This window comes from Ctenopharyngodon idella, chromosome 4, assembly GCF_019924925.1.
Source record: "Ctenopharyngodon idella isolate HZGC_01 chromosome 4, HZGC01, whole genome shotgun sequence".
In the NCBI taxonomy this organism is placed as follows: Eukaryota; Metazoa; Chordata; class Actinopteri; order Cypriniformes; family Xenocyprididae; genus Ctenopharyngodon; species Ctenopharyngodon idella.
Genome location: NC_067223.1, coordinates 11,149,710 through 11,381,592, shown reverse-complemented (window position 1 = coordinate 11,381,592; position 231,883 = coordinate 11,149,710). Strand labels below are relative to the sequence as shown.

The 231,883-nt window shown below is 37.3% G+C and overlaps 16 protein-coding genes, 8 long non-coding RNA genes and 1 pseudogene across 34 annotated transcripts; 21 read left to right on the top strand and 4 right to left on the bottom strand.

The window, feature by feature from the left end:
- Window positions 1-13,605: 13,605 nt before the first annotated feature.
- On the bottom strand, window positions 13,606-66,954 carry tfec (transcription factor EC). Of its 9 annotated transcripts, none has more exons than XM_051891203.1 (11): window positions 64,804-66,954; window positions 64,556-64,687; window positions 62,083-62,270; window positions 51,583-51,782; window positions 25,144-25,389; window positions 24,705-24,806; window positions 22,490-22,607; window positions 20,156-20,212; window positions 18,617-18,692; window positions 17,706-17,853; window positions 13,606-14,627 (listed from the first exon to the last, which is right to left on the bottom strand). In XM_051891203.1, the coding sequence occupies exons 4-11, from the start codon at window positions 51,757-51,759 to the stop codon at window positions 14,166-14,168; spliced, it is 1,386 nt and encodes a 461-aa protein (XP_051747163.1). In that variant the 5' UTR covers window positions 51,760-51,782; window positions 62,083-62,270; window positions 64,556-64,687; window positions 64,804-66,954; the 3' UTR covers window positions 13,606-14,165. The 9 variants fall into 9 exon arrangements, with proteins under 9 accessions (XP_051747163.1, XP_051747165.1, XP_051747164.1 ...); XM_051891205.1 differs by having other exon boundaries at window positions 22,562-22,607; window positions 64,804-65,366; XM_051891204.1 differs by lacking the exon at window positions 64,804-66,954 and having other exon boundaries at window positions 64,556-64,698.
- On the top strand, window positions 14,499-15,490 carry LOC127510987 (uncharacterized). The gene is made up of 2 exons (XR_007929796.1): window positions 14,499-14,650; window positions 14,773-15,490. It is a non-coding gene; the product is annotated as an uncharacterized LOC127510987 (long non-coding RNA).
- A 13,898-nt stretch (window positions 66,955-80,852) lies between the features above and the next one.
- On the top strand, window positions 80,853-85,090 carry LOC127510986 (uncharacterized). The gene is made up of 5 exons (XR_007929795.1): window positions 80,853-81,004; window positions 81,632-81,726; window positions 81,893-84,124; window positions 84,576-84,670; window positions 84,838-85,090. It is a non-coding gene; the product is annotated as an uncharacterized LOC127510986 (long non-coding RNA).
- Window positions 85,091-92,977: 7,887 nt separating this feature from the next.
- LOC127510536 (soluble scavenger receptor cysteine-rich domain-containing protein SSC5D-like) lies at window positions 92,978-107,132 on the bottom strand. 2 transcript variants are annotated; one of them, XM_051890118.1, is made up of 11 exons: window positions 106,877-107,132; window positions 106,152-106,253; window positions 99,707-99,834; window positions 99,524-99,564; window positions 99,031-99,069; window positions 98,575-98,910; window positions 98,188-98,496; window positions 97,664-97,963; window positions 97,031-97,125; window positions 96,859-96,952; window positions 96,634-96,765 (listed from the first exon to the last, which is right to left on the bottom strand). In XM_051890118.1, the coding sequence occupies exons 5-11, from the start codon at window positions 99,062-99,064 to the stop codon at window positions 96,755-96,757; spliced, it is 1,179 nt and encodes a 392-aa protein (XP_051746078.1). In that variant the 5' UTR covers window positions 99,065-99,069; window positions 99,524-99,564; window positions 99,707-99,834; window positions 106,152-106,253; window positions 106,877-107,132; the 3' UTR covers window positions 96,634-96,754. The 2 variants fall into 2 exon arrangements, with proteins under 2 accessions (XP_051746079.1, XP_051746078.1); XM_051890119.1 differs by lacking the exons at window positions 96,634-96,765; window positions 96,859-96,952 and adding an exon at window positions 92,978-93,108.
- On the top strand, window positions 92,994-95,883 carry LOC127510541 (deleted in malignant brain tumors 1 protein-like). The gene is made up of 6 exons (XM_051890124.1): window positions 92,994-93,116; window positions 93,717-94,022; window positions 94,791-95,096; window positions 95,295-95,380; window positions 95,471-95,572; window positions 95,681-95,883. The coding sequence occupies exons 1-5, from the start codon at window positions 93,005-93,007 to the stop codon at window positions 95,567-95,569; spliced, it is 909 nt and encodes a 302-aa protein (XP_051746084.1). The 5' UTR covers window positions 92,994-93,004; the 3' UTR covers window positions 95,570-95,572; window positions 95,681-95,883.
- Window positions 106,383-108,861, top strand: LOC127510546 (uncharacterized). Its single transcript, XR_007929666.1, has 4 exons — window positions 106,383-106,554; window positions 107,836-107,952; window positions 108,100-108,544; window positions 108,700-108,861. It is a non-coding gene; the product is annotated as an uncharacterized LOC127510546 (long non-coding RNA).
- Window positions 108,862-108,864: 3 nt separating this feature from the next.
- On the top strand, window positions 108,865-111,401 carry LOC127511444 (putative adhesion G protein-coupled receptor E4P; the record flags this gene model as incomplete). The annotated part of the gene is made up of 5 exons (XM_051892256.1): window positions 108,865-109,214; window positions 109,403-109,469; window positions 109,555-109,646; window positions 109,732-109,894; window positions 111,009-111,401. Coding segments are annotated over 5 exons (732 nt in total), but the record flags the coding sequence as incomplete, so codon positions are not given.
- Window positions 111,402-114,743: 3,342 nt separating this feature from the next.
- LOC127510540 (deleted in malignant brain tumors 1 protein-like) lies at window positions 114,744-126,464 on the top strand. The gene is made up of 5 exons (XM_051890123.1): window positions 114,744-115,023; window positions 115,116-115,418; window positions 116,741-116,790; window positions 125,451-125,709; window positions 125,948-126,464. Exons 1-5 carry the CDS (start codon window positions 114,822-114,824, stop codon window positions 126,274-126,276), a joined length of 1,143 nt encoding a protein of 380 aa, XP_051746083.1. The 5' UTR covers window positions 114,744-114,821; the 3' UTR covers window positions 126,277-126,464.
- LOC127510549 (uncharacterized) lies at window positions 119,249-120,277 on the top strand. The gene is made up of 3 exons (XR_007929669.1): window positions 119,249-119,357; window positions 119,566-119,921; window positions 120,097-120,277. It is a non-coding gene; the product is annotated as an uncharacterized LOC127510549 (long non-coding RNA).
- A 173-nt stretch (window positions 126,465-126,637) lies between the features above and the next one.
- On the top strand, window positions 126,638-127,737 carry LOC127511443 (scavenger receptor cysteine-rich domain-containing group B protein-like; annotated as a pseudogene).
- Window positions 127,738-127,857: 120 nt separating this feature from the next.
- LOC127510535 (deleted in malignant brain tumors 1 protein-like) lies at window positions 127,858-139,401 on the top strand. The gene is made up of 4 exons (XM_051890117.1): window positions 127,858-128,234; window positions 137,949-138,257; window positions 138,472-138,777; window positions 138,992-139,401. The coding sequence occupies exons 1-4, from the start codon at window positions 127,874-127,876 to the stop codon at window positions 139,312-139,314; spliced, it is 1,299 nt and encodes a 432-aa protein (XP_051746077.1). The 5' UTR covers window positions 127,858-127,873; the 3' UTR covers window positions 139,315-139,401.
- On the top strand, window positions 128,512-129,081 carry LOC127510550 (uncharacterized). The gene is made up of 3 exons (XR_007929670.1): window positions 128,512-128,540; window positions 128,712-128,789; window positions 128,907-129,081. It is a non-coding gene; the product is annotated as an uncharacterized LOC127510550 (long non-coding RNA).
- Window positions 130,125-135,019, top strand: LOC127510542 (putative adhesion G protein-coupled receptor E4P). Its single transcript, XM_051890126.1, has 6 exons — window positions 130,125-130,708; window positions 130,786-131,018; window positions 131,217-131,283; window positions 131,369-131,460; window positions 131,546-131,708; window positions 134,599-135,019. The coding sequence occupies exons 1-6, from the start codon at window positions 130,490-130,492 to the stop codon at window positions 134,656-134,658; spliced, it is 834 nt and encodes a 277-aa protein (XP_051746086.1). The 5' UTR covers window positions 130,125-130,489; the 3' UTR covers window positions 134,659-135,019.
- A 1,729-nt stretch (window positions 139,402-141,130) lies between the features above and the next one.
- LOC127510548 (uncharacterized) lies at window positions 141,131-144,127 on the bottom strand. The gene is made up of 2 exons (XR_007929668.1): window positions 142,887-144,127; window positions 141,131-142,183 (listed from the first exon to the last, which is right to left on the bottom strand). It is a non-coding gene; the product is annotated as an uncharacterized LOC127510548 (long non-coding RNA).
- Window position 144,128: 1 nt separating this feature from the next.
- Window positions 144,129-146,440, top strand: LOC127511442 (deleted in malignant brain tumors 1 protein-like). The gene is made up of 4 exons (XM_051892255.1): window positions 144,129-144,955; window positions 145,188-145,493; window positions 145,728-146,033; window positions 146,121-146,440. The coding sequence occupies exons 1-4, from the start codon at window positions 144,775-144,777 to the stop codon at window positions 146,438-146,440; spliced, it is 1,113 nt and encodes a 370-aa protein (XP_051748215.1). The 5' UTR covers window positions 144,129-144,774.
- A 4,672-nt stretch (window positions 146,441-151,112) lies between these two features.
- Window positions 151,113-157,822, top strand: LOC127510534 (adhesion G protein-coupled receptor E3-like). The gene is made up of 11 exons (XM_051890116.1): window positions 151,113-151,209; window positions 151,322-151,523; window positions 152,192-152,308; window positions 152,451-152,632; window positions 152,725-152,895; window positions 153,051-153,257; window positions 153,335-153,567; window positions 153,766-153,832; window positions 153,918-154,009; window positions 154,097-154,259; window positions 155,788-157,822. The coding sequence occupies exons 2-11, from the start codon at window positions 151,343-151,345 to the stop codon at window positions 155,845-155,847; spliced, it is 1,473 nt and encodes a 490-aa protein (XP_051746076.1). The 5' UTR covers window positions 151,113-151,209; window positions 151,322-151,342; the 3' UTR covers window positions 155,848-157,822.
- Window positions 157,823-164,106: 6,284 nt separating this feature from the next.
- Window positions 164,107-170,817, top strand: LOC127511441 (deleted in malignant brain tumors 1 protein-like). Its single transcript, XM_051892254.1, has 7 exons — window positions 164,107-164,521; window positions 167,932-168,261; window positions 168,490-168,795; window positions 169,011-169,316; window positions 169,556-169,861; window positions 169,952-170,257; window positions 170,474-170,817. The coding sequence occupies exons 1-7, from the start codon at window positions 164,107-164,109 to the stop codon at window positions 170,815-170,817; spliced, it is 2,313 nt and encodes a 770-aa protein (XP_051748214.1).
- Window positions 170,818-170,987: 170 nt separating this feature from the next.
- LOC127511440 (deleted in malignant brain tumors 1 protein-like) lies at window positions 170,988-185,968 on the top strand (the record flags this gene model as incomplete). Its single annotated transcript, XM_051892252.1, has 16 exons — window positions 170,988-171,324; window positions 171,415-171,720; window positions 171,943-172,248; window positions 172,471-172,776; window positions 172,996-173,314; window positions 173,528-173,835; window positions 173,923-174,228; window positions 174,451-174,756; window positions 176,263-176,444; window positions 176,537-176,707; window positions 176,863-177,069; window positions 177,147-177,379; window positions 177,568-177,634; window positions 177,721-177,812; window positions 177,911-178,073; window positions 185,603-185,968. Coding segments are annotated over 16 exons (3,669 nt in total), but the record flags the coding sequence as incomplete, so codon positions are not given.
- A 6,091-nt stretch (window positions 185,969-192,059) lies between these two features.
- On the top strand, window positions 192,060-193,798 carry LOC127511439 (deleted in malignant brain tumors 1 protein-like). Its single transcript, XM_051892251.1, is given in 3 exon segments — window positions 192,060-192,099; window positions 192,526-192,864; window positions 193,038-193,798. Coding segments are annotated over 3 exon segments (765 nt in total). The 3' UTR covers window positions 193,424-193,798.
- Window positions 193,799-193,997: 199 nt separating this feature from the next.
- Window positions 193,998-196,505, top strand: LOC127510547 (uncharacterized). The gene is made up of 4 exons (XR_007929667.1): window positions 193,998-195,011; window positions 195,114-195,206; window positions 195,435-195,790; window positions 195,966-196,505. It is a non-coding gene; the product is annotated as an uncharacterized LOC127510547 (long non-coding RNA).
- Window positions 196,506-196,976: 471 nt separating this feature from the next.
- Window positions 196,977-205,461, top strand: mapk11 (mitogen-activated protein kinase 11). The gene is made up of 12 exons (XM_051890122.1): window positions 196,977-197,222; window positions 201,308-201,437; window positions 201,608-201,666; window positions 201,882-201,993; window positions 202,101-202,130; window positions 202,333-202,380; window positions 202,486-202,600; window positions 202,716-202,787; window positions 203,710-203,789; window positions 203,939-204,017; window positions 204,121-204,294; window positions 204,806-205,461. The coding sequence occupies exons 1-12, from the start codon at window positions 197,110-197,112 to the stop codon at window positions 204,877-204,879; spliced, it is 1,086 nt and encodes a 361-aa protein (XP_051746082.1). The 5' UTR covers window positions 196,977-197,109; the 3' UTR covers window positions 204,880-205,461.
- Window positions 205,462-205,749: 288 nt separating this feature from the next.
- On the top strand, window positions 205,750-212,619 carry mapk12b (mitogen-activated protein kinase 12b). Of its 2 annotated transcripts, none has more exons than XM_051890121.1 (12): window positions 205,750-207,178; window positions 208,209-208,333; window positions 208,453-208,511; window positions 208,657-208,768; window positions 208,852-208,881; window positions 209,132-209,179; window positions 209,362-209,476; window positions 210,035-210,106; window positions 210,406-210,485; window positions 210,589-210,667; window positions 211,365-211,538; window positions 212,130-212,619. In XM_051890121.1, exons 1-12 carry the CDS (start codon window positions 207,166-207,168, stop codon window positions 212,204-212,206), a joined length of 984 nt encoding a protein of 327 aa, XP_051746081.1. In that variant the 5' UTR covers window positions 205,750-207,165; the 3' UTR covers window positions 212,207-212,619. The 2 variants fall into 2 exon arrangements, with proteins under 2 accessions (XP_051746081.1, XP_051746080.1); XM_051890120.1 differs by having other exon boundaries at window positions 208,204-208,333.
- Window positions 212,620-212,745: 126 nt separating this feature from the next.
- LOC127510544 (hemagglutinin/amebocyte aggregation factor-like) lies at window positions 212,746-215,195 on the top strand. The gene is made up of 5 exons (XM_051890128.1): window positions 212,746-213,323; window positions 213,410-213,488; window positions 213,891-214,079; window positions 214,160-214,312; window positions 214,849-215,195. The coding sequence occupies exons 1-5, from the start codon at window positions 213,269-213,271 to the stop codon at window positions 214,892-214,894; spliced, it is 522 nt and encodes a 173-aa protein (XP_051746088.1). The 5' UTR covers window positions 212,746-213,268; the 3' UTR covers window positions 214,895-215,195.
- A 1,220-nt stretch (window positions 215,196-216,415) lies between these two features.
- On the bottom strand, window positions 216,416-222,322 carry LOC127510545 (uncharacterized). Its single transcript, XR_007929665.1, has 4 exons — window positions 222,077-222,322; window positions 221,153-221,209; window positions 220,942-221,013; window positions 216,416-216,637 (listed from the first exon to the last, which is right to left on the bottom strand). It is a non-coding gene; the product is annotated as an uncharacterized LOC127510545 (long non-coding RNA).
- LOC127510543 (hemagglutinin/amebocyte aggregation factor-like) lies at window positions 217,399-219,250 on the top strand. The gene is made up of 5 exons (XM_051890127.1): window positions 217,399-217,537; window positions 217,625-217,703; window positions 218,108-218,296; window positions 218,377-218,529; window positions 219,005-219,250. Exons 1-5 carry the CDS (start codon window positions 217,483-217,485, stop codon window positions 219,048-219,050), a joined length of 522 nt encoding a protein of 173 aa, XP_051746087.1. The 5' UTR covers window positions 217,399-217,482; the 3' UTR covers window positions 219,051-219,250.
- Window positions 222,323-231,883: the final 9,561 nt, after the last annotated feature.

The window sequence follows — 231,883 nt, the reverse complement described above, 5'->3', positions numbered from 1 at the left end:
AGGAAAGAGATCGAAACGTTTTGATCGAGACGTTTCAGACACTGTGAGAAAAGAGGTGATGCTGAAATGCATATTGTGAGAATATTAAATTGTTTTTTGATGCATGTAAACCTATTGTAGGAGACCTCAAAAACAAAATTTGGAAGCTTTAAAATAGCATAATAGGGGCACTTTAAAAATGTTCGACAACTAGAAAGTGTCCAAATACTTGTCTTAATTTTGAACAGTATGTTTTCAGTTTAGAATTTAGAACCTGAAAAAATTCTCTTTTTTGTCAAATGTGAGCCATATTTCTGTAAAATAAATTACACTGGGTTTGATATTTTGTAAAATAATTCAATGATATTCAGACATTTTTAGGTGTGCTTCGAAAAGTTATTGGAACTGCAGTATGTGCTGCACATTAAATCAATTTTAAATGCTTCTCCTCAAGTTACAGATCAGAAAGAAGTGAAGACGTGCCAATCTGCTTGGATTTCCTCATTCACCACAGTCATCTCATTCATTCCTGTAAGGCTGTTTTTTAATAACTATCCTATCTGACTGTGATCAATTCAGAGAGTTTCTCTGGTCTGGAGTTCAGATATCCATCATTCAGTTGTTTTACACTGCCAGGACTGATCCAGGTTACATTGCCAAGTGAGGGACGGAGATTGAGAGCCTCATTTATACAAGCACACATAAAGAACGGCCATGTAAAGGTAACCTATTGTCAGAATGGTTTTTTTTTTTCTATCATACACATACAAAGTTCCAAAAAGGGTTTTTTTACAGCGACGCCACAGAGGAAGCATTTTTGGTGAGGAACCTTCCAGTGAAAAGTGGATTTTCTCAGTGTGAAGAACATTTTAATAATCTAAAGAAACTTTTTCCACTATAAAGAATCTTTTGTGGAATGAAAAGGTTCCATGGATGTTAAAGGTTCTTCATGGAACCAACAATGCCAATAAAGAACCTTTATTTTTAGGAGTGTATGTTGTTCCCTTGAATAGGATATGATGTGATAACATGGTACAGTGAAAGTACTACCATGATACTAAATGATGTACTGTTGTATTTGGGTAGATTTTCAAGAAGTTGACATGTCTGGCAGTGGAACACGCGAGACTCCTTTCAAAGCCGTTTTAAACAGCGTTATGCTAATTATTTTATAATTATTATTCATGCAACTTTATAACCTCATATTAATCAAGAAACTACATGGAATATTTGTACTTTTTACAAATCCATTCGTCACACAGCAGGGCCATTTAAAATGAACCATTTAGTAAAGGCAAATAGATTAGGGAAACTTAAAATAAATGGTGACCAGACACAGAACCCTTATAAAATTCATATAATTTCATAACTCAAATCTTGATGTTAATAAAAAAAAGATGGACCATTTTGAATGACAAACATCCAAAACAATTATATATGACCATGATACATGTTCAAACAACATGGTATTTTTGTCAATTTTTTTACGAAAACTAAATCATGTTTCATTTTAATTGAATAAATTTACTCTTTCTTTATAGCGGAAGCTACAGAAGAGTTTGAGAAAGCAGTAGAAAAATTCAGAAAGATTTATTAAATCTTGATTTTATTAATGAAATCTTTTTTTCTGACATATTACATGCATTCATTGGCATCTACTTTTAGTTTCAGAGCTCTTTAGCTGTACAGGAAGCTCACGGTGGGCAGGTTTCCATCATCACATCACGTTCGTGCTGAGGCGTGTGGGGTCTCGCATGCGATTGGCCGCGGCTCAGAGCAGGGACTGCAAGCCTCTCTTCATCCCTTCATGGAGCTTTGCAGGGGAAACAGGCGGAAAAGGGTCAGGGCGAGAGGTGAGGCCACGGCGAAGTGTGTTTATTTGTGAGAAGTCGCAGTGTCAGGTGTATGGGTGAACAAACAGGCCTTTGTTGTGTGGTGAAAGGGGCCACGCTGTTTTTAAGAGCTCACTGTTATCACCTCTGCACTGAAGGCTGATGGAGGAATTACGACTCGCTCTCTTTTACTCTCTCACACTCTGTCTCTCTCACATAGTCTTTTTTTCTCTCTTTTCTTTCTTTCTGGTGAGCAGTTTGTCATTTTTGGAGTGGTATATATTATGTGAATCTTTTTAGTGTGGTTTGTAGTCCTTTTTTTTAATCAAGCATTTTGAAAATCTTTTTTTTTTTACCACCTGTTTATATATATATATATATATATACACACACAATCTTACATATGCAGTTCCACTTTATATTAAGCGTCTTTAACTACTATGTAATAACATTTAAATGAATCGTTTGGGTTACACTTCATTTTAAGGTGTCTTTGTTACACTGTAATAACACATTTAAGTACTGAGTAATATTAAGTAACTACATGTACTTATAGGGTTAGGATGGTAACACTTTATTTTAGGGTCTTTTAACTAGTTGCTTATTAGCATGCATATTACTAGAATATTGGCTCTTTATTAGTACTTATTAAGCACATATTAATGCCTTATTCTGTATGACCTTATTCTACATTCTTAATCCTACTCAATACCTAAACTTAACAACTACCTTACTAACTATTAATAAGGAGTAAATTAGAAGTTTATTGAGGGAAAAGTTGTAGTTAATAGTTTATATGTGTTCCCTATACTGAAGTGTTACCGTTAGGATTAGAGTTTGGTTTGGTTTAGAGTTAGTTGTATGTAATTATGCGTAATTATAAGTTATTACTATAGTAACTACATGTAACATATGTAACAATGACACTGTAAAATGTAATTCAGTGCACTTATTGTATATATGTACATATGCACTTACATATGTACATACATGTACTTATATTTAAAATACCTGCATGTAATTACATATGTAATTACACTGTTGACCCTTCCCTTACACCTTAACCCACTGTTATACCTAACCAGACCACCAAACCTTATCTGTATCCCATCTCAATAGCACCAAAACTGTTTTGGGTAACATTATATTCACTTGCATGTACTTACATTGTACTTACCTAAGAAAGTAGTGGGCAATATAACGTAACTGCATGGGTTAAGGTTAGGTTTAAGTGTAGATTCATGGTTATTACCTAGTTATTACTCAGTTATTATAATAAGTATATGTTAGTATATTAATAGTAAATAATATCCCTATAATAAGTATATACAGTAGTATATACATGCACAACAGGACTGTAAAATAAAGTGTTACATGTTACATGTATTTCTATAGTAATAATAGTAACTCATGCACAATTGCATGCAACTAATCCTAAACCAAACCCCATTTCTAACCCTAAAACTATTAATAGGTACATGTAGTTATTTAATATTAATCAGTGCTCATGTATAAAAATGAATTTAACTTCTGTATGTTGTTACTGTTTTTAGTTTTACAAATTTACATTAATTGGACAATTTTGTGACTCTCAATTGTAAAGGAGGGTTAAATTATAAGAAACTGTTGCTGAAAAATAGCATTAGTACAAAACAAGTGCTGCTCAGTTGTAGGTAGGTGGACGTTGAGCAAGGCATTCTGGGTAAGTGTACTTCGTAAAAATAGTATTGTAAAAAAAAAAATTGGGCATTAAAATTGTGGTATACGCACATAGAAACACACACGTATATATTCAGGTGCAAATAAATAGATGCACTAATAAATATAAATGTTTTTAATTGCGCCCATTCCCTCCTGCACTCACACTCCGTCAATCCTTTGCATTCAGCATCCTTCAGTGGAGATCATTATTTACAAAACAGGCTTCCTAATAAGTGTGGAGTGATTACCGAGAAGAACGCAAGGAAGAAAAAAAAAGAGAAAAACCTCCACTAGAGGAATATCCATCATAATTGATGTGTTGCAAAGCAGATTACACACATTAGCGCACACAGTTTTGAATATGACAGCTCCAACTGAACATGACAAATTCCATAATGTGGAAAAAAAGGAAGGTATTTGACTCTCAGGGTATTAGGATGCTCGGCAAGCAACAAAGCAGCATTTGCATGTGAGCGTAACCAACCCCCCACCTCTGTTCCTTCGGCCATAATTATCTCTCATTTGTTCTTTATTTTAGGGGGATCCTGCGCGCTGCGTTTGTTGGATGGCTGTTGCGTTCGCCTCGTCTCGTAACGTGTCTCTGATTGAGCTGGGATAATCCACAACACACACCGTATTAGATGTGTTTGAGCCGCTGCTGTTATTTACTGAAGCTGCTTACTGTAACGGATACACAGAGCCGGTTTGCACAGCTATCAAATGCTCTTTTTAAAGGCATTAATAAATGATAAGGATTTAGAAAATTTAGCAGTTCTACAATAATTGTATATTTAGAATATGGGAAATAAAATGAAATATCTTGTAATGTTTTAATTATTATTATTATTATGTATATCTTTTTATATTATTACTACTACTAAGTTTTTTTTGGTAACAATTTACATTAAGTTTTCATTAGTCAACTACTTTAGTTAACATGAACTAAGAATGCACATTACTTCTACAGCATTTATTAATCTTACACTGTAAAAAATTATTTTCATGATTTGTTATCACAACATTTTTTCTTTTGTCAAATCAACTTCAATAATTAATTTGGTTCAGATAACAATATTTTGAGTTTATGTTGATTGAACCAATCGCCTTCATTGTATTAACTCAAATGTTTAATTTCAGTGAACTCAAAATTTTAACCAGGTAACTTACTTTTTTAAGTTAAACCAACAATTATTTTTTTAACAGTGTAATGTTAATTACTAATACATTATTAAAACCAAAAGTTGTATCTGTTAACATTAGTTAATGCACTGTGAACTAACATTAACATACAATAAATGACTATATTTTTATTAACTAAGATAACAAAGATTAATAAATACTGTATCAAATGTATTGCTCATTGTTAGTTCATGTTAGTTAATACATTAACTAATGTTAACAAATGAAACCTTATTGTAAAGTGTTACCAGTTTTAAATAGTGATTTGTAAAGTCTGTAGACATCATTATTATTACTACTACTACTACTGCTACTATTTTGTATATGAATATAGATTTTTACATTTAGCTTATATTTTTAATATGAATTTTTACATAGAGAGATTTGTAATGGCCTGTAGACATTATTATTATTTGTAAAAAATTACACGTTTTTTATTATATATATTCATTTTTTTAATGCTCTAATTACAGTCCTTATCCTGCTTTTCTCCGGTTAAAATTTGAGGGTGTTTATGATTGAAAACGCCCCTCAGAAGTGTCATTACTTCCACACAAATTCTCCATCCCTCCACCTCACACGTCATGATAATCACCTTCCAGCCCAACAGAAGGAAAGAAATAATATCCCACCTTCTGATTGTAACACCTTCTACAATATTTTAGTCCTCTTTACCAAATACAAGCTTGAATTGATTTTATCATGCAATATGTGAATCTGCTAATAGCACATCACAAGTCGAGTCGAGTAAATCTGTCGTTCGTCGTTCCAAAAGACAAAAAGTAAAGCAATACTCTCGCCCTCCACGGTTGAATACAATTAAACACTTGTGTTCAGATTTCTCTCTGGATCCATATGTGGTTTCTCCCACACAGTCTCTCATGTTTTCTTCAACACGTGTAAATTCTAATAAGGCTGTTTAATTTCTGTCACACTCCTGGGTGTTATTGAAGTCCTTGGCAGATATTTTACTGAACGTACATTGTCGCAGATTTATATAAATTGTAAAAGTATGTTTGCTGACTAAAAGGCAAATGGAAAATGTGTTCTCTGCACCTTTTATACTATTTATACTGATAAGAATGAAATGATTTTTTTTTTCATATGCTCTCAAGTAGTTCCATCAAATTCCTCCTGGGATATCAGTAATTTTCCTGAGAGTCAAATGCCCATGTTCTTATTTGTAAGAATTATTTGGAGCTTTTAGTGATTGCTTATGGTGTTGCTTTAATCGTGTTAAATTAAAACAATCAGCGAGGTTGTGTGTGGCTGCACGAGTTGTTTTGAAATGTTATGGGTTGTAGGGAGGCTTTCAGTCAGGATTTCAGTCCTCGCTCAGAAGCGTGAATTCTGCTCCAACACTGACCTCTAGTGGCCGGTGTTCTCTGAATCCTGCGTAAAAATATTACACACACTAACCAGATCCGGTCTCCTGATACATACTCGTACCGTGACCTGTTTGAACGATCATTTTAAAGCGACTTCTTCTTTAATTAGGATGAAACAATTATAGCTGAATGGAATTAAATTGACCTATACTGTGAACAATTAAAACATATAATTAAATTATAATTTTTACAGTTATAATCATTTACTGTCCAAGAAAAAAAAAAATGACCACCTTTACCCATAACCACACCTATGCAGAAAGACAAATAAAAGAAATATATATATATATATATTAATAATATATTAATAAACATGTCACTTATTATATTCATTGCTGGGATTTATGTACAATGGAAAATAATAATAATATCTATATTATTATTATGTAATAATAATGTAATATGTAATAGTAATAATATACAACAATTAATATATTATTATTGTTGTTGTTATTGTTATTATATTCCATATTAATACTATCTTATCTAGCTATATTTTTATTATGTTCAACTAGTGTAGTATTAATGTTTTCAACATTTTGTCAACAATAATAATAATATACAAGATATATAGTTATTATATAAATATACAGTTATTATTCTTATTATAACAGCAAGTTATTATATTATTGTTGTTGTTGTTACTGTTAATATTATATTCCATATTAATATTATCTTATAAATTTTATATATTCTTATATATTTTTATATAATCTTATATATTTTTATTACATTCAACTATTGTAGTGTTAATGTTTTCAACATTTTGTCAATAATAATAATAATATTATACAAAATATATAGTTATTATATAGATATAGTTATTATTATTATTAATATGTAATGTTAATAATATACAATATATATTATAAAAAATAATAATAACGTTATATTATATTCTTATTCTTATTATATTATTATTACATTATTATATTTAATATTATATTATTGTAGTATTAATGTTTACTTTTTGTCAATAATAATAAAAATATATAAAATATAAATATTATTATATTCAATATTATATTATTGTAGTATTAATGTTCACTATTTTGTGTCAATAATAATAATATACAAGCTATATTATGAATAATAATAGTAACAGTTATTATTATGTTCAATAGTAATATTATATTATATTCTATGATTGTAGTATTAATGTTTTCACTATTTTGCGAGAATAACCGAACATTCAGATATGAATGGATTCATCTTTTTTGGGAAATATAAAAACATACATTTCATAATAGAGTGGAGCTGGAAACTGGTATCCCATCCTGCCTGCCGTCTAAAGTTAATCACATGACCCACGAAAGCAGCCTTAACTCAGTCATAAATATGTAGTCCTGACTCCCTTTTGACCCTGCACCTGTTAGTCTGCTCTTCCTCATTCCTTATCATCCTCTTCATCAGCATGTCGCCCCACACCTCCCTCCTGTCCCGTGCAGCTGTAGGCCCCGTATCACATCTTTAGTATACGGTCAAACGGCGAGTGTCTACTCCACAGGCTGTAATAGGCATAATAGGGTCAAGCCTCTGCATTTAATAAACAATTATCCATTAATAATAAATAAGTCTCCATCTAAAGGGCGTGGCGATGGCCCGCTGCAGGCCTGGAGATGAATAATGCACAAAGTCATGGTCAAACGGGCCGACCCGCACAGTGCCAATTATCCCGGTGTGATAACGAGCCTCCGAAACCCAACACTGCAGGTCTGAACACACACTCTCACCTCATTCATATACACACTCTCTCTCTAACACCTCAGAGTGATGGTGGCAGTGTATCTAGGATTAATATCTCACTCCCGCTTATGTTATTTTCTTGATTTCCCTGCAGTGTTTAGGAAGGAAAGGGCTTCTGTTACGCGGCCCGTGCCTCCAGACCTGTCGCTCTCATTTTGAATTACAAATCAATCACAGGTGCCGTCCGCCGCCCTGCCAAGGTCACTCAGATTATCAGAGGTTGCGAGGAGAGACTGACGGACCGCCGGAAGATTAGCATAGTCCGGCACAGGGTCTCGAATTAAAGAGTCCCCCATGGACCCTTTCAGAATTCCCAGAAATCCCAGCTCGGCCTCCCCAAACACACGGTTACTGCTTATAATGGAATGAACGCTTTGCACTTTGCACCGGTCAATTATAGATATTAAGCATAAAGAAAATATACAGGGCTCCCACAGGGCCACGGGATATCTGACCGCGGTGGGACAGATATCAGTCGGCATATGATGTGGGTTAGTCTATTAAATGTGGGACTGTCTATTACATTGCTGTGTATTAATAATCATTTTTTTTAACTGTTTACTAGTGACCAATATATACGCCCATTAATTGTCTAATTTCTGATATTTTACGTTTTTACTGTCCATTTAGCCAATTGTGTTGTTTCCAAATTTTTTTTTTTTTTTTTTTTTTTGCAATTTTATATACTCAATTTGTTGGATTGTTTTTTTTCTTTGTGTGTGTGTGTGTGTATATATATATATATATATTATAACTTGATAGTATATAGATAGCATTATATTTGCCTTTAGCCACCTTGATTTCCAGATATCTGTATCTACATCAGCCATTAGCAACCAAATATCAGTCGATCGCTACTATTTATGGCAGTGCAAAAAATATGCACTGTGGTATATTTGTAAAATGAACATGTGTAAGTCAGAGACTCACACATATGCCAGTAAATGTAGGTAAACCTGTGAATTAATTTGCACTCATGTATATGCATTAGAAATCCAGAGCAGTGAGTTTTTCCCTCTGCCTGTGATTTCATTTCCAGAATGAAGGTTTGGCAGGGAGGCAAATTAGCATTAAAGAAATGTCTGTGCTAGATGACTGTTCTCCCAGCACCTCCAAAACTCACTCTCTCTCTTTCTCTGTAAATGGTCTTGTCCATTAATGGCTGTCTGGAACTCTGTCAGTTCACTTTGTCCTAATGACACACTCTCGTCTCCACATCCGCACTGGTCGTCTCAACATCCTGCCCTGATCCGAGTGATTTAAAACACACTCGACCGTACCCCATCTTTATTGTGGAATAAAGCACACACGGGCCTGAGATACCTTTGCTCTCTCCGTCTGCATCTGCGGCACATCTGGAAGTGTGCGTCTAAATAATTGGAAGTCAATTTGTTTGAAGTTATGTTTTGGCATCTGGTTCAATTCATTCGATCTCTGGAAATCACATTCAGGGGTTTTATAGTGCTACCCCAGCTGGAGGCTTTTCATCTCTTTGTGCTTCGTCGTTAATTCGGCGCTCTCCGGCCAGTGATGTGGGAGTTTGTGAAATACTGCTGGGTGTGGTCCCATAAACACAAAATGGAGGCTCGGCCCTAGAGGATTATGGGAAGGCTGTGCAATGATGTGGCAGAGGAAAAACGCAGAGACTGGTCAGTGGGGTTCACCTGGGGACGTTACCATCACCACAGTCTAACCCTGGGTATTGCTAGTAGGCCTGATTGGTCACAATTAAACATTTTTGTTCTTATTAAAGTCACCATGAAATCAAAATTGGCAATTCCTTTTTTTTTTATTGAATATTGCCATATTTATTATAAATGATTTATCTGTACACATCATATTTTTTTCTGATGATGTGTTTATTGGCGTGAGGGCGGGACAACCTGTCTCTCACATAAGATCGACCAGTAGCAAACGACAACCATCCAATTAATTCCCAATGGACAAAATCAAGTCCCGCCCTACATTTTTTTTCTTGTTCGAGAAGCCGTTTCACTCAATATAGTTCACAATATACTATCACAACTTCTGTTTCATGCTGACTTTAATTATTTGATTAGAGCAATATTTGAATTTTTGACCTTTTCTTGTGTGTAACATTAACAGCGCACTTTTTTTAAATATGTATTTTGTTTTTGTTTGTTTTTTTCAGTGTATGTGAAGTAAGTTTGGGTATTATTTCCAAAATGAAATCATCATCATCAATGCCCAACAATGTCATTGACTTCACCGTGTGAGCGCAAGATTTTTTTTTTTTGATGATCTTCTTTATTAGTCCTGCACAAATGACATCTGATGCTTTTACAAATCTAACAAGCAAAGCCATATATTTTTGCTGCATCTTCTTTTGTTTCCAACAACATCAAAAGCTGACTGAGGAACAAATCAGAGGTTGCTGTGAAACATGATTTACTGACTATAGATTCTCAGCTCTCATTGTGTGGCACATATGAGGATCCCTGTCTATTACCACCATCTGCTGGTGACACACAGGACAGCGAGAACAAATTCAGCTGAAAACAGGTAACAACCCTCCATCTTCTGGGATTCTACGTTGAAGTCCCATATTAATTGTCATTTTTTCAAAGAAATTAAAATAGATTGACATATGGCTGTGGATGATTGAAATACAATTTAGAATATTTAGTCTATGTTTCTGCTGCATAATACATTGCTGTGTGTGTGTGTGTGTGTGTTAAAATAATTCATTGGTTTGAGTAGGAAAAAATTAAATTAAACAGATTAGTTCAGTCAAATTTTATGGGTATTTAGCATTTTATTTTTCTTTCAAGTTCACAGAACTGATATATTTTAAGTAAGCCGAACTGTTTCATAGTTTTGAGTTTTATAAACTTATTTATTTTAATTTAGACAATCTTAAGTTTAACTGAAACTGGGCTGGGATTTCTATTTCCCAGCATGCTTTACCCATGGCACTCGAAAGGGAGAGTAAATACTAAAATTAAGTGTTATATAATGTTTTTTTTTTTTTTTTTTTGTGCAAGATTAATGTTAAGTGGGAGATTTAGTAGTGATTAATGTTTTGTTATGCTAATTCAGAGGAGTTTCTGTTAATGTTGGTTTTGGGAGAGTGTATGATATATAATTAGTAGTGAGATTTGAAATGATTTTTGTAGCATGTAACTCACCATTGACAAAATTCAATAGTTACTCTGAGGGAGGGACCAGAGTTACTGTATAACTAGAGACCAGAATATCACAGAGACTTGAAGGTGAACTCTTTTGATCTGGACCAGTAAGAAACCATGTAGCGATACACAAAACCATGCCCTAGCATTATGGCAGCAAGTTTTACATGTGCAAGTTTCACTCAGATTGGCTTCGGAATGTGTAAAAATCTAGTTTCTCTCTCATCTGACTATAGTCTTGCATATGTGTGATAGTATGATTGCTTCTTTGCATTGAACATAATATTTGTTCCTTTTTCAATTCTTTATCCATATTGAAATAAATCAAAGGACTGTGTTTGCAGAGGAAAAATGGTTTGGAAGTGGCTGAGAAAAAGGAAATGGGAAATTGCGCTCATGGAAATGATTTCTATGAGGCCTCGTCCATGTTTGTAATTTAATGAAAATCCATATTTACTTTGGGTAATTGCTCTGGCCAATTAAGCGTAAACATCACTCAGCACTTTGTAGTTGGAGTATCGGTGCTTGATAATGATGTGGCAGTTCAATTTTATTTTCCGTCTGCGGCGGAGATGCAAGTCGAAGCTTTTTCGATTTCATTACAGAGAAACATATAAGCTAATAACATTCTCAAACATTAATTTAGCCAGGCTTTGATGAACACAGGCTGAAATGCATTGACGTGTTTTTTTTTTTTGCTAGTGTTTGTTGTATTATTAATGTGTTATTTCATTTTCGATTTTGGTTAAATAATATCTGCTAATGAAATGTTTCTTTAGAAGGCTGCCTATTCTGGGCAAGTCCAAAATAAAACTTTAAATCAACTTGACTCAAAAGAGGCTCAGAGTAGCTGTGAGATGCGTCTTACGTGTTGTTGCTAACTATTTATGATCGTTAGTGTTTGTATATGCAGTAGAGCTCAACTCGTTTGGGATTCGAAGTCTCTATCGTGACTGTTCTGTGGTAAACTTCTGCTGCGGATAGTTTTTGTGTTAGTTGTTCAGAAGACCGCTAGCGTATAATTAGAGGTTATTTCAGTGTCATTAGTGGCCTGCGGGTGGGGGTCATCTTCATCAGTGGTCAATCAAACTGTCAGCCTCCCAGTGGGCGGTACTTAAGACCCGGGTCTCATCAGTGTCACCGTCACTCGGCATGGGTCCACTATCTGGGTCTGGATTCACAATTTTTTTTTAAAGTAAGGTAAGGTAAATAGAAGTGGAAAAATAAATAAATAAATAAATAAATAAAATAAATAAATAAAGGTAAGTTCTCAAATATGACAGGCCTAAATAACTTTTTGAATGTAGTTTGTAAGATATGTTATTGACATTAACTTTTAGGAGAATTTACTTGCCGGATTATAAGAGTATACTCTTGTAGTAATAATATGTATTGTAATGCTTAATTTTTGGTATTAAAAAAATCATTTAATGTTTTGCAATGGAGATTTAAGACAAATTATGGAGGCTTGTTTTCACCATGGAATAAAAAAATAAAAATGTAATTTCGACTTTTTTTCTCGCAATTGCAAGTTCATATTCCACAATTCTGACTTTTTTTTCTCGCAATTGCAAGTTCATATCCCACAATTCTGACTTTTTTTCTCACAATTGCAAGTTCATATCCCAGAACTCTGACTTTTTTCCTCGCAATTGCAAGTTCATATCCCACAATTCTGACTTTTTTTTTCTCACAATTGCAAGTTCATATCCCGCAATTCTGACTTTTTTCTCGCAATTGCAAGTTCATATCCCACAATTCTGACTTTTTTTTTCTCACAATTGCAAGTTCATATCCCGCAATTCTGACTTTTTTCTCGCAATTGCAAGTTCATATCCTGCAATTCTGACTTTTTTCTCGCAATTGCAAGTTCATATCCCACAATTCTGACTTTTTTTCTCACAATTGCAAGTTCATATCCCAGAACTCTGACTTTTTTCCTCGCAATTGCAAGTTCATATCCCACAATTCTGACTTTTTTTTTCTCACAATTGCTAGTTCATATCCCAGAATTCTGACTTTTTTCTCGCAATTGCAAGTTCATATCCCACAATTCTGACTTTTTTCTCAGAATTGCGAGATATAAACTCAAAATTCTGAGTAAAAACTCAGCTCACAATTTTATGACTTTTATGCGACTATATATCTCACAATTATTATTTTTTTTAATGTTTATTCCCTGGCGGAAACAAGCTTCCACACAAATTAGAGACCAAACTGTAAAAAGATTTTCATGATGAACATTCTTTTCAAGAATTTAAACTTAAATGTAAAGTTCTAACATTCTACGAAGTATTCTTAATATTCTTAAATTTTCTTATTATTTGCTATACTATATAGCTATATAACTTAAAGGGACAGTTCACACACACACACACACACACACACACACACACACACACACACACAATTCTGTCATAATTTACTCAACTTCATGTTGTTCCAAACCTGTATGACATTCTTTCTTCTGTGGAACATAAAAGAAGATATTTTAAAAAAAGGCAGTTTTTTTTTTGTTGTTGTTGTTTTTTGGTCACTAAAATAGTTTGCCAACATTTTTCAAAATATCTTCTTTACCAAAACTTTGACTTGAATGAAACTTTGGATATGCAAGAAATGTGAGACAGTGTGTTTAGTTTATCAAAAAGGGGTTTATTGTGTTTTCCCACACCCCTAGAGTTATATATAAAAGTAAAATGTTAGAATAAGAAATGTTTTTTTTTTTTTTTTTTTTTTTTTTTTAAGAATACAGGGATTAAAACATAAATACTTGAACAGCATGTTTCTGGAAAAATACATTATGTATGAAACAAAGATGTGTTAGGTTTTTTTGCCTAGCATAATTACATCTGCATCGCTTCTCGTCTCAGTGGTAATAAAGTTAGCCTGCTTTGGATAAGGCACAAAAAGATTTCTCTCTTTAAACTGGTCCATCTCAACAATGCCATTAAGTTTCAGAAATATACATTTGGTGATCCAGTGATCATATGTAACCAGTGTTATTGCTGTATAGACAGTCCTTTATCTGTACAGTAGGTCAATGTCAGTAGATCAATCAGTCAATCTCCCTTTTTTGATGTGTCTGACTCAACATTGGCGTAAGATGTTGGGATGAGTTCCCCGTCGTCTTTGTAATCCAATGGAAATGGGGAGGTCAGTTACACAGGTGTTGCAGGTCGGCATCCGGATGGTCAGAGCTCGTCTGCTTCCTCTGAGCTAAAGCTGCTTCTGCGGCTGCTCCCTTTGGACGCTGCGGGCGATCCGGCGGAGAGGAGTGGGTCGGTCCCGAAGGGCGAGAGAGCGTCGTCCATCAGGATCTCATCCAGCCGGTGCTCTTCTTTCAAGGTGCTGCAGAAGAAGTCAGTAAAGTGGGAGAGAGGATCGGAGAAGGTGGTGGAGCCGTCGGTCTGTTCTCCGGCGTTCCCCGCAACCATGGCCGCCGGCAAGGGTGTCCGCTGGGTGTATTCTGAACTGCTCATGTCCTCCTGAGGGTAGAGGGGTGGTTGGCCTGGCTGCGGTGGGACCTGGGCGCTCGGAGGGGCCGGTGTGACTTGGGTCTGGTGCTGCTTTAGGAGATGGGATGAAAGTTCAACCGCTCCCATAGATGCAGCCATACTGGGCAGACCATGAGCACGAGCCTGGATTTCCAATTCCTGTCAAAGATACACACATGAAGGTGGGTTAAGATGAACTGGCCACTTTGCATTCAGGCCATCAGGGTGAAGTCTGACAGAAAATAATAGATGGTGTTAAATGGCACTAATTTGGTCTCTTTCCTCCTCCTTTTTTTTGTTTTAGGCCCTTGTGTGCCATAAACACATGAAGGGGTGCATTCAACTTCAAAAACTCATCTATCACAGAGCTATATCCTGAGGTAACTTCCAGCAAGTAGGGATTCCCATTAAAACAGGACAGCTAAACGGTGTGTCGCGCACAATCTTTAACTTGCCCAAACCTTTGGCTTTGAGCTGACACCATTACAACGTTTTTAGTGAAAATATTCTGAAAATTGGTCATCATTTCATTGTCATATTTATTAATTTTAGTAAATTTAACTGTGACTTAAATGGCATCTAATTTTAGTTGATGAAAATAACAGCAAAATAAACCAAATATTTGAAATATTTTATACATTTATAAATATCTGATTAATGTTATATGTATAGAATGTGTTTGGATAATTTAAAACATTATTATTGGATATTATATTCTGTATTTTTCTTTTAAAAACATTAATATCAGGCATTATTATTACTACCATTTTTTGTGTTATTTTTCATTTTGAATACTATTTTTATATTTAGATTTTAAAATTTATTTTTATTATGGAGTAATATTTTGTTATTGAGTATAAATATATAATTAGGGTTTGGTTTAGTTGCTTGTAATGCATAATTTACTGTTATTATATAGTAAGTGCATGTTATATGTGTAACAGGGACACTGTAAAATAAAGTGTTACCTTATATTCTTTATTTGTTTACTCATTTTCTTAATTAAAATCATTTAAATTTAATGATGTGCATGTTTTGACTCATCTTCGTTGTTATTGATAATAAATAATAATAATAATGAAGCAAGATTTTTGCCACTTATTTGGTTGATGAGATTAACACTGATTACAAGCCTAGTACTCTTGCAAGTGTCTACACTTATCGCTATGGTTTCATATTTCTTTTGCCATTACTCCCACACATTATCTGTAGCGGAGACAGTCTAAATGAGCTCTTGCATTGCCTCTCAATGTGGGTATCTTCAGACACTCAATTGAGGCATTATTAGCATTAGCTTTTGGATAGGAAGCCTTGGGGTAATTACTTTGAGGGCTAATTGCGATGTCTTCACATGTGTGAAGAAGACTCGCGCCTGGTCTGCGAATATGTCAATACAGTTGGAATGTAATGCATAAATTTGAGACGAGGAGCCAAGCTCTTCAACGTTATTAGCCCTCATAATTTAATTCGGGGGCGCATTCCGCTCCTGACAAAGCTGTAGCCGCTATTTATTAATCAGGTAATCACCTCAGCTCGCCGTGTTTCGAAGCGGGGCCGGAAAGGCGGTTACAAACATCAATAGGAGCAGGCTGCTCAGATGTCAGGCACATGGGGAGGTGTGTTTGAACCTTTGTTTTTTCCCTCTCAGTGTTGGGGAGTAACTAACTAAAAGTAATGATACTACTAACTAAACTAGGTTTTTCAGTAGAGTGATTTTTAGGGATGTGCCCGAAGCCGAATACCATATTCAGAAAGGAAATGATGTGTACTACGGAGCCCCTAAAGGGAAAACACATGAGATGGGAGGAAAAAATATATTCCTTTCTATATATATATGCTTTCTCTCGCAATTATATAGTTGGGTAATTATAATGTAAATAATTTGCCACATCAGGAAGCTGCTGTTAATATGCGGAGTATTGAAATCGCTTTTGAATGTGCGTGCGCTTTTACTTTCACTTTCGAGATTCGCAATCACACGTGCTGTGTGTATACTAGGGACTTATTACACATTTCACAAGATTAGATATTTGTCAGTGACGCTTAGGAACTGCAAACCATTCACCATTGTCCTATCAGCCATCTCTCCTTACTCTCTTTATGTGGTAAGTGAAATCTGTTGTACTACAAAGTAACAGGCTCCTGCTAGCAAACGACTAACCATGTCCCTTTCGGGGCGCCGTAGAGTGCGTTTTTTCCCCCCCGTGCCTTACCGAATACGGATTTAGTATTCAGGCACACCCCTAGTGACTTTTTTCCCAAAACACTATATTGCTGAATTTTACCGCATTTTACAATGTCCGCAGATTTGGCAGAGAGAGTTAAGACAATAATTAAACATGGCCTCCTAAACGCTCTCTTAAAGGGACAGTGCACCCAAAAATTAAAATTCTGTCATCATTTATTCACCCTCAAGTTGTTTTAATCCTGTATGAGTTTCTTTCTTCTTAAATATTACAAAATAATATATAACACACACAAAAGATAAAGATATTTTGAAGAATGTTGGTAACCAGACAGTTGACGGTAGCCACTGACTTCCATAGTATTTTTTTTCCTAACTATGGAAGTCAACCGTCAACTGGTTACCAACATTCTTCAAAACATCTTTTTTTGTGGTCAACAGAAGAAAGAAACTGATACAGGTTTGGATCTACTTTTAATTTTTCATTTTTGAGTGAACTATCCCTTTAAATAATAGGAAGCCCAATTCATTTGAGAGAATCACTTTGTTCAAACGAATCAGGTGATTAAATGATTCACTGGTCAAATAAACAACTCGCTAATTAATTTCTGACCTTTTGTCTTTCTAATTTAAAGGGAAATATGTAGTTAAATTCTGCTTTTTCTGTTTTCACTGTTTTTGACTCAGTTATATGAACTAGTGTTATTTTCTCTCTCTCTGTGTGTGTGTGTGTTTATAAAATTATGGTTTAATGCTAATTTAATGCTATCAGTCCAATTTAGATGTTGTTACTTCAGATAAATGCTCCAAGTGTAGAAATAAATTGTTTCATCTGATAGTTTATAAAGATGTCATTGTTTTAAAAAGCTTCATAAAGTAGTTTTTCTAAAAGCTAGCTTAAAATGTAAGATTTCATCCCTTTGTTTTGTGTTTCTCCCTTGTCTTTCACTCCTACAACCATCACTTTCTACCGTCTCTCATGTCTACATCTCATCCTCACTCTCTCTCATGGCCATATTCCCCTCGTTCTCTTGTTCTTTTTGTCTCTTTACCTGGATTCGTAGCTGGAGTCTTCTGTTGGCCTGTTCTAGTTTCTTCTGCCGGCTCTCGAGATCACGGGCGTGCTGCTGCTCTTTCTGTAGCCACTTAATGTATTCCACCGAGGCCTTGAGGATCGTCCCTTTGTTCCAGCGCATATCACTGCCAGAGAAACGTAAAAGATAACCTTTCTCAACACCGCCTTTGCATCAGCAGAACTTTCATGCACAGAGAAAAGCCTCACAAGGGTCTCCTTTTTTCCCAGGACTAAGAAACTGTGATTTACATGGCCAATTATTCATTCTCGGACATTACCTTGCCTTTGAATGGGAATTTTAATGGAATAGTTAAGTACGTCTGCAGAAAGACCATTCTATGGCCCCTTGTACGGTAAAATTAATCCCTGAGCAAAAATAGGTGTCGGAAGAGGTAGAAAAAAAATTGGACTTTGGAAGCCGAAGTAAAGTGCAGTCATTCCCGATACCATTACTTTTTAAAAGGAGGAAAGTGTCGTGAAATTGTCTCTTTCTTTGGAATAAGATGTTGGCCTGATCGGAGCTAATAATCTCTTTTATCTTGTGTTAATGGCAAGGTGACAGCACTAGCCTTCCATTTAAATTCGATAAAAAGTTCAATTAAACCGGGGCAATGGGCTCCCTGTCTGCACTGTACTTCATCTCTGGGTTCAGTTGTGCTTAAACTTTAGTTCAAATGGTCTATACTTTGCCTTGAACCTCATTTTCATCATACAGATGGCGGTCTGTTCGCGCTGTAGGTGTTTCCTTGAGAAATGAGCACTGTACTGTCATTTTCTCTCTACTTCAATGTCATTTTGCCCTGTCTATGAGTCTATCTCTGATGTGACTTTTTTTTCCCCCTGAGACTTTTAGATTTCAGCTGTGAATCTAGTAAGATTTTTACTTACGGGTCATTTGATTTCGGTATCAGCGTTCCGAGCTCCTTGATCCTGTAGTTGATGTTGTATCGCCGTCGTCTTTCAACTGGCAATTATGAGAACAAAGTAAGTCATGCAGCACAAACCTAATATAAATATTAAATATAAATAATGAATGATTATCAAATTAAATTATAAATAGCCTATTATTGAATTGAAATAATTAAATATTTAACCATCATATTTTGTTGAGTGACTTGAACTGTCTTTTGAGACACTAATATAAATTTAAAAAATAAATAAATAAAACAACATTTTGAAATTAACCTCATCATCCCCAAAATCTTAAAGAATATTGGTAACACTTTGCAATAAGGTCCTATTTATTAACATTAGTTAACTGCTTTAGTTAACATAAACTAACAATGAAAAGTATTCTAAATGTTAATTTCAGCATTTATTAGTACATTATTAAAATTTAAAAGTTGTATCTGTTAATATTATTGGTCACACTTAAGGTCCAATTCTCACTGTTAACTAACTATTACTAAGGTTGATACTTTTGATATTGATACTTTTGATATTGATTGACTTTTAAGATTGATAAGGTTGATACTTTTGCCTCAATAAACTCTTAATTACTGCTTATTAATAGTTAGTAAGGTACTTGTTAAGTTTAAATATTGGGTAGGATTAAGGGATGTAGAATATGGTCATGCAGAATAAGGCATTAATATGTGCTTTATAAGTACTAATAAACAGCCAATATCCTAGTAATATGCATGCTAATAAGCAACTAGTTAATAGTGAGAATTGGACCCTTAACTAAAGTGTTACCATATTATTTAATGGACCTGAGCCAACGTGATATCAATGAACAGTTTTATTTTCATTAACTTTAACAAATATTAATTAATACTGTAACATATGCATTGTTTATTACTAGTTAATGCACTAGCTAATGTTAACTAATGATACCTTATTGTAAAGTGTTACCAGAATATTTTCTCTGACCTAATCATCCATTTGACAATGTTTTTGAAAGTTTGAACCCTCTTTTGTATCACAAATCAGCCAGGCATTTTTAAAAAATGTGATTATATGCAATAAAGCCACTGCTTTAGTTGGAGTCAATTTGAATCCCGTAAAAAGTCATTTTTTGTGCATTAAGAACAGTTTATTAAAGGGATAGTTCACCCAAAAAATACTGTCATTACTTACCCTAAAATGGTTCTAAATCTGTATGAGTTGATTATTCTGTTGAACACAAAAGAAGATATTTTGAAGAATGTTGGTAACCAGACAGGTTGGTCTGGTTACCAACATTCTTCAGAATATCTTCTTTTGTGTTCAACAGAAGAAAGAAACTCATACAGGTTTGGAACAGCATGAGGGTGAGTAAATGATGACAACATTTTCATGTTTGGGTGAACTATCCCTTTAAAACATTAGGAAAAGTATCAACCTTGTACTTAATTCATTTCAAGTATTTTTGGATGTATTTACAGGGTCTCTGGATCTCTAAACAGAACATAAGGGTTAAATAACCAAGTGTAAAAGGCCTCTTACTTAGATTGTGGTTGTCTTTTTTCTGTCTCTCTTTGGCCATGACTCTGGTGTCGTGTTCTGTAAGAGAAGAAGAAAGGATGGAAAGGTTATTGCAGAAACTAATAAGTGTATATCCAAAGGTAAGTTGAACACCATGTTGACGCAAAATGTGTCTGAAAAAAAGCCATTAGATTAATAATTTCATTAGCCAGTCCTCAAGATTCCTGCCTAATACTCCCAAAACAACACCCATCACATGCAGCCACACATCATTACAAACCCTTCTTTTTGTGTCTGAATAAGTGTCATTCACCCCAGACTCGTCAACACCAGATCTCTGTCTTAATGTAGAAAAGCTGTGTATCTTCTTTTAATCCTTCCTAACCTCTTACGATTAACCAATCTGCTGACATCCCAGATTGGGTGAATAGGAGGGCGGCCAAATGCTTCTGCATTCATATTCACATTCTTCCAAATTATTTAATTGGGAGCAGTGATTGGATTTCTCAATTCATTTCTGCTGATTCAATAAGGTCATTTGAACCGCGCGTAACCAAACAAGAGCACCGTGCAGCACGCTTATGTGAAAAAGACAGTAATGTACTTATGTTCCTGCTGGAGTGAAGAGTTCTCCAGGCATCCTTTCTATTTCCTGAATCAATTAGCTTTACTTGATGCATGACATTCATAAGAAAAAAAGGCGCCCACAAAGGATGCATTGTGCCGTGTCTATCATGCTAAGAATACATGCTACCATATTCTGCTCACTGAAGCACCGATAATGAAGAATGAGAGCAACACAATGGCGAGCTAAACACGGAGCACGCTGACTCCTAGAATAAGACAGCTGGATAATAACATGAAACATACAGTTGTGTTTGGCTTTCACAGCCCGGGCCTTTTGGAATAACACATGTGGAATGGGCTTGTCTGGGTTTGCTTTGATAGATCTATTTACAGTAGGCCCTTCATTTTTTAACCCTGAATTTCAAGAAAGAAAGACTATATTGAGTTGTTTTGTTTTTAATAGCTCTGTTAAATAGGACTTGTCTTACCTACACACAGCTATAAAAGACATATTTGTGTAAATTACATTTGTGTGTGCATTTTACATACTTTTATCTAAGCGACTTACAGTGGATTCAGGATATTTTTTAGCATATTTTTATATTGACTATATTTTCACATTATACTATGATAAAAGTGATGGATTTGCAGACTTTTTTGAGGATTAAAATGGTTTAATTAGAGGCAGATGAAAGCATATTTACTAATTATATTTCATCATATTACACTCATATTTCATCATATAGAAACATAAAAATATTTATTATTATTATATTTTGTGTTTATTGGGGACATATACAGTATAATATGATGAAATATAACTGAAATATAACTTTGGTAATCCAGGTAAACATGATTAAAAAAAATAAGTATGCCAAATGCATAAATGTAAATGTAATTTACACTCTGCAGTTTTGAGACAGCTAATTCATCATTCATAATTCAAGTATGGCGCTAGTTGTGACAAGGTCACAAGTCCCAAGAAACACACACAATTTTTTTATTTATTTATTCATTCATTAATTGATTTATTTTATTTTTTGGTGTTCTTAGGTCACAAGTTTAAGCCCCAAGAAACACACAAAAAATATTTATTTATTTATGTATGTATTTCTTTATGTGTGTTCTTGCACTCTATATAGAACCTTAAAGGGTTCTGTCAGGTGCTTCATATATAGAACCTTTTAGGGGTTCCCATCATGGGATAATTTTATGGATTTAGCTTTAATTTTTAATTTTATGAATTAAACAGTTTGTGGTAACCCTATTTTAGGGTATTTTAACTAGTTGCTTATTAGCATGCATATTACTACGATATTGGCTGTTTATTAGTACTTATTAAGCACATATTAATGTCTTATTCTGCATTACCTTATTCTACATTCTTAATCCTACCCAATATCTAAACTTAACAACTAACTTACTAACTATTAATAAGCAGTAAATTATGAGTTTATTGAGGGAAAAGTCATAGTTAATAGTGAATATGTGTTCCCTATAATAAAGTATACCCATAAACAATAAGCTTGTTAAAAAAAAGAACTCTAGGGTTCTATATAGAACCCCAATGAAGCTTTTTTTTTAAGAGTGTAGGGACTTACTTGTGACCTTGTCATTGCTAATCGCAATGCTCTACCAGATGAGCAACAGAAAATTAACAGTTTCAAATCTGCAGTCGGTTTTTAATCTGAAACTAAACTGCACTTGTCAATGTTTCTTTCTGAAATGTCTTTGCTAACAGCACAGGTCCTGCTCGGACAGGGGTCTGTGCCCTTCTGTGCTCCGTACCTGTGACTTCCATTTTAACTGAGAGCTTTGTGGGCAATGAGGGTGTCAGTCCACCGTGAGCGGCAGTCATACCTTGGTCACCGCCGTACACCTCCAGCATGCTGTTGTTCAGTGACACCTTCAGAGGAAAGAAAGACAAGTAAGTCTAGATTCACACAGGGACATAACATGTTCACCATGTGTAGTTATTCAGCATGTGCGTGATCTTTTATCCAGTCTATTTTGCATCATAGGTAATATTTTTGGTGTTACATGCATGATTTTTGACCCCGACCCTCTGTATGTTAAGAGTAAAACACTAAAACAAGAGCAAGCATTATGTTAAACAGGCCTAGATGGACTTTTTCCTTTTTTTTCAGTAATTTTGAGGATTCAAATGTGATGATTACAGCCACATGATGCATAACCAAATTAACTAAAATATGTAAAGTGAGGACGTTATGAATGATAGGTGTTTAAATTCTGGATATCTGCAGAGCTTGTATGCATAAATTCAGTTTATTCAGTCAAACAGATGCAGCACTCCAAGAGACAAAAGAGGGCGCTGTAGAGCAAGTGATTATTTTTTTTATTATTATTTGAGTTTCATTGAAATGATTCTCGGTTTCTATTAGTCTGAGCTTACATTATTGTTCTCCCCACATCATTGCTGGAGTTTTGTTATGGTATGGCATAATCCGGTCAGCACCATTTACGTGTATATATAATTTTCCCCGACTCCCAGTCCAACACAAGCTAAAGCAGTGAAAAGCCAATTTCTGTCAGCGTTATGGATAAAATTCTCTTCAAAAAGTAGTACAGGAGGTCAGAGCATTACAGAAAGACACAGACGGCAGGCGTTATAGTGTTTCCTCCGCTCGTACGCACTCTCCATTATCTCAGTGGGGGAAAGAGAGCGCTTATCAACATGAAAGATTGCCACGGCCCCTTGACTGCTCGCGTCGTAATCGCTTCAATCCATTCCCATCATGTTAGCAGATATGTTGACACGGGGAAGCGGCTTGATGCGTCGTGCTGTATGACTAATTAGAACGAATTGATCCGTTTAAGCATGGTATCATTTCTGAACAAGTCCACTGGGAGAGAAGATATTAGCTCAATCCGATGCTTGACTGCTTACTCAAATACAAAACTCTTGCTTGCTCGTTCTCTCTCTCTCTACTTCCTCTGCCTTATTCGTTCCCATCATGCTCTTAGTATCACATACCTCTCTAGTGAGTTCAGGTGTTGTAGTAATCACAACTCAAGCGATGCTTTGTCCATCCACAGACGTCAGTATGACCTTAACAATTTCATGCTGGTCTCACACATAGTTGGGCCACTTGTGTGCTCAGATGCTTACCTAAGGGTTTTCATTGGCTCTAGCTGAATTGCAATTCCTCAGCAGAATGCGCTTTTAGCATTTAGCAGAGCTGAGTTATTTTTCTAGCTTGCTCCCTCTGTCTGTTTTGGAGAAGTGATCACTCATTAACATAGTCGGGCTCTTCTAAGGCATACCTCTCTGCATGCCAACATCATTAACAGACTAATCTGTATTGTTCCACTGTTTAAAGCCTGAGATTTAAGTCTGTTCCCGTTTTTTCACTACGGAGACTGTGAACTTTGACTCTCAGCTGGACTCAGTGTGACCTCACGCAAAGACAAACCCCTTTTCACAAGCCCACCAAAGACTGGCACGTGTTTGTGTTATTATTGTGTGTAATTCATTTTTAAACCTAGAAATGTAGCTTATATTTTGGATTCAGACCGGTTTTATTCAGCGAATTAAGTGTGCATTTTATGCACAGGCAGAAGTACTTTGCAATTTTTCATTTCATTACATGGTAACACGTCTGTTTCTATAATGTATTAAATAGCTATTTATAATTTTTTTATGATTATAGTTTTTAAAGTTATATAGTTGTAGTTATTAGCTATTAGTTATAGGTAAATATAAATAAAATATCTAGCTTCCGACAGACAGCCTATCATATTCAACTTATGTTACGTCAGGATATTTATTAATATAACTCCGATTGTGTTCATCAGAAAGAAGAAAGTCATATACACCTAGGATGGCTTGACGGTGAGTAAAACTTGGGGTAATTTTCATTTTAAAGTGAACTAATCCTTTAAGTATAATTTCCCAGTACGTTTTACACTTCTATACACGTTATTATTGACCCGGGAAGTAACAGTTCGACAAAGTGAAGAGATGAACTTGGCATGTACTTACATTATTTTGCATTATGATACCTGGCTCCATACAATCCAAACCCCCATCTTTGAAACCGGTTTCAAGGCCAATAAGATCATCAATAACTTCATCCATAGGAAACTAAAAGAAAACAGTGATTATAGCGCACTCTTCCGTCAACAGAAGTTGAATTTGTCAATCTGGGATGTTTGTTTGCTTTGTTTTGAGTTTCATTTTCACTGTCATCAGTCATTGTGTCAATGCAGAGTGAAAGTGAGAGACGTGTGAATAAACTGGGCTACTAATCCAATAACAGATGATTCATCATCTCAGAAAGACAACTGTGAGGATGAAGCACCTCTTATCAGAGCAGATGACCCATCCTTTCATTGTCAACGTGATCAGAGCTGAATGTTTGAAGTTATTGATGAGTACAAACACTTTGAAAAAGAGAGATAAGATCACAGAAAGTACTCACCTCGCTGTCGTGATTGTTGGCCAGCGAGAGCAAGGTGACTGGGCTTCCTGGCGTGCTGCTGTCGCTCACGGGCGGCATGTGTCCATTGCGCATGACAGGCACCGTGCCCAGGGCCTGGCCCGGGTGAGGATGGGCGACCGGGTGGGCCTGACTAGCAAGTTTGCTGCCCAAAGTTAGGTATTGTTTGACCTGCTGGGCCTGGGTCTGGTGGAGGTGGTACTTGGAGTTTTCCAAATGACTTTGAACCTTCAAAAAGAAGAGAAAAAAGTACCTTTTAGGTTAGTAGGTTTTATTTGCCATAAATGATGGCCTCATACTTCTGTTTCTTTCACATCACTTTTTTCCCAACATTAAGCATCAGTGCAACCAAAACCACCTTACCGCAAGATATACAAAAAACGTGCACTTATTTCCTTCAATTCAAGCATATATCAAGCCCAACATAGCATTTTAAGCATGTCTCATTGCAATCTGACTCAGTTACCTGCTTAAAACATCCCAAAAAGTGACTTAATCAGCCAAAAAACAAACCAATACACTTAAAGGGATAGTTCACACAAAAATGAAATGCTGTCATCATTTACTCACCCTCATATCGTCATGTATGACTTGTTTCTTCTGTGGAACACAAAAGAAGATATTTTGTAAAATGTCTTGTTTGACATGCAATGAAAGTCCTTGGGATTCAGTGTTGTTTTTGGACCCCACTGAATATTTTCAGTTGTTCCACAGAAGAAAGAAAGTCCTACAGGTTTGAAACAACATGAAGAGGGTGAGTAAATGATTACAGCACTTTCATTTCTGGGTGAACTACCCTTTAACCAAGCACCAAAACAGCCCTTATCTTGCGCAAAACAAGTCAAAGCAGAACATAGCAAGTCCTTACGTTGGAAACTCGAGCTCCGTCTCTCATCTTGTAGAAACTACAGTCAGTTAAATGTGGCATTCTCAATCCCTGTACTTCCACTCGGAGGAACGCTAAGGTAGGATCCCAAGCTGCGGAGAGGAAACCAAGTGACTGTCCCCTCTTGTTCCTGTCCGGTCTTTATAACCAAGCAGGAGGAACTCCGTGACCTAATTAGTACTAAGACCAGGCCTTTCCTTTTTATTGCAGGTCGTAGTAATCACCTCAAGCGGAGAGATTACTGATCTGACAGGTTTGATCACCACAGGGCCGAGGTCTTTTGCCTATATCACTAATTCGGTGGGACCGCCCAGTTTTGTTTGCGTGAAGCGGCCAATCCCAGACTTCCCCCTTCTGCCACTTCTGCTTCAGGGGGTCCGAGACAATTACTGCTTGTTCTTTGCGGTTTCCAAATGACCCAGAGGCCCGTGTCTGGACCAGACTCACTAGACAACGTTGTTTTGTATCTGTTTTCAAAAACTAACTGTCATGAACCCGGTCGCTCCTCTAATTTTAGTCTATAACATATCATATCGTAAAGCTAAATATAGGAGGGAAGCATTCATTCGGGGTGATGGAGGTGACCCCTAGTAGTCATTATTATGTTGTCTATGCTTACAAAAGCACAACTGTTGAGTTTCTTTTATGGCGGTCAATGTATTTTTGGAAAAATCCAAAACTGAACTTTTACTGACCGTTGACTAAAAATACTCAATTGTGTGAACAAAAGTTGTTTAATTTGATCGAAACATCTGTTTGCAATAACAAAAGAGGCATTTATTACTCATGCTCGTTGAATCAGAAACATTTATTGGAGGTTACGCTGTATCGCCCTTTACTGGAAATCTTAAATGGAAAATATTATCCCATATGCACTGAAATAGTTATTTAAGCCCTTGAAGGATGAATCCGAGGACCAAATCGGATCTTCTATGCCCCTCTGACTGCGTATTCAACAGTTCAGTGGAGGTCTGTCTCTGTTTATCAGCCATTGCAAAGCTCTTTTCATTACACACACTAGATTTGGCTTCAAAAAGACCTAAGAGTGTAACTTCTCTCTTATCCCAGGCAAAGGTGAAAGAAGCCATTGTGTGTCTGAGAGCTCATCTCTGCAGTGGGGAAGGGAAGGGTTATCCTGCCCACTGCTAGTTGTGTTAGAGGGCCATGTCCTTGACTTACTTCTCCCCTTTCTGTTGTGAATGCAGGATACACGACTATTAACTAATCAAAGCCTGTAATGTGATTGACGTAGTGGTTTTGTTCACAAATAAAGTATAGACATTGGAAGCCCTATATGTGAAGATGTATTAGATGGCATATTTAAAATAACACAAGACACTCAAGAGGTTTCATTTACTAAACACTCAGAATGCAGATTATGAGTTAATCTTACACGAAATCAGTATGATGTCCATTTAGACAAGAATAGCAGTTTTTAGCAACATTTATTTAATATATTTTTAATATTAATAATAATGTATATAAATAATTGTTTAAAAACAATTATTTAATTAATAATTTATGTAATTGTAAATTATATTATATTATTTAATATTATATTATAATCCAAAAAAGTAATGACAGTACAAAGTACAAAAACACTGACACACAAATGTAACACAACATAAAATTGCAAAAACATTTCCTTTACCTTAATTTGGACGTTAAGTGTGCATCTTGCCTAGAAAACCTATAAGTGTGTCTTGAATGGCGAGGTATAATCTATTGTGCTAGCGCTGATGTTGCTTAATTTTGTTTCAGGATTAGTCAAGTTCTGGTTTCACTTCAGAAAAATCTGTGTTTTGAAACAATAGGGAGGGGGATGATTTTTACCGGCTGTAGAAATTATGGACAAAACCTTTCATGGCCAAAAGGTCAGGTATTATAGTGAGTTGGAAAGGGTAAAGAAGTTAAATCACTTCAATATAAATCTATCGGATATGCCTTTACTCTGACAAAGTCAGAGCTACTTTTTTTTTTTTTTTTTTTTTTTTTTTTTTTTTTTTTTTCTGAAGACATCAGTTGTGCTATACTGAATATTCCTCCTCAGAATCAATGCTGTTAGACCACAAAAGTTTCTGAGGGGAAGAGAAAGTAAAACTTCTTATACACACACACACACACACACACACATACAACACACCAAAAGAACGGAATCACATTCATGTCAAGTATTGTTCCTTGTGAATTTTGAATTTGACAGTATGTTCTTGATATTTCTATGTAAGTTATGCACAGAAGCAATAAACAGTGAATTGCACAAAAAACATATTTAGACAATTTAACCACACTCAAAAATGCAAAATGTCAAAAGGCAAAAATGCAAACCATCAAACCAAGCATCATTTATTATATAGAAATATAGGTTTCTAATGTACATGTATATTAGAAACCTACATATATATTAGAAACTCTCTCTCTCTCTCTCTCTCTCACACACACACACACACACATATATATATATATATATATATATATAATTTTTACTATTAAAATAATAAATGCTATATGTTTATAACATTTTAGAATATGTAATATTTCTCAAATAAGTTTGTTAGCTCTGTCATCATTCATTTGCAGATGACATTTTGATATATATTTAATATATGATATTTAGTCATTTTTGAGAGTGACTTAAATGTCCAAATACTTTTTGGGAACAGTGATTGCTTTATAGCAACTCTATATAGTTATTATTATTATTTATTTATTTAATATCCTACTTCTGTCATTCAACTCTCTACAAAAGTATAACAGATATATTTTTATTTTTTATAGAGTCATAAATCTGTTTGATTTGAATCATCTTTGTCCATTTAACCAAAGGGTCTGTCCCAAATAGATATTCAAAGTATATTTATGCATTTCACAAACACTTGTATCCAAAGTGACTCATAGTGCATCCAAGGTATACATTTTATCATTGTGTAACCCTGGGGGATCGAACCCATAACCTTGAGTGCCATAGTGTACTCTACCAGCTGAGCAACAGGAAGCAATCTCTTCAAAACAGCATTTTTATAGACTCGGAGTAACTGAAGCTCATTCTAAACTCACAGTTTTTCATTAAACAACAATGAGCAGGTATCAAAACCATTCCAAGCAACCATTCAAGAACATTACACTCAGAGACACACAAACAGCACTTGAACTTAAACTCTCATGCAGCTCTCATCCCTATTCCTCTCTCTTTTGCAGCTACATACCGGCAGCAGTTGGATCTCAGTCAGAGAGATGACTTGAACCACACAGCAGCGGCTCATGGTCCACAAGAAGGCCTTCACAGTAGGTCAGCAGGTGTCATGCAAACAACATGCACAAACGGCCTGCAGTCTTTGCCCTTAAACCACAAGCCAAGAGGAGCTGGTCCAGTGTAATTGCAACTAGGCTAGAAAGCAGAAGGATAACTGAGCATATGTGTGTGTGTGTGTGTGGCTTTCCTGAGCTGTGTGTGCAGAAACACGGGCCTGGAAAGGAAGGCATGACACATCAGCTTTCTCAGCCCTCCAACTTCCTCTGTACGGGATCTAGTGGTCACCCAAAGGCCTGACAGAGGCAGAATTTCAGGTGCTAGAGACTCTGAGATTTATTTTGTTCTTGGTCCTTCCTGTCTGACCATCTTTACAGCCTTATTCAGCACATTCCCCTGATAAGTTATCTCTTTAACACACACAAACAATGTACATAAAAATTTATTAAACGAAACGCAACTGGGGACACGCTTGCATGTGCACTTGTAGTGTAGTGCACACACATTCACTTTGAGAACCAACAAGTACACTCAAGGCCAAAGAAGTGCATAGTGCTGCTTACTGAAGCCTCTTAGATTAAAATTACTGAGCAAAGCTTCTGAGAATTACATTGTTTTGACTGTTTTCCATTCAAATTTGTCTTCCAGGAGATTTTTCGCCACAGTCTGCAGTGTTGTTTGTCTGTAGAAACAGTACAAATCTGACTTACTGCTATAAACCACAAAGTCAAACTCATTTTTATAAACATCAGTGTTTTTGAGATTCAGCAGATGTGGAATTTATGGAAGTCTGTTTCTGCCTCGGAATAAAATTGTTTTAAAAAATGTAATTGTAAGATCATGTTTAATATAATAAATAAAGTCACATACAGTCATAGCTATGATTGTGAGAGATAAAGTCACAAATTTGCAATTGGGAGACAAAGTTGCAATTTTGAGAAATTATTTGCAGTTAAGAGATATGGAATCATGTGAGATTTAAAGTCACAAAGTGATATCAAGTCGCAATTGCAAGAAATGAAGTCCCTTTGATAAATATTGATTTAAGGTCGCTTTACATTGGGACATATAAAGTTGCAGTTTTGAGAAATTAATTTGTAAGATACGCAATTGTGAGATATGGGGCCCTATTTTAATGATGGCGCATGGTGCAGGTGTCCGAATCCTCTTTTGCTAGTTTAACGGTGGAAAAAATGGTCGGCGGCCCTGGCACATGGTCCAAAATGGTTGTACCTATTCTCTTAATGAGTCATTGTGTGTTTTTGGCGTAACGTGCAATAAACCAATCAAAGTCTCATCTCCCATTCCCTTTTTAAAGCCAGTTGCTTGCACCATGGCGGAATTTGCAAGCGGAAAGACTGAGTGCTTCTCCAGAGAGGAATCCTTTTATTTTTAATATTTAAAAATGTTTGTGTGCTGCTTCGCGTCCCTGTGTGTGTAACAAGAAGAGTGTATGTGCGTTGCATATTACTAATGCGAAAAAAAATAAAATAATACTGCACCATTGACTTTAGACCAGGTTTCAGTTGGTCAATGGCGCAGTCGTTTTCAGTTGCCTCAAAATAGCAACATGTCAACAATGCACCTGAACACACTTCATTTTCAGACCAGCCCGCCCATGGGCAAACAGATATGCATTTGCTATTTAAACAACGTGGCGCTGGACGTGAAAAGGATAACTGCGTTGGGATGAAACTAGCAAAAAACACTTGTGTTGCGCCTGGCGTCGCATTGTGCCGGGTGAATGATAGGGCCCATGGAGTCATATTGTGAGATTTAAAGTCACAGTTGAGGGATATAAAGTTGCAATTATGATAAAAGAAGTCGCAATTGTGAGATATCAAGTGACACAATTGAGCAATACAAAGACACATTTACAAGGAATAAAATCACTTTTTTTGCTCAGGTTTCAGTGCTGCATAATATAAACTAAGCAAGAAAATTGAGGCCATTATAAAACTCATATCTCAAATTTTGTAAATGATTTGTGGCATGAGAACAGTGAGAAGATGCTTTGGAAAATCATTGCAGAGCTCTAAAGTAGACAGGACGTGTGTCGTGTGTATCAGCATCCTTTTGTTGCCTTGCTTCCTGTTTTAAAGGAAATGCTGAGGATAGTTTCTAGTAATGGACCAGAGTGCCTTTGAACCTGTGTGTGTGTGTGTGTGTGTGTGTGTGTGTGTGTGTGTGTGCGTGCCTGTGTTTGTTTTTCTAGTGTTTCTGTATGTGTTTGTATATTTACCTCTTACCCAAAATCCTGGTTGGCCATTTTTCCATGTTTTTCTGAATTCAGTCTGAATTCTCACCTTTGTTAGTCCCACATACAGTATGTATAAAACATGAGCTACTTCCTGTAAGAGTTGGGCCGCTTCTGAGACAAGACTTCAAAGTCCAGCTCACACATCTGAGAGCTGTTTTATCCAAGTAGAAAAGGAATGCATAATAACCAGAAGACTTTAATGATTCATATATAAATTAAATATTACACTCATTTTAACTGTATGATAGGAGTGCCAAACTGTCCTCCCTGAGCTCAGTGCTGCAACCGAGTTTATCAACAAAAAATATGGTGTGAAAGATGTACAAAATTTATATATGAAGTTTACCTGGATTCTCTTTCATTGTATGACAAAGTGACCTCCAAAAATGTAAACACTTGATCAGATATTAAAATTTATGAATATTTTATTTTATTCTATTTTATTTGAAATGTACCTGTGCTATTATTAGGGCCCGAGCACCGATGGTGTGAGGACCCTCTTGGAATTGCTCTGTTTATTATTATTCTTCCGCTTCTTCTTCTTCTTCTCCCAAATGAATCACATTTTTGAGGGCCTAAACATGCTCGAAAACTCATGAAACTTTGCACACGCATCAGAAGTGGTGAAAATTTACGTCTGTTATGGGTCTTAGAATTAGGCGTGGCAAAAAGGCTCGATAGCGCCACCTACAATATTTCAACAAAGTGCCCCTTGCACCACGTTTCACATACAGGTATGAAATTCAGACACATGTAACAGCCCAATCCCTACAAAGAAGTCTACTGGTGCAAAGTCTGAAAACCAACAGGAAGTCAGATATTTTGAATTTTCTCTGCAAAATCTGTGCATTTTTTGCCATTTCCAGATGTTGTACTTTAACAAACTCCTTATCAGATCAACATCATATTTGGTTAGTCTAATCTAAAGGCCTTTGCGACGTTAAATTGCGAAGATCTAGAGTTTTTGCTGGAGGGCGTGTCCGTGGCGGCCTGACAAATTTCGATGTTTCGCCATGAAAAAGGAAGTTTATGTAACTTGGGTATACAAAGTCAGATCAGCCCCAAACTTCACATGTGTGATAAGAGTCCTGGCCTGAAGACATCTACATGGCAATATTCAGTTACAGTCATAGCGCCACCTGTGGGCAACAGGAAATTACATGTTTTACACTGTGATTAACTCCTCATACAGATTTAACCAGAACAACATGATATTTGGTCAGTCTAATCTAAAGGCTTTAGCGATGTTAAATTGTGAAGATCTAGAGTTTTCACTAAAGCGCGTGTCCGTGGCGGCCTGACAAAGTCTGATGTTTCGCCATGAAAGAGAAAGCTGTTGTAACTCAGGCATACAATGTCCGATCTGCCCCAAACGTCACATGTGTAATAAGAGTCCTGGCCTAAAGACATCTATATGCATCCATCTTTATATATAGTCATAGCGCCACCTGCTGGCAACAGAAAATGGCACGCTTTACACTGTGATTCACTCCCAGAAAACACATTTCAATATGCCACAAAGTACCAAACACACTAGAAACATGTTAAATCATGCAACACTTGGCTAAGTGCTAATGTATGCGATTAATGCCACGAAACAGGAAGTTGTTGTAACTCAGGCATACAAAGTCCGATCTGCTCTAAACTTCACGTTTGATAATAGTCCGGGCCTGAAGTCATCTACATGGCAATATTCAGTAACAGTCAAAGCGCCACCTGTTGGCAGCAGGAAGTCTGGCACTTTGAAATGACTTGGCCATAATTCTCCTGTATTTACTCGCTTACATGCATGTCACCCACTGTTCACTGTTTTCCTAAGGCCAACGGGTGGCGGTGAGCCCGGGTGCGAGGGCCCTTTCATCGCTGCTTGCAGCTTTAATTCTTTATTATTATTCTTTAAAATAAAACCTATGGACGTTTCCACCACAAAATGAAAAAAAAAAGGTAACTGCGACTTTTTATCTCACAATTCTTACCTTTTTCTCTGAATTGCGAGTTTATATCTCATAATTCTAAGGAAAAAAAGTCAAAATTGCAAGATAATATAAACTTGGAATTCTGATTTTTCAGTAATAGTCAGATAATATAAGTTTATATGTGAGTTTATCTCACAATTCTGTGGAAAAAAATTGTGAGATAATATAAACTCAAGAAGTGTGAGATAATATAAACCCAAGTTTATATCTCGCAATTTTGACTTTATTTCTCGCAATTCAGAGTTTATAACTCGCAGTTCTGACTTTATAACTTGCAATTCTGATTTTCTCGCAACTCTGAGTTTATAACTCGCAATTCTGGATTTATTTCTCGCAATTTTTGATTTATAACTCGCAATTCTTACTTTTTTCCTTGGAATTGCATTTGTATCTCAAAAAATTGTGAGATAATATAAACTCAAGAAGTGTGAAATAATATAAACTCAAGTTTATATCTCGCAATTTTGACTATTTCTTGCAATTCCAAGTTTATAACTCCCAATTCTGATTTTCTCGCAATTCTGAGTTTATTTCTCGCAATCATGAGTTTATAACTCGCAATTCTGAGTTTATAACTTGCAATTCTGAGTTTATTACTCACAATTCTGATTTATAACTCACAATTCTTACTTTTTTCCTTGGAACTGCATTTATATCTCGCAATTCTGACTTTATTTCTCCCAATTCCGATTTATAACTCGTAATTCTTACTTTTTTCCTTGCAATTGCATATTTATATCTCACCATTCTGACTTTATTTCTCGCAATTCCGATTTATAACTCGCAATTCTTTCTTTTTCCTCACAATTGCGTGTTTATATCTCGCAATTCTGACTTTATTTCTTGCAATTCTTACTTTTTTTCTCACAATTTCGCATTTATATCACAATTTTTACTTTTTTCCTTGCAATAGCATTTATATCTCACAATTCTGACTTTATTTCTCACAATTCCAAGTTTATATCTTGCAATTATGATTTTATATCCAAACTATAGCTTTTATAAATGTGCCTTAGAAAAAAACATTACTGGTGTGCATCTTGAGACAAAACAATGGCACTAACGTATTTTAAGATATGTCAGTACAAGTTGCATTCAGTTAAAACAACTCAAACATGCATTTTAGTCTGGGACAAGGGGGGATAGGGGGATAAACTCTATTCTATAGCGTAAACAAGCTTCCATAGTTACCAAATGCAATGACGTTCATACATTTTTTAAGCGAGACTTAACAGTTCAAATACTTTTTGGGCTCACTGCATGGTCTATAGGCACAGTTTTGATTATAAAAATTAAAACTATTTTAAGCATCTTTACAAGGCCCTGCATACTTGGAACACATAACATTTGGCATGAAAAGCTTAAAATATTAATTGACTGCAATGTTACATAAACAGCTTCATAGGTTGCTAATAGGTTTGTGCATTTTAGAGTGGGATGAATAGAAACTTGGTTTCCCCAGAAAAGATGTGATTACGTCTAATGTGATTTTCGATCTAAATCAATTAGCCTCCACTCCATCAGGGCCGACAAGGCACGCCGTTCACAGGCACACCTGAGAGGAATTCACTCAACCCTGTCCAATTCAGACCCACAGTCCCTGTGTACGGACAGATTTAATTGCTGCCCCAAAACAAACAGCAGCTGTAAAACACATTCCTCACTATTCAAATACAGGCTATACGCTTCAAATAACGCATTGGAAAGTAGTTGTAGTGAATTTGATCAATAAACTGCTTTCATTGGGAAATTTATTCTCAATAGATGGGGGGTGAACAACTTTTCCGAAGTGTCTAACCGTATCCCATGATCTTCTAACTCGGCCCCCTGCATTGCACTGATCCCCTTAAAATCACAAAATGACCAAACCGCATCACATGACTTCCCTCCACACTCCAGACTCACAAAAAGGGCCCAGCGCTCTCAGAGCAAGGGCTTATGAGTTTGCTGTGGTTTTGAAAGGCCTTCTTTATCTGGGTTTGGACTAATCACTGGTTTGAATCACCTAAATGGATTTGCCTGCATTGTTACTTTTTGGCTGTGGAGAGTTGTGTTATAACGACAGATTGTAAGTTAATTTCAGGGTTTGTCACAGTAAGGTGAGCTGGGGTAAGGAACATTTAAGGACATTTCTGTTGTACACAACGTAGTAAACAGATAAAAAGCACTTACGGTATACAAGCAATAATGCACAAATATACACTACTGTTCAAAAGATTGGAGTCCGTAAGATTAAAAAAAATTCACTTTTTAATTAGCAAGGACACATTAATTTGATCAAAACGTCACAGTAAAGACTTTTATAATGTTACAAAATATTTTCTAGGTGGTTTCTTACTGGCCCAAGTCAAAAGAGCCCATTCCCAAATCTTTCAGGTCCCTTTTTCAATTTAAGCCTATGAGATATTTTCTCACCCGTTTCATTATTCGCTACATAAAAATCCTAAGTTTGATTGCTTTGAAAAGCACACCTTTACACAGCAAACTAACTAGGTGTCATTCATGGTTGAGGGATGAGTTACATGCTAAAGTTTAGGCTTATGGGTTTGTTCAAATCGCTCGCACTAAGTTTAAGGAATAGTAATATCAAGCACCACTATCTATATCAAAGGGTTAGTTCACCCAAAAATGAAAATTCTGTCATCATTTACTCTCCCTCATGTCGTTCCAAATGAAGATATTTTTAATGAAATCTGAGCGATTTCTGTCCTTCCATAGACAGCTACGCAACTACCATTTTGACGCTTCAAAACGTTCATAAAGAGATTGTAAAACTAATCCATATGAATTGAGTGGTTTAGTCCACATTTTCTGAAGAGACATGGTCGCTTTATATGATGAACAGATTTAATTTAGTCTTTTATTAAATAAACATTCATCAACACACATCAGTTGTGGTAAACTGAAGTTCAAGCATGTTTACTTGACGTGCTAGAAACAATGAGGTTCATTCTCGTGTTTTACGCAGCACGTTTGAGCTTCAGCAAGAGCTTTGTTCTCACGTGTCAAGCAGGTTTGGTTGAGCTTCTGTTTATGTTCGATGATCAATGTTTATATGTGAATAAAATCCTAAATTCAATCTGTTAATCGTATAAAGTGATCGTGTCTCTTCAGAAAATTTTGACTAAACCACTCAATTCATATGGATTAGTTTTACAATCTCTTTACTTTTTGAAGCATCAAACTGGTAGCTGCATAGCTGTCAAAGGAGGGACAATAATCGCTCAGATTTAATTAAAAATATTTTAATTTGTGTTCTAAAGATGAACGAAGGTCTTACGGGTTTGGAACGACATGAGGGTGAGTAAATGATGACAGAATTTTCATTTTTGGGTGAACTAACCCTTTAATGTATAGTGATATAACATGGCTGACTCCTTAATTTCAGACTAGACTTTTATTTCGAGTTCTCAAGCCCTCAATGTCATTGTCTCATCTGTCTGTTGTAAAATAGCTGAACACAATCAATCCATTTTACTTCAAATGTCATGAAAGATTGAAACGGGGGATTAAATTTGGCCTTTAAACACAGACTCTTGTCTTATCTGATTGGAAGAATGTACATAAAGTGTATAAACTCTTATTTTTATGAGTGCAGGTTTAAAGCAGTATCAAAGGTTGAATGGTTTGTCGCTCCAGATATCTGCACAATTGCTGTCCTGAATTTTGAGTTTATAATGTGAGTGATCGTATGGCCTATGGTCCAGAGTAAAATATATTTAACTTTACAACCTTTTTTTTTTTTTTCCAAGTGCACATAAAGTGCAATTGTGGGCTAAATTTGCAAAGCCCTGTTCAAAAGCTTTAGCTTGAGATATATTCATTACGGACTAAATCTAATTGTGTAAAATGAAATAATGCAATAGCTGTTTAATGAAGACTAAGCAGAAAATTAGATCAACTTTGACCTTACCCGAACTAATAATACACAGTTTGAAGGATGACAAAGAAACTGTTGTGTCCACGTTCTCTCTTCAAGTCAGTGTCATTTTATGTGTGTGTGTGTGTGTTGTGACTGTGGAGAATCTACACAGCGTCCATGTGCATGTGTGGACATACACAGAAGCACAAGTGTGTCTGATTGTGCCGTAACATGCGTGACACGTTAAAGTAGTCATGGCCATCTCAAATACAGTGTAAAAGCCTTCAGCCATTACAATGACACAGTGAGGCACATAAATCTTGTACTGATAATTCTCTCTCTCACACACACACACACACACACACACACACACACACACACACACACACAAAGATCATTTATATACAGTTCTATGCTCAATGTTTTAGCATGCATGTCTGCATTTTACTCGTAGTGTCTCATTTCTCCTTTTTCTCAAACTTTGTTATATTGAGTGAAATGCGTGCTATTATCACAGTGCTTAGGTACTCAAAACAAAGGTTTATTCACAAACCCTATAAATATCAGCTCATCGACAGTGCTATAAAAGGGGCGGGGGGGGACTTTTCATATTTCAGACCTCTTCTCCATTACGACTTAATCAAATGAATTGTAATATCCAGACATTTCTTTAAAGATTAATACACTGATTTTGTGATTTAAATTGGATCATTGTAATTTCCTTCCACAGACCGAACTCTCTACACTCTCCCTCGGCCCAAATTGATTAATCAGCACAGCCTGAGTTGAATTTGATGGTGGAGTAGAAGAACAGACGCTAGTACAAAGTGACCAGTGTGGCGTCCTCTCATGTTCAGGATTGAATGAAAGGCCTTGTCCGTCTGGCTGAAACAGAGACTGATCTTCTGGATGGACCCTTCTACTCTCAAGAAGGAAATCACCTCTGATTTGTGGCATATCAGATGAAGTATTTTGGGGGCATGTTGGGAAATTGGTCACGGACAACATGGCTGACACCACAAGAGAGTGGTTTACTAGTACATACACAACAGGTGCATAATCTACAGTGGCCTCAAAAAGTAGTTAGAGCCACTTAAATAATGTCTGAATGCCATTGCATTAGATAACAAAACATCAAACCAAGTGGCATCTGTAAACAAATATTGCTAGAGCTTTACTCAGAATGAACTTCACTGTTTGTGAATGTAAAAGGTCAGCAAAGTTTTAAAGATCAAATTGCACAACAAAAAAAGTTATTGTCTCAGAAAAGAAAGAATCGATTCTGAACTGCTAAAATAAGTCATCAGCAATTCCAGTCTCACTTCCTGTTACATACCTATGTAACAATCAAACAAATTTGCATAATGCCAGTCTTCATTGGCTGCCCATGAACAACGTTTACTTTGACCCGCCCCTTAAAACACTGTAGTAGTAGCTGAGGCCTGGAAGAGTTTGGTTCTTGTTGTTGGCATGTTGAGAAGACACTGTTTTCAGCGCTGGAATTCCAGTTTTCATGCACTTCAAAAGGATGAGGACTGGAATTGATACAGACAAAAACCAACACCATCATTAATGTTCCTATCACTGTGTATCAAGCGCTGAGGAAGCCTCCGGAGCTGAAATTCAGATATAGTAATAGATATTTCCTGAATGTCTGAATGTCATTGCAGATAGATAAGGGGTAGACCAATCACAACAGATTAGGCTGTCTGGCCAATCAGAACAGAGTAGGCTCTTGGAAAGGAAGGGTTTAGAGATTAGAGGTGCGTCTCAATCAGCTCCCTAGTTCAGTAGTCAGGGCACTGACCAGGGAATCAGCCACATTCATTTACATGATATACTGATTCACAACCTAGGGAGCTAGGGAGCTGATTGAGACGCAGGGTGAATCTTTGAATTCAGAATTTTTAATCTTTTTGGACTCTTTAAGAAATGAGGTAATGCTGCAATATTATGAGAAAATTAAAGTTTTTTGTTTTGTTTTTGTTTTACTTTTGATGCATTTAAATCTATTATGGGTGACCTCCAAAACAAAAATAGGAACCTCTAAAATTGCATAATTGGGGCACTTTTAATATTTCACAATGTGAATTTATAATTATTTTTGAACTTTTAACTATTTCTCATTATTGCAACTGTATTTCACATGTTGCTTTGTCACATTTACAACTTAATGTCTTGTAATTGTAACTAAAACTATGTAATTATATTAATATTGTATTAAAAATGTAAATTTATAAACTCATAATCGTGACTATTTCTTATGACAGGAATTTTTTATTTCACAATAACAACTTTGTATCTCACAATATGGCTTAGAATCTCACATTGTCACTTTATAGCTCTCAATTTTAACTATTATGACTCTATATATAACGATTGCAACTTCATTTCCCAAAATTGTGTCTTTTTATCTCACAGTTGTGACTTACAATTACTATTTCTCATATTTGTAACTTTATTTCTCATGATTGCGATTTTATACTTCATAGTTATGACTTTCATATGAATATTTCATATTTTATAAGAATATTTTTAATTTACTAGTCTATTATATTCACAATATGATACTGAATATTGAAGACAGAGGACATTGATATCATACTCTGCCCTGAAATTCTTGAGATGTTTATTTACAACAAAAACAACAAAATAAATAATTTAAAACAAATAATATACCAACTGATTCATAACTTTTATGGCTTTCATTTCCTAATTACTGGATCGCCATGAACAATGTCTAATGTCTAAAATCAGTTCTGTATATTCTGTTAGGTGTTAGGGTTTTATTGTTTTAGTAAAATAAGTTGACACGTAGTTGCAAAGTTACTTATACAGTAAAATGTCTGTTCGCCGACCATTAAAATAAAGTGTTAGCAGATATTAAGCAGACAGTCTACTAATACTCTAATGAGAGTTGGTTGACATGTAGGTGCAAAGGTACTTATAGTTAGTAGAATGTCTAAAGTGGACCATCAAAATAATGTTACCAATTTTTGACCTAAAAAATGTATTAGTAAATGCTGAGATTAATATTAACTAAGATTAGTAAATGCTGTAGAAGTACAGTACTGTTCATTGTTAGTTTGTGTTAACTAATGTAGTTAACTAATGTTGACAAATGAAACTTTTTGGGGAAAGTACATATCTCGTCAGTTTTCAACCAATAACATTCATATATGATACTAATATTAATCATGATTTATAAACGCCGAGTCATTTGTGCTAAAGAACAGTTTCTTCCTAATTTCTTTCTCCTTTTTGAAGTTGTCAGTCAGAATTTTCACATCCCCAGAAGTCTTTTGAATTCTTATAAACCAGTGTAATGACATGAATGACTGTGAAAATGTATCTTTCTAACCATGCCACCACAATGAAGAACAATAACACACTCCGTTGAAAGGAATCCCACATTCTTGAGGAGCTTTCACTTTTTTTTTCTCATCTCATTTCCCTCTCAGCTGAGTACTTGGGTGACGTTAACATGAGATGATGCTTCTCTTTTCATCACTGCATGGTGCTGCTCAAACCAAAAGCCTGACTTTAAGACCTATTAGGTTATTAAGTGCCTGATATGGCACACCCAGGTATGGGAAAACCACCAAAGTCAATCTTATAGCAGTCCAAACTATGTTGGGGGTATGAGCAGAAGTGGGGTGGAGGGCGTCCGTCTGAGCATGTTAGGTTAGTAATAAACTGTTTTGAGGAATTTTACCTTATCACGTGCTGGTAACTTGAACATTTAGACTGTGGCAATTGAGTTTCGTCCGCATGTGCGTGAGCAGAGCTAACTGCATGTGATACGCAAGGACATAATCGAGTCGTAACATTCTGTGCCACAACAAATACAATGAAAGCACCACTGTAAACGCACATGCTTTTGTTTACACACAAACACACAATTTAACAAGGGATCTACAGCATGCAATCTATAAATATGTTTTTTTGTTTTTTTTTCTTTGCTCAAAAATGTTTTACAGTTCCTATCTGTAAAAGGTGACAGAACCCTTTCATTCATTTAAGATTAATTAAATGATAAAGAGATAGCAGTGTTCATTTTTGGACATTTATAAACTTTATAGATGCATATTTGCTTGTCGTTATGACTGTTAGCTGAAAATAAGAAGCGTAAAATGGCCCGTCGCTATAACACACGCAAAACCAATGATACAATTATGTAAATTAAATTAGCCAGACTGATTTTATTTTGTCAAATGTAGCATAACATTGACACATTATATGTTTTTCATTATACACCTAGTTTGTTATGCGATTTTTAATTACAGATTAATTTGATACAATAGGACAGGCTTTAAAGCATTTAAAGTTGTTCCCTGCAGAATATATTTGCACTTCCTCCAAAATAATAAACCTTATATGGTAAGATAAACCAGAATATAAGCAATAGCTCAATCGCACTACAGATTTCATCATTCTAGTATACAAAACATGAAATGCTCAATTGACTTACCTGACCGTACCAGTTATATTCCAGCATTTTGATTTTATGTATGTATCGCTCTCTTTCGCTCTTTATGCCACAACAATATCATGCATTACTTGCGTAGACTCATGTACGGGTCCCTCTGAGCCATCGACACACACACCCCAGCCTGTTTAGCACTCCTAAGCTTACGACCTGTTGATAATGAACCTGAACCCATTATTTTGAGTCAATGAATTGAAAGAAATGGGGCAAGGAATGAAAGCCACAGGGCCAATTACTGACTCTCTTTGATGTATTATTCTCCCTCACTCACTCAAATGGCTCTGCACATTTTGTCTTCATCCTCTGTTTTTCATTAATTATTCTGCTTGGGGTCAAAGTTCGGCCAGCTAATTGTGCAGATGGTTCAGCTTTGAGAATGGCAGTGATTCTCCAAAATCTGACACTCTCTCTAGCAGTGTTCAGCCACCTTGCATTATGCCAATTAATCCAATTCTTTGATTTTTTTTTTTTCTTTCTTTCTTTCTTGTTCATCCTCTCTTTCTGTCTCTTCTTTTGTAATTCATCTTCTTAAAATCTTAAGAGTTACTGGGGGGTCTTGGATTGGGACTGGTTGGGAGATTTTTAGGTCAACTAGAGTAACTAAGGCACTGTTTACACCTGGTATTAAGATGCGTTTTGGTCGATCGGATCATAAGTATACAAGGCACACACATACCTTTTTACACCTGCCATTTTAACCCATCTCTTTTGCCCACTTTCAACCACTTCTATCCTGATTTCTTCGAGGGAAGGGTCTATGGGCAGGTAAATTTATTTGTTTTTTTCCCCCAGATATTTCAATCTAATGGACAAAATAAGTTCACACAATTTACATATGAATGCACACGGAGACGACGGAAAAACATACCGAGAGCATGAACTTTAATTTCTGCTCTGACAGCCACAAGACCGGCCAAACGTGCGTGTTAGAATGGTGAGAGAACATTGTGCTTGGTACGTTTTTCGTCTTCAAACCAAACTTGGGTCTTCAGCCAAAAATCCCGTCTGGTTAGCGTGCCTCCCATACTGTTTACACATTAGGTCAGTTAAGCGGTCTTTTTTGGCACATTTGACCACATGAGCATCTACACTACGAAAGAAATCCGGTCAAATGCATTTTCGACTACCTCAGGAAGTGGTCGAAAGTGGACAAGCTAAAAATGTTTTAGACGCCATTTACACCTGTATTTAGCATCGTACACTTGTGATCCGATCGACCAAAATGCATCTTAAAATAGATACCAGGTGTAAACTGGGCCTAATAGTTCAGTGTTGGTGACACATGGAGAGCTTTATTTTACATACTGTATTCCAACCCATAACCTACTGGGACTGGGCAAGTAAATGTTTGTGGAATTTATTTATTCATGTATTTATTTATACAGTATTTATTTGGCAACATTTAATATTAATATTTCTCATTTTGTAGGATTTATATATTGTTAAATTATCATTGTCATTCACAATATTATATTGAAGACAGACATCATAGTCTGCTCTGAAAATCTCACTGAAATTTTTTAGATGTTTCTTTACAAAAAAAAAAAAAAAAAAAAAAAAACTTTTTTAAAACAATCAAATAAAATGCTTAAAAAGTAATAAAACTACCGTTTCATAACTTTTCCAGTTTTCCATTCATAATTACTGGATAAGGATTTCACTCAATGAGAACAATTTCTAGTAAACTGTAATATTTTTAAGCTGAACAGAAGTAGAAAATGTTTATTAATTAATTGTTAATTAAAAATCCATTTTCAAGACAGGAAAATGTGAATTTTAAATATCTGATATCTCCAGGTTTGCATGGGAGTCTTGGCAGCATCACACCATTACAAGAGACACAAAAATTAATTTTTAAGTAGATTTCCTCATAAAGGGCACAGGAATAATTTGATCATAAGTATTTTTGAAAGGTGCTTAGCAAGGGGAGTAAACTGGGGTTGACTGGAAAATGCAGTGCAACGTGGAACAAGATAACCCAGGATTACGTTAACTTGGGGATAAAACGTCCCCAGAAGAAAGCACAATAAAAGAGCTGCATATTCATTTATAAAATTACTCATGTCGTGGGGTCCTTATAAGGCTCTTCCTTCCAGGCTGCCTCCACTTTCTGGTTCTTAGTGTCTTTTAGTGTAGCCCTGCAACTAAATGGCTTTTCACAGTGTGAGCCAGTTGATCACACATATTAGAATGCATTTTCCCTTATTATTGCTGTAAAAGTCATCTTTCATCACTCCACCTCCAGGATAGTTCCCGCTTAGTGTTTTGGTTTATGGCATCTTCCACATCAGTACATCCTAGTTTCTCTCAACATGCAAATGACCTTATCAAGTTAGCAAATGGATTTATTTACTAAAATAAAAAGCCTGTTGGGGAGTATAGAGAAACCCACTCACTGACACCACAGAGGATTCCACAAGGATTTAGGAAACAAAAGAAATATTATTCTAGAGATTAACTTTCCACAATGGGACGAATAGAGTAATCTGAATGAGATTAGGAAATGCTAATGACGTTCTCCTCTGATCTTGATTGACATTTATCTGACTTCTTTCAGGAAGTATTGGCTGTCCTTAATGGCTAATACTTGCCACTTTCCTGCTTTTTACGTAAACTATATCAGAATGTATCTGAAATTGGTATGTGAATGGAAAATGACCGGATTTCACCACTTCATGGTTTTACTTAACTGATCCCACAGAATAATTATACTTAAGTAATTCTACAGCATCATTTTGTTATTTTTGTATATATTTTATTTTATTGTTTATTTTAGTTTAGTATAGATTAGTCTAGTCTAGTCCAGTCCCTCATGAGGGACTCATGCACCCTGACTGGAGAGGAACTCCTGTGTCCTTTTCAGTCATTTTGTCCAAAAGACGCCAGCGACTAATCAGTGTGGCTGAGCGGTGATTCTGAGATGTCGGCCTGAGGGTTTTGTGAGGGCCCATGGTGATACACCACATTAAGGGCCACAGTGGCCCTGTTTGATACATGTCTCCCCATCAAACGCAGAAATGGACTCACACTGATCAGAGGCCAGAGGTCAGTTGGGACAGGCAGATAATATCTTTGAAGACAAGAAGAGTCTAGTTCTCCTGCCTTTTACCGTTTAATCAGTACGATCAAAGCAATTCTATGCAGTGCAATATCACATGCAAGATCTGTCTCATAACAACAGACAACTGTGACACTGTTTTATAATCACCTTTCATAAATTAATCATCAGGTTCATGTTTTGTACTTTCATAACATTATAAGAGTTAATAATTATCATATCTATTGTTATTGTTATTAAATAATTATTTTTTAAAAATTCAAATTATTATTATTATTATTTATTAAACCAATAAGATTTTTAAACTGATTTTAAATCATGCATTCAAATGCACAAAATGTCTTTTTTCTCCTGTAAAGCTCCTATAAATGTAAATAAATATATAAATAATATAATTTTTTTTTTTACATATATATATATATTTTTTTTTTATACATCATATTTGTTGCATATACTGTCTAATTTTTTTCTGCTTGAAATGTGACCTGAATATTTTTTCAGATTCATCCATTAAAAAATTATCTTCTGCTCACGTTCATGCTCAAGCACAAACATCAGTGTGGACGTACAGATTCTGAAGTTTTATTATTCTGTCAGATTTGATTAAAAAGAAAGAGTAAAACCTTTACTGCTTGTAATAATCCCTGTACACCTAAATAGACCCCCTCCCTCCTTACGTCCCCTGTCTAGCCCTCTGGCCAGATCAGGCCTCACAGGTGCCCCGGGGCACAACGCTCTGCCCCGCTCAAGGCTAAAAGCCCACACTAGCATATATTCCATGCATTGAACCTTTTTCCTTTGAATCCTATTAGTGGCTGAACATGGTTTAACTGAAAAAGACTGCAGACTTCACTCAATTAGGCCTAATAGGATTACAGGGCTGGTATGGGCCGGGCGGTTTAAATAAGACAGGAATTTTGGCAGACACCTGCTACATGTACTGCATTAATCTTATAAAGGAGAATATGCTGGCTTGTTAATGGGGATTGCACATGCCAGGACTTCAGTTGCCATCTTTGTTGAGGCAAGAATGAAGCTTGTGATGAAATGACTGTTCACTTGTTTCAGGCCTATTCAGCACATCCGGGCACTTTGCCAAGGCATGTGTGTATCATCAGAACATCAATAAGATTGAAATTTTCTTTGGAATATATATCATTATATAATCATTATATATTTAACATTATGTATTCTATTATTTTCTATATAATATAAACAGATGCTACAGATTCTTTTGACCTTTTGAATCCCTTCATCTTTTTCTTGAATAATATAATATAATGTAATTTGAATAGTTTTGAATAGTTGAGTCATGAAACTCTATTCGCGTTCTGATTGGTAGTTTCAATGTAACTTCCACAGCCAATCAATTTCACTTATCCATTACTACTTCACGACGCATCCAAACAAATACACTAACTCTGCGCATTATGTGATTTCTTATTCTACCCCTCCACCTCCCCAGCACCACCTGCCTAGATCTGCTATGGGGGTCTCCCTCTCTCTAGCAGCAGCAGGATGTTTCCTTTAATTTTATGTTCTGAACATTTAGCAGAAGCAAGTCATACTTGCTCTGCAGCAGCAGCGTAGCAAATCTAGTCCGCCAAAACCAAACCATTGTACATTCCATTTACATTAATACATTTTTTTAATAAACTAACCTGACTGATATAATAACAGATGCTACAGACTCTTTTGACCTTATGAATTCCTTCTTTCAGACAGATAAACAGGTTTCCATCCCATATTGAGTTTTTACATTCAATATATAGAATTTAAAAGGCCGCTGGTTTAATCCTATTAGCAGGGAATGACCCTGACGGATCAAAGAGACACGGAAGGACCAAGCAACATCACTAAACAGCAGGGCTGTAAAAGTCCCTAAAAATGTAATTGATCAAGAGTACTTCTGATCAGAGTCAGTCCTTTTAAAGAAAGGGAGAACAGTGACACTGGCGGACTGAGTCACTCCACTGTCCTGGAAAAACCCCATATGTGGAAATTTGATGACAGGCCGTTTGTCATAATCAGCGCTGCTAATACGGTTTCCTCTCACTGATGATTCACAATTACTGGGTGCAAGTGAATTTTGATGTGTTCATCTTCTTCATCCTTCCTTACTCCCTTGATTTTATTTCCATCTTTCCTTTCTTTTTAGCAATCTTTTTTTGTCCTGGACGATTTAGTTAATCAGAAATCATTTTTGTGATGTGTTTATAAATGTTTCTCTTGATCCGTGCTCCACCCACCTTGCTTTAGAAATGCTTGTTTGTTGCAAAATAGATTTCATACTGTGAGTGCATGCAGAAGTATCAGTTATAGGCCTGGTTTCACAGACAGGGCTTAGATTAAGTCAGGATTAGACCTTAGTTCAATTAGGACATTTAAGGTGCCTTTGAAAAAAACATTACTGGTGTGCATTTTGAGACAAAGCAATGGCGCTGACATATTTTAAGGTATGTCAGTGCAAGTTGCTTTCAGTTAAAACAGCTCAAACATGCATTTTAGTCTGGGACTAGGCTTAAAGGGATAGTTCACCCAAAAATGAAGATTGTCCCAAAATTTACTCACCCTCAAGCCATCCTAGGTGTATATGACTTTCTTCTTTCAACCAAACGCAATCATAGTTATATTAAAAAAAATCCTGGCTCTTCCAAGTTTTATAATGGGCGTGAATGGTGCCATATTATTTGAAGCCCAAAAAGTAATCCATACAACTCCAGGGGGTTAATAAAGGCCTTCTGAAGCGAAGTTATGCATTTTTGTAAGGAAAATATCCATGATTAAAACTATATAAAATGTAATTACTAGCTTCCGGTAACGGCCATCTGCGTGTTCACAAGAAGAGTCAAGTTCCGACGTAGGATGTAGGAGTAGCTAAAGCTTAGGTGAGAGCAGACGCCTCTCGCGGGTCAAACAAATAGGGATAGGCTACAAACTCTAGCTCCTCCGACATTTCTCTTTAAATATTCTCATTTTAGACTTCTAATTAATGACCAGTGTTTTGTTTCATCAATACGTTTTCCGTCGAGTTAAAGGTCACTCTTCGCCCAGAACTAGACTCGCATACAGCAGTTATGGGAAGCCAGTTATAGTTTATAAAGTTATAAATATGGATATTTTTCTTACAAAAGTGCATAGCTTCACTTCAGAAGGCATTCAAAAAAAATAAATAAATAAAAGAAAGAAACATGCACGGATGGATCGGTTACAATAATGTCAATTACATGCATTTAGAAAATAGGGTGAATTTTCGTTTCATGCCAACTTTAAACCACAATTGTTTTCGCAAGCGACGAGTAACACTGGTCCTGGAGTGCAGCAGCAGCAGCAGCTGTCCCGTTTAGCTACAACCCTGATTAAACACGCGATTACTAAAGCTACGTGAAGGAAGGTGAGTTGTGTCGAGCAAAACTCTGCAGGAAAGCAGCACTCAAGAACGACCGTCCCTGAGCTTGTGATATGTCTCAGCTATGTAAACATGATCACTGATCTGTTAACGGCTATAATAGCAAACATATGAGTCTCCATAAACTCCCTGGCATCTGAGCCACTAAGGATGCAGTGGTGTAATTTTATTTATGAAGGAAATGTGTCCAGATAAATTCATATAGCACTATGTGTAGGTCATTAACACTAAAATCTTCAACACAATCATCAGTAAAACACAGAATTTGCACAGAAATTGATTCTCAAAGATGGATCGATACCAACTGATCCAATTTCATATATATTTATTTTGTGATGTTTGCAAATTGTCTTCCTGAATGTGTTTAGTTAGCACGTTGCTAATGTACTGTTAAATGTGGCTAAAGTTTCCATTGTTTCTTACTGTATTCACGGAGACCAGAGCCATGTCGTTATTTTCATTTTTAACACAAAAACGCGTGTAGTCTGTATAATTCATAAACGCATCTTCATTCTTATTGAGTCTCTCCAACAGTGTGTAGCTTTAGCCACATTAGCCGTGCAGCACACTATCAAAATCATTCAGAATCGAATTTTAGCAAACATCCACAAAATACATGGCATACCTATGTTATATGCTGCATCAAGAATAGTTTGTAATGATCCATTTTGCGAGTTTTATTTGCTGTTAGCTTCTGTATTATGTATGCCTCAGTGTATTGGAATGACGAGCGAGCGTGGGGGCGGGAAGCATGAGCTCATTTGCATTTAAAGCAACCCATCCACAAAAACGGCTTGATTTTGCTCACACCCAAATCGGGGCAAATTTGACAAGCTATAATAAATTATCTGTGGGGTATTTTGAGCTGAAACTTCAGACACATTCTGGGGACACCAGATACTTATATTATGTCTTGTCAAAAGGGGCATAATAGGTCACCTTTAAGCCATTTACAGGGCCATACATGTCCAGTGTAAGATTGTGTAACGCTTTCACAATTCTGTTAGCATTCAAGACTGTATTTAGCATCTCTATACTAAATACAGTAATCCAGTAATCTGCTCCATCAAAGCTTTTTAACTGTGCCTTTCCAAGGTATGGACTGTTATGAAAACCCGCTCCAGTGTACGCTACAACTGTCTGTCCCCATTAGACATCTCTTGACCTGCCCTCCCTCCTGCCAGTCCAGTGGGCCGCAGGATGTCAGACTGAGTTTGGGTCTGAGCCAGACGGGGTGGGTGGTCTCCCTTGCAGACTCCTTTGGTCCTAATAGTCAGTCGGGATCCAAACGGCACCCCCCATCTCCATCTCCCTATAATACGTCTTCCCATAACCTCTTGGCTCTACCCGACACACTCAAGATAAACCTCATAGGCAGGGGGGCGTGTAGATACACAGTTATAGATCTGTGTCTTCTTGAGTGAAAGTGTGTGTGTACGTCTGCAGTAGCCTCAAGGGACAGCACGCTTCTAAGAGACCAGCCTCTTTCCTCCAAACACAGGTAGCGCTGCAGTGTTTGAAATACACAGATCCATACCAAAACATAGACGCACACACACTTTAACACATGAAAGGCCTCTTGTGGACCAGAGCAAACACAAGGCAGCTTTGATGTGGTCCGGCCTCTTCTATTCCCTTTCCAGCCGCTTAAAACTGACTGTTGCTTTGCTTCTCCATCTGAAGAACTGATTTCTATCTTTCTCCTTCTGACAAATATTAAAAGTGCAGATGAAGCATCTATTTTTCTTCTGTCTGGCCATTTTAAGCAGATCATAATGTCCTCACAAAGATGGCAATATCCGAAATTCTTGTCCTTGTGGGGACATTTTTTGGTCCCCATGAGGAAAACAGATTATAAATCATACTACTGTAAGTGATGTTTTTTGAAAATGTAAACATGTTTTCTGTGATGGTTAGGGGTAGAAGATAGAAAATAGTTTGTACAGTATAAATATCATTGTCTATGGAAAGTCCCCATAAAACATGGAAACCAAATGTGTGTTTGTAAGTATTATTATTTATTTTAGTTTTTAATTATTATAATTATTATTTATTGTGTATTTAATAATACATTCAACAATATAAGATTTGAGAATGTTCAGATTTCAATATGAGCTTAAACATTTATCATTTATCTGTATTTTTCTTTCTTATATAGCATATATTTATATTTAGTCATTTATATTGTTCCCCTAAGCTATTCAAAAGCACTTCTGAGCAAGAAACTCACAAAAAGTTTTTTTTTTTTTTTCCCCAAGAGATTAAGAAAAAGCCTAAGAATGAAAAAAGAAGGGATGAATCATATATAGAAATTCACACCCCAGTTCAGGACCTTTTGCTTTTTACAGTCAAAATAAACACTTGTTGAATGTGACTATTGTGATTACAGTGTTTTGTCAGCACATAGTGTGGAATTACGTTCCGAAACAAAACCACCAGCAAATCCACAGCATCGAAATTCCAGACAAATGAGTCCTGGGACACAAAGGGCTGTTTGGGTGGTTTCTGGCTCAAATGTGCGGACACAGGCATGCGTCTATAATCACATTATGGGGTTAAGTATCAATGTGGCAGAAATGAGAAAAAAAGCCTCTGATTTTGTACAATGCAATTCACACACATATAAGGGTTACGGATAGTTAGTTATCTATCTATCTATCTATCTATCTTTAAAAGCATGTAGCAAGTGTGGCTAATAAAATCTTAGAAATATTTTTTCTTGGTGTCTAAGAATTTTTTATAACTTTAAACTGCAATATTTTATTTTATTTTCTGAAGCACATTGAATGTGACCCTGCCATTTCCCATGTCTTTGAAATACATTCATATATATATTCACAGACATGCCACAGACTCTTTCTCTTTCTTTTTCAGATTATGTGCGAGTTTTTGCCCCCCTCCACACCAAGGGGTTGTTTTAATTTGTGTTATGATGCATGTAACTAAATTAAGATCAGCTCTAATGATACTGCTAGCACTCTTGTGAGTGTGCTAATGACTTCCAGTCGCTAAAATAGTGACTTAGTCAACACAAAATCAGAATTGATCCTATAAATGTTGTGAAGGCAGTTCCACTTAATTAATATCAGTTAAGATACATTTTCCATGAAGAAATTTGTCACCGCAAAAAGCAAAAATCGCTGCATTGCATTCGATTTGCAATGTAATATTCTGCTAATCTCAATTAAATGCCATGATGCAAAAACTAAATGTGTCAGAGATTTTGCATACCTTCCATCGGTTCCAAGGCCAGGTTGAGGGCTGTTTGCTGTGGTAGGGACCTGGGTTCGGGTTGGTGTGGTAGGGGTAGGAGCAGGAGGAGAACGAGGGCCCCGGGGCCCACTGGTTCTGCAGGTTTGCTACATTAGTCGCAGGGGCTGCTTGAACACCAGAGAATGACTGAAACATTGCTGGATTCCTAAGGCTGCACGCTGAAAACACAACACAAGAGACAAGGGAGCTGTGAAATGTGATGTGTCACTGTATCTACATAGTTTGTTCACTTTTATTTAGTGTATTATTTTTAAAATTAACGTATAATTCATATTTAGCCATTTTCAAAACATTTTGCTTGGATTAGTATCTTGAAGAAATCTGTGTGATGTGTGAAGTCAGAATCAGTAAAGACTTTCAAATGAATTTAAATAAGCCGGTTGAGTGTACTGTCCCTAGGGTCAATTTGAAATCTCATTTGAGGGATGTTTTCTTTTAGCCTGTGATCCAATGCGTCTTTGTTTAGACTCACATTGCGTCAATGTTGCATGAAATGATTGAAACGAAGCTGAAATAATAAGGGGCAGCATGCCGCGTATATAGTCTCAGTTCAACTGTCACACACAATCAGTGATTTAAGTGTAAAAAGCTAATTGCCTTTTTCAGTGTTATCTACTTTAAAAGCAGTATTTTTCCGTCTGAAAGTGACAGATGAAGATGTTTTAATCATGTTTTAGTGTTGCAGTGTGACTATCATTTACACATTATTGGAATGAATTATTGAAAGATAGTCTCGGGGGGATAGATAGATAGATAGAGAGATAGATAGAGGTGTCTGTCTATCTATCCACTTGTCTGTCTACTTATCTATCTCTCTATATAGATAGATAGATAGATGAGTGGATAGATAGATAGATAGACAGACAGACGAGTCTATCTATCTACCTATCTATCTATCTGTCTGTCCATCTACTCATGTATCTATCTGACAGTCTGTCTTAGTCTATCTAACTGTCTCTCACTCTGATGTAGCTACACTTCAAAAGTTACAGCTGTTGCCTATCCATGTTTGACCACACTGTATATGCAAGGAACGATTCTTCCTTATTGTATGACTCTTCTACATCTTTTAATTTCAGATATCCGTTATGTTACAATATGTAGGCATGGTGTAGAGTTATGCAGCATGAGGATCTCATTCTATCAGAGAGAGATCAGTGAGACAGTGACGCCTCACACAATCAGAGGGGCCACGCTGAGAGCCAGACAGCACTGTGAAAGGAAAGAGCTCCATAATGGAGGAGCAGGAGGTTGAGCACAACGTAATTGGCAAGTCTTCCTCCTTTTTTGCCCACACCTCTCTACTTCCATGCATGGTGCAAGTGATTTTAAATTGCCTTCTTTCTCTCTGTATTCCCTCATTATTTCTCTCTTCCTGTCAGCATTGCAGAACAGTAGCATATGCGATTCTAGACACCAGTCAAATTCAGAGATGGACCGAAATGCTGCTAAAAAATGTTCCTGTCCATCTGTCAGCATTCCAGGGACAGAGCTGCTTTTAGCTTCCTTTATTTGAGACAATTGTCCCTGTCTGCACTTCACTTGGGCCTGTGTCCACACTGGGCCACTATTTGTGTGTGAGCCTCTCCATTATGAGGCGAGTAAGTATTTCTCCCAAACAACAGGAGCATTTTATAGAGCTAATACTATAATGAGGGAAGGTAATGATACTAAACCAGGGCTTTTTGTTTCAGGCTTCCAACTCCTTAGCAATGGCACTGTTTGACACATTCAGAAGTCAGAAATCCCAAGCCATTTTCCATTTACTACAATTTACCGAACAGTAAAACCCTATATTTGGCGTTCATCGGGATGCAAGGGGCGTGCAGGCAAACGGGTTGTTGTGCTAAACTGCAACCTGCTGCATTTGGCATTCTTATCATATCTTTCACATGTTGATTTAGATTTTTTTGTAAAGAATTAATCAGTGTTGCTTGCTAAAGTAATTATTTTTGCACATTCTTCTCATTATTGCTCATTTTGCTTGTACTTCTCCTACAAATCATGTGTACTATTACTTTTCTCAGATTACAGATCAGACTTTTTGGAGTTTAAGGTCTCGTGGACAATAAAACAAAATGAAATTTTAAAAAAATGCGGTAAAGAAAGTACTCAAGCCATTTCTTGAGACTTGGATTTGACTTGAGCTAGTAAGCAAGCACCCAGCAACTGCAAAAAAAAAAAAAAAAAAACATTCAGGACACATTAGCAACCGCATTGCAAAGCCCTGATAAATATCATGATATCATAACATCATGCAGACAAGTTTTGCATGAGAAAATGCCTCAAAAAATCTAGTTTTTGATGAAAAATGTGGCTTTTTCCCTCTTAGTGTCATTGATTTGCAAAGGGGTCATTTTTCAGGGTGAAGATGAGGTCAACGAGACACTGGTGAGCTTTAGCTAGTGATTTACAGTGTATAGTAAAACCCTTCAGGCTTATGGGTCATTGGTTAGCTGGTTGTGTAGGTGGAGACAATAAAGTATAGGCTATACTTCGATATTGTAGCCTCAGGTGAAATGCATATCGGCATGAGTATAAATCCTGCCCTGCTCTAGTTAAAAGTCTAAAGAAAGCGTTTCAATGTGTATATGTGAATATATGTGATATAAAATGTGTGTGAGAGAAAAAGAGAGTTTAGAGGATATGTCTCAGTCTGATGAGCTCTCCTTTCCCCCTGGGCTTCATTAAAAGCTTTCCCTCAGAAACGGCCCTGTGTGGTGCTTTGCCCCTCCACCAGCTCTGGACTGAGAGACAAAACACTTGTTTCCTCTCTCTCTCTCTCTCTCTCTCTCTCCTCATTCTTTCTTATGTCATCTCTTGAGTCCTCCAAAGGCTTTGTTACAGGCTTTTCAAGTTGAAGCACCTATTTATTTGCTCTTTTCATGGCTAATTCTTGGTTTTCTGCTCTCGCTGGCTCCCCTCAGATGCCGAGCGGGGCTGCAGTGCTTCTGCCTGTGCTCAGGCCCTGAGTCACTGAGTCTGGATAATGGACAGACTTAAGCTGGGTTCACACTGTACGATTTTGCCCATGATTCGGCTGTCTGAGACAAGTTTTGAGAATCCTAAAAGATTCCTCTGATCCCAGGCTAAAATCTGTAGTCTTTGATCGCTAGTTTGACATGTTCGCCGACAGCCGATTAATGACCACTGCGAGCAAATGTTAATTCTGCCAGTGTCAGAAGTTTTGGGGCACAGTCCTGTAGTGTGGCTTGTCCTGCAACAACCATCAAAGTGCAGAACCTGATGGCACAATTTGTGCGGCGACAACATTAACGCTATAGATTGTTTTTCTTTTCCCGCATGTAATGCGGCTCACCGTCAACGAATGTGTCATGGATGATGATGCAAAACTCTGTTGAGCCTTCTCGCGTGTGTCCGTCTTTAACACGTCTTGACTGCCGTACAGTCTGACATTGATGATAACAGAGACCTTACAGTGTGACTTGGCTTACAGTAGGAATCATGTTCGTACAGTCTGACAAGCAACAGTCGCAAAGGACTATTATAATTCATACAGTGTGCACCCAGCTTTCTTTCTCTAATCAAACTGCTTCATACAAAACATGATTGTTTTGGGAAATATTGTTTTACTTTTTGATATATTTATAGTGGGGGGGATCAAGGTTTGACTGTTCAGCATTGTCCAATAGGCAACATATAAATTGCATATATTATTACAATACATATTTTACAAACATTACATAATAGTAGATGGTACTTATTTTATTTCATTTTATTGCATTGCATTAGCATGCATGTAAGTTCCTACATTGTAGGCTTTCCTAAGGAGTTCGTTTGTACAATACTGAGGATTTAGAAGGCCACAGTGAGTTTATTTGTTTTGGTGATTTCTATCATGTTTAGTGTAATCTGGCAGCTGTAATAGAGCCTGTCTGGACAGTGAGACTGTTCACTCTCAATCTCAGTCGTCTATCTCTGTTGTAATCCTGTTAGGAATACCCACTGAGCTGTTTGCATTCCCCACACCTGATGACCCGAGAGAAGGTTTATTCACTTTTTACTCACACTCAGGTTCGCTATATTAGAGAGGACATCTCATAGAGGCACTGATTTTTGTATGTGATGTCACTTCTTGTACATGCCATTGAAGAGGACCTATTATGCTTTTTTACAAAAGCATGAAAAAGGTCTGCAAAGTTACAAAGCACAAAGTCGATTCCAAAGGGATTTTTATTAGTAAGCACTGTTTCTGAACTCGATTGTAGTCTTGAGGTTCCTTCTGTGAATGTACATGTCACAATATTCCTCATTTTAATAATTCCCACCCAAGGCATACGCAAAATAAAGGGGCGAAGCCTGGTTGAGTATGTGTTGAAACTTGTGATTATGGTAAGGGGCATTTTTCAAACTCTCTCTCTAAGCAGTTGACCAATCACAACACACTATTCCAGCTGACCAATCAGAGCACACTGTGCTTTTCAGAAGGAGAAGCTTCATAGAGACAGGAACTAAACAGAGCATTACTGACCCTATAAACAAAATTAAGATTATAATATAGCCTCTCTAATTGCATATGTTTTCTTGTGCACCACATTTGGAGAAGTTATGAAAGTTGTCACGCATAGTTCAGATACAGAAAAAGAAACAGTATTAGCAGCTTTTCCTAAATAGACCAGACAGGGAAATAGAGGCTTGTGTTTGTGTCTGTCTAGCCGGCGCTCCACTTGAGTCGGTCTCTTCTCAGACATGGAGCCTCGGTCAAACCCAAGAGCCACAGGCCGAGGAGAGAGCAAACATTCAATGTCATCTCTGATTGGCCAAGGTTGAGCAGTGCCTCATCTTCCCATGAACTCCTCCGCTGTCACTGATTGGACGAGGTGAGCCGAGCCTCACTTGTGTCTGAACCCTGCCTTGTGCGAGACGCCGGTTGTGTGATATGAGAGCTGCTCTGTGGGCCTCATAGACGCTGTTGGGAGATGGACTCAGGGTGGGCGGTCTCGGTCCTGAGGGCTCTCCAACCATCGCTTGCAGTGGAGAGCTCCTTCATCACCACGCCGTCATGATAGCCCAACTCTTAAGAGCACCAAAACCACCTCTCCTCAACAAGGCAATTCAGACTCCCTCCCTGTCATTAATCAATATGAAGTCTGAAATGTGAATGCCGAGATATTCGATTCCTGCCCTTTATGAACTTATCTGTGTTGGGGGAAGTTATTAGACTTGAATATCAGAGAGGAATCCAGTGTATTACAGCTTTAACTGCAGTTCCTTGGATGCCCACAAGAGGTCACTGTGTAGACGGCACAGAACTGGTAACTTGAGGAGTTGAGAGGTCTGATAGTTTGCATAACTTTTAGTTTTTCTTTTGCTTGTACAGTAAAACTCAATATATTAGGCAGACATCTTCAACATTACAGTTTTCTAAAAGGATTAATATCTTTAACAATTTTTGCTTTACAATTTCTTTAATTTTCAAAGTAGGATGTCAAGATCATATTATTTTGAATAAATCATTAATAAAACGTGAAGATGATGATGATAGCGTGTGTGTACACAATGTAAAATATATATTAATATATTTATTATTAGTAGTAGTAGTATTAAACATTATATTATAATTATTTAATATAATCTAAAAGGAAAATTTAACAGTTACACATTTTTAACATTTTATTGCAGAAGGATGTTACGGTCATAATTTTGAATAAATCATTCATACAATTCATTAATTTATACAAAATATATAATAAAATATGATATATATATATATATATATATATATACACCAATTTGTATGTTTTGTATATTTGCAGGTTTTGTAAGTCATTTGAAGTAAAGGTTTAAACAAAAAGTCTGATTTTGTTTAAATAATTTGAGGTTTGTAAAGTTTTTTTAGTCAGTTTTTTAAAAAATTACGTAAATAGGAAATTTAATAAATGTAAAAAATGTTTTTAAAAAATTACAAAACATGTCAACATGCAAAAACTATCACTGTTACTAATTGTTGCACTGCTGTTAACATTGTTGTCATGAGGGCTTGGTTTTCAATTGCATACTTCAAGATAATAGTAAAATGCATGTCATCCTGCATCTGTCCACACCTCTCTTTCTAATATTACAAATAGGACCACAGTGATCTTGTGACCTTTCAGAGGTGGGTGGGCGATATTGAGTAAGCGCCGTCGTGTGAATCAGAGGTGAACACGACACACTGGCCTTCAGCACACTGCCCTACTTCCTCTGAACACAAACACACGACACTCTCTCTCTCTGTCTGTCTTGCACACATCCCTCTGTAAAATGCACACATCCCTCATCAGTTCTGTGACATTTCAAGTTGTTTTGAAAGAGGACGTCATACTTTCGTTTTATATCATTTCATCCCCTATTTTTGCCCTTAAGGTCCACTTGTGTTTTTTGTCATAATTCAGAATTTGTCATAGTTTAGGTTTTCATTGGCATTTTCTGAGCGGTGATGTAAAGACCTTCTACAAATGTGAATTATGTAACAGTACCAGGAATCTTATTAACAAACTTTGGTCACTTTTTAATTGGGGTCCTTCAGAAGGATAAGCCGTTAGGAGCTTGGTTTCACAAAATGGTCATTTTGGAGGATAATTTGAGTTCTGAAAGTGAGGTTTTGTAGTACAAACTCTTTAACTCTTCAGAAGATCAAAACAAATTACATTTCTTATGATATGACCACTTTTATGCTGTTTATACCTAGAATTCATAGCTAACTTTCCCTCTAGGATGCATTCATGATCCATATATATATATAAATTATAATATATATTCTACTTAATATAATCTAAAAGCAAATGTATTTAACAGTTACAAATTTTTAACATTTAAATTCATTAAACTCATGTTATGATCATATTATTTTAAATAATTTATATAAAATGTATAATAAAATATACCTTGTTTTGTCTATGAAATTATGGGTAAAAGAATCTGTTAAATGACATTTAGTAAACTACTTATTTGCAAAATATAAATCTGAACATGACATGCATGATATTTAATTGAAGATGGAACAAAATTAAAAACTAGGGTACAATCTCTTTTAATATAAAAAATAAAAGTAAACTAAATGTGACAAGAATTAATCACATTGTCAAAAATGTTTTTAAGGAAAACAATATGGGATGTGGATGCATTTTCGGGTTTAGCTGGACCTAAAGCCAGTTCAGTCCATCTCCAGTCTCCTAACTATTTTTCCTCATTTCTTTCCCTACACCTTGTCTCTGCTGATTTTTTCTTCTTAGACTTATCCATTATCTCGTTGTCATTGAAATGTTAGATATCTTTCCCTCTCTATTTTCACCTTCTGTGTCTCAGATCACCTCTCCATGCCACCTGATCAACACCTGCGAATCTCCTGCTCTCAATTTCTCACTCATTCTCTCTCCATATAAATGTCATTAATCTTTTGATGGGCTCTTGCTCATCTGTCTCTGATGTTTCCTTGTGTGTTCTTTTCTTTCTGACCATTTCAAGTCAGACTCTTCCACGCGTCTGTGGTCTCATGAGAGATTCCAATATGCTGCTATTTTAGAAGCTCAGCATTAATGCACATCAACTGCCCCACACTTCTGCTTTATGTTATATCTCCTCTGTTATGCAACATTATGTAATGTCTGGTGAAGGGTACAACAGGTTTCAAAATGTGAACATTTGCCAAAGTTTATGAAGATGTTTTATTATTTGTATTAACATTTATTATTTATAATTTTAAAAATATTTTTCATTATTTTTCTATTTTTATTATTATTATTATTATTATATTCTGCTGTAATAGGGCTAATGATTTTTTTCTGGTATAAAGATATATTATTATTGTTGTTGTTTTATAATTATTTCTTTATTAATATTTTATTATTTTTTTCTGGTGTTTTATTGTCTGATGTTTTACTATTTGTATTATTATTAATTATTTATCATTTATTTTTATTTTTTTCATTTTTTTTATTAAATTCTGATGTAAGCTGTAACAGGGCTAAACATTTTTTTCTGGTAGAAAGGTTTATTATTATTATTTTATTCTGTGTTTTATTGTCTAAAGTGTAATTTGTATTATTTATAATTTTCAATTATTATTTGTCTTGATTTTTCTATTTTTTATTATTATATTCTGCTGTAAGCTCTAACAGGGATAAACAATTTTCTGGTATAAAGATTTATTTATTATTATTATTTTCATTATCATTATCATTCTTTTATAAGTATTTCTTTATATTTATTTTATTATTTTATTGTGGTGTTTTATTGTCTGGTGTTTTTTTTATTTGAATTGTTATTTATACTTTTAAAATGATTATTTTTCTTAATTTTTCTATTTATTATTATATATTCTGCTGCAGAATTTTTTTTTTTTTTCTGGTATGAAGATGTATTATTATTTAATATTTTATTTTTTTATTTTATTATTTTATTCTGGTGTAGGGTACAATAGAAGGGCTTAAGAAAATGTAATTTTTTTTGGTCCTAAATTGTAAGATATGTTATTTTTTTATTGTTCATTATTAAATTTATTATTACTACTCATTAATTATTAATACTTAATTTACTTTTATAATTTACCTTTTTTTTAATTAAATATTGGAGCAACATAATTTGTGTGAAAAGAAATAATAAAAGATTAAAAAAAAAAAAAAAAAAAAAAATGAAAGCATCAAGGGGTTTGATCCCACAGCACCCTGAACAAAACTGAAAACCGTCTTTTGTCTTTAAATAAATGTTATGATTCACAATAGCATAAATGAGCAACAAATAGAATCATTAAATGTTTGTTCAGATTATCTCAGGCTCAACTGGTTGTCTTTGCACATGATGGAAATTTTGCAGTGCATAATAAAAAATTTGTTTTACTCCTGGATGTGTTTAGCCCATTGCCCATGTTAGTACTTGCTATTCGTTCACTCTTACAGGGGTGATGGTCTTGAGCAAAATCACTTTAAAAGGCGAATATAAATCAGTGTGCCTTTCTTGCAGAGTCATACCTCGTGTCGTGATTGTGACATTCGCTCATGTGCTCAATTCAAACGCCCCCTGCCCCCATATAATGGCACTCTTTAAAGTGAGTGCAAAAGAAACCACATCCTCCACAAACAAGAAATGGGTGCAAAAATCCCATGATAGATGGAATTTCCTGTATGTAAAACAATATATGTGATAGGACCTGAATAGAGGAAGTTTAATTGAAGAATGTGGTGGAGGCTACCACTTCTTCATTTTTGTTTTTTTATAGTTTTCCTTTTTTGCCATGTCACTTTGTTGCTGTAGACACTAAGTTCTCTTAATGCGAGTCCTGGAAATGCATTACTCAAGAGCAGACAGACCTACATCAGATGCACCAGATTTATGAAAACAAAACCCCTCCCAAAAAATCTCTGTTTTACATTTATACACACTTATTTCCAAATCAACTCTCAGTTACATTACTTAAAGGGATAGTTTACCCAAAAATCACCCCTCATGTTGTTCCAAACCTGTATGAGTTTCTTTTTTCTGTTGACCACAAAACAAGATCATTTGAAGAATGTTGGTAATCAAACAGTTAATGGTAGCCATTGACTTCCATGGTATTTTTTCCAAATATGGAAGTCAATGGCTACTGTCAACTGTTTGATTACCAACATACTTCAAAATATCTTCTTTTGTGTTCAACAGAAAATATAAACATTGTATTAGTGCCAGTTGAGCTACAAGAACAAAAGCATATGCCTAATGCATAAAAGTACATTTTAGTACCTTTCTGAGTAACTGCTGTAAAAAATATGATCAATAAGTTATGGCAACATGTTTTGTGTATGTAATATAGTTTGAGGTTTTTTTTTTTTTTTTTTTTTTTTTTTGTACAGCCAATTTGATTATGCTTAAAAATGTATGGCAGCATAAGTTTTTAAGTTGAAATATGTTTATTTTTTATAAATACAGAGTACTATACACTGCTTTAAGTATACGCTTTGTTTATGCTCAGAGAGCAACATTTTGCCTTATGAATTAACAATAAAATTATAGTGAACATCTTCACAATGTATTCAAGAATAAAATGCAGAGGTTTAGCAATATTAACTTAAATATTTGGAAATATCTATATTTACACTTTAAATATTGTCATTAAGCGGGTTTGTTCGATTTGTCTGTTGTTCTACGATGATTACTGTTTCAAAAACAAATAAGTGAATTATAAAAAGTATTATCCAGATCTGCAAGTTTATATTTTAAGAATTACTTTCAAAATGGCAAAAAAGTGACACCAGAGACCAAATTTGTTTAAACAAGAACTTTAAAACCAAATTTACAGTGATGCTCAGTATAGCTCTGGTCTCTCATTGGTAATATGGTAATATGCTCAAGCATCCCTCGTTACTGGACGCAAACTTCTGTGTAATATTTCTTTATCATAAGCACGCTGTAGAAGAAGCCGACTAGATTAATAGTTCTTGTGTGTGTGGCAGATTAAGTTCAATGAAAAATATTAATTACCTGTGATTGTCTGCTTCAGGCGTGTTTTATGTTCTATGAAGTCAGCGGTTGTTCTCTTGCTATTAGTTTGCCGGCAAGATCAGCAAGACTTGGTCCGATATAAATCTTTATCTATTTCCTCTTTTTCTTCGTCCATGGAACCGCGTGCAAATGGGAAGTCTCTATTTTACATACAGGACATCTTGAACCTAGAAAGTGAGATATTATTCATTTTTATGTATTATAACTTTTCTCCCTGGTTTCACAGACAAGTCTTAAGCCAGACTAAAATGCAAGTTTGAGATGATTTAACTGAAAGAAACTATCTCAAAATATGTACAATTGTCTCAAGATGCACACCATTAAAGGCACATTTATAAAAGCTATATAAATGTACTAATTGAAGTCTAATCCTGGCTTAATCTAAGCCCTGTCTGTGAAACCATGCCTTTATGTATTATAATAAGTTTTTCTTATTGTTGTGTTCAATGTAGAAGTTGTGCAGTGTTGACTGTAAGTGTTCACATATTGAACTGATGGAGATTTTATGCTTATTTTTGCTCTCATAAATGAAAACCATTCTTTTCTGCCATAAAAAAAATAAAAAAGGGTCAGGAGGGTCAGCAGAAATGTCCAGTACTGGTTTTTCAGATCAACAATAGAAGAAAAGATGAATCAAGACCTAGAGGACACCTAAATCAGAACCCCAGAGAGTTGAGTCAATGTTGTTTCTAAGCATTTTCAGCCTGTTACAAATGTTATTTTGTCTTTTTTTTTTTTTTTTTCCCACTGGTTTCATTTTCCAGACTTCACATACATTGCTGCAGCTTCTCCCAGCAGGTATTTTGATTTTGTCCTGTGAAATCCAATGTACGTCTTCATGGTGGATTGTGTCCTGACACAATCATCTCTCTGGTTTTCAAAATGTACAAAAGTCCTTACCTGTGAATTATTTATGTATTTAAGTATTTAATTTATATTGTTATTTTAGTATATATTGTTACTTTTCTGGTGTGTGTGGGGGGGAGAGAAGAGAGAGAGAGAGAGAGAGAGAGAGAGAGTGTGTGTGTGTGTGTGTGTGTGTGAGAGAGAGAGAGAGAGAGAGAGAGAGAAATAGAGAGAATGAGGAAAAAGAGAGAAAACACTAAACCACAGTGTCTATATTAGTTAATGTTCTGCCTACTGGCTGTGACTTCTCAAATGTCATTACTAACGTGACATTAAATGCCATATTAGAAATGTCATTTGTCCATATATATTTATCCATTTGTCTTAGTATGAGGATGTGAAGTGCATTCTGCACTGTCATGGACTATCATGTGGGTGTACCTTTCAGTTTTTAATGTTTTTGAAAGAAGTCACTTATGCTCACCCAGGCTGACCAAAAATACAGTATAAACAGTAATACTGTGAAATATATTAAATTTTTAAAACAATATTTTCTACTTTTATATATTTTAAAAGGTTATTTACTCCTATTATGGTAAAGCTGAATTTTCAGCATCATTACTCCAGTCTTCAGTGTCACATGATCCTGCAGAAATCATTCCAATATGCTGATCTGCTGCTCAAGAAACATTTATTCTTATTAATGTTGACACTTAATATTTTTGTGGAAAGAACCATGATATAATTTTTCAGGATGCATTTCTTTGATGAATAGAAAGTTCAAAAGAATAGCTTTTATTTAAAATGGACTTTTTTTTGTAACATTATAAAAGTCTTTACAGTCAGTTTTGTTCAATTTAATGCATCCTTACTGAATAAAAATATTAATTTCTTAAAAAAAAGTTATTGACCCCAAACTTTGAATGGTAATGTATTTGTTTTGTATTGATTGATCTATTAGAAAGACACTATTTTTTATAATTAATTTTAATACTTATTTTTTTTTTTTCAGAAATTCATTTTCATTGTGAGGGACTATACAGTATGTGCAGCTAGATATACAGTCTTTTTCTATATTGTAATTATTGTTTGAAGAGCAGAATTTAAAGAAAAAAAAAGGATGTTTAGTGTTTTGAACAAGGTGTTTGAAACCAACATACAAAACCACTGATACTGATAAACACATCTGTGTGACAACTAGCCCTGTTCTATATACCGCATGTGTATGTGTGTGGTCATTTTAGCAAGAAATGAAAGATGTGTTTGACTCGAGACAGACATCTCTGTGTTTAGAGGATTATCAGCAGGGAAAAGATTGTTCAAAGCAGAGAAAAAAAATTCTGAAGCGTTTTAAGTGTCCCTTAACGTGGCGCCCTCACCTCTATCCCAAAATTCCCTTTGTCCAAAAGTTTCTGGCGAGAACAAACTTCCCCCCGCATCTTCAAAACCTGATCACTTTGCTTTATTCTGATCAATGTGCTCCACGTTTCTCCTCTCGGTGTCAGAGTAGTCAGGAGATAAAAAAGCAGGAGGGAAGGAGGGGTGGGAGGGTTAGAAGGCTTACTTTTTTAGATGCCAATTGTATGTGTCTCTGTGGCTGCCTTACCTGTGTTCCTTTGATCATAGCTGAGCATGGAGTGGCGTTTGATTCCAGGGCTACTTTGACAGCTCGCAGGCTGGCAGAAGCCTCTCGGATGACTGGAGATCAGAGAAGACAGGCTGGAAAGCAGAAGTCCAGCTGAGAGAAGATCAGAAGAGGCACAACTTCAACCAGAGCTATTGTGAAGGAACGTAATGGCTTAGATAACTTTTTCCCCTCCATCTTCTTTTTTTTTTTTTCTTGTGAAAACTTACCCTTCAGAATTTTGAATTGCCCACTTTAAGGTCTGTGGGGCTTTGTCTGGCTTTGACAAATGAGGCATGTTTTTCTTTCTGTCTTGTCCTGGAGAGCCCGATCTATTTCAGCAGCGTCACTCCTGCTTCACGTTCTGTTGTTTTAAGTACCGCTGGTTCAGCCTGGTTGACTTGCTGTAGATGTACACACTATAAAAAAGAATAATATAATTGTATAAATGTACAAAAATGCCTTGTTTACATCTATAAATGTGTAAAACAGCTACATCACACCTGCATGCTTATGTAGACTTTATTAAATCTGCATATATGTCTTCCTTTGTTTGTTTGTTTTGGATTAATCTGTTTTGTGTTAAGAATTTGCAAATGAAGATTTAAAAGTTGAAATATTGTTTTCTAAAATGTGTTAATTTAGCTCAGTTAATTGTCAATCTATTGTGACCACACAAAACATACAGAGGGCTCCTGTGGTGTAATGTCTCCCTCTGGTGGAGGATGTGATGAACATGTTACACTGCACTAATTTCATATCAAGTGGAATGTGTCTTAACATAAAAATAAATTGTAATAAGAACGTATGTTTAAAAAAAAAAAGAAAGAATAAGCTCTTACAAAAAACTGCTGTACTGTAAAACTGCCATAAATAAAAGAAATAAAAACTATTCTTGCACAGTTTAAAGCTGGTCCCATTTTCATTGTAGTTTTACATTAATAAACAATAATAGTAACTCTGTTTATAGAATTTTAGTGGGTTCACCTTTTTTGACAGGTGACATTAATTAAGCTAATTAGTTCAGTGCAATTTAAATATGTTATCCATTCTCAGTGAGTTTGGACTGAAGGTTATGATAACTAGACTGTTTTTTTTTTAATCTGTACAATATTATAATTAACCTAAGCCTATAGTCAATATTGTGCATTATATGGTAAAATAAATTGTGATTGGCTGTGGTTGACGAAAATTTAAATAGGCATGTCTGTTCAAGCCGTGGGTGCTTATGGGAAATGTTAAATGTTATTTATAATTATAGGGTTATAATTCTGTTTATCATTCTGTTTATTGTTAATTGCATGATCCTACATTAAATTTTACTGTCTACTTCAAGGATGTATGAAATACAGGCCTGATACCAGTATGATTTATTAGCTTATTAGACATTTAATTAGATTCACGTTCTTTACCTGTACTTTAAGATGACAATGCCAAAGCATAAATAATAATAATAAACCTATAGTTCAAAAGGACTAAAAGAACTTAAGATAAAATTATCTAAGCTCTGTGGCTGATCACTTGACTTTCATATATGGAAACTCTGGTTCAAATCTTACAACTACTAAACTTTGTCATCATATGAAACAAGGTTCTCAATAAAACCCCATCCAAGACACACTTTTTTGCTAACATTAATTTGTTGGCATTATATCCAACAAAATGGTACAAATGCCAAAGTTACAAGAGAAAGTCACAGTGGCATAAGTGGCTAAGCACGTTCTCTAGTGACGAGACTGCGATAGAGGCATGGGTTCAAATCTCCTCTCCATGATCTTTAACTAGTTTACGGTAAAAATCACAGGTCACATGCAGGTTAACAGTGAAATAAAGTTCCAAAACTTATGTCGGCTCAACGGGCTCAGTGGCTCGGGTGATAAGACATTGTGCTTTGATCATGGAGACCTGAGTTCAAATCCAACTCTTGCATATGTTACGTTGTTGGCATTATATCCAACAAAGTGGCCCAAACGGCAACTTTCAGTGTTAAAGTCACAGTGGCACAAGCAGCTAAACACATGTTCTCTGATGACGAGACTGCAATTGAGGCATGGGTTCAAATCCAACTATTGCTGATATTAAATTGTTGCCATTATATCCAACAAAATGGTCCAAACGCCAACGCTTAGCGTGAAAGTCACAGTGGCACAAGTGGCTAAACACATGTTCTCTGGTAGTGAGACTGCAATTGAGGCAATGGATTCAAATCCCACTATTGCTAACATTAAATTGTTGCCATTATATCCAACAAAGTGGCCCAAACGGCAAAATCCAGCGTGAAAGTCACAGTGGCACAAGTGGCTAAACACATGTTTTCGGGTGACGAGACTGCAGTTGAGGCATGAGTTCATATCCTGCTATTGTTGCCATTGTATCCAACAAAATGGTCCAAACGCCAACATTCAGTGTAGAAGTCACAGTGGCACAAGTGGCTAAACACACGTTCTCTTGTGACGAGACTGCAGTTGAGGCATGAGTTCATATCCTGCTATTGTTGCCATTATATCCAACAAAATGGTCCAAACGCCAACGCTTAGCGTGAAAGTCACAGTGGCACAAGTGGCTAAGCACATGTTCTCTGGTGACAAGACTGCAGTTGAAGCATGGGTTCATATCCCACTATTGCTAACATTAAATTGTTGCCATTATATCTAACAAAATGGTCCAAACGGCAACATTAAGAGTAGAAGTCACTGTGGCACAAGTGGCTAAACGCACGTTTTCTGGTAACAAGACTGCAATTGAGGCATGGGTTCAAATCTCACTATTGCTAACATTAAATTGTTGCCATTATATCCAACAAAATGGTCCAAACGCCAACGCTCAGCGTGAAAGTCACAGTGGCACAAGTGGCTAAACGCACGTTTTCTGGTAACAAGACTGCAATTGAGGCATGGGTTCAAATCTCACTATTGCTAACATTAAACTGTTGCCATTATATCCAACAAAATGGTCCAAACGTCAACACTCAGCGTGAAAGTCACTGCGGCACAAGTGGCTAAACGCACATTCTCTGGTAATGAGACTGCAATGAGGCATGGGTTCAAATCTCACTATTGCTAACATTAAATTGTTGCCATTATATCCAACAAAATGGTCCAAACGACAACGCTCAGCGTGAAAGTCACAGTGGCACAAGTGGCTAAACGCACGTTTTCTGGTAACAAGACTGCAATTGAGGCATGGGTTCAAATCTCACTATTGCTAACATTAAACTGTTGCCATTATATCCAACAAAATGGTCCAAACGTCAACACTCAGCGTGAAAGTCACTGCGGCACAAGTGGCTAAATGCATGTTCTCTTGTGACGAGACTGCAATGAGGCATGGGTTCAAATCTCACTATTGCTAACATTAAACTGTTGCCATTATATCCAACAAAATGGTCCAAACGCCAACACTCAGCATGAAAGTCACAGTGGCACAAGTGGCTAGATGCCCGTTCTCTGGTGATGAGACTGCAATGAGGCATGGGTTCAAATCTCACTATTGCTAACATTAAACTGTTGCCATTATATCCAACAAAATGGTCCAAACGTCAACATTCAGTGTAGAAGTCACAGTGGCACAAGTGGCTAAACACACGTTCTCTTGTGACGAGACTGCAATGAGGCATGGGTTCAAATCTCGCTATTGCTAACATTAAATTGTTGCCATTATATCCAACAAAATGGTCCAAACGCCAACGCTTAGCGTGAAAGTCACAGTGGCACAAGTGGCTAAGCACATGTTCTCTGGTGACAAGACTGCAATTGAGGCATGGATTCAAATCCCACTATTGCTAACATTAAATTGTTGCCATTATATCCAACAAAATGGTCCAAACGCCAACACTCAGCGTGAAAGTCACAGTGGCACAAGTGGCTAAGCACATGTTCTCTGGTGACAAGACTGCAATGAGGAATGGGTTCATATCCCACTATTGCTAACATTAAATTGTTGGCATTATATCTAACAAAATGGTCCAAACGCCAACACTCAGCGTGAAAGTCACAGTGGCACAAGTGGCTAAATGCACGTTCTCTGGTAATGAGACTGCAATGAGGCATGGGTTCAAATCTCACTATTGCTAACATTAAACTGTTGCCATTATATCCAACAAAATGGTCCAAACGTCAACATTCAGTGTAGAAGTCACAGTGGCACAAGTGGCTAAACACACGTTCTCTTGTGACGAGACTGCAATGAGGCATGGGTTCAAATCTCGCTATTGCTAACATTAAACTGTTGGCATTATATCCAACAAAATGGTCCAAACGCCAACACTCAGCGTGAAAGTCACAGTGGCACAAGTGGCTAAGCACATGTTCTCTGGTGACAAGACTGCAGTTGAGGCATGGGTTCAAATCCCACTATTGCTAACATTAAATTGTTGCCATTATATCCAACAAAGTTGCAAAAACGGCAAAACCCAGCGTGAAAGTCACAGTGGCACAAGTGGCTAAACGCACATTCTCTGGTAATGAGACTGCAATGAGGCATGGGTTCAAATCTCACTATTGCTAACATTAAATTGTTGCCATTATATCCAACAAAGTGGCAAAAACGGCAAAACCCAGTGTGAAAGTCACAGTGGCACAAGTGGCTAAACACATGTTCTCTGGTGATGAGACCGCGATGAAGGCATGTGTTCAAATCCCATCTCAATGCTCTTTTACTAGTTTATAGTAAAAATCACAGATAACATTCAGGTTAACAGTGAAATATAAGTGAAGTGGAGTGGTGTGGTGTGGTGTGGTGTGAGCGTGAAGGGGCAGGGATGATTTGGGTTCCCCCTGAGCCCCGGCACGATGTCCAGCAGTGGTTATGCTTTTCAGCCTGAAAAAGAATAAATAAATAAATAAAATAAAATTTTTGCTCTGCTTCTGTTGACTGGGTGTCCAAACACAACCCTTATTCTGTAGGATACACACATAAACACAGACATTACTCCATATTGTATATCTAATAGGGGTGTAACGATACCCTCATCACGATTCGACACATTTCACGATACTGAACTCACAATACGTTATTATTGCGATACTCCAAGACATATGGTAAAAGGTCAACAAAAAATTTTACTGTTGATTAATATGCTAAAGTTGGTATTATATTGGGGTGGAAATGAAATAGGCTTGGACTTGGTGCTGGTAACCCAATGCACAGGACAATGGTGACACCAGAATAAAAATATTCTTGATTCTGAAGCTGAAATTACAGAATTATTTTAGATGAATATGCTTGCACTCGGTCACTGACTAGATATATTTAAAATAAGGTAGGCCACAATGTAATACTGACACTAAAACTCTGTAAACTTAAACTTTAAATTTTTATTTTGGGTGAATTATACACAATACAGATTGTCACTATCCACGATACATATTGTTGCATTTTTGTATTGCGATATATTGTGACACGATATATTATTACACCCCTATATCTATCTAAAAATATCTAAAAATATTAGAATATAAAAGTTAACCCAAATAATAGTTATTACATGTAATTTGACATATATACTCACCGATTTAGCTGGATAATCTGGATCTAAAGGATCATAAATCATGTGCCTACAAAGATAAAAGAGTAATTCTAGGTAACCAACATTAAAATATGCAAAGAAACAAATGTTAAGTATGCTGAATAAACACATAACAGAGCCTGAAGTGATGCAATTCTCTTCAAGAAAAAATAGGTGTAAACTTTCCTAAAAATGTACTACAGTGTTAAAGAAATATTGCTGAGTATATAACTGTCCTTTAGTAATGCTGTATCAATAACTTTGAATATTTGTACAATTTGCATGCTATTGATGTCAAGGTTATGGCTTTCTACCTGTCTGTATGTTTTAGTTAATGGGCAAAAAAAAAAAACAGATGTTTGTTGGTCCAGAGTAGAAATGTAAAGACGAAACCTTCCTTTATAATAAATAACAGTAATCCTTAAAGTCAGGACTGAGATTTAAAAATAACAGTACCGGTATCTTATTAGTTTGTCTGAGAATATTTAAAAAAAATATGCACTACTACAATTTTGTCCAATTAAATGCTTTCTGGAGGAAGTCCCTCCCCTAACAGCACGTGCAACCGACCAGCAGCACAAACGCTCTATGTAGTTTCTCAATTGGAGATGTCAGAACATATATACCTTTATAGAAGATCTTAATCCCTCTTAATGTGAAGAAGTGTCCGGAGGAGCGGCAGGTGTTGAACGCAGGTGAGAGATGAGCAGATTCACCGCGAGCTGAAGAAAACACTACAAACCCACGTGTGGCATCATTCTCTGCTCACGCGACTCTCTGATCCGCCCTCACTGTCATTCTGCTGTAGAGGAGAGCGAGTGGAGACGGTAAATGACAGACGTTTCTGGCTTTAAAACACTACTACACCAGTACAAACTTATATAATTACTCTAATACAAAAATAAGGACTTGTATGGAAGCACTCTATGTGGAAAGTTACTTACAGGTGTGTCGCGTTACACTCGAATCTTTAACTTTATCGCAGTTTTTGTCGGTTTTGTTTGCTGACAGCCTGTAATATGTGCTGCTGAGTGACATTAGAGTCTGTCACTGAGCTGTCATTTGCAGGATCTGTACTTTCATGGCATTAAACGGTTTGAATTAATGTAATCAAGCGTCTTTGTTGTCAAGGATCAAAAGGTGTCAGGCTAAAAGTGAAGCTCGCTTATGCCGCCTACTGGCGCGGATGGAAACCTGCGCTTTTTTAACAGCCCTACTTGACATTATTTAAATGTACTAAAAATGAATTCAAACTAAATAGGCTCTGTAGAATAAAGTGATATATGTCATGAATTTACCAAATTATTTTAAAAGGAAACATAATGCACTTGGACACAAAAAATATGCACGTCATGTCATAGTGCAGTAAGTGCATCACATTACGTTTTAATCAGCTTACTTACAGGTTATAAAATTTATTGTTTGTAGCTATGTGGGTGCTCAGTTTTTGTGTCATTTGGTCAAAATCTCATGTTATTAAAAATTGAAGTGCTTCGTATTTAAGAGTGAGACAGTAATACTCGACGACAAATGCTGTGCCTCATTTCGGAGGCTGCGTCCTCCGGAGGTTGCATTTGAAGGTTGCAAGGATGTCTTATTTCAGAAAAGTAACAGTAATAAAATTGACTGTTATTACTTGTGAGGTGTAAAATACTATAATTTCTTTCTAACTTTGCAATCTAACGGTTACTTTTCTTAAATAAGACCGCGTCGATGACGTATGCAGCCTTCAAATGCGACTTCCGGAGGACGCAGTCTTCGAAATGAGACGCAGCTTAAGACACTTTTCTCCGCTCCTCAAATACACAAAGCATTAGTCTTTATATGTAGTGTTTCTTCAGTAAAGAAAACCTTTCAAAGAACCAGTTCTTTATTTACCTTTGCATTGCAGACAAGCAGAGATGCTCCAAACTGCGTGCGGCCGCGAGCCTTGACTCGCGATAGAGGCGGTTTGACTGACAGATTTAGGAGCCAATGGAGTTACGTTGTTTAGTCACAAGCTCTTTTAAAACTTTTCATTGGTTAAATATTTGCAAAACCCACAGACAGACGTAAAGGGTGACCAATAGTAATGATTTATGGGGAAAATGACGAAATATACGAGGTTTCTGTGAGGACATTTTATTAATTTATAAAGTAATTGTCTTAGAGTCTTAGCATAAGAGTGAAATAATCACAGTTTTAAAAAAAGGATTATTTCTCCTTATTGTAATGCGAAACACAGATGAAACTCTGAACAGAAACCATATGGGTGTTTTTCAATTAGTGGGCGTTTCCAAACGATGGGCGCTTTTCAACCGCTTTACCCCATTTGCTAAAATCCCCCCCACCCATATTAGGATAAATTTATAATTCAATAAAATGTTGTAATTTTTTTTATAATTTTTAAAGAGACATTATCACAAGAGACAGACCAGGGCCCTCATTTATCAACAGTGCGTAGAAAAGATTCTATATTTTGTCCTACGAATGAAATTTAGAATGTGCCTAAGTACAAGAAAATCCGTATTTATCAAACGTGCACACACAGTTCTTACGCACACGAGTAAGCAATCATTGTTGATAAATCCCACATGTGCGTAAGTACCATGCTCGTTCACGTTCACGGTCATTAGCATTTGGAAACGCCTTCAATGAACCATATATGGTGACAACACTTCCCTTTAAAAATCACGTGATTGTGTTTTTTCCTCATCGCAATAATGGCAAAGACTGTGGCAACACTCTGTGCTCTCACCAAGCAGATCAGCACGATCTTGGAAAACGCTCTGCGGAGCGCACTGTTTGCCAAGTCTTCCAATAATGCAAGATAAGTCATTGCACTGAGACAAACATTTTCCACAGCTGTCTTTTATAGGGTTTGACACCATCGTGTTTAAAACTAGACAAATGATAAATTGAGTGTTTTATAATTAAAGGAAACACAGGACATATGTGGATTGCTTAATGCATACTGTGACACTCTTAAATGCTTTTTATGTGTAGTGTCGCTATTCTATCACTAGATTCTGAGGTGTGCTTATATTTACACACATTTCTTCGTACGAGTACAAGTTGGTGAATCCCACACTTTGCGTGAAACTGTTCTTACGCACTCATTACGCACAAATCTGTCCGTACGCACCATTGATAAATGAGGGCCCTGGTGCTTTATTTTATCGAATTTATTCTTAAAATAGTAAGGTAGGCAATTTCAAAGCAATATTAGACTTGTACCACATGACTGCTGCAGATAAATTTCGGCGTTGATAGTGTTGCCTGAGAAATGCATAAATCAGAGTCACGGGTTGACATCTCTTAATTACGGTTATGACATGGCGTGAACGCAGCATAAGCTCGTTGTTTTGGTTTAGGAGGAACTGTAAAAGGCGGCTGCTGTTCGTTTGCGGTGTTTGGTGACTGTCTGGTTATAACTCTGCATAGCCTTACGGAACGCGCTGATAACGTGTGATGTCTGCGCGAGCAGGGAGCATGGAGGTATGGAAATTCATACGCTGACAGGGAGGTAGAACATCCTATCATCGCATTCGGACCGAATGCAATGATTGGACAAACATTTTTTGGTCCTGAGACTTCCACAGAAGAATTAGGTACATTTTTTTAATATTTTGACCACTTCTATTATTGATTGCTATCAGGATGTAAAGAGAGTTTTAACCAGAATAATAGAAAGAGTTTATGAAAAAAAAAAAAAAAACATTGCCTACCCTACCTCTTTAATCTGTCCTTGCTGCTACTTAATTTTCCACTACCACTAAAGCCCACCCCAACATACCTTTAATAATGAATATTAATAGAGTGGTGCAGGTATGATGTAAATTTGTAGCACTTAGCATCAACCAATAGGATTTTTCCATTGGCTTTTGGATTATCGCAACAAATAAGATCTGTGATTTAACAAAGTTTATGATACTTACATGTTTTGTCCATCAGGGTAATTTTCACAGATGAACACAAAAATTTGAAGCCTACTGTAAATGCAGTCGCCAGAAGTAAAAAGCTAAAGGAAGGCTATAAACGACAGTCCCACGACTTCAGTGTCACTATCGCTAAGCTTCTGACAACTCTTTCAGTTTTTATCTAAAAAAACATTTTCCCTGAAGGTTTGAGTTAGAATAGTTTGTAAGAGTGCAATTGTAAGCACAACAAGGCTTATAATTGCACTCTTAACTTGATGACGTTTAATGTCCCCGACAGCCTCTGTAGTCCTATTTAGCCACTTGTTAGCAACCACCTTTTTCAAGACATGAAACAGCTTAAAAAAATTACGAGTGGGGTAATAATGATGTATTTTATGTATAAAATGTGAAAGTATCTTGAGTCTGTGTTCACCACAGACCTTACTTAAGTCATTTAATCAAAATCCCATTCAAAACCCATTGACTCTGGGACGATGGAACCAGAAGTGCTAAAATGCTAACTCGTTTCCTGGTTTTTGCCTACAAAAATACACCATATCTGCTCCACTCTATATATACTTTCAACATTTCTGAACACTGGTGAAGTTACAACACAATTTAAAGAGAGCTAATTTTATGTGATAAATGATACATTTTTGTTTACCTTTACTTATTGTTCAGTTTATTTCTAATTGTAACGTTATTAATAGAATGTTGATATTTGAACACAAAATTTTTTGCAAGTGAATGCAAAGTTTCTTGGTGCGATGCAAAACGCAAAAGTATTGACTTATTATTTTTCCTCCTATCTCATATGTTTTTTCCACTACCATGTCCCCTTAGGGGCTCTGTAGTATTTTGGGTTGAGACCCACCGGTTGAGAACATCAACATAAAAAGAACATTATTTCTTTATGCTTATTTAATCTGCCGTAAGCTAGTTATTATACTTAATAAAGTTTTAAATATAGGATATTTTTCTTACAAAAACTCATCGCTTTGCTTCAGAAGACCTTTGTTAACCCCCTGGAGCCGTATTGATTTTTATGATGTATTTTTATGATGGATGGATGCATTTTTGGGGGGCTTCAAAATCTTGCCCCCCTTCACAACCATTATAAAGCTTGGCGGAGCAAGGATATTTTTAAATATATCTCTGATTGTGTTTGTCTGAAAGAAGATATAGTCATATACACCTAGGATGGCTTGAGGGTGAGTATATCATGAGATAATTCTTATTTTTGGGTGAACTATCCCTTTAAATCTGCAGTGGTCAGGTGGTACAGCAGCCACGTGGTACAAGTCGTAGCTCTCAGAAAATTACAAGTTTACACATAGTAATTACAAGTTGTACAAGTACGTGAAGGCTTTATACCAGGGGTGTCCAAACTACGGCCCTGGGATGAATTTCAAACGGCCCGCTGCTTATCTATTATACGTTGCCCGCATAATTTACAAATCGTGCAGTTTCACAATGTCAACACAAGGTGGCAGTACTAGATTTTAGGCCAGTGAATTAACGCGGAACGAAACAGCACTACTTGTGCGCAGATGCGCGACCATATCTGGCGCGGCTCATGAGCTCACAAATGTTTAGCAGAAATTGTATTATTATAGGGAGATGAAAGGGTCTGTATCTCTTACCATTTGAGAAAGCGTAACGGCTAACTTAATTACGTGCAGCACCTCTGAGCCTATCGTGTAATGGCCTCTGGTCTCCTTTCCTGCGTACCGGCAGTCTTTACCGCAGCTGCAGCATTAGCATTAGCCGTTACGCTTTTTTGGCTAATGGTTGTAGGCTTGTCATCTAGTGGCTTTGATGATTAGTTGCTGAGTGTCTCGACCACACGACCACTAAACAGCTAGTGAGAAGTGTTCGAGTTCGGCGTAGAGGTCTTAGGTACAAGCTGCAAACCTCTCTTTGATTTAATTCAGTTTAAAGCCAGTTGAAACAGCGCTGTCATCAACAACACTAACGTGCAAATCAGGAGAAACATTGAGCCGATCCAGTTAGAATATTTTTCAACCAACAATTCAACAACATTCATCATCGATTTACTGTGGTAACACTAACTGTAACCGTGGTATTTTGTCAGAAATGTAGGTTAATATCTCATTTTATTTAATTTTTAATGAAGTCATATATTAAACAAGTCATAAAGGCCAAATTACAGGATATTTTTTGCAGTTTGTGTGCATTCGTATTTACATTAAATGTGATTATAGACTAAATACCATAAAGCTATTCTAGATATAGAAACAATATTTTTACTTTTTACAATGTAGTGAGGTGCCATGTGTGGTTTTACCTGCAGTGATCTAATTGGAGTACTTTTTAATTTAAATAAGAATAGAGTTCTAACTCAGTAATAATATTTAAATTTCACCCTTTAAAAACAATGTTGTTAAAAGTTTTACAGATATTGTTTATGTATTAAATTTACATCTATGTCTTAAGCTACCCTACTGTCAGTTCAAGCTTTTGTCAAATCTGAACAAAACGTGTGATTAATATATATATATATATGTATATATATATATAATAGAAAAGGAGACGGCCCCCAGATGTGTCCACAACATCGAATCCGGCCCCCTTTTAAAAAAGTTTGGACACCCCTGGAGTTCAGAATTTACAACATGTCAGAATCATATTTTCTCTGCTTATGTGTTTTTCATCATGAGGGCGGAACAACCTGTCACTCGCATGACATCACTGCAACAGCAAACTACAACCATTCAACCGTTCAGTCAATGGACTACTTGCACAACTACTTCCGCGTTCTACTTAATACGGCTCGAGTGTTTCCGGTCAGCGTTCAGCGCACTTATATACAGAGAGCTTCTCATGAAAATGCAGATTATTACTACATTTTAGGGCTGCCACATGTTTTTTTTATTTTTTTTAAAACAATCATATTCTCTGCATTAAAATTAATTATCTTCAACCTGCTGAAATGTTCATAAATATATTTCCCTTTCAAATGCACATTCTGAATAATAAATATATTTCCCCACTAACCTACCGCCGTCAAGTGCTCGTCTTCTCATTAGCAGTGTTTTTCTCTTACTGATATTTCATACCTGTTAAATTTACATTTTAAAATGAATTTGACTTATAAACACCCTTGAGAAAGCACATGGTTTTACTATGCTAAGTGTAGTAACTATGGGTGACAATGCATTATCACGATGGCTAGACTATTTTACGTTAGTTACAATTGCACTGCAAACAAAAAACAAGTTAAAACTGTCAAGCATTGCTGATTCCCTCCTGACAATCTGTTAACAGAATGACAATCACTGTAAGTCCGCTAGCACTGTTAGCATTGCGTGCTAGCTGCTTTCTGACTGTAAATGAACAGAAGAGCATACAAGACTATTAAACAGCAGTATAAATTGCCTTTCATATAATAGTTACAGTTAATCAAATACTTATGAAGGCGAACCATGGTTTTACCATAGTAAGAGTGTAGTAACTATGGTAAATTTTCGTATGAGCGGTATTGCTTGCGTTGGTGCTCTTTTATTCCAGTGTTTGAAATAGTTGAATGAATGTGATAACTGTCTTAAAGAAATTTAACGATGTTAAATATTTAATTAATCTTAAAGAATAAAGCAATAACAGCGCAACAGTGAAGTGATTGTCAGTAAAAAAAAAAAAAAAAAGTTCATTCTGATCTTATTCATCACGTCTCACACTGCAGTAACGCGATCACTAGTAGAGCGCTGACACACTGTGGTGAAGAATCACGGCTTATGTTGGATTAAAACTTAAAGTTCTGTTGAGTTTACATGGTAATCATCAGATTTTCTCTTCTCCTTTCTCTGAATTTAAAATCATCCCGAGGACTCTCATTTTAAGAGGCATTTGGTTAGCTATATGATAACAGCACAACACAAATATGTATAACCGGAAACAACTGAGCCGTATTATTTCAAATCGAATGTGCATCACGAGGCTCAGTGCAAGTAGTCCATTCCCTATGGACAAAATAAGGTCCGCCCTACAAAAGACTATTGCAACTTCTGTTTCATGCTGACTTTAATGGAGTCAGCTGGTGTTGTGTCTAGTGTTGTCTCAAGTAACTGTTCCAGTTAATCCAACTGTAGATTAGGACAGAAGTGCACAATCAGAAGTTTAATGTTCCTGTCAAAATTTCATGACAAAATATCTGTTTTTGCCCAGTATCCTGCAGTAACCAGAGGCTGGAACACAGAGGAAGGTAGAAGGCCATAATCAACAGCATGTGAGTACAGAGATTCAAAGATAATTATTGATCACTGAATGGTGATACCTTCCTTAATATTGTTTTCACATTGTAGCTTTAGAAAAAAAAAAAAATCTATAAACATTTTTGAGGAGAATTGCATCACTTCATGCTGTTTATTAATTTTCTTCTTTGCATACCTTAATGGTGGTTACATAGAATTACTCTTTTATCTTTTTAGTGCACATGATTTATGATCTGTTACATCCGGTTCATCCTGTTTATCCAGCTTTACTGGTGAGTATATATGTCAAATTACATATTAACTATTACTTGGACTTTTATATTGTTATTTTTAGAAATACAATATGGAGTAATGTGTGTGTTTATGATGTCTGTATCCTACAGAATAAGGGATGTTTGGACACCCAGTCATCAGAAGGAGAGCTGAAGAGTGGACAGACATTGACTGTAATGATGGACTTCTGCTGCTGGACAGGTAATTATTATTTATTTAATTTAATTTAATTTTTTTTTTTTTTTTTTTTTTTTTTACACCTTATTTAATTTTTTTCAGGCTGAAAAGCATAACCCCTGTTGGACATCGTGCTGGAGCTTAGGGGAGACCCCATGATCCCATGCACCTTCTCACTCACACCACACCTTCATATCGCTGAGATCTGGCTGGGATCGAACCAGCAACCTCTGAACCCGTGAGGCAGTGCTCTTAACCTGTGAGCCACAGATCTCTTGTTTGAACATGTGCAGGAACTTATATTTCACTGTTAACCTGACCTGTGATTTACAATAAACTAGTTAAATCTTTCAGTTGTGTGACTGTCATGATTGAGGTGGGATTTGAACCCAAGCCTCCATCACAGTCTCACCATCAGAGAACATGTGTTTAGCCACTTGTGCCACTGTGACTTTCACACTGAATGCTGGCGTTTGGCCAACTTTGTTGGATATAATGGCAACAATTTAATGTTAGCAATAGTGGGATTTGAACCCATGTTCTATCGCAGGCTTGTCATCAGAGAACGTGTATTTAGCCACTCGCACCACTGTGGATTTCACACTGAGTGTTGCAGTTTGGGCCCTTTGATAGATATAATGCCAACAATGTAACATAGGCAATAATGGGACTTGAACCCATCTATCACGGTCTCATCACCAGAGAACGTGTGTTTAGCCACTTGTGCCACTGTGACTTTCACACTGAGCGCTGGCGTTTGGCCCACTTTGTTGGATATAATGCCAACAATTTTACATAAGCAATAGTGGGATTTGATCTCAGGACGTTCATGTACAATAAGCAGTTAATAATCCACTGATCCACAGAGCCTGTGATGATCATGAGAAGTTTTTCATACATTTTATTATCTTTAGCACATGTTTTTTTTTTTTGGTAATGCAGACAGTGTATTTGTGTTCTTGGCTTTGTCAGCTTTTACTGGCTTAAGAACATGAATCACTTCATGATTTCAACCACATTATCTGAGGGAAATGAGTGACTGTATGTAAATATTACCTACTAAATGTACACACACTTATAATAATTTTCATTAAGATCTTTATTAATTCTTTACATGTCAAACTCAAACTGAAAACACACACATGACTAGTAAACAGCATTTGTTTATTCAAGCAAATAGATTTGATATGAATTAGAAACACAGAGATCAACACACCTGCCTGGAAGTTTCTAGTAAAGCTGAAGACCTTGATTAGCTGCTTCAGGTGTTTTTAATGAGGTTGAAGCTAAACTCAGGAAAGTGGCTCACCAGGAGCAGGATTAGACAGACAGCCCTGCTTTATTTCTTTATTTTTTTTCTTCATATATTAATGCAGATACACTTATTGTCCACAAGGGGGAGACACACTGATCTCAGAGGACTCTTAGATTCACCTCCTCCTCATCAGAGACACAAAAGATCCCCTCACTGAGTCTGTTGGTGGAAAACTGCAGAAAATTTCACATGCTGCTGTATTTTCAGGAAAGCATGTGTCTCTATGGATGTCTGTCAGTACTTTAATAAAATAAATAAACAAATAAACCAGAATATTTAGCATAGTCTGATGGCTATGTTTTTCTTTCAGTAAGTTAGATTTAATAAGTACATACTATAGTTTTCGGTTAATGCTGCTCATACTGCTGTGGTTCATGCAGATACACTTACTGTCCACAAGACGGCGCTGAAACACTGATATGAAACTTTGAAATGCATGTTCGTTATATTAAAGAGTAAAAAAAAAAAAAGAGTTTAAATATCATTAAATGTTTAGTCGTTATATAATTTGTTTAACTGTGAACAAACGTGACAAATATAACTTAAAACAGATAAAAACAAATTGACACAGACAAATTAAAAGAATCTCGGATCTTTCGTCACGTGTGTTGTGTTTACGCTTGAGGCCTGTGACTTTCAGCAGATCATTTTATGTCTTACCCCATCAGATGAGAGCTGATCTGACTCAGATCCTGACAAAGCATAGATTAGTTTTCAAATATATGAAAATTAAACTTCAGCCCTCTCACCCAGAGCACAAATTCACTTACCCGTAACACAAGCTTGTCACAACAGTACTGAAAGCAGAAAGACAGAAACTGAAGCGCAGTTTACCATCCGCTCCACTAGGCGGCGTAAGCGTGTTTCACTGTCAGCGCGACACCTTTGGGTCCTTGACAACAATGACGCTTGATGACAGTCGCTACAACACGTGCAGGTGACAGCTATCACACAACTGCACATATTCCAGCAAATAAACCGACACACAGTGCGATAAAATGCGGGAATCGAGTGTCATTTAACTCCTCGGTAAGTAACTTTACACATAAACTGAATTTCTCTAGTAGCGATCCTTGTTTTGTATGATTGTGTTTGTACTGATACATCGTTCTGTTGATGTCACAGCAGGGCTTGTCAGTTTCATTTGATAGTGTCTTTAACCTAAATCTTGTTGTTTAAAATGGTGCTTGTTATTATATGAAGGCAGTCGCGTCTTCTGTGAAAGTTTATCAGAGTTTGTTTACATGCTGTTCTCTTACTGAACTCACACTCACACCTTCAGAAGAACAAATGAATTGTAGTTGTTGCGTTTCCTTTATAATCTTTGAATGAATCGCCATCTGATATTCATATTGTAAGGTAGAATAATAAGGAATGGTGGTTTTAGTCATTGCTGTTGTTGTAGTCTTACTGAAGGCAACAATCTACTGGATTGATGTTTGTTATTAGAGTCAGTTGGTGTGTGAAGCTCTGATGTTCCTGCTGCTTCATGCTTTAGTAGAGCTGCAGTGTTCAATATTTTATACGTTTAACTGGCAGTATTAACATATGTCATCTTATATTTATGTACTATTATTTAGACTAACTTTTCAAATCTGATGTTTTAGTTATAGAATATGGAGTAATGTCTGTGTTTATTTTGTCTGTATCCTACAGAATAAGGGATGTTTGGACACCCAGTCATCAGAAGCAGAGCTGTAGGAAGTGTGGACAGACATTGCCTGTAATGATGGACTTCTGCTGATGGACAGGTAAGGCTTGTAATGTGTGAATGTTTATTGCTGGCTTGTAAATGCGTAGGTTACTATCATTTTCTTTTTGAGGGGTCGCCCCTTTAAAAAGCAAATGATGGTACCCTAAGTAGGTGGGGAAGGGACGGAGGTTGAAAATTTTTATACAGCTAATAATTTTTTTCAGGCAGAAAACCATAACCGCTGCTGGACATCGTACTGTGGCCTGGGGGGGGACCCGAATCATCCCCACCCCTTCACGCACACACCATTCACTCATATCGCAGAGATCTGGCTGGGATCGAACCAGCAACCTCTGAACCCATGAGGCAGCGCTCTTAACCTGTGAGCCACAGATCTCTTGTTTGAACATGTGCAGGAACTTATATTTCACTGTTAACCTGACCTGTGATTTACAATAAACTAGTTAAAGCTTTCAGTTGTGTGTTTGTCATGATTGAGGTGGGATTTGAACCCAAGCCTCCATCACAGTCTCACCATCAGAGAACGTGTGTTTAGCCACTTGTGCCACTGTGACTTTCACACTTAACGTTTGGGTTTGGGTTTGGGTTTGGGCCACTTTATTGGATATAATGGCAACAAGTTAATGTTAGCAATAGTGGGATTTGAACCCATGTTTTATCACAGGCTTGTCACCAGAAAGCATGTGTTTAGCCGCTCACACCACTGTGGCTTTCACATTGAGCTCTGGTGTTTGGCCCACTTTGTTGGATATAATGCCAACAATGTAACATAGGCAATAATGGGATTTGAACCCAAGCATCTATCACAGTCTCATCACCAGAGAACGTGTGTTTAGCCACTTGTGCCACTGTGACTTTCACACCGAGCGCTGGCGTTTGGCCCACTTTGTTGGATATAATGCCAACAATTTTACATAAGCAATAGTGGGATTTGATCTCAGGACGTTCACGTACAACAAGCAGTTAATAATCCACTGATCCACAGAGCCTGTGATGATCATGAGAAGTTTTTCATACATTTTATTATCTTTAGCACATGTTTTTTTTTTGGGTAATGCAGACAGTGTATTTGTGTTCTTGGCTTTGTCAGCTTTTACTGGCTTAAGAACATTATCTGAGGGAAATGAGTGACTGTATGTAAATATTACCTACCAAATGTACACACACTTATAAAAATTTTCATTAAGATCTTTATTAATTCTTTACATGTCAAACTCAAACTGAAAACACACACATGACTAGTAAACAGCATTTGTTTATTCAAGTAAATAGATTTGATATGAATTAGAAACACAGAGATCAACACACCTGCCTGGAAGTTTCTAGTAAAGCTGAAGACCTTGATTAGCTGCTTCAGGTGTTTTTAATGAGGTTGAAGCTAAACTCAGGAACGTGGCTCACCAGGAGCAGGATTAGACAGACAGCCCTGCTTTATTTCTTTATTTTTTTTCTTCATATATTAATGCAGATACACTTATTGTCCACAAGGGGGAGACACACTGATCTCAGAGGACTCTTAGATTCACCTCCTCCTCATCAGAGACACAAAAGATCCCCTCACTGAGTCTGTTGGTGGAAAACTGCAGAAAATTTCACATGCTGCTGTATTTTCAGGAAAGCATGTGTCTCTATGGATGTCTGTCAGTACTTTAATAAAATAAAAAAACAAATAAACCAGAATATTTAGCATAGTCTGATGGCTATGTTTTTCTTTCAGTAAGTTAGATTTAATAAGTACATACTATAGTTTTCGGTTAATGCTGCTCATACTACTGTGGTTCATGCAGATACACTTACTGTCCACAAGACGGCGCTGAAACACTGATATGAAACTTTGAAATGCATGTTCCGTTATATTAATGAGTAAAAAACTGCATTTAAACATCATTAAATGTTTCGTCGTTCAAAATTTGTTTAACTGTGAACAGACATGACAAATATCACCTAAAACAGATAAAAACAAATACACTTGACAGACAAACTAAAAGAATCTCGGATCTTTCGTCACGTGTGTTGTGTTTACGCTTGAGGCCTGTGACTTTCAGCAGATCATTTTATGTCTTACCCCATCAGATGAGAGCTGATCTGACTCAGATCCTGACAAAGCATAGATTAGTTTTAAAATATATGAAAATTAAAACTTCAGCCCTCTCACCCAGAGCACAAATTCACTCGCCCAGAACACTAGCTTGTCACTACAGTACTGAAAGCAGAAAGACAGAAACTGAAGCGCAGTTTACCATCCGCTCCACTAGGCGGCGTAAGCGTGTTTCACTGTCAGCGCGACACCTTTGGGTCCTTGACAACAATGACGCTTGACGACAGTCGCTACAACACGTGCAGGTGACAGCTATCACACAACTGCACATATTCCAGCAAATAAACCGACACACAGTGCGATAAAATGCGGGAATCGAGTGTCATTTAACTCCTCGGTAAGCAACTTTACACATAAACTGAATTTCTCTTGTAAAATGATACAGCGATCCTTGTTTTGTATGATTGTGTTTGTACTGATACATCGTTCTGTTGATGTCACAGCAGGGCTTGTCAGTTTCATTTTCTCAGTGTCTTTAACTTAAATCTTGTTGTTTAAAATGGTGGTTTTAGTCATTGCTGTTGTTGTAGTCTTACTGAAGGCAATAATCTACTGGATTGATGTTTGTTATTAGAGTCAGTTGGTGTGTGAAGCTCTGATGTTCCTGCTGCTTCATGCTTTAGTAGAGCTGCAGTGTTCAATATTTTATACATGTTTAACTGGCAGTATTAACATATGTCATCTTATATTTATGTACTATTATTAAGACTAACTTTTTTTTTTTCAAATCTGATGTTTTAGAAATACAATATGGACTAATGTGTGTTTATTATGTCTGTATCCTACAGAATAAGGGATGTTTGGACACCCAGTCATCAGAAGCAGAGCTGTAGGAAGTGTGGACAGACACTGACTGTAATGATGAACTTCTGCTGCTGGACAGGTAAGGCTTGTAATGTGTGAATGTTTATTGCTGGCTTGTAAATGCGTAGGTTACTATCATTTTCTTTTTGAGGGGTCGCCCCTTTTAAAAGCAAATGATGGTAACCTAAGTAGGTGGGGAAGGGACGGAGGTTGAAAATTTTTATACAGCTAATTTTTCTTTTTCAGGTAGAAAACCATAACCGCTGCTGGACATCGTACTGTGGCCTGGGGGGGGGACCCGAATCATCCCCACCCCTTCACACACACACCATTCACTCATATCGCTGAGATCTGGCTGGGATCGAACCAGCAACCTCTGAACCCATGAGGCAGTGCTCTTAACCTGTGAGCCACAGATCTCTTGTTTGAACATGTGCAGGAACTTATATTTCACTGTTATCCTGACCTGTGATTTACAATAAACTAGTTAAAGTTTTCAGTTGTGTGTTTGTCATGATTGAGGTGGGATTTGAACCCAAGCCTCCATCGCAGTATCACCACCAAAGAACGTGTGTTTTGCCACTTGTGCCACTGTGACTTTCACACTGAATGTTGGAGTTTGGGCCACTTTGTTGGATATAATGGCAACAATTTAATGTTAGCAATAGTTGGATTTGAACCCAAGCCTCCATCGCAGTCTTGTCACCAGAGAACATGCGTTTAGCTGCTTGTGCCACTGTGACTTTCACACTGAATGCTGCCGTTTGAGCAACTTTGTTGGATATAATGCCAACAATTTAATGTTAGCAATAGCGAGATTTGAACCCATGCCTCAGTCACAGTCTCATCACCGAAGAACATGTGTTTAGCTGCTCACACCACTGTGACTTTTATACTGAGTTTTGGCATTTGGCCCCCTTTGTTGGATATAATGGCAACAATTTAATGTTAGCAAAAATGGGATTTGAACCCATGCCTCAATTGCAGTCTCGTCATCAAAGAACGTGTTTAGCCACTCGTGCCACTGTGACTATCACACTGAGTTCCGGCAATTTGGCCCACTTTGTTGGATATAATGCCAACAACTTTACATAAGCAATAGCTGGGTTTGAACCCATGCCTCTCATCATCAGAAAGCATGTGTTTAACCACTCACACCACTATGACTCTCATATTGAGTGTTGGAGTTTGAGCCACTTTGTTGGATATAATAACAACTATTTAACACAAGCAATAGTGGGATTTGAACGCAGGTCTCCATGATCAAAGCACAACACTTTATCACCTGAGCCACTGAGTCAAGCTGTGTTGTAGGTGGGGTTTTGTTGGGAGCTGTTTTAAATGTAAAGAAACATTAGCAAACATGGGACATGAACCTGCATTTTCACACACATAAGGCAAGCATTCAACCTCCAAGCCACAGAGTTGGTGATTTTGTGGCATTATATTTTTAATATTTGTTCAGTTGTTAAAGTCAGCTACAACATTAATTACATCAACATCTTAACATAAGCAGTGCTGTTATTGGAATCCAGCACACCCATTGAAGCAAGTCACACATAGTTCAAAGGAACATTATTCTCCACAAGGGTAACATTATAAAACTATCAAACTATTATACAGAGCCACACAATCAACATTAAACAGAATTACAATCAGAACTTTAACCCAATTAACTACAAATAACTGTTACATCTTTCATAAGCATCCCCAGCTTAAACATATACAGCTAATTAAATATTCATCTGTCACAGCCAATCAAAGACTTCGCCAGTCTTTGATTCATCTCAGAAGTCCCCAGGTGGAGACGTCTGGATATGACCTCCCCCCCTTCGTTTCCGACCTTCTCTCGACTCACCCGTCATGATCTGATCGCTTCTCTTGCAGCGATGGTCGTGGTCAGGTGACCACACATTCTTCATACCACTGAATCACTGCCACTTCCACACAAGCTCTTCTTAGTTCTGTCTTTGTAATAATAATAAATCTCGCAAGAGTGTGATGTGAACCTGGATTCTCCACATGAGGGCGACACTCAGAAGTTTTTATTTTTATGGGCCACTTTTTTGGTGGCCTCCTGATTATGATTTATTCATTCAAGAGTCACTCAAATGAGACAAACCAGAATATCACATGAAACTTTATTCACAATCACATATGAAAATATAACAGAGTTTCACATCTTAAACACACAGTGACATACGAATGACATTACTGACACATTAAATTATAGATTATTCTATGCAGAAGCAAAAACGTCTAGAATTTTATGTTTAAGCTTGTTTATTAAAAATAATTTCTTAGATCTGTAAATTGAGTAAATTACATGTTCTTTATTATTATTTTTTTAAATTAAAACCTTCACATTTAGTCTTTTTTGTTGCGATCTATGTAATGATTTGTTAAAATAAATCATGTAACAATAAAAAATAAATACAAGTGAAACAAAAGAACGTAACCTGACGCCCTCCTGTGGTGAGTTGCGTGTATTACACTGTCATATCTTCAACTTGTTTTTAGGGAGTTGAACACAGTTATTTCATTAGGCCTATTTAACTTTGACAGATCATCACACTGTGTTCGGATGTGGGATATTCCTACTCGACATCTTCATTGGAAAATTATGTAAAAAGAAACAAAACGACAACATGTACTACATGTTTAGATGTAGCACAGGTGTGCAATAAACAGAAGTCTGCTTAACGCGTCTTACGCTACTTTCTCTTCTTGTGTAATGCAGGAAATTTTACCAACTGATGTATTTTATTCACGTAAAACTTTATGATAAACTATGTAGGCCTACACCTGTTGGTGTGATGTCATAAACCTGCATATCTCAGCAAAATCACATTTGGAAATTTCTGCTAAAGATTCCAAATTAGAAGTCCAACATCAAGCGGAATTAACCACTTTCTTAGTAGGAAGTTGGAAATTCTGACTTTCTGAGTTAAATTGAGTTTTTTTGTTATTTGTTAACCTTTTCAAATGTAGATCATGTCTACAAAGTACATCAAATTATTGCATTTTTCATAATATGTACCTTTTTAAATGTGTGTCTAGCATCATACAGATGTTACTTATGGCGTCCATACAGTATGCAAACCTCTGTAAGCTGAATTTTAATGTTTATGACTGCAGTTGTTACAAGCAGTCTCACTCTTCTCCCATTTGCCATTCGTCAGTGCTTTATGTACATAGCAAGAAAAAGCAAAACCAAGACAAATGTATGTGTCAGGCAGAGATTTGCATTGGTTTGCCTTAAAAACTATACAAGTGTTATGAGGCATTTAAAGAACAAGGCAGAAATGTTACATAAAGACATTCAAATCTTAAATAAGATGTTTTTTTGGTAGTTGTTATTTGTGAGGAAATCTACAGTATAGAGTAAAACCACAGATTAAGAGATATCAGTGTTGGTCATCAGGTCATTTGAGAACTACAACAGGTTCTTATGGAGCCCCTAAAAGGACATGGTGTTGGAAATAATATTAGATGAGAGGAAAAAATATAGACCTATTTCAAAACTTTCACATTCTCTCGAACTTGCGTTCCCTTAAGAAACTTTGCGTTCACTCGCAAAACCTTTGCGTACCCCCGAGAAGCTTTACATTTGCTCTCAAAACTTTTGTGTTCCCCTGAGAAACTTTACAGAGAAACTTTGTTTGCCAACGAAACTTTTGCGTTTCCCTGAGAAACTTTGCATTCACTCGCAAAACTGTTGTGTTCCCCCAAGAAACTTTACATTTACTCGCAAAACTTTTGCGTTCCCCTGAGAAACTTTACGTTCGTTCACAAAACTTTTGCGTTCCCCTGAGAAACTTTATGTTCGCTCACAAAACTTTTGCGTTCCCCCAAGAAACTTTACATTTACTCGCAAAACTTTTGCGTTCCCCTGAGAAACTTTACGTTCGTTCACAAAACTTTTGCGTTCCCCTGAGAAACTTTACGTTCGTTCACAAAACTTTTGCGTTCCCCTGAGAAACTTTACGTTCGTTCACAAAACTTTTGCGTTCCCCTGAGAAACTTTACGTTCGCTCACAAAACTTTTGTGTTCCACCTGAGAAACTTTACGTTCGCTCACAAATCTTTTCCGTTCCCCTGAGAAACTTTGCATTAGATTGCAAAACATTTGCACTCACTGAGAAACTTTCCTTTCCCTCACAAAACTTTAGAGCTCAAAAAATGTACGTTTCTCAGGAGAACAAAAACATTTTGCAAGAGAACTTCAAAAGCGTTGATATGGAGCCCCTAAGGGAACATGGTGGTAGAAAAAAATATGAGATAAAAGGAAAAATAAGTCAATGCTTTTGCGCTCTCTCACAAATGTTTTGCCTTCCCCTGAGAAACTTTGTGTTCCCTCAAACTGCCAAAGTCATGTGATTTCAGTAAATGAGGCTTCGTTACATCATAAGTGTTTAGAAATTTCAATGGTTCACCACTGGGGGGCGTGACTTTGGCAGTTTGATGCACGCTCCAAACCACTGATTCGAAACAAAATATTCGTTAAGCTTCATGAAGCAGTGTGTTTTGAAATCGCCCATCACTAGATATTGTTGAATAAAGTCGTTATTTGTTTTTTTTTGGTGCACAAAATGTATTCTCGTCGCTTCATAACATTAAGGTTGAACCACTGTAGTCACATGAACTGTTTTAAATACGTCTTTAGTAGTTTTCTGGGTATTGAAAGTGTTAATTGTCTTGCTGGCAATGAAGGCCTCACTGAGCCATCTGATTTTTATGAAAAATATCTTAATTTGGGTTCCGAAGATGAACGAAGGTCTTACAGGTTTGGAACAACATGAGGGTGAGTAATTAATGACAGAACTTTCATTTTTGGGTGACCCTTTAAGACATGTTTTAAAACATTGACACAACATTTGTTCATTTAGTCACTGTTGGGAACCAATATCTTTAGCATATGCTTTCACATGTATGTTTCCAGCCTCCTCCAGAAGTTTTTTTTAAGATGCTCATTTGCATATTCTTTGAACACAAAGGAGCAAGTTTGCAAGCTATTCATTGCACTTCTTGGCCTATTTGAATAGTTAAATCAAGATTTGATTGCCAAATGTGGTTGTCCTGCTCATGAGACGAGGTGCAAGAAATGATCAAAACCAATGATATAAAACAATGCATTTTAGCATTTTTTAAATTCACTGTTCTTTGCTCTGTTATATCAGGCATTGCTTAATGCACATGTTCATTTGTTTTCAGTAGTTTGTAATATGTACAATCAAAATTACTTTTCCACACACACACACACACACACACACACACAAACACTTTCACATAGTTAAATTAACATGCTTTCATCAGAGTCGTCCACTGGCAACCTGGAGATTCATTCCTTTATGACAGTGTGGTGTGTTATTTTGAGCATATCTGTTTCTTATACTGTAGTCTGTGAATAAAACCTGGGGTCAGTCAGAGGGAGGGAGGGAGGGGCTCGAGGGGGTTAATGCTGCTTTCTGTTAACAAAGGTTTCTTACACCTCTAGAAACAGACATTCACTCATCCTTTGATGACTGCGCGACGGAGCACCAGACGAGTGACATCCAAAGGTTTGCACATCTAATTACTTATTTCTTTTTGTTTATTTGTAGTGATTTTTTGTTCATTAATGTCTGATCATAAACTTTTCAAGCTTTATTTTGTGGAACTGTCTTTGTTGTTGACATACCATGACATACCATTTAAAAATAACCTCATGATTTTAAATCTCTTTTTAACATGAAAGGGCATATATTGTGAGGAATCATTTAATATCATTTTTATAATTTGACATTTATTTAATAATATAATTTAATAATTAAATTAAATGAAATGAAATATACTAACTATAGGGTGTCATACTATAGATCTATACTAGTTGTAAGAGCTTTTTTTTAAATTATTTGAATTTAATTATTGTCAGAAAAAAACAGCTTTTTTTCCCTGAAATGATCAGCCATAAACATCCAATTTTCATTCAATCCAATCACATTCAATCACATTTTAACTCATTGTTGAGCAGTACTGAATTATCAAAGTACTGTTGCTAAAGTTGTTTTCAATTATATTTTCAGTTATTGCTGCTTATCGGTACAATAACTTTTGTCTCTTTTCAGTCACTATGCTGTACTTTCTTAGCTTCATTCTGCTTCTGGGTGAGACACACATATATGCACACAAATCCTTCTGTTTAACAATTATACACATTGTGTATGTGACTCCTCTCAACTTTTTGTATTTTTCAAACAGACTGTGTAGAAAATGCAGCCGTCAGTACAACCGATAACGCTATGGTGAGGTTGGTGAATGGTGTTAATGACTGTTCTGGAAGGGTCGAGATTTACAGTGATGACTGGGGCACCATTTGTGATGAAGGGCTGGATGAAGTCGAAGGCGAAATGATCTGCATAGAAGCAGGTTGCAGTTCTCTCATATCCATACACTCTGGTGCTTTGTTTGGCGAGGGTTCGGGACCATTACTGACAGATGACCTGAACTGTTTTGGGAATGAGAGCTCGGTGCTCGACTGCGAATGGGGTAACCACACCGATGCGTGTGACCACACGAAAGACGTTGGAGTTGTCTGTGGCTGTAGGTTATATTCACATTGTTATCTAAATCATATATTATTCCAACACTCCTAAATATAAAGGTTCCAAAAGGGAGGTTTCGAAGTGATGCAAAAGGAGAACCATTTTGGGTTTCCTACAGAACCTTTCGTGTGAAGAATATTTTATTAATTTAAAGAACCTTTTTTCACTATTAAAGAACATTTTGTGCATTAGAAAGGTTCCATGGGTGTTAAAGGTCATGGAACCATCGATGCCAACAAAGAACATTTATTTTTAAGAGTGAAAGAACTTACATATTGTTTCATTGTTTCATAGCCATCATAAGGTTTCAAGATGGCAGTGGCATGTGTTCAGGGAGAGTGGAGATTTTCCACAACAGAGAGTGGGGAACGGTCTGTGACACCACCTGGGATCTCATGGACGCATTGGTGGCGTGCACAGAAGGTGGCTGTGGAAGTCCAGTGGCTTTATACTACAATGCTTATTTCAAACAGGGATCGGGTAAAGTATGGATGGATGGCATCAGCTGCAAGGGCCGTGAGACTTCGTTGAAAAATTGTGCGTTTAGCGGTTGGGGAATAAGCACCTGTACACATGCGGATGATGCTGGGGTCACCTGTTCAGGTGGGTACGCCCACTTGAAATGAAAATAAAGAAATACACTATACATTATGTTTAAATATGTGTGAATATAACCGTATTAAGGACTCAAATACAGAAGGAGTGCCAATTCTCTTTATTCAGAACAAAACTTCAGCGCATGTGCAGTAATATGTCACTGGAGCTACCATCAGTATAATAGTCGTTTTTTGCCTTGATGATATTCCTTTTTAGGTATAGGTTAGGGTTAGCTGACAAGCTGAGCTTTTTTTATATTTAGTAAATAGTCTCCTCCACTGAGCAGCTCGTAACACGTAAGCAAACATATGCACGTTCGTAAGAAGTAAACAGAGATCTCATTATAAAAAGACTCTGGTAAACATGAGCTCAAATTGTTTTTGAATCCTATTGAGAAGATAGTCGTATTCAAGTGTTCACATGCTAAGTTTTTTCCTATTGATAGGATTATTTCAGGTCAACACCACCCCTTTCAATCCAATTGAAATTTAATTCGGATCCAGCTCAGCTGGATCAATTAAGGTGTTTACATGAAGGCTTTTCTATCTGCAACTAACAGATTATTTGGGTGCATGTAAACATAGCTACTGTAAGCTCATGCTGGTAGAGCATTTTACTCACAAACGTCCTCCTTTCTCTTCTTTAGAGGTTAGGCTTATAGATGGAGATAACTCTTGCTCCGGGAGGGTGGAGGTCCTCTATGAAGGTAATGGATGGGGAACGGTTTGCGATGATGGCTGGAATCTGTTGGGTGGAGATGTGATCTGCAAACAGGTCAATTGTGGGAGTGCACTGAGTGTCGTGGGTGGATCTTTTTTTAAGAAGGGTTCAGGTAGTATATGGCCGTATAATACCGCATGTACTGGGACTGAAACCTCTCTGAAAAGCTGCATTTCAGAGACCAAGAATAGACAGTTTACACACAACAATGATGCAGGGGTGATCTGCAGAGGTAAGTGTGAACAACAAACTCCAATGATTATGTCAAGATTGCACGTCAAATGTAACGTGGATTAATCTGAATTATTCTCTTTTCAGAGGTCAAACTGGTAAATAGCCCAAGCATTTGTTCTGGCACAGTACAGATCCGTTATAGTGGAGATTGGGGCTCAGTATGTCACAACAATTGGGATCTACTGGATGGTCTTGTGCTGTGTCGAGAGCTCGGCTGTGGTCCTCTTACAGGGACATACGCTGGAGCTTATTTCGGGATCGGTTCAGGTGACATATTGATGGATAATTTACTGTGTACTGGGAGTGAGTCCTCACTGAAGGAGTGCCAATTCTCTGGCTTGGTAGACAGCCTCTGTACACATTCTCAGGATGCAGGAGTCATCTGCGGAGGTAAATTCAAACAAGAAGAGGTTTGAAATGAACAAATGTGATTGCACTTATGTTGCACTACCTTGCAAGCACCTAGTTTTGTTGCAAGAAAAGAATAGGACCATGTTGAAACTTGCACATTTCAGGGCTAGTTGTCACTCTTTTCACTCCAGTCAATGTTTCTCAGTGTAGGTTTATTTCTGAAAGTCAATGTCTGAATAGACTCAACACTTTTACAAGTCTTGACTACTAAAATGTTATGGACCTTTTGCACAGAAGCAGTTGTCATAGTTTGGTAAACTTCTGTATTGGTTAACAGAAATTACAACAAATATATATTTTTGCATTCCCATTTGACCCAATAGCAAAAAGATTCACAATAGCTTTGACTTTAACTGTGAGGATAAAAACTGAAAAAAATGTTGGTTAGAAGAGAGAAGATTGCTGAAACCATTTTACTGGTATTTAATGCCAAGTTAGTAAAACTGTTATAGTATAAATTGTACATATAAACCACCTGACAACCAGCTGTGACCTAAAATGTATAAAAAAAATAATATGTAAACAGTGTACAGTTATTCTTATATGCACGTTGCCTGAGATATGTACTTTGTCTCTCAGAAGTGAGATTGGTAAATGGAGGCAGCAGTTGTTCTGGAAGGGTGGAGGTTCTTATAGACAATCAGTGGGGAACTGTTTGTGGAGACAGCTGGGATATGACTGACGCTGAAGTTGTCTGCAGAGAGCTGGGATGTGGAAGTCCGGTAGAGGTAAAGACAGACGGTTATTTTGGAAGTGGTATAGGAAAAATATGGATGGATGATGTGAAATGTACAGGCACTGAGACCTCACTGAAGAACTGCAGATCAAACGGATGGGGAGTACACAACTGTGTGCACGCAAAAGATGCAGGTGTCATCTGCCGAGGTAAAATAGAACATCCTGACAGAATTTTCTTATTTTATTTATTAATTTTTTTACATGTATACATTTCCAAAATATATACTCATGAAAGGGCCCTTTTCGCTTTTCTGGGGTTCTCTGAAGCTGAAGCCATCACAGTTGGATAAACTTCTATAGTGGTGAACGGAAACTACAATATAATTTTTGCGCTCCAATTTACCCCGATTTTTATTTAGGGGTCTAAATATTTATTCTGACAACTGTTCGAAAATCGCAAGTGCGTAAGTAATTATTTTGGAACAATTCATAACATACAACTTCGGTGTTAGCCTCAAAAAAAAGCCTGGGAATGCTAACGGATATAGACCCCGTCAGTAAAAAGTCCATAAGCAAAAATGGTTACACTTTATTTTGATGGCTCCATTTAGACTTTCTGTTGATGTTGCACCTACTACATGTCAAATAATTCTCATTAGAGTATTAGTTCAGTATTAGTAGACTGTTAGAGGTAAGGCTAGGGTTAGTAGAATAAGTAATCAAAATAAAGTGTTAGCAGAAATTAAGCAGACAGTCTGCTAATACTCTTATTAGAGTTAGTTGACATGTAGGTGCAACGTTACAGAATGTCTAAAGGGGACCATCAAAATAAAGTGTTAATGGAAAAAAATTTATTGAATTCTGTTACAAATACATTGAAATATCATTGTCAGATGGACATATCATGCATTTTTACACCTCTATTATTAATGTAAGCACGGAGACACAACAGGAACTCTTCTGACTTCTTTCTAGAGGTGAAGTTGGTGAATACGAACAACCCCTGTCAGGGCACAGTGCAGGTGTTTCATGATGGCCGCTGGGGAACAGTGTGCCACAACAGCTGGGATATCGCAGATGGTTTAGTCCTCTGTAGAGAGCTGGGCTGTGGTGGAAATGCAGAGCCCTTGACAAATGCCCATTTTGGGGCCGGTGAGGGGCCAATATGGATGGAATCCCTCAGATGCAATGGAGATGAGTCAAACCTCAGGAACTGCCAATTTGGTGGGTGGGGAAACCATCAATGCATTCATGCATATGATGCAGGAATCATCTGCAGAGGTGTGTCCACGTCCATGCATTTGCAAATATTAAGCAAGAAAATGTATTTCTATATTAAACATTAAATGATAAACTAAAACAATATAGCATCCTCATGGGGAAAAACAACAAATATAAAACAAAATTCTTAAAAAGTTATCTTGGGGAATGATATATCAGATTTTATCACCATATTAAGATTTGCTATCTCCTTTACAGAGATTAGAAATGTGCTCAGGATTAAGGTGAACGCTGACTCCGTCAACCCCAACGAACCTTCACACATGACAAAACTACTAGACAAAGTAATGAATGTTCCTAATTCAATTACCTTTTTTCACTTTTTTTATCGTTGCCATTGAGTGTCTGTGATCTCGTTCATCTGAATTTCACAGATTAAGAAAGAGGTCGAAAAGAATGGAAATTTCTCAGTCAAGTGGAGAACTCAGCCGAATGGGCAAGTGTTTCAGGAACAGAAATTATTTGATCCCTGAAAGGTTTGTAAACTTCTTCTGAATGGGCTTATTTTAAAGATGTAACTTGAATATAGAATTTCGGGTCTTTATTCAAATAGTTAAATGTTTTTGTTTCTGTTATTTCCACAGGAGCCAAATGACCTTTCATGACAAGTTCAAGAGAACAGCAGTTCTTGCAGAATCATCCAGATGATGAAAAAATTTTAAGTGTTTGTATACTAAAAATGTTTAATACATTTCACAACAAAATAAAGCATGGCATAAAGAACGTCATTGTTTAGGTTGCAGCAGATCAAAGTCAGTGAAGGTTTGTCATTTTGAAGGCCTTTGTCATTGGTTGGAGATGAAAGGAAAATAAAAATGTAAAACTGATTTTCTTTACATGTTAAATGTTTATTTGCTTTCTGATGCAAAATATATATTAATACAATATAATCTCCTAATATATTTAAATATTCTTCTGTATAAGATAAATATGTATTTATTTATATGGTGTTACATAAATTTAAAGCCGATTAATCAAGTGTCACAGAACTTACTTTTTTTTCTTCTTTTTTTGAAATACAATTCTTGTAAATAATTAAAAAATCTTCTACTTTATTTCACTTTGGTCTTTCTCTCTTCCTGACACTATAGGAAGCACCAGTACATTATATACACATTTCATTTCCATATATACAATATACATAATTATAGTGTTTAAAAGAACTGTAGATATAAGTAATCTCTGTAACACTTCACAATAAGGCTCATTTGTTAACATTAGTTAATAAAAATACAACTGTTCATTGTTTGTTCATGTTAGTTCACGGTGCATTAACTAATGTTAACAAATACAACTTTTGATTTTAATAATGTATTAGTAATAGTTGAAATTAACATTAACTAAGATTAATAAATCCTGTAGAAGAATTGTTCATTCTTAGTCCATTTTAACTAATGTTAACAAATGAAACCTTATTGTAAAGTGTTTCCAGCATCATAAGGCATTTCTCCCTCAGGCAAATTCTGTTGGAAGGTCTGATTTGATTGACTAGCGCTCAGTTAGTGTTACTTGAGCCCCGCCTACCACATTTTTTTTTAGATGACTTTCGATTATAATTATTAATAATTAAGTGTGAAGACAGTGAAGCAACAGAAAAAATAGCATTACTCCATTATAATTAGGGTTAGAGTGTGTGTTTTCTGTCTTCTCTCTCTTATTCAAAAAAGACCTGTGAATATAACAGGTTTATAATTAAAATATTAAATTATAATATTACATAATATTTACATACAGAGAGTACAAAACCATTTAGTTTACAAACCTGAGGCTGTTCTCTGTTTGTGAAATACCTGCTCATCAGGCTGTGTTCTCCAGTTCACACTATACTTCCCAGTACTTTGTACCTCGTTCCTTATCTGTGAAATTCAGTGAAATCTTGATAAGAAAACACTCAAGCTACACATAACACTTGTTAAGCACATATCGAACCTCACCATGTCCAAAAGATTCTTCTTGATATCTGGGTCATTGACATTGACTCCAGTCTTGGCCTTCACCACAATCCTCACCACAACTCGTCTCACAGTTTCTGTGAAGCAAAACATTGACAAGGGCTTTAGAGGATGAAAACGGTTTGTCGTAACGACATATTTTTGTTGCATTTGCCAGGAAAACACCAGAGAACATGTGATGTGAATTACATAATACATAAAGTCTGCGAGAAACTGAAGTTGCGATAGTTTTTTCTTCCTGATTATGAAGTATATCATAGCTTCTCGAACAAGAAAAACTGTAGGGCAGGACTTGATTTTGTCAAATGGGAATTGATTGGATGGTTCTGGTTTGCGATTAGTCGATCTCATGTGAGTGACAGGTTGTCCCGCCCTTACGCCAATAAACACATTATCAGATAAGATAAGGGGAAGATATATAAGGGAAGATATTTTGATTAAAGATTACGAGGGCACACAAATTATTATTTTTTTTTTTAAATAGCGATGTGCACTTATAAATCATTTATAATAAATTCTGCGATATTCCGTAAAAAATAGGAATTGTCCATTTTGTTTTCATGGTGACTTTAAGCTATATATCATTTGAGAAGCTGACATGTAAGATGATCTTACTTTGGCAAAAAACTCCCGCATGAAGGTTATTCAAACAACTGCTCACGCCCCAACCAGTAAAAGGACAATCCCGCACAGTTCGCTCATTTCCTGTACAGGCCACATTATCCATCCATATTTGCCCGACTGAGGGACCCACATATGCCTTTGGCTCAGCAATTTCTCCACAGTCCAACTCTTGACACAACACTGTAGCATCTTCTAGATCCCAACCAGTGTGACACACTGCGCCCCAATGCTCACGATACCGAATCTGAACTCTGCCATCACATCCACTCAAACCATTCACCAGCTTCACATCTGTTGAAAGAGTGGTTTTACATATAAACCCTTACAGATTGCAACCATTTAATATTTTAAAGGTAAAACAGACAAAACTTCTTTTTAAATGCAATTCTGATCTTGAAATGCTATTGGGAAAAGACTCATTAATGCGCAAAAGTACATAATGAGTAATGACATTTTTCTCTGAACTCTGGCTTCAAAGCAGTATGCAAAATGTGTCAGGCACTTTTTAAACTCACTGTTACAAGTAGCTCCAGCATCTTTTAAATGTTCACAGCTCTGTATTCCCCATTTTGTTGATGTACAGTTCACCAACGAAGCCTCACTTCCAGTACATTGTGCAGCGTCCATCCATACTGGTCCTAAACCTGGTCCAAAATAAGCGCCACTCTTTGCATCTATCACATTCCCACAGTCCAATTCTTTACACACCACTGCAGCATCTGACAGATCCCAGCCATTATCACACACTGTTCCCCATATTCCATTATAGAGAACCTCTACTCGTCCAGAACAGGAGTCACCGCTGTTTACCAACCTAATAAAGGCTAACATAAAAAAAAAAAAGATTAAATGAATCAGAATCTTTACTTAATAAATGCAATATTTGTGTAACTTTCCTTCACCTTCACAGATGACTCCGGCGTCTTCATGATGTCCACAGTTATGTATTCCCCAACCAGGTGTCCAACAGTTCTTTAGTGAGGACTCAGTGCCAATGCAGTTTACATCATCCATCCATATCTGTCCTGATCCTTGTCCAAAATAAGCAACACTCTTTGCCTCGATCACATTCCCACAGCCCATCTCTCTACACACCACTGCAGCATCTGACAGATCCCAGCCATCATCACACACTGTTCCCCAGATTCCATTATAGAGAACCTCCACTCGTCCAGAACAAAAGCCAACACCATTCATCAACCTCAAAAGAGCTTCGACTGGAGGTCCATTTCCGAAATCTGTATTAATAATAAAGTGTCACACAAACCCATAACATACTTCATAACATATAGTAGCTTTATGATATAGATATAGAAATAGAGAGAGCAGTGTGTTTATGTCTGCATGTTTCATCATACCCAACATAAGAATGAGCCACAAAAAATTGAACATTCTGCCTGAAAGAAATAGAAAATTATGGTCACGCTTTAGTTTAGCTTCCAATTCTCACTGTTAACTATGACTTTTGCCTCAATAAGCTCGTAATTACTGCTTATTAATTAATAGTTAGCAAGGTAGTTGTTAAGTTTAGGTATTGGGTAGGATTAAGGGATGTAGAATATGGTCATGCAGAATAAGGCAATAATATGTGCTTTATAAGTACTAATAATCAGTAATATGCATGCTAATAAGCAACTAGTTAATAGTGAGAATTGGACCCTAAACTAAAGTGTTACCAAAATTATTAATGTGACTGTTTTGCCTAATAAATAAGAAAAAGTCAACTTCAAGGTCTGTTCTATTGTTTAAAAGTAGTTTCTGCTACAAAACAATGTTTGCAGAATCAGATTATAACACTACCATCATCATCACATTTATTTTTTTTCATTGTGCTTTGATCTAGAATCTTACCTAGTAGAGTTCAATTTCAAGCCAGTTGAAAAATTCAGTATCTACAAATTACACAATCAACAAAAAAGATTGAGAAAGGGAAAGTGTTTTTATAAGCATTTAAGGCACATAAAATCAACTATTATTACAAAAATTGTCAGTATATAATAAAAAGGCAATGATTCATTATTAGATTTCTTTAACCTGTTAATGTGTCAGTCCTTTGATAAGCGCCTTCGTCTCCGTGATGGTGTGGGATTATGTTAAGGAGGTTTCCAGGTGATTTATTTGTATGTGGAATCACCTCCTTCCTGGCTCCTCCCTTCAGATGCCTTTCCAAGACAACATCAGAGAGAAAGCTCTTACTGTGCAACATATTCAGAGTCACTGAGAGTGTAATCCTATTAAATGCTCAATTAGTCATGAAACCAAGAGTGAATTTCTCATTGGCAATACATTGCAGAAACACTGTTTGGTCTAAGAATAACATTCTACATGTGTTTTCATGCCACGATTTGATTTCAATGCAAATCAATCCACACAATTATTTGGGAATTACGGGAATGCTCTGCTTTGTAAAAGATGTGTAGAGGAGTCAGTATTCAAATATCTTGATGATATCATTTTGGTGGGCCAGTTTCAAGGAACATCCTTTATATTTTTTTTTATATTGTTTTGTTTTTCTGTTGGTGGGCCAGTTTCATGTAAATTCCTTTAAAAAGACATGCAAAGCATATGGAAACAAAATGTCAAAATTCACGAATACTAGAACTCTAGATTTGTTTGTATTTTCATGGACACCCTGGTCAACCCATCATACGAGCAAAGTTCACATGTACAAGATGAAGTATTGAAATGGAATATGTTTACCCATCAGATGCAATAAAAACAGTTCCTTTACTAAATACTCTATATATGCTTGGTTAAAAACACATTCACAAAGCAAGTGTCAGAGAGTCTATAACTTACAAAGTTCATGTTATGTCCCTATAAACAAATACATCATACAGAGTTTTTCTTAGACTGGGCAGTTTGCATATTCTTCAGGTTTAAATAATAATTTGATTATGCACAGGTATTGTGTGAATTTCTAGATGTTTTGTTTATCAAATGTGGATCCCACTGTTATTTTTATGGGTGGGCAAAAAAATGCACACGTAGGTGTAAATTCCCATTTATATGAATCCATTTGGATGGCAGAACCAGCAGGTGTTCAGGCTGTAGAGTGGCTGTGAACAAGAGGAAAGCAGTCGGTATAACTGTCACACGTCTCACTTTTCAAGCAGACGACCGTCTAACCAGGTATTACCATAAAATCATTAGCATACGCATATATATCATCAGTGTGTTTTTTTTTTTTTTATGTACTTTTGCATTTATGTAATGGGCTATGTTTCAAATATTATTTTAATAATATTTTTTGTCTTACATTTACACTGACAGTCCCCACTTGGGATGTTTTAGAGTCATTTTAAATGATTAATTTTACAACTTTAATTTACAGTGTCTTTGTTACATGTGCTTACTATGGTAATAACAGCAAATTATGCAACTAACCCTAAACCCTACCCTATATTAAGTACATGTTGTTAATTAATATTACTCAGTACTTAAATGTATAATTACACTGTAACAAGGGCACCTTAAAATAAAGTGTAGCCAGTACATTTGACTGTAAACACTGCATTTGTGTGATACATTATTGATGCATGAGGAGATCCAAGGTCAGATGATTAAATCGATTTTATTGCTAAACGAAGTATAATCAGAAAGTAAATGAGAGACATATTGATTTTGGATGATAAAAATTTGTATAACAGAATAATACAAACAGTTATAAATCAACTTCCAATATCTCTGAAATATTGAAGTCCAAAAAGTATTATCAAAGAAAAATGTTAGTAAAAATCTTAATCAAAAGTTTAGTATTATGTTAACCCAATCTGAATATAATGTTAATCAAAAATCTAAGTATAAAATCTATAAGTCTGAGAAAAATGCTCTTGCCTATGAAAAGCAAATTTAGATGAGATCTCGTTGGTATAAAATGCAAAGAGCAAAAACTGAGGATGTCAGATCGAGACTGAACATACAAGAAAATTGGCCTTCTTATATACCATAAAACTAGACACATAAGCGAGTTCCTCTTTTGTATGTAATCAAGACCAATAAACCACAAGAGCTATTAAAGCAAATCAAAAATAATAAAATTGTAGGCGTCTCAGCATTTTGGAGGTCCAAAGTACAGTACTACACATCATGTGATGGAAAATTGAGGGGTTAGTTCCCCTTTTTGTAGAAAAATTGATGATTTTATTTAAAAATAAAAAAATGCTTATTTTAAAAATGCTTTCATTATTGCTGATATTTAAGAAGATTATGGTTATCTAATATGAAATATATTTACAGCAATTATGTTGTGGTCTGTGCAACTCTTTCTGCTTCTGGGTAAGGAGACCAACATACTGACACAAATCATAACCTCATACATTCTTCTGTCTGATGACCAATAATATTTTCTGAATTAAAGCGTTCATAGTAAAACTCATCTGCATCTGTGACTCTAACAAGTACAGGCTGCACAATTGTCATTGGCACTGACATCAGACTGGTGAATGGAGACTCCTGTTCTGGACGAGTGGAGGTTCTCTATAATGGAATCTGGGGAACAGTGTGTGATGATTACTGGGATCTGTCAGATGCTGCAGTGGTGTGTAGAGAGATGGGCTGTGGGAATGTGTTAGAGGCAAAGAGTGACGCTTATTTTGGACAAGGATCAGGACAGATATGGATGGATGATGTAAACTGCATTGGCACGGAGTCCTCACTAAAGAACTGTAGGACACCTGGATGGGGAATACATGACTGTGGACATCATGAAGATGCTGGAGTCATCTGCAACTGTGAGTCAAAATATTCAAAGAATTTAAAGGTGAAATGTAAGATTTAGGTGAATGTAAAATTTTTTTAATGTTAAAATACATTCTTCTAACCCAGTTTATCGTTCATTGACTACTATTAGTATGCCATCCATGGGGATTATCTCCCCCAAAAGTATAAACATCAATATATCGAGAGCAGTCTGCTCAGATCTGTCAATAACTTTCTAGCTCTACCTATAGCAAGAATTTAGGGTGTAGCTACTGTAATGGGCTAGGCTAGAGGGTGGCTGACGCTTTACATGGAAAAAGACATTCAGCTTCGGGTACAAGACTGCAAGCCAAATTTTGCTGCATTTAGACCTTCAGAGATTAAACGGTCATGAAGCGAATGTGGCATTGCAATGCTACGAGCTTCAATGGACATTATAATGCTGTTCAGAAAGACCAATGTTATAAGGTTTACTTTGAGGTGTCCAGTGTAGACAGCCTCAAATAGGCAAAAAATGTGCCCGGTGCAAATAAGCAAGACACTCGCTTTAGCTGTAGTAGACAGAAGGTGTGTTCGACTTCATGCAGCGCTGTGCAGACAGATCGGCGAGATTTTCAGCTTGCAGTCTGGGGCGGAATTGAAAACAGAGCCGTCAATTCTGACACCTTCTGCTTCCTGTAGTGACGGTGTTTTATCACAGACAAAATTGATTAGACATTAGAAATGGATCATAGACATTTCAGACGTTTTCATGAGCAACAGAAACACTTCTCATGTACTACATAATACAGCACCATCTGTACAAGAATAAAGTTTAACATAAGCCTATACTATTTAAATATGAAAAAAAAGTGGGTATATTATATATATATATATATATATATATATATATATATTTATATATTTTCATCAGTTATTTTGATAAACATGACATAATATAACATTATGGTTACATTAAAAGTGTTTTTACTGTTATAAAAACACGGATTAGTCGAACTGAAGGTGTCATCGGTGAATCTGAAACACGTGTCATCATCAGAGCTTGTGTAGCCGATCTGGAGAAGCACTGACACACAGCAACACAGCTAAAAGTATTCCTAATGTTGGACCTTTTATTGAAAGCAGCCTGAATTTATCTGTTGTAGCATGAATTCAAGCACCCGTAAGAGCTGTGATTGTGATGTTTGAGTTGGGGGAGGCGCAACGCGTTTGCAATGTTGTTTGATGGTTTATTTTTGTAATTCCACTAGGTGCCACTAGAGTCGCAGAAACTACATACTTTACCTTTAAATAATTTTCACGCAAGCAATAAGGTACAAGAGGCCATGCTGTATTGTGAATATAGTCATGGCTGAAGGGGTCAAGCAGGCACCCTGCTTCATGTTGTGTCTAACAATGCCCTTCAGCTGTGACTTTTATCACAATACAGCACGCCTTGAGTACCTATAAAATGGTTAACACAATACAAATTTAGAAGCCGAAAATGTATGTATGAGCCGTTTTACTGTACATATGCATTTAGGGTGGATAGCATTCATCATTTTTATTGAATGAACTAATTTTGCATTTATCAAGCTACTTTATGTCATGGGGGTTCAAGCATGAAGTACTGGAATTGGTTATTTAATTTTGTCAGAATTATTTGGTGCCCAAGCAGTAGATTTGTTAGAGTCCTACTGTATTTACTGACTAGGCAATTTTGTTTCAGGCTTGGTGAGGCACAGTGACCATTATTTTACATACTATGCCAGTAAATATATTTACATGTGCCCTTTGCATGCTTCAGTATTATTTTGTTTGTTTGTTTGTTTGATGATTCATTGTTATTCATCAGTCTTTTTTTTTTTTTTCTTTTTTTTTTTTTTTTTTCAGCAGTTACTGACATCAGCAGCACCTATACAACAGTCAGAACAGAAACAACTTTAGCTGGTAATGTAGTCTGATCCCTCTGGCTCCTCCACTGCCAACCACACTTATGGCCACATTAATTTATTTTTAAGCATTGCTTTTACAATATTTACAAAAATATATAAAAAAAAAATAAATAAAAAATAAATCTTTTTTTTCATTCTGATTTCTACCAATCTATACTATACTTTAAAGATTCTAAACGTAAGAATAATCATGTATTGTGTGAACAGCTTGTAACAAAAATTTTGTTGTCAATGAAAGCTTGTAGATGTGACAAATAAATGATGTTTTATTAACAAAGCACGTTAAGAAAATTAACCTAATTAACACAAGAGGAGCGCATTCAGTTAATCAACTCAATCAACGATAAGAGGTATATATACAGCAGACTTACCTCTGTTCATTGACAGTTTATCGGCATCCCTCCACCACCCCATCTCCTCACTTCTAGTCTTAACTATTCTTATCACAACCGAGGGGAGTACTCCGGGTTCAGGCCAAATTCTTGAATCACGTTCAGTCTCTTGTGCCTGCAGTTCACTTAATGGCCACCGGTGTCACTAATGACAAGGGTTTCTGAATTCTACATATAGCCCCTTTCTTGTTGACATGTAGTTGCTTTATGGGCCGTTTCCTGATGAAGCAACATCATAATCTATAAGTGAGAGAGAAAACACTGACTCCATGGGAGTATGCCCATCCGGTGATATTCATGGGCAGGATATTGAGGCGTAGTCGTGGTGGGGTTGCGGTTCGGTGGGCTGGGATCTCATTGCTGCTTTTTGCAGATGATGTGGTCCTGATGGCATTGTCGGTCCGGGGCCTGCAATACTCACTGGGTCAGTTCGCAGACGAGTGTAAAGCGGCTTGGATGAGGATTAGCACCTCTAAATCTGAGGCCATGGTTCTCAGCAGGACACCGATGGAGTGCCTGCTCCAGGTAGGGAATAAGTCCTTGACCCAAGTGAAGGAGTTCAAGTACTTCAGGGTCTTGTTCATGAGTGAGGGGTCAGTGGAGCAGGAGAATCCGAGCAGCAGGGGCGGCACTGCAGTCGCTTTACAGCACCGTTGTGACGAAAAGAGAGCTGAGCCGGAAGGCAAAGCTCTTGAGCTACTGGTCAATTTTCATTCCTACCCTCACCTATGGTCATGAAGGCTAGGTTTCCTCAGGAGGGTGCCTGGCCTCTCCCTTAGAGATAGGGTGAGAAGCTCGGCCATCCGTGAGGAACTCGGAGTAGAGCCGCTGCTTCTTTGCGTTGAAAGGAGCCGGTTGAGGTGGTTCGGGCATCTGGTGAGGATGCCCCATAGGCGCCTCCCTAGGGAGGTGTTTCAGGCACGTACAGCTGGAAAGGAGGCCTCGGGGAAGACCCAGGACTAGGTGGAGGGATTATATCTCCACACTGGTCTGGGAACGCCTCGAGATCCCCCAATAAGAGCTAGTTAATGTGGCTTGGGAAAGGGAAGTTTGGGGTCCCATACTGGAGCTGCTGCCCTCGTGACCCGACCCCGGATAAGTGGTTGAAGATGGATGGATAGATATAAAACACTGATTTTCTCTCACATATTGTGGTCATAACAGAATGTTCAAAATTAATAAAACACTGTAAAGACTTTACACTGTAAAGTCCATAGTTTTGTCTGACCCTGCTGAATTTTCATTTGTAGTTCTGTTTTACTATTGTCTTCATGCTGATTTCTGTCATTGCAGGTTTAAATATAACGCTGCAGAAAGGATGCGATGTAAGTTAAGTCTCTACTTATATGTATATTTGAAATATGAATGTGATTTTCTATTTATTCTTGATGCATTTTGTTTGCTGTTAATGTTGCAAAACATGATTAAAATCACAAAGTCTGTTTTACTTACCATTTAAAGCTTAATTGTGATTTCAGAGTCAGACCTTTGGAGGATGTTTTCAAAATCTTCTTGATCAGATAGAGAACATTACAGCTCAAGAGCTTTCTGTGACTGTAAGAGAAAGAGAAAAAGGATCAAATAATCAAATCTGTGTCGGTTGATTGATATAGTTATGTCACTCTCTTGACATTTATAATAACTGTATTCATCTGATCAATAAATTAGGCTGTGACCAGCATTTTGACTATGGCATTCAAAGCTTCAGAGATTTTAGAGACATCATCATCAGCCAACCCAACAGAACTAACCTCTTATGGAAACCGCATGTTAAAAACCAGCGAGAAACTCATATCTACATTGGTGAAACCAACAGACACAAGTGACAATGTCAGTTTTACTCTTGCTGCTGTAGGTGAGTGGAGAAACTGATATTATTGATGATGAAACTGATTATATATGATGCCAGGGACTTCACAGTATATAGAGCAGAGAGCAGAGGTGGATCACAGGTGGCAGACAGCAACAATGATACAGTTGTTACGTTCGGTCCTATCGGTCGAATTTACATAAATAAAATGGGATCAGATTATACTGTGTGAGAGTTTGTGTTTAAAAGGTAAGACAGAATACAATTATATAGTGAATAAATGAAGTGAATTTACAATTTCCACACGGAACTTAAAACAACACAATATAACTACTTAGGCTGTTAAAAGCATCCATTGGTTCCATACCATAAAACAGTCCTAGTGTGCTGAAAGTTCCAATGTGAATGTGTCCACCGGTGTATATACAAAGTCCACAAAAGTGATAATCCAATTAAGTAATGTGCTTGGCTGGAAAGGTTAGTCCTTAAAAACAACTTCTCAATCCAGCTTGACGGTGCACCATGTGGTCAGTTCAATTAGTGACCTTGATCAAATAAGGCAATCACTGCCTTGATTGTTTGCCTCCTTTATGCTGCTTTACTTCCTGATTCCTGTCATGTGATCACTCACATGACAGACAGACCCAGACTCATTTAAAGACATACACACATTAAAATAGGTAAGAGGAATAAAATGGATAAGACAACATGTAAACCTATTAAAACTGAAATATACATAAATTCATTATAATATATTAAGAGGTAAAACATGTGTCCTGTGTAACTATAATTGAGTTTGAGCTACAAATGTTTTAACTGAGAGCAGAAAACACTGGCTGTATCATTTGTTTTTGACGTCAGTATTTCTTTTGTTTTTGATGTGATTATTTTGAGGTCAGTATTTTGGTGCAAAATCATCATTTGGTAGAAATGTCCTGAAAAACCCTAATCCTGAAAAACATTGAAAAAATAAATAAAAACATTAAACACAGGTTCATTTACAGTAAGAACTTCATGGTTTGTTGTGACCACAATGTGTTTTGTGAATATTTGCTGCCTTGAGCCTAGAACAATCAACATTCACAAGACATTTACCAAACTCTCAAATGATAAAAACAGAAAGTCAGTGCTGTTTATGGTAATAATCAATAACAGTGTTTTAAGGACATTTTCATCCAAACTACTACATCAGAGATGAATACCCAAAAATAGTGAATATTTATTTTATTTATTTGTCATGTGTGCAAATTGAATGATTGAATTGGACTTTCATTAAAAAAAAGATATTGCAAAAATATAAACAATTGCTTGTTTGTTTTTAATCAGAGGGACAAGTCTTCATGGTTGGACCAAACGTCACCTTAGATAAAATCCCTCGACTTAACACGACAAATTCTTCTGTGGACATCGATCTCATTGGGATCGCCAAGAACAGCAATGAAAGTATTTGAAATGTTTTAATTTGATTAAATTAAAAACAAATCGTAAACAGAGATGTCATGCCATCACCACTAAACACATTTACTTATTTTTTTTATAGTTCATGTTTTAACATAGTATTGCATGTAAGCATTTGTTTCTGTCACACAGGATCTGCTTCTGTGGCATTCATGAGCTACAACACAATGGAGAATCTACTGCAGCCAAACTTATTCAACACATCAAATGACACGGATAAAACCATGATGTCCACCGTGATCTCAGCTACTCTTCCCAAAACCAACAACACTGAACTCACCAAACCAGTCAACTTCACCTTCAAACACATCAGAGTAAAAGACTGAAATGTGCTTTTGTCCAACCGCAACATCATCTAATATTCAGTGTTGTAATATTTTCTGCATGTTCTTTCTTCTTTTTGCAGGAGCTCGACCCCAGCGGTTCTCTGTCCTGTGTGTACTGGAATGTCAGTGAGTGGGTTGTTGATGGTTGTTCTGTTTTAAAGACCAACAGCAGCTTCACCGTGTGTTCCTGTGTCCATCTGTCAACATTCGCTCTCATCATGGAAACCCCATCAAACCAGCTCTCATCAGAGGTACAAAAGTGAACAAGTAAAACTCCTCAAAAGATTGAAACATTGAATGCACTAGCCGAATTCAAATGCAATCTACAACAGATGGTCAACATGTATAGTGACCATTCAAGAGAAGCACAGATTTGACACACATATCCTCTGACATGTTTTCTCAGAGCGACTCACTGCTGAATCTGAATTTGGTGTGTGTGATCGTGGGGCTGGTGTTCTTCAGTTTGGCCCTGTTGTCCTTTGCCCTTTGTCAGTGGAGTCCTGGAGTGAATAATGTGGCTCGAATCAACCTCTGCATGAGTTTGCTGTTGGCTCACCTTCTGTTCCTGCTCACACAACAGGTTCCTGAGCCTCATACGCCCTCAGCAGGTGAGAATGATAAAGGAGCCCTACAGCTCAGCACAGCCTCACTGACAATCATCATAACCGTCTCTCATTGTCTCCAGGTGTTGTGTGCCGTGATATCAGGCATTGTGCACTTCTTCTTTCTCTCCGGCTTTGTGTGGATGTTCATTGAAGCAGTGCTGCTCTTCATCTGTGTGACAAACCTATCACGGATCAGCTCTAAAAAGAGGGAGGTGCTTAGCGGTGGATTCCTGTGTGTGATTGGATATGCGGTTGCTCTGGTTGTGGTGGGCGTGTCTGTCTGGCTGGTTCCTGATGGCTACGGCAGCGAACAGTGAGTTGTTGTTTTTAAGTTGATTTGTTTCGAAAGATAAAGCAGCTTGGGGCTTTTGTGACATTTCTGCTCTCTGATAAAAATACATTTTTACACGCACTGTATCAACATCACGGACGAGATTAAAATCATTAATGTTTCAATAGTCAAATTCACTCAGTTATTATATTGCGTTTTCCTCTAAACAGCTGCTGGATTAAACGGGATAAAGGTTTTATCTGGGGTTTTCTGGGTCCTGTTACTGTTATACTTGCAGTAAGCACATTTCTTTATTTCTTATGATTTTATTTTGTATTAAAGAGAAAACAAGGTGATTGATTATTCGTTTTCTACTTTTCAGTTAAACATGATTCTCTTCATCAGCATCATCATCAATCTGAGCTCAACTCTCAAAAATCTGAACGCTGAAATTTCACAGATGAAACAAACCAAGTATCAAACGTTCAGATTTGAACACTCCATAGAAAATATAAATATATAGTCAATAGAGACATAAACTCTCTTTCTTTCTCTGCAGGATTATGGTGTTTAAAACACTGGCTCAGTTTGTGGTTCTTGGTTGCTCCTGGATTCTGGGTTTCTTCACTAACGGCAGTAAGGAGCTAGAGATCCTCTTCCTGATCTTGAACTCCCAGCAGGGAACCTTCATCTTCCTGATCTATTGTGTCCTCAATAATGAGGTCAGATATTACTCAATTTACCATCATATTCCATGAAAAAAACTATTACAGTTGCTACCGCTCTACAGGAAAACCATTTCACTCTGTCTCCAAAACAGTATATGGAAGAAAAGTAAAGCATCAGTATTCACTTCTGAAAATGCAAATCTAGTCTCTTAAGGGGATCATATAATGCTTTTTAATGTTTTAGTGTGTAATGTATCTGTCTGTGCACGTATATGATCTGCAAAGTTACAAAGCTCAGGTTTTTCAGAGTCAACTCCTGGAATCGACTTCATTCGCTCCATTTACTTTAAGTCAAAACAGGGTTGGCAATAAGAATACAGGATTGCCGTTATTATTACACATTAAAGGCTATTTTTTCCTGACGTAGGACATATGACGTAGGCGTAACGTAAGCTTAGGTGACAATTGACGAATGCGTAAGTGCAGAGGATAGAGCAAAACAAAAACGGCAGTCGCTAATTAGTAGTCTAAAATGAGAAGTTTTTTTTTTAAGTTATATTTATGGGCTTTTTGTGCATTTATTCAGAGAGGACAGTAGAGAGCAGACATGAAAGCATTGGGCAGAGAGAGGGGGGCAGGATCGGCAAAGGACCTCGAGACGGGAATCAAACTCGGGTCGCCACGAACACATATGCGCCATATGCCAGCGCACTAACCACTAGGCTATCGGCGTCGACTAAAATGATAAGTTTTAAAGAAAAATGTGGGATTTAGATATAAGAGAAGAGGAGCTCGGACGTCGGGTCAGAGGTCACCCTTCTGCTGGAACTCAACTCTCTCGTGAGAGTTATGATGGTTGGATGCACTTTTTGGAGCTTCAATTGCCATTACAAAGCTGGGAAGAGCCATGATATTTGAACTTTTAAAATAGCATCATATGACTCTTTTAAAACACCTTTTCTTACCTGTTTATTATAAACAAATTCCATTTTGGTTCATGAGTTCATTCACGTCATACTAGTAGTAAGCATATTTCTTATTTCTCATGATTTATATTAAAGTGAACTAGGTGATTCATTATTCTTTTCTACTTTTCATTTAAACATGGTTAACTGGTTAAACTGATCTCATGAACTCACTCAGCTCCTCTCATCTCATTCTTGTCCAGGTCAGGCAGCAGTACAGAAACTGCTTCAGATGTCTTTGCTGTGGACTCCAACAACACTGAGGACTACAGCATCATGTTCAGGAAAAACCTGATACAGCAAGAAGTTACCGATGTGGTGTTGTGTAGACTGTTCCTGAAAAACAACTTTTCAGGTCTGATGTTCTTGGGAAACAGCTTGTGATTAAGATAATTTTTGAATGAAAAGATATTATAATATTTCAAAATATTTCAATAATTACATTACAATCTAATGACTTGTTTTTTTATATTTTAAGGATTTGTTGTTGTTTTTTCACTCCAAAAATACAATTTACAACTTATTAAATAATATTCATGAAATACAAAGTTTAGAATGGCTATTGTTGTTCAATAAATAATATTTTATAATATTGACGTACCTGGTCTGTGTGATAGTGATTTATCATTGCACGTTATATTTTTATGCCAGTAGGATGCAGCAAGGGACTGTCTTTATGAGTGAGTCATTCGAAAATGCTGATTCATTCAGAAAAAAAGATTGTAAACAAGGAAATTATTAACACCTTATGAGGCACAAACAACACTGTGCCGGGGTAATGCTAATCTGGCACTTCACTTCTTTTTATTTTACTGTAGAACTGAACAGTTTCACCTTGTGATGAAGCAGACATTCCCACTGGGCACAGCGATCATACACACATACTCACCACGCTGATTTCCCTTCCCCTCCGTTTGGTTGTCGGCGGAGCGGGAGCACACGCAGTCCCGATAGCCCATGTACAGTTTCACACACTGCTGCAGTCATATCTCGATCATACATACTACATAACACATGCATGTCATCTCTTTTATGTCTTGTGTTGTTTGTTTGTTGTTCGTCATGAGTGTTTGGCGTGGTCAGTCTTGTTGGTGGCGCCGGCGAAACCTAGCGATTAATCAGCGCCTGCTTATGACGTCATTAAAGTCATTATGAAGTCAGGTAAAACCATTATTGTATGTGTTTAAAGACTGACGAATGTGAGAAAAACAACTGTCCTTTGTATTATTGGTTTTTGTTACGTGTTTTAATGAGTTTATATGAGGATTTGTGTTTAAAATTGTATGTATATATATGAAGTTAAAGAGAATATTGATTATTTTTATTTACCTAAGAAATGGTACGTCCGTAGAAGGGGCGGAGTCTGGCCTATAAAAAGGGAGGCCAGACACAAATTATCACTTGTTAACCAAGTCAAATGCAAGCGTGCATCAGTAGTGCCGTGAGCAATACAATCAAAGCGAGTATATTGAAGATACATATATTTTTGTATATATACACTATTCACAAAATATTCGACTTTTAGGGTGAAATTTCAGAATGCACCAAAAATGCACAATAACCTTTTTTGACATTCTCTAAACTTTTGAATGCACATCTCCAACTGTTCAATGTTTCAGTACTTATTGCATTACATGCTGTTCTCTAACAAGGTGATTAACCGCAAAAATCACAACAAGTGTCTGATCCGTGAATCGACCACTAAATGTTCTGGTTCAATGAAAAATTGTATTTAAACAGTCCTCTTTATCATGCTGTTCACATTTTGACGTCATGAGACCAAGACACCTAACAATTGATCAACAGTACCTGACCATTGCGAGGCTTCAAACGGGATGTTCTCAGAGAAAAGTTGCCACTGAGCTTAGAGTCTCATAGAGTGTCATCAGCAGGTTGCAACAGAGACACAGAGAGACTGGAAGAGTCACAGAAAGGCATAGAAGTGGGCGTCCTTTGGCAACATCCCATGCTGATGACCGCTTCATTGTGAACAGTGCCCTGCGGAACCGAATGATGAACGCAACTCCAGGCACGTTTAAGGGAGGTGAGAGGCACCCGAGTGTCACGTCAGACCATTTGAAACCGCTTACATCAGCACAGTCTGCATCCTAGACGACCTGCAAGGATACCTGACCAAACCACCAGGCACAGGTGTTTCTTTGTGGTTTTTGTGTATATATCTTCGGTGCTGTAAATAAATTACACCTTGCATGACAGTGCTGTTGTGGGTAGAGCCATCATTTTTCTAATCACAAACAAACCCTCATGCTATCCAAGGAAGATCTCCAGGGGTCGCTTTGTGACACACCTCCTTTTTATATATTAATGACTTTTCATAGTAAAAAGCTTTCATAGACAGAGAATGTTTGATGTAATCTTATCCTGGTAAGCAAAATAGGCCCAAAATGGTACAATGGCCTATTTTGATACTGATACTGTACATGATACTGTAACTTGATATTTTGTGGCAAACCACGTGTGAGGAAAAATTTTGATTAACAAATATATTTTCTTTTTAAGTAGTTAGAAAAGCATGCACTTTTCAAAAAGGCAGACTCGATTGAAGACGAAGAAGAATAACAGGTATTAATAACATCATATTTTATTTGTGTGCAAATTACTTGTTTTTTTATTTTGTGATATATTTCATATAGCTAGCTATGCTCGTATTGATAAAAGATTAGAGGGGTTATTGTTAAAATGTGTCTACTTTGGACAATATGCACAGTGTACTGTAATGTATATTCAATTACAATATGATTAAATACTGTATAATTAGAAACACTCAATTATACAATTAGACAATTGTTTCATAATAAATATTTAGGATATACCTTATACAGCAATTATTTAAAATGATATTGATATTGATATTTTATGTCTGTAATGATTCCCAATAAAAAGAGACATTTAAGTGCATTTCACTTGAATTACATTTCCAGTGTCTAAGCCATAGATTTTCACTACTATAACATTTTAATTTGTGTATTTTACATTATGTTTTCTGATATTCAACTTTATCATTTCACATTATTGATACATGATAAAATCAGGTTATGCTTTATTTCGATGATCCACTTTAGACATTCTAACTATAAAGTAACTTTGCAACTACATGTCAACTTACTCTCATTAGAGTATTAGTAGACTGTAGTAGACTGTTATATTAGGGTTAGCAGAATAAGTTGACATGTACTTGCAAAGTTACTTATAGTCAGCATAATGTCTGTTGAGGGACCATCAAAATGAAGTGTTAGCAGATATTATGCAGAAAGTCTACTAATACTCTAATACTCTGACTGGTAGTAGACATGTAGGGTGAATTCAGGTTGATTGGGGCACTTTTTCCCAGTCATCTCATTGTCAAAATGTGTCCCAATCACCCTGAATTCACCCCTATTTGCAAAGTTACTAGTTAGTAGAATGTCTAAAGTGGACTATCGAAATAAAGTATTAACTGTTTGAATGAACCACACATTATGGTCATAATTTGCATTCAGTTGCTTGTCTAGTGTAGAAAGTGTATTAAAATGCTAGACACTAAATACAGTATATTGATATAATTATTAATTGAAAAAGCAGTGTAGAAAATAAGACAAAGTTATGTGTGAGGATTGATCATGAATAATATATCATGTCATATATCATATCATATCTATCATATTTCTAGCCGCTATGCTGTGGTTCATGCAAATCTTTCTGCTTCTGGGTAAGAGAACTCATGATACACACTGAAACAAATCTTGGTCACTGGTACATTTTCAGCACAGTGAAAGCTTATATTTCTCAAAACTAATTCTAGTTGTTTTAATTATTTAATAACCTATTGAAAAAAATATTTGGATCTCATACACTATAGCATGTATAGGTTATACAACTGCCAGTACAGATGAAATCAGACTGGTGAATGGACACACTCCTGTTCTGGACGAGTGGAGGTTCTCTATAATGGAACATGGGGAACAGTGTGTGATGATGGCTGGGATCTGTCAGATGCTGCAGTGGTGTGTAGAGAGATGGACTGTGGGAATGTGATCGAGGCAAAGAGTGAAGCTTATTTTGGACAAGGATCAGGACAAATATGGATGGATGATGTTCAGTGTGCTGGGAATGAATCTACACTAAAAAACTGTTCATCAAATGGATGGGGAGTACACAACTGTAGCCATCAACAAGATGCTAGAGTCATCTGCCAATGTGAGAAAAATATTCTTACAATTAAAGTATATATTAATTATAATAATAATAATTTTAAGGAAAAAAAAAAAAACTTTTTTGTTTTATTTGCTTGTTTGTGTAAATAATAGCTGTTAAATTGGTGATGGGTGACAACTCCTGTTCTGGACGAGTGGAGGTTCTCTATAATGGAACATGGGGAACAGTGTGTGATGATGACTGGGATCTGACAGATGCTGCAGTGGTGTGTAGAGAGATGGGCTGTGGGGATGTGATAGAGGCAAAAAGAGGTGCTTATTTTGGACAAGGATCAGGGCCAATATGGATGGATAATGTAAAGTGTAATGGGACTGAGTCCACTCTTCTGAGCTGTCAGTCAAATGGAAGGGGAGTACACAACTGCAGACAATCCAATGATGCTGGAGTCATCTGCAGTGGTGAGTCAAAAACAGTCACTGAACTTAAGTGTCATTTTAATTTTGTACTTTTTCCTTTTTAAAGGGTACATAACACACAGTTTCCGACAATCTCAAGTTAATCTTGAGTATCTTTACCCCCGGTTTCACAGACAAGGCTTAAGCTAGTCCTAGACTAAAATGCATGTTTGGGCTTTTTTAACTGAAAGCAACTTGCTCTTAAATATGTCAGTGCCATTGTTTTGTCTCAAGTCTAGTCTACGTTTATAAAAGATACTTAAATGCCCTAATTGATCTAAGGTCTAAGCCTGGCTTAGTCTAAGCCCTGTCTGTGAAACCGGGCAATAGAGTAGTATTGCATCCTTCATATCGCCGAAAAGTCTTTAGTTTTATCATATTTATAAAATATAGATACGCTGTACCGACTCTTTCCAAAAATAGCCGAACTCCTGGAGGTGTGCCATGGGCAGAGTCACAACTCGAGTACACGCAGCTTTTGCGTAGCGATCGTCTGCAAGATGTGACATCATTATAAATAAAAAGGGAACAAAAACATTTGTGTTGTTTATATTATATGCACTTGCGCGCCAATTGCTAACAAAACACAGACATTTGATGGAGTTTTACTCACCACCTGCGGTTCTGACTCATGACCGGGATCTATTGCTGGGACTCAAGTCTCAACTGATCTGCAAATCCAGCATCGAACTGGGACTTGTTTACAAAACATTCGTCACAGAAATTCCGGGAACAAACAAACATACATGCACAACTCCGTTGCTGCCCTGGAAAAACAAACTGCATCCACTGTTCCCTTAACGCTGGGTTCTTTGGGAAGCTGAAAAAGGTTATCGCTCCCTCACAACCAAAAACACATTTCTTTGGTGACGTTGTTGAAAAATTTCTCGGCTTCTGTAACCCGAATGAAGCGCGTTGATGGGCGTGCTCTTCCTCTTGCTCTGTGTGATGTGTGCGCATGCTTATCAGGGAGAAGTGCCCATACAAGAAATTCTGCCCTTTATGACGTGATACAGGGCTATACTCAAAAAAAAAAAAAAAAAAAAAACTTTCCAAAACTTATCTGAATCCGGAAGGAGTGTATTTGGCACAGAAATACTCCGTCATACATACAACTCGTGTTTTGAAACTTTGGCCATGTTTAGCATGAGAATGCAACTCTTTAACAGTGTAAATATGTCAGAATGCATGAAATAGCATTAGACCCCCCTTTTAAGGAATGACCCAAGAGAGCTAAACAGTCTTCCAAACACTGTAATTTTTCATTTTCAAACATACACACACAAAAAAAATTGCTTGTGTATTTATATTATTTGTGTGGGTAGTATCTGTCAGGTTGGTGAATGGAGACAACTCCTGTTCTGGACGAGTGGAGGTTCTCTATAATGGAATATGGGGAACAGTGTGTGACGATTACTGGGATCTGTCAGATGCTGCAGTGGTGTGTAGAGAGATGGGCTGTGGGAGTGTTGTAGATGCAAGTCATGCTTATTTTGGCCAGGGATCAGGGCCAATGTGGATGAAAAATGTACAATGTATTGGGAGTGAATATACTTTAAAAAGCTGCAGAACAAATGAGATTGCCTCCTGCAGTAATCATAAAGGTGCTGGAGTCATCTGTCACCGTGAGTCATAAAGCTTTAAACAATGATTTTAATATGACATTGTCTAATCAACCCATCTTTAAAGACATAAAAAGACATTTCTTTTGTTTTGCCGTGGCTTCAGCTCCTGTCTTATTGAACAATGGCAGTCACTCCTGTTCTGGACGAGTGGAGGTTCGCTACAATGGAATGTGGGGAACAGTGTGTGACGATGGCTGGGATCTGTCAGATGCTGCAGTGGTGTGTAGAGAGATGGGATGTGGGGATGTGATAGAGGCAAAAAGAGGTGCTTATTTTGGACAAGGATCAGGGCCAGTATGGATGAATAATGTGAGCTGTAATGGAACAGAGTCTACACTGAAGAACTGTGTATTAAGTGGAAGAGGTCGACAGAACTGCAGCCATGAAAAAGATGCTGGTGTTACCTGTGGAGGTAAGTGAATAATGCTGTTTTAATATGTCTTCTGCCTAATATAATACTTTTAATAATACTGCTGCATTTCTTAACATAATATTTGATATTACTGATATGTAAAAAATGAATAAAAACAAAATCATGTCTTATTAAAGCCCATTCACACCAAGAACGATAACTATAATGATAACTATATTAGCGTCCACACCAGTGGATGATAACGTTCTGTATAAGTGCTGAAGTTATGTCGCTTGCAGCTTTAAATGCCAAAAGTCAGCATAAAACAGAAGTTGCAATATGGAAGTTGTGATTTCTTTCCTATTGTGAAGTATATCAGAGTGAAACGGCTTCTCAAACAAGAAGAAATTACTTGATTTTCTCCATGGGGAATTGATTGTATGGTTATGGTATGCTATTGGTCGATCTCATGTGAGTGGCAGGTTGTCCCGCCCTGCGCTAGTAAACACGTCAGAGAAGAAATGTTGCTGCAAGAGGGAGAAGTTATTTTGATTAAAGATTACGAGCCCACATTAATAATAATAAAAAAAAAAACAGGCACTCAAAGTTGGTGATTCCAACAATATAGATTCTCTGTGCCGTTATCATTATAGTTGTGGGGTGGATTTTCAGAATTGTCCTTGGTGTGAATGGGCCTTTAGTCAACTCTGTTTCTGATGTGCTTGTTTGTTAGCCAAAATTCGATTGCAGAATGGTTCCAGCTCTTGTTCTGGACGAGTGGAGGTTCTCCATAATGGAACATGGGGAACAGTGTGTGATGATGGCTGGGGTCTGTCAGATGCTACAGTGGTGTGTAGAGAGATGGGCTGTGGGAATGCTACAGAGGCAAAAAGAGGTGCCTATTTTGGGAACGGCTCCGGACCAATATGGATGAATAATGTAAATTGTTATGGGAATGAGCTTACTCTAAAGAGATGTAGATCATGTGGATGGGAAGTACAGAACTGTAGTCATTATAAAGATGCTGGTGTCATCTGCCAATGTGAGTCAAAAACATGAATAAAAATGGTGGGTTCAGACTACACAATATCAGCCTGATTTTGGCACGATCCATTTGAAGTAGGATGTTGTGGTGATTCGTAAACGACAATGGGTGCCGGAACTGAAGAATCAATTGTTTTATCTCGTATAGTGTGTAATAGTGGATGACAACCGACGCAGCGGTTCACGACGTCCCAACAGAAAGACTATTATGGGTTTTTTTTTTCAGTCATCTACATCGGGTTCCATCACATCTGTGACCAATGGGAGCACAGAAGCTCTCTCATACAGCTTTCATATATGGTGAAATGAGAGAGAGAGAGAGAGAGAGAGAGAGAGAGAGAGAGAGAGAGAGACGATTGTATTGGTGCTGCTAGGTGGAATTATGCAATGAAAGCTATGAAAACAATACTCCAGCCTTTATGATGTTTCCTCAAGGGACTACCATGAGTGAAAAAAGTTAAATGCTGGTGAACAATAGCAGAGGCACTTCAGCAAGTTCAGCAAGTGAATACTGGAATTAGCATTAAGCTAACACACTGTTTCGGTGGCCATTGTTTGTTTACGCTCTTATTTCCAGAACTCAAGTCTATTTCCGCCTTCTTAATGACATCACACACATCATTAAAGACGGCAAGGGATGAGTGGTTGGGAAGCAACGTGTAGTCTGACATTTAAGAGTCAAAATCGCATAATCTGACACAGTGACTATCGTAACAGACAAAAATATTGTGTAGTCTGAACCCAGCATTACCATCCAGAACATTACTAGTCCTTGTTTAAACATTGAACTAATGTAACATTCATCATTTTTGTCTTTGAAAGATGAAAATTTAACTTCAACAACTGCAATAACAAATTCAGCAACAGAAGAGAAGTCTACAGCTGCTGCTGCCACCACCAGTTCTCTAAGAAACAACTCTTGTACGTGAAAATTTACCTCTTTTGAACAATGTGCAAACCTTTCATAACATTTTCCAGCGATTTTTAAACAAATCTTGCATTGTGTTTTACCATATTTGAGACATGATATATTTAAATATATTAAATGATTAGCAAAGAATAAAATATTAATATTTCCTTATCAAAATGTCATAATAAAATCACAAATTAAGTTTCATGTCCCTTTTAGATGACTTTACCTACATCAACGAGTCAAAAAGCTGGATTGACGCACTGGGATACTGCAAAACTCACCACCAGACTTTGGTGCACATTTTAAATGCCACGGCACAACAGTACATCACACATATGCTGCAGGGTAAAGAAATCCCCAATGGAGTGTGGATCGGGCTTGAACGGAGTATGCTCTTCACTTGTTCGCCCTGGCTGTGGACCGGTGGGCCGTATGTGGACTATGCATCATGGCATCAAACGTATCCAGTGGACAGAGGGAGCAGGTTTTGTGGAAAACTTCTTAAGGATGAAAAGAACGTGTTTGGATGGGTGGATGCTTGCTGCCATGAGCACCTTCCTTTCTTTTGTCAGGTCAGTATGTTATCAGCACTGCATTCATTGATGTGATCTTGATCATAAATAGCTGTGAGTGCAGTATTCATATGTTTTGTCTGTCTTTAACTGAATGCTCAATACTGGTTTAATTCTACAAGTGCCTTAAAGAGCTAATGGAGACTAAAATAACTCTTTTGTCATGTTTTATCAGGGATGAAACACTAGGTGGAGCTGTTTCCTAGTTTGGAGTCGGTTGGTGATGATCACAGAAACTGAGTCATGATGTTTTGATAAACATTTTTTGTTTTCTTTCTAAACAAGTTACAGTAATATGCAGCCCTGTGGTGTGGACTTGCATTTGCATTAAAAAATGATTTGCATTACAAAATTACAAATTGTGCCTCAACAAGTAAAGTCATAACATAATGATACATTTGCAAATCATTAGTTAATGATTAATTAAAACAGACAACTGGAAGTTGAAGTACATGGCTTCAATCCATTGTGGTAGTTAACACATTAACTTACACTTTTAGTTAATAAAATATGTTATTAAGGAATTAATACATTATGACACATTTAATTAATAACAATTCATATATTACTTAATCTATTAATCATATAGAAACTTTATTAGTTGCTGATGCAGTAATCATTAATTAATGGCTTAGTTCTTCATGAGTCATACATTAAAACATGATTATCTGTGCATTAGCTAATTAATGCATATTAGTGCACCCGTATTGTAAAGTGTTACCAAATTATCAATTTCTCTGTTTGCATTAGCTCTTAAATCTTTAATAATGCATGTAATGATTTTAAAACCAGCCTTTCTGCATAGCTGATGGAAAGCTGCCTATATGCTAAATATATTTTTGATTCCATGTGAAAATGTGAATCTTCTTTCTTTGTTTTGTCATAGTTTATACTGAGATGATCTATATGACTAATGAACTTTATTAAAGTAAATGTTAGTTCTGTGTGTCTATGGTTTGAGGTTTCTTTGAGATTCTTGTGCTTATTTATTTCAAAAGTTTTTTTATTCACATTTTTTTCCCTTAATTTCGAATTTAAATGTTTTTAATTGCAGTCAGATTTTAGTGTCATGCATAATTCATAACTAGTAATTCATTGAAATAATGTTTTTGAAATGTTTCTCTAAAGATGTTAGGCTAATAGTAGGCTACTATCAACTGGTAATACATTATTTGCATTGCAAAATGTCTGCATTTGCTGTTTTAACAAATCTGCATTATGAATATTTTCATACAACTGTAATAAAGTGTTTTTCAATCTTCAAACTTTGTGAGTTTATATTGAAATAAAAATCTAATAAACCTTTATTTCAAAATAAATCTTGAGCAGTTTGCTTTTTGTATGTAAATACTGTAGCATAATTTGGCTAAGATGAATTTGAAATTAAAGTGATAATATATTTTTGAAAAAAGTATAGTTTATTTTTAATATTAATATAATACATTAATATTATTAATTAATATATAACCTCATCCGGATATGTGAGGGGGGCAAGTGGAAGACAGCCTTTGTGACCCCTACTGGCAACTTGGAATATTCCGTTATACTGTATGACCTGGTCAACGTCCCCTCCGTATTCCAGGACTTCATGTGTGAGGTGCCCCGGGAATTTCTCCTTCGATCTGTCGTGGTCTACATCGATGACATCTTGATCTACTCCCGGAGCCTAAGCGAACATCACCGACATGTTGCGGAGGTCCTCCAAGGACTTTGTGAATTCAACCTCTTCCTCAAAGCTGAGAAGTGTCAATTCCATCAGTCTGAGATCCAGTTCTTCAGTTACATCGTCAAGGAGAACAGTATCGCCATGGACGAGAGGAAGGTGGAAGCTATCCGCAACTGGCCCATTCCCAAAACTGTGAAAGAACTTCAAAGATTCCTTGGTTTCGATAACTTCTATCACCGCTTCATTCTCTACTACAGCTCCATTGTCAGTCGACTCACATCCCTTCTCCATGGTAAGCCCAAGTCTCTGTCCTGGCCTCCTGAAGCCGACTCTGCCTTTAACATCCTAAATCAAGCCTTCAGCTCTGCCCCGTTCCTTATCCATCCAGATCCCAATCTACTGTTCATCGTAGAGGTGCATGCCTCCACCACTGGTGTTGGAGCGGTGCTTTTCGAGCAGCAGGGGACGCCTTCTAGACTCCATCAATGTGCATACTTCTCGTGTAAGTTCAACCCGGCAGAGAAGAACTATGATATTGACAATCAAGACCTTCTTGCCATTAAACTAGCACTGGAAGAGTGGAGGCACTGGCTTGAAGGGGCTCGTCATCAGTTCACCGTCTTGACAAATCATAAAAACCTTCAGTATCTCAGAGATGCCAAACGTCTCAATCCACGCCAGGTTTGTTGGGCTTTATTCTTTATCAGGTTTGACTTCAAGATAGCCTATCGCCCTGGTACCAAGAATGGTAGAGCTGACGTCCTATCACATCTTCACTCCCTCGAGGAAACTTCTGAACAGCCAGAATCCATCCTCGACTATCGTCTGTTTGTCAATCCCATCCAGTGGTGTGCTGAGAATGTCCAAGCCAGTGCCTCTGAAAATCCTTTGCCAAGTTGCCCACCTGGACGACAGTATGTGTCAAGGGCTCAGAGAATCCACCTCATTCAAAGTGCTCACTCCTCTGTTGGTACTGGTCACCCAGGGGCCAGCTTCAGCTTCACCAGTGTCTCCATCTTTGGTTGCTGCATCGTCGTCGGTCATCCCCAGGGTGCATACCATCAAGTTGGCTACACCATGGCTCCTCCCGCCTTCAACTCTGCCCTGGTTCTGTCCTGTGTCCTAGTTTTCCTCAGTCTGTTTAATTAGTTATTTTATTCACCTGTGTGTTGATCAACTTGTTAGCTCCCTTTGTTTGTTCATGCTTATACACCTTCAGTTCTCCTTTACTGTTTGTCGGTTCTCATTAATGTTTACGTGTTTATTCCTGTTTCCTGAGTATTGATTATTAAAATCTGTTTTCTAGTAGTATTCTTTGTCTTTGTGAGTTTCCTGGCTACGTAACAGTAACAGATTCATTATTAGATTTCTTTAACCTGTGAATATATAAATCCTTCCAGAAGCGTCCTTGCCTGTGTGAGATCAAGTTAAGGAGGTTTCCAGGTGATTTTATTTGTATGTGGAATCACCTGCCTTCTTGGCTCCTCCCTTCAGATGCCCTTAGACAATGATCAACATCAGAAAGAAAGCTCTTACTGTGCAACAGTCCATATTCAGAGCCATTGAACAATTAGCCATAAAACCAAGAGTGAATTATTCATCTGCAATACATTGCAGAAACACTGTTTGATGTAAGAACAACATTCAACATATTTTTTCATGTCGTGATTTGATTTCAATGCGAATCCACTCAATTATTTGGGAATTATGAGAATGCTCTGCTTTGTAATTTACTTTAGAGCTATTTATATATTAGAGCTTTTTAAAAGGCTGTGTAGAAGAGATCTGTCAGTATTCAAAAAAGAAATCATTTTGGTGGGCCAGCCAAAAAATGTTTTGGTAGGCGAGTTTCATTTACAAAGACATGCAAAGCACATGGAAACAAAATGTCAGAAGTCACGAACGCTAGTGCTCTAGATTTGTTTGTATTTCCATGGACACCCTGGGGCCCGTTTCAATAAGGACATTCAACCAACTAAAAAGTTAAAAATTGAACTCTGAGTTGACTTACCCTGAGATGGGAAACTCTAAGTTTTTGGTTTCAAAACAGCTGAATTGAGTTAGTTCAATCAATTCTGAGTAGGCTGACTCTGAGTTAAGCGCGTACACCATGACTATGAAAAGCCATTATCAATGCAGCTCCGATACTACGATTCACCAAGGCAACAGCACCAAACAAATAGATGTCCACATACTTCCGAGTCAATACAAGTTTAATTCTTATCACTGTTATAATATCAGAGGTGAAAACTTGCAGAATGGTAAATTATTGAACTACTATTCATTTATTTTCATGGTATCCCACGAGCAAAAATAAATAAATAAATACATATATAAATAATTTAAGTGCATTTTTCTTATTTTGCAAATTATCTGGCAATGGGGTAAGAAAAATAAGGCAGCGGCCATTTACACTAAATGGAAATAGCATATTTTCTTAGCGATAGATGCTATATTCTATTTACCATAAAGATAGCAGTTCTTTGCAATAAGTGTAAATAGTAATTAGCTATTAAAGCTATTTATACCTTATATTGGCAGATATAGTTTTCCTTAGACTGGGCAGTTTGCATATTTTCATGTTTAAATAGTCATTTGATTATGCACAGGTATTGTGCGAATTCCTAGATGTTTTGTTAATCAAATGTGGATCCCAATGTTATTTACTGGGTGGACAAAAAATGTATAGGTGTACATTTACATTTATATGAATCCATTTGGATGTCCACACAGCAGGTGTTCAGGTTGTAGAGTGGCTGTGAACAAGAGGAAAGCAGTCTGTATAACTGTCACACGTCCACTTCACTTTTCAAACAGACTAACTCAATCCTAGATGAAGAAGTAGTCACAGACGACCATCTAACCAGGTATTTCTATAAAAGCATTAACATATACATATATATCATCAGTGTTTTTTTTATGTACTTCAGCATTCATGTGATGGACTATGTTTCAAATATTATTTTAATAATAATAATAATAATAATAATAATATTTAATAATAATAATATATTTAAAGTACTGTAGAAGATGCTTAAACATTCAAATTATTTTATGCTTTCATTCATTATTGCTGATATTTACGAACCACATTACACTAATTTGCTTTCATATGTATGTACTTCTCTTTATAAATAAGAGTGGAAGCTATATGAAGGTAAAATGTTTTGTATGAAAATTCTAGAAACAGTAAACCAAGGGATATTTCATATCTAATATCATATGAAATATATTTACAGCGATTATGTTGTGGTCCGTGCAACTCTTTCTGCTTCTGGGTAAGGAGACATAACTGACATAAAACTTAGTCTCTGTACAATCTTTTGTCTGATGACCAATATCTTCTGAAATAAGAGCTCATAGAAAAACTAATCTGCATCTGTAACTCTCTAACATGCACAGGCTGCACAACTGTCATTGGCACTGACATCAGACTGGTGAATGGCAGTGACTTCTGTTCTGGACGAGTGGAGGTTCTCTATAATGGAACATGGGGAACAGTGTGTGATAATGGCTGGGATCTGTCAGATGCTGCAGTGGTGTGTAGAGAGATGGGATGTGGGAATGTGATAGAGGCAAAAAAATTTGCTTATTTTGGACAAGGATCGGGGCCAATATGGATGGATAATTTAAAATGTGCTGGGAAAGAGTCTACACTGAAAAACTGTTCATCAAATAGACTACACAACTGTAGCCATCAACAAGATGCTGGAGTCATCTGCCGATGTGAGTCAAAATATTCAAAGAATTGAAATAATGTTGTACAATGAATTAAAAAGAATCTATTTATAGTTTTTCATATTGTGTGGATAACAGCTGTCAGGTTGGTGAATGGCAGTGACTCCTGTTCTGGACGAGTGGAGGTTCTCTATAATGGAACATGGGGAACAGTGTGTGATGATGGCTGGGATCTGACAGATGCTGCAGTGGTGTGTAGAGAGATGGGCTGTGGGAATGTGATCGAGGCAAAGAGTGTTGCTTATTTTGGACAAGGATCAGGACAGATATGGATGGATGATGTAAATTGTGCTGGGAATGAGTCCTCACTAAGGCACTGTAGGACATCTGGATGGGGAATACATGACTGTGGACATCATAAAGATGCTGGAGTCATCTGCAACTGTGAGTTAAAAACATTCATAATTGAAGCACAAGTTTAATATTGTATTTTATTTTGTACATTTTATTTTGTAAAGGAATGACCCTACAGAGCTAAATAGAAGAAATCTTGAATTAAAGAAGGTCTTGTTCTTTCGAATGCCATATGTCACTGATCTGTTTCAAATAAAAGAAGATATACAAATATGTGGGAGAAAAAAAAAACTTACTTGTATCTTTATATTATTTGTGTGGATTATAGCTGTCAGGTTGGTGAATGGCGATCACTCCTGTTCTGGACGAGTGGAGGTTCTCTATAATGGAACATGGGGAACAGTGTGTGATGATGGCTGGGGTCTGTCAGATGCTGCAGTGGTGTGTAGAGAGATGGGCTGTGGGAGTGTGATAGCGGCAAAGAGTGGAGCTTATTTTGGACAAGGATCAGGACAGATATGGATGGATGATGTAAATTGTGCTGGGAATGAGTCCTCACTAAAAACCTGTAGGACACCTGGATGGGGAAGACATAACTGTGGACATTATGAAGATGCTGGAGTCATCTGCAACTGTGAGTCAAAAACATTCAATTGAATAATTTAATATTAAACATTTTCTTTTTTAAAGGAATGATCCAACAGAGCTAAATAGAAGAAATCTTGAATTAAAGAATGTCTTGTTCTTTCATATGCCATATGTCATTGCTCTTTTTCAAATAAAAGAAGGCAAACAAATTTGTGGGGGAAAAAACAATTTACTTATATCTTTATATTATTTGTGTGGATTATAGCTATAAAGTTAGTGAATGGCGGTGACTCCTGTTCTGGACGAGTGGAAGTTCACTATAATGGAATATGGGGAACAGTGTGTGATGATTACTGGGATCTGTCAGATGCTGCAGTGGTGTGTAGAGAGATGGGCTGTAGGAATGTGATAGAGGCAACGAGTTCTGCTTATTTTGGACAAGGATCAGGACAGATATGGATGGATGATGTAAATTGTGCTGGGAATGAGTCCTCACTAAGGAACTGTAGGACACCTGGATGGGGAATACATAACTGTGGACAACATAAAGATGCTGGAGTCATCTGCAACTGTGAGTTAAAAACATTCATAATTGAAGCACAAATTTAATATTGTACATTTTATTTTGTAAAGGAATGACCCTAGAGAGCTAGATATAAGAAAACATGAATTAAAAAAGGTCTTGTTTTATCAAATGTCATATGTCACTGATCTTTTCCAAATAAAAGAAGATACACAAATATATGGGAGGAAAAGAAAACAACTTACTTGTGTCTTTATATTATTTGTGTGGATAACAGCTGTCAGGTTGGTAAACGGCAGTGACCCCTGTTCTGGACGAGTGGAGGTTCTCTATAATGGAACATGGGGAACAGTGTGTGATGATGACTGGGATCTGTCAGATGCTGCAGTGGTGTGTAGAGAGATGGGATGTGGGAAGGTGATAGAAGCAAAGAGTGCTGCTTATTTTGGACAAGGATCAGGACAGATATGGATGGATGATGTTCAATGTGCTGGGAATGAATCTACACTAAAAAACTGTTCATCAAATGGATGGGGAGTACACAACTGTAGCCATCAAAAAGATGCCGGAGTCATCTGCCAATGTGAGAAAAATATTCAGAGAATTTAAATAATGTTGTATAATAAATTAAAAAGAATTGATTTATAGTTTTTCATATTGTGTGGATAACAGCTGTCAGGTTGGTGAATGGCAGTGACTCCTGTTCTGGACGAGTGGAGGTTCTCTATAAAGGTCAGTGGGGAACAGTGTGTGATGATGACTGGGATCTGTCAGATGCTGCAGTGGTGTGTAGAGAGATGGGCTGTGGGAATGTGATAGAAGCGAAGAGTAAAGCTTATTTTGGACAAGGATCAGGACAGATATGGATGGATGATGTAAACTGCATTGGCACTGAGTCCTCACTAAAAACGTGTAAGACAAGTGGATGGGGAATACATAACTGTGGACATCATGAAGATGCTGGAGTCATCTGCAACTGTGAGTCAAAAACATTTATAACTGAATAATTGATTATTGTACATTTTCTTTTTAAATGAATGATCCAAGAGAGCTAAATAGAAGAAATATTGAATTAAAGAAGGTCTTGTTCCTTCATATGCCATATGTCATTGCTCTTTTTCAAATTAAAGAAGACAAACAAATATGTGGGGGAAAAAACATCTTACTTGTGTCTTTATATTATTTATGTGGATAACAGCTGTCAGGTTGGTGAATGGTAGCAACTTCTGTTCTGGACGAGTGGAGGTTCTCTATAATGGAACATGGGGAACAGTGTGTGATAATGGCTGGGATCTGTCAGATGCTGCAGTGGTGTGTAGAGAGATGGGATGTGGGAATGTGATAAAAGCAAAGAGTTCTGCTTATTTTGGACAAGGATCAGGACAGATATGGATGGATGGTGTAAATTGTGCTGGGAATGAGTCCTCACTAAAGAACTGTAGGACACATGGATGGGGAATACATGACTGTGGACATTATGAAGATGCTGGAGTCATTTGCAACTGTGAGTTTAAAAAATTCATAATTAAAGCACAAATGTAATATTGTACATTTTCTTTTTTAAAGAATGACCCCTGAGAGCTAGATATAAGAAATCATGAATTAAAGAAAGTCTTGTTCTTTCGAATGCCATATGTCGTTGATCTTTTTTCAAATAAAAGAAGATACACAAATATGTAAGAGCAAAAAAACAACTTACTTGTGTGTTTTCCATAGTTTTGTCTGACCCAGCTGAATTTTCATTTGCAGTTCTGTTCATGCTGATTTCTGTCATATTGCAGGTTTAAATATGCTGCAAGAAGGATGTGATGTAAGTTGAGTTTCTGCATAGTAGATATATTTAAAATATGAATGTGATTTTTTATTTATTCTTGATGGTTCCGTGCACAAACTACATTTTGTTTGCTATTAATGTTTCAAAAAACATGATTAAAATCACAATCTGTCTTACCGCTTAAAGCTGTGATAATTGTGATTTCAGAGTCAGACCTCAGGAGAATCCTTTCAAAATCTTCTTGAGCAGATAGAGAACATTACAGCTCAAATGCTTTCTGTGACTGTAAGAGAAAGAGAAAAATTATAAAATAATCAAATCTGAGTTGGTTGATTGACATAGCAGTTATGCCTTACTGACTCTCTTAACTACATATAACTATTTATCTGATCAATAAATTAGACAGTGACCAGCATTTTCACTTTGGCCTTCAACGCTTCAGAGAAGATTTTAGAGACATCATCATCAGCCAACACAACTGAACTAGCCTCCTATGGAAACCACATGTTAAAAGCCAGCGAGAAACTCATATCTACATTGGTGAAGCCAACAGACAAAAGTGACAATGACAATTTTACTCTTGCTGCTGTAGGTGAGTAGAGAAACCGTTATCATTGATGCTGAAACTGAGAATATATATGATGCCAGGGATTTCACAGTATATAGAGCAGAGAGCAGAGGTGGATCACAGGTAGCAGACAGCAACAATGATAAATCCAGCTACAGTAACTATATAATTGAGTATGAGCTACAAATGTTTTAACTGAGAACAGAAATCACTGGCTGTATCTTTTGTTTTTGATGTCAAAGGTCAGTATTTTGGTGCAAATTCATCTGTCATTTGGTAGAAATGTCCTGAAAAATCCCAAGAATGTTGATCCCAAATCAACATTCACAAGACATTTACCAAACTCTCAAATGATAAAAATAGAAAGTCTATGGTAATAATCAATTTTATGGTAATAATCAATAACAGTGTTTGATTTTAAGGACATTTCAGTCAAACTACATCACAGATGAAGAACCACCAATAGTGAATATTCATTTTATTTATTTGTCATTTGTGCAAATTGATTTTATTGGATTTTTATAAAAAAAAATATTGCAAGTAAATTAATATAGCAAATAACTGCTTGTTTGTTTTTAATCAGAGGGACAAGTCTTCATGGTCGGACCAAATGTCACCTTAGTTAAAAACCCTCGACTTGACACAACCAATTCTTCTGTGGACATCGATCTCATTGGGATCGCCAAGAACAACAATGAATGTGAAAATGTTTTTTTTTTTTTTAAATCATAAAAAAAAAGAGACATCATACCATCATCACTAAAGCACATTTACTTATTTTTTGATAGTTCATGTTTTAACATAGTATTGCATGTACGCTTTCACACAGCATCAGCTTCTGTGGCATTCATGAGCTACAACACAATGGAGAATCTACTGCAGCCAAACTTATTCAACACATCAAATGACACGGATAAAACCATGATGTCCACCGTGATCTCAGCTACTCTTCCCAAAACCAACAACACTGAACTCACCAAACCAGTCAACTTCACCTTCAAACACATCAGAGTGAGAGTCTGAAATGTGCTTTTGTCCAACCGCAACATCATCTAATATTCAGTGTTGTAATATTTTCTGCATGTTCTTTCTTCTTTTTGCAGGAGCTCGACCCCAATGGTTCTCTGTCCTGTGTGTACTGGAATGTCAGTGAGTGGGTTGTTGATGGTTGTTCTGTTTTAAAGACCAACAGCAGCTTCACCGTGTGTTCCTGTGTCCATCTGTCAACATTCGCTCTCATCATGGAAACCCCATCAAACCAGCTCTCATCAGAGGTACAAAAGTGAACAAGTAAAACTCCTCAAAAGATTGAAACATTGAATGCACTAGCCGAATTCAAATGCAATCTAGAACAGATGGTCAACATGTATAGTGACCATTCAAGAGAAGCACAGATTTGACACACATATCCTCTGACATGTTTTCTCAGAGCGACTCACTGCTGGAGTGGTTGAATTTGGTGTGTGTGATCGTGGGGCTGGTGTTCTTCAGTTTGGCCCTGTTGTCCTTTGCCCTTTGTCAGTGGAGTCCTGGAGTGAATAATGTGGCTCGAATCAACCTCTGCATGAGTTTGCTGTTGGCTCACCTTCTGTTCCTGCTCACACAACGGTTCCTGAGCCTCATACGCCCTCAGCAGGTGAGAATGATAAAAGAGCCCTACAGCTCAGCACAGCCTCACTGACAATCATCATAACCGTCTCTCATTGTCTCCAGGTGTTGTGTGCCGTGATATCAGGCATTGTGCACTTCTTCTTTCTCTCCGGCTTTGTCTGGATGTTCATTGAAGCAGTGCTGCTCTACATCTGTGTGACGAACCTATCACGGATCAGCTCTAAAAAGAGGGAGGTGCTTAGCGGTGGATTCCTGTGTGTGATTGGATATGCGGTTGCTCTGGTTGTGGTGGGCGTGTCTGTCTGTCTGGTTCCTGATGGCTACGGCAGCGAACAGTGAGTTGTTGTTTTTAAGTTGATTTGTTTTGAAAGGAAATAAAGCAGCTCGGTGCTTTTGTGACATTTCTGCTATCTGCTAAAAATACATTTTTACACGCACTGTATCAACATCACGGATGAGATTAAAATCATTAATGTTTCAATAGTCAACACCTAAATTTATTCAGTTATTATATTGCGTTTTCCTCTAAACAGCTGCTGGATTAAACGGGATAAAGGTTTTATCTGGGGTTTTCTGGGTCCTGTTACTGTTATACTTGCAGTAAGCACATTTCTTTATTTCTTATGATTTTATTTTGTATTTAAGAGAAAACAAGGTGATTAATTATTATTTTTCTACTTTACAGTTGAACATGATTCTCTTCATCAGCATCATCATCAATCTGAGCTCAACTCTCAAAAATCTGAACGCTGAAATTTCACAGATGAAACAAACCAAGTATCAAACGTTCAGATTTGAACACTCCATAGAAAATATAAATATATAGTCAATAGAGACATAAACTCTCTTTCTTTCTCTGCAGGATTATGGTGTTTAAAACACTGGCTCAGTTTGTGGTTCTTGGTTGCTCCTGGATTCTGGGTTTCTTTACTAACGGCAGTAAGATGCTAGAGATCCTCTTCCTGATCTTGAACTCCCAGCAGGGAACCTTCATCTTCCTGATCTATTGTGTCCTCAATAATGAGGTCAGATATTACTCAATTTACCATCATATTCCATGTCAAAACTGAATATAAAAGATTAGTACAGTTGCTACTGCTCTTCCATTTTCTTTCCTGTGATGGAATGTTCAAATGAGCCAAGAATTGTCAAAAAAACAACAGTCAAAAGTTCAAATTTAAACAGACACAGAATGCCTTTGAAAGGATTAATGCTCTGCAGTCAGACAGACAGATCAAACTCCAAGCATTTAAAACTACTTCAAACTTTTAGGCCAGGCTTTCTCAAGCTTTTTTCTATTTTGTCCTCAGTAATGAGTTCAGTCATTTTATCATCCTGCTCCATAGGAAAACCATTGATCAGTGTCTTTCTCCAAAACAGTATATGGAAGAAAAGTAAAACATCAGAATTTACTTCTGAAAATGCTAATCTAGTCTCTTAGGCCCCGTTTAAACTAGTGCGCTTTCGTTTTAAAACGCATAACTTTTGCTACAGTTATGCCTGTTGTTTACACTACTCTGGCGTTTTTGACCCTCGAAAACGGAGACTTTTGAAAACGCCGCAGAGCCTGTTTTCAGTGTAAATGGACCAAAACGGAGACTGGTGTGGCTGCCCCTGTTCGCTCTGCGTATCCTTGACGACTGTGTAAACAATAACATGGAGACTGAACTACAATCTTTGCTGGCTTTGTTGTCATTTTTTAGCAGCCATTGAGCAGTTAAACTCTGCATTTTTTTTACACTTACATGCGAATGCCCAGTCTGCATGAACGGTCATGTGACATGCGTTTTCAGTCGTGTAGTGTAGACGGAGATCGTTTCTGAAACACTATGGAAACGCCAATGTAGACAAGGATTGTTTTCATTTTAAAATGCCGCTTTAAAACAAAAACGCACTAGTGTAAACGGGGCCTTAAAGGGTTCATATGATGCTTCTTAATGTTTTCCTTTTCTTTTAGTATGTAATGTATCTGTTTGTGCATGTATACAATCTGCAAAGTTACAAAGCTCATAGTTTCCCACAAATCAGATTTATTCACACCTCGATCAGTCCAGATATTACTTCCTCAAACATCTACGTCACAATGTGAAATATTAGCATAATGCCGGGCCAAAAGCTAACATAAAGAAAGAAGGCGACGCTACAGTGAATTGTAGTATTGTCATCATGTTGCGGAGATACTGTGTGTTTGGATGCAAAAGCAAAACCGCTTTGTTTGGCCTTCAGAAAACGAATGAAATTAGGAATCAGAGGTTAAGATTTATTTATAAAGCTGTTCCTTAGCAGTACAACCCAAAAGTTTGCTTGTATACAGCACATTTTACAGAGGACAGCTTCCTGAAACTGGGGGAGTACAAAGCTGGCTACATACAAAGGCTATACTTACCACTGTGAAACGTTCTGCTCAAGTCGTACTTGGTGCTGATCGATTGGCTTGATCATCCACATTTTCAGAATCCGACTCGGGGCTTGAAGTGATACAGATAAAAATGACATTATTAACTGTGTGTTTACAATTGCTTAAAGCCTCTGAAGCTTGCAATTATGGGAAGGGGCGTTACATTTCCGACACACGTTTGAGACGTTTGGCCAATCACAATGCACTGGGTCTGCTGGCCAATCAGAGCATTCTGAGCTTTTTGGAAGGAGGGGCATTGTAGACATCAGTGCATTTCAGACAGACTGGGAATAAAGGAGCTGCAATTAGGGGTGTTTGATTCCAGGTTTTTTGAAAAAGTTTTAAAGAAAAATGTCAGATTTCGATATAAGAGAAGAGGAGCTACGTCCTACATCGGGTCAGAGGTCACCCTTCTGCTGGAACTAGACTCTCTCATGAACACGTGTGCGGCTGTTGCCGGAAGCCAGTGATGATTATAGTTTATAAAGTGTTAGTAACACTTCAGTTTAGGGTCCAATTCTCACTATTAACTAGTTGCTTATTAGCATGCATATTACTAGGATTTTGGCTGTTTATTAGTACTTATAAAGCACATATTAATGCCTTATTCTGCATGACCATATTCAACATCACTTAATCCTACCAATACATAAACTTAACAACTACCTTACTAACTATCAGTAATTAGGAGTTTATTGAGGCAAAAGTCATAGTTAATAGTTAATTAATAGTGAGAATTGGACCCTAATCTAAAGTGTGACCAAAGTTTTAAATATGGATATTTTTCTTACAAAAACCCATCGCTTCACTTCATGAAGGCATTTATTAACCCACTGGGGTCGTATGGATTAGTTTTATGATGGATGGATGCGCTTTTTGGAGCTCCGAAAACTCCATTCAATGGCATTACAAAGCTGGGAAGAGCCATGATATTATTTATTATAACTCCATTTGCGTTTGGCTAAAAAAAGAAAGTCCAACACTATCTCACGACCAATTCGTATGTATTTTACGAGGTGGCTAATTCGTATGAATTTATACAATTTTTCTAAACCCCAGTGACTGGTAGGTTTAGGGGTGGGGTTAGGGGTACGTCATTCGTACAAATTTGGCAACTTCTAAAATACGTACAAATTGCCCTGAGATCAGGTTGGAAAGTTATATACACCTAAGGGTTAAGGGTGAGTAAATTATGGGATAATTTTCACTTTTAGGTGAATTATTACTTAAACCTATTCTACACCCAATAAACAAAATTATGAACTTTTAAAATAGCATCATATGACTCCTTTAAAATAGTCATTTCTTACCTGTTTATTATAAACAAATTCCATGTTGGTTCATGAGTTCATTCATGTCATAATAGTAATAAGCATATTTCTTATTTCTTTCTCATGATTTATATTAAAGTGAACTAGGTGATTCATTATTCTTTTCTACTTTTCATTTAAACATGATTAACTGGTTAAACTGATCTCATGAACTCACTCAGCTCCTCTCATCTCATTCTTGTCCAGGTCAGACAGCAGTACAGAAACTGCTTCAGATGTCTTTGCTGTGGACTCCAACAACACTGAGGACTACAGCATCACGTTCAGGAAATAAAAAGCATATTTTTACAGATTTTGCAAAATAAACAAACTTAAATATTTGCAGCTCATACTGTTTACTGCTATATATCTCTTTAAATGTGGATTGATGTGTGATTTTATATCCTAACTTGTAAAATACTACATGTTTAACTAAAAGTAAATCTGACACAATCATTATTTTTATAGGCTAATAGGTTATTTTAGTCTAAATGATTGATTTATTCTGAAATAAGAATGTCTCTTGATGATTTTGTCTAATGTGTTCATTGACATCTCTGCTCATCTACTTTTGATTTGTGAATTGTATTATGTTTGCTATGTGTTAAAATGAGTACAAGTAATTATAATAAAATAACCGGTTCATTTGTTTGCTGGAGTGGATATTTAATTCAGTGCTCATTTCATAATGCCTCATCGATACACAACAATATATACACTGTATTTTATACAAGACCTTTAACAAACATCTATAAATTATAAAGCAACTCATTCTCCCCCTGACAACATACACATTGCAGTTTTAACAGTTGTAACTTCTCTTTTGTATTTACAGTTGAGTGATGACTGCATTCTACAAACAAATTAAATTCAGAAAAAGTCAGGTGGTGAAAACATTACATTTGAATTTAATCTTTAAAGTGGTATGCATTTAAATAGTCTCTTTCTCAATAATTAATTGTAAGATACATTTTCAACATCAACTTGTTCTGTTTGCTATGCCTTTTTAGGTAACACTTTAGTATAGGGAACATGTATTCACTATTAACTACGACTTTTCCCTCAATAAACTCCTAATTTACTGCTTAATAATAGTTAGTAAATTTGTTCTTAAGTTTAGTTACTGGGTAGGATTAAGAATGTAGAATAAGGTCATGCAGAATAAGGCTTTAATATGTGCTTATTAATTACTAAACAGCCAATATTCTAGTAATATGCATGCTAATAAGCAACTAGTTAAAAGACCCTAAAATGAAGTGTTACCTGTTTTTATAATCTGAAATACAACTGACATTTCAAAGCTTTCGGCAAAACATTTTCTGAATAAATGAGCGAACGGCAAGAAGTCTTTCAATGATCCTGCTCTCCCCTACTTCATTGTGTGATGAAATAAAACTATGGCATCAAAAGGATAAAAACCTTTAAGCAAGTAAACAGCAGTATCACTTTTTTTGTAAAAATAGAAACAAAAGTTTTGACTTGTTGATTCTGGTCACAAATATGGTGTTAAAAATGCTTTGATCATATTTAGAAGTGAGTAATTTCATCTACCGCTAGTATGATAATGACTTTCCAAAGTTAAAAAAATGTCCATAGACAGAGATGAGATCTAATCTTCTAAACACAATAGGGCATGCATCATGCAAACCACTGTAACTTGGTGTTATGTGGGGAAACCACGTGTGAATTTAGAGGTAAAATTTTGTTTAACAAATTTTTTTTTTTAAAGCAGTCAACAAAACATGTCCACATTTTCACAGCACTTTTCAAAAAGACAGACTCAATCCAAGGCGAAGAAGAGAGACATTTAGCAGGTATTAATGACATCATATTTTATATGTTTGCAAATATAATTACTTGTTTTTTTTTTGTTTTTTTTTTATATATTTCATATAGCTAGCTATGCTCGTATTGATAATAGATTAGAGGGGTTATTGTTAAAATGTGTCTTCTTTGGACAATATGCACAGTGTACTGTAATGTATATTCAATTACAATATGATTAAATACTGTATAATTAGAAACACTCAATTATACAATTAGACAATTGTCTCATAATAAATATTTAGAATATACCTTATACAGTAATTATTTAAAATGAAATTGATATCATTTTATGTCTGTAACATTCACAGCTTATCACAAATTTGAGAAGCAGGAAATGTTTCCCAATAAAAAGAGACATTTAAGTACATTGCACTTTACATTTCCAGTGTCTAAGCCATAGATTTCACCACTATAACATTTTCATTTGTGTATTTTACATTATGTTTTCTGATATTCAACTACATTTTCCATTACTGAAACAGGATAAAATCAGGTTATGCTTTATTTCGATGGTCCACTTTTTGACATTATACTAACTATAAAGTAACTTTGCAACTACATGTCAACTAACTCTCATTAGAGTATTAATAGACTGTAGTAGACTGTTAGGTTAGGGTTCGACATGTAGTAATTGCAAAGTTATAGTCAGCAGAATGTCTGTTGGCAACCATCAAAATAAAGTGTTAACAGATATTAAGCAGGCAGTCTGCTAATACTCTAATGAATACTATCAGCATGTTACATATTTATATTTATGACTGTTTAAATGAACCACACACATTATGATCATAATTTGCATTCAGTTCCTTGTCTACAGTATAAAAAATGTATTAAAATGCTATAGACTAAATACAGTAGATTGATATTCTTGATATTCTTATTAATTGAGAAAGCAGTGTAGAAAATAAGACAGCAATTAAAGTTTTGTGTGAGGATTCAAAATGAATAATACAGTATATTATATCTATTATATTTCTAGCCGCTATGCTGTGGTTCATGCAAATCTTTCTGGGTAAGAGAACTCATGATACACACTGAAACAAATCTTGGTCACTGGTACATTTTCAGCACAGTGAAAGCTTATATTTCTCAAAACTAATTCTAGTTGTTTTAATTATTGAATAATCAAATAATAAAAAATATTTTGGATCTTTGACTCTATAGCATGTATAGGTTATACAACTGCCAGTACAGATGAAATCAGACTGGTGAATGGACACAACTCCTGTTCTGGACGAGTGGAGGTTCATTATATTATATGGGGAACAGTGTGCGATGATGACTGGGATCTGTCAGATGCTGCAGTGGTGTGTAGAGAGATGGGCTGTGGGAATGTGATAGAGGCAAAGAGTGACGCTTATTTTGGACAAGGATCCTGGCCAATATGGATGGATGATGTTCAATGTGTTGGCACTGAGTCCTCACTAAAGAATTGTAGACGTGGATGGGGAATACATAACTGTGGACATCATGAAGACGCTGGAGTCATCTGCAACTGTGAGTTAAAAACATTTATAATTGAAATACAAATGTAATATTGTACATTTCCTCTTTTAAGGAATAATTCTAGAGAGCTAGATATAAGAAATCATGAATTAAAGAAGGTATGGAATTTTTTTGTTTGTTTGTTTTAAATGCCATGTGCCATTGTTCTTTTTCCAAATAAAAGAATGTACACATGGGAGAATTTTTTTTTTTTACTTGTGTCTTTATATTATTTGCGTGGATAGTATCTGTCAGGTTGGTGAATGGCGATCACTCCTGTTCTGGACGAGTGGAGGTTCTCTATAATGGAACATGGGGAACAGTGTGTGATGATGGCTGGGATCTGTCAGATGCTGCAGTGGTGTGTAGAGAGGTGGGCTGTGGGAATGTGATAGAGGCAAAAAGAGGTGCTTATTTTGGACAAGGATCAGGACAGATATGGATGGATGATGTAAACTGCATTGGCACTGAGTCCTCACTAAAGAACTGTGGGACACCTGGATGGGGAATACATAACTGTGGACATCATAAAGATGCTGGAGTCATCTGCAACTGTGAGTTAAAACCATTCATAATTAAAGTGCCAATTTAATATTATACATTTTTATTTGAAAAGGAATGACCCTAGAGGGCTAGATATAAGAAATCATGAATTAAAGGACTTGTTTTTTCGAAATGCAATCATTGATCTTTTTCAAATAAAAGAAAATACACAAATATATGAGAGAGAAAAAATTACTTGTGTCTTTACATTATTTGTGCGGATAGTATCTGTCAGGTTGGTGAATGGTGACAACTGTTCTGGACGAGTGGAGGTTCTCTATAACGGTCAGTGGGGAACAGTGTGTGATGATTACTGGGATCTGTCAGATGCTGCAGTGGTGTGTAGAGAGATAGGCTGTGGGAATGTGATCGAGGCAAAGATTGCTGCTTATTTTGGACAAGGATCAGGACAGATATGGATGGATGATATAAACTGCACTGGCACTGAGTCCTCACTAAGGAACTGTGGGACAAATGGATGGGGAAGACATAACTGTGGACATCATGAAGATGCTGGAGTCATCTGCAACTGTGAGTTTAAAACAGTCATAATTTAAGTACAAATTTAATATTTTATTTTTTTAGAGGAATGACCCTAGAGAGCTAGATAGAAGAAATCATGAGATGGCCTTGTTTTTTTTGTTTGTTTGCCACGTCATTGATCTTTTTCAAATAAAAGAAGGCAAAACAAAAATATGTGGAAGAAAAAAAACTTGTGTATTTATATTATTTATGTGGATAACAGCTGTCAGGTTGGTAAACGGCAGTCACTCCTGTTCTGGACGAGTGGAGGTTCTCTATAATGGAACATGGGGAACAGTGTGTGATGATGACTGGGATCTGTCAGATGCTGCAGTGGTGTGTAGAGAGATGGGCTGTGGGAATGCTACAGAGGCCAAAAAAGGTGCTTTTTTTGGGAACGGCTCCGGACCAATATGGATGAATAATGTAAATTGTTATGGGAATGAGCTTACTCTAAAGAGATGCATTTCACCTGGATGGGTCGTACAGAACTGTAGTCATTATAAAGATGCTGGAGTCATCTGTCAATGTGAGTCAAAAACATGAATAAAAATGAGACAACATCCACAACATTACTAGCTCTTGTTTAAACATTGAACTAATATAACATTCATCATCATTGTCTTTGAAAGATGGCAATTTATCTTCAACAACTGCAATAACAAACTCAACAACAGAAGAGAAGTCTACAACTGCTGTCACCAGTTCTCTAAGAAACAACTCTTGTATGTGAAAATATTACCTCTTTTGAACAATGTGCAAACCTTTTCAAACAAATATATTCAAATATATTTAAATATCAAATATATTAAAAAATAATTAGGAAAGAAAAAAAATCATTTTTCCTTATCCTTATGTCATCATAAAATAACAGATTAAGTTTCATGTCTATTTCAGATCACTTTACCTACATCAATGAGTCAAAAAGCTGGATTGATGCACTCGGATACTGCAAAACTCACCACCAGACTTTGGTGCACATTTTAAATGCCACGACACAAGATTACATCACACAGATGCTGCAGGGTAAAGAAATCCCCAATGGAGTGTGGATCGGGCTTGAACGGAGTATGCTCTTCACTTGTTCGCCCTGGCTGTGGACCGGTGGGCCGTATGTGGACTATGCACCATGGCATCAAATGTATCCAGTGGACAGAGGGAGCAGGTTTTGTGGAAAACTTCTTAAGGATGAAAAGAACGTGTTTGGATGGGTGGATGCTTGCTGCCATGAGCACCTTCCTTTCTTTTGTCAGGTCAGTATGTTACCAGCACTGCATTCATTGATGTGATCTTGATCATAAATAGCTGTGAGTGCAGTATTCATATGTTTTGTCTGTCTTTAACTGAATGCTCAATACTGGTTTAATTCTACAAGTGCCTTAAAGAGCTAATGGAGACTAAAATAACTCTCTTTTGTCATGTTTTATCAGGGATGAAACACTAGGTGGAGCTGTTTCCTAGTTTGGAGTCGGTTGGTGATGATCACAGAAACTGAGTCATGATGTTTTGATAAACAAATTTTGTTTTGTTTCTAAACAATTTACAGCAATATACAGCCCTGTGGTGTGGACTTGCATTTGCATTACAAAATTATCAATTTCTCTGTTTGTATTAGCTCTTAAATCTTTAATAATGCATGCAATGATTTTAAAACCAGCCTTTCTGCATAGCTGATGGAAAGCTGCCTATATGCTAAATATATTTTTGATTCCATGTGAAAATGTGAATCTTCTTTCTTTGTTTTGTCATAGTTTATACTGAGATGATCTATATGACTAATGAACTTTATTATAGTAAATGTTAGTTCTGTGTGTCTATGGTTTAAGGTTTTTTGAGATTCTTGTGCTTATTTATTTCAAAAGTTGTTTTTTTTTATTCACGTTTTTTCCCCTTAATTTCGGATTTAAATGTTTTTAATTGCAGTCAGATTTTAGTGTCATGCATAATTCATAACTAGTAATTCATTTAAATAATGTTTTTGAAATGTTTCTCTAAAGATGTCTGAATAGTAGGCTACTATCAACAAACAAATTATTTGCATCAAAACATTTTGGCATTTGCTGTTTTAATAAATCTGCATTATGAATATTTTCACTGTAATATAGTGTTTTTCAATCTTCAAACTTTGGGAGTTTATATTGAGATGAAAGCTAATAAACCTTTATTTCAAAATAAATCTTGAGCAGTTTGCTTTTTGTATGTAAATAGCATAATTTGGCTAAGATGAATTTGAAATTAAAGTGATGATATATACAGGTGCTGGTCATATAATTAGAATATCATCAAAAAGTTGATTTATTTCACTAATTCCATTCAAAAAGTGAAACTTGTATATTATATTCATTCATTACACACAGACTGATATATTTCAAATGTTTATTTCTTTTCATTTTTTTAACATGAAAAGTATGAGCATGTACAGCACTCATTACTTAGTTGGGGCTCCTTTTGCCTGAATTACTGCAGCAATGCGGCGTGGCATGGAGTCGATCAGTCTGTGGCACTGCTCAGATGTTATAAGAGCCCAGGTTGCTCTGATAGTGGCCTTCAGCTCTTCTGCATTGTTGGGTCTGGCATATCGCATCTTCCTCTTCACAATACCCCATAGATTTTCTATGGGGTTAAGGTCAGGCGAGTTTGCTGGCCAATTAAGAACAGGGATACCATGGTCCTTAAACCAGGTACTGGTAGCTTTGGCACTGTGTGCAGGTGCTAAGTCCTGTTGGAAAATGAAATCTGCATCTGCATAAAGTTGGTCAGCAGCAGGAAGCATGAAGTGCTCTAAAACTTCCTGGTATACGGCTGCGTTGACCTTGGACCTCAGAAAACACAGTGGACCAACACCAGCAGATGACATGGCACCCCAAACCATCACTGACTGTGGAAACTTTACACTGGACCTCAAGCAACGTGGATTGTGTGCCGCCCTCACGCCAGTAAATACATCATCAGAAAAGAGATATCGATGAAAGATGGAAGGGAAGTTATTTTGATTAAAGATTATGAGGGCACATGAATTAAAAAAAATATCAATGATGTGCACGGATATATAATTTATAATAAATTAATGTAAACAAATGTAAGATAATCTTACTTTGGCAAAAAAAAAAAAAAAAAAAAAAAAAAACCTGCATGAAGGTTATTCAAACAACTGCTCACACCCCATCCAATAAAAGGACAATCCCACACAGTTCGCTTATTTCCTCTATACAGGCCACATTATCCATCCATATTTACCCGACTGAGGGACCCACATATGCCTTTGGCTCTGCAATTTCTCCACAGTCCAACTCTTGACACAACACTGTAGCATTTTCTAGATCCCAACCAGTGTGACACACTGCGCCCCAATGCTCACGATACCGAATCTGAACTCTGCCATCACATCCACTCAAACCATTCACCAGCTTCACATCTGTTGAAAGAGTGGTTTTACATATAAACCCTTACACTCTTATAGACCACAGATTGTCTATAAATACCTTTGTAAAAGCAATTTATTAAAGTATTTTTGGTTGCACTTTACTTTAAGGTGTCCTTGTTACAGTGTAATTTTACATTTATACCCAAAAATACCTTTCTGGACCTTGACAGTGGTGGTTAAATTGCTGTCTATGGAGGGACAGAAAACTCTCAGATGTCACTAAAAATATCTTAATTTGTGTCGCAAAGATGAGCGAAGGTCTTACAGGTTCGGAACAACATGAGGGTAAGTAATTAATGACGGAATTTTAATTTTTGGGTGAACTAACCCTTTAAGTACTGAGTAATATTTTATTATATTTTATCATGCAAAATTTACTGAAATATAAAATTATTCCTTTAACTGTTTTAACTATAAGAAAATGTCAAGGTCTGTTCTATTGTTTGTAGAATCAGATTATAACACTATTGCAACCAGAAAAACTATTTTATTGTGCTTTGGTTTAGCATCTTACTATAGAGGAATTCAATTTATAGGCAGATGAATAATTCGGAATCTACAAATTACACAATCAACAAAAAAGATTGAGAAAGGGAAAGTGTTTTGATAAGGATCTGAGGCACATAAAATCAACTACAATTACAAAAATTGTCAGTATATAATAAAAAGACAATAATTATTAGATTTCTTTAACCTGTTAATGTATCAGTTCTTTCAGAAGCGTCTTCGTCTCCGTGATGGTGTGAGATCCAGTTAAGGAGGTTTTGATTTTGTATGTGGAATCACTTCCTTTTTGGCTCCTCCCTTCACATGCCCTTACAAGACAATGATCAACATCAGAGAGAAAGCTCTTACTGTACAACAGTCCATATTCAGAGTCATTGAGAATGTAATCCTATTAAATGCTCAGGAAATGCTTGCTATGAAACCAGTAGTGAATTTCTTATCTACAATACATTGCAGAAACACTGTTGTGATTAATTTCAATGCGAATCCACACAATTATTTGGGAATTATGGAAATGTTCTGCTTTGTAAAAGCTGTGTAGAGGAGATCTGTCAGTATTCAAATATCTTGATTGTATCATTTTGGTGGGCCAGTTTCATGGAACTTCCTTTACAAAGACATGCAAAATACATGAAAAAAAGGCAAAGTTCATGACTGCTAGAACTCTAGATTTGTTTGTATTTTCATGGACACCCTGGTCAACCCATCATACGAGCAAAGTTCACATGCACAAGATAAAGTATTGAAATGGAATAAGTTTACCCACCAATGCAATAAAAACAGTTCCTTTACTAAATTCTCTATGCCTGGTTAAAAACACATTCACAAAGCAAGCCAAAAAGCTCAGAGTCTGTAACTTACTAAGTTATGTCCCTATAAACAAATTACATTCTGCGGAATTTCCCTTACACTGGGCAGTTTGCATATTTGTCAGATTTAAATAATCATTTGATTATGCAAAGGTACTGTGTGAATTCCTAGATGTTTTATCAAATGTGCATGCCAATGTTATTTACTGGGTAGACAAAAAAAACAAACAAACAAAAAAAAACCCACACATATTATATGAATCCGTTTGGATGACAGAAATAGCCGGTGTTCAGGTTGTAGAGTGGCTGTGAACAAGAGGAAAGCAGTCTGTATAACTGTCACACGTCCACTTCACTTTTCAAACAGACTAACTCAACCCTAGATGAAGAAGTAGTCACAGACGACCATCTAACCAGGTATTTCTATAAAAGCATTAACATATACATATATATCATCTGTGTTTTTTATGTACTTTTGCATTCATCTGATGGGTTATGCTTCAAATATAAGTCTGACAGTCCACACTTGTAATGTTTTAAGAGTAATTTTAAATGATTACTGCCCATCATATGAAATTCAAAAAATAGATTTGTAACCATTTATTTTACAGTGTCTTTGTTACACGTTAGATTTGCTTGCTATAGTAATAACAGTAAATTATGTATAATTACAACTTACCCTAAACCAGACCCTAATCCTAACCCCACATTAGGTACATGTTGTTAATTAATATTACTCAGTACTTAAATTTATAATTACACTGTAACAAGGGCACCTTAAAATAAAGTGTAACTAATACATTTAACTGTAAACATTGCATTTGTGTGATACATTATTATTATTTAAAGTACTGTAGAAGATGCTTAAACATTCAAATTCTTTCATGATTTCATTCATTATTGCTGATATTTCAGAACCACATTACGGTTATCTAATATGAAATATATTTACAGCCAATATGTTGTGGTCTGTGAAACTCTTTCTGCTTCTGGGTAAGGAGACCAACATACTGACACAAATCATAACCTCATACATTCTTCTGTCTAATGACCAATAATATTTTCTGAATTAAGAGCTCATAGCAAAATTCATCTGCATCTGTGACTCTAACAAGTACAGGCTGCACAACTGTCATTGGCACTGACATCAGACTGGTGAATGGAGACTCCTGTTCTGGACGAGTGGAGGTTCTCTATAATGGAATATGGGGAACAGTGTGTGATGATTACTGGGATCTGTCAGATGCTGCAGTGGTGTGTAGAGAGATGGGCTGTAGGAATGTGATAGAGGCAAAGAGTGACGCTTATTTTGGACAAGGATCAGGACAGATATGGATGGATGATGTAAACTGCACTGGCACTGAGTCCTCACTAAAGAACTGTAGGACACCTGGATGGGGAATACATAACTGTGGACATCATGAAGATGCTGGAGTCATCTGCAACTGTGAGTCAAAAACATTCATAATTTAAGTATGAATTTAATAGTATACATTTTCTTTTGTAAGCAATGGTCATAGAGAGATAGATATACAGTAAGAAATCATGAATTAAAGAAGGTCTTGTTCATTCAAATGCCATATGTCATGGCTCTTTTTCAAATAAGACAAGGTACACAAATATATGTGAGAAAAAACAGCAACTTACTTATGTCTTTATATTATTTATGTGGATAACAGCTGTCAGGTTGGTGAATGGAGACAACTCTTGTTCTGGACGAGTGGAGGTTCTCTATAATGGAATATGGGGAACAGTGTGTGATGATGGCTGGGATCTGTCAGATGCTGCAGTGGTGTGTAGAGAGATGGACTGTGGGAATGTGATAGAGGCAAAGAGTGAAGCTTATTTTGGACAAGGATCAGGACAGATATGGATGGATGATGTAAATTGCATTGGCACTGAGTCCTCACTAAACAACTGTTGGACACCTGGATGGGGAATACATAACTGTGGACATCATAAAGATGCTGGAGTCATCTGCAACTGTGAGTTTAAAACATTCATTATTGAAATACTAATTTATATATTGTACATTTTCTTTTGTAAGGAATGGTCATAGAGAGATATATATACAGTAAGAAATCATGAATTAAAGAAGGTCTTGTTCATTCAAATGCCATATGTCATGGCTCTTTTTCAAATAAGACAAGGTACACAAATATATGTGAGAAAAAAACAGCAACTTACTTGTGTCTTTATATTATTTATGTGGATAACAGCTGTCAGGTTGGTGAATGGAGACAACTCTTGTTCTGGACGAGTGGAGGTTCACTATAATGGAATATGGGGAACAGTGTGTGATGATTACTGGGATCTGTCAGATGCTGCAGTGGTGTGTAGAGAGATGGGATGTGGGAATGTGATCGAGGCAAAAAGAGGTGCTTTTTTTAGACAAGGTTCAGGGCCAGTATGGATGGATGATGTAAAGTGTGTCGGGAATGAATCTACACTGAAAAACTGTTCATCAAATGGATGGGGAGTACACAACTGTAGCCATCAACAAGATGCCGGAGTCATCTGCCAATGTGAGACAAAATATTCAAAGAATTTAAATAATGTTGTACAATAAATTAAATAGAATTAACAAATGTTTTTCATATTGTGGATAACAGCTGTCAGGTTGGTGAATGGCAGTGACTCCTGTTCTGGACGAGTGGAGGTTCTCTATAATGGAATATGGGGAACAGTGTGTGATGATGGCTGGGATCTGTCAGATGCTGCAGTGGTGTGTAGAGAGATGGGCTGTGGGAATGTGATCGAGGCAAAGAGTGACGCTTATTTTGGCCAGGGATCGGGACAAATGTGGATGGATGATGTTCATTGTGCTGGGAATGAGTCTACACTGAAAAATTGTTCATCAAATGGATGGGGAGTACACAACTGTAGCCATCAACAAGATGCTGGAGTCATCTGCCAATGTGAGTCAAAATAGAGTTTATAAAGAATTTAAAGGTCAAGTATGTAAGATTTTTTGGTAACACTTTACAATAAGGTTTCATTGTTAACATTAGTTAATGTATTAACTAACATGAACTAACTATGGGCAATACATTTGTTACTGTATTTGTTAATCTTTGTTAATGTTAGTTAATAAAAATACAGCAGTTCATTGTTTGTTCATGTAAGTTCACAGTGCATTAACTACTGTTAACAAAAACAACTCTTGATTTTAATAATGTATTAGTAAATGCTGTAGAAGTGCAGTTCATTATTAGTTCATTTTAACTAATGTAGTTATCTAATGTTAACTAATGAACCTTATTGTAGAGTGTTACCAATTTTTTTGTTAAAATACATGATTCTAACCCAGGTTATTGTTCATTGACTACTATTAGCATGCCATTCGTGGGTTTATCTCCCCCAAAAGTGTAAACATTGAGTCCACCTGGCATCATCTAAACATTGAGAGCAGTCTGCTCAGATCAGATCTGATCTCAGATCCATCAATAACTTTACAGCTCTACCTATAGCGAGAGTTTTTGGGTGTGGCTACTGTAACATACCATGGCTGACGCGTTACATGGGAAAAGACATTTAGCTTTGGGTACAAGACTGCAAGTCAAATTTCACTGCATTTAGACCTTCAGAGATTAAATGGGTCATGAACATTCAAAGAAAACGGGGCATTGTGATGTTACATGCTTCAATGGACACTACAATGCACCCATTCATAAAAATAAATGTACCAGTTTGTAAGGTTTACTTTGATGTGTCCGGTGTCGACAGCCCCAAACAGTTGTGGCATGTCTTGTCAAAAAATGCGCCGGTGGATGGGTTTATTAAAAGAAAAACACTCACGTTCACAGTAGACAGAGTGTTAGGCTTCTCAATTGCTTAGTCATGACACAGCAACACAGCTAAAAGTATCCTAATATGTTAAACATTTTATTGAAAGTAGCCTGAATTTATCTGTGACATGAATTCACAAGCACCCGTAAGAGCTGTGATTATGATGTTTGAGTTGGGGGAGGCGTGATGTGGGAAAGGGGCGTTTGCAATGTTGTTTGATGGTTTATTTTTGTAATTCCACTAGGTGCCACTAGTTTCACAAAAACTATATAATTTACTTTAAAAACCCGATTCCAAAAAAGTTGGGACACTGTACAAATTGTGAATAAAAAAGGAATGCAATAATTTACAAATCTCATAAACTTATATTTTATTCACAATAGAATATAGATAACATATCAAATGTTGAAAGTGAGACATTTTGAAATGCCAAATATTGGCTCATTTTGGATTTCATGAGAGCTACACATTCCAAAAAAGTTGGGACAGGTAGCAATAAGAGGCCAGAAAAGTTAAATGTACATATAAGGAACAGCTGGAGGACCAATTTGCAACTTATTAGGTCAATTGGCAACATGATTGGGTATAAAAAGAGCCTCTCAGAGTGGCAGTGTCTCTCAGAAGTCAAGATGGGCAGAGGATCACCAATTCCCCCAATGCTGCGGCGAAAAATTGTGGAGCAATATCAGAAAGGAGTTTCTCAGAGAAAAATTGCAAAGAGTTTGAAATTATCATCATCTACAGTGCATAATATCATCCAAAGATTCAGAGAATCTGGAACAATCTCTGTGCGTAAGGGTCAAGGCCGGAAAACCATACTGGATGCCCGTGATCTTCGGGCCCTTAGACGGCACTGCATCACATACAGGAATGCTACTGTAATGGAAATACAACATGGGCTCAGGAATACTTCCAGAAAACATTGTCGGTGAACACAATCCACCGTGCCATTCGCCGTTGCCGGCTAAAACTCAAAAAAGAAGCCATATCTAAACATGATCCAGAAGCGCAGGCGTTTTCTCTGGGCCAAGGCTCATTTAAAATGGACTGTGGCAAAGTAGAAAACTGTTTTGTGGTCAGACGAATCAAAATTTGAAGTTCTTTTTGGAAAACTGGGACGCCATGTCATCCAGACTAAAGAGGACAAGGACAACCCAAGTTGTTATCAGCGCTCAGTTCAGAAGCCTGCATCTCTGATGGTATGGGGTTGCATGAGTGCGTGTTGCATGGGCAGCTTACACATCTGGAAAGGCACCATCAATGCTGAAAGGTATATCTCTAGATATAAGTTCTAGAGATATACCTTCCTATCTATATAAGTTCTAGAACAACATATGCTCCCATCCAGACGTTGTCTCTTTCAGGGAAGACCTTGCATTTTCCAACATGACAATGCCAGACCACATACTGCATCAATTACAACATCATGGCTGTGTAGAAGAAGGATCCGGGTACTGAAATGGCCAGCCTGCAGTCCAGATCTTTCACCCACAGAAAACATTTGGCGCATCATAAAGAGGAAGATGCGACAAAGAAGACCTAAGACAGTTGAGCAACTAGAAGCCTGTATTAGACAAGAATGGGACAACATTCCTATTCCTAAACTTGAGCAACTTGTCTCCTCAGTCCCCAGACGTTTGCAGACTGTTATAAAAAGAAGAGGGGATGCCACACAGTGATAAACATGGCCTTGTCCCAACTTTTTTGAGATGTGTTGATGCCATGAAATTTAAAATCAACTTATTTTTCCCTTAAAATGACACATTTTCTCAGTTTAAACATTTTATATGTCATCTATGTTGTATTCTGAATAAAATATTGAAATTTGAAACTTCCACATCATTGCATTCCTTTTTTATTCACAATTTGTACAGCGTCCCAACTTTTTTGGAATCGGGTTTGTAAATATGTGTCATGTAAGCAATAAGTTACGAGAGTATTACTATGATACTTTTTGAAGTCCATCCTTTTACCAGAAAAATTGTTCCTGACAGTGATAGTAAACGGCAAGAGAACGAGCAGTTTAGATAGCATTTATCATTTTTACGGAATGAACTCATCTGCATTTATCAAGCTACTTTACATTATGGGGTTCAAGCATTTATCATTTTTACGGAATTAACTCATCTGCATTTATCAAGCTACTTTACATTATGGGGTTCAAGCATGAAGTACTGGAACTGGCTTTTTAATTTTGTCAGAATTATTTGGTGCCTAAGCAGTAGATTTGTTAGAGTCCTACTGTATTTACTGACTAGGCAATTTCTATGTTTAAGGCTTGGTGAGGCACAGTGACCATTATTTCACATACTGTGCTGGTAAATATAGTAGTCAACATTTGAAGTGGGTCAAAAAAGTTCATCAAAGTTGTCCTAAGAGCTAAGTTGTCCTAAGAAGAAGGTTTTAGGACAACTTTGATGAAGGTTTTGATCCACTTCAAATGTTGACTACTGTATATTTAAATGTGCCCTTTGTATGCTTCAGTATTATTTGTTTGTTGATTCATTGTTATTCATCAATCTTTTTTTCAGCAGTTACTGACATCAGCAGCACTCATACAACAGTCAGACCAGAGACAACCTCAGCTGGTAATGTAGTCTGATCCCTCTGGCTCCTCCACTGCCAACCACACTCCTGACCGCTTTCATTTATTTTTAAGCATTGCTTTTACAATATTTTAAAAATCTTTTTTCATTCTGATTGCTACTAATCTATACTGTGTTTAAAGATGCTGTATGTAGGAATATATTTATGTATTAATTGCATTTCTGCTCGGAAAATCAAAAGGATGTGCCATTCACGCACGCTCCCTATTGCCTCTTTTCCCTTCTGTGACATGAAACAAATGCTTATGCAATGTTCAAGATAATGCCAAACTATTGTCTCACATAGCCAGATATATAGTCTATAGTCTCAAATATGCTTTATAATCAAACTATCATAACTAATTTTAAATCTGTTGTCATGATGCCGGTGAATCACAGAGCTGATGCAAACATATCCACATCGCATGATCAGATGCTTCATTAACTGCTGCTTTTTTACCGCTGTCATTTTTGTTGTGTTTTTATTTTGATATTAAGAGTAAAGCACATATTTACATATTCATCCAAACGTAACTCTCAGCAGTGTGGACAGTATCGGGTGTTCGTTAACATTATATCATGCAAAGGTATTTCCAACTTCTTTTTAGTTCTAAACAAAGAATGAAAAAGAACTTTGTCGTGAGTATATCAGGGCCTTGAATCACGTTTAATATCTTGTACATTAAGTGTGCACGAGTGCGAGCACTAGCATTATGTTGCTGGCTGCAGTTCACTTAACGGCCACCGCTGTCGCTAATAACAAGGTTTACATAACTCTTTTAACATTGTTAATTATTGCAGACATGTAGTTGCTTTAAGGGCTGCTTCCTATTGAAGCAACATAATTTTTTTAAGTGAGAGAGAAAACACTTACTTTAACGCACATACTGTGATCATAACAGAATGCTCAATATTAATAAAACATGGTAAAAATGGATATGAGAACTTTCTGATATTGGTTATTTTCCATAGTTTTGTCTGACCCTGCTGAATTTTCATTTGCAGTTCTGTTTTATTATTGTCTTCATGCTGATTTCTGTCATATTGCAGGTTTAAATATAACGCTGCAGAAAGGATGCGATGTAAGTTGATTTTCTACATTGAATATATGAAATATGAATGTGAATTTCTATTTATTCTTGATGGTTCTGTGCACAAATTACATTTTGTTTGCTGTTAATGTTGCAAAACATGATTAAAATCACAAAGTCTGTTTTACTTACCGTTTAAAGCTCAATTGTGATTTCAGAGTCAGACCACTGGAGGATGTTTTCAAAATCTTCTTGATCAGATAGAGAACATTACAGCTCAAGAGCTTTCTGTGACTGTAAGAGAAAGAGAAAAAGGATCAAATAATCAAATCTGTGTCGGTTGATTGATATAGTTATGTCACTCTCTTGACATTTATAATAACTGTATTCATCTGATCAATAAATTAGGCTGTGACCAGCATTTTGACTATGGCATTTAAAGCTTCAGAGAAGATTTTAGAGATATCATCAACATCATCATCATCAGCCAACCAAACTGAACTAACCTCCTATGGAAACCGCATGTTAAAAACCAGCGAGAAACTCATATATACATTGGTGAAGCCGACAGACACAAGTGACAATGTCAGTTTTACTCTTGCTGCTGTAGGTGAGTGGAGAAACTGATATTATTGATGATGAAACTGATTATATATGATGCCAGGGACTTCACAGTATATAGAGCAGAGAGCAGAGGTGGATCACAGGTGGCAGACAGCAACAATGATAAATCCAGCTACAGTAACTATATAATTGAGTATGAGCTACAAATGTTTTAACTGAGAACAGAAATCACTGGCTGTATCTTTTGTTTTTGATGTCATTATTCTGAGGTCAGTATTTTGGTGCAAATTCATCATTTGGTAGAAATGTCCTAAAAACCTTAATCCTGAAAATCTTCGAAAGAAGAAATTGCAACATTAAACACAGGTTCATTTACAGTAAGTAGTTCATGGTTTGGTGACCACAATGTGTTTTGAGAATATTTGAGCATAGAACAATCAACATTCACAAGACATTTACCAAACTCTCAAATGATAAAAACAGAAAGTCAGATTTCAGAAAGGCAGTTTATGGCAATAATCAATAACAATGTTTGATTTTAAACACATTTTCATTCAAACTACATCAGAGATGAAGACCCACTGATAGTGAATATTTATTTTATTTATTTGTCATGAGTGCAAATTGAATGATAGAATTGTATTTTCATTAAAAAGAGATAAATATTGCAAATAAATTAATATAGCACATAACTACTGCTTTGTTTTTAATCAGAGGGACAAGTCTTCATGGTTGGACCAAACGTCACCTTAGATAAAATCCCTCAGCTCAACACGACAAATTCTTCTGTGGACATCGATCTCATTGGAATCGCCAAGAACAACAATGAAAGTATTTGAAATGTTTTAATTTGATTAAATTTAAACAGATGTCATGCCATCACCACATAACCACATATAATTATTTATTTATTTATTCTTTGATAGTTCATGTTTTAACATAGTATTGCATGTAAGCTGTTTCTTTCACACAGGATCTGCTTCTGTGGCATTCATGAGCTACAACACAATGGAGAATCTACTGAAGCCAAACTTATTCAACACACCAAATGACACGGATAAAACCATGATGTCCACCGTGATCTCAGCTACTCTTCCCAAAACCAACAACACTGAACTCACCAAACCAGTCAACTTCACCCTCAAACACATCAGAGTGAGAGTCTGAAATGTGCTTTTGTCCAACCGCAACATCATCTAATATTCAGAGTTATAATATTTTCTGCATGTTCTTTCTTCTTTTTGCAGGAGCTCGACCCCAGCGGTTCTCTGTCCTGTGTGTACTGGAATGTCAGTGAGTGGGTTGTTGATGGTTGTTCTGTTTTAAAGACCAACAGCAGCTTCACCGTGTGTTCCTGTGTCCATCTGTCAACATTCGCTCTCATCATGGAAACCCCATCAAACCAGCTCTCATCAGAGGTACAAAAGTGAACAAGTAAAACTCCTCAAAAGATTGAAACATTGAATGCACTAGCCGAATTCAAATGCAATCTAGAACAGATGGTCAACATGTATAGTGACCATTCAAGAGAAGCACAGATTTGACACACATATCCTCTGACATGTTTTCTCAGAGCGACTCACTGCTGGATCTGTTGAATTTGGTGTGTGTGATCGTGGGGCTGGTGTTCTTCAGTTTGGCCCTGTTGTCCTTCGCCCTTTGTCAGTGGAGTCCTGGAGTGAATAATGTGGCTCGAATCAACCTCTGCATGAGTTTGCTGTTGGCTCACCTTCTGTTCCTGCTCACACAACGGTTCCTGAGCCTTATACGCCCTCAGCAGGTGAGAATGATAAAGGAGCCCTACAGCTCAGCGCAGCCTCACTGACAATCATCATAACCGTCTCTCATTGTCTCCAGGTGTTGTGTGCCGTGATATCAGGTGCTCTACACTTCCTCTTTCTCTCCGGCTTTGTGTGGATGTTCATTGAAGCAGTGCTGCTCTACATCTGTGTGACGAACCTATCACGGATCAGCTCTAAAAAGAGGGAGGTGCTTAGCGGTGGATTCCTGTGTGTGATTGGATATGCGGTTGCTCTAGTTGTGGTGAGCGTGTCTGTCGGGCTGGTCCCTGATGGCTACGGCAGCGAACAGTGAGTTGTTGTTGTTTTTAAGTTGATATGTTTTGAAAGACAAAGCAGCTCCTGGCTTTTGTGACATTACTGCTATCTGATAAAAATACATTTTTACACGCGCTGTATCAACATCACGGACGAGATTAAAATCATTAATGTTTCAATAGTCAACACCTAAATTCATTCAGTTATTATATTGTGTTTTCCTCTAAACAGCTGCTGGATTAAAAGGGATAAAGGTTTTATCTGGAGTTTTCTGGGTCCTGTTACTGTCATACTTGCAGTAAGCACATTTCTTTATTTCTTATGATTTTATTTTGTATTAAAGAGAAAACAAGGTGATTAATTATTATTTTTCTACTTTACAGTTGAACATGATTCTCTTCATCAGCATCATCATCAATCTGAGCTCAACTCTCAAAAATCTGAACGCTGAAATTTCACAGATGAAACAAACCAAGTATCAAACGTTCAGATTTGAACACTCCATAGAAAATATAAATATATAGTCAATAGAGACACATAAACTCTCTTTCTTTCTTTGCAGGACTATGGTGTTTAAAACACTGGCTCAGTTTGTGGTTCTTGGTTGCTCCTGGATTCTGGGTTTCTTCACTAATGGCAGTATGGAGCTGGAGATCATCTTCCTGATCTTAAACTCCCAGCAGGGAACCTTCATCTTCCTGATCTATTGTGTCCTCAATAATGAGGTCAGATATTACTCAATTTACCATCATATTCCCTGACAAAACTGAATATGAAAGACTATTACAGTTGCTACTGCTCTATAGGAAAACCATTTCACAAAATGCAAATCTAGTTTCTTAAAGGGATCATATAATGCTTTTTAATGTTTTAGTGTGTAATGTATCTGTTTGTGCATGTATACGATCTACAAAGTTACAAAGCTCATTGTCTCCCACAAAACAGATTTATTCTATCTAACAGAGAATACTGCTCGAGACCTGCCTAAAACACCTTGATCAAAATCCAGATATTATTTCAAACGTCGTCAACGTCACAATGCCCAGCCAAAATCAAAAGCAAAGAAAGAAGGCAACGCTTCAGTGAATTGTAGTATTGTCATGGAGAAGCTGTGTGTTTGGATGCAAAAGCAAACTACTTTGTTTGGCCTTCTGAAAAATAAAATAAAATTTGGAATCAGAATTTAAGATTTATTTATAAAGCTGTTACTGAGCAGTACAACCCATGCAGCATTACGTTTTATTACAAATGCAAAATCCTGTACTAATCATTGCATTCTTTATGAGATGGTGGGTTGGACATCATTAACCATACGTAGAAAACAGCACTGGTACATTTTTATTTATAAAGCAATGCTAGGTAAACTTCCAGCTTATCTCTGTACCCTTCTTTGTCTTAGTTCTGGCAGAGCTTTGTAGACATCAGCGAACTAGACTCTCTCGTGAACACGCATACGGCCATTGCCAGAAGCCATTGATGATTATAGTTTATAAAGTGTTAGTAACACTTCAGTTTAGGGTCCAATTCTCACTATTAACTAGTTGCTTATTAGCATGCATATTGCTAGGATATTGGCTGTTTATTAGTACTTATAAAGCACATATTAATGCCTTATTCTGCATGACCATATTCTACATCCCTTAATCCTAACCAATACCTAAACTAAACAACTGCATTACTAACTATTAATAAGCAGTAATTAAGAGTTTACTGAGGCAAAACTCATAGTTAATAGTTAATTAATAGTGAGAATTGGACCCTAAAGTGTGACCAAAGTTTTAAATATGTATATTTTTTTTACAAAAACCCATCGCTTCACTTCATGAAGGCATTTATTAACCCACTGGGGTCTTATGGATTAGTTTTATGATGGATGGATGCGCTTTTTGGAGCTCCGAAAACTCAATGCCATTACAAAGCTGGGAAGAGCCATGATATTATTTAACTCTTCCTTTATATAACTATTCCTTTAACCTATTCTACACACAATAAACAAAATGATGAACTTTTAAAATAGCATCATATGACTCCTTTAAAACACCTTTTCTTACCTGTTCATTATAAATTCCATTTTTGTTCATGAGTTCATTCATGTCATACTAGTAGTAAGCATATTTCTTATTTCTCAATTTAATTTATATTAAAGTAAACTAGGTGATTAATTATTCTTTTCTACTTTTCATTTAAACATGATTAACTGGTTAAACTGATCTCATGAACTCACTCAGCTCCTCTCATCTCATTCTTGTCCAGGTCAGGCAGCAGTACAGAAACTGCTTCAGATGTCTTTGCTGTGGACTCCAACAACACTGAGGACTACAGCATCATGTTCAGGAAATAAAAAGCATATTTTTACAGATTTCGCAAAATAAACAAACTTAAATATTTGCAGCTCATACTGTTTACTGCTGTCTATTTGAATGTGGATTAATGTGAGATTTTATATACATTAATACATACATCCTAACTGTAATACTATTACATGTTTAACTAAAAGTATATCTGTATTTTTATAGGCTTCCTTTTATGCTAAGTGATTTATTTATTCTGAAATAAGAATGTCTTGATTATTTTGTCTGTTTTCAATGACATCTCTGCTCATCTACTTTTTGGTTTGTGAATTGTATTATATTTGTTGTAAATATAATAAAATAACTGGTTCATTTGTTTAGAAGTGGATATTTAATTCATTTCATAATGCCTCCTCGATACACAACAATATATATATTGTATTTTATACAAGACCTTTAACAAACATCTAGAACTTGTAACTTCTCTTTTGTATTTACAGTTGAGTGATGACTGCATTCTACAAACAAATTAAATTCAGAAAAATTCAGGTGGTGAAAACATTACATTTAATCTGATATGAATTTAAATTGAGTCTCTATCTTAATTAATTTTAAGATAAATGTTTAACATCAACTTGTCTGAAATACAATACTGAAATTTCAAAGCTCTCAGCAAAACATTTTCTGAATAAATGAGCAAACGGCAAGAAGTCTTTCAATGATCCTGCTCTCCCCTACTTCATTTGTGTGATGAAATAAAACTATGGCATCAAAAGGATAAAAACCTTTAAGCAAAAAACAGCACTTTGTAAAAAAAAAAAAAAAAAAAAAACTTGTTGATTTTGATCACAAATATGGGGTCAAATATGCAGCATTATGCAGTTTGTTTTGTTTGTTTATATTTAGAAGTGAATAATTTCACCTATGATAAAGACTTTCCAAAAAACATCCATAGAGAGATGATCATTGTTTGATCTAATCTTTTAAACAAAATAGGGTATGCATCATGCAAACTGCTGTAATTTGGTATTATGTGGCAAAATACCTGTGAATTTAGAGGTAAAATTTTGTTTAACAAATATATTTAGTTGATAAAAGTCTACATATCCATGGAACTTTTCAAAAACACTGACTCAATCCAAGGTGAAGATGAGAACCATTTAGCAGGTACAGGTTCCAGACTGTGACTAAAATGCTACTATTTGAATGAACCACAAACATTATAGTCCTAATTTGCATTCAGTTCCTTGTCTACACAGTGAAAAAATACAGCAGATTGATATTCTTATTGAGAAAGCAGTGTGGAAAATAAGACAAAGCAATGAATGTTTTGTGTGAAGATTCAACATGAATAATATATCATATCTATTATATTTCTAGCTGATATGCTGTGGTTCATGCAATTCTTTCTTCTTCTGGGTAAGATACACACTGAAACAAATCTTGGTCACTGGTACATTTTCAGCACAGTTAAAGCTTATATTTCTCAAAACTAATTCTAGTTGTTTTAATTATTTAATAACCTATTAATAATATGGATCTTTGACTCTAGCATGTATAGGTTATACAACTGCCACTAGTACAGATTAAATCAGACTGAAGAATGGTGACAACTCCTGTTCTGGATGAGTGGAGAATGTGATAGTGGCAAAGAGTGCTGCTTATTTTGGACAAGGATCAGGACAGATATGGATGGATGATGTAAATTGCATTGGCACTCACTAAAGAACTGTAGGACACCTGGATGGGGAAAACATGACTGTGGACATCATGAAGATGCTAGTGTCCTCTGCCAATGTGAGTTAAAAAAAAAAAAGCATGAATAAAAATGAGACACCATCCAGAACATTACTGGTTCTTGTTTAAACATTGAAATAATGTAACATTCATCATTATTGTCTTTGAAAGATGGCAATTTATCCTCAACAACTGCAATAACAAACTCAACAACAGAAGAGAAGTCTACAACTGCTGCTGCCACCACCAGTTCTCTAAGAAACAACTCTTGTACGTGAAAATTTACCTTTCTTTAACAATGTGCAAACCTTTCATAACATTTTCCAGCGATTTTTAAACAAATCTTGCATTGTGTTTTACCATATTTGAGACATCTGTTAAACTAAGCAGTTACTATAGAAATAAATATATTAAATAATTAGCAAAGAATAAAATGTTAATATTTCCTTATCATAATGTCATAATAAAATAACAGATTAAGTTTCATGTCCCTTTTAGATGACTTTACCTACATCAACGAGTCAAAAAGCTGGATTGATGCACTCGGATACTGCAAAACTCACCACCAGACTTTGGTGCACATTTTAAATGCCACGGCACAACAGTACATCACACAGATGCTGAAGGGTAAAGAAATCCCCAATGGAGTGTGGATCGGGCTTGAATGGAGTATGCTCTTCACTTGTTCGCCCTGGCTGTGGACCGGTGGGCTGTATGTGGACTATGCATCATGGCATCAAATGTATCCAGTGGACAGAGGGAGCAGGTTTTGTGGAAAACTTCTTAAGGATGAAAAGAACGTGTTTGGATGGGTGGATGCTTGCTGCCATGAGCACCTTCCTTTCTTTTGTCAGGTCAGTATGTTACCAGCACTGCATTCATTGATGTGATCTTGATTATAAATAGCTGTGAGTGCAGTATTCATATGTTTTGTCTGTCTTTAACTGAATGCTCAATACTGGTTTAATTCTACAAGTGTGTTACAGGCCCCGCGCGGAAGGCCGTGTTGTCAGATTAGAAAGTCCTGTAGAAACAGGGAAAAAATGAGGAGACCAGTGCTGCAATCCAAGCCACATCCTTCTTCCTGGCGGCATGACTCCCATCCCAGACTGCTCGTATCACCTCTGGTGACAGGTCCTCCGTGCACTCTGCAACATATTTCTCCATATCAAGAGGAAGGCGTGATAGCGTGTCAGCATCGATGTTCGCTTTACCAGGTCGATGTTTGACATCAAAGCGAAAATCTGACAGTTCTCCTACCCAACGATGGCCTACTGCATTCAGTTTTGCAGTGCTCATAACATATGTCAAGGGATTATTATCAGTGTAAATGGTAAAGTGAGGGGTGTAAAACAAATAATCCCTAAACTTCTCGCATACCGCCCACTTTAATGCAAGAAACTCCAGCTTCCCACTATGCAGTCGATAGTTCTTTTCAGCTGGAGAAAGGGTCCTGGAGCCGTATGCGATGACCTGCAACCCTCCATTCTGGTGCTGATAAAGGATAGCCCCGAGGCCCTTTTCTGATGCATCAGTGTGTAGCACGAATGGGAGGTTGAAATCTGGGTAAGCCAAGACCGGTGGATTAACCAGCATGTCAATCAGCAGGTCGAGTGTTTTCTGGTGCTCAATGGTCCATTCCACTGGCGTTCTGGAGGGCATCTGGGGACCCTTTCTCTTCCTTTGACTGTACTGATGCATTGCTGCCCCTGGCTGAGTCTGGAGTAATTCGTAGATTGGTTTGGCCACACGTGAAAAATCTTGTATGAATGGGCGATAATATCCGAGGAATCCAAGGAGTCCTTCGCACCTCTCCCACTGTCTGGGGTCTGTGACTCTTGAGTGCTATCACTGCTTCAAGATCGCGAGGGTCTCACTCCTTGGGCCGACACTAAGCGACCCACATACCGGACTTCCTGGCGGAAGAGTTCACACTTCTCAGGCCTAAGTTTTACTCTGTGGCGCCTAAGAGTCTGAAGAACTTTTCGGATCACTCCTACATGTTCCTCAAATGACTGGGCATAACACAACACATCATCAAGATACAGGGCACAGCACTCATCCCTGAGATCATCCAGCATCTCCTCCATGCTGTGCTGGAATGCCGCAGGTGCATTGGACAGGCCGAATGGAATTCTCACCCACTCATATAGCCCCCACGGAGTGATAAAGGCGGTCATGTGTCTCGAACCCTCGGCTATGAAGCCCTGGTGGTAAGCTTTTCCCTAGGTCGAGGATGCTAAACCAAGAATACCCTCCCAGGGTGTCAATCAGGTCTTGAATTCTTGGCAAAGAGTGTCTGTCTGGTACGGTCTTCCTATTGAGGAGCCGATAATCCACACATAAACGCAGTGAGCCATCCTTTTTTCGAACACAGACTACTGGGGCGGAGTAAGGGGACTTAGATTTTACAATCCACCCTTTTGCCAGAAGGTCTTGAATATAGTCCTTTACTTCTTTGAACAAAGGCTTGGGTATTGAGGAATAAGCACGTTGTACTGGTATGTCATCTTTGAGATTGATGGACATTTGGAGACTCGGGATGAAGCCCACATCATTTCCATCCTGGGCAAAGGATGCAGACTCCTCGTGCAGCATTTGCCTAACCACTGCTTGCTGATCCTCATTCAGATGGCTGAGACTGACAGGTGGGTTCCACAAGGTTGAGCTTTCCTCCATCACTGCCACAGATGCACCATGAACCTTCCAACTGGCCGTTGTTTCCTTAGACCTGTCCGCTTCCAACACCGTCTCAACAGGGTGGACGTACCCTAGGATTGTGTTGCGAGGCAGGGTAATGTCGCATGCAGAGTGGTTGCCGATAGGGACTGCAACGTATGAGCTCTGGAATTCCAAATGTCCTTCACCTATATCCAGCTGCTCCAACTGCACATTGTCCTCATCTGGCTCAAACAGGGCTACTGTGCAAGACTGATCCATTTTGGGTGGTACTCTGCACTTTACCCATTCTACCTGACCTGCCGGTATCAAAACGCTGTCTCGGTTTACTCTCAACCGCCCCCACTGTCCGCTGGGCTCGGGAGCCTGCACAAAACTAACCAGGGTCTGGGCTTCCTCACTTGATACTGCTATTGCGCTGGAGAGCAATGAAACTAAGGTAGGAACTAAATTCTCTGATTGACCCTGAATTAGCTCTTCCACCACATTAAAGCCAAGCAACTGCCTCTCGATTGGGATGTAGCTTACCAGAAAAGGTACATTAATTGAGAGGTCGGGGCTGTCGTTTCCTTGTAAGTTGACGATAATGACAGCCCACCCGGTATCAAGCAAAACTGCTTTCCCTGCAGTTTTTGCTTCCGGAGACATCCTCGAGCCCGGTGCCCCTCTTCGCCACAGAGAAAACAATGAGTGCAGTTCTGTTGTCCGGCTTCAACACACCTGGGGCAACCCCGAAGTTTTGCTCCTCGCTGTGGGAGGTGACCTCTTACGAAACATTGACAGGTGTGTTCAGGTTGTGGCCTCAGTGTTGACTGGCACATGGAATCTACCATACTGGTAAGTGCATCAATGCGAGCAGTAAGTTGTATTATTGGATCGTTTTTAATTTTCTGACCAGGCGCCTCCTTTACCTCTCTGTCAGGTTCACTCTCAAGTTGGGTAGAGCTTGCATTACTTTGCTTGGGACGAGTTATTGGACCCAACCTTCGCGCTCGCTCGTTTTCATCATTAGTGATTTTCATCACATTTCTCACGATAGCCTCATCTGTGATACTGTGGTCAGCCAGCAGAGGTTTAAGCTCACTCCTGACATCTTTATACGTGTGCCCCAGGCCCTGATACACGGTATGGAGGAACACATCTTGGATTGTGGCTGGGCTGTACCTCACATCCGTGTTAGACTGTTTGATAGCAAAGAGAATTTTCTGCTTAAGGCCTATTACCCTGTACAGGAACTGTTGAGGAGTTTCGGTCTCCACCTGTTTTGCACACATTAGTTCCTGAAATAACTCTGTGCTGCTTTTGTCCCCTAGGTGTGACTGCAGGAACCTCTTAAGCTCCTCCACTGTCATATCTTCTTTATTCATAATCATTTCTTTGAAGTTACCGGGTTTGATTGCACGTAATATTCCCCTGACCAGTTCAGCTTCACTGAAATTCTCTTTGACTCCATCATCAATCTGTCGGCACACATTGGCGTATGTGATGTCGGATGCATAGTCACCAATTTGCCCCCCTTGTATCTTAAATTCACGACGTTGCAGGCAGGAGAGGTCTCATAACGAGACTACTTTTTCAGTGATCCCCTGTGAGGTACGTTCAACATTATTACTATTCACAGGCCTGTCACTGTGTATCACAGGTGGGCTAGGGGTGGAGTGCTGTATATGTGGTGTAAGATACTGAATGAGTTTTCTGCTCAACTCTTCGAAATCTGAATGTCTGACAGTAGGATTGGTGCTAGGATTTGTATCTAACCCTCTAACTTTCCCTAGATCAGATGCATTTTCAGGCGATTCTACATGCACAGTGTCTGTAGTGATCATGTGACCTGTAGAGGTGTGTGTATGTGAAGTAGGTGCAGGGCATACATCAACATCAACATCAACATTACTCTCAACCTCACCATGATGATGACAAGGCGCTGCAGCACCATACTCTTGTACAACAGCCTCCACAGTCCCTTGTAAAACCAAAAGTTCAGTCATACCTCTGTCCTCTGATTCTAACAGGTGAGTGCTGTACATAAGGGCATTGATGTATTCAAGACAGCCCTCTTGATCTTCAGCGTCAAGTTCAGAGAAGTCCCTTTCTGGTATTGGACCGATGCTTTTGGCAACTTGGAACAGTTCAACAGCGGACAGGTTGAGTAGCCTTTTCCTGATGTCCCAAACCAGGCCCTTGCGTACTCGATCAGCCATGATGACCTATTTTCCACGGTCCCTCGAGCCACTCACGCAGTCACCAGCTTTCTGGACCCCTCTTCTCACTGACGTTGTCGCCTAATGGATCACTGCATCAGCGTCCACACTCTGTTGGTCCTCAGGATCAGGTTTTATGGATCGACTTCCGTGGGCATCAGGAGCCGATCCCGGACGAGCCCCCACAAATCTTTTACAGGCCCCGTGCGGAAGGCCATGTTGGCAGATTAGAAAGTCCTGTAGAAACAAGGAAAAAATGAGGAGACCGGAGCAACTCTGTGTGTTTCGCACATAATCCCCAGCAATTGTGAGGGCACTGGCGCACAATGCTCCTCTGCACGAGTCCACAGTTCCCTTTCAAAATAAGAGTCCCACTCTCACTCAACAAAAGATCATTTGACATTTTCCAGTTTCCCGTTACATTTAACATATAAAACATAAGCAAAAATGAAAAAATACATATGGAAAAACGTTTTCTTCCAAAACCACAATATTCAAAATGTGTACATACTTTAAGGTGTCACAAGTGCCTTAAAGAGCTAATGGAGACTAAAATAACTCTCTTTTGTCATGTCTTATCAGGGATGAAACACTAGGTGGAGCTGTTTCCATGTTTGGAGTCGGTTGGTGATGATCACAGAATGTCATGATGCTTTGATAAACATTTTTTGTTTTCTTTCTAAACAAGTTACAGTAATATGCAGCCCTGTGGTGTGGACTTGCATTTGCATTAAAAAATTATTTGCATTACAAAATTACAAATTGTGCCTCAACAAGTAAAGTCATAACATAATGATACATTTACAAATCATTAGTTAATGATTAATTAAAACAGACAACTGGAAGTTGAAGTACATGGCTTCAACCCATTGTGGTAGTTAACACATTAACTTACACTTTTAGTTAATAAAATATGTTATTAAGGATTTAATACATTATGACACATTTAATTAATAACAATTCATATATTACTTAATCTATTAATCATATAGAAACTTTAGTAGTTGCTGATGCAGTAATCATTAATTAATGGTTTGAGATGATCTATATGGCTAATGAACTTTATTAAAGTAAATGTTAGTTCTGTGTGTCTATGGTTTGAGGTTTCTTTGAGATTCTTGTGCTTATTTATTTCAAAAGTTTTTTTTATTAACATTTTTTTCCCTTAATTTCGAATTTAAATGTTTTAATTGCAGTGAGATTTTAGTGTCATGCATAATTCATAACTAGTAATTCATTTAAATAATGATTTTGAATGTTTCTCTAAAGATGTTAGGCTAATAGTAGGCTACTATCAACTGGTAACAAATCATTTGCATTGCAAAATGTCTGCATTTGCTATTTTAATAAATCTGCATTATCAATATTTTCATAGAACTGTAATAAAGTGTTTTTCAATCTTCAAACTTTATGAGTTTATATTGAAATAAAAATCTAATAAACCTTTATTTCAAAATAAATCTTGAGCAGTTTGCTTTTTGTATGTAAATACTGTAGCATAATTTGGCTAAGATGAATTTGAAATTAAAGTGATAATATATTTTTTGAAAAAAGTATAGTTTATTTTTATAATACATTAATATTATTAATATATAACCTCATCCGGATATGTGAGGGGGGCGACAGCCTTTGTGACCCCTACTGGCCACTTAGAATATTCCGTTATGCTGTATGGCCTGGTCAACCTCCCCTCTGTATTCCAGGACTTCATGTGTGAGGTGCCCCGGGAATTTCTCCTTCGATCTGTTGTGGTCTACATCGACGACATCTTGATCTACTCCCGGAGCCTAAGCGAACATCACCAACATGTTGCGGAGGTCCTCCAAGGACTTTGTGAATTCAACCTCTTCCTCAAAGCTGAGAAGTGTCAATTCCATCAGTCTGAGATCCAGTTCTTCAGTTACATCGTCAAGGAGAACGGTATCGCCATAGACGAGAGGAAGGTGGAAGCTATCCGCAACTGGCCCATTCCCAAAACTGTGAAAGAACTTCAAAGATTCCTTGGTTTCGATAACTTCTATCACCGCTTCATTCTCTACTACAGCTCCATTGTCAGTCGACTCACATCCCTTCTCCATGGTAAGCCCAAGTCTCTGTCCTGGCCTCCTGAAGCCGACTCTGCCTTTAACATCCTAAATCAAGCCTTCAGCTCTGCCCCGTTCCTTATCCATCCAGATCCAATCTACTGTTCATCGTAGAGGTGGATGCCTCCACCACTGGTGTTGGAGCGGTGCTTTTCGAGCAGCAGGGGACGCCTTCTAGACTCCATCAATGTGCATACTTCTCGCGTAAGTTCAACCCGGCAGAGAAGAACTATGATATTGGCAATCAAGAGCTTCTTGCCATTAAACTAGCACTGGAAGAGTGGAGGCACTGGCTTGAAGGGGCTCGTCATCAGTTCACCGTCTTGACAAATCATAAAAACCTTCAGTATCTCAGAGATGCCAAACGTCTCAATCCACGCCAGGTTTGTTGGGCTTTATTCTTTATCAGGTTTGACTTCAATATAGCCTATAGCCCTGGTACCAAGAATGGTAGAGCTGACGTCCTATCACATCTTCACTCCCTTGAGGAAACTTCTGAACAGCCAGAATCCATCCACTATCGTCTGTTTGTCAATCCCATCCAGTGGTGTGCTGAGAATGTCCAAGCCAGTGCCTCTGAAAATCCTCTGCCAAGTTGCCCACCTGGACGACAGTATGTGTCAAGGGCTCAGAGAATCCACCTCATTCAAAGTGCTCACTCCTCTGTTGGTACTGGTCACACAGGGGCCAATCAAACCCTCTCACTGCTACAAGGCCGCTTCAGGTGGCCCAATATGGCATGGGACATCAGAAGGTTCGTGAGTGGATGTACAGATTGCGCCATCTCCAAAACACCACGACATCTGCCTTCCAGTAAACTCCTTCCTCTGCCTGTCCCAAATCGTCCCTACTCTAGGAGTGGATTTTATCACAGATCTCCCAGCTTCACAAGGTAACACTTGCCAACACCTGTCATCTTCTTCCCCTCAAGGGTTTACCCACAGCTATGAAAACCGCTGAACTTCTGTTCAACCATGTATTCAGATACTTCAGAATACCTGAGGACATTGTATCTGATAGGGCCCCCCAGTTCATCTCCAGAGTATGGAAAGCCTTCATGAAGCTCCTAGATGTGACTGTAAGCCTGCCTTCAAGTTACCATCCTCAGACTAATGGGCAGACAGAACGGAAGGTACAGGAGATCGGTCGCTTCCTCCGAACCTTCTGCCAAAACCACCAGAACTCCTGGAGCCAGTTCCTAGCATGGGCCGAGTGCATTTTTCTTATTTTGGAATCACCTGCCTTCTTGGCTCCTCCCTTCAGATGCCCTTAGACAATGATCAACATCAGAAAGAAAGCTCTTACTGTGCAACAGTCCATATTCAGAGCCATTGAGAATGTAATCCTATTAAATGCTCAATTAGCCATAAAACCAAGAGTGAATTATTCATCTGCAATACATTGCAGAAACACTGTTTGATGTAAGAACAACATTCAACATATTTTTTCATGTCGTGATTTGATTTCAATGCGAATCCACTCAATTATTTGGGAATTATGAGAATGCTCTGCTTTGTATTTAACTTTTGAGCTATTTATATATTAGAGCTTTTTAAAAGGCTGTGTAGAAGAGATCTGTCAGTATTCAAAAATGAAATCATTTTGGTGGGCCAGCCAAAAAAATTTTTTTGTAGGCAAGTTTCATTTACAAAGACATGCAAAGCACATGGAAAAAAATGTCAGAAGTCACGAACGCTAGTGCTCTAGATTTGTTTGTATTTCCATGGACACCCTGGGGCCCGTTTCAATAAGGACATTCAACCAACTAAAAAGTTAAAAACTGAACTCTGAGTTGACTTACCCTGAGATGGGAAACTCTAAGTTTTTGGTTTCAAAACAGCTGAATTGAGTTAGTTCAATCAATTCTGAGTAGGCTGACTCTGAGTTAAGCGCATACACCATGACTATGAAAAGCCATTATCAATGCAGCTCCAATATTACGATTCACCAAGGCAACAGCACCAAACAAAAAGATGTTAACATGTTTAAGCCTGTCATTATGATGTTACAAGTTTAATTCTTATCACTGTTATAATATCAGAGGTGAAAACTTGCAGAATGGTAAGTTATTGAACTAATATTCATTTATTTTCATGGTATAAATAAATAATAAATAAATAAATAAATACATATATAAATAATTTAAGTGCATTTTTCTTATTTTGCAAATTATCTGGCAATGGGGTAAGAAAAATAAGGCCATTTACACTAAATGGAAATAGCATATTTTCTTAGCCATAGATGCTATATTCTATTTACCATAAAGATAGCAGTTCTTTGCAATAAGTGTAAATTAAATAAGTAATTAAATAAATTAAATAAAGTAATTAAATAAGTAATTAAATAAAAAGTAATTAGATGCTATTTATACTTTATATTGGCAGATATAGTTTTCCTTAGACTGGGCAGTTTGCACATTTTCATGTTTAAATAGTCATTTGATTATGGACAGGTATTGTGCGAATTCCTGGATGTTTTGTTAATCAAATGCGGATCCCAATGTTATTTACTGGGTGGACAAAAAATGTATAGGTGTACATTTACATCTATATGAATTCATTTGGATGTCCACACAGCAGGTGTTCAGGTTGTAGAGTGGCTGTGAACAAGAGGAAAGCAGTCAGTATAACTGTCACACGTCCACTTCACTTTTCAAACAGACTAACTCAATCCTAGATGAAGCAGTAGTCACAGACAACCATCTAACCAGGTATTTCTATAAAAGCATTAGCATATAAAAATATATCATCAGTGTTTTTTTATGTACTTTTGCATTCATGTGATGGACTATGTTTCAAATATTATTTTAATAATAATAATAATAATAATATATTTTTGTCTTACATGTTCACTGACAGTCCACACTTGTGATGTTTAAAAGTAATTTTACATGATTACTGCCCATCAGTACCCATCATAAATGTGTAATTACACTGTAAAAAGGGCACCTTAAAATAAAGTGCAACCAAAAAATGTAACTGTAAACATTGCATTTGTGTGATACATTATTACTATTTAAAGTACTAGAAGATGCTTAAACATTCAAATTATTTTATGCTTTCATTCATCATTGCTGATATTTACGAACCACATTACACTAATTTGCTTTCATAAGTATGTACTTCTCTTTATAAATAAGACTGGAAGCCATATGAATGTAAAATGTTTTGTATGAAAATTCTAGAAACAGTAAACCAAGGTATATTTCACATCTAATATCATATGAAATATATTTACAGCCAAAATGTTGTGGTCCGTGCAAATCTTTCTGCTTCTGGGTAAGGAGACCAACATACTGACACAAAACTTAGTCTCTGTATAATCTTTTGTCTGATGACCAATATCTTCTGAAATAAGAGCTCATAGAAAAACTAATCTGCATCTGTAACTCTCTAACATGCACAGGATGCACAACTGTCATTGGCACTGACATCAGACTGGTGAATGGCAGTGACTTCTGTTCTGGACGAGTGGAGGTTCTCTATAATGGAACATGGGGAACAGTGTGTGATAATGGCTGGGATCTGTCAGATGCTGCAGTGGTGTGTAGAGAGATGGGATGTGGGAATGTGATAGAGGCAAAGAGTTCTGCTTATTTTGGACAAGGATCAGGACAGACATGGATGGATGATGTAAAGTGTGCTGGGAATGAGTCTACACTAAAAACCTGTAGGACACCTGGATGGGGAAGACATAACTGTGGACATCATGAAGATGCTGGAGTCATCTGCAACTGTGAGTCAAAAACATTCATAATTGAAGCACAAATTTAATATTGTACATTTTATTTTGTAAAGGAATGACCCTAGAGAGCTAGATATAAGAAAACATGAATTAAAGAAGGTCTTGTTCTATCAAATGTCATATGTCACTGATCTTTTCCAAATAAAAGAAGATAAACAAATATATGGGAGGAAAAGAAACAACTTACTTGTGTCTTTATATTATTTGTGTGGATAACAGCTGTCAGGTTGGTAAACGGCAGTGACTCCTGTTCTGGACGAGTGGAGGTTCTCTATAATGGAACATGGGGAACAGTGTGTGATGATGGCTGGGATCTGTCAGATGCTGCAGTGGTGTGTAGAGAGATGGGCTGTGGGAATGTGATAGAGGCAAAGAGTGAAGCTTATTTTGGACAAGGATCAGGACAGATATGGATGGATGATGTAAATTGTGCTGGCACTGAGTCCTCAATAAAGAACTGTAGGACACCTGGATGGGGAAGACATGACTGTGAGCATTATGAAGATGCTGGAGTCATCTGCAACTGTGAGTCAAAAACATTCATAACTGAATAATTGAATATTGTACATTTTCTTTTTAAGGAATGACCCAAGAGAGCTAAATAGAAGAAATCTTGAATTAAAGAAGGTCTTGTTCTTTCATATGCCATATGTCATTGCTCTTTTTCAAATAAAAGAAGGCAAACAAATATGTGGGGGGAAAAAACAACTTACTTATTATATTATTTGTGTGGATTATAGCTATAAAGCTGGTTAATGGCAGTGACTCCTGTTCTGGACGAGTGGAGGTTCTCTATAATGGAACATGGGGAACAGTGTGTGATGATGGCTGGGATCTGTCAGATGCTGCAGTGGTGTGTAGAGAGATGGGATGTAGGAATGTGATCGAGGCAAAGAGTGAATCTTATTATGGACAAGGATCAGGACAGATATGGATGGATGATGTAAAGTGTGCTGGGAATGAGTCCTCACTAAGGCACTGTAGGACATCTGGATGGGGAATACATGACTGTGGACATCATAAAGATGCTGGAGTCATCTGCAACTGTGAGTTTAAAACATTCATAATTGAAGCACAAATTTAATATTGTATATTTTAATTTGTAAAGGAATGACCCTAGAGAGCTAGATATAAGAAATCATGAATTATAAAAGGTCTTGTTCTTTCAAATGCCATATGTCGCTGATCTTTTTCAAATAAAAGAAGATACAGCAACTATGTATAATATATGTGGGAGGAAAAAAACAACTTACTTGTGTCTTTATATTATTTCTGTGGATAACAGCAGTCAGGTTGGTAAACGGCAGTGACTCCTGTTCTGGACGAGTGGAGGTTCACTATAATGGAACATGGGGAACAGTGTGTGATGATGACTGGGATCTGACAGATGCTGCAGTGGTGTGTAGAGAGATGGACTGTGGGAAGGTGATAGAAGCAAAGAGTGCTGCTTATTTTGGACAAGGATCAGGACAGATATTGATGGATGATGTTCAGTGTTCTGGGAATGAATCTACACTAAAAAACTGTTCATCAAATGGATGGGGAGTACACAACTGTAGTCATCAAAAAGATGCCGGAGTCATCTGCCAATGTGAGCCAAAATATTCAAAGAATTTAAATAATGTTTTATAATAAATTAAAAAGAATCGATTTATAGTTTTTCATATTATGTGGATAACAGCTGTCAGGTTGGTGAATGGCAGTGACCCCTGTTCTGGACGAGTGGAGGTTCTCTATAATGGAACATGGGGAACAGTGTGTGATGATGACTGGGATCTGTCAGATGCTGCAGTGGTGTGTAGAGAGATGGGATGTGGGAATGTGATTGAGGCAAAGAGTGGTGCTTATTTTGGACAAGGATCAGGACAGATATGTATGGAAGATGTAAATTGTGCTGGCACTGAGTCCTCACTAAAAACGTGTTGGACAAGTGGATGGGGAATACATGACTGTGAGCATTATGAAGATGCTGGAGTCATCTGCAACTGTGAGTCAAAAACATTCATAACTGAATAATTGAATATTGTACATTTTCTTTTTAAATGAATGATCCAAGAGAGCTAAATAGAAGAAATCTTGAATTAAAGAAGGTCTTGTTCTTTCATATGCCATATGTCATTGCTCTTTTTCAAATAAAAGAAGGCAAACAAATATGTGGGGGGAAAAAACAACTTACTTATTATATTATTTGGTTGGATTATAGCTATAAAGCTGGTTAATGGCAGTGACTCCTGTTCTGGACGAGTGGAGGTTCTCTATAATGGAACATGGGGAACAGTGTGTGATGATGGCTGGGATCTGTCAGATGCTGCAGTGGTGTGTAGAGAGATGGGATGTAGGAATGTGATCGAGGCAAAGAGTGAATCTTATTATGGACAAGGATCAGGACAGATATGGATGGATGATGTAAAGTGTGCTGGGAATGAGTCCTCACTAAGGCACTGTAGGACATCTGGATGGGGAATACATGACTGTGGACATCATAAAGATGCTGGAGTCATCTGCAACTGTGAGTTTAAAACATTCATAATTGAAGCACAAATTTAATATTGTACATTTTAATTTGTAAAGGAATGACCCTAGAGAGCTAGATATAAGAAATCATGAATTATAAAAGGTCTTGTTCTTTCAAATGCCATATGTCGCTGATCTTTTTCAAATAAAAGAAGATACAGCAACTATGTATAATATATGTGGGAGGAAAAAAACAACTTACTTGTGTCTTTATATTATTTCTGTGGATAACAGCAGTCAGGTTGGTAAACGGCAGTGACTCCTGTTCTGGACGAGTGGAGGTTCACTATAATGGAACATGGGGAACAGTGTGTGATGATGACTGGGATCTGACAGATGCTGCAGTGGTGTGTAGAGAGATGGACTGTGGGAAGGTGATAGAAGCAAAGAGTGCTGCTTATTTTGGACAAGGATCAGGACAGATATGGATGGATGATGTTCAGTGTTCTGGGAATGAATCTACACTAAAAAACTGTTCATCAAATGGATGGGGAGTACACAACTGTAGTCATCAAAAAGATGCCGGAGTCATCTGCCAATGTGAGCCAAAATATTCAAAGAATTTAAATAATGTTTTATAATAAATTAAAAAGAATCGATTTATAGTTTTTCATATTATGTGGATAACAGCTGTCAGGTTGGTGAATGGCAGTGACCCCTGTTCTGGACGAGTGGAGGTTCTCTATAATGGAATATGGGGAACAGTGTGTGATGATGACTGGGATCTGTCAGATGCTGCAGTGGTGTGTAGAGAGATGGGATGTGGGAATGTGATTGAGGCAAAGAGTGATGCTTATTTTGGACAAGGATCAGGACAGATATGGATGGAAGATGTAAATTGTGCTGGCACTGAGTCCTCACTAAAAACGTGTTGGACAAGTGGATGGGGAATACATGACTGTGAGCATTATGAAGATGCTGGAGTCATCTGCAACTGTGAGTCAAAAACATTCATAACTGAATAATTGAATATTGTACATTTTCTTTTTAAATGAATGATCCAAGAGAGCTAAATAGAAGAAATCTTGAATTAAAGAAGGACTTGTTCTTTCATATGCCGTATGTCATTGCTCTTTTTCAAATTAAAGAAGGCAAACAAATATCTGGGGAAAATAAAACATCTTACTTGTGTCTTTATATTATTTATGTGGATAACAGCTGTCAGGTTGGTGAATGGCAGTCACTCCTGTTCTGGACGAGTGGAGGTTCTCTATAATGGAACATGGGGAACAGTGTGTGATGATGACTGGGGTCTGTCAGATGCTGCAGTGGTGTGTAGAGAGATGGGCTGTGGGAATGTGATCGAGGCAAAGAGTGGAGCTTATTTTGGACAAGGATCAGGACAAATATGGATGGATGATGTAAACTGTGCTGGGAATGAGTCCACACTAAAGAACTGTAGGACACCTGGATGTGGAATACATGACTGTGAACATCATAAAGATGCTGGAGTCATCTGCAACTGTGAGTTAAAAACATAATTGAAGCACAAATTTAATATTGTACATTTTATTTTGTAAAGGAATGACCCTACAGAGCTAAATAGAAGAAATCTTGAATTAAAGAAGGTCTTGTTCTTTCGAATGCCATATGTCGCTGATCTGTTTTAAATAAAAGAAGATACACAAATATGTGGGAGAAAAAAACAACTTACTTGTATCTTTATATTATTTGTGTGGATAACAGCTGTCAGGTTGGTGAATGGCGGTGACTCCTGTTCTGGACGAGTGGAGGTTCTCTATAATGGAATATGGGGAACAGTGTGTGATGATTACTGGGATCTGTCAGATGCTGCAGTGGTGTGTAGAGAGATGGGCTGCGGGAATGTGATCGAGGCAAAGAGTGCTGCTTATTTTGGACAAGGATCAGGACAAATATGGATGGATGATGTAAACTGTGCTTGGAATGAGTCCTCACTAAAAACCTGTAGGACACCTGGATGGGGAATACATGACTGTGGACATTATGAAGATGCTGGAGTCATCTGCAACTGTGAGTCAAAAACATTCAATTGAATAATTTAATATTGTACATTTTCTATTTTAAAGGAATGACCCAAGAGAGCTAAATAGAAGAAATCTTGAATTAAAGAAGGTCTTGTTCTTTCGTATGCCATATGTCATTGCTCTTTTTCAAATAAAAGAAGGCAAACAAATTTGTGGGGGAAAAAACAACTTACTTATATCTTTATATTATTTGGTTGGATTATAGCTATAAAGTTGGTGAATGGCGGTGACTCCTGTTCTGGACGAGTGGAGGTTCTCTATAATGGAATATGGGGAACAGTGTGTGATGATGACTGGGATCTGTCAGATGCTGCAGTGGTGTGTAGAGAGATGGGCTGTAGGAATGTGATAGAGGCAACGAGTTCTGCTTATTTTGGACAAGGATCAGGACAGATATGGATGGATGATGTAAATTGTGCTGGGAATGAGTCCTCACTAAGGCACTGTAGGACATCTGGATGGGGAATACATGACTGTGGATATCATAAAGATGCTGGAGTCATCTGCAACTGTGAGTCAAAAACATTCATAATTGAAGCACAAATGTAATATTGTACATTTTATTTTGTAAAGGAATGACCCTAGAGAGCTAGATATAAGAAAACATGAATTAAAGAAGGTCTTGTTCTATCAAATGTCATATGTCACTGATCTTTTCCAAATAAAAGAAGATACACAAATATATGGGAGGAAAAAAAACAACTTACTTGTGTCTTTATATTATTTGTGTGGATAACAGCTGTCAGGTTGGTAAACGGCAGTGACTCCTGTTCTGGACGAGTGGAGGTTCTCTATAATGGAACATGGGGAACAGTGTGTGATGATGGCTGGGATCTGTCAGATGCTGCAGTGGTGTGTAGAGAGATGGGATGTGGGAATGTGATCGAGGCAAAGAGTGTTGCTTATTTTGGACAAGGATCAGGACAGATATGGATGGATGATGTTCAATGTGCTGGGAATGAATCTACACTAAAAAACTGTTCATCAAATGGATGGGGAGTACACAACTGTAGCCATCAAAAAGATGCTGGAGTCATCTGCCAATGTGAGTCAAAATATTCAAAGAATTTAAATAATGTGTAATAAATGAAAAATAATTGATTTATAGTTTTTCATATTGTGTGGATAACAGCTGTCAGGTTGGTGAATGGCAGTGACTCCTGTTCTGGACGAGTGGAGGTTCTCTATAATGGAATATGGGGAACAGTGTGTGATGAGTACTGGGATCTGTCAGATGCTGCAGTGGTGTGTAGAGAGATGGGATGTGGGAGTGTGATCGAGGCAAAGAGTGAAGCTTATTTTAGACAAGGATCAGGACAGATATGGATGGATGATGTAAATTGTGCTGGCACTGAGTCCTCACTAAAAACGTGTAAGACAAGTGGATGGGGAAGACATGACTGTGAGCATTATGAAGTTGCTGGAGTCATCTGCAACTGTGAGTCAAAAACATTTATAACTGAATAATTGAATATTGTACATTTTCTTTTTAAATGAATGATGCAAGAGAGCTAAATAGAAGAAATCTTGAATTGAAGAATGTCTTGTTCCTTCATATGCCATATGTCATTGCTCTTTTTCAAATTAAAGAAGACAAACAAATATGTGGGGGGAAAAAAACATCTTACTTGTGTCTTTATATTATTTATGTGGATAACAGCTGTCAGGTTGGTGAATGGTAGCAACTTCTGTTCTGGACGAGTGGAGGTTCTCTATAATGGAACATGGGGAACAGTGTGTGATGATTACTGGGATCTGTCAGATGCTGCAGTGGTGTGTAGAGAGATGGGCTGTAGGAATGTGATAGAGGCAACGAGTTCTGCTTATTTTGGACAAGGATCAGGACAGATATGGATGGATGATGTAAATTGCACTGGCACTGAGTCCTCACTAAAGAACTGTAGGACACCTGGATGGGGAATACATGACTGTGGACATCATAAAGATGCTGGAGTCATCTGCAACTGTGAGTTTAAAACATTCATAATTGAAGCACAAATGTAATATTGTACATTTTCTTTTTTAAAGGAATTTAAAAACCATTTAAAACCTCTGAAAGCTAGATATAAGAAATCATGAATTAAAGAAAGTCTTGTTCTTTCGAATGCCATATGTCGTTGATCTTTTTCAAATAAAAGAAGATACACAAATATGTAAGAGCAAAAAACAACTTACTTGTGTATTTTCCATAGTTTTGTCTGACCCTGCTGGATTTTCATTTGCAGTTCTGTTTTATTATTGTCTTCATTCTGATTTCTGTCATATTGCAGGTTTAAATATGCTGCAAGAAGGATGCGATGTAAGTTGAGTTTCTGCATTGTAGATATATTTGAAATATGAATGTGATTTTCTATTTATTCTTGATGGTTCCGTGCACAAACTACATTTTGTTTGCTATTAATGTTGCAAAACATGATTAAAATCACAGTCGGTCTTACTTACCACTTAAAGCTGTGATAATTGTGATTTCAGAGTCAGACCTCAGGAGAATCCTTTCAAAATCTTCTCGATCAGATAGAGAACATTACAGCTCAAATGCTTTTTGTGACTGTAAGTCTTCAAGAGAAAAATTATAAAATAATCAAATCTGCGTTGGTTGATTGACATAGCAGTTATGCCTTACTGACTCTCTTAACTACATTTAACTATTTATCTGATCAATAAATTAGACAGTGACCAGCATTTTCACTTTGGCCTTCAACGCTTCAGAGAAGATTTTAGAGACATCATCATCATCATCATCAGCCAACACAACTGAACTAGCCTCCTATGGAAACCGCATGTTAAAAGCCAGCGAGAAACTCATATCTACATTGGTGAAGCCAACAGACAAAAGTGACAGTGACAGTTTTACTCTTGCTGCTGTAGGTGAGTAGAGAAACCGTTATCATTGATGATGAAACCTAGAATATGTCATGGACTTCACAGTATATAGAGCAGAGAGCAGAGGTGGATCACAGGTGGCAGACACCAACAATGATAAATCTAGCTACAGTAACTATATAATTGAGTATGAGCTACAAATGTTTTAACTGAGAACAGAAACCACCACTATTGGTGGTTCTTCATCACAGATGACGAACCACCAATAGTGAATATTCATTTTATTTATTTGTCATTTGTGCAAATTGATTTTATTGGATTTTTATAAAAAAAAAAATATTGCAAATAAATTAATATAGCAAATAACTGCTTGTTTGTTTTTAATCAGAGGGACAAGTCTTCATGGTTGGACCAAACGTCACCTTAGTTAAAAACCCTCGACTTGACACAACCAATTCTTCTGTGGACATCGATCTCATTGGGATCGCCAAGAACAACAATGAAAGTATGTGAAAATGTTTTCATTTGATTGCATTTTTTTTTTTAAATCATAAAAAAAGAGACATCATACCATCATCACTAAAGCACATTTACTTATTTTTTGATAGTTCATGTTTTAACATAGTATTGCATGTACGCTTTCACACAGCATCAGCTTCTGTGGCATTCATGAGCTACAACACAATGGAGAATCTACTGAAGCCAAACTTATTCAACACACCAAATGACACGGATAAAACCATGATGTCCACCGTGATCTCAGCTACTCTTCCCAAAACCAACAACACTGAACTCACCAAACCAGTCAACTTCACCTTCAAACACATCAGAGTGAGAGTCTGAAATGTGCTTTTGTCCAACCGCAACATCATCTAATATTCAGTGTTGTAATATTTTCTGCATGTTCTTTCTTCTTTTTGCAGGAGCTCGACCCCAATGGTTCTCTGTCCTGTGTGTACTGGAATGTCAGTGAGTGGGTTGTTGATGGTTGTTCTGTTTTAAAGACCAACAGCAGCTTCACCGTGTGTTCCTGTGTCCATCTGTCAACATTTGCTCTAATCATGGAAACCCCATCAAACCAGCTCTCATCAGAGGTACAAAAGTGAACAAGTAAAACTCCTCAAAAGATTGAAACATTGAATGCACTAGCCGAATTCAAATGCAATCTAGAAAAGATGGTCAACATGTATAGTGACCGTTGAAGAACAGCACAGATTTGACACACATATCCTCTGACATGTTTTCTCAGAGCGACTCACTGCTGGAGTGGTTGAATTTGGTGTGTGTGATCGTGGGGCTGGTGTTCTTCAGTTTGGCCCTGTTGTCCTTTGCCCTTTGTCAGTGGAGTCCTGGAGTGAATAATGTGGCTCGAATCAACCTCTGCATGAGTTTGCTGTTGGCTCACCTTCTGTTCCTGCTCACACAACGGTTCCTGAGCCTCATACGCCCTCAGCAGGTGAGAATGATAAAGGAGCCCTACAGCTCAGCGCAGCCTCACTGACAATCATCATAACCGTCTCTCATTGTCTCCAGGTGTTGTGTGCCGTGATATCAGGCATTGTGCACTTCTTCTTTCTCTCCGGCTTTGTGTGGATGTTCATTGAAGCAGTGCTGCTCTACATCTGTGTGAAGAACCTATCACGGATCAGCTCCGAAAAAAGGGAGGTGCTTAGCAGTGGATTCCTGTGTGCGATTGGATATGCGGTTGCTCTGGTTGTGGTGGGCGTGTCTGTCTGGCTGGTTCCTGATGGCTACGGCAGCGAACAGTGAGTTGTTGTTTTTAAGTTGATATGTTTCGAAAGATAAAGCAGCTCAGTGCTTTTGTGACATTACTGCTATCTGATAAAAATAATTTTTTACACGCATTGTATCAACATCATGGACGAGATTAAAATCATTAATGTTTCAATAGTCAAATTCACTCAGTTATTACATTGTGTTTTCCTCTAAACAGCTGCTGGATTAAAAGGGATAAAGGTTTTATCTGGAGTTTTCTGGGTCCTGTTACTGTTATACTTGCAGTAAGCACATTTCTTTATTTCTTATGATTTTATTTTGTATTAAAGAGAAAACAAGGTGATTAATTATTCTTTTTTCTACTTTTCAGTTGAACATGATTCTCTTCATCAGCATCATCATCAATCTGAGCTCAACTCTCAAAAATCTGAATGCTGAAATTTCACAGATGAAACAAACCAAGTATCAAACGTTCAGATTTGAACACTCCATAGAAAATATAAATATATATTCATATATACACATATATATACACATAAACTCTCTTTCTTTCTCTGCAGGATTATGGTGTTTAAAACACTGGCTCAGTTTGTGGTTCTTGGTTGCTCCTGGATTCTTGGTTTATTCACTAATGGCAGTAAGGTGCTGGAGATCCTCTTCCTGATCTTAAACTCCCAGCAGGGAACCTTCATCTTCCTGATCTATTGTGTCCTCAATAATGAGGTCAGATATCACTCAATTTACCATCATATTCCATGTCAAAACTGAATATAAAAGATTAGTACAGTTGCTACTGCTCTACCATTTTCTTTCCTGTGATGGAATGTTCAAATGAGCCAAGAATCGTCAAAAAAACAACAGTCAAAAGTTCAAATTTAAACAGACACAGAATGCCTTTGAAAGGATTAATGCTCTGCAGTCAGACAGACAGATCAAACGCCAAGCATTTAAAACTACTTCAAACTTTTAGGCCAGGCTATCTCAAGCTTTTTTCTATTTTGTCCTCAGTAATGAGTTCAGTCATTTTATCATCCTGCTCCATAGGAAAACGTCTCGGTTATGTATGTAACCCTTGTTCCCTGAAGGAGGGAACGGAGACATGTACGTCAGTAGTGACCGACGAATTGGGATATCGCTAGAGAGTCCTATCAGCTTCGAGTGAACTATAACAGGCCAATGGAGTTGGCGTGCGCTATTTGCATAATGCGCACCGCTCCCGCCAAGTGGTATAAATAGGGGAGCAGATGCCATCGCACTCTGTTTTTCGCTGAGGAGACAACCTAGTCCGCACTACAGCGAGGGTACAGCAACTGTGGCGACGGGACGTACGTCTCCGTTCCCTCCTTCAGGGAATGAGGGTAACATACGTAACTGAGACGTTCCCTTTCAGTCGGTCACGTTCGACGTACGGTGACAGAGGTTTGGCCTGACATCAGACACTCCGCAATGTCTGAGCCGAAGGGGGAGGCGGAGGAACTCAACAGGGCCAAGCGGGGAACTTGACTGGAGTAAAAAAGGATGCACGTATCAGGCCCAGGGGGCGGGAGTGGCATTGCAAGCTGACACTAGAACGGGCTCTTCTTGCTACCGGCTGGTGGAAGCGAGTACACAGGAAGATACCGGTTCTACACGAAGGCTATAGAATCTAGCGAACGTGTTAGGTGTCGCCTAGCCCGCAGCTCTACAGATATCTGTCAGCGAGGCACCATGCGCCAGCGCCCAGGAAGAGGCCACTCCTCTGGTGGAGTGGGCTCTTATTCAGGTCTTATCCAGATCCTTGGAGAGTCACCGGGCCCGAATTCCAGGCACGATTCGTCAACCGAAAATGAATGCAGGTCCCCCTACCCTCTTGAGCGAGGCCAATGCAACCAGGAGGACGGTCTTTAGGGACAGTACTTTTAACTCAGCTGATTGCAAAGGCTCGAAGGGACGACCCCGGAGAGATGTATTTTAGAACCAGGATCAGATCCCAAGAGGGTACAGAGGGGGGCCGGGGAGGATTCAGTCTCCTCGCCCCCCTCAAGAACCTGACGATCAGATCGTGCTTCCCTAGCGATTTACCATCAACTGCATAGTGATGTGCGGCAAAAGCGGCAACATACACCTTGAGGTTGGAGGGAGACAGTCTTCGCTCCAGGCCCTCTTGCAGAAAGGAAAGCACGGCTCTGACCGAACATGATCGGGGGTCCTCTCAGTGAGAGGAGCACCATTCGACGAACAGGTTCCACTTCAACGCATAGAGGTTCCTCGTAGAAGGAGCTCTAGCGGAAGTGATAGTATCTGCGACCGCTTGCGGGAGATCACTCAGAACCTCCGCGTCCCGTCCAGGGACCACACATGGAGTTTCCACAGGTCGGGACGCGGGTGCCAGAGGGTGCCCCGTCTCTTAGTCAGGAGGTCCTTCCTCAGAGGAATGGGCCAGGGAGGTGCTGTCGCGAGGAGCGTGAGATCCGAGAACCAGGTCCGAGTGGGCCAGTATGGAGCCACTAACAAGACCTGCTCCTCGTCCTCCCTGACTTTGCACAGGAGCTGTGCGAGAAGGCTCACTGGGGGAAACGCATATTTGCGTAGGACCCAGGGCCAGCTGAGTGCCAGGGCATCCGTGCCGAGCGTGCCGCCGGTCAGGGAATAGAACCACTGGCAGTGGGCAGTCTCCGGGGAGGCGAACAGAACTATCTGTGCCTCGCCGAAGCGCTGCCAGATCAGCTGGACCACCTGGGGATGGAGTCTCCATTCGCCCGGAAGCGGAGGCTGCCGTGAGAGCTCGTCGGCTGCACGGTTGAGCACGCCTGGGACATGAATGGCACGAAGCGACCTCAGATGCTTCTGACTCCATAGCAAGAGATGGCGGGTGAGTTGCGACATACGGCGGGAGCGTAGACCACCCTTATGGTTGATGTACGCAACGGCCGCAGTGCTGTCTGAGCGGACCAGTACGTGCTTGTCTGTCAACAGCTCCTGGAAGCGGCCCAGTGCAAGAAGTACTGCTTGCAACTCGAGGCAATTGATATGCCAATGCAGTTGGGGCCCCATCCACAGACCCGACGCTGCATGCCCGTTGTACGTGGCCCCCCACCCCGTGGCAGAGGCATCTGTGTGGACCACAGCATGCCTGGACACTTGTTCGAGGGGATCTCCAGCCCGCAGGAACAAAGGGTCCGACCACTTGGTGAGGGTGCGACGGCAGTTCGGTGTCACGGGGACATGGAACGTACCGCGCTGCCACGCCCATCTCGGGACCCAGCCACAGAGCCAGTGTTGAAGCGGCCTCATATGAAGCAATCCGAGCAGCGTGACTGCGGCTGCGGATGCCATATGCCCCAGGAGCCTCTGAAACAGTTTCAGTGGGGCTGCTCTCCTGCGCTTGAGCGTACTCAGGCAGGTCAACACTGACCGAGGAGGGCGGTCCGGGCGACCGAATCCAGTTCCATACCAAGATAAGAGATCCTCTGCCCGGGGGAGAGTTTGCTCTTGTCCCAATTGACCCGAAGACCCAACCGGCTGAGGTGAGCTAACACCACGTCCCTGTGTTCGCACAACTGCTCCCGCGAGCTGGCCAGGATGAGCCAATCGTCGGAGGTAGTTGAGGATGTGAACGCCCTGTTCCTTGAGCGGAACAATGGCCGCCTCCGCAACCTTCGTAAAGACGCGGGGCGACAGGGCCAGCCCGTAGGGTAGGACTTTGTACTGATATACCCGACCCTCGAACGCAAACTGTAGAAGGGGTCTGTGACGAGGCAGAATAGAGACATGAAAGCATGCGTCCTTCAGGTCGATCGCTGCAAACTATTCCTGGGGATGGATGCATTCGAAAATGCGCTTCTGCGTAAGCATCTTGAATGGCAGCCTGTGAAGGGACCGATTCAGGACACGCAGATCCAGGATTGGCCGTAGCCCACCGCCCTTCTTGGGTACAATGAAGTAGGGGCTGGAGAACCCTGACTCCATATTGGCTGGAGGGACCGGCTCGACTGCATCCTTCGCCAGGAGGACAGCAATCTCCGTCCGGAGAACAGGTGCATTGTCCAGGAACACACGAGTGTAATGGACACCCCTGAACACCAGGGGACGCCGGCTGAACTGAATCGCATAGCCGAGTCTGATGGTATGATTGAGCTAGCGGGACGGGCTGGAAAGCGCTAGCCAGGCTTCCAGACACCGAGCCAGCAGGACCAAATGCACCACAGACATACCGGGCGTGGGGCAGCGAGGTAGAGTGCTGGGACCCGACTCGAACGGCATAGCGGCCCGTAGTGGGGTCAGACTCTGCAAGGGGGCAGTGTGAATGGGAGACAGCACATGGGAGGCGGCCTCGACCAACACACTGGGACCTGCTGGCGAAGTGAGAGGAGGCTGAGAGTGGCGAGGTGTGGCCTCGCGCACTGCCAGCCGCGCCCTCTTGGGACCTGGAGGTTTAGAAAACAGTTCTACTTCGTGGGTACCGCTGGACTCCGGAGAGCCAGCGGAGGAACAAACCAAAATTCTCCACCCTCAACTTCATGTCCAGAGCCCAACCCTGACTTATTCACCAAAAGTAGTACTTTTCTGATTCAGAAAGAAAAAATAGATCAGGGAATAGGTGAGGGGACTCCACCTCATTTGATGCACTTGAGTCTCGACCACGCATCTAGAGCGCCGAATAACGCGCTGGGTTGCCATGGCAACGCACGCTGTCAGCCGACAGCTCGACGGCACACGGCACGCTGAGCACTCAAGCCCTTACGAGAAAGGCAAGACGAACAACGCGCCAACGTGGGCATGCTCTCTTTTTTTTGTTTTACAAGAAAATATGAACCACCCACAAACACAGTCTTAGCACGCTAAGCAGACATGAGAGAAAGTGATTGTGGCCGTCAGTGAGGATAGGAAACGACCGCCTCCAGAAACGCCCAGACAGAATGACGTCTTGAAAAAGGCGCAGTGTCTGTCTGTGAAGCTCTTTTAGAAGCTCTTGTTCTTTGTGCCGAAGCACACAGGGAACAGCCGCGATGTGACTGCAGGTACACTTTTCACTCCCTGAGTCACAGACACAGAGGAACCGACCCAAATCGCAAACCAAACGGGGCAAACAATGCTGTGAAAACAGCAGTTGAGAGCTGTATAACAGTTCGAAAAGCTCACTCTGGGAAAGCTTGCGGCCTCTCTGTAAGGTGCCATAAAGCCAGCACTGTAGAACAAAAGCTCTTCAAAGGCTTGTAAAGTCACTCTCAGACTAATAGCAGGAACACACAGGTTGGCTCCTCAGCGAAAGACAGAGTGCGATGGCATCTGCTCCCCTATTTATACCACCTGGCGGGGGCGGTGCGCATTATGCAAATATCGCACGCCAACTCCATTGGCCTGTTGTAGTTCACTCGAAGCTGATAGGACTCTCTAGCGATATCCCAATTCGTCGGTCACTACTGACGTACGTCGAACGTGACCGACTGAAAGGGAACCATTGATCAGTGTCTTTCTCCAAAACAGTATATGGAAGAAAAGTAAAACATCAGAATTTACTTCTGAAAATGCTAATCTAGTCTCTTAGGCCCCGTTTAAACTAGTGCACTTTCGTTTTAAAACGCATAACTTTTGCTACAGTTACACCTGTTGTTTACACTACTCTGGCGTTTTTGACCCTCAAAAACGGAGACTTTTTAAAAGCCACAGAGCCTGTTTTAGTTTGAAAACGCCAGGGTTACTTTTCAGTGTAAATGGACCAAAACAGAGACTGGCGTGGCTGCCCCTGTTCACTCTGTGTATCCTTGACAACTGTGTAAACAATAACATGGAGACTGAACTACAATCTTTGCTGGCTTTGTTGTCATTTTTTAGCAGCCATTGAGCAGTTAAACTCTGCATTTTTTTTTACACTTACATGCGAATGCCCAGTCTGCATGAACGGTCATGTGACATGCGTTTTCAGTCGTGTAGTGTAGACGGAGATCGTTTCTGAAACACTGTGGAAACGCCAATGTAGACAAGGATTGTTTTCATTTTAAAACGCCGCTTTAAAACGAAAACGCACTAGTGTAAACAGGGCCTTAAAGGGGTCATATGATGCTTTTTAATGTTTTCCTTTTCTTTTAGTATGTAATGTATCTGTTTGTGCATGAATACGATCTGCAAAGTTACAAAGCTCAGTTTCCCACAAAACAGATTTATTCACACCTCGATCAAAGTCCAGATATTACTTCCTCAAACATCTACGTCACAATGTGAAATATTAGCATAATGCCGGGCCAAAAGCTAACATAAAGAAAGAAGGCGACGCTACAGTGAATTGTAGTATTGTCATCATGTCGTGGAGACGCTGTGTGTTTGAAAGCAAAAGCAAAACCATTTTGTTTGGCCTTCCGAAAATGGATGAAATTAGGAATCAGAGGTTAAGATTTATTTAGAAAGTTGTTCCTTAACAGTACAACCCAAAAGTTTGCTTGTATACAGCACATTTTACAGAGGACCACTTCCTGAAACTAGGAGAGTACAACGCTGGCTACATACAAAGGCTACTTACCACTGTAAAACGTTCTGCTCAAGTCGTACTTGGTGCTGATCGATTGGCTTGATCATCCACATTTTCAGAATCCAACACTTGGCTTGAACTGATACAGAAAAACAGACATTGTTAACTGTGTTTACAACTTCTTAAAGCCTCTGAAGCTTGCAATTATGGTAAGGGGCATTACATTTCCGACACGCGTTTGAGGCATTTGGCCAATCACAATGCACTGGGTCTGCTGGCCAATCAGAGCATTCTGAGCTTTTTGGAAGGAGGGGCTATGTAGATATCAACACGTTTCAGACAGACTGGGAATAGAGGAGTTGCAATTAGGGGTGTTCGATTCCAGGTTTTTCGGAGTAGACTCCAAGTAGATTCCCAACTCCTGGAATCGATTCCATTTGCTCCATTTACTTTAAGTAAAAACAGGGTCGGCAATATAGGAACACAGGATTGCCATCATTATTTCACATTAAAGGTAGGACTTTTTTTTTTTTCAGATGTAGGATGTATGACGTAGGCGTAACGTAAGATTAGGTGAGAATTGACAAATGCAGAAGCGCAGAGGATAGAGTAAAACAAAAACAAATTAGTAGTCTAAGATGAGAAGTTTTGAAAAAATAAATGTCAGATTTCGATATAAGAGAAGAGGAGCTACGTTCTACGTTGGGTCAGAGGTCACCCTTCTGCTGGAACTAGACTCTCTCATGAACACGTGTGCGGCTGTTGCCGGAAGCCAGTGATGATTATAGTTAATAAAGTGTTAGTAACACTTCAGTCTAGGGTCCGATTCTCACTATTAACTAGTTGCAACATTAACATTCATATTACTATGATATTGGCTGTTTATTAGTACTTATAAAGCACATATTAATGCCTTATTCTGCATGACCATATTCAACATCACTTAATCCTACCCAATACATAAACTTAACAACTACCTTACTAACTATCAGTAATTAGGAGTTTATTGAGGCAAAAGTCATAGTTAATAGTTAATTAATAGTGAGAATTGGACCCTAATCTAAAGTGTGACCAAAGTTTTAAATATGGATATTTTTCTTACAAAAACCCATCGCATTTATTAACCCACTGGGGTCGTATGGATTAGATTTATGATAAATGGATGTGCTTTTTGGGGCTCCGAAAACTCAATGCCATTACAAAGCTGGGAAGAGCTATGATATTATTTATTATAACTCCGATTGCGTTTGGCTAAAAAAAGAAAGTCCAACACTATCTCACGACCAATTCGTATGTATTTTACGAGGTGGCTAATTCGTATGAATTTATACAATTTTTCTAAACCCCAGTGACTGGTAGGTTTAGGGGTGGGGTTAGGGGTACGTCATTCGTACAAATTTGGCAACTTCTAAAATACGTACAAATTGCCCTGAGATCAGGTTGGAAAGTTATATACACCTAAGGGTTAAGGGTGAGTAAATTATGGGATAATTTTCACTTTTAGGTGAACTATTACTTAAACCTATTCTACACCCAATAATCAAAATAATGAACTTTTAAAATAGCATCATATGACTCCTTTAAAACAGTAATTTCTTACCTGTTTATTATAAACAAATTCCATGTTGGTTCATGAGTTCATTCATGTCATAATAGTAATAAGCATATTTCTTATTTCTTTCTCATGATTTATGTTAAAGTGAACTAGGTGATTCATTATTCTTTTCTACTTTTCATTTAAACATGATTAACTGGTTAAACTGATCTCATGAACTCACTCAGCTCCTCTCATCTCATTCTTGTCCAGGTCAGGCAGCAGTACAGAAACTGCTTCAGATGTCTTTGCTGTGGACTCCAACAACACTGAGGACTACAGCATCATTTTGCAAAATAAACAATCCTAAATATTTGCAGCTCATACTGTTTACTGCTAAATATCTATTTAAATGTGGATTGATGTGTGATTTTATATCCTAACTTGTAAAATACTACATGTTTAACTAAAAGTAAATTTGACAAGACCATTATTTTTATAATAGGTTATTTTATAGTCTAAATGATTGATTTATTCTGAAATAAGAATGTCTCTTGATGATTTTGTCTAATGTGTTCATTGACATCTCTGCTCATCTACTTTTAATTTGTGAATTGTATTATGTTTGCTATGTGTTAAAATGAGTACAAGTAATTATAATAAAATAACCGGTTCATTTGTTTGCTGGAGTGGATATTTAATTCAGTGCTCATTTCATAATGCCTCATCGATACACAACAATATATACACTGTATTTTATACAAGACCTTTAACAAACATCTATAAATTATAAAGCAACTCATTCTCCCCCTGACAACATACACATTGCAGTTTTAACAGTTGTAACTTCTCTTTTGTATTTACAGTTGAGTGATGACTGCATTCTACAAACAAATTAAATTCAGAAAAAGTCAGGTGGTGAAAACATTACATTTGAATTTAATCTTTAAAGTGGTATGCATTTAAATAGTCTCTTTCTCAATAATTAATTGTAAGATAAATGTTCAACATCAACTTGTTCTGTTTGCTATGCCTTTTTAGGTAACACTTTAGTATAGGGAACATGTATTCCCTAATAACTACGATTTTTCCCTCAATAAACTTCTAATTTACTGCTTAATAATAGTTAGTAAATTTGTTCTTAAGTTTAGTTACTGGGTATGATTAAGAATGTAGAATAAGGTTATGCAGAATAAGGCTTTAATATGTGCTTATTAATTACTAAACAGCCAATATTCTAGTAATATGCATGCTAATAAGCAACTAGTTAAAAGACCCTAAAATGAAGTGTTACCTGTTTTTATAATCTGAAATACAACTGACATTTCAAAGCTTTCGGCAAAACATTTTCTGAATAAATGAGCAAACGGCAAGAAGTCTTTCAATGATCCTGCTCTCCCCTACTTCATTGTGTGATGAAATAAAACTATGGCATCAAAAGGATAAAAACCTTTAAGCAAGTAAACAGCAGTATCACTTTTTTTTTTTTGTAAAAATAGAAACAAAAGTTTTGACTTGTTGATTTTGGTCACAAATATGGTGTTAAAAATGCAGGATTATGTAGTTTGTTATGTTTGATCATATTTAGAAGTGAGTAATTTCATCTACTGGTAGTATGATAATGACTTTCCAAAGTTAAAAAAAACGTCCATAGACAGAGGCTCAGTGTTTGATCTAATCTTCTAAACAAAATAGGGCATGCATCATGCAAACCACTGTAACTTGGTGTTATGTGGGGAAACCACGTGTGAATTTAGAGGTAAAATTTTGTTTAACAAATATTTTTTTAAAGCAGTCAACAAAACATGTCCACATTTTCACAGCACTTTTCAAAAAGACAGACTCAATCCAAGGTGAAGAAGAGAGACGTTTAGCAGGTATTAATAGCATCATATTTTATATGTTTGCAAATATAATTACTTGGTTTTTATTTTTTTTATTTTGTGATATATTTCATATAGCTAGCTATGCTCGTATTGATAATAGATTAGAGGGGTTATTGTTAAAATGTGTCTACTTTGGACAATATGCACAGTGTACTGTAATGTATATTTGATAACAATATGACTAAATACAATTAGAAACAATTATAAAATTAGACAATTGCTTCATAATAAATATTTAGAATATATCTTATACAGCAATTATTTAAAATGATACTGATAACATTATATGTCTATAACATTCACTGTTTATCACATAAATTTGAGAAGTAGGAAATGATTCCCAATAAAAAAAAAAAGAGAGACATTTAAGTGCATTTTTACTTGAATTACATTTCCAGTGTCTAAGCCATAGATTTCACTACTATAACATTTTAATTTGTGTATTTTACATTATGTTTTCTGATATTCATCTTTATCATTTCACATTATTGATACATGATAAAATCAGGTTATGCTTTATTTCGATGATCCACTTTAGACATTCTAACCATAAAGTAACTTTGCAACTACATGTCAACTAACTCTCATTACAGTAATAACAGACTGTTAGTAGACTGTTAGGTTAGGGTTAGTAGAATAAGTTGGCATTTAGTAGTTGCAAAGTTACTTATAGTCAGCATAATGTCTGTTGAAGGACCATCAAAATGAAGTGTTAGCAGATATTATGCAGGCAGTCTACTAATACTTTAATGACTGCTAGTTGACATGTATTTGCAAAGTTGCTGATGGTTAGAATATCTAAAGTGAACTATCGAAATAAAGTATAACTTAAAATCATCATGTTACATATTTATATGTATGACTGTTTAAGTGAACCACACCCATTATGGTCATAATTTGCATTCAGTTGCTTATCTACACAGTTTAAAAAGTGTATTATTAAATAAAATATTAAATACAGTAGTTTGATATTTTTATTAATTGAGAAAGCAGTGTAGAAAATAAGACAAAACAATGAATGTTTTGTGTGAAGATTCAACATGAATAATATATCATATATCTATTATATTTCTAGCCGCTATGCTGTGGTTCATGAAATTCTTTCTTCTTCTGGGTAAGAGAACTCATGATACACACCGAAACAAATCTTGGTCACTGCTACATTTTCAGCACAGTGAAAGCTTATATTTCTCAAAACTAATTCTAGTTGTTTTAATTATTTAATAACCTATTGAAAAAATAATTAGGATCTTTGACTCTATAGGATGTATAGGTTATACAACTGCCAGTGCAGATGGAATCAGACTGGTGAATGGACAGTGACTCCTGTTCTGGACGAGTGGAGGTTCTCTATAATGGAATATGGGGAACAGTGTGTGATGATGACTGGGATCTGTCAGATGCTGCAGTGGTGTGTAGAGAGATGGGCTGTGGGAATGTGATCGAGGCAAAGAGTGTTGCTTATTTTGGACAAGGATCAGGACAGATATGGATGGATGATGTAAATTGTGCTGGGAATGAGTCCTCACTAAAGAACTGTAGGACAAGAGGATGGGGAAGACGTGACTGTGGACATCAGAAAGATGCTGGAGTCATCTGCAACTGTGAGTTAAAAACATTCATAATTGAAGTACAAATTTAATATTAAACATTTTCTTTTTAAATGAATGACCCTTGAGAGCTAAATAAAAGAAATCATGAATTAATGGTCTTGTTCTTTCAAATGGCATGTGTCACTGCTATTCAAATAAAAAAAGATACACAAATTTATGGGAGAGAAAAAACTTGTGAATTTACAGTATATTATTTGTGTGGATAGCATCTGTCAGGTTGGCGAATGGCAGCAGCTCCTGTTCTGGACGAGTGGAGGTTCTCTAGCTAGATATCGTATATCTAGAATTTAAGAAAGTCTTGTTTTTTCGAAATGGCATTTTGTCATTGTTTTATATATTTATTTATTTATGGGTCAAAGACGAGACATCACCATTTTGGTGTCTGCATCAAATTAAATTTACACATAAAAAAACATGTTAAATGCAAGCAGTGCTTAAATGCAAGCTTTCATATTTCAAATAACTTTTGAGAAAATAAAATGTCAACATATGGGGGAAGTAATGTTCCAAAGTGTAAAATTGTCATTCAGTGTAATGTCTGGACTTTGATTTTACCATTACATCTTTAAAAAAACATATAAAATACCAATTTAAAAAAATATATTTGTGTTCTTGGCATTTTCAAATAAGTGTTGGCTGTCATAAATTAAAAGGACTATGTCTTACTGTTTTGTTTTTTTTGTTTGTTTGTTTGTTTGTTTGTTTTTTAAGTATTTAAATAACCAGGGGACTTTTGTTCCAAATATTCAGTTTTTTAGAGGTCATTCAGTGTAACAGGCTCAAAAAACCATTCTGAAATTAAATAAAAAACAGATCTGTGACATCATCAAATGGCACCCTGAAGATCAGTGAAACGCCAAAAATTATTTTTGAAAAATAAGCAGATACTGTGAATAATTTTGATTAACTTTAGTGGTCTAGCTCACTGTTTGATATAGGAGGCCAGTTAATGGCCTGCAATATAAGCTGGAGTAGACATTTTGTCATTCAGGGTAATGTTTTTGTCATTCAGTGTAATGCAAAGTCTCTGTTACTCCACAGTGTCATCCATTACTGAAGGACAGTATCACTGTATAAATTACAGTTTTAGCATCTTATTTATTTTACAGATAAATGAGGAATGTTTAGCACTGACAAATATGTGTTAAACTTAATAAATATTAATATTTTAGTGCATTTTTGTATTGTTTAATTTGGTTATTGATTCATTTTAGACACCCATGAACAGAGAGAGTTGAAAGACACTGTAAAAAGCCAAAAAGCTAATAAAGTAAATGCAGACCCAGTAGCTATAGTGGCACTCTTAAAGCCCATTCACACCAAGAACAATAAAGATAACTATAACAATAACTATTTTAGCGTCCACACCAACGAACGATAAAACTGTTCATTCTAACCATGCACTGCAGTTTTCAGTCATTTACCACTTTAAATGTTGGAGCTCTTTAAAGCAGAATAGATTTTGCTTGGCTGTCAATGTTTTTATCATTCATCAGCTGGGAAACAAATCACTCTGAAACAGATTCCAACAATATTGTTTCTCTGTGCCATTATCATTATAATTGTGGTGTGGACTCTGCTATTCTTTAGAATTTTTTTAACTATATGTTTATCATTATCATTATAGTTATCATACTTTGTGTGAACAGGCCTTTAGCAAGGAAAAGAGCAAGGTATTCAGGATTGCAATTGTCAGAATAATATCTTACCAATATTTCTGAACAGAGTTTCCCTTCAGTACGGTATGTCACAAGTTCAAAAGAGACCACTGAGGGGATTATTCACCCAAAATACTCATCCCGATAACGTCATTTATGTCGGCAAACATAAAATATTCATAAACATAGCTGCATGCTGCAATTTTTTGGGCAAAACCAAGTGACAAGCTAAGCAAGCATGGCAGGAGCATCAGAACAGTAGAATAAAATGCTTATTATTTTTCAACATCTGCTTCTGCTGTCATTTAATATTATTAAATTATTACATTCAAAATTATATTAAAGGAATATTATTAAAACTAATTTAATGATACAGACTAAATACTAAAAACACTGCAATTATGGGAACAATGACAATATTATCTCCCTTTTTGGCAAAACATCATTCAGAGTAACAAACCATGGTCATCCAGTGTAACGGAAATATTTATGTAAAAATTAAAAAATATACTTATTTTGACCTGTACTTATTAAAATATATAAAAGAATATGTGATCATATTAAATTGTATTATATTTTAAATGATTTTCACTTCCTTATAAAAACTTCTTGTTGACACGTGTAAAACCTATAGTGGTTTGGAGGATAGTGGCAAAGTATAAAGATTTAAAAAATTACAATTAAGTATTAGATTGCTGCACTGTGATGCTTACATTTTTAATATGTCATCACATCATTATTGTTTAAATATGCCTAACATGACATTTCAGTGGGTGTTTTCTTTAAATCATGGTAAAAATGTATTATAGTAATAATTTTTGCTCAGAAAAAAATATAAAATTAAACAGGACACATTCTAATGTATGGGAAAAATACAAAATTTAAGCCTGTATTACACTCTTATTTTTTGACGTTTGAAACCCCCTATTCGTCTTTGACCCATATACAAATAGGTGGGAGAAAAAAATTACTTGTGTATTTATATTATTTGTGTGGATAACAGCTGTCAGGTTGGTGAATGGCAGTCACTCCTGTTCTGGACGAGTGGAGGTTCTCTATAATGGAACATGGGGAACAGTGTGTGATGATTACTGGGATCTGTCAGATGCTGCAGTGGTGTGTAGAGAGATGGGATGTGGGAATGTGATAGAAGCGAAGAGTAAAGCTTATTTTGGACAAGGATCAGGACAGATATGGATGGATGATGTAAATTGTGCTGGGAATGAGTCCTCACTAAAGAACTGTAGGACAAGAGGATGGGGAATACATGACTGTGGACATCAGAAAGATGCTGGAGTCATCTGCAACTGTGAGTCAAAAACATTCATAATTAAAGTACAAATTTAATATTAAACCTTTTCTTTTTACGGAATGACCATATAGCGCTAGATAAAAGAAATCATGAATTAAAGGTCTTCGTTCAAATGCCATAACCACTGCTATTCAAATAAAAGAAGATACACAAATATATGGGAGAAAACAACTTGTGTATTTATATTATTTGTGTGGATTATAGCTGTCAGGTTGGTGAATGGAGACAACTCCTGTTCTGGACGAGTGGAGGTTCTCTATAATGGAATATGGGGAACAGTGTGTGATGATGACTGGGATCTGTCAGATGCTGCAGTGGTGTGTAGAGAGATGGGATGTGGGAATGTGATAAAGGCAAAGAGTGACGCTTATTTTGGACAAGGATCAGGACAGATATGGATGGATGATGTAAATTGTGCTGGGAATGAGTCCTCACTAAGGAACTGTAGGACACGTGGATGGGGAAGACATGACTGTGGACATTATGAAGATGCTGGAGTCATCTGCAACCGTGAGTCAAAAAACATTCATAATTTAAGTACGAATTTAATAGTGTACATTTTTGTTTTTAAGGAATGCCCCTAGAAAGCTAGATTTAAGTAATCATGAATTTAAGAAGGTCTTTTTTTTTTTTTTTTTTTTTTTTTTTCAAAAAAGCCATTTTGTCATTGTTTTTTATTTATTTTAAATAAAAGAAGAATCACAAATAGATAGGTGAAAAAAAATTACATGTGTCTTTATATTATTTGTGTGGATAACAGCTGTCAGGTTGGTGAATGGCAGTGACTCCTGTTCTGGACGAGTGGAGGTTCTCTATAATGGAACATGGGGAACAGTGTGTGATGATTACTGGGATCTGTCAGATGCTGCAGTGGTGTGTAGAGAGATGGGCTGTGGGAATGTGATCGAGGCAAAGAGTAAAGCTTATTTTGGACAAGGATCAGGACAGATATGGATGGATGGCGTGAATTGTGCTGGGAATGAGTCCTCACTAAAGAACTGTAAGACAAGAGGATGGGGAAGACGTGACTGTGGACATCAGAAAGATGCTGGAGTCATCTGCAACTGTGAGTCAAAAACATTCATAATTAAAGTACAAATTTAATATTAAACCTTTTCTTTTTTTAAGGAATGACCCTTGAGAGCTAAATAAAAGAAATCATGAATTAAAGGTCTTGTTCTTTCGAATGCTATATGCCACTGCTATTCAAATAACAGAAAATACGCAAATATATGTGAGAAAAAAACAACAACTTGTCTTTATTATTTGTGTGGATAACAGCTGTCAGGTTGGTGAATGGTGGTCACTCCTGTTCTGGACGAGTGGAGGTTCACTATAATGGAATATGGGGAACAGTGTGTGATGATTACTGGGGTCTGTCAGATGCTGCAGTGGTGTGTAGAGAGATGGGCTGTGGGAATGTGATAGAGGCAAAGAGTTTTGCTTATTTTGGACAAGGATCAGGACAGATATGGATGGATGATGTGAATTGTGCTGGGAATGAGTCCTCACTAAAGAACTGTAGGACACCTGGATGGGGAAGACATGACTGTGGACATCATGAAGATGCTGGAGTCATCTGCAACTGTGAGTTTAAAACATACATAATTGAAGTACAAATTTAATATTTTACATTTTCTTTTTTTAAAGGGGTCATGAACTGCATTGTTTTATTGTTTTATAATGTTTCCTAGGGTGCACTTATAATGTTAGTATGGTTTTACATCAAAAATTGTCATAATTTAGAAATCAAAGGCATTTTTCCTACTCTCATTTTTCCTCTTATTTGAACGCTCTGTTTTAAGGGGCGTGTCTGCTATGAGACTTCAGTGTAAACGCCCACTGCTGTGATTGGCTAACATCTTTGCATATGAAATAGCTAAGTATTACTCTCTCGAAAACTTTTAACACGTTTTTACTATTACAGCTCTCAAGGTTAACTAATCGTAAAAAGTGTTGGTTATAGCATTACATCTATGAGATCTTTTAGATCTATGGCATTATATTTAGATCATGGCATGAAAGGTTGCAGTGATGAACATTGTAGCTGATCACAGACATGTTGTTGAGGACGCGTTCTTTGATCACTTTCGACATATAATTTAATCACCGCTTAAATAACAGATTGTTTTCATCCTACTAAGAGAAACAACGTGAAGTTGATCGTTTAGTCACTGGTTTGATTTACTGACACACAGACAAAGAACATCTGACTGTACATGAATCATTACATATCAGATCAGGCATTAGAATTAACAGTTACTTACATGTTGTTGCATTACTGTTGAGTCCATATCATAAAAGTCTGTTTGCAAAGCCTGCTTCGAAATGCAATTGATTTACCAAAGAATACACAGTGAAATGTACCGAATACAAATAAATAATGCTCAACTGAGACATTCACATGGTTGTAAAATAAATAACCATATTCCTAGCATAAGGATCCTTTGAAAGGTAATGTTATTTTTAGTCCTGTATCGCTCTTCTCTCCTCGTCATCTCACAAACATGCCAGTGGGCAGGGCTAATGTTGCAATGATGAAGTAGGCGTTGATTTCTTCTGCGGAGGCGGCGTTTCACCTATAGGCGCATTCCAGGATCAGTTGTTCACTGGGCCTGGTGTCAATAAAAGGTTTTATTGGACTAACAAGGAAGTTTTCAGTTCTGAAACTTACAAGATATTCTTATAGTACGATGACCTCTTATATATCAAAAGCTCAAGAAAAAGTTGATTTCTCAATTCATGACCCCTTTAAGGAATGACCACAGAGAGATAAATAAAAGAAATCATGAATTAAAGGTCTTGTTCTTTCAAATGCCATATGCCACTGCTATTTTTCAAATAAAAGAAGGTACACAAATATATGGGAGAAAAAAACTTGTGTTTTTATATTATTTGTGTGGATAACAGCTGTCAGGTTGGCGAATGGCAGCGACTCCTGTTCTGGACGAGTGGAGGTTCTCTATAATGGAATATGGGGAACAGTGTGTGATGATAGCTGGGATCTGACAGATGCTGCAGTGGTGTGTAGAGAGATGGGCTGTGGGAATGCTACAGAGGCTAAAAAAGGTGCTTTTTTTGGGATCGGCTCAGGACCAATATGGATGAATGATGTAAATTGTTATGGGAATGAGCTTACTCTAAAGATATGTAGATCACCTGGACAGGACGTACAGAACTATAGTCATAAAAATGCTGGTGTCATCTGCCAATGTGAGTCAAATCATGAATATAAATAAGACACCATTCAGAACATTACTAGTACTTGTTTAAACATTGAACTAATGTAACATTCATCATTTTTGTCTTTGAAAGATGGCAATTTGTCTTCAACAACTGCAATAACAAACTCAACAACAGAAGAGAAGTCTACAGCTGCTGTCACCAGTTCTCTAAGAAACAACTCTTGTGCGTGAAAATATTACCTCTTTTGAACAATGTGCAAACCTTTCATAACATTTTCTAGCAATTTTTAATTAACAAATCTTGCAACGTGTTTTTACCAAATTTGAGACGTGCTAAACTAAGCAGTTACTATAGAAACAAATATATTAACAAATAATATAATAATATTCATATTTCCTTATCCTTATGTCATAATAAAATAACAGAGATTCAGATTCACGTCTATTTCAGATCACTTTACCTATATCAGCGATTCAAAAAGCTGGATTGACGCACTGGGATACTGCAAAACTCACCACCAGACTTTGGTGCACATTTTAAATGCCACGGCACAACAGTACATCACACAGATGCTGAAGGGTAAAGAAATCCCCAATGGAGTGTGGATCGGGCTTGAACGGAGTATGCTCTTCACTTGTTCGCCCTGGCTGTGGACCGGTGGGCCGTATGTGGACTATGCACCATGGCATCAAACGTATCCAGTGGACAGAGGGAGCAGGTTTTGTGGAAAACTTCTTAAGGACAAAGAGAACGTGTTTGGATGGGTGGATGCTTGCTGCCATGAGCACCTTCCTTTCTTTTGTCAGGTCAGTATGTTACCAGCACTGCATTCATTGATGTGATCTTGATCATAAATAGCTGTGAGTGCAGTATTCATATGTTTTGTCTGTCTTTAACTGAATGCTCAATACTGGTTTAATTCTACAAGTGCCTTAAAGAGCTAATGGAGACTAAAATAACTCTTTTGTCATGTTTTATCAGGGATGAAACACTAGGCGGAGCTGTTTCCTAGTTTGGAGTCGGTTGGTGATGATCACAGAAAGTCATGATGTTTTGATAAACAATTTTTGTTTTGTTTCTAAACAATTTACAGTAATATGCAGCCCTGTGGTGTGGACTTGCATTTGCATTACAAAATTATCAATTTCTCTGTTTGTATTAGCTCTTAAATCTTTAATAATGCATGTAATGATTTTAAAACCAGCCTTTCTGCATAGCTGATGGAAAGCTGCCTATATGCTAAATATATTTTAGATTCCATGTGAAAATGTGAATCTTCTTTCTTTGTTTTGTCATAGTTTATACTGAGATGATCTATATGACTAATGAACTTTATTAAAGTAAATGTTATGTGTGCCTATGGTTTGAGGTTTAGTTGAGATTCTTATTTATTTTCCTTAATTTACCATTTAAATGTTTTTAATTGCAGTCAGATTTTAGTGTCATGCATAATTCATAACTAGTAATTAATTTAAATAATGTTTTTGAAATGTTTCTCTAAAGATTTTTGATTACTATCAACTGGTAGCAAATTATGTGCATTATAAAATATCTGCATTTGCTGTTTTAATAAATCTGCATTATGAATAATAATAAACCTTTATTTCAAAATAAATCTTGAGCAGGTTTTCTTTTTGTATGCAAATAGCATAATTTGGTTAAGATTAATTTTTGAAATTGAAGTACTGATATATTTTTGTAGAAGTAGGATAGATAGTTGTGACAATGGGCATAAACAGCTTTTTTTTGTATTATTATCATGAATAGTTAATAATAATAATAATAATAATAATAATGGGCTAATTATATATATATATATATATATATATATATATATATATATATATATATATATATATATATATAAATAAATGGTTTCAATTGCCTGTCCCATCCCCCATCTCTCTCTCTCTCGCTCTCTCTCTCTCTCTCTCTCTCTCTCTCTCACACACACACACACACACACACAAGCACACACATCACAGACGGTTCCTCCCATTTCTGGCATATAGAAGAAGAGGAACTAAAGCCGGCTGCCTCCACACATAGGCATATCTCCCATGCGGATGCGTTAATATTTTTCTGACAGTTTTCTGATAAAAGACCGTCTTTTCAAAAGGAAAATATGTCGACAAGACCGGGATTCTACCGACAAGAACTAAACAAGACTGTCTGGGAGGTGCCAGAACGATACCAGAATCTCACACCGGTTGGATCGGGGGCATATGGCTCAGTATGGTGAGTCCACCAGCAGGCGAGTTTACAAACACTACTATGAGTAAGGTTTGGCTTATGAATATTAACGACGCAAACGATGATTGGCTGAAACTCCTTCAGACCGCTACCGAGTCCTTCACTGAAGGCGTGGTTCATGAATATTACCTTAGGCGACGCGCTGGGCGCTCCAGGAAGGTTACCAAGCAACGTCAGCGTGAACAAATTAATATTCATTAGCTAAGCCTTCGTCATAGTAAGATTCGTAATTTAGCGTCCAAGAAGAGGAGAGGGTGAGGCAGGAATAAAGCCTGACAAAACAACATCCGGAAAACATTTATTGTACTTTTTCCACAATGATAATCAACCACTGGCAGGAAAATATTGAACAAAACAGCATATTGGAAGTTATATTTGTTAATATTTGCTGTTTATATTTGATTATATTGTGATAAAGGCTGCTGCTGCTCCTTTTGTTTACTGACATGTGTCAATCATTCCTGCAGCGGTAATGTCTGTCTGACTGGATGTGGCGTGTTTGTAGATAAGTATAGCCTTATATATATATATATATATATATATATATATATATATATATATATATATATATATATATATATATATAGAACCAACACCTGATTTATGTATCTGGCAGTCCATCAAGAACAAAAAGACAGATATGAAAGCAAACACAGGTGTTCACAGGTAGTCACATCAGTTGTATTTATATATAGAATGAGCACATACTAAGGCTTCAGATTCTGTGTTCAACCTTCCAACATGCCCATCTGGTATGACAATATTGCTCCAGTAAACAACATGCTAGGCCCATTCGGTTCCGGTCTTAAAGCGAAACCTTCCAGTTTTACCCGTGCCACACCCCCATCAGCATCTGATGTCCATCTGCATGGGAAAACTTCCAGATATTTCATCCTGCCTTAATGCACTCACACTGAGAGGTTTACATTGCACTGCACTCTGTAGCATCTCAACTACAACATTAGAGCCCTCCAGCCTCCCTCGTGCTGTGACTGACTGAAACGGTTGCCATGGTGACGCAGCTTCAGTATCTTCCCATTTTCACCATACTAATTTGCAAATATGTCAATCAGTACTTTATAGTCATAGACAGTCATGTCATTTTTGTAGTACCTACAATAGGTTGCATACTCATCCAGATAATATACTAAATTAAGTTTGCAAGTAAACACGTTTCTCTTCCTCTTCCCAACTTTTTGAAGTCAAGCCAAGTTTCACAATTGTTGTGTAATCAGGCATTGCCGTTTCCGCTACTGTTGTGACAACTTAGTCAAAATCACTCATAATGAAGACATTCTTCATTAGTTATCACAGAAGGACAATGAATATTTTACATATTAAAGGGCAAAAAAAAAGAAAATTCTGTCATTACTCACCCTCATGTTGTTCCAAACCAGTAAGACTTTCGTTCATCTTCGGAACACAAATCAAGATCTTTTTGATGAAATCTGAGAGCTTTCTGTCCCTCCATAGACAACCTACGCAACTGAGAATTTGTAAAACTAATCCATATGAATTGAGCGGTTTAGTCCAAATTTTCTGACTTGATCGCTTTATATGATGAACAGATTGAATTTAGGCTTTTATTCACATATAAACATTGATCAGCGAACATGAACAGAAGCTCAACCAAACCTGCTTGACGCGCAAGAACAAACCTCTTGCTGAAGCTCAAACGTGCTGCGTAACACATGAGAATGAACCTCATTGTTTCTTGAACATCAAGCAAACATGCTTGAGCTTCTGTTTACCACAACTGATGTGTGTGTTGATGAATGTTTATATGTGAATAAAAGCCTAAATCCAATATGTTCATCACATAAAGTGATCGAGTCTCTTCAGAAAATTTGGACTAAACCACTCAATTCATATGGATTAGTTTTATGGTATCTTTATGAACTATTTAAATGCATAGCTGTCTATAGAAGGACAGAAAGCTCTCAGATTTAATCAAAAATATCTTAATTTGTGTTCTGTTTGGAACAACATGAGGGTGAGTAATTAATGACAGAATTTTCATTTTGGGGTGAACTATCCCTTTAATAGTGATCTATACAACAAAATTTTAATGAACATTAAATTCCATCCAAAGCGACTGTTTCCTGCTCTGTTTTGCTTTTTTTAAGCTACAGGCTTTCAGGTCCTGTTTGCTTCAGGCGGCCGCTGAAATTAGTGTACTGAAAGACATTGTGGTTGACAATGCTAAATGGAGCTAACTAACAAATATCACAAACCCAAAGGCATCTGGAAAAAAGAAGAAGCAAAGAACACTGCTTGAGGGCATCACATGTCATCCAGTTTTTCCTTCTCATTTGTTTGGGAGGTTTGCCAGCTCTGAAAAATTATGCGATACAGCTCATTTCATTGTCAGTGACGCAGATGCCCCACAACATCCTGAGACCACCTGAGACCTAATTATTTCATTATCTGTATTAAAAGATGCAAAACACTAACAATGGATTTACACAGAGGATTTAAATGTTGCTGATTGGATCCCATGTTGACTTCAGCTATTTCTAACAGCCTGGGGATATGATTATAGAGACATTGCAGTGTATCATCTGACATGAGAGGCTTGATTAAGCTATTGTTATGCATTTTATTAATAATAAGCCTTGTACCACAGTGCTTTAATAAAGCATGCAAAACCAACAATTCAATAGTCATTTAGTCACGATATCCCAATTCAAATTAAGCTTGATATGGGCCTGTAATATCTTAATTTGAATACAGATTCAGATCTGTTAGGATTAAAGCACAACTAGAAGGATGAACAATCCTTATTCAAATGTCTGTCATTTTATTTCCCAGGAATCTCTCGCTCACACACACTCCCACAAACACTTTCTTACTCAAATGAGCTGTGAATTTGCATTGTTCACGTTAAGCCTCTTTCTTTTGTGTGATTATTTGACTTCTTCACAGCAGAGCTGATTTATTTTAAAGGAAGGGGGCTGGGCAGACCTGGTGTGTGGAGGGGTTCAATCAAAGGATGGGAGCGTCCCAAATGGGGGTTGGGTGCTCTTGTCTTTAACAGAGTCAGAGACTTTAGTGTGGCCATAAAATAAATTAAATAAAAACACATATATTGCAAGATTCATTTGTAGATACATGATTCACTACTTTAGTGTGGCCCAAAATAAAATAAAATAAAATATTTTATTTTATTTTATTTTATTTTATTTTATTTTATTTTATTTTAAAATAAAATAAAATAAAATAAAATAAAATAAAATAAAATAAAATAAAAAAAATTAATCACATCCAAAATAAAAGTTTATATATATATATATATATATATATATATATATATATATATATATATATATATATATATATATATATATATACACACACATATATACACAGTATACACACATATATTATGAGAACACAAAACTTCTATTTTGGATGTGATTAATCATGATTAATCATTTGACAAATAAAATAATAATAATAATAATAATAAATAATTAAATAAAATAAATGAATAAATAAATAAAAAATTGTAGATTATAAAACTCTGAAACTGCATCTGAAAATATCTAAGACTTTCATCATTAATCAAGTTCCAAAGACCTGCCAGATGTTTTGATTTATTTTATTTAATACACTAAAGTACATTCATAATACTGAGTTACAGCAGGAATTATTACTTTATTCCCTAACTCAATTTCTTTTGCTTCCCTTTCACCTAATTTCTCACCTTCCCTTCTGAAACATTAAAATAATTAGCCTGTGTGATCAGTCTCAACTGATATGACTCTAGAGCCTCTGAAAGGTGAGACAAATGCCACTTTTACTCTGTACTTATTAATTATTTCAGAGTCTTGCACTCATGTTCGACGTGTTTCTCCAGAGCATGTGCTTCAATAAAGAACATACGAGTGCTTTCATAAAGAGCGAGTTTAATATGGTCCACTGCTACGAGGAAGTGACACCATTTGAAATAAAAGGTCAAATTTAACAGGAACATACCAAAAATCCTGTTATCATGGCAATTATTTGTCTCAGCAAAAACATTAGTTCTAAATCGGTTCAAATAATTGCATAACTCTTTCATTCTCTAGCTCAGCATATGATGTGCGCCTCCGTCAGAAAGTGGCTGTTAAGAAGCTCTCCAGGCCCTTCCAGTCCCTCATCCACAGCAGAAGAACGTACAGAGAACTAAGACTGCTCAAACACATGAAGCATGAGAATGTAAGTCCCCCGAAACCCATGCAAAAACACGTAAATATATGGGCAGAAGGGAGCAAACAAATCCCAAATGTTAAACATCTGAATGGAGTTTGTTTAGGTCTGTTCAAACCACACCATTCTGAGATTCAGAGCCACTTGTGTCACTCATGTTATATGCTTTTGTCATCTAGGTTATTGGACTGCTGGATGTTTTCACCCCGGCAGCTTCTCTAGAAGAATTCAATGAGGTGTGAGTGTCTGCCCAGTGATAATATCTGCATTTGAGAGCACATCAAATAGCGATCAGATGTCAGTGGAGCTAAAATGGCCTATTTGATTTGATTAAAACCATCTGCACTTACAGCTGACCAGTTATCAAACAATATTCTTTTGCATTTACAAGTGAGTGATGATTTATAAAGCTTAGATCGGAAATAAGCTAAGACCGTCTCTGTCTCTCTCTAGCTATCTTGTGACCAACCTGATGGGAGCCGATCTCAACAACATCGTCAAATTTCAAAGACTATCAGATGAACATGTACAGTTCCTCATCTATCAGCTTCTCCGGGGCCTTAAGGTAAGTGTATTTTCTGTTCTTTTCTTCTTTTTTCACAAACACACATTTAAACTGAATATAAACCTACTGCCTTTTCTCACGACTTTTTTTTCCTCCCTCACAAACAGTACATCCATTCAGCTGGCCTGATCCACAGAGTGAGTGCTTTTCCTTTCCTCCTTCACAGTTTTTGTTTTATCGTCCACTTTACAGGCCGCTGGAGTCTTTACAAAAAAATACGCCATAGTGATTGTATAACAGAAAATAGTTGGTTTTAGTAGTTTTAACAATATGCAAAGGCATAATTCATATTTGAACAATATGCAATGTCACAAATATAATTTGTATGCATGTCTGCAGGACTTGAAGCCAAGCAATGTAGCGGTGAATGAAGATTGTGAACTCAGGGTGAGAAAAACTCCCTTTTGATGCCTTTTCAGTCTACGAGCTCCATGCTCCTGCATTACCACAATGCATTTCTCTGCATTCATTTTTTTTTATCAAAACTGTCAGATTCTGGATTTTGGATTAGCCAGGCAGACAGATGATGAGATGACGGGTTACGTGGCGACTCGCTGGTACAGAGCCCCTGAGATCATGCTCAACTGGATGCATTACAACCAGACAGGTAAAACGGACTTAACCTAAAAAACCTCTCAAGTGCTTGTGCTTTACAAAACTATAGATAGATAGATATGTTTTGTGCAACTGGTTGATTAAATACGAACATATCTGTTTGACAGTGGATATCTGGTCTGTTGGATGCATCATGGGTGAACTTCTGAAGGGGAAGGTTTTGTTTCCTGGCAACGATTGTATCCTTCGTTCATGAGAGCCACTTAAACCTCCTTTTAGTGTGTTTATGTGTGGTTTTTGAGTGAGTCTTGCTTCCTGTAAGGCAGGTGAGGAAAGCGCAGCTTAAGTGGTTCAAATTAAATTATAGCAGCTGACTGTAAGGAACTAGAAATCCGGTTCTAAAGACTGAGGCATCAGATGGTCAATTCTCTACGGCAGACTTGACTTTCAGCTGCAACTTGGGCTGAAGACTCTGGGTGTGTTCACACTTGTAGTTCAGTTCTCTTGGTTCTTTTGGTCCAGACCGAAAAAGAAAATTTTATCCTGGTTCGCTTAGCATTCACACTGTCATTTTTAACATAAACCTAAACGGCTTATATTTTGCGACGGAACTTGTCGAACATCCAAAACAATGCTGTGTGCTGGGCTAAATGCACTCGCTGCATATGCGTACATATGATGGTATATTGACAACTTGTGAAGAGCTTATAAAATGTGTAAAGGAGTCAAAAGAGCGTCAGGAATCCCTCCATCACACACTCAAACAAAGATCTGCTGCGAGGAGACGCCTGTAACGAACTGTGATGGGCAACATTGTGTCCATTTTAGGGTCGCATCTTGTGACAGCATGTCCTGTTTGGTTCGTTTACATGTCTTTGGTCTGTGTGGCATTGATAATTCCGCACCAGAGTTCGTTTGGAAGCGGACCGAGACCCATCTTTTCAGCGGTCTCGGTCCACTTGTTTGGTGCGCGCCAGGGTTCAGATGGCACTTATTCAAATCAGGCTAACAGAGTAATTGCACCTGAGTTCGTTTTAATCAAACCAAACATGCTAAGTGTGAACACACCGTTAAAGATCTAAGCATTCATAAAAATACATCTAGGTGATCTAGATCAGGATATGATGCTGATCTGTATAATCTTTAACATAATTTCTTCAGATATTGATCAGTTAAAGAGAATCATGGAGATGGTAGGCACTCCCACCCCTGACGTTTTGAAGAAGATATCCTCCGAACATGTGAGAAGAGACCAATCGTTCGATTATTGGTTTCATTATAAATACTATCAATGCATTAATGTTCTTGATGGATGATAGATTGACTGAAATTCAAAGCAAAGTTTAACCTCTGATCTTTTTTTTGTTATTATGGGGTATTATGCATCTAGGCTCAGAAGTACATCCAGTCTCTTCCACACATGCCCCAGCAGGACCTGGGGAAGATATTTAGGGGGGCAAATCCAATGGGTGAGACGAACACATAGTTTTACGATTAAATATAACAAAGAATATAAAAAAAAAAAAAAATCGAATTTGTCAACAAAAAAAATATATTATTTTATCCCTTTAGCGGTTGATCTGTTGAAAAAAATGCTGGTATTAGACTGTGACGGGAGGATCTCAGCCAGTGAAGCACTGTGCCATCCGTACTTTTCCCAATACCATGATCCTGAAGATGAACCGGAGGCACCTCCGTATGATCAGACCCCTGAGAGCAAGGATCGCACATTGGAGGAGTGGAAGGGTGAGACGGAGTCTTACATTACATATTGTAAACTTACTATCCTTACACTAAACACCACCATACTGAAGCTATTTTTTCATTCAGAAAATCAATGTAAATATTATCTGCCAAAATTGACACCTTGTAGTGTACAATCAACATTATAATTTATATTTTTGACACATATTTTAACTTGAAGGGTTGGTTCACCCAAAAATGAAAATGATCCCATACTAATATCCCAAATATCCCTTTATTCACCCTCAAGCCATCCTAAGTGTATATGACTTTTTCTTTCAGTCAAACACAATCGGAGTTATATTAAAAAATATTCTGGCTCTTCCAAGCTTTATAATGGGAGTGAATAGTAACCGTGATTTTGAAGCCCAAAAAAGCATATCCATCCATCATAAAAGTAATCCATACAGCTGAGTAAATTATGGGACCATTTTCATGTTTGGGTGAACTAACCCTTTAAATTTTGGAGCTGTACAGTGACAATGGAATTCAGTCTCTCTTTCTCCTTCCACAGAGCTGGTGTTCGAGGAAGTAAACAATTTCAAAGACCCTCCCAATAAAACTGAAAGTCTTCAGGTTGAACAATAAAACGGAGCGTAACTACAATCCAGGAAGATGCCACCCTCGCCACTGTCCGTCTTTCAAATATACAAACTACAGGACTGTTGGATATGAACAGACTGCAGTCCAACCAGAGACAATGTATTTCCAAGGCATGATGCCCTTCCTGTATGGTGGTGTGTGTTCATACACACATTTAATTAAGAGCAAATCATGACTGGTATTGTTGGAATATAAACACAATGTATTAACATTTTAACAAGCATTACAAGGTGCATGTTGTGTGTGTGTGTGTGTGTGTGTGTGTGTGTGTGTGCGCGCAGAGTTGTGTGTTTTGAGTGTTTTTTATATTTGATGTGAGGCATCTAGGTGAAAGCAGGGTATGGTGTCTTTCGTATAAGACCAAAATAAACCAAGCAAGAGGAGGAGAAGGCCACACTGGACAAAAATATGTTTACAATGTTGGACGGAGTGGGATGTGTGTCTTAAAAAGTTCATATATGCATCAATGTACAAAAGTCTCTGCATAAAACTGAATCAGTTACATAATCTGTCCTTACTTATTTTGCATCTGCAATGATATTTGAATATAATATACCTCAAAAGCATCATGTTTGTTTGCACTGATTCACATGTAAAAAAAATTCAACATATGCTGGACAATGTATCAAACTGTTTCTCTTTTCTTAAGTTATTTAAAGGGCCAGTAGGCAGTTTAATGTCATTTATTGTAATATATAATAGGTTTCCACATCCATTTTTTTCCTAAAATACAAATCAGTTGCCAATATTCATATATGTTTGGGTCAATCTCACAAAATCCATCAAGAACTGTCAAGGGGTCATATTTCATCCAAAATGAAAAAGAAAGTAATACAATTTGCATAAAGAATGTTACTTTTAGGACCATTGTGGGTTTTTATGTATTTATTTATTTTTGCATTGTGACATTATCATATTGGGAACTGAGAGAAATGTGTTTGATTGTCATGAAAACAATGCACAAAAATGCACATTCCTAAAGTGGAAAAAACATGTATAAATTTGTTGCAGTGCTTTTCATTTACACAAATTATATATATATATATATATATATATATATATATAAATATATATATAGGAATGTAAAAATATAAGAATTTATTTATGAAAATAATGACAAAAATGCTTGAAATGACCCTGGTCAACAGTCCTAGCTCTTATGTAATTTTTTTTTTTTTTTTTTTTTTTTTTTGAGTAAGCAATTTTAATTCAGTCTTTTGAGTGTTTTTTTTTTTTTTCTGTCTACTAAAATGAATTACACAATATTTGAAACGTATTTGAGGAACAGCAGCAGATGTTTGCAGAATGAATGTCTCTTTTGTTTTTTTTGTCAAAATAGGAAACTGCATTTCAGGAAGTGGTAAACCAAGTTTACCGTCACAGTTATTTCTCAATATGTGTTCTCAATATATGTTTTGGAATATCCTGAATGACTACAATGCAACTTTGATGTCATGAAACTAGTTACCATCATCTGAAGTTGAATGGTTAAAATGGGCGTGGATTCTCACATTTACATTTTGTGCAAATGACCACTATCAACAACTGCCCTGCCTTCAATACAGTACAGTGTATTAGTATAAAATATACCAACTACTTGGTACAAACCGAGTGTCACTTTTGTGATGTTGTTCAGATGTCCTGGTTATGTGGACTTAGCACTTTGCCCTTAATATCTCCACCCTCATCCTGGTCTCATGCTTGCCTTTTAATCAGAGTTTAAAAAAAAAAAAACTGCCTTCAGCTGTTTCAGTGGGACTGTTTGGGTCTTTTTCCCTTTGTGAGTCAGCCAGTGTCCCACCAGCATGTAGCCACGTCCCCTCACCCACTCTCTTAATAAAAAATTTAACTTTTTTCCTGAAACCCATCACCGTGTTAGGTATTTTTAAAACTAAAAGGAGTCAGTTAAACCTTATTTACAAATCTGATAAGTGATAAAATCCCGATAAAGCTGCTTTACGATGTTCTAGAGTGGATTCAGCGCGTCTCCAGTGCGTAATTGTGGAAACTTTGAACCGCCCCCAAAATCTGCCGGTGCTCTACCAAGCTGCGCTCCGCCTGTGCTCTTTCTGTAAAAGCTTCTTAATCAAAATTCTCGATAAATGATGAGAACGTAAAAAGGACAGTTTCACATGTGAAAGATATACTTTCAACAATCTCTGAGAATGTCACTGCGAACCAGGGCAGGATTTTATCGCCAGGACATAAACAGAACCGTTTGGGACGTGCCGGAGAGATACAGAGATCTTATTCAGATAGGAACCGGAGCATATGGAACGGTCTGGTAAGTATAAAGTTAGTATTTAAAGGTTCATAATTCTTTAAAGTGACAGAATTATTCAATTAATTTCAGTGGGTTGACTTAAAAAGTAGTTTTCGGAATTTAGTGTCGTCTTGCGCAATAAAGCTTTCTTAAAGATTGTGGTAGTATTGGTAGTGGTATTTATACAAATATTTTACAAATTCATAATAACCATGTTTGTTTATTTTCAATGTACCGTGCGATACTGATCTAAAATGAATGCGATCAAGCGTCGTACTGTTGCTGTGGTTACCTCAGGCGAACGCAACTTCTGTTAGCGAAGCATCTAGCCTATGTGCACTCATACTAACTTGTAAAGTTAACTTTTGTAGCTGCAGAAAGTTATATGAAAATGCATATATTTAAGACCCCCAACCTTTTGTTTAGAGCCCCCAAACCCCCATAAATCGAGGCGTTTTTGTTTAATTATCGGCTGTTTACATGCTAAAAGAATGCAGTACCCTACTGACTCTAACTTAAGTAGAAAAGAGGATATTTCTGCAATGAACGTTGATAGATTGGCCTTGTTTTCTAATTAGGTACATCATACAATTTCAACTGTTTTCTTCATTTTCCTGGCCTCATTGCTTATCTGGGCGAAACTGTGAAACCTCTGTAAACTTTTCTCCCTTTGCAAGACAAGAGGTCACATAACAAAGCCTCCCTGCTGATGCCATTGTCTGCGTTTAACAAGCAGAAGTTGCCGAATTAAAGACATTGTGCTGGTCTTCAGAAGGCTTTCCGCTTTAATAGATTCTTCACATGTCCAAGTTGCTCAAGTTTCAGATTGAGAAATGAACCTGTTGCACACAACTCTCAATCCACAACCTCTTTCTAGGGTCCAGACGTTGACGTAGAAAAATGCAATCGTCATGACCACGTAATATGTCCATAGATGGAGTCTATTTCACTGCACTTTAACACCCCAGTGATCTGAAGTGGTTTTTGCAAAGTGTTATAAGAACATGTGTCAAGAATTGATCTTACTCCTCTCCCTCTTTCCAAAGTTCAGCCATTGATCGTAAGACAGGAGTGCGTGTGGCCATCAAGAAACTCCACCGGCCATTCCAGTCCAAACTATTCGCCAAACGCGCTTACAGAGAGCTACGACTCCTCAAGCACATGAAACATGAGAATGTATGTTAACTATTTTCCCTTACCCTGTTTTGCTTCTATCTCTATGAGAAGTCTGATATATATTCACATTGTTAGTGTGGTTTATGCTCCCTAATCTCGAATTCTAATCAACTGGACAGGTTATTGGGCTACTGGATGTCTTTACCTCAGAAATCTTGTTGGACAGATTTCAGGATTTGTGAGTCAATTCTTTAAGTTCTAAAGTAGGCATTATAAATGTACTAGATTTTTACATTAACAATAATAAGGTTAAATGTTCATACTTATAAAGTTCAGTCATTACAGACCAACAATAGAACAGCAGTTAATGTCTTTTCCCTCAGTTACCTGGTGATGCCTTTTATGGGTACTGATCTGGCAAAGCTGATGAAGATGGAGAGACTATCAGAGGACAGAGTGCAGTTTCTGGTCTATCAGATACTAAGGGGTCTCAAGGTTAGACACAGATATACACACTCTGTCCTTCTTTATAGTTTTGTGGTATCTATAAATCTCTCTGTCTTGCTCTTTTTCCACAGTACATTCATTCAGCCGGGATCATTCACAGGGTATGTGACCTCTGAGAGTTTAATAAGATGCACAGAGGGGGTTGGGTGACCACTTCATTCAACCCTTACTTTCATTCATCCTCTGTCCATCCCTCCTCTTTTCTCATCTCTGAGAAAATTTATGGAGGCATGTATTGAGATTTCTTTAAAAACAGAGTATATATAATAAATAGGAGCTTTTACTTTCTTATTAGATGCATTGTTAGTCTTGTGTTTTTTGTAAATGTGTACTTTGGTTGTTGTTCCTCAGGATCTCAAACCAGGAAATCTGGCAGTGAACCAGGACTGTGAGCTGAAGGTATTAAACCAACTCGGTCTATAGTGCAATTTAAATGAAGAATGTCTACTACATCAACTTTCCTTGAAAGCTGGAGTTTCACTTATTTTATATAAAAACCTCTTTATTTAGGATTTATAATAAATGTAAGATTACAAACATTAGTCCCCTCAAAAATCTTGACATTTGTAAAATGTGTGCAGATCCTGGACTTTGGACTTGCACGTCAGGCAGATTCAGAAATGACGGGTTATGTGGTGACTCGATGGTACAGAGCACCGGAGGTTATCCTCAACTGGATGCATTACTCACAAACAGGTGGGATACAAAACTACCAATAGAGAATAAAGAAATGTAGCTATTACATCCCTAACCACTAGATGTCGCTGTAGGTCATCACAATGTGACACACTAGAGTCTTGGGCTGCATCTGAAAACGCATACTTCTCTACTATATAGTAGGCGATAAACAGTATGTGACAAAGTAAGCATGTCCGAATTCACTCATAAAAGAGTAGACAAAAAGTACTCGAATGACTTATTTCCAGTGAGATTCTGAAGTGTGCATACGGACACTTTACTATCCCATGAGGCCATGGGAGAGGATTTGTAAATGGCAGTAAAGTGAAGTAAATGACACTGGTAGGTCACATTATAATGACAACATGGCGAATGTAGTACGCCTGGATTACATTCATACTACACACGTTCATACTATATAGAACATACTTTTTTAGCAGTCGCAAAGTAATTACTTATTCAAAATATGTACTTACTCGAGAGTATGCGATTTTGGATGCAGCCCCATTGACTTTTGGTAACAGATTTGCATATTTTTATTGACTGATGTGATCAAACACTCTTTTTCTGTTTTAGTTGATATCTGGTCAGTGGGCTGCATCATGGCGGAGATGTTGCTCGGAAGGCCACTTTTTAAAGGAAATGACCGTATCTTTTTTTTCTCATAATATAACCTAAACAATTTCTGCTTTCATGTTTTAGTGTTTTGATGATTAGCTGAATGTTTTAACTCAGTTGAAAAATTATATGTTGTTCTTTGCTTGTGTATTTACATGCATCACAGTAGCGATCACGGTACATTTCTCCATTTACAAACAACTGAATTGACTTACCTTTTGCCAAAAATGCTTCACTACAATCTACAATAGAGATTACACAGGTTTAACTGCAGAAAAGGGATTGTACTGCCTCTATTCTTTCACTGAATCCTTGACATAGTCTTGTAGACTTGGACCAGCTAAGAGAGATCATGAAAATCACAGGAACACCAGCACCAGATTTTATAATGAAGCTACAAAGCCAAGATGTGAGTGTTTAACATATAAAAAGAAACACTACTTTACATACATTTAGACATGGAAATGCACAAATTCACGTTTTTTTTTTTTTTTTTTTTTTCATCCATACAGGCCAAAAACTACATCAGAGCTCTACCTAAAGTACCAAAGAAAGACTTAAACACTATTTTCTTCAAAGCCAGCACAGAGGGTAAGCTATTTATTTCCTTCACTATGTTAGCTATGTTTCCATCTATCCCAGAGGTGTCCAAACTCGGTCCTGGAGGGCCACTGTCCTGCAGAGTTTAGCTCCAACTTGCCTCAACACTATAGTTTCTAGCCTATAGTAAGACCTTGATTAGCTGGTTCAGGTGTGTTTTATTGGGGTTGGAGCTAAACTCTGCAGGACAGTGGCCCTCCAGGATATAGCTTAAAAAACACTGGATGGAAACACCAAATGCAAAATCCCTCAATGCACAACAAAAAACTCACTTGACTTTGCCTCAACTATGGATGTGATTAAACAACTGGACTAAGCAGTGAACCAAATTCATTGCACAGCATCTCAAATGTTGGTTTGGTCATTCTGAAATGCTTGGGTATAATGACATCCCAGAACTGTCTCACATGACTGCAATTCCAAACACCAGGCATCCGCCTCCAGGCACAAGACATTTATGGGGGAAAAAAGCCACAGTGGCTTCTCCAATTGCAGCAGCTTCCATTTTGATTACAGATATTTTGCACAATGACAATTTTGTTCTCTTGAACACAGGGGATATGGGATATTCCAATTTTGCAATATTCCAAAGTTGCGCAAAGGTTAAATTTGCAATTTTGGATGGAAATAGGATCAATTGTAAGGTTTTTTCTAAGAATTATTTGCATCTAATGTGTGTCTTTTTCAGCGGTGAGTGTCCTGGAGCAGATGCTTGTTCTGGATCCAGACAAACGTGTGAGTGCTGCAGAGGCGCTTGAGCTCCCCCTGTTTACAGAGTTCAGAGAACCCGAGGAAGAGACGGAGGCCCTGCCGTATGACCACTCCATGGACAACACAGAACTGCCTCTGGAGCAATGGAAACGTATGAAATGAAGTCTTGACAGTTAATATCTAAAATAAGAAAAAATTGCTAGGTTTAATTTCTATTAGTTGAGGTTAAGGAAGAATAATCCCAGCAAACAGGGAATGTTCTCAGAACTTTAGCTAATGTACTGACAAGGTTCTTCTAGCAACGTTAATAGAATGTTCTTTCAAAATTATCTGGTCTTTAATAATGTTCTTAAAATGTTAACATAAAAACGTTATTTATACATCGTTCATGGAAAGTTTTAGTTGGATAATTGTCTAACAAAATGTTACTAACATTCAAAATTAACATTCCCATAACGTTTGCAAAATGATAAATTAACATTAACCCTTAAAATTTGCATAATCAAGAAAAAAATGTTTTTAAAATAATTAAAAAACTGGACGTTTTGAACGTTTAGAGAACATTCAGAAATAATGTTTTCACAACTAAACTAAAACATTAACAAAACATTCTTAGAACATATTTTTTTCAGCTGGGAGAGGTGTGAAAAACATGAAGATCATAAAGTGCAATGATGCTGGAAGGCAGCAGAACCGTAATTCGATTGTTAGTTCTGACTGATTTCTGTCTCTCACTTTGCAGGTCACACTTTTACAGAGATCCTGTCTTTCCAGCCACCTGTCACAGAGATCAAAGACTCCAAAGAAACATCCCTCTGAAAGATATTGCAGATACTGTATTTCAGTATGTCATTGATATGCATAAATGTGTGACAAAGAGAGAGAGAACAGAAAATGGAATGAATGTAATCTGTATGACTTTGTAAGTAAGTGAATGTGAGTTTGTCACAATGTTGCTCAGTTATAAGACTCCATGACGTTATAATGTTATGTGAATTATCTTTCTTAAACGATTTGAATATGCAAAATCCATGTTTTACCTGCAACCAAAAGCAGCCCAAAAAAACATTGTATTTGAATGCTAGTCTTAATGATTTCAGTGTGCCAGTAGACAATATATTTACTTTACCTATCAGTTCTTATTTAATTTATTAAATAATGCAATAGTTTACCATGGTTAGCACATTTAACAAATTTTTTTTATTATTAATGAATAAAACCATCTTAACGAATGTCTCATGATTTATTATAAATGTAATTATTTGACAATTTTGCTGATTCTTTATTATTTTTTAATAAATAATGTGAAGTATTTATCTTCTCTCAGTGCAACAACCCTTAGCCTTTCCTCAGGAAACATACACAAGTTTAGCTTTCAAAATCAAGCACCCAACACAAAACTAAAATAGTAATATTTAATGTACAGCTCTGCTTATCTATGTTTACTTTAAAGGTGCATATTTTCCCACAGATGATAAAATTCCCTAATACAGGCTGATAAAAATGAACAAAACAATATAGTTATACAAGTCACTTTGGCTGAACTATGTGAAAGATGCTCCAAAAGTTTTAATAACATAAGTTTAATTTGGCCTTGAATAAACTTTGCAGTAGAAATGGCAGGGAGGTTTGTGCTTTATATCTGTAAAACTCACAATTCAATGGTGATCCTTTTATACTGGCTTGTTATTTTTTTTAAGGACAGCAGGTCTGTTTCTGAGAAATCACCTTGAAATATAGAAGGTAAAATCAGTCCCACCTGTTCAAACGTGATTAGATCCCACATATTAAGTAACACACTGACTTTATGTTATGTGACCATATGTCCCAAGGTCTTTATAAAAGCCGTAGGTTTGTCTTGTAATTTCACACTACAACACCATGAGGAGAGCTGCTGTATTTCTACTGCTGACCAGTCTCTTGGCCAACGGACAAGGTGAGAAACTTTAAGAAAAATTGTTTGTTTTTAAAATCAATAGATATGCTTGTTGTTAAGTGTTCAGTCTGAATCAAACTCTACAGAGTTACGCTGGGAAAACACCTATGATCAGCCTCTAGATTTTAAGTGCCCTCCAGGACAGTCAATATCCTACATAAAGAGGTGAGTAGAAAGCGTATCGAAAAAGGTATAGCCACTGTGTCAAAATATTAGTAAATTAAAAGTCAAAATATAATGGGCCACTGTGGTCCACAAAAAAACAGATCAATGAGTATAGTTGTGTCCAAACACAGTTTACACTAAAATCATGGATGTTATTGGTAATAAAATATAAATTATGATTAATTGATTCAGCTTGTAATCCCTGAAAAAGTGGGCAAAAAAATTAAACTTTAAGGATTAAAAGTATCATATTTTGGTTTGGAACTGAATAAGAGTCAATATTCCATTTCAATAGTAACATTCTCATAATGAAATACAATACTTAAGTACTTATCTATAATCACAACAATCAAGTTATAATTAATTTGTCCCTCACTGTTTCCCTGCCTAATGAAACCAAAGTGAACATCATAATCATCACGAGGACAGGCTGTGGGAGTTTGGCTGTAAAGACACCTTTGACTCGGGTTCGGACTGTTTCCTGTCACCTTACGCCAATGATTTTGACCAACCGTTAAACTTTGTGTGTCCACCACACCACATCATGGCAGGAATGAGCAGCTACCACAACAACAAGCACGAGGCCAGACGGTGAGCTCTGATTTTGGACTGGTTTTGACATTTTTCGCGAGTTCACCTGAGCTGATGTCATTAGCATTTTTTCCACACAGGTGGCAGTTTTACTGCTGTAGAAGTAACGGCCACTGTACTGCTAACTGTGAGTGGACTACTTATGTAAACTGGTTTGATGAGTATTTCCACTGGACCGTACCAAACCAGAACTACCTGGTGGGTGCTGAAAGCTACCATGAAAATAAACACGAGTAAGTACAGCTCCTCAAAATAATACATGTTGAATATTGTCTAATGTTATGTAAGTGAGAGACAATAGTGATTATCAATAAATAAATCTTAAAGGATTAGTTCACTTTCAAATGAAAATTGCAAGCTTTACTCACCCTCAAGCCATCCTAGGTGTATATGACTTTCTTCTTTCTGATAAACACAATTGGAGAAATATTAATAAATATCCTGATGCATCCAAGCTTTATAATGGCAGTGAGCAGGATCAACGAGTATGAGCTGAAGAAAGTGCCTCCATCCACATCCATCCATCATAAACATACTCCATACTCCACTTTTTTACACAAACACATCACTTCACTTCAGAAGGCCTTTATTATCCCCCCCTCCCCCCCCCACACACACACACCCCCAACCCCCCAACCCCCCTCACTTGAATATTTGATTGATTTGAATATAGATTTTATAAGGCTTTCAGTGAAAAGGGTGATGCAAATATGATTTGTGAACATGCATTTTCCAATTCTAAAAGGATGTATGTTTAAACGTTTTTCAGAGACCGGCGCTGGAAGTACATGTACTGTACCAAAGTGCAATGCTGAGACACTCACAAATTCCTCCAAATGCAAATACACTAAAATTCAAATCTGAAATAAACACAAGATGGAAAGATAGTGTCTTTATTGTCCTACGAATTTATGAATAAAAATGCTGATAGGTCTAATATTGTAAATGTATACAAGTGTCTTGAAGTAAAATCAGTCATTTTTTGCAATTATCAATAAAATGGAGTATCAGATGTTTTGAATAAGCTAATGAATCAGTAACCAATGAAACAAACCAAGAGCAGGAACAAGGAAACAGAAAACCAACTCACTGTAAAACAAACACAGATAAAACAAGACATAACCCTGACATTACTACCCCTCAACCCCTCCGCCCGCCCGCCCCCCCAAAAAAAGGCATGTCTACGCGCCTTAAAACATAAGCAGTACAACAGAGGTGGGTGGGAAGGGACGCAGAGCAGGGACATAGGTCAGGCAGGGCCAGGGCGGAGATGAAGGCAGGAGGAGTCAGGGTGGAGCCCCCAGCAGAATGGCCAGGATGAGACAAAGCTGGCTGGAGTGAAGACTCAGGTGGAGTCGAGGGACTGTAGGGACCGGGAGACGATGAAGTTACTGAAGGGCAGGGCGGAGCCGCAGGGACGAGCATCTGAGGTGGAGCCAGGGTGCCGGAGGACTGAGGTGAAGGCGGAGTGACTGAAGTCCAAGGTGGAGCTGGAAGGAAGGAGAAGCCCGCTGGAGCCAAAGGGGTGGTGCGACGAAGCGCAGCTGAAGTCCTGGAAGTCCGTGGCGCAGGCAGAAGGACGACTAACCAAGGAGAAGCCGAAGGGACGTGAGGACATCCTAGGTGGAGCCGAGGGAGGGAAGAGCCACAGTGGAGCCGACTGCTCGACAGGCCTAGGAGGAGTGGTGGGCACGGAGGTCCAAGGTGGAGCTCCTGGGTCAACTATGCAGGGTGGGGCTGGCAAATTCTCAGACCGAGGCAAATCATTGGTGACCAGAACAGGAGCCGAAGGGCTGAGGAGAGGCAACGCAGGCAGGACTGGAGGACTGGGCAGTGCAGGCGGGGGTGAACAGACAGGCTTAACGGGATCTGATGAAACAGTCATAAAATTCAGGAACGTATCTCTTGGCTGACACGGAACAGGCAGACTAGAAACAGGCAGAGGAGGTCGGAGCGGGAGGCAGGGCGGAAACACAGATTCCAGTAATTCAGTGCTTGGTACAGGAACAGGCTCGATGCAGGAAACAGAAACGGGCAAGATGCACTCACTCTCAAAGTCTATAAGCAGTGATTCGCCAGCCGCAGTTGAGGGGGTAGGGCTCCATGATATCCCCTCAAACTCCAACAGTAAATCCATAGGCATGGGCGATGTTGCCGGCTCACACACCTGGTCAGACGATCCGTCAGGCTCAGGCTCTGGGATGATACGTTGCGCAGTCCATGATGCTGGCACTTTAACGGTGGCAGACTCCAGCTCCGCATCTGCGATAGGCACAGGCTTTGCCGTCGCTGGGCTGGTGGCTGGGGCTGGCACTCTGCTTTCCTACCTGCTCTCGCAGATCGTGAATGGGGAACCGTTGTGCAGGAGTTCCCACTCCACATACTCAAAGCTCCCCAGAGGCTCATCTTTGGGCAGGTACACCCTGGTCTTTTCATTCAGGCCCGCCCGAAAAAACGTTGTCATAGTGGACAGGATGTTGCAAATCCAGGAAAGCCTGTGTGTGTGTGTGCCTCTAAGGACTGGTTCCCATGCAAGAGCAGGAGGATTCTGACTGCCGCTAGATCCACGTTTAGGTCACAGTTGGGTTGAAAGTAAACAAGGAGGGAAATGGATCTAAGTGCAGCAGTGTTAAACAATGAACTAATGGCTCATTTCCACCGAGTGGTATGGTACAGTACAGTATGGTACACAATTATTTCCATTTCGATTGTCAGAAGTTGTGAATGGTACCAAAATGCCGAACCGTACCACTTTTTTGGGACCCTTCTGTTGGGGTACCTAGCACAGTAATCCGGTCCCTAAAGGGTGGAGCTAGACTCACTGCAGAACATTGATTGGTTGACAGAGAATCGTCACCTGTGCCTGCTACAAGGGGAATGACAACACAAGAGGCGCAATTTTTTAAATATACAGTTGAAACACAATACAGTTGCAACACAATGTCGGCGCGCAGCAAACAAACAACCACATGCCGAGAAGCAAGAACAAGATCCATTGTATGTCCTCCATTGTTGTTTTTTGTTCCGCTTTCTTCTTCATGCGAGAATGATGTCGATTGATACTTTCAGGTACTGTAAGGGTACTGTTGGTGGTGGAAACACGAGCCGAATTAGGGTTTACCGTCTCGAATCATACTGTACTGTACCACTCAGTGGAAACGAGCCATAAGAGACAGAAAACTGGAACAGAATCAACCACGCACAACATAACAATGACGGAAAACTGACCTGAACACAACACAGAGCTTAAATAGACCAAACTTTTTAAAGAAATCGACATCAGGTAATCAATCAGTAACCAAGTAGACAAACCAAGAGCAGGAACAAGGAAACCGAAAACATAGCAAAACCAGCTCACTGTGTAAAACAGACACAGAAAAAGCAAGACATAACCCTGACAACCATGAGGAGAGCTGCTTTATTTCTACTGCTGATCGGTCTTTTGGCCAATGGACAAGGTGAGAAACTTTAAGAAAAACTGTTCGTTTTTATAAATCAATAGATATGCTTGTTGTGAAATATTCAGTCTGAATCAAACTCTACAGAGTTACGCTGGGAAAATGCCTATGATCAGCCTCTAGATTTTAAGTGCCCTCAAGGACAGACAATATCCTACATAAAGAGGTGAGTAGAAAGCAGATGGTACTTCTGAAAAGGTATAGATACTAATTTAAAAGTCAAAATATCATGGGCCACCATGGTCCAAAAAAATACAGATCAATATAGTTCTATCCAAACACAGTTTACACTAAAATCATGGATGTTATTGGCCATAAAAGATAATGTATGTACAATTTATCTAGCTTGTAACCCCAGAAAAGTGGGCAAAAAATTAAACTGAAAGGATTAAAAGTGTCATATTTTGGTTTGGAAATGAATAAGAGATTTCAATATTACTTAGTTAATAATTAATTAGTAAAGTAACATTCTCAAAATGAAATACAATACTTAAGAACTTATTTATAATCACAACAATCAAGTTATAATTAATTTGTCCCTCACTGTTTCACTGCCTAATGAAACCAAAGCGAACATAAAAATCGTCACGAGGACAGGCTGTGGGAGTTTGGCTGTAAAGACACTTTTGACTCGGGTTCAGACTGTTTCCTGTCACCTTACGCCAATGATTTTGACAAACCGTTCACCTTTGAGTGTCCACCACACCACATCATGGCAGGAATGAGCAGCAACCACAACAACAAGCACGAGGACAGACGGTGAGCTCTGATTTTGGACTGGTTTTGACATTTTGCGCGAGTTCACCTAAACTGATGTCATTAGCATTTTTTCCACACAGGTGGCAGTTTTACTGCTGTAGAAGTAACGGCCACTGTACTGCTAACTGTGAGTGGACTACTTATGTGAACTGGTTTGATGAGTATTTCCACTGGACCGTACCAAACCAGAACTACCTGGTGGGTGCTGAAAGCTACCATGAAAATAAACACGAGTAAGTACAGCTCCTCAAAATAATACAACATGTTGAATATTGTCTAATGTTATGTAAGTGAGGAACAATAGTGATTATCAATAAATAAACCTTAACAAGGCATACCTGAAAGAGTTTATTTTACGTTAATGACCGGCTAGCTGCATATTATGAGGCTGTTTACCAAATAAATACATGGGCATGCTCAATTGAAATGACTGTGGTCATTATATAGTGCAGAACACCATGATTGACCAATGACCAATCAGAATTAAGTATTTTAGACAGCTGCACAATAAAGATGAATGGTTTCAAACAAGCAGCAGATTTATAATATTTCCAGGAAGAACAAGATTTTCTGTTTTTTCCTCTCTTGAATATTTGATTAATTTGAATATAGATTTTATAAGGTTTTCAGTGAAAAGGGTGATGCAAATATGATTTGTGAACATGCATTTTCCAATACTAAAAGGATGCATGTTAACATGTTTTTCAGAGACCGGCGCTGGAAGTACATGTACTGTACCAAAGTGCAATGCTGAGACACTCACAAATTCCTCCAAATGCAAATACACTAAAATTCAAATCTGAAATAAACACAAGATGGAAAGATAGTGTCTTTATTGACCTACAAATTTATGAATTAAAATGTTGATAGGTCTAATACTATAAATGTTTACAAGTGTCTTGAAGTAAAATCTGTCTTTTTTTTTTGCAATTATCAATAAAATGGAGTATCAGATGTTCTGAATGAATGTAAATTATTTCCAATTCATTACCATACCAATGAATATAGCATGACTACTTTTTTTCTGAAAAGGACTGTTGGTACAAAAACTTGCAGTGGGGTCCACAACTCTGATACCACTATTCTGCATTCTTATTTACTATGGTATATATTTGAAGTAAATGATAGTATCAGCATAATAATCAGTGAAATTTTGAATAAAAAAATGTACATGAATTTCTGTGCGTATGTGCGTGTGTGTGTGTGTGTGCATGCTTGAATGTGCACAGATTCCATGTGGGTCTTCTTTTGTCCACACAAGACCAAAAAAAAGGGCCACATCCAAAACCACTGAAGACCATAATTAAAAATCTAATATTAACATGTCAAGTAAATGTGTAGTGCAAACATCAACACATTTTTGTTCCTTAACCAGACCCTAACTGGTTCAGTTAAACCATGGCCAGGTGAGGGAGACCTGTCAATCTGGTAAAAACATCTTTTAATTCATTAATTCATTGACTGTCATTTTGACAGTTTCTACCTGTTTGGACATGTTAGTCATATTTTCTACTTCAGTATTTGCCATGTTTTGATAAATTTTTCAGTTGTATTGTTCTCTATAGGAAATTTATTCATTTTTATTATTTTATTTTGTCATCATTATTCTGTTTTAAAGAGATAAAAATGGTCCTCATCAACCTTGGTTGACATGGGAATAAAATTCTATCTCCATATTTTGGCAGTGAATATTTGGGTGGGTTTTTCTAGGAGTGGGTGGGTTTTGGCCTGGAAATTGTCGACCCAATCTGACAAAACTGCACAGAACGAGCACCGTCAAGACTGTTCACTCAACAACATCTATTAGGTAAACACGATAAATTACATAGTTTGCATCCTTGAACACAAGATACCATGAGGAGAGTTGCTCTGGTTCTGCTACTGACTGGACTGCCGGCCAGAGGACAAGGTGGGTGACTTTACTAAAGGTGGGACATGGTGAGGTCAGCACAAACTGTCAGTGGACTTCACACGTGAACTGGTTTGATGAGACCTTCCACTGGAATGCGCCTTACCATCACAATCTGGTGGGCACTGGAAGCTACCATCATATTGTTTTTATGATGGGTATTGTTGGTAATTGTTTCATTTAACTCATAATGTTATTTCTAATTAATAAGAGATGCTATTTCAAATCAGTCATGTCAGACTGTGTGCTCACTAATGTGATTCTTGTGTTGTTTTACTTTTTTTAAGAGATCAGCGATGAAGGTACAAGTACTGTGACCAAAAATCATGTTGACAAGACTCAGTATACTCTCACAGTTCAGTGAACCTTAAATTAAAAAGCTGAAAACAGGCTTGTGTGTGAGTATGTGCATGTTTCAAGGGGTCGAATTCATTGGATTCAATTTTAACTGTACTTTTAAACTTTCAGTAACATGATCATTGATTAGAAACCATGTGGAACAGCTTTACTGATAGCTGGCTATTGAAGTAACTCCATATAGTACACAACCATAATCAAATACAGATCTCAAGCCAACACAAGATCCTAAAGTTCTGTATACATTTATACCATGGATGACAATGGGAGAGAAAAAAATATGGAGAAAAATCCATGGATGTCATAGATGCTTTTGCTCAAGTCTTCTGACCAGTGTATTTCTGAACACAGTAAAGAATCCAAAATTAGGTGAACTTACCTGATGAGTGATGCTCAATCCTGATGAAACGGTTTCGCCCCTGGATGCAGAGAATTCAGCACTGATGGGAGACTGACAGGAGAGATTGGTGAGGAGCATTAATTGCATTTTGATGTTAAAAAAAAAAAAAAAAAAGTTCAATCAGAAATTCATTAACATAAGAAGAAAAAAGTTGTCAAGAGTTTTAAGTTCCTCTTATATGTATACGTACGTAATACGTCGTAGATGCCACATTCGATCTCTCCAGCCAAGTTGACGTGTCCGCCATCTTGGAACGGTCAAAGGAAAAAAAAAAACAATTGCTGAATTCGGAACTGCATAGAGTAGCTAGTATGTCAAAAATCAGGTAACTTTTTAATGTTATGTTAGCTAACGCCTTCATGGCTTCATCTTGTATTGTGTGAGTTTAGCAAAATCATCTGCTGAAGTCAATTGCAGATAGGCCTATAGATGGCATTATTCTACTCACCCTTCAACCATCGAACATAAAGCATTAACGATTACAACACTAAAAGCTTGATTATTTCCGCAGCAATATTGTTAAATATCACTGTAGTAATACACGTCTGTAGGCCTATTAGTAATATATGTCTGTATTAGCCTACTCGTTGCTTTAACTCGTTGCATTAACTGGAACATTTGACAGACCAAAAACATTGTATTTACCTACTTTATAAATATTCCAGTAAAAACTGCAAAGGGATTAGACATGAAAAGGGGAGACAATTACATTTTAAAGCATCCGTGTGAAAACAAACATGGAAAGAGATGTGAGGATTTGAGGAGAAAAACGAGAGATTCTTAGTGCATTCCAGTGTATTATCGTAAATTAAATCGGGAGAGCAGACCACAGTGTTTTTTATTCATTTATTTATTTTTATTTTTATTTTATCTTGCAAAGGGCATGCGAGTCAGAACTGCCACTACCTCATATAAAAAAAATGGCAACAAAAAAAAAAAAAAAAGAAAGAAAAATATTAGGCTAATGGTCATGGGAGTGCAGCACAGAGTTGTTTACATCCTCGCGTTATGATTGACAATGTTAGATAAACATTTAGGACCCAGTTTAATCCACGCAGTTCAAATAATGTATTAATAGCGCATTAAAACAAATATATGATTTCTAAACTCTTACCCAGCTTTGGAGTCTGTACGGCTTGTTTAGAGTCTATCCTCTAACGCTAGTAACTGCAGTTAAAAGTGTGCAGGTGAGCGCGAGTCACGATAGTAAACGCGTCCACGTCACGTGATGCGTTTGCTGGGAGACGAAGCAGGTTGACGCATCACGTTATAAACTGGATGCGTTTAAATTGCAGCCTTTGTATGGTGTAATACTAAGAAGGCCTATAATAATACTAATTTTATCATTATTATTATTATTATTATTAGAGAGAGAAATATTCAGTCTTTTGAGATTTCACTTAATTTGAATTAGCAAAAGAACTAATTTCGCCATAAAAATTGCAAAAATTAAATGTTTTTCACATATCTTGTACAAATTAGTAGGTTATGACTTAAATGCATATATAGCCTATTTAGATTTTTTTAAAAAAACAGCTACATTTCATACATATGCTTATACACACAAAGTGAGTCATACAAATTTTAATTCAATACTTTCAATTAAAAATATGAAACCCTGACAAAATGTAAAATTGTAAACGCTTTAATTGTAAATGTTATATACGACTATAAAATCATCTGAAAAGTAACCAAAAAACTTGACTGTCATTAACAGTCCATCAACATGCAAATTAGGTTCACACACCCATCTATGCCTGCTTCTCTGATTTTACCAACAGTGACAATATTGTATTATATATATATATAAAAAAAATAATAATAATAAAAAATGCCCTTTGAGGCATTTGACTATCAGACATAAACCTGCCCTTCCTTTCATGAAATGTACATTTGGGTGTGGTTTTAAAATTTGACATTTCAAAGAATTTCTCCATTTATTAATTTAAAAAAACGGTGTATACACAGTAATAACATAGTAAAACATGGTAACATTCTAAACTTTGACCTATGGTTTTAGCTGAAAAAAATAAATACTAAGTTATGACCGTTTTATAAGCTCATGTCCTGCCGGGTCAAAACCGACCCAGGAATATGAAAGGAATACGTTTTTTAATACAGTGTGAGGGTTAAAAAAATAATATTTCAAAGTGAAGTCAAAACAGTTCATTTCCAAACTGAAAAATGATTAGATATTATTCCACCTACGACCACAAAGTGGCAGTACGGACCAAGTTTGAATTGAAACAAAGAGAATCACATCATATAGTAGTGACCTAACTACTAAAACACTCCTCTCTACTGTAATCATTTTATCACCTGCATTGTTGCAATTTGCATGCCCTACTTGCCCTCTTCCTCGTTTTGCTTTCTTATTCACCCCCTCTTTCTTTGTTTTTCCTCCCTCTCCTTTGAGTCTTTTCAACTGACCTTGGCTGGAACTTGATTTTTAGCTTGTAAAAGTCACATGAGCTGAGGAAACAAACTAACAAACCCACTGTTATTGTGTGGAGTTAAGGAAGCAGGTTGCAGAATGTCACAGATGGTCTTGGTGATGTATGTATAGCAGGTGGAACGTGAGATAGACGGGGCTAGTTCATGGCCACTGTGCATCCGGCTAAAACAGGGCTGATAGTCACACACACACACACACACACATATTTACTAAACATTTGTCAATGTGACCGGATGCATTATAAACGGGAAAATCTGCATTATTAGATTATTCTTTTGTATTGTTCTATATTACAAATGTCTTTCAAAAGAGATCATTCTGGCTTTTTGTAGCAATTTTGTGCTTTCAATCACTGCAATTCCTCTGCATTTTGTGCAAAATGAAATTCTGCTCTTTCAGTTTGATGTGTGTTCAGTTCCCATGCCTCTGCTTGTCTTTCACACGTCTCAGATATCGAACTAAAAGTGAAACATCTCTCATTGTCAAGGTCTCATGGGGGATAGGGGGAGGTGTCAGACAGAGAAAACGGGGAGAAACAGAGAAATAAAGAGGAGAATAAAGGAATAGATGCCAGAGAGGGAGGGCGGAAGGAGAGAGCGATAGAGAGAGGGAGAGTGTGTCCCTGCCAGGACTCACGTAGACCCACAGCTGCAGAGCCTTTCTGATCCCAGTACCTCCCTTCACCCCTCCGTCACACTCCGAGCTCTGAAACGTGTGTGTGTGTGTGATAGAGAGAGAGAGAGAGAGAGAAAGCGCCCTTCTATTTGTAGGTCAAGCTGTTTAAATAACCTGATTGTCTGGGAGGCACCACACAAACTTTGCAACCAACATATATGTGTGTGCTGATTCTCATAGTACAGTATATATACACACACACCAGCTGAAAATAGACATCTATTACACACATACATGTGTCTTTTATGACATCAGCCCATCTCTAGCTGAGCTGAGTTGCTTATTTGATCGTCTAATTCTGATTGGTTGCTGCTTTGCTCTTTTCATTACTGGATTACTATGATTTGTCGCTGGTTTGCTTTGTTGATGAATGGCCAGCTCTGATTAGTTAGATTTGTTAGATTTTCATTAATGAAATGTAACTTCCAGTATAAAGAAGCAAGCCACAAAGACACAAAAATGTAAGGAATGAAATTGGAACAGCTATTGGTTTATACTGTTTAGCGATCATTATACAAGAATATTTGACCACAGAATGACCACCATTTTGAATTAAAGGGATAGTTCACCAAAAAAATGAAAATTCACTCAACCTCATGTCGTTCCAAACCCATAAGACTTTGGTTCATCTTCGAAACACAAATTAAGATGTTTTAAATGAAACCTGAGTGGTTTCTGTCCAGGCAAGATCCAAAAAGGCCATAAAGGCATCATAAAATGAATCCATATGAATTGATCGGTTTAATCCAAGACTCGGGATCGCTTTATCCACCTTATTTTGCGACTTCCGATTCGTTATCTGCTATAGGAAAATAACTACAAGAATAACATGCGGTGAATGGTTAAACTATGCACTAAAAATCAGTGTGTTTATGAATATGATAATTAAAATGATATGATATGAAAAACCAGCATTTCGAGTTACAAAATTTTAATTGATTTTGGCAAATTTCATTTGACGATTAACCAACAATAAGTCCTATGGGTTTGAAATGACACGAGGGTGAGAAAATGATGACAGAATTTTCATTTTTGGTTAAGCTATCCTTTTATAAGTATATCAGAGAGTTGTCGTATCATAAAATGTATTAAAAATGTGCATTTAAGCAATGATATAAGCATCTATTTTTTCTACTCACGGCATATCCTCACACGTCTGTGTTAACTGAACAAACCACATTAACACTAATTAGTATGCAGCACTAACAAACTCCATTAGGCAGTTTGGGGTGTGATAGCTGGAACAGAAACAGCCTGTTAAGGTCATCTGGATCCTGGTCAGTTGCATTAGAACATTCTGTGATCAGACCCATCAGCAACTACAATGGTCTACTGCCACCATATGATCTATTACACAAAGAGAGGCATGATTTCAGAGCAATAAAAGATGGCTGAGAAAGTTCAATAACACTCATTAGTGCTGAAGTATTCCTCATTTGTAAAAGCATCTGCTAAATGATTAAACAAAAGCCAGTGTAGCAGCAGCTTAAACTTCTGAAATTTGAAAGAATGAGCTGACTGAAGGAGAAGCCTATTTTTAGACTGGGTCATAATTTCAAGGTTTCCTAAGGGGAGCCGTCTAACATCATCTTGGCAGCCGGTGATGCCAGCTGGCTGTCTGGGAGCTGGTGATTCTGACATTGATAGGCTCCTACAACAGAGGGGCATCTGATTACACATTGTCTCAAAAGACAAGGAGTATCTGCGAGAAGAGAAGATTCATTCAGACACCTGTAATTGACTGTACATCGGTGCAATCTGAATCTTTTCAACAAAGATAAAACTTTCACTCTTTAAAAAGGGTGCTGGAGGTTTCTTTAGATATTGAATGACTGAATCAGAGTCATTGTGTATTCATATATAAAAAGAAATATATACATACACACACATATACACACATATAAACACATACACATACTGATCAATAAACATTTCTTATTATTATCAAATATTTACTGTTTTTGTGGAAATCCTGATACACTACCATTCCAGGTTAGGAGATACATTTTAAGATATATTAAAATAGAAAAGTTTGTTATTATTATTATTGTCATAATATTTCACAATTGTACTGTTTTTGCTGTATTTTTGATCAAATGTGCAGCATTTAATAGAGACTTCTTTTTAAAACATTAAAAAAAATCTTATTATTCCAAAATCTGGCCTGTAATGTATATCCAAATAAATTTATAAATGGAGTAAATCACAATGTAACACCTATTAAATGAACAAATTATCACAAGTATTGTACTTTGATATGTGATATTATATGCAGCTTGAGTCCTTAACCACTGTTTACCACTTCCAGTGTTTAATAAACCTCATGATTTTTAAGGATTTAATAATCACCTGTGTACAGAAACTGTGAGAATCTCTGTTTACAGTAAGCAACACACCTTCAGTATTACATTTCTCTCAGACAGAAGATTTTCTGAATGAATCTGCGGCAGGCTGTGTTGACCCAGCTTTGCTGTGTTTCTCACTGCAGCTGGTTCCCGTAGCGACAGCAGACATGGCAAGCTGCACGTTGCCACGGCGCTGATCTCAGTCAGCCACTGAGGCAGAGCGCCAGACAGTCAGCTGACTAGAGAGAGAGAGAGTGTGTCTATGAAAGGATATGGCTGAGAGTTGTAAAGGGGCTGATTGGGAAAGAGAGAGAATGAACGAAGGACTTTGTAAGGACGTGTTATGTAGTCTGAGGCCAAAAAGCAGAAATGGACTTGAATTGAAAGAAAGAAACTGAGAGGGGGACTTTGAAAGGGTGTGGAAAATGAGCATGTCAGAGTTCACAATGCACACAATGACTGTATTTTTGTCCATCATTTAGCAGATCCGCTGTGACAAAAATGACTGGACAGAGCAATATATAGATGATGATGATCTTAGCAGACCCCTTAGTTGACATGAAATTCTTCTGTGAAGATTGTGAGATGCTAGACTTCATCTATTGGGGTTTAGCATGTCACGTATCAGGGTTTTATCGTTAAAAGCAAAAGCACCGTATTCACATAAACTTTAACCTAAAATCTTGAGTCCATCAACTATCCTTATCTGTATCTATATGATTGCTGCTTTCCTGCCTCATACATTCTTACAGATTCAACACAGCTGACCTTCAAATAGGAACTGTTTTTTTTGTATATTTCTGTGCTGATTTTACAGGGAATATCTGTAAAATTCTGGATTCAAACATGATATAGAGAAAAGATATCATTGGAATAACTTTCAGAACGATTTTTTTTTTCTCCCAGCTGTTGAATGATAAAACGCTGACAGCCAATCAGAATCCATTCTAATTTAAGGGCTCGCGCATTTAAAAATGGCAGACGACATTGCGGAGAAGTTATTCACCGAGGTCCAGAAAAGCCACCACTGTTTGACAAGTCAAACCCCCTTTTCAAGAATACTTTAAAGAAAATGGATATATGGAAAACAATCAGCCATACCCTCGGAATAAGTATTAGCGATATATATGCCAGGTTAGCAAACAGTGTAAAATCAAATTACCTCAGGTATCCAGGTGTCTTGCTTCCTTTGAAGTTGCTGTGAAAAAGACTACGTGTTGTTTTTATTCCACCATATTGACTTTGTCAGCTAAATTCACTGTTAGATTAGATCGATTACACTAGCTATTCACTCGAAACATAGCATGCAGCTGAGGACATCTGCTGGTTAGCGTCACATTTAAATGCAACAAGAACAGCAATAACATGTTGTACACACTTTGAAACCGCAGCACGTGAGCTTAGAATAAACAGACCCTTATCATTCATTGGTGTGGACGCATATATAGTTATTGTTCTTGGTGTGAATGGGCCTATACTGGCAGCTAAAAGTATTATTAAAGGGTTAGTTCAGCCAAAAATGAAAATTCATGAAAAACACAAATTAATGAAATTCAATTTTAATGAAATCTGAGAGCTTTCTGTCCCTCCATTGACAGCTATGCAACCGCCAATTTCAAGCCCCAGAAAGGTAGTAAAAACATCATTAAAGTAATCCATGTGACTCCAGTGGTTTAACCTCAAATTTATGAAGCGACGCAAGTGCTTTGTTTGTGCAAAAAAAAAAAAAAAATTACCACTTTATTTACAAAATATTAGAGAGAGCAGACGTTATGTGAATGTGCATTGGATTACTTTAATGATGTCTTTACTACCTTTCTGGGGCTTAAAAGTGGTGGTTGCATTGGCTGTCAATGGAGGGACAGAAATCTCAGACTTCATTAAAAAGATCTTCATTGAGGTTTCGAAGATGAATGAAAGTATTATAGGTTTGAAACAGCCTGAAGATGAGTAATTAATGACAGAATTTTCATTTTTGTGATAACTACCCCTTTAAATTAGCAGACATATTTAATAAACAAGCACCTGGGGGATGTGCAGAACTTTTGGAATGATGGACATTCCAATTCTGCAGAATTCTGTTGAACATTGGAATTCTGCAGGAACAGATTCTGTGTGCACCTGCTTAAAGGCCTGTTCACACTAAGTATGATAACTATAACGATACAATATAGTACTATAATGACAATAGCACAGAGAAACAATATCATTGGAATCCTTTTCAGAATGATTTATTCCAGCTGATGGATGATAAAAAAAACAAAAAAAAAAACATTGACAGCCAATCAGAATCCATCCTGCTTTAAAGAGCTTTAGCATTTAAAGCGGCAGATGACAAAACTGCAACGCAGTTTTATAATAAACAGAATTATATTGTGCATTGGTGTGGACGCTAATATAGTTATCATTATAAGCCGCATTTCCACCAAAATTACCCAGAACAATCTGTCCCAGGAACTTTTTTCCCCCCAGACTTATTGCTAGCTGCATTTCCATAGCGGTCTAAAGTACTGTGAAGATAGTCCGGTGACATAGGACTGTGCACGGCTTTCCAGTTTCCGCTGGATTTCGTCCTCCGCATATAAGATTAATAAAGCCTGAACCTCATCGTCAGTCCATCGGTTGTATTTTTTAAACTCCATTGTTGATTCGAATAGCAAACAACTCTTACTGCACTCACCGCAACAGACTTTAAAAAAACGATGGTTGAAATAAAATGCCAACCAATCAAAATGCTGCGTGAACTCAACCAAACAGCATGTTCAGCACCAAAGTCCCACGAAGCCCCCCAAAAGTTCCGGAACTTTGAAAAAGTACTACCTAGCGAGCAGGTACTTACAGAGGGGAATATTTTTTTACCCGGAACTGCATTTAGACCCTGGTTCCTGCAGTCGAAACACACCGAGTACCACCCCAAAGTCCCCTAACGCGTCTATAGTTATCGTTCTTGGCGTGAACATGCTTTAAGACCTTCAGATGATTTCACAATGATGGTGATATTATTCCTCCTTTGTAGTTAGTGAAGCCTCCAGTTTGCTAATATGGCGCTGACATATAGGCCCTGTCCCAAATGGCACACTTCATGTGCACTATTATTTGTGGCAATGTTGTACCAGACCCCTAAACAAGATGGAGACCCTCCAAAATAGGGCAAAGAGGCCTTGATTGACCCTTCTCCCTGTTCTGCCCAGAATTCACTTTCTATCCTTCGGAAATCCTCGGAGATACCAAAAAACCTACATCTGTAACTCAAACATACAAACACCAGCATGTTATATGCAGGCGGTCTGCGTGTATGTGTGTGTGTGTGACTCAAGAGTTTGACTAATGGCAGCTGTCGGATAATAAGTCATCACAGTTGCACTGAATTAGGGCTAATAACAGAGAACAATGTGTATCTACCACTCCTCGTTTAGACTTCAGAAGTTTTAGAAATAAGAAACACAACCTCCTTTGTCTTTCTGTGAATGTGCGTATGACAACACCCACGTTGGGATGACAGCTTTTGGCTTGTTTGCATGTATAATATAAATGTTTATGCTAGAAAATTGGGGAATCTGCTCAGGATCTCCCAGTGCCAGGAAAACCTGCAGGAGAAGGGAGTGGTTGAAAGCATTAACCGTATAAATGTTTATACTCAACTCTTTCAGGTCCTGTCTTGCAAAAACCTACTGTAAATATGAATTTGCCTATTGTTGGCTATCATGGCCACGTGAGAAAGAGGGAGATGAATCTTTTCTGATGCTAAGCCAGAATAGTCCGGGAGGTGATGTGAGGGTGCGTTTCTCCAATAAATCTGAGTTTTCAATGCCACTCAAACAGCTCGTAATATATGAATGGTAAAGGTGAAAGGATGTTCTATAAAGGCCAGTATCTGCTGACTGGTCTGGCTGCTCTTTAAATAGCATACTGTCCACTATGTCCTGCTCACCATGGGCATGATTATGTCTTTTTAAAACCTCAACACAACACTTTGTGTGACTTTCACTGTCCCTGCGACCTCACCAGATGACACACACCTGTCAAACTCAAGTGTTAAAGTCGAGGAGCATATGATCTACATCAGAGATATCCTGCACTCTAATCAGTCAAGGACATGTAGGTCAAGGTTGTAGGGAAGGTGAAATACTTGAGGACAGTGAAGGCAAGCAACTCTTCATGTCTGTTTCTGAACGTGTAAACCTGTCAGTGTTTTGTGAGCTGTAATACAGTAGTTATAACCTTTTTTTGTCATATCTAGTCTGTTTCTCCACCAGGTTTATTATCATTAACTAAAAAACTAAAACTATTAAAAACATTTTTGTTAACTGAAATAAAGCTCAAATAAAATAAAATAGAAATATTAGATGAAAAACTTAAACTAAATGAAAATTAGAAATGCTGACTTGGCAACTAACTGAACTAAGTTTGAGCTGAAGCACTAAAATGACTTACTGGAAACAAAAATAAATTAAACCTAAAGTGTAATATTTAAAAAAAAAAAAATTACTACAAATTATAATGAAATCTGATTATATAAAAAAGCTAATTAAAAAAATGATTAAAAACAATAATAGTGTATAAATTATTCTAAATAACACTGTTCTCCACTTGTGTTCTCATTTATCATTGACAATCTTTTCGAAACACCTGTTCCAACACACTAAGGGTACATTTATAAGGATGTACTAAAAAATGGAAAAAGTTTTTTCTTTGCGTTTTCGTGTACAGATGACGTTGTCAAAACAATTCCCGTTCACATGGATTGGCGAAAACAAAACACTGTTATGCATGCCAGGCCAGTAGTTGGCGCTGTCACTTTGTAAAGAAACATTATGTACCTATAGACTGAAAAAGTACAATCAAGCCAAAGCCACTGGAAGGCAAGCCTGCAACCTTTAGCCATAAAAGCGTAACGGCTAATGCTAACTGGCGGTACTGGCGGTACAGGCAGTACGCATTGGCGGTACGCAGGGAGGAGTTTTGAATGGCGACATGATAGGCTGAGAGGGACCGCATGTGATTAAGTTAGCCATTACGCTTTCTCCAATGGTAAGAGATACAGACCCTCTTATCTCCCTGTAATAATACGATCTCTGATCAAGCGTGCCACATGAGTCCTGAAAAGTGAAGCCAAAGCGTCTCGACCGCCCCCAGGTGGCTGGATGCAGTATAGGTCATAAACCCCTGCACTCTCCATGTAATGTAATAGGATGCGAGACAAACTAAACAGTCAAATTACAGGTCAATATTCCAAAGATAGTTTCTGTCATTTTAGGCAGTTTTTTATCACGGGACCTTGATATCGCGGCTCCACTTTGCGCTCACTACTGCTCAGACTCGGGCTCCAAGTTCACTATGTGGTATAGCTCCTCAAGACTCAAGGGCCCTGTCCCAAATGGCACCCTAAACCCTCACAGTCTTCCTCTGAGTCCGCAATTTCACGACGTAATGCCGCTTTGACTGC

Bases quoted from the DNA above. Each gene is read 5' to 3' on its own strand.
- tfec (XM_051891203.1), bottom strand. From the start codon at position 51,759: ATGTTTCAGTCATTCTCTGGTGTTCAAGCAGCCCCTGCGACTAATGTA. The intron at 22,608-24,704 runs GTAAGTACATGC...TTTCCTCTGAAG, and splicing joins GTATCATAATGCAAAATAAT to GTGTCACTGAACAACAGCAT. The intron at 14,628-17,705 runs GTAAAGAGACAA...TATCTTTGACAG, and splicing joins GACTCCAGCTACGAATCCAG to GAATTGGAAATCCAGGCTCG.
- LOC127510541 (XM_051890124.1), top strand. From the start codon at position 93,005: ATGGATAATTTACTGTGTACTGGGAGTGAGTCCTCACTGAAGGAGTGC. The intron at 93,117-93,716 runs GTAAATTCAAAC...TTTGTCTCTCAG, and splicing joins TGCAGGAGTCATCTGCGGAG to AAGTGAGATTGGTAAATGGA. The intron at 95,381-95,470 runs GTAATGAATGTT...TGAATTTCACAG, and splicing joins TGACAAAACTACTAGACAAA to ATTAAGAAAGAGGTCGAAAA.
- LOC127510536 (XM_051890118.1), bottom strand. From the start codon at position 99,064: ATGTTCAATTTTTTGTGGCTCATTCTTATGTTGG. The intron at 97,964-98,187 runs GTGAGTTTAAAA...CTCTTTCAACAG, and splicing joins TGCTGGAGCTACTTGTAACA to ATGTGAAGCTGGTGAATGGT. The intron at 96,953-97,030 runs GTGAGGTTCGAT...TGAATTTCACAG, and splicing joins AGAAGAATCTTTTGGACATG to ATAAGGAACGAGGTACAAAG.
- LOC127510540 (XM_051890123.1), top strand. From the start codon at position 114,822: ATGGACTGTGGGAATGTGATCGAGGCAAAGAGTGAAGCTTATTTTGGA. The intron at 115,024-115,115 runs TTAAAGTATATA...AAATAATAGCTG, and splicing joins TGAGAAAAATATTCTTACAA to TTAAATTGGTGATGGGTGAC. The intron at 115,419-116,740 runs GTGAGTCAAAAA...TTGTGTGGGTAG, and splicing joins TGCTGGAGTCATCTGCAGTG to TATCTGTCAGGTTGGTGAAT.
- LOC127510535 (XM_051890117.1), top strand. From the start codon at position 127,874: ATGTGGGGGAAAAAACATCTTACTTGTGTCTTTATATTATTTATGTGG. The intron at 128,235-137,948 runs GTGAGTTTAAAA...TTGCGTGGATAG, and splicing joins TGCTGGAGTCATTTGCAACT to TATCTGTCAGGTTGGTGAAT. The intron at 138,258-138,471 runs GTGAGTTAAAAC...TTGTGCGGATAG, and splicing joins TGCTGGAGTCATCTGCAACT to TATCTGTCAGGTTGGTGAAT.
- LOC127510542 (XM_051890126.1), top strand. From the start codon at position 130,490: ATGTTTTCTCAGAGCGACTCACTGCTGGAGTGGTTGAATTTGGTGTGT. The intron at 131,284-131,368 runs GTAAGCACATTT...TCTACTTTACAG, and splicing joins CTGTTACTGTTATACTTGCA to TTGAACATGATTCTCTTCAT. The intron at 131,461-131,545 runs GTATCAAACGTT...CTTTCTCTGCAG, and splicing joins TCACAGATGAAACAAACCAA to GATTATGGTGTTTAAAACAC.
- LOC127511442 (XM_051892255.1), top strand. From the start codon at position 144,775: ATGGGCTGTAGGAATGTGATAGAGGCAAAGAGTGACGCTTATTTTGGA. The intron at 145,494-145,727 runs GTGAGTTTAAAA...TGTGGATAACAG, and splicing joins TGCTGGAGTCATCTGCAACT to CTGTCAGGTTGGTGAATGGA. The intron at 146,034-146,120 runs GTGAGACAAAAT...TGTGGATAACAG, and splicing joins TGCCGGAGTCATCTGCCAAT to CTGTCAGGTTGGTGAATGGC.
- LOC127510534 (XM_051890116.1), top strand. From the start codon at position 151,343: ATGGCATTTAAAGCTTCAGAGAAGATTTTAGAGATATCATCAACATCA. The intron at 153,258-153,334 runs GTGAGAATGATA...CATTGTCTCCAG, and splicing joins GCCTTATACGCCCTCAGCAG to GTGTTGTGTGCCGTGATATC. The intron at 153,833-153,917 runs GTAAGCACATTT...TCTACTTTACAG, and splicing joins CTGTTACTGTCATACTTGCA to TTGAACATGATTCTCTTCAT.
- LOC127511441 (XM_051892254.1), top strand. From the start codon at position 164,107: ATGCTGTATGGCCTGGTCAACCTCCCCTCTGTATTCCAGGACTTCATG. The intron at 168,262-168,489 runs GTGAGTCAAAAA...TGTGGATAACAG, and splicing joins TGCTGGAGTCATCTGCAACT to CTGTCAGGTTGGTAAACGGC. The intron at 168,796-169,010 runs GTGAGTCAAAAA...TGTGGATTATAG, and splicing joins TGCTGGAGTCATCTGCAACT to CTATAAAGCTGGTTAATGGC.
- mapk11 (XM_051890122.1), top strand. From the start codon at position 197,110: ATGTCGACAAGACCGGGATTCTACCGACAAGAACTAAACAAGACTGTC. The intron at 201,438-201,607 runs GTAAGTCCCCCG...TTTGTCATCTAG, and splicing joins AACACATGAAGCATGAGAAT to GTTATTGGACTGCTGGATGT. The intron at 204,295-204,805 runs GTGAGACGGAGT...CTCCTTCCACAG, and splicing joins CACATTGGAGGAGTGGAAGG to AGCTGGTGTTCGAGGAAGTA.
- mapk12b (XM_051890120.1), top strand. From the start codon at position 207,060: ATGTCACTGCGAACCAGGGCAGGATTTTATCGCCAGGACATAAACAGA. The intron at 210,486-210,588 runs GTGAGTGTTTAA...TCATCCATACAG, and splicing joins TGAAGCTACAAAGCCAAGAT to GCCAAAAACTACATCAGAGC. The intron at 210,668-211,364 runs GTAAGCTATTTA...TGTCTTTTTCAG, and splicing joins CTTCAAAGCCAGCACAGAGG to CGGTGAGTGTCCTGGAGCAG.
- LOC127510544 (XM_051890128.1), top strand. From the start codon at position 213,269: ATGAGGAGAGCTGCTGTATTTCTACTGCTGACCAGTCTCTTGGCCAAC. The intron at 213,324-213,409 runs GTGAGAAACTTT...CAAACTCTACAG, and splicing joins TCTCTTGGCCAACGGACAAG to AGTTACGCTGGGAAAACACC. The intron at 214,080-214,159 runs GTGAGCTCTGAT...TTTTCCACACAG, and splicing joins AACAAGCACGAGGCCAGACG to GTGGCAGTTTTACTGCTGTA.
- LOC127510543 (XM_051890127.1), top strand. From the start codon at position 217,483: ATGAGGAGAGCTGCTTTATTTCTACTGCTGATCGGTCTTTTGGCCAAT. The intron at 217,538-217,624 runs GTGAGAAACTTT...CAAACTCTACAG, and splicing joins TCTTTTGGCCAATGGACAAG to AGTTACGCTGGGAAAATGCC. The intron at 217,704-218,107 runs GTGAGTAGAAAG...ATGAAACCAAAG, and splicing joins ACAATATCCTACATAAAGAG to CGAACATAAAAATCGTCACG.